This window comes from Galleria mellonella, unplaced genomic scaffold (assembly GCF_026898425.1).
Source record: "Galleria mellonella isolate WM207_F2 unplaced genomic scaffold, CSIRO_AGI_GalMel_v1 utg113, whole genome shotgun sequence".
Taxonomy (NCBI): domain Eukaryota; kingdom Metazoa; phylum Arthropoda; class Insecta; order Lepidoptera; family Pyralidae; genus Galleria; species Galleria mellonella.
In genome coordinates, this window is record NW_026441975.1 from 1,565,838 (window position 1) to 1,811,734 (window position 245,897).

The window sequence follows — 245,897 nt, forward strand, 5'->3', positions numbered from 1 at the left end:
TTAAACACATTATTTTAAAATTACTTGTCATAAAAATATTAAAAGATTATGATATAAAGCTGCTAATTTAAGCGCTAGGTGCAAATAAATCCTTACTATCTTCACAAATATTATAAATATGAGAGAAAGTTTATTTGTTTGTTAAGTCTTAGCGCTTGAACGGCTTAACTAATCACTATGAAATCTAATATACTCGTATTATATGGAATGGAGAAAGCATATAGTCCACTTCTAATTTCTGTCAATCAACATATTCGGGCATGCGGAAAAAATCGCGGGTGAAAGCTAGTATTATACAAAATCAAGCAGTTAAATTTTGTTGGTTTTGATAAAAAAATTACCACCCATCAAAAGTTTACAACACTGTCAAATGCACTCCTTCACGAAATGGTAAGAACAAACAATGGACATTTTAAATTGGTTTTAAAATACTCAAAAAATCGTTGGAATTGTGTGCTTGGATATTTCGTTGATTATTTTACAAATAACCGTTTAAATTATTCATAAAGCTTTTTTTATTTAGACTTTATTAATGCACAGTAAAATTTTATGTACATTCGGCGGACTTAACAAGACTTAACAAAGCTTTTATATCGCGAAATTAAAAAAAAAATGACAGAATGATTATATCCGTATAGTAAAAAAATTAATTTATAGCTCAAACACACTTAGAAATATTCTAGACCAGATAGCTATTTTACAAAATGAGATTTAGAAAAAATATGTTTGAAAAAAGAACAGCATGCTCAGTTAATCTTAACTCTAATTTACAAACCCATCATTATATCAGATGCTAACTGTCCATAACTGAACATAGCCCTCCCCTTTAAGGAATTTTGTTACTAGTTGCCACGATTGGCAGGTAAGTTGGCAACCGCAGTTAGGCTTTGGGATGTTTTAAGAGGGACGTTGTTCCTCATCTCGACAAAAGAAAGGGGTGGCATATTATATGCCGGAACCACGCGGCGAGTTTGTAAACTGCAAGTTTTTATTTTTAAAAAATAATTATTTATTGAAATTTATTATACACAATAAGAAATGATCGAGATATGTGATTTACCAGACGGAGACTGTACAAAAGTCGTTTGCTAGGACACCTCTGTCCCTTTCGTGTTTCTAACGTAAAGCGGTTGTGTTTGCATGGCTGTGTTCCTGTGTTTCTGTTTGAAGGGTGGGATATGACAGTGAATTTACAGGGTACAGAAGAATAATACTTGAGTCCTCAGGAATAGTAACGCAAGAGGGGTGGGGAGATCATGGACGAGACAGTATACACTGTTATGTCTATGGTATTGCTCATGTCTATAGGTGAAGGTTACCATTCTAAGTTGCATAAAAAATGTGATATTTCATTATAAGATTAGATATGTGTATATTTATATATTGCAAATGTATGAACGTTATTGGAAATACATAAATGCATATATATACCTTGTGTGTATAATACAGTGGACTAAGATTTAATTCTCCATAGATTATGCTGTAGACATCTTTTGTAATCCGAAAATTATCTGCTTTAGAGCAATATTCCTTCAAGACAGTTCCTTAATAAAGTTACTTAATGAATCTTTTACCTTTTGTGTAGTTTGAGGGTTTACCGTTTTTTAATAAGCATTTCAAAAATCTTCAAAGCCTCTATATTCCAGTTAAGATTATTAGCATAATATTAGTATTATAATATTAATATAATATTAGTAAATGTTAAAAGTGTTGAAAATGGACCCAAAGTCCCGATACTAATCTGTAGCCGTACGTGAATAGTTATTTATATATTTTATTTATATATAACTCTTACAAATACAAATACAAAGACTTTATTGTGGATTATAGGTTAAATTAAGTTATTACATGAATTGTGTGCAATTAAGTATAAATAAATAAATGTTATAATGAATGAATAACTATCTAATGCTTAATATATATGTATTGTTAGAGATAGATACTGAGGCTGCTACTAGTTTTATTATAAATATCTTTCTTCAGAGAGGACAATCGAACGTTTATTGTTTGCTTTTCAATGCAGAGCGATGTCATTTCCAAGATTTGTTTTCAATTCAGTATGAAGGCGGTGGAATTTACTGGACAGATTACAGCGGACAAGTCTGCAGAGATAATTATTTATACGGTTTTGTCTGTATTTGACCGTTTATGTCTTCATAGGTGTCAGGTGTGTGTGACCACAAGATTCGTCCTCAAAAGCAATTTAGCATTAAAATTGAGGACAAAACTAATTAGTCACTAGCTATAGTTTTGCTCGCATAAATTCTATTAATATTATAAATGTGAAAGTTTAAAAAGAAAGATAGATGTATGAATGTTTGTTACTCTTTAACGTAAAAACTAATAAATGAAATTTGATACACGGGTAGGTTATATCCTAAGTTAGCACATATAGGATATGTATGTACTTTATGTACTCATCCACGCGAAAGAAGTCGCGGGATATAGCTAGTTAGGATATAAATCGTCCTATATACCATTTAGTCCGTTTATTTGTTTAAGCAAAGCTAAATTGACATGATATGAAATTGATTTTCTTTCATAAATAAAAGAACTGTAGTTTAAATAAGTTTGAATAAATAACATATATCCATTTTTAATGTCTATTTCAAATATCTATCAATGAAATTATCAAAATATTTTATTTTTTAAGGTTAACATAAGTTACAGTAAACAATGACGCGTTTTTTATTATTCTATTAAATTCAAGTCTTAGTACATCAATTGTATTAAAGTTGATGGAACTGTATAAACTTCACAAGACTTCAGTGTTTTGCTTCGACTTTCTTATTGGAGAACATTTGTATGTTTTTACAACACGTGCTATGTTCACGTGTACAAATAATCCATTTCAAGATATACTTTAAATTTCAACATCTTTGCTTTGCGTAAATGAGGCTTCGGATTTAGTTCCCGGTCAAATCAATATAGGAAATATACTTTCTGAATTGTTCAGATCTTTATGTTCGGAGCTCAGATTATATAGCTAGAGCATCGAGCCTCAAAAACGGGTCAACTTTTTGTCAGCTTATTGTCAAATTAGCGGACTGGTTTTTTATTGATGTTCTATATACGCACACAATGTATTTTGACGTATCTATGTAAAAGTCTATCTTATATTAATATTTATTTTGTTCAATTGGTATCGAAACATTTGATAATAAAAGCTTCAGTCACACACAAAATAGAATAGAAAAAAAAAGAATCATAGATAAAGAATATAACTTACGTACTTTACTAGTAGGAAGACAAAATTTATGACTAATTAAACGACTATTCAAAATGTTTGTAATTAAGATTACTTGAATAAATATGTAATCAAGTCAAATCACATTTTCTTTCACTGTAGTTACTCTTTTGCATTCAATTCCATTTGTAATTTTTGGACTAGACATATTTCCTTGTGTGTGCTATGTATGTATTTATATGTGTTTATGTTTATGTACATATATGTATTTTGTATATATATATATATATATATATATATATATATATATATATATATATATATATATATATATATATATATTAATAAATTATATGTATTTGATATTTTTGTGCATTACAGGTTTTTGTATTTTATACACGAATGGTGCAATAAAAAGTTAAATAAATAAATAATGCATAAATTCTTATTGTTTTATTATTATACTAATTTCCACATAAAATAATTGGAAATCAATGTAAGTAAATTATTTATCATAGCTAGGTCTATAATTTAGTTATATAAACTGACAAATATTACAATACAAGTAAATAATTTACTTTTAACTAGCTACCTTTCTAAACTTGTTATATAAAGCGGCAATCGTTTTTAAAACTGACAAAGTCTGAAGCTAATTGGATTATCTGGACTTCAAATCCGATTGACAGAGGATGTAGAAAATCCTTTTTTTTTTCATTATTCGATCATGATATCAAAGCTAGGGCCTGTAAGCTTTTATTTTTAATAGGCAACAAGGTATGGAACTAAATGTTGCGTAGTTTAATTAACAAAATCCAACTATGTTACATTGTATTAATTAGTATGTACTTGATAATCCTATATATATTTTTATGGCAGTCTATGGGGAAGGCTTATGTCCAACAGTGGACGAAAAATGGCTGAAATGATGTGGATAATCCTATAGGATTCTATGCATTATATACAGAGTGAAAACAAAATCATTAGTTTAATTTTAAGGAAGTGTCTAACCAATTATTCATATCATCAGGCATAAAGTCCACCCTGTAGACATATTTTAAAATGTGTTAAAATATAATTAATAAAAAAAAATTGTAAAATTTAATTAGTTCAAAATAGACAATGTCATCGCGACAATAACAAAAAAAATCAATCGAAATGAATGTGTTTATATTCATATTCATAAATAAATAGATATGAAATGTAAAACTAGATTAAGTAATCAAATAAATGAGCCATAGCGTATGAATTAGGAAATAAATGTACAGTGCGACAACGTCTTGAAATCACTTTAGCCTTTTTCCATCTAGAATTTCTGCAGTATCTCTTTGTTGGCAAAGAAAAATAAAACAAACTTTAATTTATAAGTAGAGCATCAAGTCTCCGTTGCAGTAATGTACTCTAGTAACTAATGAGTAGCTACAAACTTTAAATTGCTATATATTTGTAAAGAGAATGTTTAATGTAAGATACATATTTCAATTAAATATCTTAGAAGCTTGTTACTAAATATTTACCAAAGAATTTCTTTATTAAATAACTGAACACGCGCAAAGGAAAGTTGAAAACGTTATGTTGATTCTTGTAAATTCATTGGAGTTCTTTTTTTTGTTTTATTTTTATTGCATTGAAAATTTGTTTGTAACACAAACAAAGAGGATGAGTTTGTAAATGTTGGTGTAAAAATATGAACAAAAATACTATATTGATGTGGTGTTTTTTTTATACAACTTAGAATGGCAAACAATCTGACGGCACACCTGATGGAAAGTAGTAACCGTCGCCTTTAGACATGAGCAGTAACATGGACATAACAGAGTATACTCTTTCGCCCATGATACCCCCCCATGCGTTGTCATTCCTGAGGACTCAGGTGTTATTTCTCCGTACCCAGTAAATTCACGCCATATCCCACCCTTCAAACCGAAACACAGCCATGCAAACACAACTGCTTTACGGTTGAAACACAAATGCGACAGAGGTAGCCAAGCAATCGACTTTTGTACAAAGTCTCCCTCTGGTAATGAAATGTCAGAAAATCATATTATGACTTAGATTATAACAAAGTATAAGTGAATAAGAGTATGAAAGTACCAATAGAAACTAACCTTTCATGCTCAGATATATAGCATAGTGTAAGGAGAATACTTTATACTGTGTATATATTATGAAAGAGATTACTCAACCTAATTCGTTTCTCAAAGAACGAGATATTTTCCAGAGGTAAAATATGTACCTATTCTATCACTCTCTAGATTCGTAGCAAATATAAAAATAATAAAAACATATCGTAACTATGCTCTCTCTGTTGATGATATGCTCTGTTTCAAAGTAAGACATAAGATAGTAATTAGAACTTCGGAAACAATCTCTGCAGTCAATTGTACACCAGCACTCATTGTACATAAAAAAACACAATGATATAATTGAATAACTATCGTGAGTCATACTATATTGTACATATTTATGTTGGTTTTAAATTCGGAGATACTCGACTAGTTTCGAATATAATAGAAACCCTTATTAATGGGCACGGTTCACGGCTGTGTCGTAAATAACACGAAGTGAATTTAAAACATGAGTAAAGCTGATAAAAATCATTTCAATATACATTTATGATGATATCGATGATATATTTTTTATTGTAGTCACATACCCAACACATTATATTACTACCTTCTAACTTTAATAAAAAAAATAGGTTATTAATATTTTATGATATAAGCATTGTAAAAGAAACTTTAGAGCCAGAATAGAATTTATGCGTGAATAAATTTCATTATAAACATAAACCAAAATTTAACTAGACTTTTTTTTACTTATGATCATTTAAACCTAAGATGAAATACTATATTTAATATCTTTGCTTTAAATTAAAGCATCAAAATACGTCATTTATGTTATATACATCATTAAATAAATTCTATCATTAATGTCAAAGTTCTACAAGTATTTTTTTTTAAATTTCAATAAAAAAAATTACCTAATTATGACAGTACTAGATGATTTGCCCGTCCTGGAATCGTTATTCGGTATAGACTTAAAAACTGGCTCGCTAATAGTAGCGGCTGTGAGTATTGTACGTATTTTATTGCAATACTGTTTCCTATTTAATATTATGAATGTGAAAGTATTACACAGTTTTGTAATTTATCTGGGTTTAAAAGTGTCTCCATAAAATTGTATATATTTTGCTGTCCTAATAAAATTTTATGATATCATACTGTGTTATGGTAAATTATAAAAGTGTTCCCTGGGATATTATGTTACAAATCTGCTACAATTATATTTTTAATATTTAATATTACTTACAATCAGCTGTGCTGTGACATGCAAAAAAAAAATGCGTTTTTCAAAAGTATTAAAGTATATCATTTAAATTAATATAAAATTAATTTGAAATACTTAAATTGTATAATTATTATAACTGACAATATTATTTAAAAAAAATTTATGCTCACTTTTATATATTCTTATTCAAGTAGTAAGTACTTTCTAATTTTATCATTTTCGTGTATATAATACATCTTATACATGTGTAAGTATATTTGTTATTGATATATATTTATCTCTTTATAGATGTATATTTTGTATGTATATATGTATTAATTATTACTAGTACCACATTCGAGTATTCTAACACTTCCCTAAGGCTAACTGTTTGAGAATGCTTTTAGCATTAATTCCGACTATTATATATTCCGAATCATAATGTGTTCTGTATAATCCGCCGTTTTTAATATACTAGTTTATTATTATGCCATAAGCGCGAGACACCTATTAAACTCGGCGGGTTATATAAAGAAAATTCTATGTAGATGGATTCTGTGCATTTAAACTCTTTGTAATCCTCAACCACCATCATCATCATCATATCAGCCTTTAACTGTCCACTGCTGAACAAGCGTTTCCTTGAAGGGGTTTTGCCAGTAGTTGCCATGCTTGGTAGGCGGATTAGTAACCGCAGTCAGGCTTTAGAGATATTTAAAGAGGGACGCTGCTGCCATCCCTCGCCCTCCTATTTTATACTGGGACCACACGGCTAATTGCAATCCTCTATAGATTTTAAAAATAAGTTTATATAGCAAATATAATTTTCATTCAAATTTATAAAAGAAACATACTTTTATGGAGCAAAAATATCTGTGTAAATTTTAAAGAACACAGCGTAATTAATTACTTTGCTCAACTTTGATAAACAATGAGAGATTGTTTGATTTAATGAGATATCAGAATAATATGAGAAAACAACACCAGCTAATGAAACAGACTTGACTTTCATTATCAAGGAAAATTTCATATTAATTAATTACTGATCATCTTATACAAATAAGTAGCCTTAGGTACTAGAATTATTCGTTAGATAAAAAAAAAACCATAGAAAATTTTTGTTCACTGTTTCTATTTATTTATTTATTCTTTGTTGAAAAAGTAATACAAATACATATATGTATATATATATATATATATTAAAAATATGAAATACAAAATGCGGTTTTATTCTAAAGCAATCTCTTCCAGACGACCTTTGGATAGAAGATCCAATAGAATAAAAGAAATAGATAAATTTATTATTTATATATAATAAAATAGATTAATATTTTAATTTTATGTTTTATTTTATTTAAATAGAAATAATTTAATATATATATTTAGGAGATATATATTAATCTATTTCATTTTACTATTACTGGTAATTTACTATTTTATCTCAAAATTTAAGATTATCTTTGACCCCTACCCTTTTACAATTACAAACACAGTTTCTTAAACTTCGCCCAGAATTATTGAAACTCTCAACGTTCTACTATTCTTATCTTAAACCTTCATGTTTTTGGTAATTTGTAAACAAATATGTATTTCAAATATATATACTATTAACATTATAAAAGCGAAAATATATTGTTGTGTTGTTTGATATTTTTTACGCAAAAACTACAGAACGCATTTAATGAAATTTGGTACACGTGTAGATTATATGCTAACTCAGCACTTAGGATACTTCATGTACTGATTTATACAAGTGAAGCTGTGGGATATAGGTAGTATTAAATATTATATACTTTCATAGGTGCATCCAATGGCATACGGTTGCTCATTGTTCATGCGAATGAGCTACCTTCTTGTTACCATATGGATACTGGTGGCTTTATTTTTTGCTGCAAGCATTGTATTGTTGTGTGGTATACTTAAGGTGAACTAACATTATGCAATGTTTGAAATTGAACCTCAATGTAAATGGACATTAATGATTTATATTTCAGTCGTATAATTCAAATTATAAAATTAATTTTTTATATTTTGAAATAAAAAATAAAACTAATTATAAATTGATTTTGTAAATTGAACCTTGTGGCAAATGAAATAGTCTAATTTTCAATCGACTTCAAAGCAAGGAGGTTCTTATTTCGGTTGTATGTGTTATTATTTTTGTTACCTTAAAACTACGTCAGTTCTTAACCGATTTGTCGATCGATATTTTTATTTTTTATTTTAAAGGATATACTTAGAGCTTGGTCTCATACATTTTTATTTTATATCCTATATTTTAATTTAGCATATACCTAATCATACATTACAATATTCTATATATTCTATGTATCAAATTACTTTTCAAATCTGTACAGTATTTTTTATATGAAAGAGTAATAAATAGTCATACATCTTCACAAGCTTTCGGATTAATAATAGCAGTAGGATTCTACTAATTGTTAATATATTTCTAGGGCGATGCTCTGTTATGCGCCATCTGGATTTGGTATACGTTAATATTCGTGGCGGTGATGTTAACGTTGACGATCCTCCTTGCTCTGGTGTTCACATTCAGAAAACAAAGAAATAGAGTGTTTATTGTAATAATTGGTATACTTTGGTATCTATGTAAGTAATAACATATTTGAAATTCGAAATTACGGAATTTAAATAACGAATTACGGAAATCACCTAGTCCTCAGTCCATACCATGTGTTATGAGAAATTAAGTAACGAATATATGAAAATAAACTTCATTTACTAGTTTTTGGTAGATAATATAGCTATCCAATACTCGAAACCTAATGAGATAAAACTGAACTTTATTCGAGTTTTTCAATTTAATATACATTAAACTGAATAACTCGAACAAATTATTTATTCGAGTTGTTCAGTTGAATATATATTAAACTGAATAACTAGAATAAATAATTTGTTCAGTTTTAGGAATACTACAGATTTCTGCTAAATGAATACATCCATGGTGAACAATCCTGTATTTGAAATAAACTGCGTTAAAAATTTTAAAACGCAAAATTTAATAAGATTTTTATATTTCAGTGACAATATACTTCATTTTGGTCGTTAACAGCTATCGTAGGAGTATTGGGACAACCAAGTATATAAACGAATTGTTCTTACAAAAAGAAATTTAAAAATGTATATATGAATAAATGTAATAATTATGTATTAAATGTGTAATTATTAATTATATTTTTATTTTATTTTATTTCGTTGGTGTGATCAAGATTTGTTGATTGATAAAAATAAAATAAATTTTTATATCCTAAATACTGCAGACACACCGAATTCCTGGAAGATTGGTTGAGTCGTTAAGGCGCCAAGTGGTAACAATAAATTCATTTCCACATTAGTAAATATATATATGGTATGATATATTTATGGTATTGGTATATAAAAAAAAAAGCTATAAACATATAGTGCAAATTGCGCTAAACCTGCCAGCAGAAAGAACAGTGGCCGTCCGCGATTTACATGGTAGTCTAATTTAGAACCTCAGGTAACGACATATCCAGGATAGATTAACCTGGCGCACAAATGCGAGAAAATCTGATCTCACATAATTAATAAGGAGAGTAAAAAGTAAAAAAAAAAAATACGAGCATATTTAAAAAATAAAACTATAATCTAGAAAAAAAAGAAAATTAACACCAGAGAAAACTATGTGTTTTATCGCATGTTCATTTGTCCCTTATATTATAAAAAAATAATGTTGTTTCTGCCTAATCTAAACAGGATAAGATTTAATTATATAATAATAAAAGACTTGTGAGTCGAACTGCATTGTTAAGAAATTCAATAGTTTTATTAAGTTGACAAATTTATTTTATTCGTCGATTTCCGGTGTTGATGGTCTGCGTTTATTTTTTAATTCTAACCAATATGCGTAACCAATTAGGCAACCGTATAGAAGTATGCCTGTAACAAAATATATAACTTAGAAAATAATTACTAGAGAAACAGCCCATCTAATGTCGCCAACAAGGGAGGCGAAGGCGGGGGAGGAATTATTAGCAATGTGGCCACCTATCCGCCGCGTGAGGAGGACCGCGTAGAAGTCGACCAGACAAGATATACTGCTAGCAATGGTGCTAGCAGTATACCTTATCTGGTTGACCTCCACATGGTCTCTCCTGTAAACAATTGTATTTAATTTCACAATAAACCAACTAACCTGGCTTCGTCTTATCTTTTATCTTATCTTTTATACTCCACTAGTGCCCCGCCATAGCAAACCGTTAGCGTAGACAATTGCACCATTCTATCTTCATCCATAAAAAAATGTCGCTAATGGATAGATAAATAGCACCATGAATATCATAGAATGATTGGTTCTCTTTTATCGAAAAGGTTTTCCATGTTGCGTCTATGCCCATTTTATCTAATATTAAAGTGAATTTGTTAAAGTCCGGTTCTTTGTGACATTATGTTATTTTTGAGTCTTTTTATAAAAACAATTCCGAGGAATTGTTTACATTTCGAGTAATGGGGGAATATGTTTTTGTATAATAACTATATGTTATTTTATACTCGAATCGTTATTTTTGTTCGTGAATTTCAATTAGTTTTGTTTTCCATACATTGAAAATATCAAAGATATTAAATATTATACACAGGTGGAATGCTGAATATTTTTCAAGTTAACACAATTTTTCATGAATATTATATCTCGCAAAGGTTGGCAAACATAATAATATAAAAACAATTTATATATTTAAAAAATAAAGTGACAGTGTAATAGGTCTATTTTATACTACAGTGCATGCATGAAGATTGAAAAGGAGTGCAAGCAATAGAAATAAATGTGAGAAAAAAAAAACATTATGATCACCTCAAATGTTATGAGATCCTTATACATTTACATACATACCTTATACATTATGCATGAAATTTGCAAAAATGTATCTAACGGTAGATTCCTTTGCTTGTAAATTTACATAAAAAGATATCTGCAGAGTTAAGGTAACCGTCTATAAATCAGGTCGTTTGCTTATACCCACACTATTCTATACATATAAAAAATCCTAATATATCATATTTTATTTCAATTATTTCAATAAAATAGAAAAACCGATTATTACTCACCATAACCGATGATAGTAAAAATAATACTGAACAACCATGCAGAAAAGTTTGCCTCCTTACTATACATGGAGAGCAGTACAATCATGAGACAGAGTAATTGGATCAACCAAGTTGCAGTGATAACAACCCAACTTAATACCACAGATGCCTTTTCCTGTAAAAGTCAATGATCTTTAAAGAAGATATGTTAGGTAAAAGAATGTTTAGCACAGCACAGCTTATTAACATTAGAAAATTGTAGCTAGACGATGTTGTACGAAATGTTTGTAAGGGTGGATTTATTACCGAAAGAGATCTATCTAAAAGAGATCTATATGTCAACCTGGTGTAATGATGAAGGAATGATTACATTTTTTTTAACCGGTCCGGATATAGACTTCCAGGATTTTTACTTTATTAATTTTTTCATCTTACATACACTACACATCTACTCTAATGTACAGGAAATATTACATTAGAAGTTAATGTTTTAAATATTTTACCTTCTTAAGTCCCCAGATAAACCAGAGGTTGACAGCGAGCATGATTAAAGAATATAACACAGCTGTTATACTGAAGCTATATGCATTTCTCCAGGGGAATCCACCGCAGGAGTGACGACTGTCCATAGACAACACTTGGATTAACGTTGCTATGCAAGAAACTATCATTAAACACTGCAAAGAAATTAATAGAGAGTGAAATATGTAAATGATTAATGAACTTCTCTAGAACTGTTAAAGACCTAGCAACAAATAACAAATGTATGCACTTTTTGTGCAAAGTCTTTGTTAATTTTTGTTGTTGTTGTCAAACTGTTTATTAATTTATTTTTGGTAGAAATAAATATCTTACATTCTCATGGGTATGTTTAAATACTCGTATTAATTCAATTTTCAACAGACTTTAGAATAAGGAGGTTCTCTCTATTAGTTCTAAACTGAATTGGATAATTTTTTTTTAATTTTATTTTCTGAAGAGATATATTTACAGATTGGCTTCGTAGAATTATATCAAAATCGGTTGAGCAGTTTAATTTTTAGAACGAAATAACAGCTTTTTTGTAGGACGTAATATTTAATTATCTTAAGTAATTCTAACTACATAGAAAATGTCGTACATGTTAAAACTGAAACTGTTAGCGTTTTTCCACAATAGAAAGTTACAAATTAAACTGAAGGTTTTCCCAAAATTGTGTAGTCAATTTTTAATGCAACGTGTATTGAATGATAACTATAAAAGTTTTAGCCTCCAGTACGAATATAGCCTATTCAGTAGCCGAAATAGTACGAGAGCCAATTTTTTATCATTTTCGATTAATATTTATTTATTTTAACTGAGCATGGCATAAAATAGAAAACCATACAAAAATTTAACTATACACAGTTTACTAACCTTACGTTGTAAACATCATTAGTATTATTCGTATATACTTTAAAAAAATATATATTATCCACTTACGCTCATAAGTATCCCAAACACAGTAGCTCCAGTGCGTAGTGAATAGCGACATATGAAATTTTTCGGAATTAAAAAACCTAATGCCATTTTTCGAACTTATTCAGTTAAATATCAATACTAAAATAGCCTACTAGATGTAGACTCATACGTTAGCTATGTCACTATTTACAATACTTTAAGATTATGTTCCACAAAAAAGGCTTCATTTGTAGTAAAACTATTTATTTTGATTTAAAATTTAAACTAAGTAATTTAAAAGATTTTGCTAAAATTTCTGTGACACCAATCTGCAAGTTATTTAATATATAATTCTCGATTTTAGACAGGTAAATTATATTAAATATTAGTATTTTAAAGATTTCTACAATTAATATAAATTTATAATAATACCCCGTTTATAAAATATTAATTATGAACTTATTCAAATACTTCTTGAAATCTCAAAAAAAAAAAATTAAATTAATGATCAGGGACTGATCATTAATTTAATTTTTTTGATTCATGATCCGTACCCGACCCAAAAGTCCCCATGACACTTGCGGCATTTCCGCGTTGGATTGCCAGAGATATCCTTTGAGCCAGATCTGCAAGTATATTCTTTCAAATAAAAAAAGAATTTTTCAAATCGCTTTTACATCTAACCGAGTTATAAGGTAATAAATATAGAAAAAAAAATACAATTGAATTACGAACTGCTTTCTTTTTGGAGATGCTTGAAAAAACTCAATTCTCAAGTCGAATAAAAACTCATCGCTGTATTGGAACGTACCGTGCGACTGTACTAAACCCGGCTTTATCCTGTGAACTGAAGATAGCTCATAGCATACCTACGTCATGTAGATTGGAATAATTAATATGGAGCTTTTGTATGTCATAACTTTTATTTTAGTAAACGGCAACAATATAATAAATTCGCAAACTTTTTTTTTAGTTAGTAAGTTTTAATTATCATTAATTTGGTACACCATATGTTACTATTTTTTTTTATACAACTTAGAACGGCAAACAAGCTGACGGTCTACCTGGTGGAAAGTCGTAACCGTCACCTATAGACATGAGCAGTACCATGGACATAACAGAGTATACTGTTTCGCCCATGATACCCCCCATGCGTTGCCATTCCTGAGGACTCTGGTATTATTCCTTTGTACCCAGTAAATTCACGCCATATCCCACCCTTCAAACCGAAACACAGCCATGCAAACAGCTGCTTCACGGTTGAAACACAAATGGGACAGAGGTACCCAAGCAATCGACGTTGGTACATCATATGTTTATATGCAAAATCGCTAACCCCTGGAAATATTTGGATTAGATTATTTTTTGCTTATAGCTTATAGCCTATTCGACATCACAACGACTATAGGCGAAGCCGCGGTACACAACTAGTATAACATACTGGAATATAATATTCAAAACAATAACACTTAATAATGGTTTACTTAATCTGTTTCACCATTAAACACCATTAACATATAAACCAACAGATTTTGTACGATGGTAAATATTATTACATCATTAACTCATATAGTTCACGTTATCGTTTCAACATTATAATGAGACATGTGTTATTGTTTGGTACATTTTTAAAAACCATTACCACTTAAAAACTAGTTGATCATTATTCAAAAACCATTCTTAGATATTGCCTTACGCGTACATTTTGATTTCTTAATTTTAGAATTATGATTTGTATAAAAAAAAATAATTACGATTAGACAATCTAATGTTGAATTAAGGAACATTAACTAATAAATAGGTAGGTATAGCAGTAAGCGGTTTTGCTCGACGACCCTTCAAGAAGTTAGGTAAAACCCTAAGTTTTAATTTCTTGTTTAACCTGACCGAATTTGTGCATTTCTGCACCCGGGGTCGGTAATGTTGCAACTTCCTTAGTTGTTTTATAGATTTTTTTAAATTTTTTATTCTTTTTTTGTTTTTTTTTTTTTTTTTATAGTTGTCACGTTGCTCTCATTTTTGCTGTCGTAGTCTGTCTTCTGTAGTTTTTTTTTTTTTTATTATAGTTATTTGTCTTTAAAACCATTGTTTCATTATATTAAATATTTCAACGTACAGTCTATAATATCGCTCACATTTTTAAACAGGCGTGACAGATATGTATGTACATATATATGTACAGTTGTGAATTTATAAAAATATCATTTATATAAGGAGATATTTTTCTTAACCATAGTACAATATCCCCAAGAGAATAATGTTGATCCTCCAATTAGGAAGGCGTTTCTTGGTATTTTTAATTATGTATCTTGTTTTAAAATTAAAAGTATTTAAAAGTTATATTAATAACTGATTCACTATATGACAAAAACATGCACACTTATTATATTTATCGTGTATATTTACTTTTTCCAAAGTATAATTAAATGCATATCTCCTTTGAAATAGGAAAATGACAGTCTGTTTAAAATTTTTTTTTTCGTTACAATGTTTTCAGACTCATTACTTCATCAGTACTTTTTATTTTAAACTCTGTGTTTCGGTATGAAGGGCAATGAATTTACAGGTTACAAAAGAATAACACAATCTTTAGGAATGGCAACGCATGGGGGGTATCATAGGCGAAACAGTATTCTCTGTTATGTTCATAGTACTGCTCATGTCTATAGGCGACGGTTACCACTTTCCACCAAGTGGGTCATCAGCTTGTTTGCCATTCTAAATTGTATAAAAAAATATCTATCTGTATAATAAAAAAAAAATAATTGCCGAATAAAAGTAAATGCATAACTTCAGAACGGTTGGACATATTTGGTTAATTTTCTTTTGCGTTTTGTGACTCTCACGTTTGAATTTAAACAAAAATTAATTATTATTATTCCATTAGTATTTACGTTTGGTTTGTACTGATAAATTTAATTGTACCTGTAGCAGATGGTTTCGTAAAAATACATTTTAATACAAAATTATAGACGCAAACGTAAAATTTTGTACAATTTATACTAAAGACTCTGACATGAATGATATCATCAAAGTGGCGACTCTACGCGATTGTAACGACAATACAGATTTAGATGCAATCAAATTAGATCCCACATGGAGACACAGTATGTTTGGTTGCAAGTGTGTGGAAGTACTACGCGATATGTTCAAGTTCAAGTAAGTTAATCTTTAAAATATTAGAGATAGGTTCATCAGCATCATCAATGCAGAAATAAGTCACATATAAAGATTTATTTTGTCATAACTTTGTAATAACTGTTGCATGTTAGTAATGTTTTTTAATATTACCATGTACCACATTTTAGCAATAAATTTTATTCTTTCATTCACTATTTCAAATAATTTTCTCATAAAAATAGTCCTTAAGATTGGTAACTTACATTGAGTACCGTAAAGGTCGTATTGTATTTTGTGGCGAACATGTTGCGACTGCGCCATTTTTTTTAATGTATGAAAACGGAATGGTAACCCCGTCTTTGCTATTAGTATACGCTGATGGGGCCAGTAATCGATAATAGGTGAGGATGAAAGCCCATTGCTGGCCCATTGTTAAGAATTCAACAAGAATTAACTACGATGATTTCCAGGGAGAACCGTGTAGTGGTTGGCCTATATATTGGTATATTGCTAGTAATGTGGCTGTTACAATCCATTGCTAACAATCCCTTCGTCCCTTAATTAAGCCTCTGTACCCAGTAACATCACTGCCATTTCGCACTTTTCAACTTTCACTTTTTTTAAACTCAGTCATACAAAGCTGGTTGATAGCAGAAACAAAAGAATAGCATAACGGTATCTATGCAGACGACTTTTGTTTTCATCTCGCACTATATCTACTACAGTTTCTGTATCTATATATATATGTTTGTTTTTTTTAGTATAACGTACATACCAATTAAACCAAATATGGAGTCTTACGCATTGTCCCTTCTACGTAACGATTCAGTAGATATATACACGAGGCCGATTAGCATAAGAGGAGAGCTTCTGGACAATATATTTCCATTGCAGTCTATTTTCTCATGGAGGTACGTACCTACGTTCTGTATGAAAGTAAATTAATTCCAACGACAACAAATAAATATATTTTTCTTGTATTTACGTATTTGGAACGCTTTATTTCTTTCAACCGACTTAAAATTGGAGGATTTTCTCAATTCGATTGTATTATTTTTATGTTTGTTATATCATAACTCCTTTTAAATGAAGGAATTATGGAACCGATTTGTAAAATTCAATTTTTTTTTTCTCTAAAAGATACACTCTTAGATTGGTCCTTTAGAAATTTATAAAAAAAAATTATACAACTCAGAATGACAAACAAGCTGACGACCCACCTAATGTAAAGTGGTAATCGTCGCCTATAGACATAAGTAGTACTATGGACATAACAAAGTATACTGGTTCGCCCATGATACCCCCCACACGTTGATATTCCTCAGGACTCAGGTTTTATTTCCCTGTACTCTGCAAATTCACGCCATATTCCATTACTTCAAACCGAAACACAGCCATACAAACACAACTGCTTTACCGTTGAAACACGAATGGGACAGAGGTACTCAAGCAATCGACTTTTGTACAAAGTTTCCCTCTAGTAAAGTCGGTTCATGAGTGATAACTTAAGCCGTAAAGGTGCCAAAAGGTAACAAACAAACTTACTTTCACATTTATAACATTAGGACGTTCAGTAAGGATAAAAGAATTAAATCTACAGGATCATTTAATTGTTACACTATAAGTGGTTACCTTTCTCGCAAGTGACAGAGTATAAACTGTGTACACACGGCACTCCTCAAGAAAAGTTCTTTACTAAAAAGATTTCTTGAAAATTGCTCGGGAAATTCATTAACAAGAATATTAAATTTTGTAATCTTTAGTTAGTAAGTTTTCTAATGAGTGAAAAAAGAATGGTAACTCCGCCAGTGCTATTGGTTTACACTTGCGTGGTAGTAATGAGGGACGATAAGTGAGAATGAAAAATGAGGTTGACTGGGAGAGAATGCTATATATAGCGTTAAGTCTATCAGTAGTGGTATTCTATAAAGTCAAACTCGAGACTCACTGGCGACCCCGCGAGTGATTTTTTTTGATGGGTGAAAATGAAAAACCCCGCCTGCGCTAACGGGATACGCTGGCGGAACACCAGTGAAGGGTGATAGATGAGAATGAAAACAGGCCGGTTAGCCCATCATGATGAATTCATCAGGAATTAACCACGATAGTTTCCAGGGAGAACCACGAGAAGGTCGACCTGGTTGGGTAAATAGCTAGTAATGGGATTCTCAGTCTCCATTACTAACAATCCCTACCCCCCCCCCCCCCCACCGCGAGTGATTTAGATACATTTAGTATTCTATAACAACACCATTTCGTAAATATGGCGATATAGTGAACTGGAGTAAATGGTACCTTCCTTAAGAAGTCACTTTTATTTTAAAAACTTATTTCAATAGTTTTTATCTAAGCTTATTATTTCAGCCGTTAACTGCCCACTGCTGAACATAGGCCTTTCTCATAAAGAGAGTTTTGCCAGTAGTTGCCATGCTTGGCAAGCAGGTTAGCATCTGCATAGCATAAAGATGTGGGAAAACGACCCAGAAATAAAAACAATCAGTGTAGGCTATGCCCTACTTTTATGACGAAAGATCCGGTCCCAGTAGTTGGATATACAGGGGAAAGGGATTGTTAGTAATGCGTAATACTAATTGCGCCACTACTAGCAATATACCCTATCAGGTCGACCTCCACGCGGTTTCTCTTGGAAACTATCGTGGTTAATTCTTGTTGAATTCGTCACGATGGGCTAACTAATCTGCTTTTATCTTCATTTATCACCCTTCATTGGTGCTCCGCCAGAGTATACCGATAGCACTATCGGAGTTACCATTCCATATTCACCCATTTAAAAATGTAGTGTAATATAAATGGGATGTTATGGATGGATGGATTCTTATCGTATTGGATGATATCTAAATTAGCATTCTTATATGGTATTGGTGAAATTGAATATTTTTCTCAAATAAATATATGCAGTAAAATTACAAAGAATTTAGTATATTATAAAAAAAATGACACCTGGACGCACCATGTTAGTATTTCCATATTATAAAAAATTGGAGCTTCCTGGTTGAAATTTGTTTATTTTACTTCGATCTATATTTCTTTAAAAAAAAAACATTGATTCTCTAGTAGAAAGAATGGATTCTTTAAAGGTTGCTAAGGATCTCCATTTCAACTTTTACATTTTTAAATTCAGTATTTCCACTTACTTTGTATCCGCAGACTTGGTTTTCTACTTCGGCGCCCTTACGAGTCAGAGCTGGTAATGAGTGACTTCTACTGGCAACCATTCACGCCCCCCTTGTGGTTCTCCCTATTTTCAATGTGTATTGTGGCTACACTAGTGTTTTATTTATTGGTATGTTGGGAGAATCGAATATTTGGGAGACATATCGAATGCAGCTTTTTTCTAGAAATATTATTGGCAATCGGAGGATATTGTCAACATTGTAAGTTTCTTTTTTTATGCAACCCAAAATGGCGTACAAGCTAACGGCCCACCTGATGGAAAATGGTAACCGTCGCCCATAGACATGAACATGTCTTGCCCATGATACCCCTCATGCGTTGCCATTCCTGAGGACTAAGGTCTTATGCCTTTGTACCCTGTAAATTTACTGCCATATAGAACTCTTCAAAATGAAACACAACCATGCAAAAACAACTACTTCATGATAGAAACACAAATGGGATATATGTACCCAAGCAAATATGTGTATATGTACAAAGTCTACCTTTAGTAATATGTTCTTTGTTTAGTGTTCTCAAGTTTTTCTTATAACAAAATAGATTAATAAAATATTGGTTTCATTTTTCAGCATTCCCTGTAGAATCAGTATTCACATCACGTCGTATAGGATACTTTACGTTTTTCTTGTTTTCCTATGTCATCTTCTCATTTTATACTTCGAACCTGCTCTCTCGGCTAGTAATAGACGAGGATTACGATATGGATCTAGGGACTTTGGGTAAAAGTGACTATAAGTGTGTCATATTAGAAAATATTATACATGGAAATGGAAACGTAAGTATTGAAAATTATAAATACATATAACTAGATGTAAAATATGAAATTAATATTTCTGAGTAAACAAAAAATTTTGAACGGGCGCGATTTTAATTTGCATATTATACGGGGGCCCCTGCTAATGCAAGACCACTGGTACAGATAATATAAGACTATAGTACTAGTACAAGCTTATAAACCTGACGAGTGCATGCTTTTTCATATTTTAGTAATCACCATTTATTATCCATTAGCCATTGTTAACTGTCCACTGCAGAACATAGTCTTTAGGAAGTATTGCCAGTAATTTCCATGTTTAAATGGTTAAAGAGATTTGAATGGAATTTGGTACATGAAAGTGCAAGAAATAATAATTAGACATAAATAAATGTTTATGTCATGTACAGATATATATTTTTGTAATAGTTATTTTACTGTTGTGCTCACATGTATTCTTACTCTGTCTTTATGGATGTATTGTATTGTTACTCCATCACCACATGATGATAGAGTTACAATACAATAGATCCATGTCATCCCCAGGATCACTGTCATAAGATTATATCTTAAGATACGTGAAATGCGACTACGAAAATAAATGCACAGTAAACCAGTGTAAGAAAAGGAAAATTGTTAATAGAATGATGGCATTCTATTAACAAGTGATAATAGTAGAAGGTCAAAATGTTCGTCGGTATTAATGAGTTATAACATAATTGATTACATTATTATTGAATTTCATAGGTTTGCATGACTCATCTAATAAGAGAAGACTTTGGGCAAGTTATCTTCATGTTATAGTATCCGATAGTATATCGGGTTGATTTATAAATTAACAGTAGACACTGAACATTATTATGACTTTTTAGATACTTTCTTTAAATATTTTAATTTAATTAACTATTAGTAACAACGAACAGAATGCCGATTTTTTTTTCCTGTTTTAATAGAACTTAATGCAAATGTACTCGTAAACAAATAACTTATTAAACCGACTGTATGACATTCTTCTCGTGTCCAATAGTAATATTAAATACTAAAAATTAAATAATTGATTGAATATTCTGATTTGTTACTTGATAATATTATTTAGAGTGTTTTTGGTTACATTTTCATTAAATCCTGTTAAAAAGACTATATATATATATATATTATTAATTTCTTTATTTAGATAACAGATTGCGAGACAGCCATTTCTCTAGATTTCGTGAAATTAGTAACCGTGAATATATCCACTGGATTAGAAGCAGTGAGATCTAATAAGACAGCTTTGTTATCTGACTTTACCACTTTGTACAGCGAAATTCATAAAAGTAAGTACGTTTTAATTAAATTATAATAATTAATTAATATAATTTTTAACTGATATTATTTAAATAAATTATAATAAAAACATATATAAGTTATTCAATTATTTACGAAAGGAAAAGGTTTTTTGCTTTTAATTATTTTTGGAAATTATGAATTGATTAAAATTGTTTTTAATTAATAATAACCTAAATAATAATAAATGTGATTAATAACATTTTTAATTCATAATAAGCATGAAAATATGTAAACTATTTTATTTTATTTGTAATAGTTACAGATCGAATTAAAATAATTAAAATAGTTACAAATAGGTATAATCATGGGAAAAAACGTACATGATTTATTTATGGTATAGAAAGTATATTATAATTAATGTTATAGCCATGAGAGTAAATAGTTATAGATATAATAGTCAACAATTTCCATATTTAAATACATACGTATTTAAGTACATTTAAGAAAAGAGCGTATGGTATTTATTTAAAGATGGCGGTGTCCTATATAAAGTGAAGATTAAATAATTGCTCATTAGTGTGCACTAATTAAAATTAACTGGAGTTTGCTTTACCGTAAGACTACTTATAAATGAAAATAGTGAAGGCAAAACCATAATAGTTGCCGTTAAGTTGCTGTAGAATCACAAAAAATGACTATTCAAACATATTTTTAATTATGTTTACTTGAATAAAAAATATTCTTTTATCAACAAAAAATTTAGTTATACAACATTCAGTTTCTATATGTACCTATTGAATTAAATAATGTAATTAATTAATTACATTTATTATATTTTATATTTATTTATTTCTCCTCTCGATAACGATAAGACCATCCATTGTTTTCTCACTGTGTTTATTTCTTGTTATTGTTTGTATCTTATAATAAGTTTACTATTGTAATCTTTTAGAAAAAAACAATGAAGAGAGATCTATCTATATTTTAAAGTGAGTGTCAGTGCAGTTTCAGAGACAAATTCTTCTACGGACGGTTCGGTCACGAATGAACTCGAAGTTTTCTTAAGTGAATACGGCATGGGGTTTTTCCAAAGAGGTGTAAAAACGCTTTTTCAAAGTCGGCAACGCGCCGTCAAGTGAGCCGTATGCTTGTTTGGCACTACAGTGGTAAAAAAGTGACTTTTTAAAAGTAAAAATATAAAAATATTTTTTGTAGCTAATTTACTATGCCAATTCAGAACAGATTTTTACAATTCTTTTTGCAATCGATAAGATTTGCTCTCACGGTGGTTCATTTTAGTTTTGTAATAATTGTAGTAGCTGTTTTTTGAAATGTAGAATACTATTTATTACAATGCGCAAACAATTTTCACGTCATTACATGATGACACGGAATGATATTCTAAATCAATTTTTTTCAATGTAATAATGTGTCTACTAGTTTATTTTCTTATACATCAATGTGCGTTGTATGATGACGAATGAAGCCACTTTTTTGCGGAGCAAATGTACCTATTACTACAAAACAAAAATCCATTTAGGTACTTGTTGTATATAATAATGATAGTTATCTTGCGCAATATTTTTACTAATTGTGTAATGATATTGAAGTTTCTTTTAATTCGAAATAAAAAAAAAATAAACTAAACTAGAAATTATTTTGCAGAAGTCCAAAAGTCAGTTAGTGGATTAATTTTTTTTTTTTGTTAAATTAGTATGCTAATAATTATCAATAGAAGTAGTTTATTCCAATATTGACTTTTCTTATAGCATAGCTCTTATGTAATTTAAAATGAACGTGCTAGAATCCAGTTGTTTCCACTCACAGGCTAGAGCAGCATTTCACATGGGGCCGGACTTGCAACTTACGAGTATAATACAAATCTCTGTCTTGGAGCAAACTACTGCTTCGCTTTACACAAGGCTTCGACTGTTCAACAATTTCCTTAACAATGCCAATTTCACCTTGCCTTCATTGTTTCAGGTTTCTCCAACACAGAAATATGCGAACTCATAGAAATAGATATTTTATCGGATCTAAAGAAATATATTGTGTCTTCAAAGAATTTCAGGCACAAAGAGCTTTTCAAAATTGGGTACGTAAAATGAAAAAAAAAATTAAAAAGAAAATTGAAATCGAATTTAGAATGTAAATAAGATTTTTTTTCTTTTGCCCTTAACCTCAATATATGAGACCAAATAAAACTTCTTTTTTTCGTAAGCTATTGTTACCTTTTTTCGTCTTAGAATGGCGGGAGTACATAATACTCATTACGTCTAAATTTCATTCAGAAGGGAGATGTTTATGATAAACATACAGACAATTGGTCTCGAATAAGATTTTATTACACAAAAAATCTAATTCGATTCTGACATTACTATGTTTTTAATGCGACTCATAATGTCAAATGAGCTGTTTCTATTACAAAGATCTAATAATTAGCTATCGTTGAGCTATCGCTTTGTAAGAGAAAGAGATACCGTTGCCTACAGTTATGAACAACATTATTGATATTACATCATCATCATATCAGTCTTTAACTGTCTATCGCTGAACATAAGCTTGACCCTTGAGGGCTTTTGCTATTAGTTGCCACTCTTGGCGGCCCAATTGCCAAGCGCAGGCTTTGTAGATGTCTTAAGAGGAACGCTGCTGCCCATATCTCGCTATAACCTGAGTTGGTGTTGTGTCATATCAAAAGATGAAGAGACTCGCTGAAAATCGTAGTAAGTGGCAAAAGCTCCACCGACAAGAGCACAGCTCTTAAATAGGAAATATAAATAAATTAAAATTAATGCAGTATCCAGCTTGTTGATAAAATGCCATTTCTTTATTACAGTATATCGCGACTTCATGAATTGGGATTAATACATCGCTTTACATTCCACAAAACACTTCAGTACACGTTATCAAGTTGTTTTGGTGCGCCCCCTATCAGCCTCGATTTTACACATGTATCCACACCATACTTAATTTTAGGTTTCTCTTATGTTTTATCTATTGTAATCATGTTAGGAGAAAGATGGCATTACAATCGAAACAGACTGTGGCCATATGTAAATTAAACTTTAGTTGTATATCTAATGAGTTGAATTTAAAATTATTAAAATACTAATATATTGTTAAAGTACTGTTATTTGAAATATATATTAGTGTTGTTTTATAAGTATGGTATACCGTGTTTATTTTCCATAAATATATGACTACCAATATTATTATCTATGTTAAAACAAAGTATACATATTCGACTATTTATGCATTAATGAGTATCAAACACCCAAATATATTAGAAAACATTTTTATTGAGTAATTTAATATTCAAAATCATTATTAACCAAAAAAGATACGAAATATCTTTCCAAAGTTCCACATCATACCTTAAACTATATATACCACGTCAGTCGTTACGAGTTTTGCCAGTAGTTACCACGTTTGGCAGTCCAGTTGGCAACCGCAGTTAGGCCTTTAGGAGATGTTTTAAGAGAGACGCTGCTGCCCATCCATCGACCAATAACATTGGTCCCTGCGTACTCACAAAATGGTAATGTCACGCGAAACGCGAAACACTGCTGAGACAACCTACCAAACTCGCCAGGTGAGATCTTAGCAATTAAAACATTAATATATTATATCATTCATCATCATCATCATATCAATCATTAATTGTCCATTGTTAAACATAGACTTCCCCCATAAACTGCTATAAGAAACAGTCTCGAGCCACCTGCATCCACTGACTTCCTGCAATGTATTTGAGGTCGTTGCTCCATCTAGTGGGAGTCGCCAGAACTTGTCTTTCCCATCAGTAGTCGATTCTTCGAGCTATATCGAACTATATGACCAGCTTATTGCCACTTCAGTTTATTTATCCTTCGGCCTATGTCGGTCACTTTGGTTCTTCTGCGAAAATTCTCATTTCAGTTTCTATCAAGCAAAGAAACTCCGAGCACAGGCTTCTTCGCTGAGCAACTTGAAGCTTCTGCATACGGTCAAACGAGTAGGACCATGTTTTCGTTCTGTAGGCCATCACTGGCAACACTTACTATTTAAAGACCTTCGTCTTCAAATTATAAAGTATTTTGGAAACTAATATAATATTTACCAAATGAAGTCAGACTGTATATATTTCATCTGCTTACATGGCTTACAATAACAATTGTTATTGTTGTTGCTAGCTACGCTTACATTAATTCTGTATTTCTAAGGTAAAGAATAAGATATATATAAGGTAGAGAACATAATGTTTCAGACTTTAGAAATAATAATTCATGATTGACATAACGCGACATGGACGTGGTAGTATTTCATCTAGTATAATATTATAATCTATGTTATAGGTGATGGTTATCACTTTCCATTAGGTGAACCGTTAGCTTTTTTGCTACTCCAAGTTTTATAAAAAATAATTATATTTACATCCAAGGGTCTAATCTGAAAGAAATATATTTCCAATATTTCAATGTACAATTTGAATTTGCTCGAAAACATCTTTCTTCTGATACAAAGTAAAATATCTATTAATATTCTTGGAGTTCTGGAATCCACTTATATAAATTCCACGATATTGAATTTATTGAGGCATTTAAACACGAAGAGTTTGAAATATAGAGTAAAACTCAATATAAGTTGCAGAATGTTAATACGTTTTGGGGGGGGGGGGGGAGTATTGTTAGTATTGCGGACTACTAGCCCTATTGCCAGCTGTCAGATTGACCTCCACGTGGTCCTCCCTGGAAAACATCATGCTAAATTCTTGATTGCAGAACTGACTTGCCTTTTCATTGTCACCTATCATCCACCACTAATACTCCGCCAGCGTATACCGTTAGCAATGCTTTGACAGGCCTAAAAATCCTAAAATCAAATTTCAGTCTGAACATCAGAATTTTTCATTTGCTTTATGTTTCAAAGTAAATGTAAATCCGTTATTCGATAAATTATATTAAGCAAGGCAGCCTAGAAACTTTCTCTTGTTTACTAAAACCATATATGTGAATATGAAAATGTTCCGTGTGTCCACGTCTCTCTAGATGACACTATGATCTTTAAAAGAAACAGAAGTAAATAGATGCAGAAAGCAGAGAACTGCACTAATTAGATGACAATAACGGAGAAGGAATATAGTTTAATTAATTTATATATTTGCATGATTTATAAAATAAGGATGTAGATTAGCTACGTGGTAGTACTAAAAACATGTTAGTGCCATGAAGCAGTTGTGTACACATTACTGTGTTCTGCTCTAAAAGGATATAACCGTGAAATAACAGGCATAAATTCTTTAGTTACTAAAAATAGCAACACATAAATTATGTAACATCCATAGAGCTGTTCCTATCTAAAGAATACGGAAATTATCTCTTTCCATTAAGCGGGCTCTCAGCTTGTTAAAATGTGTAAAATATTTTTTATTTATCCGCTGCCAGCTGGCCCTAATCCGTAAGGTGACGAGGACGCTGTATTAAGGAAATAAAGTCCAGGCTTGCCAGATTTAGAGTTAATGCCCATAAAAGCCACTTCATTTTTAGTACACAATCCCTCTTTGAATGCTGTCCAATTTTCACATTTACGAGCTGAAAAGGAACACAGATTTTTTTTTTAATTCGTGAATATTATAATACCGGAATAAAAAATGGTCCATATTTTTTTGTATTTCCTAATGATTAGTTGAACTTTTAATGATGCCAAGAACAAAACAAAGAAACAGTTAAACTTTTTCATTTTCTACAACTTACCAGGAAAATTATTAGTTGCGTTGAGAGATTCAGCAAAGAGCTGCCACGCTCGAGTGTGGTCGCAGGTTGACAGCAGGCATCCTGGTTGAGATTTTCCACCATTGGCATAAAAATCTTTATGGCCTGAAAGCAGCATTATTCAGAATATATTAACTTTTAACTAGTAGTAGTATCTAAACAAGTGGCAATTAAATTTATAAATAGAAATGGAATGAGAAAGCAACGCCCGGTATTTTAATCTTTCTTATACGAGCGCTAGCCGAAACTATTCTATACTCTAAGAGAACTAACAAAAAGTGCATCTTATCAGGATAACAGTATTCAAATTAAATATATATAAAACAGTACTGCATTATTTACCTACAGGTTCTATTAGTCCCAAGATTCCTGCATTCGTATGTATCACATCGACGTACTCTGCATCCTCTTTGTTCAATCTATTCACTGAACTGGCGTTTCCAAAACAAGGTCCAGCAGGATCTAAAGCAGCGATACGAGCTACCTTTTTTTTAGTAGTCTGATATACCTTTTGTCCAGTAATACCAGCAATGTGAGCACCTAAGCTGTGACCAATTAGAGTAATCTTTGACGGGTCTTGGCCAGCTGCAAAGATTTGATAGCTATTGAAAAATAGTAATGTACTTCGATTGCTAATTCATCAAAATAAAATGCATAGTTTCTGATTCTATTTTGATAGTATCTATATCCTTTTGTGGTTCATCTATCAAATTATAACCTTTTATATGTAGTCTGTTTGATTTAACGTCAATCAATTGCAGTAAAATAAGTAAGTAATAATAAAAAAATAACAATGATCTCTATAAATAGATAGAAATGAGTTCAAAGAAATTATAGACAGACAAAAATAGAAATTACCTTTTATAATATCTCCTAAAAAGATTCCAAGCTTTTCACCCATAAATCTAGCATATGTTGATGAACGAAAATATTCCAGATTGATTACTTTTCTTCCATCAAGCGCTAAAACTAATAATCCCTTTTGCTTTAGCAACATTGGAGCCAATCCTTGGACCATCACTCCATCAGAACTTTCTAAAAATCCGTGTATAAGAACGATAATTTGTTTTGCATTGCCCAACAATTTGGTCAGGTGTTTGGAAGCCGATAAATTGTATTTTATATTTCCGTCTTTAGTTATTAAATCTATGCTGAGTGATTCATAAAATCCCGTAATATTTTTCTCTTGCATCTGCTCATAAGTAAGTCCAAAGAAAGTTTTAAATGTTTCGCCTGTAATTAGATAATAAATCATTAAAAAATGTTTTTTGTATAAACTTTATGCAATTTGAACGGCAGATAAGCTGACGACCTATACGATGGATTTAAATTATGATATTAAAATAAAATGTATTTCTCTTACAGTAGCTACATTTTTATTATAATAATTCTGAATAAGGTAAAATGCTATATAATTTTTGACATATTTTGGTAAACGCTTTCTAATACTTCTATCAACATCTGTTAAAGCAAGCAATATAATAGAAGTGAATATATCTACATTAGATATTTAATCTATCGGATTAAATATCTAATGTAGGTAGTAATTAAGGAAACAAACAAGCATTTGTGTGATTTGCAATTTCATGATTGCCAATCTCAGAACACTCAATTAACAACGTCTAACGGTAAACTAAGACTACGATTTGCACATGTTTCAGAATAATTTCACTGAGTTAGAAGGCGAAATTCTGATGATTTTATTATAATATTTCTAATTATAAATATAGAAACTTATATAATTGACGATATAAAGTGAAATCTAAATTCTTTATTCTATTAAAAATAAATTATTTTCACATAAAACAATTTATTTCACGAAGAAACTTCCTATTTTAATATTATGTTTTAACTCGTATTCCTTTGAGAAAAATGTTCAATTTCACTGGCAGAAAACTCTCTTCATGGCATAGCATCTTTTTAAGATGATTTGAATTACATTCTGTATAAAAACTGAATGTTGAATACTCAGAAAATGTAGTATTAGCTAATACATTTAATTACTTACATCGGTTTGATCCGCTGTTGAACTTAGGGTAAAATTTCTCTAAAGAAGGGAAAGCTGCCTCTATTAAGGAGCTAATGCTGAATTTGGCATTATTTTGAGTATAAACAGGTGTTGCAGCTAAATTTGATGAGATATTGAGAGGAGAGTAAAAGCGGGAAACAGTTAACGGTGCACTGCTCTCGATTATGTATCGAGCAAAGCTCGCCTTAATAATATACTGCTCTCGATTATAAAATGTATATTAACGCCAGTTGTATAAATGGCTTAGCTGAAATAATAAAGAGATTGAAATTTCAAATTTGAAAGATTTCTTTTTATCTGTTTTATTTTTTAACTTTCTAAATGATTCATTAATGATTTATACAGTAATGAAAAAAAATTCCATTCAATAGTGCTTGTTTCCAAACTCAACAAAACCAGGTAATACAAGCTTCATGATATTATAATTATTTTTAAAAAATCTAATATATTGGAATACTTAACTACTGTCAGTGTATCTAAGATCGAATCCGAACTAAAACCTCCGAATTTTCTAATGTCTAGATCATTTAATAATTTTAAAATTTATTAATATAAAATCTTTCGACGCCAATAATGACAAAATTTATAAAGGACTAACCCAGATATAAACTCTACAGAATATATAAAGAAATATTTAAATCGGAGCACTATTGGCGAAGATGTGGCTTAACATACAATTATACGTAAAATGGTAGGTAAATTAAGAACCTATTCATTTTTGAAATTACTTAAAATTCATTATCATATTTCGTATTTCAACACTTCCCGATTCTAATTATAAGTTTGATTTCAATATTTCTACATTAAATTGATAGGAAAATTTAGTCGGTTTTTAGAAATATTTACATTATGAAATTTGACTTACCAACACTCATCTCACTATATAAATAAAAAATAGTATCATACTAACAAAAGCCTATCAGAGATATGAAATCTCTACTCACATCCCACCATACAAAACAACTACATAATATATAGACTATGCCAATATGAACACAACATTATAAAGGTGATGAACGTTTGTAAAGGCTTTTGGATGAATTTGATATTAATTTTGGCTTAAAAGACTGGATCTGGATAGACTATAATGTTTGGTAGAATGATGGACCACCTCGATTAACACATATGAAATTTTTTATTGTAATTTATTATATTTATAAGACTTCAGCAGTGAATAGTGAAAAGTCGACCGGTCTTCTGACCCTCATGGTGGGAGAGTTAAGTGGAGGCTTCGGAGCGGACACCTTTACACCGGCATCAACTTCGGGGACAACTACCTCGAGTTACTGGGTTTAAGCTCTATCCTTATTAGGGTAAGACGTGGTCTTCTTTCTTCTCTCTTATTACGGTGATGCGGATGTGGGACCTCTTCTTGTTTCTCCAATTATTTTTTTAAACAAATTACCTAGGCCGCTCTATTACTGTTTGTGCCAGGTCTCTAGTATTTATAGTACAAGATCTGCTTAGTATAGGACTAGAAAGCTGTTTAATTTGTCAGGTAGAAGAGAAAGGGATTGTTAATAATGCAGATTACCAGTCCCATTGCTAACAATATACCCTGTCAGGTCCACCTGCACGTGGTCTTCTCTGGAAACCATCGTGCTAAATTCCTGGTGTATTCGTCACGATAGGTTAACTGACCTGCCTTTTCATCTCATCTATCATCCCTCACTGGTGCCCCGCCAGCGTAAACACACGCACAAGCGATGTTACCATTCCATTGACATCCATTAAAAATATGTCCAGTAATATTTATTCATTAAAGCCAATGTGTTACTTATACTAATTGCCTGTATGTGTAACACTATTATTTTAAAAGTGTAAATAAAGCATTTTTTATCCCTCACTGTCAATACACGCGGATAAAGCTGTAGGACACTGTTAAAGCTTTTTATGGATGTCAGTAGAATGATAATCCCGCCTGGTGGGATAGCAATGAGTAATGACACACAAGGATGAAGTCAGACCAATTCTCTAGGAATTTAACGCGGTGGTTTTCTAAGGGAACTGTGAACTGACTTATCGGGGTCAGAACTTATCATTTAAATATTGCTAGCAATAGAATTATCCCAGAGATTAGTAGTAAATAGGTACGATAAAAAAATAACTGTTAATTTAAAGGAGATCTCCGAATCGAAATTTACTCAAAAAGACTCCCAAGTAAATTCTTTTGTTTTACGCCTGCTTAGAACCAAAAATCGGAAAATGATTTTTTTTATTTAAATTGGCACGATGATTGGCTGGTAATTTAATATAACTTAATTGTTCTTATTTTGTATAATAATTGCAATGATTAAGTCGATTACATAGTAGTAGATAATCATAGTCTGATATCCAAGGTCTTTATACATACAATTAGCAATTTTTTTGCAATGCACTTAGATTTAGGTACTATCTACAGTCTCATGATTAAAATGCAAAATTTTCGTAGAAAAATTAATAACTAGTAATATTCCGCTTAATCCATGCAAATTTTAAAAGTAATGAAAGAGGTATTTGTAATAGAAAAGTCATTATAAAGTAACTTCGTCATACTTAGGTGCCTTATTAAGTAAATTGATGAAATTTTAAAGGCAAAGCAAAACTTTTCTGCAGCAAATTTGGAATTAATGAATTATAAAATTTGATTAAAATCAAGTCATAAATATAGATGGGACTTATTGTTTATATGTTATTTATAATGAGTAATTTATTAAGTAAAACAATGGATTAGTTTGGTAACAAATCTTGTTAATACAAAATTTCGTTATCAAACTCTGACTTTACTGGAAGAGAACTCTTTTAGAGTTAAGCTTGCCTTTGTACATTTTCTTACCTCTGTCATATTTTTTATGTATTATTATTATGTACAATAAAGTATAAAGTAAATAAATGAATCATCACATATTGGTGGCATCTAGAATCGAGTTCATAACAAAATTTTTTTTTATTCACCAGTTAAAGACAATATTCTGTGAAATATTGTAAAAATAAAACAAGTTCATAGCTACAATAGTTACGAAGCATCGAGATTGTTATCTCTTTATAACATTCAACAATTTGTTCCGCTACACATCGGTATGTTAAAGTTGACTATTGAATGACTTTAATTGTGTACTTAAAGTATCTGCAACTACGAGTATGTATATGTTGTATATTATTATGTAATATAATATTTAGTAATATAAAAAATAGGTATCTACGTATTTATATTATAAAAGGTATACAATGCATTTTTTCTGGTATCAATGGTGTTGATTGTAGGCACTTGATGGGTTTCCCATAAAACGAAACCTGACAGGTAATATGTAAAAAAAATATTGAATAATTATTTTTATAATGAGTATAACTTTTTTTCTGACATCAAAATTATTTACATCCGCAAATCGATTTTATTGTTGTTCGTGTTTAAATTCGGATTGTATTAGACCAGCTTGTCTAGATAAGTGGCGAATCTATTCATAAAAAATATGAGATAGAGACATGAAAAAGAGTGAGATATCGGATGTTGTTGTTTAGATCTAATCATGCATGTAGTAGCGATAATATATAGGTTTATAGATACAGAAAGATTTGTTTTTCGCGTGTCTATCTAAATAGAATTTTGCTACAGCTATAGTGCTGTCATTGATTTCGTGCTGACCTTTTACCACACAACCATTAGAACTTACTGGAGAATAAAATGAGATATTTGGGTGCGATTTTGCAATTATATAACTGAACAATATATCAAATAACGCGTTCTTGCGGTATCTCCATATTGTGAAATTTAACTTATCTATTTCTATGGATGTATAATCTAAAAAGTATACATTTAAACACAAAGGGAAAGTAGGTACTTATGGCCAACAAACGTTGTGATAGTAGAATAAATACAACGGAATACAAAGGAATCTGCGCGAAACGTAAGGTAAGCAATTACTTAGCTCTTTGAACAGATTAATCGATTTGAGTATAAATCTAACCCTATGTACATTGTAGATAACTGAGAGCAGGCAATCTGAGTGCACTGTGTTATATTTTGACTCATCTTTCATTTAAACTAAGTTATTTTTGTAGAAATTGATAACGAATTTTGCTTCTTAATATATTTCTAAATAAGACTTGAGCTCCTTTTAAAATTTTAGATTATATATAGAGTGTCTCCATACAAATACTTTAAGAAAAGCGGCTCAACTTTTTCGTACAGTTTTGCGTGATAAATGATCATAAGCGATTCCTTTATAACTTCTATATTTATTTTGTTTTATAATTTTTGCATCTTTTTAAAACGTAAAATGTCTTTTTATTTATTAAATAATTAAATACGTCTAGATACATTGTGTGCGTAAATATATAAAACACTGAAAAAAAAACGCGTCAGCTAAGTTGACAATTAACTGACAAAAAGTTGACCCGTTTTTGAGACTCAATGCTCTATCTATATAATCTTAGTTCAAAATGTTGTAAATAGACGTGCGTACCGACCTAGAGATTTCAACATGTCATGATGATGAATTATTAATGAGTCAATTTTAATACTTAATTAAGTAATTTTGTTAGGTATAGGAAATGATGTAGGCAGTTTCTTTTTTCTCCGAAACGGGCTTCTTAGAAATAGAATTAAATATGAGTATATATCGCAAATGTGTTACCTGTAATATTTTGATCTTATACACCTAGACTCAAAAGAGCCTAACTACTTCGATTATATTTAGAAAATATAAAAATAAGAATCGTTGGTTCAGTTTGGTTCCTTAATAACAATTCTTATTAAACACGCGATCTGCCGTCATCGTGGCAAGTAGTTTAATAGTGGACATACTCAGTTTTTATTAATACTTTTTATAATTTGATGACCTTGGTATCGTCTTAATACGACGAAGATTTTAATTCGTACTACACAGAAATTATTCATACTTGTAATTTATACAAGAACAGACCGTTGACTTCTTCTGCTTTTTTAATAATTTTGGTTTAATTGAATGTTGAAACCTGGTGATTGTATTAAATTAATTTTATTTCGTAAGTTAGTCATATATGTACCTATGGTGTTATTTAGTTTAAAACTTATTTTTGTGTATTCATTGGTGGAAAAAACACTGTTAACTACAATAATTATTTTTGCTCTGTAATAATTAAAATTGTTAATAAAAGAAGTTCACTCAGATCCTCTAGATATATCTTGTTAAAAAAAACTTTTATCTATATTTTATGACATTATCTTTGGATAAAATTTTATTCAGTTAAATCTCAGTATCATTCATAATATATTCCACAGAATATTTGAAAGATTTGTTACTAATTTTACCTAGTAAGATTCTATGATAATTTTGACAGTACTTGCTTATTTGCTTTTCATTAAATTCTATTAAAACAAGCTATACTACTCGTAAATATAATTTTAAATTGAAAGTGCAAACTAACAGTGAATCTATTTCAAGGCTTATAAGTGAATAACTATTACCTACGAATCTTACAATAGTTCCCTTAAATGATAAAAAAACGCCTAATGGCTTTATAATTATGCACTACTATAATACATTTTAAAATTGTCCAACCGTTAAAACGCTGCAATCATGACCATTGATTATTATTAAGGTTGTACTTGTATGTGGTATGAATACATATAGCAATATACTGTATACGTTGTCATACATAGTAACTTCAACAATATTTCGATATTAATGTAGTACTTATGAGTATATTATTTGTATATTATGTAAGTACTATATTAGTAACGCAAGATATATTCTACAACAGTTTTGTGTGCATGTATGTATGTATATTTCGCTATTTATTCGCTAATTATAAATTGGCTTTCAATTCCAAAAAAGGATTTTGTAAAATAAATTTTTAATTATTTAATAAAATATATATATATATATATATATATATATATATATATATATATATATATATATATATATATATATATATATATATATATATATATATATATATATAAAAGTTCTCGTTTTTTAAATGCAAAAGGAGTCATCCAAAATTAAAAAGTTCTCGTTTTTATTTGTTGCAAACTGTGGTTCCAAAAGACAAACTGTGGTTGCCAATCCGCCTGTAAAGCTTAGCAACTACTAGCAAAACCTTCCTCATTCTCCATAAGACGATGTTCAACAGTGGACAATAAATGGCTGATATAACAACTACCATTTTAAATTCAGATTTTTAATTTGTTTTGTCACCACTGTCAAATTTACTTTATTTTGTTTTTTTTTTTCTTTTATTAATTCGCAAAGCAAAGTTCTGCTCGTTCTGAATCAATATTTACCTATGATTCACTTATATTTTCAATTTTATAATATAAATTTAGTACTATTAATATTATGATAAATATACTATGAAAACCGAAGTATGGTTTGACGCACTAGTTCACCAAACAGTAAAAATTGTTTTAATGAGTATGTCGCGATAGATTTTACGAGTATTAAAGCAGTTGTCTACAAAAAAGTATATAAATTTACTAGTTATTGACATGAGCTACTTTGTCACGAATGTCTAATTTTATATGTAGTAAATATAGCTTATGGTTTTTAATGTGCCTTTTTTAATCTGTTCTTTAATTGTTGTCAGTCGCACGTATAAGGGTAATGGAATTATATTATATAAAATAATTCTATCGACTAATCAATAATACAATACTCGGGTTGCCTAGCGACGAATGGTCGATATTACCCTTACTTTCATTAAAAAGCCTTTCACCTGCAGAAGTTAGCGACTTTATCTTGAGCTATTAATCTTCCTTTTTAAATAAGAAGCATCCATGTAAATTAATTTATATACAAGTCTTTATGTAAAGACATTGCATATTCAGAAAAGGTCATATTACTATTGGTTCTAGTTTAAGAATTATGTTATTAGTAAAAATTTGAAAAATGTTTGAAAGAATTTCAATCAATAAATTTCTATTATAATTTTGACAGTACTTGCTTGTCTTTTTATTAAATTTTATTAAAACAAACTATACTAAATAATATTTTATATTGACAGTGCAAACTAATAGTGAATCTATTTCAAGGCTTATAAGTGAATAATATATTATTACCTACGAATCTTATAATAATTCCCTTAAAAGTTAAAAACGACTTATGGCTTTATAATGATGCACTATTATAGTATATTTTAAAATTGTCCAACCGTTAAAACGCTGCAATCATAACCATTATTATTATTAAGATTGTACTTGTATGTAGTATGAATACATGTGATAATATACAAACTTTGTTATACATAGTGACTTCACTATAATATTCTATTACAAACATAATACTGCCATCTGGTTCCGGCATAGAAGGGGCCACCCCCATCCTTTCCCCTGGGTGTTGTAAGAGGCGACTACGAGAATTTAATGGTCGAGGGATAGGCAGCAGTGTATTTCTGAAAATATCACCTAAACCTAACTGTAGTTGCCAACCTATTTGCCAAGCGTGACAACTACTGGCTAAACCCCCACAATAGAGAGAGGCCTATGTTCGGCAATTGACAGTATTAGCTGATATGATATGAACATAGTACTTACGAGTACATATTTTGTATATATTATGTAATCATCCTCAGGATTTTTTATACAACTTAGAATGGCAAACAAGCTGACGGCCCACCTGATGGAAAGTGGTAACTGTCGCCTATAGATATGAGCAGTAACATGGACATAACAGAGTATACTGTTTCGCCCATGATACCCCCCATGCGTTGCCATTCCTGAGGACTCAGATGTTATTCCTCTGTAACCTCTAAATTCACTACTATATCCTAAATATCCCGAATCCCCATATGCCAAACTGAAACACGGCCATGCAAACACAACTGCTTTCTGATATAATTATGAGGACCTCAGCAGTGGGACGTTATTAGTTTCGCGTTTGATAATGATTCAAAATCCATTATCCAACACGAGTCTCGTCTAATCGTCAACCATTGACATCCTATTCGCAGACTTTTTTCATCATATGTCCTTGAAATATTATCATGTTTTGTGCTCGTAGAAAATGACTCATCATTATCATCATATGAGCCGTTAATATTGGACAATGGCAAACTGTCCCCTTAAGGGGGCCCTCGGAGGGTTTTGTCAGTAGTTGCCACTTTTAGCAGGCGGGTTGGTAACCGCAGTTAACTTTTATGACTTTTTAAAAGAGACGTTGCTGCCCAGTTGCCAGCCATTAAATTTCCTGAGTCGCCTTTTACCACGGGTAAGGAAGGGGTGGCCCGTTCTATACCAAGACAACACGTCAAAAAATAACGCCAGATCCTATCCTTATTTCTACACCTTTTCATTCAGAGATACACTGTCTAACCTTTCCCGTGGACACTTGCAGCACTAGGGGTGAAACAAATACGTTTGTTGCTAAAGCCTTTAAAAATTCATAGGCACGTTTTTTGAAGAGACCCTTATTATAGAGGAAAGGAAAAACCTTAGAGGAAACTCATTGTTCGTTTCGTAATAATTTCAAGTTTGCAATGTGGCTCAACAGCGTCTAAATTACGGTTCAGAGTTCCTGTGTCATTCATATTTGTCGAAAAATTTAGAGAGTAAGAATTTATAGTCACAGTCTAACAAGATGAAGTACCTAAAATGATTTTACTAAGTATAAATTAGTAGTATAAAGTACTGTATCGTCTATCTCTAACAGTAATAATTATTCTTTATTTCAAGCAACTGTGATGTCTCTTATTTTACTTCTAGATTCAGGTCTCTTACTATCATAATAGGTTTGTCCTATATATTTATTAATAGACAATATATACAGCCGTCCACACGATTTTAAATACTCATTACATATTAAAATAAAAACGTAGCAGTACGTAAGTTGAGCGCAATTCTCAAAATACTCGATAATACGCTTACATATTATATCCGCTTGGATATTATATCTAATAAAAATATTATATTTTCATACAATACACAGAGATTTTTTTTATTTGCTTTTTAATTCTCAATTCAAAGTATCATCATCATATCAGCCTTTAACTGTCCTCTGCTGAACAGAAGTCTCCCCCTTTGAGGGATTTTGCCAGTAGCTGCCACGTTTATCAGGCGGAATGGCAACCGCAGTTAGGTTTTAGAGATGTTTTAAGAAGAACGCTGCTGCCCATTCCTCGCTCTCCCTTAGTCGCCTCTTACGACACCTACGGGAATGGAAGGGATACCCTATTCTATGCCGAGACAACACGGTCATTCAAAGTATAGTCGTATTTAATTCTCAATTCAAAGCATTGTAACTCGTATCTACACAGTTCAATTTATCAAACACGTAATCAAATTGAGACATTTTGAACGGCTGATGGAAGATGGAATATAGAATTCATGTTCAAAATTTTTATCCGACTGCCAAATAAATAAAAAAAAAGTTTTTAAGCGACTTAAGCGACGAAAGGAAGGGTCTTATATATATATATATATATATATATATATATATATATATATATATATATATATATATATATATATATATATATATATATATATATATATATATATATATATAATTTAATTTTAATATATATCGTATGCGTTCTAATTTATACAATATTTTGATTTAATATGACGCTCTTGATAATAATACACTTATAAATTATTTCTTTTTTGAGAAAAAAAAAACTTGCTTGCGATATTAGGATAAAGTGTATACTTAATAAAAATCACTGTATAACATAGAATAAGAACAGTACCCAGGAGCTTAAAGTTTTTTTTTAATGTGGTAAAATGTTGGGAAGTTATAAATTGCATACAATCTTGCTTAGTTTAAAATTTTAAAATTGGAATGAATTTTAAAGTCGCTGTCAGCTGTATCGTCAATAGATATATCGAACGATTCTATTGTAGAGTACCTGAGAGCGTTATAACAGCGTTTAACATGTCTTGTTGTTGCATTATCTCATCAATCCTTCTATAGTTATGATGTCTGTTACTGTGACATAGGGTGTGATTTCCTTGGATTTATTATTATGTGAGTTTTATTGTTATTCTATTTTACGTTAATAAAAAGGATTGAGGGTATCATTGTAACCAACCTGAAGGATACATAACAAGGATTTTTTTTTTATTTAGTGATATCTACGTCTATGTGTGGTTTACGTTTACTGGGTATCAGTGGAGAAAGATGGGTGAGATTAAAGTCAGATCAAACCTATCGTAAAAAATTCATCAGGAAGTCGTGTACATATACTCGTTGTTACCAACATATTACTAATAAATGGGGACGCTACTCTCCGTTATCAGAAACTATATTTTTGTACTGTACTAACAATTCTCTCTTTTCTCCTCCCCTTTGTTAAAAGAATATTTTTTCATCCTCCAAATAGTACATCACAGCAACAGTCTAAGATAAAATAAAGAGATCTGGAGAATGCATTTGACCGATAGAATATTCATTTATTTATATATTGCTATTAAATTTCCTATTACTTTAATATATTAAAAGTTTCTTATTTTTTTATGACTATAAAAGAAGGGGTTGTTGTATTTTTTGTTCTGATGTATGACTTTTGTGCTAGTCTTGAAGCGATTGCAATATTTAATTTTGCTATTTTTTTTTCCAAATAATTTTATCCAAAAAATAATTTATTTGACCTCAAATTATTTTTATTTATTAAAATCGCTTCTCCCGATCAAGACCTCAGTGTTTGAGGCATTATTATATGATTTTTTTATCTCATACAAGCTATTATACAAATTCGTGCTCGCGACTATTTTATGAAACCATAAAAAAAGTGTGATAAAATATATTTTTATACTGATATTAATAGCTACCAGATGTCATATTTAGTCGTGTGGTTCCAGATTTTTATAGAAATAACACGAAAGCACAACGGAAGTAAATTATATTGCGAACATTTTTTATTGTAATTTCAGTGACTCAATCCATGATTTTGTTTATGTTTCTAGGCGATAGTTACTCCTTTTTATCAGGTGAAATATCAGCTTATTTGCTATTCTAAATTTAAAAAAAAAAAGGAATAGTACAGCGATGAATCATTCATAGTATTTTATTCTGGATTACAAGAAGGGATCAAAAAGTAGTGAGAATAAGATAGAATACAATGACTATTGATAAAACTGAAATTGGACAATATCTGTACATAGAAAAATTTATAGATCGTAGAAAAAGACCGTTCGTTTTAATAAGAACGATACAAAACCATGATAAGCAAGATCTTTACCCGACTGAAACACTTTTAAATACATACATAGTATTGTATGTATAATAATATAATATGTATTATTATACATACAATATGTATAATAATACATATTGTGATGCATACAGTTCTGTAGATGTTACGACAACCATTTCCGTCGAAACACTTATCATAAAATACACCAAAATTTTGACGGAAATAGAAATTTAAGGGGGAAATTTAAGTAAACGACACAATTTCTATAGAGATAATCTATTTGGTTACGTTGTAAATAGGTACCAACACACATTATATAAAGTTCGAAATATTCAATTTCGGTACAAGTTATATGTAATATATCAAATTAGAATACATGTATAGCAGCTCTTTAACCTCTAGAAGATAGCTAAAAGTAATTTTATAATATAAAAATATATAATATGGACACTTTCTCCTTTTGGGATCTCAAGATTGACTGGAAGAAATTCCTTGAAGGAGTAAGTTCTCCTTGTATACGTTTTTGTTTTAGCCTAATAATATAATAGATCATTGAAATAAAAACAAATAAATAGAGTATTGTAAATATACCCAAAAAAGTTTATCATAAGTTGGAATTAGTCACCCGGCGTTGCTATCTCATTCTATTTCACGGACTCGCTAGCGATGTCGATTCTATCGACATATTCGCTTGCCACTTGTATAGAGGCCCAGGTAACACAACTACTATGATTAGAACAGGGCCGCATTATCCATTAGGCAGTATAGGCAACTGCTTAAGGGCCCACCATCGGTCAGGAGACCTTTGCACCGAAACAATTTCTTTAAAGGAAATTACATTTAAAGATTTGTATTTAATAAACATTCAAGAAAATATTGTTTTTCTTTTTTATATTACATTGTCATATTTCATTATATTTCGTAATGCATTTCAAATTATTATACGTAGAATAATATTATAGCAGTTTTTTTTCGTGCCCTTAGTGGCCCTGACATCCGGCATTGGATTAGAGGATTCAACCAAATGAAGTAGGTACTCATTTGTAACCATTTAATATCGTTTACAATTGTAAATACAGTATCATTTGTAGTCAAACGTTGTTACAAATTTTGTAACAATTGTTATGACATCTAGACACGGAATTTCATAATCAACTAACTCTATTAATATCTTGTGCAATGGCATTTATCTATTTATTTCATTTAATTTGGATTAACTTTTATATCCTTATTAATATCGTAAACTAGGGGCAGCCCCTAACTCAATTTTTTACCTTTCCGTAAACAAAACAACAAAAATATTAGGAAAAGAATAGATACAACCGTTCCAAAGTGATGCACTTAGATGTACATATATTAGGCAATTTATTATTATTTATATAGGTGGTAAAGTCAGCTTATATGTATTCTTTGAAAGTACGAAAAAATCAAAAGAAAAGGCTGTTTCTGCTGCAGCATATATTTCGTCATTTTCTAGGGAATCAAAATTTATAGGGTGCTTGCCATTGACACAAATAAAGGGGAAAATACAAAAACAGTAAATTTGTAGTTACATCACAAAAAATATATATTTTGCAAAATATTTTCTTTTTTCTAATTTCAATTTGTACGGAACTCTCTGTACGCGAGTCTGATTTGCACTTGGCTGGTTGTTTTTACATTTATCACAATGCATTGATCTTCGTATGAATCTATTATTCTATGTGTATTCAAACACAAAGCTTCTATGCGTACCTGGTGTTTTTTAACGAGTGTTTTTTAATATTTTGACACAATTACGTATTGTCATTCAATAATTACAGACCACATTTCTATGTATTAACTAGCCACAAAATTGCCTCATCGTTACATTTTAGGCAACTACCCATTAGTAACGCTACATCCATTATAAACATCGGGTATTGTGAACTGCTATCTATTAGGAAAATTATAGTTTTATCAGTTTATACCATTTGTGTAGCTGGCAATATAAAAGAAAATATCAATTCTCTACCACTTTTACACTGTACATGACTAAATAAGCAATATGTTCAACAAAATAAAGTAAATAAAAATCTATGAACAGAAATAAAGAAAAATAACAATAATATAGAGTCATTTGTTATCTAAATTATTATAAAAAGAATCTTATAACACTGCCTGAGAAATACATAAGACTTAGACCCGTTTATAAACAAACGAATAACAAAATACTGTACTTAATTGGATAAAACTCTTAAAATATAAAACAATTGCTGTAAGTACGTATGTATCCCGTAATATAAATCAAATGAGAATAAAGATCCATATATTTATTTAATTTGCAATTGGTATTTAACGTAAATCTAAAACATGATGGAAATATTTATAATTCAAAGTATTTTTATTCTTGTGTAAATGTAAAAAATATAATTTATCTATTATATACACACCTTACATTTTAAATCAAATTTATTATAATCTTGTTTCAGGGAATCTTATGATAGCAAAATGCCGAAGATTATCTTCAAAATTAATGGGAGACGATACGAAGGTGAGTTTACTTTGTTTCGTGACTATTTTATAAGTATACAAATTCATGTATTTTTGATCTTGTCAGCTATTTTGACCAACGCGATCGTTGTTGACCAGTATGCGTTTCGTAGCAAATGAAAAGGTTTGCTATCTTGAAATATTTTAATTCCTTAGTTTATTTAAATGAAAAAAAAAAAAAAACAATGCTACACAACGCATTATTCACCAGTGTAACGCATCGTTACGTTTTACAAGACCGTCCTCCTCCCAAATTGCATTACGTAAAAACTGACCGCCCCCTATACTGTACCTATTTTAATTTTAAATTGTATTTTTCGTAGTTGATGGTAAATATGGTCCAGATGTGTCCCTAAATGAGTATATACGAAATGTAGCAGACTTGAAAGGTACGAAAGCCATGTGCCTTGAGGGTGGTTGCGGCGCGTGTGTGGTAGCAGTCTGTGCTTCGCTGCCACCAACCAACGAATTGAAAATATTTTCTGTCAATTCCGTAAGTTATGATACTTGTCCAATTCCGTACCTTAAAATTGTCTTGAAATGATTGCTTTTGCAATATGAGCGACAAAAAAAAATACAAATATATGTATTTTTTTAATTGGCAATAATGGAATAGTAACCCTTTCCCGGAGGAATTGATTGGATGTCGACCTGTTAAGGTATATTGCTAACAATAAAGCTGTTAAATCTCCGTTATTAATAATTCCTTTCCGCAGAGTATCTATTATTATATTCAATTGCTTGTATCCTTTTATTCACTAACTTTTATTCGCGACTTCGTTCACGTGATTGGAGTATGTTGATTCATCATAAACATCATACCAGCTTTTGACTATCCACTGCTGAACATAAGCCTTCCTCTTGGTGGAGTTTACCAGTAGTTGCCACACTTGGCAGACGGATTAACAATCGCAGTTAGTCTTTAAAGATGTTTTAAGAAGGACGCTGCTGTCCATCCTTCGCTCTTCCTTAGTCGCCTCTTACGACACCCACAGGAAAGGAAGGGGCCTATTCTACACCGAGACCACACGGGATGTATGTTGATTGCTCGGGAAAGGTTATTTTCTTCTCTATTTTAAATATATATTAAATATCATCACGATTCGTTGAGTCGGTAAAGAGGTCACACATAAACGAAATCCACTTTTATGTTTATAATATTAGTGAGTTGTATAATGCAAATAAATATATACTCAATCATAACCATTAATTATTTTTTCACTAAAATATTTATTTATTTATACTTGTGCACACATTAAAATATGTCTACAGGGCGAACTTAATGCCTGATGGCATTCTCTAACATTCAACAATAACGCTATACAGAGAGGGTAAATGACAATGCATTGGTCTAACAGAATCAATTTAAAAATAAAATAAAAATTAAAGATAGCAACAGAAATACATTTTAAGATGAATGAAAATACATATGTAAATTACATACAATACAATACATGTATAAATAAATATAAGTATTACATATAATGTAATAAATATATAAGTCACAGCTAATCATACAGTAGTACAGATTGAAGCTTATCATTGTTATAATAATTTGAAATAATGTTCCCAAATAGACTCTTTGAAATAAAATTTAATATATAGTTATATAAAGAAATGACTGGTTTTACAAATCTACAATTTGAAATATATTTATTTATTCACAGATAATATGAGATAAATGTTTCTAATGGAATAAATTTATATAGTTAAAAAAAAAAATCCTTAAGATCACTGCCAGCTGGTAGGGTACCTAGGAGACATGCTGCATTTCCACGCTGAATAGCTATGAAAATGCGTAAATCTACAATTTAATTCAACATTCCCCCATATTAATTGAGATCGAAAAAAGTGAGTTTAACTTGAAGACTGGTTGCGTCGTGTTATTACTGCAGTAGCCTCAAAGATGTTTGTGGTGTTTCAATTATTTTAATTTTTTTTTTTATGTTTCTCTAGTGGGACGTTTTCTTAAAAGGCTAATGACTTCGATTTCAAATTGCGTTAATGAGCATAAGAAGGGATTTCACGAAATTGCTACGGAAACAAGAGATATTGAATACTGTGGAGAACAGTCATAAAATATAGCGTGTTTTTTATAATAAAATCAAAATGTTCTACCTTTGATACAACAACGGATTTTATCTATATTTAGATATAAAATATTAATAACGTCAACTTAATAACTTGTTCCAGTGTTTAGTGTCAGTATTATCATGTCATGGCTGGGACATAATAACCGTTGAAGGAATCGGGAATCGAAATATTGGATACCATGAAATACAAAGCAGATTAGCCAATTTTCATGGAACTCAATGTGGATATTGCACTCCTGGATGGATTATGAACATGTATAGGTAGGAGATTGCTTCTAATATTAAATAAACTTGTTTACGATTCACTATATAAAAATGATAAATAAGCTAACGACCCAACTAATAGAATATGCTAACAATTATTTATATACATCAATAATACAAAGGACTTCGTGTGAGGTTTCTTGGGAAGTTAGTGATACCTCGTGTACTCTAGAGATAGATTTGAATTACAATTGTTAATACTTAAGGAAAAAAATAAATCATATTGTGATGGTGAAATAAGAATATAGTGTGATATGCCACTTTTATATCGCCAACCAACACCAATATTATTTTTATGTACATCAGGTATTCAAAATGTCGAACAAGGCAATTAGGGAAATAAAAACTACCAATACTAAATTTCAAATAAAACATCACTTGGGTAGTATAATATCCTCCTCTTAACAGGAGAGATCAATGCCCAATTATGAAACGTCGATAAATTTTCATGACGATAATGATGATCAGAAAAATAAAAATTAGCAAATAGACGTGATATTCTATTTATAAGTGTAACCAAATAATGCTACTCTCTAGAGTTGTGTATGATGCAAAAATTTATGAAAGCTTTTTACTTACGAAAAAAAATTTTGGTAACACGTTTGTAACATTTTGATGCATTATTAAATATAGGCTGCTAAAATAAGTAATACGATTTAAATTAAAATAATATTGTAACAATAAATTTGTTCACAGCATCTACGAAAGTAAAAATAAAAAATTTAGTATGACCGAAATAGAGAATTCATTTGCTAGTAATATATGTAGATGTACCGGATACAGGCCAATTGCTGATGCTTTCAAAAGTTTTGCTACAGACGTGGATGACAACCTTAAAGCTAAAATTATCGATTTAGAAGATTTATCAAATTTAAAATCATGTGGAATTCATTGTAAACAACAATGTCGACATAAAAATGATAAAGAAAAATCTTTATTATCTACCAGAGATAATAATGATGAATGGTGCATTCTTGAAAAGGGTATTACAAAAATGATTGTGATTGATTGTGGGACCCACAAATGGTTCAAAACTTATAGGTTACTGGATGTGTTCAAAGTTATGGCGTCAGGTGATAACTATAAATTAGTTGCTGGAAATACAGGACAAGGTAACTGATTTAATTGAATATTTAAATAAAATATATAGAAATATAACTAATAAATATTTCACAGCTGGATGAAAGGCTGAATAATATCGCTATATTTATAAAATCTGTAACAACTTATAGATTAACATATATTATTTTCTTATTGAATGTAAATCATTTTAATATTAAATTTCATCATCTCATTATTCTAAAAATTTAATACATATCATGTTTAATACATACAATTCCTGTATTTCAATAATATAAAAGGATTATTGAATTTTATCTTAGGATTTTCAATCTATATAATAAGTCAATACTAACAATCAAAATGAAGTGTTAATATCATATACATATTTCTTACCACTGTTTATGTCTTCTAATGCTGACGTCACTTTTTACAGGTGTATTTCACGTTCAAGAATATCCTCGCAATGTTATAGATATATTCAATGTGAGCGAGTTGAAAGCATCTATGATCGATGAAAACCTAATAATAGGCGCTGGTGTACCATTGTCAGAAATGATGGAACTCTTCCTTAAAATTTCAGCAGAAAATGAAGATTTTGCATATTTAAAACAATTTTATGATCATATGGATCTAGTTGCACATATTCCTGTTAGAAATGTAAGATATATATTTATATATCAGTAATGTTTTGAAGGGTGGAATATGGCAGTAAATTTATAGGGTACAGAGGAATAACACCCGAGTCCTCAGGAATAGCAACACATGCCCCCCCCCCTCCCCATATGTTGCTATTCCTGAGGACTCTACGAAACGAGGACTATCATGAAAGAGTATACTCTGTTATGTCCATGGTACTGCTAATGTCTATAGGTGACGGTTACCGCTTTACATTAGATGACCCGTCAGATTGTTTGCCATTCTAAGTTGCATAAAAAATACATACTCTGTTCCTTTTAATATTGAATAATAATTATTGAACATAGATAATATTTATTGAAATTATATTTTTTTTAATTTTAGATAGGTACAGTTGGAGGGAACTTATACATGAAATATGTTAATAATGAATTTCAATCCGACTTATTTCTACTTTTTGAAACGGTTGGTGGAATGATTACAATAGGTAAGTTTGCCCACTATTTTACTAAAAACTATCCATACTTTATTTTTAATGCAAAATACTCATATTTAGTATTAGCGTTTTGTGATTACTTATAAAAAAAAATATATTTTGTGTTGTATATTTTTAAGTTACAATTACTATAACTCGATCACCTAGTCATCAGATAGACCTGAACAAATATTTTTTTGTATTAATATGCTTTTCAAACAATCTGACTATTTTGATAAAAAATTATAAATGTAGTATAATATTTATCATTCAAATAAATTTATTTAATCTTGATATATCCTTATTATTATAAGACATATATTTATCTAAACATATGCTTCAATTTTCAGCTGACAATATCAGAAACTTTAAAAAGTTAAGTTTTCCGGAGTTTTTGAATACAAATATGAACAAGCATATTATTATAAATATACTATTGCCACCATTATCTCTTTGTTGTACAGTTAAAACTTATAAGGTACAGTATATTTCTAAACAATAAGTAGTAAAATAGTTCCTTCTAAAATTTATGTGGATATATTTTTCTTTTAAATATCTACAAAACGTTACATGCAATACCAAGATCATTACATGCGTGTTCCCGATTCTAAAGAAACCTCTTTACCCATTTCTGAAGAACTCAAGCTAAATAAAACTCTAAATCTACTAAAACTATTGTAAAAATTCAGCAGCATGCATTTTTTATAAAAGATAAAAATCCAAGAAAAAAATCCCTAGTAGTAGGGCTTTCCAACGCCCATAATCACAGATTCGCATGAAATCCTACAGAAAAATACAATATTACTAATAGTAATAACATGAATACATTAAAATAAATAAATAAATAGATATCTAATACGTTTCAGATAATGCCTAGATCCCAAAATGCTCATGCTGTAGTTAATGCTGGTTTTTTATTCCAATTCAAGAAAAATACTTACACTCTGGAGAAAGCGACGATTGTCTATGGTAGTATCTCACCGAAATTTATTCACGCGAGTAAAACAGAAAACTTATTAATAAACAAAGACCCTTATACAGATGAAACACTACAATTAGCATTAAAATCATTGCAAGAAGAAATAAATCCTGAAGAAGCACCCCCAGAGCCATCATCGGCTTATAGAAAGATGTTGGCTTTGGCTTTATATTATAAGGTAATTGTTTTATATTCAAAAGTCTAAAATATCTATATAATTTAATAATACTTTGAATTATGAAAAGTAATATTATAAATGAGGTACTAGGTTTTATTCACGAACCGGTAAGGAAAGTTTGTTTCCTAAATGCACTCGAGTCTGGGTTGTGTAGGTTTTATCTCTAAATTGTTTTCATCGCACATAGTATCTTAGTTTAGAGATTAAAAAAAATATATTTACTGTAAGCGATAATGAAATGATAAAAAACACTTTTAGGCAATTTTAAGTACATGTCCGGATGATAAACTTAACCCCAAATATCGATCGGGTGGTGAAGCAATAAAACGTGATACTTCAAAAGGAGTCCAGGTTTTTGATACAGATAAATCCATATGGCCATTAAACCAACCTGTAGCTAAGCTAGAGGCTATGGCACAATGCTCAGGAGAAGCTACATTTGCTAATGATCTACTAACGGAAACTGGCGAAGTTTATGCTGCTTTTGTTACTGCTGATGCAAACCCTGGCAGCATCATTAAAGGATTTGATGCATCAAAAGCTTTAGTAAGTTTTATTAAATAAAATACTATATCTTTTTCCTTTTTTACACTGTGAATATTAAGACAATTGATATTGTTTCCGGTAATATAGAAACAAAGGAAATTATCTTTCTCAGTTATTTAACATCGTAAAAGTTGTTGTGTAGTTTTAAATTATTCGTAGAATATTATGTGATCTGTAAATTAGGTATCAGCTATTTTATATTCTAATTCTCATAATATTAGGATACAGTATAATTTTTAAATTATATTTATATATTTTATAATGTTTTAAGTATTATTATTGAAACACATTTATTTAAATAATTTAACATGGTTATAATATCTTCACAGAAAATGCCAGGTGTAATAGCATTTTATTCAGCTAAAGATATTCCAGGAAAGAATAGTTTCTGCCCTCCCATATATCCTCCACTAGTAATTGAAGATGAAGAGATTCTTTGTGATAAAGAAGTAAAATTCTATGGACAACCTGCTGGCATCATAGTCGCTCAAAGAGATAAAATAGCCAACAAAGCTGCTTTACTTGTAAAAATAAATTATGAAACTGTAAACAAAAACAAACCATTACTGACAATAGAAGATGTATTGGAATCGCCGGAAAAAGATAAAAGAGTTACAAATAACAGAACCGTTGAACCGACGGATACTGGAAATGACGTGAAATGTACAATTTATGGAAACTTGAAATTAGGAAGTCAAATACATTATACCATGGAGCCACAAACGTGTGTTGTAAAACCAACAGAAGATGGAATGGAAGTATACTCATCGACACAATGGCTTGATCAGGTCAATGTTGCAGTAGCTCAATGTTTAAAAGTCAATGTAAATAGGTAAAGATTGTTCTTGTGTGCTTTCAATTATGTAATTTTAATTTGTACATAAATAATTTTTGTTGCTTTAAGTTGCGCATATTTTATGTCACCTTAGTTAATAACAATATGTGTAATCTATGTATAATTATAAGTATTTGATGTATTACTAATGATTATTATTTGTGTCCGAAACTTCAACTATACATTAACAGTTTCTAATAGTATTAACTTCAAATATGATCTGTATTTATTTGTATATAACTTATATTTATTATTAAAGAAACAAGGTAATTAGATAAGTCACTCAAATCTTCATCGACTGTCTGCATTTCAAATATCTGTGTCTTTATTGCTATATTTTTAGTTACTTATAATTGCTTATTTTTACTTACTTTATATAATAGAAATGGTATGATTAAAGAATAATAAAATTTATTTAATTTTTTTATATGTATATTTTTATTTACATTAATTTTAGTGTAAACGTCATTGTACGTCGAGTTGGTGGAGGATATGGTGCCAAAATATCTCGTGCTAGTCAAATTGCATGCGCAGCAGCTTTAGTATCATATCTACGAGGAGAAACATGCAGATTTGTATTGCCCTTAGAATTAAATGTAAAGATAATTGGTAAACGTTTACCAACAAGCTGCAAATTCGAGGTACCTTATTTCAATATTTTTTAATTTTAAGAATCTACAAAAATTTAATTATTTAAGATTTATTTACATTTTGATATTTGAATATAATTAATTAATTATTGATATATATTAATTTTATACAAAATTTTATATGTATTATATAAAAATATGTAAAAAATATAATCTATCTATTACCATATATACACACCTTACATCTACGTGCTATAAATAAAAGAAGGCATTTCGAAAATCAAATTTTTAAATTTGATTTTCGCAAGTATTACACTTTAGTGTTTATACCTAAGTAATACTTGACACAAATAAAAAAAGTTTATTGTAAGAATGCCAATATAACAATTGTAATTTGTTAAAACATATTATTAAATTTTTTTTATTAATTAAATATCAAAATTTTACTCTAACCCTTGAAGTATAAATGCAAAAGTTTATAAGAATGGATGGATAGATGTTTGTTACTCTTTCACGCAAATACTACTAAACAAATATTTATGTAATTTGGTACACGGGTACCTAAAAAACAACTAATCAACTACGCTCACTAACACATATTACCTAATTCAGCACATAGCATATTTTATATGCCGTTCCACGCTGGAAAAGTCGCGGGTACAGCTAGTTTTCTACATATAGATTCTATTAATAAAGTTAACGAAACTTAAAATTTCAGCTTGGAGTAAATAAGGAAGGTGTGATTCAATATCTTAAAAACACATTTTACCAAGACAATGGTTGTTCTCGAAATGAAACCACTGCCAGTGTAACCTTAAACCATTTTATGAACTGCTATGACACTCGTCGATGGTACATTGATGCTAACAGCGTTATTACGGATACTCCTTCAAATACGTGGTGTAGGGCTCCAGGTATATAATTGTCATTTTATAAATCTATTACCTACTTATTCGTATAAAGAGACCAATTCAGTTTAGTTGAAGAAAAAAGAAAAAGCGTCTTACTTAAATAAGTAATATTTATATTTTATTCCATTTAATATTTTTGCAAAAGAATTTATTAAATATATTGTATATTTTTAACTTATATGAAATTAAATTTATATATTTACCATACAGCATCTACTGAAGGCATCGCAATGATAGAATATATAATGGAGAGAATAGCTTACAATTTAGGTAAAGACCCACTAGAAGTTAGAATGTTAAATATGGCAAAAGAGGATAATCCGATACCAGAATTAATTGAGGTGTTAAAAAAAGATGCAAATTATAATGAGAGGTTAGAAGAAATAAAAGAATTCAACGATAACAACAGATGGAGGAAACGTGCTATGAAAATAATTCCGATGACATACGATTTATTCTATCTCGGCCCTTTTAATTCGTTAATATCAATATATCAAGCTGATGGTTCAATTATGATAACTCATGGCGGTACAGAAATGGGTCAAGGTATCAATACAAAAGTAGCTCAAGTTTGTGCCTACATACTAGGTGCCCCTTTAGACAAAATCAGTGTGAAACCAAGTTCAACATTTACATCTCCAAATTGTACATCTACTGGAGCTAGTATCGGTAGTGAATGTGTAGCCTATGCGACGATGAAAGCCTGTGAAATAATATTACAAAGACTGGAGCCGATTAAACAGAAACTCGGAAAGTATACATGGGAAGAGCTTATAAGAGAAGCCCATATTTCACATGTGGATCTTCAAGCTTCTTATTTTTACACAACTGCTAGTGATGTAAAACCATACGATATATACGGTGTAATCGCATTGGAAGTAGAAGTCGATATATTAACTGGAAATCATGATGTTCGGAGGGTAGATTTGCTGGAAGATACGGGAAGGAGTTTAAGTCCTCAAATCGATGTTGGTCAGGTAAATTTTAGTATTTAAAGAAATATATAAAAAAAAACTTCCTTAACAGTTTTATGAATGTGTATCAATTCTTGGATATTTACATTCCTGAAAAATTATATCTTAATTGGTTTAGCAGTAACAAATACTTTCACATTACAATATTTAGAAAAATCACTAATTTAAAGAAACAAATTTAAATAATTTATCATATTTTATTAATATACAGATTGAAGGAGCATTTATTATGGGGCTTGGGTATTGGACATCTGAGAAGATTATCACCGACCCCAATACGGGAAGGATATTAACAGATCGCACATGGACTTACAAACCACCTGGAATTAAGGATATACCCGCTGATTTCAGAGTTTATTTTAGAAGAAACGCCAATAACGAATTTGGTGTATTACAATCAAAAGGTAGAAAAACATTGCCAGTTTCAATAGTTTTTGTATTCAATCAGAATCTATATTGTAAGCTTTTGGGCAGTCGACTATCAGCAAGTCATATTTTATATGCATATAAACTGCATAGAAATATCTGTGCTAAATTGAATACTTTTTTATGATTGTAGCGACCGGTGAACCATCCTTTTGTTTAGCGGTGGCCGTAGTTCACGCACTACGCGAGGCAGTGAGGGCAGCACGCTTGGAAGCTGGATATGCGGATCAATGGGTGGAAATAGGTAAGCATGAGCATTTTTAATAACTAAAATAAACTCATGCTGTAGAAAATATCACTGGAGGTATTCAGTCGTAAATTATAGTTGATCTATTAAAATAAATTACAAAATGTTCTAAAATGTGCGAATATTTGGACAGTTTATAAATATAATATTACGCAAGAGTTAATTTATTAAATGAGTTTAAAATTATTAATTTATAGACTTCCCGTTACATGATCTATTATGTATAAGAGAAGAGAATTAACGCGACGTATTAATGTATATTATGTTAATTTTATAAATAATATTGCAATTATTAATATAATAATTAATCCTAATATTATAAATGTGAAAGTTTGTAAAGATGTTTAGATATTTATGTTTGTTTATTAATCATACTCAACTAAACGAATTTTAATGAAATTTAGTACACGGATAAGTTATATCCTGATTTAACCATATCTACATATGCACTCGAACAAATAATATACAATTAATAAATTGAATATTTTTATATCAATTAAGGCTGGTCCTTCTTTTTAAATATTATAAATTAACCACCCGTTTTATTTTCAGATGTCCCGTGTACAGTGGAAAATATCTTTATGTCAGTAGGCCACGAGTTGAGTCATTTTACATTGAAATGAAATCAAATACATGAAAAGATTATGAACGAGTCCTAACTCGCGAAAAAGACTTTCAATACAGTGTATTCTTTAGGTTACTTACTTCTTTACTAATATATACTAAACATTGTGTGAAAAAAAAAAAACAAATTAAAGTATATTAAATACTAATTAGAAACAAAATTATTGTTATCCTAAAAAAAATAATTTAAGACGAGTCTTTCTTTCTAATATAACGAAACTGTAATAAGACGATGTCTATACATAGACAGTCTTTAGAATAAAATAATATGAGGGAAATATTAATGACACTAATAGATCCTAAAACAATATTATTTGGGAATTTTGGTTGTCTGCCTGTATGTTTGTTCCGGCATCACGCAAAATGTACTGCACCATATTGGATACCATACTAATTTAAAATCTTATGCATGTTTTATCTTGATACGCCGTCTAAAAGTAATCGATTTTTCTATGCATACAAGGAGCAGGCAAAAAGTTAATATTCAATAACTTTATAAATGCATCAGGTAACATGACGACAATGCTAATATTCATGCCGCCTTCGTTCATAAAAATTAAAAGTAGGTGCGTTTCACTTATATGTACTAACACCTTTTTATTACCAATAAGTGTGTGTGTTTTATTTTTTTAGTTACTAACTGAGATATGTTCTTTATAATTGTGATACACAGAGGCAAATAATGTCTATTAAATAGCAATATAATTAGATTTGAAGAAAGAAAGAAACATTTATATAATGCTTAGTTTCACACGTAATTACGGAAAATGTAATAATATAATATAAATATATAATGTAAGTGTATTATAAATGTAACTGCAAAACATGTATTTCACACAATGAACGAAACTGTTTTTATGTCTATTTTACCCCTATCAGTACTAAATAGTAATAAAACAAATAAATAAAATTATTTATATCTTGATTGTGTTAATCAAATTTATTGTTTAAACTTTTTTATAATAGTATATTGTCAATTTTATTACAAGTTTTAGGAGATGTAAAATTAATAGGTGACAACAAACAAAAATAATAGATATTTTTCACAAAAACAGAAATTATGCAAATATACACATAATGTTGTAAAATAACTTCTTAAATATAATAATACTAAAATTAAAGTTTTTTTTTATATGTTCAATATTTATAAAATGATACAAAACTTCTAATAATATTATAATTATATCCTCATGTATATTCTATCCAATATATCCTTAATAATACTATAAATATGAAAGTGAGTTTGTTTATTTGTTAACCTTACGCCAATTCCCTAACGCCTTAAGCCAATTCCCATGGCATAATATTTTCAATGAAAACAAAAAACAAAACAACGTCAAAACAAGGCGGGCTGTCTCGATCTAATTTCACATAAGTTGACCTAGGTAGATGATCATTCAAAATATAATGTATGCTTATGTATTACTTTTAACAATACAATTAACAATAAAACATCAAAACAATCCAAATGGATAAGTTAGAATAGAAAAGAAACCAATCATTTTTAGATTTTTTGTCTACCTACGTTCTGGAATCACGCAAAAACTATTATTCCAAATTAGATGTAATTTTCACAGTGGCATGATGGTCGAACTTAACATCCGGTGTACGTTTTACTACAAAAACCAAATGTACGAAGTAGCGGACGAACACTAGTCTAAAATATGAGTAGATAAATGACCTCTAAAGAAAACTTTAATAAAACAAACCCTTCAATTTACGTCGAATGAAGTAGTTTAAACGTTGAAATATTTAATATTAACAGCTTATTAGTAGGTGGCGTTAAAACTATACAATCATGATCCACTTTGCGATTGATTGAAATGTTTCAGAATGATCACGCTACAAATATAATATTCGGGGAGTATCTTTTAATTTGTAATCGTAACAACAATTGTATTTTTTTTTATACAACTTAGAATGGCAAACGAGCTGATAGCCCACCTGATGGAAAATGGTAACCGTCGCCTATAGACATGAGCAGTACCATGGACATAACAGAGTATACTGTTTCGCCCATTATACCCCCCATGCGTTGCCATTCCTGAAGACTCAGGTGTTATTCCTCTGTACCCTGTAAATTCACGCCATATCCCACCCTTCAAACCAAAACACAGACATGCAAACGCAACTGCTTTACGGTTGAAACACGAATGGGACAGAGGTACCCAAGCAAACGACTTTTGTACAAAGTCTCCCTCTAGTGAGTATATTTAATGGAGACTATTTCTTTTGTAAATCTATATACATATAACAGAATAGAAAAACATAATAAAATTGTAATTATACTATGATACTTGGGAGATATTTGCCGTGTGGTCCCGGCATAGAATAGTCCACCCCTTCCTTTCCCGTAGGTATCGTAAGAGGTGACTAAGGGAGGGCGAGGGATGCGCAGCAGCGTCCCTTTTAAAACATCTCTAGCCTAACTGCGGTTACCAATCCGCCTGCGAAGCATAGTAACTACTGGTAAAATCCCCCCAAGGGGAGGCTTCTGTTTAGCAATGATACATATACACAGCTATATACAGCTGATATATATACAGGATGTCTGGTAATGAATGGATAACCCTGAAACATGTTATAGTTCAATTTATGGCCATCCTAAAAAAATACGAAACAAAATATATCATAAGTAGTACCTTTGTTATCTTTATTTTAAAGAAAAGTCAAATTTTTCTATCTTATTTTACTGTCCTGATAACTATGACCAGAAATTAATGAATTCTATTGGTTTTTTGTTGTTTTATTATTATACACTAACTGTGCTGATAGATAGAAAGTGACTAGCTATTGCAGTTTTTTTTTAATACGCAAATTAATCTATTTTTGAAAAATATGCAAAAAAAAAAAACATTTTTAAGTAAAGTTCAAACTTATAGGGTATAAAAAAAGTTTATGAATACATGGGTGACCAATAATTTTAAAATAATTTCTGTTTCAAGTAGATTTTACAATGGTACTATTCATAACTGTATCTATCATAAATAGTGACTTATTGCCATTAATGTAGGAAAGGAGAAAATTTGACTAAATAATAAAATTTGTAATATGGGAACATTTTTTAAATTGAAATGTATCTCATCATTGGGCAATAATAAAAAACAACATTTAATATTCAAAATAACTTATTTTACATAAATTTACAATAAATGCTCAAATTGTTTTCTTCTCACTCTTATGCATGCCCTGCATCTTCGGATAAATGCTCTTCTGAGCAGTTTTGTATGCCGTCGCTCGTTTATTTTCGATGCGGCTGCTCTGACACGACTGCGTAATTTGTCCAAAGACTATATAGGCTTACCACTGGGCTGCTTCAAAGAGGAAGTGACCACTTCCTCTTTGAAGCAACCCCAGTAAAAAAATCCAATGGATTTAAATCCGGTGAACGTGGAGGCCACAGAATTGGCCCTAGGCGCCCTATCAATTGAATCAAATCAAAAAATCAAACAGAGAACTGTGTGTTCGAATCCCATGCAATTGCGCTATCAATAGATAATCTTTCCGAACTATCATTCAGAATAGAATTTCATTATATATATTTCTAAGATGTATATTTCTATTTAAAATATAAAACAAGATTGCGAATTATAGTACTGGTGCCGCCTATTAAAACGAAGGTTACGTCCTTAGATTATATAGATAAAGCATGGAGCCTAAAAAACAGGTCAAGTTTTTGTCAGCTAATTCTAAAATTAACTAACTTGTTTTTTTTTTTCAGTGTTTTATATACTTATCTACGCATAAAATGTATCTTGACGTATTATTTAAAAATTAAAATGGACGTTTACGCCTTAAAAAGATGCAGAAATTATAAGACAAAATAAATATATAAGTTATAAAGGAACCACTCATATATATACTTATACGAAAAAGTTGACCCGTTTTTTTCGAAGCATTTGTATGGAGATACTCTATCTATATAGTCTAAGGTTACGACATATAAAAATTCTATATTAATTCTTCCAATCAGCATGACGTAGGTACATATGGTACAAACTATTATCAGTTCACAGGGTAAAGGCGGGTTTGGTACAGTCGCATGGTACGTTCTAATAACGCGATAAGCTTTTATTCGACTTGAGAATGGAGTCACTTTTTTTAATTGACTTGAAAAAGAAAGAGTTTTACAAAATCGGTTGTATTTTTTTATGTTTATTACCTCGAAACTCTGCAGTTGTATACTTATTTTTAAATACTTTTTTTATCTATAAGGCTATACTTACAGATTGCTTACATAGAAATGTTATCAGAATAGGTTTAGTAGTTTATTTTTAAATCAAAATAACAGATTTTCCCCCAATTAAAGATAGATTTTTGGCGAATAAAAGGAAGTTTTATAAAAAAATTGTCTATTTAAATATTTGATGTTTTTTTATAATTACAATTTAAACATAATTATCTTCTAAAAATAATAAATATGAATAAAAATTATATACCATTGCTTTTGTTTTTTATTGTGATAAACCTCTATGCAGACATTATAATTTTATGCAACTTAATCGTATTTCAACAGTCTCTCCATTCACCCCTATTTTTCCAATCAATAAAGCAGTTCCTTTTAATAGCAGTAAAAAAATGTAAGTATGAAGGAAAAATATTTCCATAGTACTTCTATGTTAATTGAATCACGATAAAAGAAGGCATTTTTATTTTACAGGTCAATTCTGTTATATGTGTAGTTAATAATGAAAGAAAGTTAGGTAATACACAGTTTTCACATTAAAATATTTTTACTTAAATTTAAACAGTCCGTGGTCTGTTTAAATTGGAGTATTTATGGAGTTCTATTTTTTCCATGTAATTTCTATAGTAAAAATTATATTATAGATTAATACAAAATACTATTTGATAAAAACCTTTAGAGTTACGCTTGTGTATGTACTTACCCCGCCCATGGATTAAGGCAATGCAATAGCAGACAGCTATTCTAACAGTCGTCTCCGCTGACGAAACACTACCGTAGACAAGTATGTATCGCTCATCTTACTTATACTACCTAATCTATATGTAGGTATATTCATTAAAATAAATTTAAATTTATTATTATAAAAAAAATTTGGTTATGTTATAGATGTCAAAAAAAAGTTTAGTATCTTTTAGATTTAAAAAATATGTGTATGAAATGAATTAATTATTCACCAAAGTGATTAAAAATAGAAAATCTATATATGTGTGTGTGTGTTTGAATTATATAATAGTAAATAATATAATTGCATATATAAGAAAACGAAAGATGTAGAGAAAGTGAACACGGCTGTAAAGATAATAAAAAGTAAAAATACAATTAAATAAATGAAATCTGTACAATAAAATTTATATTTTTTTCATTTTTAAGAGTATTAAAGATAATTATAAAAAAAAATTTTATAATTATTTAAAATTTTAATAAAACTACTCGTAAAAGACGACATAGAAATGACCTCTATAATAAAAATACACCTTTTTTTTATTAAAATAAAATCTCATCACATTAAATACCGTAAAGAAGAGATGACAATTTAGTTATTTAGATCATAAATTAAATTATATATATAATTTATTTTTAAGCAGCATGTACTTATAACGGGATTCAATAACTAAAAAGCAGTATAAATGACTACGGTTTTGAAAATAAAACCAAAATTATTAATTTCGGAAAATACAGTAAAATCATAAAAATAAATAATAATAAATCGTGATTTAAAATAAATTCAATTTGAAATATAGCATTCTTTTAACGAGAAAACATCAAAATAATTTGACAGGAGAGAAAACCGTCAAGTAAAATATTTTGTAGGGAGCAATTGAAACGTTCCTTCAAGTATAGCTGTGAAATGTGGCCGGAAGAGAAAATTTCCTTATGAAAAAAGAAAATCTGTTTTTACAATTTTGCATATTACGATATTTTCACAGTACGTTACGGTGCCGATATAAAAGGAAACGCTAATGGCCAATTAAAATTGTTTACCGCGAAAATCTCTATATAACTTCAATGCTAAAAGAAACATGAGTTCGACGTTAAAATACATACATACGAGTACTTACATATATACATCGCATCTGTTATCCGTTGGAGTAGACAGAAACAATGGAATACCAAAGACTCCGATCCCAATAGACTGCAATTGCTGTTTTCAAATTCGTTCATCTATTTTTACGAGTTTTCTGGACATAAATATTTTTTTCTCAAACATGCTTGGCAATGTGAGCATTATTTTGACAATCTTCTTCGAAATAAATCAAAATTGCCGTACTGGCCAGATACATGCGGACAGCGGCCGCCAAAAGTTGTATGAAGATCCATATCTGTCGTGTTTTGCGACCAGATAAATTACTATGTAAACTCATATCTGTCCTGTAATTTAAAAATGGAATGACCTTTTACTTCTAAAATGGCTACCAAGGAGGTAACTAAAAAAAGGTGTTATTTAAATTTTGAACTGGTTTGCAAATAGAAAGCTGTTTATTGAAAAAAAAAACACAAAAAAACATTATGGCGCGTGAAAAATTATTATTGTTCGTTATTCGTCATTAAACTTAAAAAGTAAAATTGTGTTTTTGATTTCCGCGCATTGTTTGAGAAAAGTACTATACAAGCCTTAGCCACAACTAGGCATTGATGGACAAACGTACGAATGTGGGCCGAGGCGTAGCCGAGGCACACAATGCCTCAGTTGCTGGCCGCTGCAGTAATGTACTATAATTCAGCTGTTTTTCAGTATGTAATCTATTGAGGCAACATACTTGTATCTAGAGCAGCCTCTATCGTCATCACTACTTATTGGTAGTGTGTATAAAATCTCTTATTATTTCAGCTGTTAACTTAGCTGAGTTTTGCCAGTAGTTGCCACGCTAGGCAAGCGGGTTGGCAAACGCAGTTAGGCTTTTAGAGATGTTTTAAGAGGCACGCTGCTGCCCATCTCTCGACTTGCCTTAGTCGCCTCTTACGACACCCACGGGAAAGGAAGGCGTGGCCTATTCTATGTCGAGACCACGGCACGGGATAAAATCCCTTACGTATTCTTTTTTCATTCATCCTCTTTAAATGACCGTATATTGTTTCACAGTACATCTTTCTCTCTAATCTCACTACTTGATTTGATACTAGAATTACAATCAGAATTATACAATAAAATCACAATCGGAAATAAACAAGAATGCCAGTTCACTGGTCGTTTTTTTTTATTATTTTTTTTGTATGTGTGACTGCGTTTAAACATTTAATTTAAATCCAAAACACGTTTCGTAGTGAACATTTATGTAAAAGGTAATGTGAAAATTTGTTGCCATTTGGGTGTAATTACCTATTAATTTTACCATAGCAGCTTTTCTTCTGAAAATATAAGGAATATTAATTCTATAATATACTATTACCATTTGGTGTTCCCCACGGCAGTGTGAACTTTGTAAGCATGTATTCGTCTGTAATTAACCGAAATTTCACGTCGTATTCATTTCTTAGGGTTCCATAAGAAATAATTCATAGGAACCCTTATTGCAGCGACATCGTCCTTCCATCTGTTTATCGTAACGCTCTTTTCTGGCAGCTACTAATGAAAAATATATGAAATTTTAAATATTTTTAAAAATTGTTCATCCACATATATAAAGGAATCGTAAATATTTTTTTGTTTTCTTTACTAAGGAAAAAGAGGTGTACAAGAGATAACATCTAAATGTGATTCTTTTGCACATTCTTTGAAGATTTTCATTTATATTTATGTCAAGTGTATAATATTAATGATTATGTATTTATTTTATATATGTATATAAGAAATACAATAAAAGTATTTGTATTTAAGTTTAATTTATGTAATAACGACAAAAAAAATTCATTTAAAGAAAATAAAAACTTACCTACGTATACTGTGTCATATATTTTATTTATATATGATTTTAAATGTCAAACATAGTTTGGATAACTTGAAAAAAATATTGAGTGAATGATATTCTAAAAGTTTATAGGCCACTAAAAAAATAACGATTCGATACATTCGCATTTTATCAAGAAATAATTAAGTTTTAAAAATAAAAGTCTCAATAGTCAGTAATAAAGTTATTATTATTGTCCGTGGCAGCACTAACTATGGAACATTTCCATCAAAGAAAGTTCGATTAATGGTACTTAGTAATAAACTTAAAGCTCGGTCATGGCTACCTACCAACCCTTTGCACTTACGTACACACGTGTTACAATCGTGTGAACTGTCATATTCACATGAAGTCCTCAAACATTCATTAGTAGTTTTTCACAATTCGAGACCATGTACTTGAACCATTGAAATATAATAACAATCCTTACTAATTGTGACGATCTCTGGATAGATAGATGTTTGTTACTCTTTCAAGCAAAAACTATTGAAAGAAACTCTGTACATGAATTGGTTATATTCTGACTTAGAACATAGGATACTTTATACACTGATTCACGTAGATTAAGCCACGGGATACAGCTAGTATTTTAGATGTGAAAATACATTTATTTGTTTCTTATTAGTATCGTATAAAGGACATACAAAAAAAGCCTTGCATAAATGGAATACCACAATAGTCCTATTACATTTAATTAAAAATATTTCATTTATACCAACTCGAAATGTGAATGATTAAGATGACATTTAAGATCATCATCATTGTTTACACTTTTAATAAAATAAAATGTGAAAGTTATAAAAAAATTGTTATTAAACGGATTTCAGTGAAAAATACACAAATAGATAATAACCTAGATATATTATATTAGGCGACTTTATGTATTAATTCATGGAAGCAAAGTTATGAGACACGGGTAATTGGTAATAAATTAATTATTATTGTAATAGCATGAAGTATTAAATATTATCATCAAAGAACTTTATTTATCATATTTAATAATGAATTTGGACTTGAGCTTACCTATTACAATTGTGTGAACTTACACAATCACCGTACCAAGTACCAGAGGGAGACTTTGAAGTCGATTGCTTGGGTACCTCTGTTCCATTCGTATTTCAACCGTAAAGCAGTTGTGTTTACATGGTTGTGTTTCGGTGGGATATGGCGTGAATTTACAGGGTACGGAGGAATAACACCTGAGTCCTCAGGAATGGCAACGCATGGGGGTTATCATGGGCGAAACAGTATACTCTGTTATGTCTATGATACTGCTCATGTCTATAGGCGACGGTTACCACTTTCCATCAGGTGGGCCGTCAGCTTGTTTGCCATTCTAAGTTGTATAAAAAAAATCACTTGAAGACTTCCCCTAATAAAAAAAAAATACTAAATCGTGAAAAGTTACGACAATTCGTGTTTTCGGATTCATATTTTTATCTCTATTAGTGTGTGTTTTTACAATTTTTGATCACGTGTTACTAAATATTAGTATTGAAGTTGAAAAATAATAATAATTCATTATCACTATCCACTGCTGAACAAAAGCCTTCATGATAAGGGGGGGGGGGGAGGGTTGCCAGTAGTTTCCACGCTTGGTAAGCACTTGGGACCAACCATTCCAACCGCAGTTAGGATTAGTGATGTTTTAACAGGGACGCTGCTTTCCATCCTTCAATCTTTAAGTCCCCTTAGTCGCCTCTTACGCCACCCACAGGAAAAGAAGTGGTAACCCATTCTATGCTGGAACTACACGGCGAGTTCAACTTCTTATTGTGATTCCATTTATATAGTATTAATTTATATTTAATATATGACTTAGGCATTTTAAAAATTAAATGTTACGCTTCTCCTTCTATTGTTTTAAATACAAAGCCCTATTTATTACAAATCTAATGAAAATTTGTAAATATGTTTGGACGTTTATTAGTCAAATATGATGCAAAGAATTTTAATGAAATTGTATAAGAAGGCTTATTAGACGTAGATTCTTATTCGTAGATATGTTATTCGTAGCAGAAAATTCACAGAATACGGCTTGCTCATAATAAAGCGATCATTATTGTTCATAACAGCAGTAAGTATGGAATATTTCCATCAAAGAAATTACTCAATTAGTCATACTTTATCGTGAACTTAAGCTCGGTCATGGTTAACTGGCAACCCTGTGCATTTACGTGTTGCAAATTCCGTGTGAACACCCTCACCTGAACATATCGATTCTTGTGCATAGATTTTGAATTAATAAATAAATACACAATCACGGTAATTAAAAGACCAGGCAATAATTGTGTATTGCCTTCATATATTGCAATGACAAATAATGGGAAAGTTGACCTTTACGTTTAGTTAGTAGACAATTATTGCATATTTTATTATATAATTCTCTGTAATCAATGTCTAGTACACAATTTATTGTTTTATTACTTAAAGGGTTACATCTGTAACTTTTTATCGTATAATCGATTTAATATATTTGTCATACGCTTTATGCATTCTGAAGGGAAACCAGAGTGTTGTTACTTGCTTTATTTACGTAAAATTGAATTAAAAAACTAAAGTACTTAAAAATTCAATCGTAACTGAAGGATAAATAAATATTGAAGCATTATACTTTTCAATACTATTAGGTGCATCTAGTGAATATTTTTGTTAAAATGAGATTCCTTTTCCATTACTATACACTATACATATATCAGCAACTGGCAACTGCTGAACATACATGAGTCACTCCTTAAAGGAGAAATTAATGCCCATTTCCATTCATTGTGTGTAAATATGGAGAATGAATCGTTCCCAGTGATAAGTGTATATTAAATATGAATTACATTTCATATCTATTAGAGATTACTATTGAATTTAGAAATAATTTGATTATTCTACTATTATTATAAATATGTGTAAAGATATTTACAAATCGACTTCTAAAAGAAAGAGGTACTGTATCATTTGAACCAATTTGACTATATTTTTCTATATGTTTATTGCTTCATAACTCCGTTGTAAACCGATTTGAAAATTATTTTTTTACTGAAAGTATATACTTACACATTAATCTCTTAGAAATTTTATCAAAATTAGTTCAGTGGTTCAGTTTTTAAATTAAAATAACTGGTTTCGCCGCAATTAGAGTTGGATTTTTTTTTAGAGCACAACCTTACATATTATGTTTGAATGTTACTAAACCATGCTTGAAGGACTGAATGGATTTGAAAAAAAACTGTATACCTATATATATATAGGTTAAATCCTAACTTAACTAAGCTATTCTTTATACCTACTAATCTACTAGGGTAAAATCATAGGAAACAGCTAGTGCTCGTAAAAAAGTACATATTTCCAATATTTTCCTACAGCTGCTGAAAAATGAAGATACCAGGTCACATCAAACTGTTAGCAGCCTCTATAGGTGTTACTGCGTTTAGCATATTATTTGGATGGTATCTTTTCCCTGTAATACTGAGGAGTCAATTAAGGAAGGTAGGTGAATTTGTAATCTATACGGTTTCACATTTTTCACGTTATCACGCATCAATTCTTACACATCGTCTTGCGCAATAATATTTTTCATATTGATTATATATATATATATATATATATATATACTTAGTTAACCTTAAGTCTGCATACCTGGGGGTTTTTCGATTTATTATACTTATATTGTACAGATTTTATTATATAAGGTTATACAACTTTTTACGGTGACAACCTAGCGTCGATTCCGCAGTTTTGCCATATGTATAGATATCGTTTACATAAAAATTGAAATAAATTTTTAGATTTCCAATCTTTTTATCTAAAAAGGCACTTTTCCTTTACGTTTTTAAATAATTTAAAAATCAGCTTGTCAAAGGCGAACAGCGTGTAAAATATTAAGATGTTTAATGAACCTCTATACCGTGAGACTTTTCATATGTGTTTGACGTAAAAAGGGGGTTTATTTATATTCATTTGTTCTTTTTTACAACGTGTCATAAATGTTCAAAGAAAAGTACGTATATAATTATAGACATTTTCTATAGATTAAAAGAATATTTTGTATCCAATGTACAACTAGAGCGTCAATTGTTAAAAACGTCACAATAAATACCTAGGAAATTGTAACTGAATTCTTTTTTCGTATTGAGTGTTCAAATGTTCGATGTTCATTTTGTCTAAAAGAATGAATTAATATTATAAATTATCATATAAGACACAAATAGACAAAATAACGATTTGTAACCAACTACTTGTTAGTGCAATCTCATACCTTCAGAAAAGTGAGTAATATTTCAAAATGCATTTTTGGAGTAGTATTTCTTAGAAAACACTCTATTAGATTTTAACCCTAAAAGCCTAATTTACTCCTGAGAGGCGTACACGCATTCAAATATTCGCTCTCTCTTTTTAATAGGTTAAGTTAACGAACTAGATAGTAATAATGAAATTGTAACAAAACTTTTTTTTTGCTATAGGAAATGGCATTATCAAAGAAAACGGATGTGCGGAAAATGTGGGAAAAAATACCGTTCGCGCTTGACTTCAAAGTATATTTATTTAATTACACCAATGCCGAGGAAGTTCAAAAAGGTGCTATCCCTATCGTCAAGGAAGTGGGACCATATTATTTTGAGTAAGTTTAAGTTATTTAACTATATTGATAAAAAATGCGTGCGCACGCGCGGTCGCCCATATACTTTTGTTTGTGCGCATACCTGTGCATGTATGCGCAAAGGAAGAAGAAAGAGCTTATAGTTAACGGATGTATATATAAGATATATATTATATCCGTTCATAGATAAGGCAATTAACAATAAGGCCGCCCTTAGGTATCACTTCACATTTATTTACTATATTAAAATTTTTGTAATTGGTGCAATAAAGTATAAAATAAATAAATAAATAGTTTATGACGTAGTCAAGGTGGTTAGTTAGATATAATACCTACTATATACAATTGTTACTTAATTCCTCAATTTTTTATTATAATAATACACTTAAATAATATATCCATTATAAAATCATTACGAAATATACATATATAGACATTCTATATCTGGAAAATCATATAATTTTTCAATAATGGCCGAAGGCCGAACATCATTTACTGAGTTGCCTTGACAGAAAACCTATATTTTTCCAAGACATCATATTTTGCAAAACAACTACCTATCTATTCATTGTTTTATCATGTAAATAATGTATCATTACTGCTACCTAATACCTATCAGTCTCTATATAATGAACTATAATAAATACTGCATAATAAAAAATATAGGTAGTTTTACGTGGGCGTTCCCTTACTGTCAGAACCATAGAATAATTAATATAAATAATAGAACCTTATTATGTTCTGTGATGTTTAAAATATCATAGCCTAGTATATAAATATACTTGGAAGTGCCCGTAGCAATTTGACCCATCTATTAAATGTTGTAACGTGTAATAGGTTAATTAATCTCGCTCCAAAATTCTTGCAGCTATAAAACTTTTTAATGAAACATGGTTTAAATAAAAGATTAGCGAAATTTTTAAATAAACAATATGGAAATGAAATTACAGGGAACAGAGGTATGACACCTTAGTTCTCAGGAATAGCAACACATGAAGGGTTTCATAGGCGATACAGTTTTTTATATATAGTTAGGCAACGGTTACCACTTTCCATCAGGTGGGCCGTTAGCTAGTTTGCCATTCTATGTTGCAAAGAAAAATAACCTAATTTTAATAAAATATAAAAATTTTATACGATAGTTTTGGTTAACCTATCTTGCTCTTTGATAAGATTTACACCTAAAGGGATTTGTTTTTATACGAGTATATTGTAACCTTAGATTATATAGATAGTGTCTCCATACAAATGCTTCGAGAAAAGCGGGTCAACTTTTTCATACAATTTTGCGTGTAAATAGTTATAAGTGATTCCTTTATAACTTCTATATTTATTGTGTCTTGTAAATTCTGCACCTTTTTAATACGAAAAAACTTATTTTATTTATTAAATTTGACTTAGCTGACAAAAAGTTGGCCCATTTTTGAGGCTCGATGCTTTATTTATATTTAAGGTACATACGATTACCTTTTTATATAAAATTCAATTATAAAGCAAAGTAAAGAGAATGAATGTTTGCACACCCGCTGTGTAATCTAATGTACTAATGATATGAAAATACAGAGTGAGCACACATTTTTTTTAAATAAGTTACGTTCCACATGACGATCCCACGCTAACCTAGGTTGTGTTTTTTGTTTTTTATATAAAACCTACTTAATCGAGTAATATTCATTTAATGATAAGTAAAGTTGTATTTTGTAACAGAAAAGGTTAAATAATCGAAAATTCTGCTTTTAACCCTAATAATAGTAATAATAGTTGTAAATGAAATGGCATCCCATACGTTGATCTTACTATAATAACTAATGTAAAAATAAGTTTGTCTATTTATGTTACCTCTTGTCCGCTTATTATAAAATTTAGTATACACGTAGTAGTTGTGTCGGAGAAGGATGTAAACTATTTTTCATTTCGGTCAGTAATTTTAGGAAAAAAACTAATATCTACCGAATAACGAAAGATCAAATCCCAACTCCAATCCAGTTGTGAGTCCGAACACTATAGGCAGATACAGACATGATACTTGTAAACAAAATTTATCTTTTTGTAAGCCATGTATATTATATTTTATACATGTTTTTGTCTCTGTGTTATAAAGAGAATGGAAAGAGAAAGTTGAAATCGAAGATCACGAAGAAGATGACACAATTACTTACAAGAAGTTGGACACGTTTTACTTCAGACCTGATCTTTCTGGACGGGATTTGACTGGCGAAGAAGTTATAACCATGCCTCATCCTTACATACTGGCAAGTTTCATCATTTCTTTCATCCCGCTCGACATAACACTAATAGAAAGAGGTGGAATACAAATAAACAATGTAGTCATTTCTGAAGCGCCATTTCTGTAAATATGTGATATTAGGTATATTTCGATAGTTTTGGGAATTTACAGTAAATTCGTAAAATAAATTTATAAAAATTTGGACTAAAATCTATTAGAATTTTAGTTCGTATTGGACTTTAGAATAAAGATTTTGCTGTTATATCAAATTTAAATTTCAAAAATAGATTTAGAGAAATGGTACCTTAGATTGGGCTTCATTGTCGCCCATAAAAGACGTCGTACAAAACATCAGGTATTTTTAAATATACATATGATTGTGATCAGATAGTCAGTTCATTTATCGTCCATTTCAGAGGTTTTTCCTATAGACGTATAGAGAAGGAAGGAAGGGTTCTGACACTTTAGAACTGTTCCTTTCTTTTTATCATGAATTAAGAGTGTTCATAACAAAATGTAAACAATACCTGATATGATGATGATGATAATATATAACGAAGAGTGACAACATTGCAATTGTCTGTGAATTTAAAAAAAAAACAATTAAGCACCTTTCAATGTTTCTAATTGATTATTTAAAAAGTACTCTACTAGCGAAGTAAAACGTTAATCATGAAATAATATTGTTATTGAGCTGTCACTGAAAATTTTATCCTAATTGCTATCAAAGCTACAGAATACTTACTAGTTCTTACTAATATTATAAATATGGAAGTGAGTTTGTTTGTTTGTTTGTTGTTCTTGGCGCCTTAATGGCTTAACCAATTATCATAAAATTTTAAATACACGTACAATACGAGATGGACAGGGACGTACTTACTAATTATCCCGTTTATTTTTAAGCAATTTAGAATGGCAAACAAGCTGACGGCTCACCTGATGGAAAGTAGAAACCGTTGCCTATGGGCATAAACAGTATCATGGACATAACAGAGTTATGTTTCGCCCATGATGTGTTGTCATTCCTGAGGATTAAAATGTTATGTTCTGTGTAGATACTGTTCCCTGTAAATTCACCGGTACACCAATTCCAAATTCCAAAACTAGATTAATAATAATACAATACATCTTTTTTTGTAGAGTATGTTAACATTTGTAGCACGAGATAAGCCATCTATGCTTAATATGGTTGTCAAAGCCGTCAACGGTATCTTTGATGAACCCCCTGACGTATTTCTGAAGATAAAAGTCCTAGATCTCTTGTTTAGAGGTTTGACTATCAATTGTGCTAGAACAGAGTTTGCACCAAAAGCAGTGTGCACTGCTTTGAAAAAAGAAGGCGCAGATATTTTAATATTTGAACCCAACAATCAGTACAAGTTTTCGTTTTTTGGAAAGGTAAATCATGTTTAATCTTTGTGTTTTAATATCTATATTTGAAACAAACTTATTACATAATTAATCAGTAAATCATACATCATCATAATCATTACAATCAGCATTTGTTACTCCAGTATTGAACGTTATATATTGTATAAGTAGGTACCACAACGCTGTCAATTTTCTATTTTTAGTTTATAAAATTTTTTTTTACGATCTTCTTTGGATATAATTGGATGAATTGTCGTAACTTTTAGTTTCTTTGATTTTCGGTCGTTTATCTGTCTAATTCAAGTTTCATAAATTAATAACTTTACTGTTTGTTTATCGTATCTTTAAGTTGCACAATCTAGATGCACTTCAGCCATACAGAGAAATCGACTAAGCGAAAATAAGTATATAACATACAGAATACTGCAAATACTTCCAAAATTGGCTCAACGTCAAAACCGAATGAGAAATTCTATTACAAAAAATGAATTGTATATTACACTATGAGAAGTTTATATTATCAAAATAGAGTTGATTAATAACGCGTTTTTTATATCACTTAATCTTTATTATTTACCGTATTTTTTATTTTTATAAAAAATACGGTAAATAGTGAAGTCAAATATTAAATAAATAATATATATATTACAGCAATTATCTGTCCACTATCCGTTCAACAGTAGGCCGCCGACCCCAATTGATTGGGATAAGGGTAGAAAGATGATGATATATATATATTCATATATGTATAACTCTATTTCCTTTCTCAGCGCAATGCAACCGCTGATCCTCATGTAGTTACAGTACAAAGGGGAATACGAAATGTGATGGATGTCGGTCAAGTCATAGCTATCGATGGAAAACCTCAAATGAACAAATGGAGGGACTCCTGTAATGAATACCAAGGCACTGATGGTACCATATTTCCGCCATTCTTAACAGAGAATGATCGTCTGATGTCTTTTTCCGGAGATTTATGCAGGTACGTATTTTCCAAAATAAAATCCAACTCATATTACTCGCTGACATTGTAGCTTTTTATAAAGGAAATAATTTTTAAAATCGATTAAGTATTTTTTGGATTTGTTCGTTACAAACGAAATAATCAAATTTTTTCTCTTTATAACATTATTTTAATTTCTCTGATTCTCTTTTGTTGTTCGACGATGTACTTAGACCTGTCTAATACAGATTCTTTGTATTTTATATTGTACTTATTAAGCAATTGTATTACTTTAGAAATAAATTAAATGCATTAGAAACAGAAGCACAACGTTTAGTCTTTAATTGTTCATTGTAAATATAAAATGTTTTAGTTCGTTTACACATACGTACCTCTGTACTCAGAGTAAATAAAAAAAAAGGAAAGGGATTCTAATAATTTCAATTTCAGCGTATGTATATAAATATCCATAAACAGTATATGTACTAAAAAGGGATGGATGGGAGACGACTTCACATAACTGAGATGCGAATGTTAAGATGGATGTGTGGTGTAACAAGAATGAAATGAATAAGATCAAGAATAAATATTATATAGTAGTTAGAGGAAGTTTGAAAGTAGCTCCATAAATGGAGACGATAAAAAGTAGTCGTTTGTCATGGTATGGGCATGTGATGCGTAGGGAAGCTGAGAATGTGGTGAGACAGATACCCGTATTAAGTATGAATATACATAGATAGTGTATATATAATTATTATATTATATTATAATTATGAATAAGTGTAGAGAAAGATTCAAATATAGATGGATGGACTGTGTGAAAGATGGCATAGCAAGAAAAGGAGTGACTAGTAAGCCAAGTGGAAATAGAGATGAATGGAAAAAATTACAAATACCCCAAATACGAGTACATATGAGAAAAAGACAAGAAAAAGAGGAAGTATGTGTACTAAAATGTGCTTATTCATAGGTCATTCAAGCCCTGGTATGTAAAGAAGACATCATATAAGTCAATACCGACAAATCACTACACTGCTAACATTGGAGACTTGGCTAATGACCCCGAACTAAACTGCTTCTGTAAAGCACCAGATAACTGCCCACCAAAAGGTCTTATGGACATGACCAAATGTATTGGCGCGCCGATGTATGCTTCAATGCCCCATTTCCTTGACAGTGATCCTGAATTATTAAAAAACGTGGTCGGTCTTCATCCTAATGCCGAAGCCCATTCTATTGCAATTGATTTTGAATCGGTTAGTGCAATCATTTTATTGTTTTTAATTTTTATATAGTGATAAAAATATAAGTATTGGACTGTGGACATATCACATAGCAAGAGAGAGTTTGCTAATAACAGGAATTAGAGCTGCGTTGCTAGCAATATACTCTGTCATATCGTCCTCTAGGTAGCTCCTCTTAGAAACCGTGGTAATTAATTGTTTATTTCGTCACGATGGACCAACTATTCAATAAATATTACACAGATAATCTGATCCAAAACTAAGGAAAATGTATTTATTTTTATTTATTTATCTGAATATATGAACTTTTGTAAATCTAAAATAAAATAAATACATAAAACACCCAGATCGATAAAAACTGACATTCTCATAAATAAGCTCTAAATTTAGGTGGTGTTAATATTATATTTGCTAATATTTATAAACATATAACAGTTATATATATGTGTATATGTACTCTATCCTACATATACCTATATACAGGTATAGGAAGTCAGTAGATGCAAATGACTGAGGACCGTTTCTTATGGCAGTCTATGGGGAAGGCCTATGTTCAGCAGTGGACAGAAAATGACTGGCATGATGATGATGATGATATGTATAAATAAATAAATACAAAGATTCAAACCTCTTTTATTTATTGCCTTATCTACCAATTTTGTAACTCCTAACAGAGAAATGACACAAATAGTATTTATTCGTTATTTATATCGCCTATCTATCATATTGTCGTGATCCTATAATTTTTTTTTTTTTGTAAATAACAAGATAATTCTTTTGCTATTTTTCAGATAAGTGGAACACCCATGGTCGCTAAACAAAGGGTTCAATTCAATATACAGTTATTGAAACATGACAAAATACCCCTGTGTAAAGACCTACCGGATACATTTGCTCCACTCTTTTGGATTGAAGAGGTAGGATTTTGAATTAATTTCAATGTTTTAAGATATTTTTTGTAAAGATAAAACAATTACCATATTCATTTATTTTGTTTCACAAAAAATTTACACCAATTTATTTAAGTTATATTTGTTTAAATTTAAAATGCAAAGAGAAAAAATAACAAGTAATTAGCACAAATTGGTTCCCAATTATGTTGTAACCTTTTTGAATTAAATATAAATGCTTATCAAAATTATATAAAATATATTATTATATAATATATAAAAAAATTATTGATAATATCAATATTTTTAAATATGCAACAGGTTCTTCAGAAAAAGGTCTTTTTTACACGACTGCCCAAAAAAGAATGTGAACTAGATAACATAAAGAAGAACTATATTCGATTTCTTTTGCACTCTCTCCTAATTTTTACGTTTACGTGAAAAGTATAACAGATAAACATACATTTTACTATTTAAATAAATTTCACACTTTGCACATGACAGTTTGACTTTTTACGAATTAGTACAATTTAATACAAGTATTCGTATTACCATATAAGAGAAAACAAAAGAAGAACTATATTCTATTTCTTTTTCACATTTCACGTTTTGTTGTCTTTGCCAACTATAGAAAACAGGCGTAACTTATGTATATATATGTATTCACACATATATGGTAATATATGTGGGAATATATTGATGTATCCATTACCACGATTAGAATAATGCGAAGTTCCTGGCGGCTAATTACTTAATTATTCTTTACAGGGTCTTGCGCTAAATAAAACATTTGTCAAAATGTTGAGACACCAGCTGTTCTTGCCCATGCGTTTGGTGAACGTTTTACGATGGGTACTGTTGGTATTTGCTTCTATGAGTATACTAGGCTGCATTCTATTCCACTTCAGAGGTAAGTTCGTTGGCATTATTTTGTTACTGTTTCCCGTTAGAAATTAATTATTATAATATAATAATTAATAAAATAAATAGTTAGAAAATAACCTATTCATGTACCAAATTTTACTCCAAACTGTTTAGCCGTTTCTAAATCAGTAACAAACATCCAAATATCTTTACAAACTTTCACATTTATAACATTTGTAGTATTTTTCGGAGTTATTTTCAAGGTCGTCCATATTCGAGCTAATTACTTTTAATGTCTGACTAGGCCTCATAACTCTCTGTTAGATATTGTAGGTGTAGATTTTTTAAACTAACATTTATATTTTATATATTTATACGGCTAAAAAAATTTAATGATCATAAATTTTTTTGTCATTTCTGACAAGTTTCCGATTTGATTCAGAAGTCTTATGCAATGTGCACAAACTTAATGAAATAAATTAAATCAATATTAATCTTTTTTTTTATTTTTTATTTTTAAAACGATTGCCCCCTTATAAAAATCTATTACAGAACGAATATTGAAGTTCGCTGTTACTACTAAGACGACAAACACCACGAAAATTAATCCCGAAGACGCACTAAAAAGCAACAACGTCGTTGAACAAACACACCACCAGGAGGCCGCCAAAGTTGATATGTAATCCACATTCCGACGGCTCATTACCTTTTATCTGATATGGAGCCGTCAATTTAAGATGTACACTACTTTTAGATTATGGACGCGTGCTTTTTTAAGACGTTTGAGACGAAGGAAGTCACGATGAACAGCTATTTACTGATGTGCAGTAGTACGATTCTTTTAAAAAAAAATTATTCATATTACATAAGTACATTTTGCACACACACACACACACACACACCGATAAAATACAAGACATTTCATAAATTTCATACTCACATAACGAACTCCGTTTTAGTCGAGAATATTCGACTAATTTACGAATCTTTTACAGTATAATGTAATTCATATTTTAGCAGCGTTTTCAGACTGGGTGTTCTTTTCGCAATTTTGGTTAAAAAAAATTGTTGTCCTACGAAATTTTTAAGAAATAAAACAGTTGGAGAAATTTTTGGAGAAAAATGAAACAGACGTGGAGAAATATGGATAATTGTTTTGACAGTTTTAGTACTTAAATTCTGTAGAATATGCCACTGAAGCAAGCAACGTAGCAGCGGCGTAGAAGAGAGTGAATTTTTTTATCGCTCGCGTAGTGGTATTATGACCAAATCTAGTGAAAACTAAGTTTGTGATTGGATAAATATAAACTAAATTAAACCAATTAGCAGCAATAATAACAATGGAGAAAAATTGCATCTACAATTTTTTTTTTATAAGTAGATTAGACTATACTTTAATAGTTACCTACATGCCGTAACTAAATAAATTTAGCTTTCTTTCTAATCTAGCTTTGCTTTTTCACTATCAGCTTTAGAAAATCAGGATCGACAAAATATTATTTTATAAGAATTTTAAGAGTGTAAAACAGTACAATAATTTATAAAAGTTTAATAAAAAAAAAGTCTATTTTTGTAAGTACAAATTTAGAAATAGTTAATCAACTATTTAAATAATGTTGTACCTAGTGTTGGAAGCATTCAGATAAATATTTTAGTATTTAATTTATAAATTATTTAATAAGTGTATGGATCTCAACTCAATATAATTAATGAACTAATAATTATGTACCTAGTTAGTACTTACACTAGTTATGTTTTACCTAATATAATACTTGTCTGTAATATATTCACTCTATATACCTCTACAGTGCACTTTATTTACGCTATAAAGCAAAACTAATATAACTGAAAGAACACATAATATTATGTACCTACTTTATAATTCACTTCGTTTCATTGAATATTATGTATATATATTTAACCAGAGGGAGACTTTGTACAAATTGCTTGGGTACCTCTGTCCCATTCGTGTTTCTACCGTGAAGCAGTTATGTTTGGATGGCTGTGTTTCCGTTTGAAGGGTAGGATATGGCGTGAATTTACAGGGTACAAAAGAATAACACCTGAATCCTCAGGAATGGCAACGCATGGGGGGTATCATGGGCGAAACAGTATACTCTGTTATGTCCATGGTACTGCTCATGTCTATAGGCGACGGTTACCACTTTCCATCAGGTGGGCCGTAAGCTTGTTTGCCATTCTAAGTCGTATAAAAAAAAAATATCAAATATAGAATACTTCTTTCTTATAAGCAATCAACTGCTATATTTGTTGATACAAGTAAAGTTTCTTGTTGTTGTTGTTGTTAACAGTGAATTATATCAAAATTATATTCTGTAGTATATCTATACAAATAAAAAAGTTTAATAGCTATGTTTTATGGCATGGCTATTACAGAACATTAGCAGTGTTTAAATTAAACTGGTATGTATCTATATTTCTTATTTATTTATTTTTTCTACTGACCTTTAGCCACAACAGAATATCAGTGCTTTGCTCTTTTGAGGGCAAAGCAATAAGCTAAGTTGTGACCATTTTGTGCTACTGTTTTTATTAGATAAGGATATATATCATAATAGCATAAATATAATATAATCAATATAAAAATCAATATAATAGCAAACAAAAACAGACTATATAACATTTATAACCTACTTAAAAGGACAGGTAAATAAAATGAGCAATATTTAAAAAATATTGTATATTCAGATTATTATTTATTAATAATACTTATAAACACATAAATTATGATTAATTTTATTGCTAATTTATACAAAAATCATAATTCGGGCTTTTAAGTTAGTATATCAAAATAAAAATATTTTTGGTTTTTTGATTTTCAACGAATACCTATTTTGCAGATCGAGAATGTTAATTATATAGTAAAATTAGCTGTCAACATTATCTTTATGAACATTGAAAAATAATTGTCGAGTTCTAAAATTACTTTCAAACGTTCATAAAAGTTCAATTGAATTTCGAATATGTAAAAATAAATTACATGAAATTTTATTTCAATTGGTTCAAACATTCTCAAGTAACTTACTTACTTGCAACTTACTACTGAACAGCATTTAATTTCTATTCATATAGTTTCTCAAATAGTAACACCGTTGTAATTAATTAGAACACTAATTAAAAATAATAATAATTCAAACTTTTTTTTATTTTCTTTCACAACGTATTTTTTCTTTAAGAGAAATGTTCTGTTTCACTAGTAGGGAGATGCCAAAAATGTCGATGTCTCTCTAAAGACCTTATAAAAACATTTGTATCTTAGTAGTCATGATGGTTGAACTCTTTTAAACTTATTGCAGCAAACAAAAACCCTTCAGGTATACCCATCTAATGATAAATGGTTAACGTCACCTATGGACGCCTATGACACCAGGAATGTCATGCGCGCATTGTCATTTGATAGAATTTTGAAAATTTAAACATCGAATTCGTAAGATAGTTATTATAACAATTTGTAGATTAAATAATTACTATAATGATAATTAACTATTATAATTACCTTTTAACCATCCCAGTCGGATTATTCGACAGAGAACCTGTGTGTATATGCTTACTTTTTCAAATATTAACATAGTAATAAAAGAAAGACAGTATGTAAAAAATGTTGAAAACAAAAGGAAAGATATTTAGAATATTATAAAATTACTTGTTATAGTCAAATATATTAATTAAAAAAAAACAGGCACAATATAAAATTGCCGAGTGCAGTCGAGCCCTAGAGGATTTAAAACTGCTGATTTAAAACCAAGTGATCAAAAGATTTTTTAAAACGTCGCAATTAATTTTTTCCGAAACAGATGCTTGCAAATATATTGACCACATATTTTAAACCTGTGCATTAAAAATTTTAGAAACTTTGGTAACAAAACGTTTATACTCGTACCAAGCAAACTGCATTCACCTACGTTTTTTTGAAAATTTTTGGCCATATTTTATCTATGATTTTATCAGTGATGCTACTACCGGTTTTGGTAAAGGGTATAGTATTATATTATCTGTGGTAAAGGCAAGGTATGAGGCTACCTCAAAACGTTTATTTACAATAGGTGTAACTTTTACTTCAACAAAGGTAACAAATTGTACATAATATTATGTTTGCTTATAATTATATATCACTTTTAAATAATTAACAAAGAACTGTATATGTCAATTAAGTACTACATTCTAACCTAAATATTTACAATAGCGATTTCTATTCGACAAAAATATACCCAAATCTCTTATGGTGACCCTGTTGGTAACATATTTGTGAGCAAAATCTTAACAATATCAGTCATTACAGTTTTTTCTTTGATATCGTCGTTTGATCTATTAAAATCTTGGAACGTTGCAACAAATTATTTGATTTGTCTATCAGGTCATTCACTCGTCTACTTTGTACGTAAGTCGCTAACTTGTTAAAACCAAGCCTTATGACGTAGGTTACAAGAGCTGAAATTGTAATGAGTGTTAGAACAAATACTAGGAATACATCCAACAAGTAATATTGTATGAAGTTCAAATCCTTCGCCGGAGACTGCAAGTGGTAAGCGCCTTTGTGTCTTATTACGTACTCGGTCCAGTAAATAGCTCGTTCTAAGGGTGTTTCTTTTTGATCCCTTAAGAGGAATTGTCTCTTTTTCACTTCCCTTTTATATTTGGGTTCGTTTACAACTTCTTCAATCGCTTTGTATAATTTATCAGCGGTCAGGTGTTGTAGATCTAGTTTCTTAGCATATCCGTCGATTTCGGCTTTAGCTGCGTTCCCATCATGGTCACAGAACACTGGTATACTGACGATGGGAACTCCATGATAAACTGTCTCGAACATACTGAGAAGACCTCCGTGCGTGATGAAAGCTTTAATCTTGGGATGACCTGGAAAATAATTGAAAAGGTTTTTGAAAAACGTTATTGTAACGTGTTTGCGGTTATAAAATCCAACAAACAAGTACAATATGAACGCTTCTTGAACTAGCTAAGAACTAACTATTTTATAATATATTATAGGTTTTCTGATATTTGCTCGTTCATGATATTGGCAAATGTCTCAGTCCTATAACTTATTCAGTATTTCTGAAATATAAATACTTCAATGACACATAAATATTAATGCCAAGCTACTCGTAAATATCCCATCTTTAATAATCTCTTCCTTCCCATTATGTTAAAGTTGTCCTCAAAATTTAGCAGTAAGTACTTAGTACTGGAAAATCTATATAACTTGCACTACTCAAAGCAAAATAATTAACTCACCAAGCAAATCTTGCTGTGGAAGCCACTTGTAAAGTCTCACATTGGAAGGAATATCCGTCAAATTTTGTTCTCCATCTTGCTTCCAAAGTACCCTGTGAGGTAACCTTCCCAAAGCACTGACTATCATCCGATGAGCAGCTAAAGGCATCTTGTTAGTTCTGACCGAGGACCCCATAGATACATACACGAAACCAGCTTCACCAGCGCCTGAGATCCATTCTTCAATGTCCTGAAAATAGGAATAAAATACTTTATCAACATAGGTATTGGCACAGTCACAAAATAATAATACTATGCCCAGTCATTTACACAAAAAGACAAGGAAAGGTAAGAATTCGAAATCTGACAACTTGATGCATCGCATTATCATAATCAACTGGAATACGTCCATTCAAGCCTTAGAAATAATAATTACATACAAATGATTAACATTAGATGCATTACACACTGACGTCTAATTCTGAACCGAGTACAGGTCTAGATAACTGACATACATACTAAAATATAGTTTGTTGCAAATATGAGGGTACATCATTGCCTAAACTCTAAGATTATCAATATCATAAATTCTTTTTTATAATGTTTAAAATGGCAAACAAAACAAGATTTTAAATTCAAATCAAAGTCTAAAAGATGGAAATGTTGAATAACAGATACATAATATTTCTTATGAGTATATGAAATAAAGAATACTTACAGGGCTTAGTCTTTTCGCCTCTTTACAATGAATGCAGGCAACTTCAGCCACATTTGGTAAATAAGGCCTAGGATATGAAACTGAGTAGTGTCCGTTCTGTAATATGAAACTGACATTCTTCGCCATCTCATAGGGTTGTGGTGTTTGAGGTCCAAGGTGCTTCTTGAGAACTCCACTTAGGACCATAATACTTAAACTGTGTAGAGCAACTGCAGCAACATGCAAGGCAGTATTTAGGGCCCTATCTACGAATCCCATGTTGTCAGTGAACGCCCTCCCGAAGAACGGTGTAACTGAGTATGGAGTTGGACTACCGGATATGCTGAATGGCATGGCGTAGAATCCGACCGTGTTGATGTACATGAACGGAACCTTGAGTTTGTAGACTACACCCAAAGCACATTCAGGATAAGTACCGTCAAGTATGACGAGATCGAAGCTCCTTCCAGATCTGAGGAAAGATTTTGTCTCGTAGTCGCTGAAGAATGCGTCACAGGCCTGTACAAACGTGATTTATATTTTATTTTACTTTACTGGAAAATAACAACAGGAATAAGTTACATAGTACTAGTTATATAGTTAGTTACAATCTTGTTAATATTAAAGATGCAAAAGTTTGCAAGAATTGATGAATGGGTGTTTATTACTGGACGGATTTAAATTAAATTTTGTACACGAGTAGATTATACACATAAAGAGAAAACCAAGCAGCATATCCTAACTTAAGACATAGGATATTTTATGAACCCATTCATGCAAGCCAAATTAAGGAATACAGCTAGCAATAGAAAACAATCCCAAAACGTGTTTCATCAATGACAATAAAGAAATAAGATGTTTTAGCAACCACATACTTAAAAAAATTGTTTGTTTTATCGAATATTTCAATCGTCCTTATTAATATTACAAATATGAAAGTAATTTTGTTTGTTCATTATCTATTGGCGCTTTAAGGACTCAGCCAATCGTTAAGAAATTTGGCATACATATATAATTTGGTGATAGTGAAGGGCATATAGTCTTTATATTGGTAAATTAATATATCCCAGCCACGCGAACGAATTTGCGTGTAAAGGCTAATTAAAAATATATATAATAACTAAAATATACCGTACAATCTATATATAATAGGAATTATATATTTAAAAGGTACATTTTACATTACTCAATATACCTAAATTAATTTCGTTCAGCTTAAAATTCTATTAGCGCTACAATGATTAAAATGAAGTATTGTATAAACTATTAATTTAATAAAGTTTGTTTCGAAATAAAGGGACGAAGCCAACGTGGTGTGGCTAATTTTGTAATAAAATATTGATGCCGTATTCTTTTCAATCAATAATAGCTATTGTTACATCTATTGTCTATCTATGTTCACACCAGGTCTCCAGATGCGATAAGTAAAAAAAAAAACAAAGGGTAAAAGCCTGATATTCTTATATAATACATCATGTTACATCAATTTTATAATTTGTCGGTTCCAAGACTATTGGTCCTCTCTCAAATAGCATACCATCTATTTTTTCATTGTAATAAACACATAACCTGTAGGTTGTATTATAAAATTCAAGTATTTGAAAAAAACAGCAGCTGAATTCCTTGCTCGTTCACCTCAATTAAAGTTGCATTCCGAACGAGAGGTAGAATCATAATAAATGATTATTAAAAAATGCTTGAATGTAAGTGTGTTTGAATAAAAATATTTCTTTCTTTCTTTCTTTCTTTCCAATTATATTAATCCTAAGACCTCAAGACGCGTACGGTTTTCAAAGGATGTTTAACAATACTAATATAGGTGATCTATGGTGAGATACAGATTGTCCATTATCATTAGGTCGTCACCGTCGGCTGTCAAACTATTTTATATTTACACATTTTTGTATATCTTCAATTATAAGTACTACAACGTAATAAAGTACTTATAGTACTATAAGTACTTATGAGTACTATAAGGTAATATTATTAAAAAAGGAATATTTTATTTTTTGTTTGTATATTTGTTTGTAATAGATAAATTAAAAAAACTACTTAACTGATTTCTCTGACTAAATCATTTTACCTATAGAAAGTTACGTTATCAGCGAATAACTCTTCTGCATTTTATTTAAGAGTTTCCTCTTGTCGGTGTAACTAATTCATACAATTTCTTCCAGCCAGCTTTATTCCAGGCCTTATTTTTTACTTCCCAGACGACATGACACCTAGTGTTTCCTTTATCTGTCCCATTTAGTTATTCCTTGATCTTCCTCTTTAAGCTTGTAACATAGGCTGTATATTATTTTAAAAATAAAAATCTAGCCGAGACGGGGCGCCAGTACATAATAAAATTGTAACTAAACGGTATCTATACATAGATGATATTTAAGAACATTATTCTTTAATTAATTTGCTTTTCTTTTTTACTAACATAGTTTGTAAGAAAACTGTTACTAACAAAATGGACCAAATTGTAGTCTGAGTAATAAAGCATATTATTATTATTATTATATTATTATAAGTATGAGGGATCTTAATAAAAACAATACAAGCCAAGTCAATAATTTATAGAATTTATGTCTGTCTGTAATTGTAAATCAAATACATGAGTAGTCATATACATACTACCTATACATTACAACACAAGTAGGTATGTGTAAATTCAACGTGGTATATTCGTATGTTACTCGCGTGCACATACTTCAATTCACTTAGTTATAAAGGTCTAATTGTCTTTCACAAAGGTGTGAATATAGTTATAAAATTTTCATACAGTCCGCTTGTTAGCGGAAACTCTATAGTAAATTTACATTCCGACATTCCGGGGTCGTTCACGTATCGAAGTTTTCTGCTTTTTGATAAAAAACGTTCATCATTATCATTACCGTCATGTCAGCCGTTAACTGTTCACTGATGAACATAGGTCTTCCCCATAAGGGGAGGTTTGCCAGTAGTAGCCACGCTTGGCAAGCACCGCAGTTAGGCTTAATTTTTTTTCTATGGAATAGCGTTTTCCTAAATATTGGGAGCCGATTACATATCGCTATCTACAGTTAGGCTTTGGTAATGTTTAAAGAGGGACGCTGCTGCCCATCCCTTAACTTTTAAGTTCCTTTAGTCGCCTCTTGCGACAGGGTGAAAGGAAGGGTAGTCCATTCTATGTCAGGACTACACGGTAAGATTACGATATTTTAAAATAATAAAAAGTATCCTATATAATGAACGGGTTGGGTACTAAATTATTAGCTAGTAATTTCTCCCTTTATGGGGGACGCCTTACCAGAGGGAGACTTTGTACAAAAGTCGATTGCTTGGGTACCTCTGCGCCATTCGTGTTTCTACCGTGAAGCAGTTGTGTTTGCATGGCTGTGTTTCGGTTTGAAGAGTGGGATATGGCGTGAATTTACAGGGTACAGAGGAATAACATCTGAGTCCTCAGGAATGGCAACGCATAACGCATGGTACTGCTCATGTCTATAGGCGTCGGTTACCACTTTCCATCAGGTGGGCCGTCAGCTTGTTTGCTATCTAAGATGTATAAAAAAAAACTATATCCAACAGTGGATAGTTAACGGTTGATATGATGATGATGATTTTTTGTACATTGCAGATACGAATACAGACAATTTTATAGAATCCTGCTGAGATGACCTAATATATAATTTTATTTTTTAAAGTTTTTGCATATTTTAGGACATCTTGGGATGAACAGGGAGATAACATATTATATTTTCTAGCACGAAACGGAATTATAAATATACTAGTTTTTATCCGCGACTTTGTCCACGTGAACGGGATATGTTTACTGACAGGCAAAAGTTACTATTTTAAATTTCATAGTTAAGATGTCAAAAAGAAAATCATTTTCAACATATTTTAAATACACAATCTGGACGTGACACGATGAAATAAGATTTTTTTTTCGTTTGTGTATTTAAAATATGTGTATACAACGCAGTTTAAAATTAACAGTTTTCACCTTTATAATATTAATAAGGTTAATGTAATAATTATTATATATCTTAAATAACTATCTGATATGCATAACCTTTTATACCTCATATCCAAATCTGAGGATATCCATCAGAGGCAGCGGCTCCTCACCCTTCATCCTGGCGCCCACCAGGTCGAAGGTCATGTAGCTTCTAACATAGGAGACCAAGCCCTCTGGTGCTATCTCTTCTAAGCCATCAATGTGGAAGTCAGGTGGGAATGCACTTATGAATGTGATGTTATGCCCTCTGAAATAAATATTTACGGATATATAAGTAAAATGGTAACTGTAATCAACAGCAAATATAGCTGTTCAAAGCTAGAATATATATGTATATACGTGAAGCAAAAACTTTGTATCCCTTTTTACGAAAATTGCGCGGATGGAGGAAATGAAATACGGATGAAATTTCGTACAATTATTGTTTATATAAAGGAGGAGTGCAGAATGCTAATATTTTTTTTTTAATTTATGCATAAAAATACATTAATTCAATAAAAAAAATTCACACACTACCGTGTATTTGACACATACATGCATATATACTCTTTTGTTTATTGTTAAAGTCTGTGATCAAATTGAGAATAGATTAATATTGTATTTAATATTGTTTTGTCTATAGTCTTACTGAATGTCAAACATAACCATAATAAATTCATTAGTTACAAGACCTATATACATGCCGTTACTTCCATATGGAGGAGTTCTATATTCAACAGCGGACAATTAAAGGCTGATATGATGCAAATAATCTATTTATTTATATTACGATCTAAAAGACTATGAGTCAGATACGATCTTGGAAGTCTCTTTATTTCACTTTACTAAGAACCATGGACGTATTTACGAATGGTTTAGTTTGCTACTTGTCTACAGAAACCGTAGTACTTTATTATGTACTAGTTATTCGCTTTGACTGGGCACTTCAATTAACCACCGTAGCTCGACTGTTTGACTTTTGTTACTTTTATAATCACCTTTTTTTTCTAGAAATTTCTACGGCGACATGGAAATGAAAAAAGTTTTCTGTTTCCAGGACATCGTGGTTTAATGATTACTATTCTAAATTTAAATCTGTCCGCCATCTATAATAGTAGAATAGTAGAATCTACTCTTGTTTTTACGTTTTAGTGAGTAGATGAAAAAAATAATGGCTGAGTCATCTAGTAATGAGTTTATACATAACTTTATAACTCGTAACTAGATAGATTAAAGACTTGTACAGATGTTACAAGAAGTCAATGGATACAGATGGCCCGAAACCGTTCTTTGTAGACTAGTATACTACAATTCTCAAAAGAATATAAAGCAATATGGAGTAGGCCTCATAAGTAGTTCAATTTAGCAGTATACAATAAATGTTTGAAATTATGATATAATTGTGTATGCATTTATATAATCGTCGTCATCATTTCAGCCATTTTCCATCTACTGCCAAATATAGGCCTCCCCTTACGACATCCACTGCAAAGGAAGGAGTGACTATTTTATGCCGGGACCATACGGTTAGTATTACTAGATACTTTAATATTATACCTTCAATACAAGAGCCTTATTAAACTCATCGGATTTTTTAATGATTCGTGTAATGAACTATGTAAACAAAGACCACTTTATTTATCTCTTGATCAGCTCAGAGCTTAACATCCTAAATCATGATGGATTTTCTAATCGAACGTAGTATAAAAGCAAGTCATAAGTTCATTCTATTCTTACCTTCTAATAAGTCCTCTAGCAAGTTCCCAGAACGGCATCTTATGTGACTTGGTGCCTCCCATCGTGATCATCAGGATATCGCTTCCGCATACCGACGCCGCCAGTAGAATGGGTAAGCATAATATGGGCCACCTTGACCCAAACTGAAAGAGAAACGTATCATCATTAATTAATTGACTTATGAATATTATTAACTAGCTTTTATCCGCGACTTTGTCCGCGTGACCAAGATACGTTCGCTAACTGCGATAAAAAGTAGTCTATGCCGTTCTCTGTCCGTATTGAATAATTCATAGTGATACGCTGAGAGATAATAAACAAACAAACTCACTTTCATAATTATAATATTAGTAAAAAATTTTATTTATTTATAAATATTACGCCGTGTGATCCCGGCATAGAATAGGCTACCCCTTCCGTTCCAGTGGGTGTCACAAAAGTCGACTAAGGGAAATTGAGGGATGGGCAGCAGCGTCCCTCTTAAAACATCTCTAAAAGCCTAACTGCGGATGCCAGAGGGGAGAGGGAATTGCTAGTAATGGGAATTAACAATTTCATTGCAAACAATATACCCTATTAGGTCGAACTCCACGCGGTTCCCCCTGGAAACTATTGTGATTGATTTATTGTTAGTCATGATAGGCCAACTGACCTGCTTCATCCTCATCTATCATCCCTCACTAATGTCCCCCCAGTGCAATTAACACAGGCGGGTAACCATCCCATTATCATTAATTAAAACTGCGGTTGCCAACCCACCTGCCAAGCGTGACAATTACTGGCAAAACTCCCCTTATGGGGAAGGCTTATGTTCAGCAGTGGACAGTTAATGGCTGAGATAATAATAAAAAATATCATGACGTATAAATATTTAATTGCCGTTCTTTATAATATACTAGGTTCTTGTCCGCTACTTTGTAAGCGTGGATTTCAGAAGTAGGAAAATCAACGGAATACATTGCTTCTAGATGGCACATTTAAGTTAGACCTTCAAGAACATAACTGTGAGAATTGTATCCAATTTGGTGCAGTAATTTTTACGTGTGTAGCGGAACAAACATATAGATAAACAGACACAAAATTCAAAAGATATTGTTTTATTTGGTCTTATTAAGATACCTCATATCAATTTTCATCACGCTGTGTAAGACGACTAGATGGAGTAACGACCTTAAATGCATTGCAAGGCGTCAATGGATGCAGATGGCTTAGGACCATTATTTATGGCAGTTTATGAGGGCGGCCTATACTCAGTAGTGGACGGATAATGATTAAAATGATGATATCAATTGTATTGCTTCCGCTAACCTGTTGCTCTTACATGATTGTGTTTCAGTTTGAAGGATGAATATGCCAGTTTCATAATTAATTATGTCTCCATAGAGATATAACACCATAATCTTAAGAAATAGTAACGCATGAGAGGTAAGAATATCACAGACAATAACTTTACAGATTCAATGGATATCACAATATAATATCCATAGAACTGTTTGGTGCGTATGGAAAATGACTTACGTAATAAAATATCACCATGACTATAATCACAAATAAGGTATGCAGACGTATTTGTTAATTGCTGTCATTGCAGTGAACGTAACATTCGGCATGCCTATTATATCGCCGAAAATACCTAGTCAAATACATACATATATTCGATTACACATAGTTACATAAAGTTAAATTCGAATATATATATTCGAATCCAACGTGACGGTCAATAGTATTTTCCACTAACTGAGAGTTAAATTACAGGTTTAATTAACAGTTAGTCGGACATATAAAGTTTTGGTTCCGGGAATCCCCCCGATTCGAATTCACAATTAGAACTATCCTGTCCTACTGACATAAATGCGAAAGATTGAGGATGTTTCGATATTGCTTGAAAAAAGTGTTTTAAAATTACTGTATAGATTTAAACGAAATATGGTAGACGGATAGATTATATCATAACTCAACATTCTTTATGTACTGACTCTCGTGAAGGAAGTCACCGGATACAACTAGCATATAATTATTAATTTATTAATCTGTTTAGTGCAATCACCAGTAATTGCAATTCTAAAATTCTTAGCGAAACATGTGTATGCCCATTACTGGGGTAATAGCCGACAAATGCCTCGAACTGTCCCATCAATACCATAGACAATCAAACAAGAGGGTCGAGGACAACAACCACCGCGGGATAAGACTACAATGGTTTCTCAATAAAATTATTCTCACGATATACCTACTTTACGTAGGTACTTATGTTCGAGTCGTTGTTGCCAATTATAACTAACCCTGACAATTTACATGAATTAGTCGTCATCGTCACCCAGGGTTGCCAGATATGATTTTTATTTTCAGCCAAATGCCAAATATTGTTTGTCCAAATTTTATAGTACGTTATACTTAATCTACATAATATCTTGCTCATTAACCCGATCACAAAATTGTATCGGTTTTTACCACGTTTTGTTTCACTTCACTTTTTCTACCTTATTTTGTTACCTTCTTTCGGTACTATACAAGTGGCATGACAAAAAGGAGCCCTAAAAAGCCAAAAAGAACCTATACCCAGCATTGGGTTGATGTGGGCTGAATATATAGATTGATAAATTTAGTATATTTTATATTGCTGTACGATTTACTAATACCAAAATGATAAAAAGAAATTCCAAGAATTTCATTTCTCCAATATTTCGCAAACTTTTTTGGAAAAAAGAAATACCAAATCTAGTAACGCATCTTAGGGATAAAGTCACGAATTACAATTAAATAAGAGCATTTTATCCCGTGTATTGACGAGTTATATGACTCAACTTTATTATGCCACGTCATTTTGAACAAAAAAACATTTGTATAAATGAAATCTATGTAACCAGTTCATTGCATTCGAAATATTCTCTATTAATATACATAGCTAGATCTTTTATGATATATATCGATATTAAAGACATAAGCTTTATAAATAGTTGTACAATCAGCACTATGAATATTCATTGATTTTATTAAGTGGTAGTACATATTCATTATCTAATTTCGTCAATATAAGAACATTGTCGACTCAATAACATATTTAGTGATAGTACATATTTTCTCCGTAATTTTCTTTAATAGACTATCATAGAGACTCGTAATTAATTTTTAATTACAAACAAAGACATTATTTATTATTGAAACACGATCAAAAAGATCTAACGAAATATATTTATTACTAGCTATCTTTTACCGGCAACTTCGTCTGCGAGACCATGATATATTTACGTTCGGGATATAAAGTAGCCTTATGTATCCTTCTTTATCCCATATAGTACGTGTATACCAAGTTTCAGAGTGATTGGTAAGCCGTTAAAGCGTTATGAGGTAACAAACAAACTCACTTTCTCATTTATAATATTTGTAAATATTATAAATCATACACCTTTTGAGGATATCATTTATTTGTGGGTAATTCACTGGCACCTATGTTAGCACTTTAAGTTAGTTGATCAATGTGTTTAAGTCTTAGAATAATTTATAAAAAATCAGACATTTCCATTAGTATTGTCCTAATTATTAATTGGTTAGTATATTGGTTAGTACAGGCGTGTTTTTCTTTTCACGACATTTCTACCATCATAATAATTATAAGCATACGCCTATATGGGGATCATAATTCAAAAATTTTTATTTTTCTACTACAATAGTAATACTTATTCAAAACACACTACAATCATAACAAACTACACACTCTCCCATCACGTATTTATTTATACTCAAACTAGGCTCAGCTCTTCAATTTAAACTAAGTATTCACCGTTTCCGCCATTTTTTCTTTCTCTCTGTACAAAAGTGTCGTTTATTTTTTTCACTCTCTCTTATTGATCCTTTTGCAGAATAGGCAAAAGGAATGAATCCCATACAGCTTAATCTGACGTAAGAGTAATTTTTTTAATTGATTCATTTTCCAAAGATTTTATAAAAAGAAATTATAATAAAATTATATTTTATTCGGGTTAAAAGACCTTTACACAACGTTCTCCGGGATACTTGCTGCAACGCAAGCAGTGTACACGTAACATTATTTAACTATTATATAAGACTATTTGCATATCGTAAAGCCGATACGATTGTGCAATAAAATCTATATTACCGGAATCGATGGAGTATTATAGCCACTTTGCACAAGAAAATATAGCTTTGGTTTTGGTAATGGTATGTAATTTTAATTTATGGTATGTTACAATCAAACATAACGTAGTCATTTTAGAATATGGCAAAGTAATATTGAAGGGATGAGGTGAAGGCAACTAAAGTAAAGTAGTAGTAAAGAAAGTAACTAATAAAGCACCTATAGACTTCATTTTCAAATTTTTGAGGAAACCTCTTGACAAAAAACAATACTGAACACGCATATTAAAAAGAAATGATCATAGTCATATAATATTTATTAATAAAAAAAGATGTATTCAAAATTTTTTTTATATATTTAAATTTTATTAAAATTTTCCAATAATAAAACCGATTTCATCCTAACAAACTAACGTGGAATAAACACACCAATTAAAATTTGCTGAAAATTAATAATGATATAACATAATATACAATATAAATTTATTATACTCTCTGCTATTTCGGTAAATATGTACCGATTCTATATAGTTACCTCATTGTATACTTACGCTGATGTTACGACTCCAATGTAAATATTTGAAGGTAGTAAAGTAAATGTAAAGTTTACCGAACTAAAACTAACCATGTCGATAGTTGGTCCAAAAATTTATCAAAGCGCTGGTTTACATTGGGCCAGTTACTAACCACAAACTTGACACGGAAAGCTGATTTTAACGTAATCGAAACACATCGTAATCATGTTTAACAGACGTGAAATAGAGGTTATCGATTATCGTATGATATTTTGGGAGTCGATCTCCATCACAAGTCGGAAGTGGTGCCGTAATGTGTGAAGAGAAGAAGGCACTCGTTTACTTTTAAATATTATATTTTTATATTTCTCTGTAATTAACTTAAGAAACTTGGATAAGTTATCAAAATAAAAGTCAGCTTACTGGCTAATATTGTTCTACTACTTTCCTTTTAGTAGGGTTTTCGAAAAGAAAATGTTATATTAATCCAGTCCACTGCTAAAACATAAGCCTTCCCCATAAGGGAAGTTTTGCCAGTAGTTGCCACGCTTGGCAGGCGGGTTGTCAACCGCAGTTAGGCTTTAGAGATGTTTTAAGAAGGGCGCTGCTGCCCATCCCTCGCCCTCCCTTAGTTGACTCTTACGACACCCACGATAAAGGAAGGGGTGGCTTATTGTATGCCGGGACCACTGGGCGAAAAGCAAATGTACTATCGATTTATTCTGATAATTTTCAATTGATTGTGATTTTCAGAAATAGGTGTATGGTAAGTATAAATTCGTTTCCAATGCTAGGTTTGCTTTATCGGATAATTAAAAAGTGATGGAGATTGGATAATATTATATATATAATGGATCAGTCATGTCATCAATATAAAAATACAAAACTATTTACGACATAATACTGTTCGTGGAATCGTGCACTGGAAAACATTACCGACAGGTAACAACAATGTGTTATTGATAAAGTTTTAATTGACTACAGAGTCAAATATTGTATATCTACGTCTTCTAAATATTGTTAGACAGAACTTTATACGAATAGAATTGCATAATTGTTATTGCATACACCATTTGTGTTATTAATTTGAAGACAATAGTATAAACCGACACAAATAATTAAATCTTTACTACACAATGACAATTCAAAAAAGAATGAACAATAAACTCGTCTGTTGTCCATATATGGTCAAAATCATCATCATCATATCAGCAATTATTCGTTCACTGCTGGACATAAGCCTCCCCCATAGACTGCCATAAAGAACGGTCCTGAGTCACCTGCATCCACTGACTCCCTGAAATGCATTTCAGGTCGTCTAGTGAGGGGTCGTCCTACACATTGCATTTGCTCGTACGAGGTCGTCACTCAAAAACCTTCGGGCTTATCCATTGGGCTATGTTGGTTTCGTTGGTTCTTTTGTGAATATCTTCGTTTCGGATTCTATGACGCAAAAAGACTCCAAGCATAGCCCTCTCCATAGCTCGCTAAATAATGGACCCTTTGTTGTACACAAAGATTACATTAATATAAATTATTTTTATAAGGTGTATATATATAAAAAATATACACAATGAAGAAAGTGAAATATATATATTTGCCCAATAGTTTACTGGTAGAAAACACCGTTCGGTGTTAAGTACGCCAAATGTACATAGCAATTTCATTGTGCATTAAAGTTTAAATAAATAAATATATTTTCCAATAATGTCCAATAAAACTGTTCGGCATTACAAGTGTTCAAAAGTTTAGTCTATAAATCTCAACTCTTCAGACTAAAAATTTCATAAGATGTAATGTAATTTTGTAATTACTTGTAAATGTATTTTTATAGTGTTCGTGCATGCATCCGTGCATGCGTGCGTGCATTCTGCGTACGTACGTGTATGTGTATAACATAAAGAGAGCGTATGTGTATGTGTGTATCTCTTGAAATAAAGTGTTAATATTACCGTTTTTTGATTGATCTAATTTAACAAATTTGATTGATTTTAATATTTTTTAATTCAATTCACTTATAATCGTATTTTTTGATATTGCTCACAACTTGGGTTATATGTTTGTTTTTATTATTTACTTCATTTTCTCGCACTGTACAACTATATTAAAGTAAATGCTGTGAATACCTATAATAGACATGTGCATTAATATTGTATTATATTTAATGTTTGTTCTATCTATATGTTATAATGTAATATGCTGTTGGTATTCCTTAAATAAATAAATAAATAAATGTAGACATCAAAATGCAATAGACATGGCATATCACTATTCACCATATTTCAATATTATATTAGGAGCTTTCTCTTTGATCTACGGCAGTGACATCACTGGCAGGTGTAATTTCCTGTATCTCACGTAATAACAATTTTTGATGTTATTATTTGTGTATATTAAGATAACAGCGTAACTGTGTTATGTTCACAGACTGGGATAAAAGGTAGCCTATCATTTTCCATCGCATATAATACCAAAATACCAAGTATTATGGTGAAATGGGGAAGTAACTGTTAATAAAGGGGATTAGTAGCTCTATTGCTAGCAATATACCCCATAAGGTCGACCTTCACGCAGTTCTCCCTAGACAGCATCGAAAATCTGTCAGATTTTTGTTAAATTTGTCACGATGGGCTAACTAACCTGCTTTTGTCCTCACCTATTATCCTTCATTGGTACCTCGCCAGTGTATACAGGTAGCATACGATTCGAGCATAGCATCGAGGTTACCGTCCAATTTTCATCCATTTGGAAAAATACCACAATGATTGGTTAAGCCGTTACGGTGCCAAGAAGTAACAAACAAACAAACTCACTTTCATATATATAATTTTAGTAAAGATCATATCCTCTGCTATCACAATAGTATTTGAAATGTTTTCAGGGTATCAAATAGTAAATATCAATAAAGACAATGTCCACTTTAAGGATATAATAAATAAGAAGACAAATCAAGTATTCATGAATCTGAACAACTCACAAACTGGAGTTGTAATAAATTTAAATGCGAATTTGAGCAGACTGATGTTGAAATGTCAATTAAGGAGATCATTGTTTATTTGATTAACTGTTGAGATGTAAAATAAATCGAAGAAATTGCTAATATTTGTACGTGTTGCCAATTCATCATATCTATTATAAATATCGAGAGAAAATATTATAAATGCGAAATTTGGTAAAATTATCTTTATTATTATTATTATATCAGCCGTTAATTGTCCACTGCTAAACATAGGCCTCCAGGGGGAAGGGATTGTTAGTAATGTGGGCTAAGATTATTACATTATAACATTTACAGATTGGTCCCAAAGAAATTTTATCAAAATCGTTTTAGCAGTTTAGTTTTTAATTATTTAAAATAACTGATTTTATTAACAATTGAAATTTGTTTTTTTTGGAACGTAATCTTAAGTGTATTATATTTTTATTGTTATTACTATTATTTTTCAAAATTTAATGAACAAACTCGAGGGATAGAAGTAATATTATAATAGAACTAGTTATAAATATATAATAATAATAGCTCTTTATCTTGCCAATGAACTGTTTCGCAGTTTGCCAAGTGCTGTTTGTAATGTATCCTTGTATCGGCCTTTTCAATAAATATTTAACATACACATACATAATTTTAAGTACCCTTTCCGTCTGTTAGATCCTTTGTAACTAATATGTAAAAATAATTGCGTATCATTATGTAGTTTTGTTTGTAGCCTTCATAATGTAAAGAAAAAATAAACTACCGATATTTAGTACCTACTTAATGCCAATTTTAGGTATTTTTCTACTTAAATCATAATACAACTATTTTTCAACAAAACGAACTTTTAATTTCTAATATCAATAGCGCATATATTTAGCCCAAATTATTACGAAGAACAATTATACAAATATACCTAATAAATACTAAATCAGTCGCAAAATTGACAACTAAACGAAATAACAAATATCATTTGTTTAAGCATTGTTACCAGTTACTAAACTACTACAGACTTTTTAGCTACGAGTACAACATTCTATCCACTATCAGTCTTTTACTCTTTTGATGGCAAAGCAATAAACTGAGTTGTGACCATTTTGGGTTACAATGGCACACGTACAGAAGGAAAAATTATGTTACTACTTTATTGCATTTTCTTTTTTTTTTTGTATATGTATATCTGTTGCTATTGTGCTGTGCGTAAAATGCAAACAAATTATCTATCTATTTATTTACTGTATATAAAATTAAATATCTATTACACGTATTGTGTTGCAAAGTTGTGCCAGAACCTTCCAACAGCCCAATGCTCCCCGTCACACCTAATATCAATAACCTTCAAAGTAAACTGAATTTGCAGATACAATAATTAAAATATTTATTGTTTAATTCTACACTTACGCGTGCCACTACTTTATACATCCTTATGAGTATCAAAAATGTGATTGTGAGTTCATAAGCTTTTTTTTTTATAATTTATAGGGCAAAGGAACATGCAACTCACCTAATGGTAAGTTACTTTACCGCTCTTGAGTACCCTTACACCAAATTCTAAATGTTTTTTTTTTTTATACCACTGAGGTGGCAAACAAGCATACGGCCCACCTGATGGTAAGCGGTTACCGTAGCCTATGAACGCCTGCAATACCAGAGGTATTACGCGCGCGTTGCCGACCCTGAAGAAACCTCTTTTGTATGTATATATTATAAATCTATGTATTATATTTGAAAATACAGCTATTTTTAATCTCTTAGTGTCTTTATGTAAGTAATATTTTATATAGAAAAGGGCATAGGCTATTTAAAATAATTATTATACGAGTATATGATAAAATATATTTATATACCAGTCACAGGAACAATATCCTGTGAATATCTAGTATTTACTAATATTATAAATAAAAAAGTGAGCTTTTTTGTTTGTTACTTCTTAATGTCTTAACAACTCATCCAATATTCATAAAATTTGATATAGATGTGTTATTTGGGATGGATTGGATATGACCTACTTTAATCCCTATCTACCAACATATCTCGGGCATACCAGCGAAATTGTAACATTTATTACATACCTCCTATTAATACAAATTTGAAATATTATAAAAAAAATGGTAGTAATTACTACATTACACTAATCTACCTGTGTAGCAAAATTCATTCAAATCCGTTCAGCCATTTAAACGTGATTGAATAACAACCATAAAAACATCTTTATAAACTTTCAAATTAACGATATTAGCACCATACGGGCAAAGCCAAGAGAAACAGGTAGTAAATAAAAGTAATTACGTATTCCACTCATCCATGGAACGAACTAGGTACTTGATGGTGGTCTGCGCTGTACATGGATATCGTTAATAGCTATCTTTTGTTACCTATCGCCTCACAAGTCACGCTAGTAATTAATATGTTTACAAATAGAGTACGACCACTGCACACTCGTATATGGATGAACATTGTTGGCTATTTGTATGAAAATTGCATACGATGCGCAATATACTAACTACAACAACAAACTGAATACATTTAGTAGTAAGGTTAAGATTTTCTAAGTAAATGTGTCAAGATATAAAGGTCAGATTGCATTTTAAATATCGCTTATGGTTTTTAATGGTTTAGGGAGGAAGGGATCGTTAGTAATGCAGATTACTAGTCCCATTGCTAACTATATACCCTAATAGATCGATCTCCACGTGGTCTCACCTGGAAGTTATCGTGTTGAATTCCAAGTGGGCACAATGGGCGGACTGGGGGGAAAGGGATTGTTAGTAATGGGGTCTAACTGCCCCATTGCTAGCAATATACCTTATTAGGTTGACCTCCACATGATTCCTCCTGGAAACCATCGTGATTAATTCTAGTGCAATTCATTACGATGAGCGAACTGACCTGCTTTCATCGTCACCTATCATCCCTCACTGGTGCTCCGCCAGCGTATACCGTTAGCGCAGACGGGGTGACCATTCCATTATCATCCATTAAAAAAAATAGGCTAACTGACCAACCCTTTAATACTCGCATTATCATCCAAAAAAAATTAAATGGTAACCCCGCACGTGCTAGCGGTATAAGTTGGCGGAACACGAGTGAGGGATGAAAGCAAAGGACAAGGCGACGATAAAAGCAAGTTAATTTGTCTGTCATAACAAATTTAACAAGAATCAACCACGATGGTTTCCAGGACTAATCGCGTGAAGGTCGACCTGATGGGGATATATTGCTTCACATTTATAATATTAATTGGATACTTACTACACCATATATTTATTAATATACAAACATATTAAAAGAAACTGAACTGTTTTATATTTCTATAGACAAACAAATAAACAATAATCGTAATTTTAAATGTAACATACGTCTGCTCTTTCTTGTAAATGCAGTTTGTAATTTCAAGATAATTTTTAATTTATTTATAATATAATTTATAAATCAAAATAATAATTTAATTAAGAACACAAAACTTTTATTACGTTATACTATTATTAGATTGAGTATTAATTTAACGATATTTACCTTCTCTCGGATTAATATAATTCTTAATGTTTTCGTCGCCGAAAAGTTAATTGGAATTTCAAATAAGCTGTTGATCAGATTCGAACCAACGACCTTTGGGGCCGCTTCTTGTGAGCTCTCAATTAAAAAGTGCAAGTTATATAATTGATGCAAAGCCGTAAATCGGTGGCCAGCTATCGTCTGCAATCTATACCATACAAGGTTAACCAATTAAGTGAATGCTGCCTACTGGGCCGCACAAGTGCACGTGTTATAATGTCATATCAGGGTCACGATTACCGAGCCCGGCCCCGAATTATCGCGAAGTGATTTCCGCGATATGATTAATGAAAGGTTATATATGTACTTACATATATAACCTTTCATTAATCATATTGTTAACTAGTATAAGACTTCTTTAAGTCCGAAACTAGGTTGGTCATTAGTTATTATCCTTTTTGTTTATCATCATCATATCAGCCTTTACCTGTCCACTGTTGAACATAAGCCAAGAAAAAAAGGGGGGAAAAAAAAGAAAAAATCCTACACACAGATATATTAATACAGATTAGAAGGTTGTCGTCTAAAACATAGCGACAGAAAACACAGTTTTCACAAAAAAAACAGCCTTCCCCTTGGAGGTTTTGCCAGTAGTTGCCACAGTTGGCAGGCGGTTTGGTAACTGTTAGTTAGTTTTTGGAGATGTTTTAAGAGGAACGCTGCTGCTCACCCTTCTATCTGCCTTAGTTGCCTTTTAATCTTACTTACGCCTCTAACGATACCCATGGGAAAGGAAAAGGTGACCTATTCTATGTCGGGAACACACGGCACTTTTTGTTTATACCACATGGAATCCCCTTTTTAACCGACTTTAAAAAGACGGAGGATCTCAATTGGTTGTATTTCTTATTAAATTTTTTTAACCTTATAACTCTGTCAGTTGTAACCTATTTAAAAAAAATATTTTCTTGTTGGATGTACTTACAGATTTTTCACATAGAAATTTTCTCAAAATCAGTTTAGTAGTTTAATTTTTAAACAATATAACTGATTTTGCCGTAATTGGAGCAGAGTTTTTTCGTAAACCACAATCTTATTTATATGTAATAGTTCCTGGATATTAGTGATTTCGATAATTCTTTACTATATCTAGATAATATTTTATCACATGTCATGACTGAGATGATAATGATGATGGGAAATATATACTTATACATTTGTTTGTCTTGACTGACCATCAACGCACAGCTAAACTACATATTATGTCTAGAAAATTGAAATTTGGAATACAGATCTGCTGAGAAAATTATTTAGAAAATTTCAACTTTAATGGGAAACACGACACCACGCGTGTAATGCTGCGGGTAACAGCTAGTATTACATTAATTAATTTTATTATTAAAGTTAATAATATCTTAAGCACGTTATACAAAGTGTATAGTTGATACAGATTAATGTTGACTCATAAACAGGGTCAAACTCTTACTTGTATGTGATCGTGACATCTCAGACGTTACAGTGACATTACAATGAGGTGCTAAAATTTACGCAACAGCCTACTCGACAATATTACTGTGTAGATGTTTAACAGGATCTTTCTCATGGGGAAAACCTCGGTCATCAACTTGAAGATTAGGAAAGAGAAATATTTTACCTTTTTTTTATACAACTTAGCACAGCAAACAAGCTGACGGCCCACCTGATGGAAAGTGGTAACCGTTGCCTATAGACATGAGCAGTACCATGGACATAACAGAGTATACTGTTTCGCCCATGATACCCCCCATGCGTTGCTATTCCTGAGGACTCAAATGTTATTTCTCTGTACCCTGTAAATTCACGCCATATCCCATCCTTCAAACCGAAACACAACTGCTTTACGGTTGAACCACGAATGGGACAGAGGTACCCAAGCAAACGACTTTTGTACAGTCTCCAACCTCTTATCTCTTTTGTTATATCTTCAGTGTACTTGTATTTACCCAAATGGGTAAGTTGGTTGTAATTGGTTGATAGATCGAATGATTTTTATAATGGATGTAAATAAAATAATAATGCTGCCTGCGCTACAAAATAGCAATTAGATATAATGATCAAATCAACTTCATTACCCCATCGCGATTCACTAGGAATTAACCATGTTACTTTCCAGTGGTGCTTGCATGGTGTTCTGAAAATATATTTAGTAGTAACACTTTGTTATTTTGTTTATACACTACAATCCTTATTTTTCTTTGGTCCGCGTGATCTCGGCATAGAATAGGCCACGCCTTCCTTTCCCGTGGGTGTCGTAAGAGGCGACTAAGAGAGGGCGAAAGATGGGCAACAGCGTCCCTCTTCTCCAAAGCCTAACTGCGATTACCAATCTGCCTGCCAAGCGTGACAACTACTGGCAAATCCCCCCAAGGGCAAGGTTTATGTTCAGCAGTGGACAATTAGGACTGATATGATGATGATAATGAATCCTTATTTTTATGGTTCTGTACCTCCAAAGGAAGAAACGGCACCCTTATAGGATTACTTCGTTGTCCGCCTGCCCGTCTGTCAAGAGCCTTAGGAACGCGTGGAGGTATCAAGTTGAAATAAATATCATATACTCAGGTCAGCAATCTCTTAAAGCAGTGAAAAATAAAGCATCAATAATGACGCAATCGAAAGATACGATCGTTTATGTTCCATTTATATCGTATATTTTGACATTTGCAAAGAGAATCAACACCTATAGGGTACTTCCCGTTGACCTAAAATCATGAAATTCCGTAAGAAGCAATGTCATGTAACACAAGTAAAGAAAAAATCCAATAACCCTAAATTTATAGTTATTTCACAAAAAAAAATATGATTTTATACGGAACTCTAGTTGCGCGAGTCCGACTCGCACTTGATCACCTTTTTATTTTATTATAAGGTTACCTGACCTACTTTTTCTAGAAATTATGTGAGAACACTCAAGAGAATATAATAATAAATATGTAATCTGCTTTACTTAGGGGAGTTTATCTAGAAGTTTACAATAAAGATTAAAATAATATTACCAGCTTGCCATACACTGGGATGGCCGTTAGTTGAATGTAATTTCACTGATTATTTGATTAGAACTGTTTTGTTTAATTCCGCTACCGTTAATATATATGTGACTGCCAACACTTCGATGATTGACCACCACTATTACTACTAGAACTTCCACAACCTTCCATATTAGCCATCGATCTCTGCCATCTAAGAGATAGATAGATAGATAGATAGATACTCTTTATTATTTCCTCCAAAAGATTACAATAGTAAACTTATTATAAATATAAATAATTACAAGAAATAATCACAATAATAACAATGGGCGACCTTATCGCTAAGAACGATCTCTTCCAGGGAACCTTTGGATGGAGAGGTATAAACAATTTAGTGGGAGGCACGATGAAAAATTTTGTTAGTTCTAAATATAGGAGATATATATATATAATAATATAAATATTATCCCTACTAAGAGTATATCTAGTTCTGTAAAATATTGAAAATAAAAATTATACATAGGTTTATTAATCGATGAAAATTAAATTGTAACCCCACCCCGCCCTTTGTTATTGTTAGAAACTGGTGGGGTACCAATGAGGGAGGAAGGAAAGGGACTGTTAGTCATAAGATCTACCTACCCAAATACTGGGGGGGAAGGGGTTATTGATAATGAGGAAGTTAGTCCCCATTGCTATCGGTTTACCCTATCAAGTCGACCATCACGCTGTTCCCCCTAGAAAACATCGTGACTAATTTATCGTTGAATTCGTCACGATGAGCTAACTGACCTGCCTTTTCATCCTCACCTATCACCTCTCACTGGTACCCCGCCAGTGTATACTGATAGCGCAGGCGAAGTTACCATACCATTTACACCCATTAAAAAAAATACCTAATTACTAGCAATATATCCTATCAGTGCGACCTCCACGCGGTTTCTCCTGGAAACCATCTTGTTTAATAATAATTATAATATTTATTGAATCAAAAAAGACATAATTCTTTATAAATTCGTCACTATGGACAAACTGACCTATTTCTTCCTCGCCTATCATCTCTTACTGGTACTCTGCAAGCATATACTGACAGTGCAGACGAGGATACTGTTCTATCTTCGTCTATTTAAAACCAGTGAGGGATGATAGATGAAGTCAAGTTAGTAGGTCTGTCTTAATGTATTTACTAGGAATTAAAAAAATGGCTATGTAATGTAGGTCAATCTAACGAGCCACATTGCTAGCAATGTGGCTGCTGGACCTCATTATTAATAATTCTATTAGTATTTATCCTAATATTGGTTTACGCTGGTGTGTTTTAATAGTCATGATAGGCGAGAATGATTAGATCAGTTAATCCATCATTATGCATTTGCTAAGAATTATTAATAATAATTTCCAAGTGTTGAATTTAACCTAACAAAGTCTATTTCTAGCAATGCCGGACCTATTACAGTACCTTGTCCTTGGTCTAAAGGTTAAAACTACTCATATGAGCTTTTACTTACCTTTGTCTATTAATTAAGCTATTAGAGCTCGCCTATGCAAGCCATTAGATATAATTAGTAGCAATAGATATTTCCTTTAATTAAAAATTTGCCCTTCCATGCTATACGTACTGGCACAAATGTTCGTGTTTACATCAATATGTTGAGAAATCTGAGTTCCAGAAATTGCATGCTAGAGGCGCAGTTAAATTTTCAATTCAAATTTTTCGTCATAAGTACTAACGCAGCAATAATGTAAATCTATATTAACCTCATAATAGAGATTCAGAATCAATTTTTATATATTTCATTTCAGTGCAAGACAGTAAGTCTTTGTATCTCATACGAGTACATTCATATGAACTGTCTTGTCCCAATCAAATGTTACTAAATAAATTTTGATATAATTTGGTATAGTTCAAAGTTATAATATAATATATTTTTTCCCCCATAAAAACTGCATTTACCTAAACACGTTGAAGATATATCAATAAATAAATATTAAAAGTCCATAAGTTACTTTATATACCTCCTTTTACAATTATAATAAATAATTTGCTATTTTATTATAAATAAGAGAGTTTGTAAGTATTGAAATATCTGTTACTAAATTACGTTTAAAAGTTTAAATAAATTTGAATGAGATTTGTTCCATTGAACCATAGTTGTTCTAAATTAACACTTTAACATTTTTATTATTTGATAGGGACAAAGACGCGAGTAAAAACTAGTAACATATTATTAGTAATTTACAAGTTATACTAATTAAGTAACCATTTTAAACTAATATTTAATGTCAAGGAAGTATCGATATCTCTGTTTTTAGATATCAAATATTAGGAAGTAAATATAAATGACTTGACCATTACCGTTTTTTGTTGTTTGTCATTTCGTAATGTAAATTCGTTGGACGCTTTTATAATGTAGCATAGAATGATATAATGATACGATATCGTAACATTTTATCATCACTCAACGGACCATATTAATTTCCTACATATAGAATTTTTTTTTCAGTTCCACACGCGCATAAGTACGGATAATTACGTATGCAAAATTGGGAAACGAATTAAAATTTAATTGAACTTATACAATTTTTTTTTCGTGCAGTTTTCATAATTAGTTGTCAAAATGTTAAGATTCTTTTAATGTAAGATAAGTAGATATAGTACAGTTTAATGTAATATGTACGTCTTGTCGATTGCGAAAATAATCTTCAAAATCGATATCGATCGCGGAACATACACACAAAGAATACAGCCGAATTAAGTATCTCCATTATTTAGAATTCGCTTAAAAATACATTAGAATACAAACACTGCTAAAACTATGATCTTTGGTATTCAATTAAAGAAGAGTAATAGAAATCCTTAATAGTATAGTTCGTCTAATAAACATAGGTGATACGGAACCGGCGCGGCCCTTCCTTCATTCGTTACGTGATAACCAACGAAGCGAGTTCTTGCGACACCCGACACCACCAAGATATTGGAGAATGTAGAACATTCGATCGTGCTATTTGGTCCATCCATATCTGTACAGATTCTAGAATATAGCAGATGCAATGCACAGAGCAAGTATGTTTTGGCGGGAATTTAAAATCTTTTTTTTTTTCGTTCATGCCAGTGTCTGGTCTTTCAGAACATAAAAATAGAATGGCAATACTATCATTAATCTATGATCACGAAAAATGTTATGACTATTACCAATATTCAATGTTGTAATGTCAAAATTGTGTAGACTACCTATATCTGTGACCATGTATATTTTACAGTTTTGCTTATTCAGCGCGATTTAGATTACATTAACCCATAAATAATAAACATCTAAACATTAATTCCTCTCTTTTCGAAAATAAGCAAAGCAGATAAAGTCTTATCTGAGAAATCAGTACGTACCCTGTATTAATGGTAGGGCTGATATACCTAAAGAAGGTAAATACCGTTATTGTATACACTGCAAATATTTAAAATTTAAATCAATAATTTGATCAATAAGAACAAAAAATGAGTAAGTTCTTTGGAATGCAATAGGTGGCAATAGTAACTTTGTAGATTCATATAATCCAGCAATACTAATTTTATTGTTTTATTTTTCAATTTGTACTAGATATTTCCTGCTTTAGTCAGATTTGGTGAATTGAATTTGGTATCCCCGAACCACAGTCAGGCATTATCCAACTGAACTGTTCTAAAAAGGTCTACAATGACTCAAACTTTTACATTTTATTAAATTATATAAAATGTTAATTTTAATTAATACAAGGGAATGTCAGAAGTGATGATTGTAATATTTTCCTGTGAGTCGCTCTTACGTCGAATTAACAGTGACCCTTAGCCTGTCATTTAAAGAATTTCCAAATATGGTCCCTCATATATCCATCAAGTGCATCATAATTATGTTTTTGGAAATTAACTTTATTTATCGAAGAGAGAAAGATCAAGGGATGCCCTTGCTAAAAAAAATAAGGAAATACATACTTTATATTTATTAAGGACTGTCCATTAATAAAATGAGCAATTGAGCATAATTTTATACTCAATTGCTCGTGTAATTAATGGAAGGGAGGTTAGTCCAATTTAAAAACAAATATAGTTAATATTCATCTCTTAAATCATCATCATCATATCAGCTTTTATTAACTGCCCACCGCTGAAAATAAGCCTCCCTCTTGAGGGGTTTTGCCAGTAGTTGTCACGCTTGGCAGATGGATTGGCAACCGCAATTAGGTTTTAGAGATGTTTTAATAGGAACGCTGTTGCCCATCCCTCCCTAGTCGCCTCTTACAACATCCACAAAAAAGGGAGGGGTGGCCTCTTTTATGTCGGGACCACACGGCAAGGGCTTTTCTTAAATATTAAAGACATTTTTAACTACTTAAGTATAAGAGATACTTTATTATTATTACATACTCTATGAATACTATATAAAATACTATAAATAAATACCATAATATAAAACAATATAAATAATATTGCCTATCGACGGATTGATAAATTGATCTAATAATACATAGTAGATAATTTGATTTCCGTAAATAGAATAGAAGAAGCAAAATGCTCAGCCACCTTATACGACATGACGATTTTTTAAAGAGCATTGTAGAAAAAAAAATAGAGGGCAAAAGAGGAAGAGGAAGACCGAGGAATAACTACATGAGACAGGTAAAAGAAACACTAAGTGTCGTATCGTATAGGGAGATCAAAGATATGGTCTGGGATAGAGCTGGCTGGAGGAAGATGCATGAATTAGTTGCACCGACAAGAGGAAACTCTTAAAAGAAAAAAAAATTAAATCAAGTGATGTCAATATAGATGAAAGAATATGTTTTCTATATATTTATAAATACATAGACTACTTATTTCTCTGTTTGCCTAATAGTTGACTAGTAAAGAACATCATCCAAAAGTCCGCTAAATGTACGAGTACATACAATCACACTATAATTTACACGTTAAAATTTAAATGAATAAAAACTTTCTGTCTTGTAATAAATTTATGAATTGAATAGTGTGAATTTACTGGGTACAGAGGAATAACACCTAAGTCCTTAGGAATGGTAACGCATGGGGGGTACCATGGGCGAAACAGTATACTCTATTACGTCCATGGTACTGTTCATGTCTATAGGCGACGGTTACGGACTTTCCATCAGGTGGACCGTCAGCTTGTTTGCCATTTTAAGTTGCATAAAAAAAAAGAACTTAGGTGACTTGTACACAATTTTATAGATAATTATAATATAGATAATTTTATTAATATGAATAGAGTATTACTAACAACAATAATAACAGGTAAAAATAAACAACAATGAAAAAGAAAAAAGAAAAATACTTTTGCTGGTAATAGGAGCCGCCTCCGCTGTTGCTATATTAAGCACACCTCCAGCGAGATGAACGAGTACCTATATAGCCCTGATTTTCAGGTGGCCCCTTAACTCATTTAACTTAGCATTCGTGCCAATATCTATTTTTCGGATGAGAAACTAAATACACTTATCAAAAAATAAAAAAATAAATATAAATGAAATACTATAACCAAAATAAAAAAAAAGAATAAACTCTGAATACAAGATTATCATAACTGACAATGACGGTATCATTATAAAAACTTAAAAAAAAAAAACGTGAAGCATCACTTTCTCAGCTGTTTAGAATTTATTTCTCCAACTAGCGGCCCGTTCCGGCTTCGCACGGACATTTTTACATTTTAAAAAGTGGCCATTAAGGCTGTTCACGCGACGGAAGCTTAAAAATGGAGTAACTTCTCCCGTTTTCCCAACATTTCCCTTCACTGCTCTGCACCTATTGATCGTAGCGTGATGAAAAGTATACTATAACGTGCCCAGGAGTATGAAGAATAATTGTACCAAGTTTCGTTAAAATCCGTCGAGTAGTTTTTGTTTGTAAAACGAACATACAGACTGACAAAAATTATACTAATTGCATTTTTGGCATCAGTATCGATCACTAATCACCCCCTGATAGTTATTTTGGAAATATATTTCATGTACAGAATTGAATTCTCTACAGATTTATTATAAGTATAGATAAGACTCGTTTATTTTTTAATGTAATTTGGGACATATTTACATGCAAAGGAGGTGAAAGATCATTCCAGATTTTTGGCGTAGAAAATCTGAATTTTCCTCTAAAGAAAAGTTTTATGCGCAGGAAGGCATTTATCATTGGCATTATCATAGAAAATTGCTACAATTTGAGTGTAATAAGAAATTACTTTATGGCAATGTAAAATTGAATTAGACAATTATCCTGTAATACAATTCCAATTACGACAATCAAAGATTAAATTACCAAGATTTCGCTTTTGTAATCTGATAACTTTGTAAGCCCCCTTAAAGTTTATTAGAATCCACGATCCCTTTGATCCTTGCTTTATATGTGATAAATTCGCTTGCAACTCGTACGAGTACATTTTAGGGTTCCGTATTCAAAATAAGGGAATAACATGTTGTTATATATATTTATGCCGTATAGTCTCTGCATAGAATGGACCGCCCATTACTTTCCCGTGGGTGTCGTAAGAAGCGACTAAAGGAACTTAATGGTCGAGGGATAGGCAGCAGCGTCTTTCTTAAAACATCATCAAAGCCTAATTACGGTTTTTTTTTAATGGGTGATAATGGAATGGTAGCCCCGCCTGCGCTATCGGTATACATTCATGGGGAACCAATGAGAGATGATAAGTGACAATGAAAGCAGATCAGTTAGCCCATCGTGATGAATTCCAATAGAATTAACCACGATGGTTTCCAGGGGAAACCGCGTGGAGGTCGACCTGAAAGGGTGTATTGCTAGTAATGGGTCAGTTAGACCCCATTACTAACAATCCCTTCTCTCCCCTCCCTAATTGCGGTTGCCAACCTGCTTGCCAAGCGTGACAACTGTCAGACTGTGACCTTCAATAATCATTTATTTATTTGTTTTTGATTAGTGCGGCTTTATTGTTATGTAGCATTTTCTCTCAGTCAACTTTTAGAAAAACAGAAATGTAATTATGTGGTGAAAATTATTATTACTATTATTATTTCTTACGGATCTACGAGTATTAGCTATTGGGTAGTTGGCTTTTATTTATTTACTAGCTGACTCAGTAAATGTTGTTTTACCATATACATTATTTCTAGAACTATACATGAAAATGTATCGTACTACAATTATTATATTCGATTGCCATCTTGCAAACGTATTGCAGAATATAAAAATTGCAATTAAAAAATAGAGGTGGATCGTAAATGGGTGAAAATTTGAAGTTGTATGTATTGTTCTATGCCAAATCATAATAAAATAAAAAGTAAAAAAAAATATTATAAAAATAAAAAGAAATTTAGGGGGGGAGCATCCTTATCATTGAGGGGTATAAAAAATAGATGGCCGATTCTCAGACCTACCGGATATGCACACAAAATTTCATAAAAATCTGTAAAGTCGTTTCGGAGGAGTTTAGTAACAAACACCACGACACGAGAATTTTATATATTAGAATTTATGTAGTTGGCTTTTGTTAAGTTTTATTGAAACTTCTTAATAATATGTAAATTTAAATCTGGCTATGTCACAATATGTATAATCATTATTATTATTTTTTATTTTTGTTTTATTCCATTGAAAAAGTATACTCGGCGTGTATGTGTACAAAATAACTCCATTAATATATTATTTCTTCTAAATACCCACTGGGAGGTTTTGCCATAAGTTACCACGCTTGACAGGCGAGTTGGCACCCGCAGTTAAGTTTTGGGTAATTTGAAGAGGGACGCTGTTAGCCCTTTACTTAACTTTGCTACTAGTTCATGTACTTTGTAAAATTATAATAGTCAAGGATAACAAATCGATATTTCTTCATATATCTGTTGATAAGTGTAAATAGAAGTATGACGATATATTATTACTTAGTAATATTTAGTATGTATGTATATCAATAATCACTAGTACCGTATTCGAGTATTCTAACACTTCCCTATGGTTGACTGGGAGAGAATGCTTTTAGCATTAAATCCGCCATGTAAATATATATATGTACTAATGAATAAAATAAAATAAAATTTTCCAAATTATTAAATTGCCATAAAAAGTTCAAAGACCTACTTCGATAAACATTTCTCTACACAAAACTAAGCACGACATGCGGAACTAGTAATAATGACGTATATTACGTCACGTACTCCATTTTACAACTTCACGTTTAATAATTATACCCATTAGATACAAAATTACTACGAAGAGTTACGTGAAATTACAGTGTCATAATGGCATCCGATTCTTTTGCCGTTCTTTAGGTAAACATTAGCATGTTTGTTTTATTTTAAGAATTTTTTTCTAAAGATTGCAAAAGCGGTTCTTAGTAAAAGGCGGGAAATGTTATCATCGAATCAGTAACGCATATATGGCAACCCTAATGTTGCTAGATCTATAGACTACAGTAATCGTTTACCATCAGGCGGACCGCATACTTATTCACAACTAGTTTTTACTTGCTTCATCAGCATGACCGAGATATATTCACTTATCGGGATAAAAGTAGCCTATATTCTTCTCTGTTCTACATCCTTTTTGTAGTACGTACGAGTATATATCAAATTTCATAATGATTGGATAAGCCTTTGTATACTAAGGGGTAACACACAAACCCGCTTTCACATTTACAAGTATAATATTACTAAGGATGTTATAAAAATAAACCTATTAACTTTTATTTATAACGCTTTACATACCTACTGTTATTTCGCCATGCATATTCAAATCTAACTTGATACATTTAAGTATGATGTTTTAGCAATTTAACAACATTTTCCTAAACTTTCAGTTTATGTTTTCCTTACATTTTACCTAAACATGCCTTTAATATTACATTCGCCATAACGGTTATAGCTGACCGATACCTCTGACTCTACCATCAGGATTACAATCATAAGGATTTTTATTTAATTTTTGGATCAGAATTAGGATCCCTAATAGGTTAGTCAATAGCGTTTGTCAATTATTAATCCTTATGTAGAATACTCTAAACACTCGACACACCCACATTTCTCAGAGCATATTAGAATCCATTGTGACAGCGGTTTTCTTTGTTAACCGAGTCGGAACCCAATTGTTCTTAAGTCGGAACATTAAATTGACACATGACACAAAGTTTTTGGTGTAAATTGGATTGACACTTATGACTTTTGAAATATTAAGATGCAATAATGCTCTTTAACTCTACTTATCTTTTTATATTTAGGTATCTCTCCCGCCAACTATCCATTTAGTAAAAAACGTAAACAGAAGAACGTAAATCATAAAAGAACTTAATATCCTTACAATTATTGCATATATTTAATTCTTTCTTCTTTATATGTATTTAAAATAACAAAATTTTCATTGTGTCACCAATCAAACTACTTATAAGTACTCCTCTCCATACAAAGGTTGTCTGGAAGAGTTCGCTTTTAGCGATAAAGCTGTCCATTGTTTTCTCATTGTGAATATTTCTTGAAATTGTTCGTATCTATTTATCTATCTATTCGAACTCATATTACAAAATATATAATAAATATCCAATAATAAATAAATCAAATCGTAAAAGTAATTTAATATCAGTAGAAAGGCTACTGGAGTTATTTATTCTAAGAAATCCAAACTGCAATATGTTTCGCTCTGTTTGAGATGGCACAATTCAAGCAACTACTTGCATAATAACTAGATTATTAGGTTCAACTAATTTCGTTATAATCGTATAAAGTCTGTCACCTTAATCTTCGAGATTGGCACGCACTAGGTACCACGGGCGTCACTGTATTTTATGTTGTGCATCATCCTGTTCGTGTCTACATCGACGGTTATCACTTTCCTTACAGTAGATCGTTAACTTATTTACTACTGGCTATATCCTACGGCTTTATCTGCATTAATCACTATATAAAGTATCTGTAAGGATGTAATCTTAAATTCATTTATTCCTTAGACTCTCAAAAATGAGTCAACTTTTTCTCAGGTAATTGTCAAATTAGCTGACTCGTCTTTATCAGTGTTCTATATACTTACGCACATAATGTACTTCTCTTGATGTATCTATATTTAATTATTTAATAAATGAAATGAGTTTTTACACATTAAAAAAATGCAAAAAATATAAAACAAAATAAATGTACAAGTTATAAAAGAAACACTCATAACTACATATTTATCACGCAAAATTGTATGAAAAAGTTGACCCGGTTTTCTCGAAGTATTTGTATGAAGACAGTCTATTTATTTTATTTAAGGATACAACCTACTCTTGTACCCAATTTCATTTAAATTCGTTCAATATTTTTTGGGTGAAATAGTAACAAACATCCATCCATTTAAGCAGTTTGTAGCGACAAAGTTTCGTATTTATTATATATTAATAGAATTCAAAGTTGCATAAAAAAGTCTAATGTCATGACCGCGCCGTCTTTATCTTTCACCACTGAAAAAAATTATATAATCAACTGATTTTGTAACTTGAAATTTTTCCTTAAAAAATACATATCGTTACAAAATTTGAATTGACCTAATGCAATATCCATTGCACAATTAATCATCTAAACTGGCACATAATTAGTGAAGTAACTTGAAAACGGCGCTGGTAGGAGAGGAGGGCAGCGACAATTAATATAAAAATATAAATCTAAAAAAGGTAAACTTGTATGAAAGGAGGTCTGTCGCCAACATAACTAAATAAGTAAATCTACACACAAACACATTCATATGTTACACATTATGCATTATTTTGTGATTGTAGAAGACAAAGAAAAATCGTTGTTACCCATTACGTATTTGTATAGTGCTGAACACCGACCGTGACCGTCAAGAGTGAGAGTAAAAATGTGTGGCAGCCAACACTTTCGCTGATCGCGTAACTTCCGAACAAAACGTTCAATCTAATCCCCACTTTAACACTTCCCACATAGAGATTATAATCCACTAGTTAACATTCCAACACGGACGTCCTCGATCTTTATTCTAAATTGTGCTCTAAAGAGTTTATATAAGATTGCATTTCGCGATTCAATAAACCGAACAATCTGTAAACGATTCAATTATTCGTGGATCTTAAAATATTATAGTATTATGTTGTAAGACTCAGATTATATAATATACAGCTTATTTTGTTTTATATGTAACAAAAGTATAGTATAGTTTTATAATTCATATACAACACTAATTTTAAAGAATGGACTTCGTTAACATAACTACAGATGTTACATTACATACAATACATTTATTAATCCACAATTTTGGATAGAATTCATCATGAAAAATATGTAACTAAAATAAAAACCGGAGTCCCAATATCATTAAAACTAAGTCATTATTGGAATGGATTTGACATAATTATCGCTTGTCAATTCTTTTTATGCCACATAGAATATTTAACCGGTTAATATCTCATCTATGGAAAATGGTAACCATTGCTTTTCCAACCGACGTCCAAAAGAATATCTCAATACGATTGTAATTTTTTATGTTTGTTACCTAACTTTAACTCCGTCAGTTGTAAGCCGATTTAGAATTTTTTTTTATCTGAAATCCTTTCAGATTCAGTAGTTTAGTTTTTCAAATTAAAATATTAAAATTCGCTTTTCCACAATTGAAGTCGGTTTTTTATGGAACGCAATCTTAATGACATTACAGAATAGCACCATAATACGGCTCATGCGCTGTCAAAAATGAAGACTAAAGTAAACCTCCATAAATAGGTAGCCTGTAATTTTACAGTCATGTCATGCCACCCTTCAGACTTAAATCATCATCATCGGTTCAGCTTTCCCCATAAGAGCAGTTTAGCTAGTAATTACATGCTAAGTAGGCGGATTGGCAACCACTATCAAATATTACAAACAAAATTTAATTGTTAATCTATATTTTCTCATTATAACCTGCATATTTATAGCTATTTCCACATATATTATACCATACCATAGAATTATTGATCAATGTTATTACTCTCTCAATGGTACCGTCAAATTGTGTCAAGGAAAATAAGTAATTTGTAACAATTAAATTACATCGCGAAACTATTTTAATTACCTACCTAAGAACCATAACAAAATTATACTTACCATACCATATCAACCGGTAACTGTCCACTGCTGAACATAGGCCTACCTCATTTAGGGAGCTTTTGCCAGTAGTTGTCATGTTTGGCAATTGTAGTTAGGCTTTTGGTAATGTATTGTTGGAGACGCTGCTACTCATGCCTCGATTATAAAGTTTCCTCGGTCGCCTCTTACGACACAGGAAAGGAAGGGGTGGCCCATTCTATGCTGGGATCACAGGACATCAAAAATCATACTTAAATAATATCAATTCCATATGAATATCCCAATTACTATGCTATTTGAAATATAGAGCAACAATCTAAGTTAAACTTTTATTATAATAAATATGTATAAATAAACAATGAAGTAATCTCCCGAATGAATATCCTGAACTTAGGATTCATAAAATTATTTATTTGGACTGAAATGTGACAAATTTTGAAATTTATTATATAAACTGGTCCTAAAACTCTATGAGTATATAATATCACGTAGTTTCTTTCTAAACAGCTCCATAAATACTCCAGAATCAACTTCACGTACCTAATGATACACCCACATCTACAATACAAAAAAAAGCATTTCAATAATCCTATTACAATAAGTATTATTAGGAAACTCATGAAATACCTTTTTTCGGCATTTATGTTAACTTACTTAAACTTTTAGTGCAAAATTAAATATATCCAGTCCTAAGTCTTTGTCTTTGTCCTTGTCTATTCTTTGTCCGATTATTTACCTACGTTTAGTTTAATTCAAAGTAATGTCATAAGAATAAGGAACTGACTAGAGGCGAGTAATATATACTCGTATAAGACACTTTATAATATGTTAATTAATAAATATTACTATAGCTTAAATGAATATATTAATCTATACTTATAATAAATCTGTAGAGAGGTCAATTCTGTACATGATGATATATTTCGAAAATAACTATCAGGGGGTGATTAGTGATCGATACTGATGCCATAAATGCAATCAGTAAAATTTTTGTCAGTCTGTCTGTATATTCGTTATAGAAACAAAAACTACTCGACGGATTTTAACGAAACTTGGTACAATTATTTTTCATACTCCTGGGCAGGTTATAGTATACTTTTCATTACGCTACGATCAATAGCAGTAGAGCAGTGAAGGGAAATGTTAGGAAAACAGGAAAAGTTACTCTATTTTTAAGCTTACGTTAAATCACCCGCTGATAGTTATTTTGGAAATATATTTCATGTACAGAATTGACCTCTCTACAGATTTATTATAAATATAGATGGAAGATTATCAAGAATGCATTAATACTTTTTTTACATTAGTATTGATGTTATTTTACGCAAACATAATATTTACACATGTAATTCATTTACATAGTAAAGTCAACCTTTCCTTATTATCTTCCGTAATATAATTTAATATCTTTACCTTTACATTCCTGTCCGTATTAGTAAATATATAAGCACCTATTGTGATGCTTTAACAAGGATCAATTATAACGATAATAGTATATATATAAATATCAAAAACGACCCATTATCTTTACTACTGTTTTGGGTAGAACCTCTACAAGGATACGTTAACTGCAACCAGGTGTATAAACAATAATAAAACAAGTTTACACTTAACGTTATGCCCCTTAATAACGTAACAATGATGTTAATTTTCCACCAAATCAAGTGATTCGTTTAATTAAACCGACGGACAGACAGATTCGCTTTCCCATTTTAATTTTAATACTTTTTATTTTAGTAGTAATAGATACCTGTTATAACAACATAAAATATAATAATTGACAATATAAACGAATGTTTTTATGCGTGTTTTGTCCTGTGATTCTGGCATAGAATGGATCACTTCTTCCTTTCCTGCGATTATCGTAATAGGCGACTAAAGGAATTGAATACCAGAGGAAGACTTTGTACAAAAGTCGATTGCTTGGGTACCTCTGTCAAATTCGTGTTTCAACCGTGAAGCAGTTGTGTTTGCATTGCTGTGTTTCAGTTTGAAGGGTGGGATATGGCGTGAATTTACTGGGTACAGAGGAATAACACCTGAGTCCTCAGGAATGGCAACGCATGGGGGGTATCATGGGCGAAACAGTATACTCTGTTATGTCCATGGTACTGTTCATGTCTATAGGCGACGGTTACCATTTTCCATCAGGTGGGCCGTCAGCTTGTTTGCCATTCAAAGTTGTATAAAAAAAAGAATAGTTAAGGAATAGACAGCAGCGTTCCTCTTAATACATCACTAAATGCCCAACTCCGATTGCCAAGCATGACAAGTACTGGCAAATCTTATATGATCATAACGATGGACAACTGGTCATCATATAAAAGACAATGTACTTAAAAAAATGTAGTATCATAAAAATTTGCCCATGGATTTGAAGTCAAAAAGTCAATGTTTAACAATTTATTAACAGAAGAGCTGTGAATACTCAAAACAAATAATCAACTTATGAACTGTCCAATGACGCAATTAAACGTGAAATGTTTACATATATTATTTACGGTACTTACTTGAGTACGAAGCTCTACCGTAAAGTACTTAAAAAATTGTGTAATGTTGATGATATGTAGATATTAATGTATAAATGTATGTATATGTCACTAAAACTAAATCTTAAGTTTTACAAGTAAGTCTTAGCATTTACCAATGTGAGTTGGTAAATGAAAGGGTTTTATAAAAACAAAATCTTTTTTTTTTTATTTTTCACTAAGCCAAACCTAACCTAACCTACCCTTCTAGCCATGAGCACGAACGTCACACACTAAACATGCCTAAATTATGTCTAGTACTATAAAGAAAAAAAAAAGAAAAAATTACAAAGGTGAGGTTAGATTTGGTTTGATGAAAGATACAAAAATGATCTTGTTTTTATAAAATCCTCACATTTACCGACTCACATTGGTAAATCCTAAAATTTACTAGTAAAACTTAAGTTTTACAAATGTATGGGCTTTTGCAGTAACATATTAAAGAGACTATTGTCTGCCAGCTTTTACTGGCGATTTGTTATTAAGATATGTTTACTGGCCAGTATAAAAAGTAGATTATATCCTTCTCCATCCCATATAGTACGTGTATACAAAATTTCAGTGATTTGTTAAGCCGTTAAAGTACTATAAAATAACAAATAAACGAACAAACTCACTTTCACATTTATTATATTAATAAATATTAGGCTGCTCCAAATGTACAATACTTATAGCTCATGAGACTTGTCATACATTACCTATATATACGTAATAATACAGAAAATATATTTTATTATTTTTATATTATATTTATTTATTATTAATATATCAGCCTGTCTGTCCACTTAACTGTCCACTGCTCAACATAGGCCTTTTACATTAGAGAAGTCATATTAGGCACTTAAAGTATCAAATCCCGTATATTACGTGTATAATTTAATAAAAAGAAAATTAATATATCCGAGCATACATTGATACTCTGGCGATATTTTCTCGGTTTATTCACTAATGTTTATAAAAAAATCCTCTACTCGGTCATAGACGTAGTATAACGTATTCACGTATGTCAATTATGACTTTAAACGAGGTTCACAGATGTACTATCTACGTTGTAGATTACTTTTATTAAAACATAATTCATATGAGCAAAGCAGCGGACTAGATAGATTGTATTATTAACATAATATGCTTAAAGTCATTTCATCTTCTTTTAATAACTTCGTTAATACGACATTTAAATGACATTATTGTTGTAAATTATTGTAACATTTGTTTGATTAAAATATTTTTGTGATGATAAAAAATTCTAAGTAGATTTTAAGTTAATTTTAATTTTTTGAAGGGTAATTACTACAAAGAAATTAATATTTTTTTATATTATTAATCCGTTCTGATTATTAATTATAATTATTCACGTTTTTTTTTAATTATAATCTTAACTACTATTTTTAAACAACTTTGGTAACTTTATATATTCTATGTTCAAACAGTAAGAAGTATTTACAGATTATAAGCTACATAGTATATTTTTAATAGCTTTATAATTAATATTGCCCACTCACCATTTTGTTTAATTTGTATGTAAATGATAATCGAAAACAAAAACACTATTCACGGAACTAAACAATCACTAAGATCACTTTTATTCACTGAGCACTGTCGCCGGTTTGATTCCACCGAATCGTCACTTCCTTAGCCTCGCGTTGCTGCTGTAAAAAAAAATAAAAGTGTTAGTGAAAGTGAACGTGCCTGTTGCCTGTCGTTGTTTTGCGAGATGATTTCGGCAACATTATCCATTAAGTCTTTTGTTGGTTGTTGCTAAATGATCAATGTCACAGTTCGTTGACTCTTTCATAATAAATGACAATTAGAAATTTGAGGTAAAGTAATTATTTTAAAAGACTAATAGCTCATTTGGAAAATATTATTAATTACTATATATTATTATTAGGTAGTATAAGTGCACTTACAGAGTAGGAATTTTAGCATTATATGTGTATCACTATATAAAGAAAAGACCTAGTTCTTTTTATAATTTTATAATTAGTATATGATTTATTATGATTTTAAAACATACGTTTCATTATATAACTTTTATTTGATAGAATAAATTACATTTGTAACATTAAATACGAGTACTATGCGATGACTACAGATCGATATATTTCCAAAGAAAACTGCAGCTCTAATGATTGTAGTGCATATTTGTAGTACTAATATTAGGATATATCTATCCCACTCTTAAGCGATTGCTTAAAGATTCCTTAATCCTGCTAACTGACATATACCAGCAGGACAGTTGAACAGCCAAGTAGCCTAATCTTAATTTAGAAACATTTTTTCATTACAAAAATTTATTTTGGAACTGCTAAAATTTTTTCCAGTGTTACCTAATCAGAAATGCAAACTAAATAGCCATATAAGGTCAAGTAATAGAAAAAAATCATTGTTTCAGTCCTGATATTCAGTAATTTGTTTTGTAAAACCAGAGAATTTTTTTTTTAAGTGATAATTAGAAATGCAAAATAACCTTATCATCATTTCAGCCATTATTCGTCTACTGCTGGACATAAGCCTCCCTTATAAGGTGCCATAAATAACCTTATAGAGCCTACCTATTAAAAAAAACTATTTTTCACTTTAATTTTTAGGGTCAGAATTTTAAAACTTCAATTTTTCTTGATAAGTTCTAAAATTCTGACAGGTAGTAAAATGAAGAAAAATCAAGAAATGCAACGTAACCTTATAGTGGTACATATTTCAAAATAATTATTACAGTTCTGATTTTAAGCGCTTTTGATTTTGGAATAATAGTCTTATTTTTTTTTTTCTGTTCCAATGAAGAAGTTTAGTATTTGTAAGTAAAAATAGTATCTACTTTATTAACATTTGTACAACTCATAAATATTTAGTAAAGAAACGTTTTACAGGACAAAGTGGTCCAACCAATTCTTGAATCATAAAAATCATTTCACAATAATTAATTACCATCAGAATAGCCGGTTGTTATTACGGGCAGAAATTAACAAACTCTTAATTGGAACTTTTTAATTTCTGCATTTTATATCATTCAACAATTACTAACTTTTGCCTGCGACTCTGTCCGCATAATGTAATGTAACGAGATAAAACGCATTCTCCTGCATGCCATGTCGTATATGTATACCAAATTACACAGTAATTGGTTAAGCCATTAAGGCGCCAAGAGCTAGTAAACAAACTTACTTTTACATTTATAATACTAATAAGGATATATGGATACGAGACATATCCACAACATTTCGCATGGACTATTATAATCTTCCATTAACATATTAAATCTTGCAACAGGTAAGCTTTGAAAACATTACAAATATATTTAAAAATATAAAATAAATATATATTATATAAATATTCATTCTTCTTCTTCATTCTGTACCCAGTAAATTCACGCTATATGGGATATAGTGTGAATTCAAACCGAAACACAGCCATGCAAACACAACTGCTTCACGGTTGAAACACGAATAGGACAGAGGTACCCAAGCAATCGACTTTTGTACAAATTCTCCCTCTGGTCTACTTATTCTAGTATTACAAGAGGAATATGGTATAGAAAAGATTTTCTATAATTTTTGAAAATGTTTTACTAACCCTGCAATTAAAAATACTAATTTCTTTCAGATTTTTATATTTCCTTTTTTATATAAATTCGTTACTTTCTCAATTATTAGTAAAAAATAAATAAAAAAAAGTAAAGGTGAATTACCTTGACAATTCTGTTTACATTTTTAAGGACTACATTTTTACAATGCTTACGAAATTTATTAATGCAATATAAGTAATTATTGAATAAAAAGTAACGCAATTTTAAATTTATTAATACAAATTTGCATACACAATGTAACTACATATTTAATGGATCTAAATTTATGCCTAAATAATGAATTAAATGTTTATATTTTCGCAAACTTCCAAGGTTTATTACCATCTAGCGATCGTCTACAACTATTTCCGTACAGAAAAATTTGCATAATAAATCCGGTCAACAGGTTAATTAAATTACAAAATTGCATATTGAAGCTTTATTTTGCTGACAATTTATTAATTTACATAAATAAATTAATATCAATCAATCAATCAATCATCTTTATTCATATACATCTGTTACAGATACTTATGATACGTCAATCTATAATTATAATAATTACTATAGAAAATAATATTGATTTAAGAAAAAATGCAATAATTACATTTACAATACAATTCACATTAATACAAAATTCAAATCCATGCAGTTTTGTCATTTAAATAGTCATTTAATTTATAATATGCTTTTGTACAGAGAGTCCTTTTTATATATGTCTTAAATTTTCTTTCATTTAATTGTAAAACGTCATCTGGAAGTTTATTATAAAAACGTATACAGTTCCCCATGAAAGATGTACTGACTTTTCTAAGGCGATAACAAGGAACATTCAATTTGTTTTTATTTCTTGTATTGAAATTATGTATGTCACTGTTATTTTTAAAAAGATTTATATTTTTACGTACATACATAATGTTTTCGTATATATATTGCGAGCAATGCAACTTATAATCAACTACTATGCCAAGAAAAGTGGTTTTATCTACAAAGTCTAAATCCTGGTGGTCTAATCTAATAGCGGTATTCACTTGCTTAGTATTGGATATGGAAAATCTGATACATTTAGTTTTTTTTGAATTAAGTACTAGATTATTTGACGTAAACCATATCAAAACCTTAGACAAAGCAACATTTACATGGTCAAGGTTATGTGTATTTCTATTCACTTTAAACATTAGTGAAGTGTCATCAGCAAATAATACAATATCAGACAAATCTTGAACATGATACGGTAAGTCATTCATGTATACAAGAAAAAGAAAAGGACCCAAAATAGATCCCTGAGGCACACCCATTTCAATATAAGATCCACTAGAATTGACACCGTTTACTTCTACTATTTGAATTCTTGAATTTAAGTAAGATTTTAAGAGATCTAAAGACTTATTTCTAACTCCATAATGTTCAAGCTTCATTAATAAAGTTTTATGATCGACGCAATCGAATGCCTTAGAAAGATCACAAAATACACCAATTACATCTTGTGAATTCTCCCATGCACTGAAAATGCATTGCATTAAATTAATGCCGGCATCAACAGTGCATCGTCCTTTGTAAATCCATATTGTTGCTTGTGGAGTAAGTCACGTAAATTGAAATGGTCTAACATTTGTAGAAGAATTAATTTTTCGAAAATCTTACTAAATACTGGTAGAATTGAGATTGGCCTAAAGTTAGTAAGGTTTTCCTTATCACCAGACTTAAATAACGGCATTATTTTACTAACTTTCATTAGATCTGGAAACACTCCTTGATCAATACTCTTGTTAAATATTATAGCCAGATGAGGAGCAATTTCATTTATTACAGATTTCATTACCTTTACTGACATACCCCAAATATCTTCCGTATTTTTCAAATTGAGAGAGTTAAAGGCTTTTATTATACAAGAAGAATTTATGTAATGAAACCTAAAATCATAGATACAGGAACTCACAGTGTTTTTTAATAATTGTTTAGCTAAATCAGGTGACGAATTTAATGATTTTGTTGCTTTTAAAGGTATTGTTGAGAAAAAATTTTCGAAAACTTGAGCAACTTGATCATTTTTATCAACGATACCATTTTCAGTTTTCAGCCTATATTTTAACTGACGAGACTTTTTGTTACCTATTTCCGTGTTTATTATGTTCCACGTAGTCTTTATTTTGTCTTTAGATGTTGTAATTTTACGTTTTAAGTGAAGGATCTTAGCAGCGTTACACACTCTTTTAAATATTTTTGAGTAATTTTTCACATATTCAACAAAAATAGGTTCTTGCAAATAGCTCTTGATATCATACAGTTGATACATATTGTCTCTACTTTTTCTAATACCAAACGTAGACCATTCACTAAATTTTGAATTCTTAATCTTTGACTTCTTAATTGGAAAATTATTATCAAAATGCGATTTTACTATATTGAAAAATCGGTCATATAATGTACTAGGATTTATATTATTATCATCATACTTTAAAAAAGGTAGGCTTTCCTTTAATCTATCCCTGAATTTCTGCAATTTATATGCTGTTGTTGGTCTATAGAGTTTATAGGTATCTTCCGTAATTTCATTACATGTAAATGTCACACTTTGTCCGCAATGGTCCGAAGGTAAAGTATTTATAATAGATTTATTTAAAATATTAAAATTACAATATATATTGTCAATACATGTTGCTGTATTACATGTAATTCGCGTCGGTTCTAAGAAGACATGAACTAGACCAAAACTTTTAAACAAACTATTGATTTTTGTCTTCATAGGACTATCAATCAGAAGGTCTACGTTAAAGTCCCCGCATACTAATATAGATTTATTACTTTTAAATGCCAATTTCAGTACATCCTCCATGATGGACTCAAATTTGACGTAGTCTGAGTTTGGGGGTCTATATACACATATAATTATATATTTATCCAACTCTGTACATGAGATTTCAACAACACATTCCTTAGAAAGTGCTACTATATCTTTACGCTCTTTAACTTTAATATTTCTATTTACAAAAATAATAGACCCTCCTCTTATAGAGTTTTGTCTGTTGAATACACTCTGGATTTTATAATTCGGTATGTGAATTGACATGTTTGTCATTTTTAGCCAATGTTCAGTGAGGCATAGAATGTCAATATTAAATTCATTTAAAAATAATTCTATTAGTAATTCTTTGCCAAGAAAGCCTTGAATATTTTGATGAACTAGTTTAAGATGTTTTGGCTTTCTCTTTGTCAGTAAACTAAGTTTAAATAATCATTAGTATAATTACTAAATCCTATACAATTTTTATGTTTAACTGTTATACTATTTATAACAGGACTATGTAATATATTATAAGCTAACAATGTAGCTAACTGTCGTTTGTAAAATTGTGAGAGGTACAATGTACCTTCAGTCAATTTAAAATTATTTACAAATTTATTTGTATCAAAACAATGAATATTTTCAACAAAACAGCTCATGTTATACATTAAAGTATTAAGTCTATAAATTTGTTGGTTCTGATTTCGAGCCAATGAAACCGAATAAGGAAAAGTACATATAATAAATTTTTTTATAGTCATATTTGAGACAGATTTAAGAAGATATCTCAAGTCCTTCTGAGAAACACCTATACTATTTCCTATCAAAAATACAATAGTAGTGTGTTTATTGTAATTGTTTTGATTACATAACATTTGTTTTACAATATAATTAAATGGGGCATCGGGTATACAATTATTTACGATTTGTTCTGACATACAATTATTCATAATTAATCCTAAGTTAATTCCTATTCTATCTGAGTACAATACAGTATTACTATTATGTATCTGTCGTCGGGTAAAGTCGTCAGATGATAAATTTGACTGTGTGTGAGTAGCAATTGGTACCATAGGTAAAGAAAGACTATTGGGTTTTGTGGTGCTGCTTGGTTCTTCTTCCACCACTTGTTCCAATATACCACTTGGTTCTCTTGAATTGATTTCAATCAATTCCTTGACCACCACATTATGTTTGTATATTTGAATTTGGGCACTTGTGTATTTGTCACTAATAGACTGCAATGAAGATTCCAACTCCTTTATATGCAGCAATAATTTAGTAGTGTTTGTATCAAACTGTAATTTGTTACTCCAGAATTGATTTTCATAATATTTCAAGTAGTTATCGAATTTTTCCTCAGTTTCTATATCTGTTTTTAAAACACAGTTTTTATATTTTGTCAAATATTTATTACATTTCTTAATTTGTTTACTTATTTTCATATATTTTCTACTTTTTTTTTCTCTGTTAATAAGATATTTCGGTTTTTTCTTCGAAAATATAGATTTTCTAGTCTTGGAAGTATTTTTGCTACTGTAAAGTGGGTTATCGCATAAGCTGTGGTCCATTAATTCGGCATATAACGTCATAGTTTTTTCAGTTTCTTGGTCACACATTCTACTATTTAATGTATTTATTTCATTATAAGCTTCGGCAAGTTGGCATTCCAACTCATGGATACGGTTTAACGCACTATCGTGAGCATGTCGACACTGGTCAAATGAATCGATAATAGCCTGCAGTTCGTCGCATTTACTTATCGTACTTTGATGTTGGTTGTCCAATTCCACCAATTTTTGTTTTAATATAGTATTTTTCTTTAAAATATTTGTGATTTCCACTTCCCCTTCATCTCGCTCCTGTATTAGCTTTTCACATAGCTCTTTCTTTTCTTTTAACTCAAGTACGGCCTTTTTTAATTTGAGTTCCAAGTCCTTACTGCGAGTTACCATTTTATTCGAAATAAAAAAAAACAACCAAATATAAAAATAAAAATGTTAAAAATATAGGTTTATACATACATATACACATACATATACATACATATATATATATAAACATACACACACACACACATACACATACATATACATACACACATAAATCTATTATAGGTACTGGTGAGTTTTTCTTGTCTGCTAAATTCTAATTTTAGTATCTCTAGGCTTTAATTGTGATATAGGTTTCACGTTATTAAATAAGCTTTAACTTAATTTACGAATAAAATAACAGCGCGTGTATTGTTTACACGGCGATTCATTCATGAGAAATAATTGAACAATCACATCAAAAAAAGTAATTATTATCATACAAAGGTTATATATATGAGTTAAATAATAATATTAATTTTCTTTTTAATGAAATATGTATAGAAAAAAAAAAAAAAAAAGTTAGTTGATAGTCAAAACTTATGATTTGAGTCAGATTTGAAGCATCGACCATCGGTATAAAGAAAGTTCAATGACGCCACGACACCAATTCAGTTGTGAAGTTGTCGGTGAAATATTCAATTACAATCTTCGCTATTTGACAGTTTATTTTCTTGAAATTTTCAGTTACTGAAGGTGATTGAAACAATTAATTATACACTTTAACCATCAACCGTCACTTGCACTTTTTATTAATACTCGTATATACAAAATATTTATTCACAATTCTCTACAATAACACTTGTATTGTTGATTGTAAGTATATATTCATTACATTGTAACTTACTTATTATTATTTATTTATACTTATGTGGTTTAGAATTGTTACGTTATCTTTAAAACGACCAGAATGAACTCAATTTTAACTTTAAGTTTTCTTCAATTTGGATGAACGGTTTTTATCACAAACACGAACACAGGAAATTTAAGTACTAATACACAGTTTAATCGCGTATAATTTAGGTAAATACAGAATTTTCTATTTTTAAGAATAAAAAATACACGAGATCAATGTTTATCTGTCAGGTGGCGCCACCGTTTTCGTCAATCGCCAGACTATCAATAATTTTTGTTAAAAATTGTACCCCCTGACATTGATGCTCCGTTCCACTTTGGATTTGCTGGAAGAGAACTCTTTTAGAGTTAAACTAGTCTTTGAACATTACTCTGTCATATTTTTATGTATTATCAGTGTATACAATAAAGTATTAATAAATAAAATAAATAACTTTTTTTTTCATATTTATCGAAGTCAATTACCACTTTCCGCCAGATATCATTTTAAGTAATGTAAAAAAGTTCTCTTTTTTTTTATTTTCCTTATACCTTTTTATTTATAATAGTTTCGTATTTTTTGTGCAGAGAAAAATGTTATATAATACGACGTACTAATAACTAGCATATATTTTATTCCACAAATATATAAAAGAACGTTAACTATCACGGAAGTTATCAATAGATTGAAGCACCGTAACATATTGACTGAAAGTCTGTAGGTACCTCGTTTTTAGTTCGCATTTAAAAAAACCGGACAATGGTAAATAAACTTACGTGGAAAGGATTCCGTACAATAATTATCTACGTTCAATAAGTTGTTTTAAATTTGACCCAAATTTGTGTTAATTGGGTATATATGTATGTAGTTCTACATTACAATTGCAAATAAAATTCTTACAATAAGCCCTTTGATACATCATACTATGTAGTACGCAAACCTTCTTTTTTATTTTTCTAATTTAACCCAAAAATTAGCCTCCATATTAAAAATTCATTTCTTTGTCTCACACGTCCGACTTTGGGTCACCGACTTATAAATGTATACCAAACTTCAACTCACGTACCAAGTTTCAGAGCAAATTGGCGGTGATAGATAGACAGGCAGACAGACAAGGGGTGATTCTATTAGGGTTTCGTTTTAACCATTTGAAGTGTGGAACTCTAAAAAGTATGTGAATTTCACAAGTCGTAACATTCCTATATTACTGCAGTAATACCGTCTAATTAATTACATAACAATTATAATTTTAATAACAAGCGCCCGTATTACATTAATTTCGGAGCGAGAAATTATTTATATATATATATATATATATATATATATATATATATATATATATATATATATATATATATATATATATATATATATTGGATGCTTCTTTTTCATTGTATTTCCTAAAAAAACAAATTAAATGTAACTCCGCACTAATTACGACGAGTTTGTTTTACATGTTTTTCTGCGCACCATAATATTTGGAAAATTAATATTACGAGTATCTAAGTAAAGCTGATTTTATTTATTGCATGTTTGTTTGTTTGTAATGGAGAAACTAAAAACTACGTAACCGATTTTAAAAATTCTTTCACTTATAGTAAGATACATTATCATACTATAACATCTACATATTTTTATTATTTTTTATCGACCGAAGTCGAATTGGAGCGCTAGTTTTATTATAAAACTATTTTTATCGTCTACACAAGAAAATACACGCAAAAAAGTATTCAATACAGAAATTTCTGATGAAATTAGAACAAAATATAGAAAAAAATACATCTAACCAGCACCAATCTCAAATAATTGAGCAAGGTCAAATACGTATAGACATTCTAAGAAATAGTAAAATACATAACGTCGACCCAGTTCATAATAAATACGAAATTTAAAACGGATATTTACATGTTTTTAAATAAATGTATCAATATTTATTTAAAACCAAAAATGTAGTTTGTTTAATGTACAAGAATGCAACGTAAATCTATCTTTGGACACTGCAAAGAGTGATACAAATTGTAATTATTTTGTTAAAGATAGATTTTAAACAAACATCTAGTTAATGTTTCTAACTTTATAGATAACAGTCGCTTTCTATTATTATTTCGTTTATTTAGATTTTTTTATACAACTTAAAATGGCTAACTAGCTAACGGCCACCTGATGGAAAGTGGTAACCGACGCCTATAGACGTGAACAGTACCATGTACATAACAGAGTATACTGTGTCGCGCATGATATCCTTCACTTCACTGCAGATTAATAGTGTTGTCATTTCTGAGGACTAAGGAGTTATGCCCCTGTACCCTGTAATTCCATTCCTATATAAAACCCACTATAGTTCTACTATATTATTGGTAAATCAATCTTACTGAATCAAACATAAATTTTTATTCATCCGACAAGACCATCGATATGGTAGCAGAATATTTTTTTTTATAACACGGGGTAAACGATCACTTACTAATAGTAAATGACTACCGCTGCCCATGATCACCCACAACATCAGAAGCATTGCAGATGTGCTGCTGGCATTTTAGAAAAGAATATGCACTTTTCTTGAAAGTTATAATGTCGTCATTTCGGAAATACTGTTGCTAGTTAGGATATTAGTATTATCTATTAAAACACTCAATTTACCGCAGCAGACTCGTTCAGTGCCATTGTTCACAAATTCAAATACGTTCGGCGAAATATGCGAAATTCCAATTCAATTAATTCAAGTATGAAACTTACACGGTTTAATGAACTTATCTGTCCAACTCTGTGGGCATTTATTATAATTTATTGCTGAACAATATTGTTGCGAACTTTTCATCTGATCCCGACATAGAATGACTTACGCCTTCCTTTCCCGTGGGTATTGTAAGAGGCAGCTAAGTAAACTTAATGGCCGAGAGATAGGTAGCAGCGACTCTCTTAAAACATCACCAGAAATCTAATAGCGATTGCCAATCCGTCTGTCAAATAATAATAATAATAAACAGATTTATTTCTCTTCACTTCACAATTCATTACAGTGAAATACAATGCTTATATTAAACAAATTATAAATATAATTGTGAGAGACTGGTGCCTGAGATAGGTATAAGAATACCTGTATTACAGGTCACCAGGGCCTCACTCCGCGGGGTTACTTACTAAGACAACTACTGGCAAAATTCTCCTTATGGAGGAGGCCTATGTTCAGCAGTGGAAGAATGGCGGATAATATGATAATAATATAGTTGCGAACTGTTACACCCTAACATTGTAGGGTTAAATGCTGTTTTCACACTCTACCCACCTTAGTCAGCATTTCTACTCCTCTTGACAATCAATAGCCATTTTCAAGTCAGTCTGTCTTGAGCTTTCAAATTGAACGGTTGCCTAAGGATATACACAACTATTTGTCCCAAGTTCCTTATTTAATTAATAAACTGTCGTGAGTGTAAACAGTTCTTTTTTTTTAAAAAAAAAGCCTATTTGATGAAATCCACATGTTTAGGCTGCGGTAATTAATTGCTTAATACAAATTTAAAAAAAAAAAACTTCCTGATACTATTATGAATACAAATCTCAATGACTTAATATTGTAAGGTATCAAAAGTATAACTTATAAGTTTCGTTATAAAAATATTTACTTACTATTTAGTATTTGGGTTATAAAACTCTTGTTTTTTTTTTTTTATTTACAAAGTGTAACGTAATGATAAGTTACATCTATACAAATTAACAGAGTTATTTATAAAGTAATATGCCAAGAAATGTAATTAAAGTCAAGAAGTGTAATTTCCTGGTATGAATAAGTAGATACGATAATTTATAAAATCTTAGATATCCGGATTAAATAATAATGCTAATGGATTGATATTTTGTCCATTTATTTTCCACAGCTTACGACGACAGAGGCAACGGTTACAAAAAAATTAAGTTTATTCGAATATATATATATATATATAGTATAAATATATAGTGTAAATTCTAAATCATTGGTGTCATTTGAAGTTTTTATATACCAGTAATGTTATTTTTAAAGAAACTGGAGTTAAAAAACTTAGTATTTAATTTGGCACAATTTTTTTTTGCCATTTTTTACTTAGTTTCTTTTTCGTGGAAACTATCAAGTATTATGGATAGGACTTTCCTTAAAATGATGCTAGTGACTTCACTCTATATTTCATCTAATATTGATATTACGTCTAGTAACATCTGCCTTATTAGTTCACTTTCAAAAACAAACACCCACCACATGAATGGAAATCAGGAAAAGAAAAAATATATTACCTATATTGAATCCCTGCTAAACTAGGTGTAGATTACGTATTCTACTTCCTATAATACTAATCCGTTTCTATCTTATAATCAGTAAAATTAACCTAGTCATTATATTTGAATTATGTAGAAAACTCAAATACGAGTGTGATTAGTTGCACGGACTTATATTATTTTCAACTAACTACAAAGAATTTATCAACTTGACTGCACTGTATACTGTTAAAGATAGTTTAGTAATTAAAAAAAAAATTGTATGTGTATACTCTATGCTGACAGCTATGTTACTACTACTCTGTGTTAATATAAAATATCTAAGAATTAAACCAATGTGTTAAATTACATTTAAATTAAAAATATTGTGAAATCATAAATAATAATAATAAAACAACTGATAAAATTATAAAACATTTAATTCCACCCCTCAACATATACGAGTATATAAATATTGAACTCTACCATATATTGTGCGAGTTCTTCGCTTAGTCTAAACCAATATTGATTATGCTTTTCGCCATATAAAAGTTTTAACCAAAAGCATCTCGAATTATAATAAAAAGAAGTAATTATCATAGAACCTTAGAAGAACGGATTACGAATAGGAGTTGATTATTTATTACAAATATGAAATTTCATATCATATTTTTATAGGATTTGTAAAAAATTGCGTATTGTTTAGTTACAAACATCATCAATTTGTCAGAAATGAATACATAATTTGCTTGAATGCATGCTATTTTTAAAACTGTCTTTAATCTTCGATTGTCTATCATAAGTGTTTTATACAGCAATGCTAACATACAAGTGTATAGTAATAAATTTCGACATTACAAGCAATCATACGACTAAGTATTTATTAGAAATTTGAGCCATTACTGAAAATGTCAACAGTATGTAGGTATATCCGTTGACATTTAATACGAATTATACTTACATAGATACATTATTACCTGCTAGTTTTACCTGTGCATATTAAGTTTAAATTTTCTTAGTATAACAAATTAAATATTTTACTACTTGAAGCTTACAACAATTTTACACGAACATTCAGTTCAACCGATGAGTATATCATCAGTATATTATCATTAACTGTCCACTGCTGAACATAAGCCTCCCCCTTGGCAGGTTTTGCCAGTAGTTGCCACGCTTGGCAGGCAGATTGGCAACCGCAGTTAGGCTTAAGAGATGTTTTAAGAGCGACGCTGCTGCCCATCTCTCGCCCTCTCTTAGTCGGTTCTTACGCACCCACGGAGAAGGAAGGGGTGGTCTATTCTATGCCGGGACCACACAGCCATGGGTATATACTTGTAGTGACAATCTATTCTTGAAGACATAGTATAAATATCATATTGTAAAAAAAAATTGGGTCATCTGTTACGAATTATTATAAAATTATTTAGGATTTAATTAATTAATATAAGATTAAAATAAAATCATAATTATATTTTTTCATCTAAGTATGTCCGTAGAGCGCTATAAATAAAATTCATTAAAAACATTTGAAAATTCACCAAAGAGTGGCAATAACGAAATTATCTGTCAAATTTATCTGTAATTTTTCAATATTTTTATTTGTTTATTATTTTCAAAGACTTTTTTGCTTTTTATTATTATATTATTTCAACAATTCGGGACATCTAAATATTAAAATTTAATAATTTAAAAGAATCAGTTTAATATATTTCAGCTGTATGATCAGAGCCCTTTGCCTTACACTTTGAATAAACAAATAAAAAAAAATATTATTATAAAAAAAATGCTCACTGTATGGAGTAATAAGCAAGTATCTATTGTAAATATGTACATAACTTCGTCACAAACAATTTATGCAACACTTGCCTTGCCTTACATTAATTTAAAATTGTTTTAGAAAGTCGAGAATTAGACAGGTTTATAATATTAGCATTCATATTGACCCTGAATCGATTATAATATTCGAGAATCGAGTGTTATATGGACAGCACGTGTCTTTTATACCGTTATAACTACAAGTTTGAGTGACCCAAATAAAATTAATCGAAATGCTGTATCTACTGCTTTTGTAATGTTTCGATAATTAGTAGTAAAAGTTAATGTAAATATTTGTCAAAATAATTATATTATTATATGGTATGAGATAATATTGGGTCAGTAATACAATAATCCACTTTGAAAATAAGATAAAAATGAAAGTAAGTAATAATGTTTAGCGACTTTTAAAAGAAGGAGGTTCTGCAAATTCTAATTGTTCTTTTTAAGTTCTTCTTCAATTTTAATAATTCTTTTTGAAATTTATATGGTTCACTCTTGTGTTGATATCATGTTATTTAAGCGAAGATTAAAGTTGCTGTTTTTCTTCGTGGGACAAGAAACTGTTAAAGCAAAATCCATACTTAGCGCGACTACAGATACTGCTTAATACTACAATTCATAGAAGCGTTACGAGAATTAGCGGATTTTAAATCTAACTTCTATCTGTAATTGCATTTTGCAAACCGATAAATTAGAAAACATTATTTTAATATTTTAGTAGGTCCATAATATTTAATTACTCTTATAATAAGTCTATAATAACCACTTAATAAATACCGGTTATTACTTCATTTATACTTTATACCTACCTCACTTTTAATGGTTATCACTATTACACAAGTCAGTACCTACGATTCGTTACGTTCCGCACTTACCTACAAATTTTCGACAGATTTACAAATTGTGCAAGAAAGGGTCGTAACATTCCATTTTAATTTTAGGTGATCTAAAAAATACTTTTATTTCTTTCTCAAAATTTTCAAGTTAAGTTTAATTTAATTATGTATCAAATCTAAATAAATTAGGATATATTTCATTTTCTAAAATAATTTTAAAACAATTCAGGTTGCAATGTTACGTCGATGCCGTATCGATAAGCATTAGCTAACAAAAATAGTAAAAAAAAGTTAATTGAGCTATAAAAATTTCTATTTACTTTAAAATTCGCTCAAAGTACGTGGACTGACGTTAGATAACTACTTAATTTGACAAAGAACGAAATTTAAAGGAAATTTATAAAAGACTCATACAAACCTCGATTGCACCATTCAAATATAAATTTCATTACACACATAAATGTCTAAATTGTACGCAGTCTGTTGATGTTACAAAACACCGGGTTTCCAAAACACAGTCCGTTAAAAAATATAAGTTCGAATTTCGAATGAGCGCAAAGGAAATCGGTGCGCGTGCGTTATACGCGCAAACCCGCAACAAACAGTGACCCTACCACGCTTCCTTCTCTCACCACGGCACTGCAGCATTCCAACAGCTGTGAGGTAACATACTAGCACTTATCACTCTTATGATAAGATCTAGGTTAACAAATTTCGCATAACGCACATGGCTGAGGGAAACACAACTTACCAACATAATTATTGTAATACCTACTGTTTACCAGAGGGAGACTTTGTACAAAAGTCGATTGCTTGGGTACCTCTGTCCCATTCGTGTTTCAATCCTGAAACAGTTGTGTTTACATGGCTGTGTTTCGGTTTGAAGGGTGGGATATGGCGTGAATTTACTGGGTCCAGAGGAATAACACCTGAATGCTCAGGAATGGCAACGCATGGGGGTATCATGGGCGAAACAGTATACTCTGTTATGTTCATGATACTGCTCATGTCTATAGGCGACGGTTACCACTTTACATCAGGTGGACCGTCAGCTTGTTTACCATATTAAGTTGTATAAAAAAACCTACTTACCCACTAGATGAAGTGACGACCCTAAATGTGTTACAGGGATTCAGTGAATATATTATATGTGACTCAGGATCGTCCTTAACGGTAGTCTATAGGGTATCATTAACAATGGACCTGAGGGTTAAAAGGATGATAATGTAAACTTGGGTCACTGCGACACACATGGCGAATCCATATTTTCATATTTTATCTTTTATTGTATATTTTAAAAAGTGTAAATAATTTGATTGTATAAACTCATTTGTAAATTTACTCTATCTTTTTAAAAAAATAAAGATAGCATGATTCTCATGCAATTCACTATTCTAACTTAATAATTAAAACATATTCTAAACAACGCTATTTATCACTAGACCTGTAATCTCCATAAATTAACATGTTGGCGTATTTAAAATCATTTTATGGTCCCTTAAAAAGGGCAGTTATAATATACTCTCAAGTACTGATGACTCTATGGATCATATAGAACTGATCAGTAGGAAATTTACTACCTCATGTAAACAGAAATATAGTATTGTGAGTATCATTCAAAGATACTTTTATACCTAAGTGGATACGAGTTTAAATTTTCTCAACGCAAAAAAAAGGTGCCAATTTATATATTTCATCGTCATCATATCACCCTTTAACTGTCCATGGTTATACAGAAGCCTCACGCTTGGGGGTTTTGCCGGTAGTTATCACACTTGGCAGGCGGATTGGTAACCGCAGTTAGGCTTTGGAGATATTTTAAGAGGGACGCTGCTACCCATCCCTTGCCCTCCCTTAGTCGCATCTTACGACACCTACAAGAAAGGAAGTAGTGGCCTATTCTATGTCGGGACCACACGGCAATATATCTAGACTTTATATATATATATATATATATATATATATATATATATATATATATATATATATATATATATTATATTGTATTAATCTTATTGTAATATAATTTTTCTGATGTTTTCATTGGGTTAAGCTAACACATTTGAGGCGGCCAATTTGTGTTAATGTAAACAAATTTCACCAAACACATTCGATTCTAAATACGGCTAAAGGCAAGCATACCAATGTCACACGGATTAATGATTCTTTTTTTATGGTATAAATACTTTTTTATAGGGCAGTTTTATTGTATGTTGAGTACGTGTCAATTGGAAGAACAAAATTGTTTTGATATTAAAAATATAACAAGATTCCTATTCTTCAATTCCCTTTAATATTTAGTGCAAATTCTGTATATAAAATGGGTTATGGGCCCAGTACGTTTCCACTCTATATGCATATATGTGCAATGGAAGCAGGCGTCTTAACCAAAGTTCTACCTCAACCAAGATTTTCGAAAATAACTTAAAAAAATAAGACTTTGACAATGGAAACTTTGGAGAATTGGTTTAAATATTTTTTTTATAATTGGTTTTTTATTGCCCGTTAAGTAGGTATGTGTCTATTGTATTGATGCTTTAATAAAATTGTTTTGTTACTAAAAAAATCAAAACGCAAACTCGATATAATCTGACTCTTTGTTAACAATCATGTTTTTATACAAACAAATACGTGTCTACCTACATTTTGAAAGCTATGAAACCAGTTTATTGTCGTATCTAAAAGTTATGCAATATCACATAAAGCCATTGTGGGCAAAACAAGGTTCCACATCAACTAAGTGTGTGCGTTCATGGTATGTTTGTTAGACTTTCAAATGATCATAACACTACAACGATATCATTTATATTTGAGATGACTGTGTCGTAATACATATTATGTATTCTTGCTGATATTATAAATGAGAGTTTGTTTGTTACCATTTAATACCTAAACCTCTCAACCAATCATCATGACATATGGTGTACACTTAGTATTTGAAACAGAGTCTTCTCCATTTCAAATACATATAATTAATATTATAGAAAGTTAAAAAAATAGCCCATGTTCTTACTTTGGCTACGTTTTATCCCGGTCTCGTCAATCCATACTTATAGTCATGCGAATTCACGTGTAAAAAATGAATCCTTACTAATATTATAAATGTGAAAGTGAATTTGTTTATTACCTTTTGTAACTTTAATGGCTTAACCAATTATGAAATTTGGTAACCAACACGTACTATGTGGGTAAATGGTAATGGTTAATAGTAATTACCAGAGGGAGACTTTGTACAAAAGTCGATTGCTTGGGTACCTCTGTCCCATTCGTGTTTCAACCGTGAAGCAGTTGTGTTTGCATGGCTGTGTTTCGGTTTAAAGGGGATATGGCGTGAATTTACTGGGTACAGAGGAATAACACCTGAGTCCTCAGGAATGGCAACGCATGGGGAGTATCATGGGTGAAACAGTATACTCTGTTATGTCCATGGTACTGCTCATGTCTTTAGGCAACGGTTACCACTTTCCATCAGGTGGGCCATCAGCTTGTTTGCCATTCTAAGTTGTATAAAAAAAATGGAAATTTCGTCAACGAACGAAATTTCCCTCATCTGCACAGACCATAAAGCAAAGAAAACAAAAGACCATTGCAGTGTGGCCAAAACAAAATAACTTTTTACGTCATACAGGGGTTACCATAATAATATATTTCATATGAGTAACTTTTAACTATCGAGGTTTCCACATAAATACGTGTTTCGTTAAGATATAGTCGTGAAGATAAAAACAATAGATAATTAGGTCCGTATTTGAATGCACAAGAGCACGAAAATCCTATACAAAACGCGCTAGAATAGTGAAAGTGGCTTTGTCCAAACTTTTTCTTTTAGAATAAGTTTAAACTATTACAATAATGAAACATTTTCATTTAAGTACTTTTAACATAATGGATAACCTGTACTCTATTAGGGGGGAAGGGATTATTAGTAATCGGACTACCAGATCCATTGCTAACAATAAATTTTATCAGGTCAACTTCCCCGTGGTCGCCCTGAAAACCATCGTACTAAATTCAAGATGTATTCATCACAATGGGCTAACTGATCTACCCTTTCATTCTCTTTTATCATTCTCTCTTAACCGGTGGGGTTCGTATCGGGGTTGCCATTTGAGTCCTGGAATGGCAACGCATGGGGAGGGGGGGGGCATCATGGGCGAAACAGTATACTCTGTTATGTCCATGTTACTACTCATGTCTATAGGCGACGGTTACCACTTTCCATCAGGTGGGCCCTCAGCTTGTTTGCCATTCTAAGTTGTATAAAAAAAAAACATTAAAAAAAACACCAATCGTGTAGTCCTCGAGCTAACTCTGTACACCCAGTGTTAAGAGAAACCAGGCAACGAATACCTAGGATCGCAACGCAGTACTTGGTACATCCAGACTCGACCCAATTTAGAAAAAACTCATTTCTTAAATTGGCCCGACCGGGTCCAAACCCAGGGCCTCATTAAATTATTATAACATCCCAACCACTGCACCACGGAGGTCATAATACATCCAGAAGATAAGCAGCTTAATAATGGACAAAGCATGCGTGGAGGTGCGTAACTAGACCGCTCAATAATCGTCTATAGTTTCAAACTAACTTCAAAACTTTAAAAAACCGAGGCTCTTAATTCAATTATATTTTTCATATTTGTTACCACAGAATTCCATCAGTTGCAAACAATTTAAAAAATCTTTTTTTTTTTTACCTGAAAGGATATACACATACAGATTGATGCCAAGGAAAATTTATCAAAATCCATAGTATCCGTTCAGTAGTTTAGTTTTAAATCAGAATAACTTATTTTGGCACAATCGAAATCGATTTTTTTGTGGAACACGATCTTAATTAGTTCTATCCATTATCTTTTTCTGAAAACATTATTTTTAGAGTGTTTTTGTCTTTTTCAACGTACAGCTACACACTTCTGTCCAAACCACGAAAAAGTGAAAAGAATGCATATTGTAACTCAATAAATAAACACGTAGTAGATTTCCATACAAATTGATTAACCTTTATGGCTACATAAAGTTTCCCTTTCAAACGTGACCGCACTGCCCACTGCATGCACTTTGCATAGATTTATTATTTACTAGCTCTTGCCCGCGACTTCGTATGCGTGAATTCTGGAACGCTATTTTGTTGTCTATGAAAAAGCTAATAAAATAGACAACTCATAGATGGTGCATCAAGATGAATATACACAATCAAGACTTTCAGTTCTACCTTCAAGAACACAACTATGAAATCCATATCCAATTTGGTGCAATAACAAACAGACAGACAGACAGATAACCAAAATTTAAAATTATTGTTTCGCCTTCTACTGCTCTTATTAAGAACTCTCATATCAGTAATAATTTACTTACAAATTCATTATATGTAAAAGGGTAATCTCGCGAAATTGCTCGCGTAAATTTGTTTAATAAAATTATTATCATCATCATCAATTTTTAACTGTCAACTGCTGAACAGAAACCTCCTCCTAGGCAGTTTTGGCAGTAATTTCCACGCTTGACAGGTGGATTGGCAACCGCAGTTAGGCTTTGAATATATATTTTAAAAGAAACGCTACTGCCCATCCCTCGCCCTCCCTTAGTCGCCTCTTACAACACCTACGGGAAAAGAAGGGATGGCCTATTCTACGCCGGGAACACACGGGTTTAATAAAATACTTTGTATTAATCTAAAGTATAGTATGTCAATGCCAGCCTTAGCTTATCACCTGGAAAACTTGGGCAAAATTTGGCCACCAGAAATTCCCGTTTCATTCAGCGGTACAATCTTGTTGAAACTATCCAATTTAAAAGGACACGTTAAAATACATGGCTCCTGGTACCCTTCGAATCTCAGTGTCCCTGTGCATAGTTTGCTAGTCCCCAACACTAATAATGCTCCCCCCCCCCACACTTCCCATTTGTCCATCACTCTGTCGGTAAGCGTTGAGCCTAACATTATAAAGTACCTATTCATTATTACTAGTTAATCGCACAAATCACAAAGGTGAATAACCACACAATAGTCATGTATTGTTAGCCATTACTATGAAAGCGGTCTTTAGGCTTTTAGGTACGATTTACCGATGAGTGTAATTGGTTTTCTGATAGCTATATCTGATTTTTCTATATGGTTGACAACATATCACGTACATACATTAGTCAGCTAAATTCCCATTACAATAGGTATGGACAGTAATTTATAATGAAATTACTAAAAATCACAAAGTGTTCCTATTGTATATAAAGTGAAACATTAAGACCTGTAAATTTTACTCACTTATAGAGATATTCCACTTACGCAGTGTCTCTGATATCGAGGTATAAATAAATATCTACCTCATTTACAGAGGGTTCCACGATTTGAGCCTTCGCTTCGTAATTTTTCTAATAAATATCTGTATGATAGTATAACAAAACTAAAATTGAAGAGCATAGAGGCTCAAATTTAATTAAGTGATGAATTTGCGGGTAGAATAAGAATAAGTAATTAAAAAGTTTAAATGCAAAATAGTCCAAGTTCGAGAGGTGATAAATTGATATTGTCACAGTTACAGAGATTAATGCATATAAAATGCACTCGCTGTCTTAGTTACAGAAGTGATTATGACTATAAAATCGAACGATCTCAGGTATAGAGATTTGCTTCGTCAATTCAGTGTCTGTGTTGGAACCTCAACATGATTTCCAGTTATGGAGGTTTCTCGCTTATCCAGGTCCTACTTAACCAAATTTCACTGTATTCTCATGTTACAAGTAAATAATAAATAAATATGGGATATGGCGTGAATTTACTGGGTACAGAGGAATAACACCTGAGTCCTCAGGAATGGCAACGCATGGGGGGGTATCATGGGCGAAACAGTATACTCTGTTGTCTATGGTATTGCTCATGTCTATAGGCGACGGTTACCACTTTACATCAGGTGGGCCGTCAGCTTGTTTGCCATTCTAAGTAGTATAAAAAAAAATATAATAAAAAAAATAAAAATAAAAAAGGAGAAAATTTACTTATTTCTCTATTAATTATTCACATTATTTATTATTTACATCAAATTCAAAACTTTTACACATTTTTAATATTATGATTAATTAAATATCATCAAATATATAAGATCAAAGCCTAACTGCGGTTGCCAGCCTGCTTGCGACAGAAAACCCGCTTGCCAAGAAACTTAACAGACAGTTAGGAGGGGCCTGTGTTCAGCAGTGGACAGTTAACGGCTGATGGGATGGGAATATTATTATCATGAATGAACCCTACCCATTCGATCTTCATCCAGTTCTTCCTGGAAACCATCGTTATTAATTCCTGTTAAATTGTCCATGATATGTCTGACTTCATTTTGCATTGTAATATTAATTAGCCTTGGTGGATCCAACATTCCATCTTTATCCAATAAAAAACATATGTACCTAATGAAATTGCAAACTAAATTTATTTGCTAGAAACATTGTTAAGATTTATTAAGATATATATTTAATTATTAACAATCTAAATTTAAAACAATTTAATAGCAATCCTCTTAGTTTCAATTTAATATAGTAGTACAGCGTTCTCCTACAGGTGATATATTATCATAATATCACATTATAAATAACTCTATAATATGTTGTAGAAAGTTTAGTATAAAAATAATCTAAGTGGCATCACATGGGGGGAAAGGGGTTGTTAGCAATGGAGTTTGACAGCCCCATTGCTAGCAATATGCCCTATCAGGTCGACCTTCACGTGGTTCCCCCTGGAAACCATCGTGAACAAGTCTTGTTGAATTCGTCATGATGGGCTAACTGGCCTGCTTCATCCTCACTTATCATCTTTCACTGGTGCCCCGCCGGTGTATACCGATAGCGCTGGTGGGGTTACCATTCCATTATCACCCATAAAAAAGTGGCATCACATCTTTTCTACTCTATAGATAAAAATATGTGATCCCACATATTTCACAGTGCAGTAGGCCTTAAGTGCAGCAATTTTATGACTCATTTTTAACTAAAAATGTTTACATCGAGTATGGTTTAATACTTTGACAAAACAAGCGGCTCTGTTTGCATATCTCATTATCAACCTCATTATTATAAATTTGAATAAATGTTGGCATTTATTATACTTATACATTTATATTATTAAGGGGAAAATTAATTAAAAACAACAATATCCAAGATTATTTATTTCTGTAACTATTTAAATGGAAAAAATAAATTTGTACTTAGATATTTCAAACAAAAAATTTAACTAATCTTAATAATTTAGGTGTTAACTAAGAAGTTAATTTATATTTCATTCTTAGATTATATAGATAATATCTCCATACAAATGCTTCAAAAAAAGCGGGTGAACTTTTTCATACTATTGTGTACGCAACAGTGTTACCAGATTAGAAATTATAACTTTAGATTAAGGTAAATATGTGAGGACCGTAACTTAAAATATTATTAGGATTAAATAATCCTTTATAAAATTTAACTTTATTCATATATTCAATTATATTATTTATATATTGAAAATAATGCGTAGGTAAAGAATAAGAATATGATAGACGGAACTTCATATTTCTTTCATATTGCTTAAAAAAATAGTAAAATTTTAAAAATAATCAAAGTGAGATCCATTTTAATTTTATGCGAGTTTTTGGAAATACCTACATATGGCAATAGAGAATATGAGTTAATTAATTGTAATTAAGTTAACTAAATGTAAAAAATATTTATTTGTATTTTAATTATCATTTCTTAATACCAATAATAAATACTTTCATGACTTTAAATTAAAATGGCGGCTATTTTGATTAATTCTGACACCGGATCCATATTGAAAATGTATATGAATCTTCAGATATCGATTTTGAAAGCAATTGGCCATATAACAAAGAAAATAAAAATGGCGGCCATTTTTATTCATTCTGATAGATTTTGTTTTTGAAAACAATCAATTTGGTTAAATAACAAAGTCTGCATAATACCTACTCAATAATATCTCTAAATAATTATCTAAAGAAATATTTACATTATGTAAAAAATTTCATAAAAAAAAAATTTATAAAAACGTGACTTTTTATTAATTCTATTTTTCGTCTTATAACTTTTTCACTTTTTCATACACAAAAACTCATTTTAATTAATATAGACACGTCAAGATACGTTGCATTATAAAGTATATAGAACACTAATTAAAAAAAGAGTCAGCTAATTTGACGATTAGCTGACAAAAAGTTGACCTTTTTTTGAAGCATGAGGCTCTATCTATATAATCTAGGATTTCACTGTTAAACAAATTAAACATTATTGGACTATTTGTACAAAAAATTATCTACTAATTACAATATAATATCCATAGCTACTTGTAAGTAAACAGACAAAATTATTTTCCCAAATCCTGTCATTTTTCATTACCGTCAACCAAAAGAGATTCATTCTGGATAATTACCATGTTCTCGTTGTCAGCTGTTATATCATTACCATGCACTATAATGTTGGGTGTACTTTGTTCTATTTCACCAACTGTGGATACACTGTCAACTTCAGTTGCTTTATTGACAGTTAACGCTTGAAGTTGGCGAGATATGAAATGTTCAGATATGTGTTGACGCAACTCGCTTTTAAGGCGAAAACCTTCTGTGCATTCAGCGCACCTGAAAAAATAAAAATTTACCTCATTAAACGGTAATTACTAATATACAGCTGTAATATGGATATAATATAATATAAACTTACTAGCATAATAGTTATTTGAAAAAAAAAAAAATGTATCGTCTGCATATACATTCAGAAATCTTTAATAAGTTAAAAAATTTTACCTTCCAATATGAATCCTCATAAAATTATTCTTAAAATATGTACAAACATCTTTATTTGTAATTCTGATATATTAGTAAGGTATCGAAAATTGCCTCTCAACAGATTTAAATGCAAAGGAATAAAAGTAAATTTTGTTCGCAAACATAATGTCTCTCATCTGCGAATGTAATAAAGCTCCTCAGTGCTTGTGATTTCACAGACATTTATAGTAGTGATTCAATAAAATATTAATCCATTGGCCAGTAACATAGAATATAGAACCTATCGAAATTATTAAGATTATTCGTAAATTTGCAAAATGCAAATTGTTTATCAGCTACTTTACGTAGGCTAATTGTATTCTATTTTTCTGATAATACTCTTTTTTTTTTTAATTTTTTTAGCTAATGTATAATTGGGCCCAAAATAAAATAAGGTTATTAAAACAAGACAATAAGCACAGTTAAATACAGTAATCCCCCTTTAACACGGTACTATTATAACGCGTTTTCATATTACGCGATTTCAACCCCTCGTATAACACGGGCATTCCCTCATATAACGGGGGATTGATCATACTATTAAAAAAGATGTCGGTGGAACGTTGTTTCTGATAGCTCGCTAATAAACATGTAATAAAACTGTTAATTTATTTGAAATTTACTGTTATTTTAGTTACATATATATAAGTTTTTATTTAAATTGTTCTTACTTTGATTTTAATAAAACACATATTTCGTTCATAACACAGTTTTTTCTTAATATTCGATTTAAACCCGTTTTAACGAGAAAAGATAAATGTTAACTATGTTTTGTGGGGGATTACTGTACTATGTACATACTACAGTGATTAGTACTTTGAATGACCCCTGAGTAAACTAATACTATACTGGATAAACTAATGCTACAGCTTACCTATACAACTTGTCGCCTAAATGTGCCCGACGATGTTTCACCAAATCATTGCTCTGAGTGAATGCACGATCACACATATCACAGCGGTACGGTTTCTCGCCGGTATGGATGCGATAGTGCCGTTTCAAATGTTCTTTTCCCACAAATCTGAAAGAAAATTTCACATTATCTTTAACTGCACACAAGCAAAACTGAAATTTCTTGAAAAGACGTAGACTTGTAAATTTATAAAGATTTTACACTGATTGTCGAAAAAACCTATCTATGTAAATTAGTTTTTTTTTTTTTTTTTTGTAGAAATAATACTGCTAAAATATTAGCAGTATTTTTTTATTATAAAAGTAAAATTTTTTAAAAATATTTGGATATTTTAGATGTTTGAGTCTCAGTCTGTAGCTTAAACAACTGAACAATTTATAAAAAATTTAGTACATAGATGAACCATATTCCTGTATTTATATAGGCTGTATGATAAAGCTGTGGGTTGCATTTATTATTAAATGTAAGCCTGCATTTTATCAGGCCTTAGCACATTTTTATAATTCCACCCATTATATATTATCTCTTTATAAACAATCCACCTTACTAATCTTTTTAAGAATTTTTTTATTAGTATTCTCAACTGGAATTAGTTATGCAGAAAACAGCCATATTACATGTGATGTTTATAAAAAATGGCTGTTTTCTGTTAACTCCAATTTCTACTGCACTTACTTCATAGGGCAAACATCACACTGATAAGGTTTTACACCTAAATGATTCAACTTATGTTTGCAAAGTGAACTCCTTTTAGTAAATGATGAGCCACACTGATCACATGTGTAGGAACGCTCTCCAGTGTGAGTTATACCATGTGATTTTAACTCTCCTGCAATGTGAATAGAGTATATTTTAGTACTTTAACATATTTCAGTAAAAAAAACTTCATGAAATATTTTATTAAACATTTAGCAATTGTAGTACACAGAAAAAAATGAAATTTACTACTATAACAGATGTACACAGAACATGTATAACACCTTCCATTCTGTGCCTTATATCACCACAATCCTTTATTTTCAATAGTACAAAATATAAACATTTTTCTAATTACCATAATAATCTATTGACATTATGGGCATGAATCTTTCCCCATAAAAGAAGAGTTTAGACTTAGTTTTTGCTTAATGGACAAGATTAAAATGAATAATTTATCTACAATCTCTTACAATATAGTATCAATATATTATATATTAGTTTTATTTTAATTTTTGTCAAATAAATAAAGAATAAATTCATAAAATTCCATTATTTAATTAATAAAAAATCACACACAGAAACTGCCAACTAGCTTACTTAGCACTAGTAGCATTTACTATATAAAAGTTAATACATAATGTATAAGTTACATAGTTTAGAATCATACCATAAATTTCAAAATTTTATACATTTTCATTTACCTTTACTTACAAATGTCCTAGGACACAAGTTACAAGCAAACATCTTCAGTCCAATATGCCTCTTTATATGCTGGTTTAGGTTAGTGGTAGAATCAAACCTTTTCCCACATGTCGGACATAAATGTGGTTTTTCCCGTGTATGAATTTTAATATGTGAAGTTAATGTTGACAAATGAGAAAATGTCTTCCTGCAGATAGGGCATGCATGTGGCTTCACACCATTGTGCTTATTCATATGTTCTGTTAGAAGACTTTCCGATATAAATGATTTTGAACATTGTGTACATTTAAATGGTCTATTATTTTCATGTGATAGCTCATGTCTTTTCAAGTGGCTTATTTTCTTAAATACCTTACTACATATAGAACAGGATAAAACCCTATCTTTTTTTGTATGTTTACGCATATGTGCTGCAAGGGAATGTGTAGATTTAAAGCTTGTGGAACACACACCACACTCGAAATGTTGGTTCTCATTCTGATTAATTTCTGTCATAAAAGACCTGCTTTTTACATCTTCACCATGCGTGATCAAATGTTTGACATACTTGAAATGATGCTTAAATGTTTCCGAGCAGAAGCTACAAGTGTACAATTTGCTTTTGCTGTGTTTGTGTTTATGTTGTTCTAACTTGGCTTTTTTGTCAAAACTCATATTGCACTTGTTACACTTGAGTTTTGCGTCTGTTATGTGTGTCTGACTGTGTGTTTCCAATTGAATAGAACTATCGAATGATTGATAACATATATCACACAAAAATGGTTTTGATGTTTCATCTGAACTATGACTTTCAAATTCCTGTTTCATTACTTCAAAATCTCCACAGTCTAGTAAATCATAATCGGCGCCTGCGTCAGGAACATTGTTTTCAACTTTTATTTCAATCATTACGTTCTCACCGTCTAGAGACGTAATATTACTCAATTGTTGCCTTAGTTGTGTATCTATCTTCTCAGCTAATTTTCTAAAGTCATAGAAGCTAACAAGGCAGTTATAGCAACTTCCACAGAGTATTTTTGGTAAAGAATCATCCTGGTTCACCTAAAATTATAGACGATATAAACAATACTGAAAAAGACTAAACTTTGCTTATCATAGAAATTTAAATAAAACAGCTGTTCAAATTACCACTATTGATGTACATGACGTCAGCATTTCAGCAGCGTTAATAGAATCACTTTTTTCAGCGAAAATATCATGCATTTTGTTCGATGTATTGTTGAGGCAAGTTCGACAACGATTTTCCAAGTTCCCAATGTACAAAGTATCCATTTTTATCTTAGATATTATATACCAAAAAAATACGAATTTATCACTATTAAAATATTAATTAAGCCTTAAATAAATTTTGAACTTCACATATTTAAAAACTAAATTGAATAATTCCTGTAAACGAGACAACGGATCAGTATTGCCAGATAAAATGGATCGAAATTCGCAAAAAATTAGAGTCCAAGTAGCCCAAAATTATTTACATTTTTTTACTGCAATACCAAAATCATCTAAATTTCCCCTCCAAACTCGGCATGTAATGTGTACGTAAATGACTTAAGATTGTATTACACAAAAAACGAATTTCAATTGTAACTAAACTAATTATTTTGATTTACGAACTTTTGCATTTATTATATTAAGTAGGATGGAGAATAATTGCACCACTGCTGGCAGCAGCAGCCATCTAACAAACATTATTTATTAATACATTCGTTAAGATGGGTGAACTGACCTGATTGCATTCTCTCCTATTATTTTTTAGCTACACTTATGTTGCGCCAGAGTATACTGATAGCACACGCGGAGTTATCATCATTGAGGCACTTATAGATTATGATCCTGCATGGCTCCTAAAAAAAAGCGCATATGCACTCTTAGATATGTCTTTTTTAAGCTTTGCTCATATCTTGGGATGAACACGACGCACCCGGACCCCTATTTAAATACACCTATGGTTACCATTCCATTATTATCCATTAAAAAATCAGAAAATAGATAAATTTGCGTTTTAGTGTTCAAAAATTTTAAGAACGTAAAATGTACTTTTTTTTTTTAATTTTTTTATACAACTTAAAATGGCAAACAAGCTGACGGTCTACCTGATGGAAAGTAGTAACCGTTGTCTATAGACATGTGCGGTACTATGGACATAACAGAGTATACTGTTTCGCCCATGATACCCCCCATGCGTTGCCATTCCTGAGGACTCAGGTGTTATTCCTCTGTATCCAGTAATTTCACGCCATATCCCACCCTTCAAACCGAAACACAGCTATGCAAACACAACTGCTTCACAGTTGAAACACGAATGGGACAGAGGTACCCAAGCAATCGACTTTTGTACAAAGTCTTCCTCTGGTAAAATGGTTCGCTACACATTTTGGATAATTATAAGTAAAGTGTACAATTTATACGTAAATCAAAAAAAATCTTTTTATTTGTTTGTACGAAACCCTAAAAAAGCTAAAGGTAGGTAAAAGTGGATTCGCTCTTCTATAGTGAAAACTTCTATTTTAACAAATTCGAAACTGTGTCACAAAATCAATAACTCATTAACTAGTGCTATATAAATTTTAATTTTTTTGATATTAAATGGGTGGAAACAATAAAGATTATTTGTATGGTATTATATATGTAGATACTTTAATAAATATATTTTGCAACTTGCTATCATTTCTGCTAAGGTTCTATTAAAGCTACATAAAAATTGGCAAAAATTTTCATAATTTGACTAAAAATTTTCTTTATAGCCTAAAGTAGCTAAAATTGTTTTTTAAGATAAATAGCGACTGATCGCTAATCGTAATTTTCGGTTGCCTTCGAGTAGCCTAAAAGGCAAAAATCGTCTAATATGGCAGTATTGCAATTGACTACTACATATTTGTGGGTACTGTCACTGTCAGTGTCAAACAAATTTTGATCATTTTCAAAGTGACAATCAGTGACAATCTAGACGTACAGAAACGTTTTGTTTACTCGATACAAAAACGATAAATTTTGCACATCAGTAGTTAATTAATTTATTAGATAACATCAGAGAATTTATTTTTGTTATTAATAATTATTAAAAGTAATTTATGATATATATAACATTCCAAAATATAACATTTTAGCTAAAAAAGGATATCATTATTACAATACACTTGACAGTACAATTGACTAACGTAGTCAAATATGATTAAATAAAACGAAAACATCCACAACTCAAAAGTTCGTATTCTTCGTCGGCCGTCTTGCTTGTGTAATCAATCATAATAATTTCTAACGTCTAGTCTACCTTTGGATTTTTGTCAATTTTATCGAAATCAATTTTTTTATATAAATCATCTTGATCCTGTATAGCACACCACGTAAGTTTAGTTATTTTATTTTCTATTTTAAGATTTTCAGGTAAGCTCATAAATGTGTAAGTACATTAATAAATAAAAAGAAATATACACGGATACCTACCTACTTACAAATAATAATTCTATTTCTTTTTATTTCCAATAACTCATAATATAAAACTTCACAACTATAAAATTGTTGGGAGTGACACTGGCACCAGCTGACCGGCAGTTCTGTTCGTATTACAGGTACGCACCTAGTTTGCTTTTTAAAAAAAAAAAAATAGAATAAGAATATAAGAACTTTTACGAAAGAACTACTTTTAATTTAATTTGAAAAATATTATAAATATGTAGGTAATATATTTTTGATTTAACAATAATATTATTATATTTTTAAAAAGTCTACAATATATTACCTACCCTCCTACCTAATTTTTGTGATTAATCAACCCAGTTCTGAGCTCTTTTTCTTTAATAATTAATAGGTACATTTTATTTCCAATAAATTTAATCATCAAAAATTGTACATTTTAAATCTATGAAGTGTGGACAAGAAGCAGTTTATAAAAAAACTCATATCAGAAATGTTACTTTGTGCATTTAGAATACTCTTTATTTATATAACTAAATTTTAAGCAAGCTTAATTGTATTTTTTAAGATCCTATTGTTCAATTTAGAAAGTAGATTCAGTTAAGAAGAATATACAAGAAACTCTGCTAATATTTCTTTCAAAATAAAATAGGTTTTAATAAGTTCATTACTTGTGTGAACTATGCAGCAAATAGCACAAAAAATATATATATATGAGTAACAAAATACATAATATAATGTTACCAGGAAACATATCCTTAAAATTATTACCTATAATTATCCTTAAACTGTTACTATTTTTGTTTATAGTAAGCTGTTGCTTTATAATTTCCTTTCATTGAAAAATGAAAAAAGTGAACTACTTAATCTAAAATAGCCTCTACCTATCTATTTCTGTATTTATAAATCAAGAGCCATCAGCTTGCTTGCCATTTTAAATTCTATAAAAAAAGTAGTGAAGTTGATAAAAGTTAAACTGACAATGACACCACCTAATCTAATGTAAATGCCTAATATATTTTGTAAATGTGTGTCTTTTATAAATAAATAAATATTATAATATAAAATATATGAGAACAAAATGATAAATATACCTAAAACCTTCATTAAGTTATTATTAATTTGCTTATTATATATTTTTAATTATTTTAATTCTGTTTAATAATAAATAACATTATTAATTTAATTATTATAAATAAAAAATAATAGTCCAAAAAAATCTATACTACCTATTGATACAATTGTGAAAGTAACTTTAATAACTCTTGGAACCTTAATGACTCAACCATCCCTTATCAAATTTGCTTAATTTTGATCTTGCTCAATCAACATTATTGTGACCACAAAAATAAAATATAGTAAAAAATAAACAAATCACGTTTTTTGATACCTCTTGCTTAAATAAAAAAAAAATCTATTAATTTATTTCTTTCAAATTTTTACTAAAGTTTTCTATTATACTATACTTACTTACTGTATTGTACTGTAAAAATACTATGAAAATCCTCTTTAATTTTTTATTTTACTTACTTTAATAATTTTATTAACCAAAGGGAAATATGGTGCAAAAGGTGTGTTTAATGCTAGTAACTTTCTAGTTTTAATTGTTGCCACTTTCAGCAAGACGATATCAAAGTAATATTACTAATGACAAATATTGGATCTGTGTACAAAACAAAAGAATGATGTTTCTCATTTGCAAGAGATCAATAAATGAGTTTCTCTATGTATGTTCATATGTAGAGAAATATATACCTATTCATTTGATTTAGATGTATTTATTCAATGTACTGTGTATATTAACTGGATCAAGGTTTCCAAGTTTCTTTAACAGCTGTTACATTTACTTGCTTGAGGGTACAATACGTCCAATACAATTTATATTAATACTAACGCCATTTTGACCTCCTACCGCCATCTACCGGAACCACTTGTTTCTTATTGGAATAAAATTACCCTGTTTCTCGCGTAAGAGAAAACAATACACAATTACAAAATTTCATTAAAACCGGCTTACCGGTTTCAGAGACTGCCATAAGTGAACATCGTATGTAATACGGGATTTTTATATATTCCTGAATATAACGGTATATTATGACGGAATTAAACAAAAAAAAATATATATATAAAATTAATTAAATCACATTTCAGCTATTTATGAACATTTAATAATATATGAACTATTAACGAAAATCCGATAAATCTAAAAGTTAGATATCGTATAAATCTCAGTAGAATTATAGCCTAAGTTTATTTGGCTTCTCGCTCTATCTGTCTATGATTCTCTATATTTCCATCTCTGTTTATCTAGTTAGGTTTCACTTTTTCGCACACGCAATTTGTGGTATCAACCTGTAAATCCCTTACACGCTGAGTCCACTTGTCCACATTTATAAAAAATGAAATATAAATGAGTACTTTCTGTGACTGAACAATTTCCCAAAAAAAAAATACATGTCTAAATATATGTATAGGTAGGTAAAAAATTCTTAACCTCTCATACTATCATGGTGCATATAGCAGTCAAGTTATTAGAAGCATGAAACCGTGTCCAAAGAGTTATTGTAGTATTAAAGAAATTTAAAAAAATTCCGTATTGGAGCAGTGATTGATATATATATATATAGGTAGGTACGTTAGAAACCATCAACAATTATAACGGATTACATTTTTATCCAAATTGGAATCCAAATCACGTGCACTATCCATAGTTACTCTATTATTAGCTTATTTATATCTTAGTTTCTTGGCACTGCTTTATCCATTCATAATCAAGTAGGTATAAAAATAATTTGATAAATTTAATGCCTCATAAACAAACCAAGGACTATTCGCCCTATTGTACCTACCTAGTTGAAGTGAGCGAACGCTTTTTATCAATAAGTACGATTTACGTACGACCCCAGTATCGAGGAATATTTTTATTCCCAATATGAATGTTTTTAATAATTGTTATTCAAGTAAACTTAATAATAAGCATTTATGAATAGTCATTTTTTTAGTAGTGTACTCGTAGCGGTTTGTATAATAATCCTAAATCCATTCCTACCGCTACGAATAACGAAAGAACATCAAGCTATTAAAGTAAATATTATAAATATACTTGTGCCTGACGTACTTGTAAGTTTCAAACTCCAATCTTACTAATAAATTTGTAACGATGTCTGTGTAGGATATTTAAAAAAAAAAAATATGTGGGATCTTATTAAGAGTAATAGAACGCAAAACAGATTTTTATTTAATTTTTGTATAACTGTCCATAGGTATGTGTATTATGGTATACAGTATTACACAAAAACTGTTTTTACTTTTATAAACAATATAGAAATGGTTACATACTTTCAAAGTAAAAGTTTTTTTTTTTCTTATTTTTGAGTAAAAGTGCATAAACTTTTAATAATTAGTTTAATTCAAAACAAGTGTCGCTTGTTTTAATTTATAAACGTATTTACCTACTCAAACAATTGTCTTTATATAAACACATTTACAGTTCTAACTTAATGAAGTATGTTAACCTTACTACAGTAAAAGGGACTGGAAATTAATCTGTCAAACACATCAAAATGATTGAGACAGTACCTTCAGCAGTGCCTCTTGTTATCAAAATGGGTGATCAAACTCATTTTGTTCTCTATGTATATATAAATATAGATGCTTTTGTTATGCTAGAATAAAACGTAAGCGATTAAGATTAAAATCAATCGCTTCTTATCTAGGGCCTCAGCATACAGGTTTTGCTAGTAGCGAACAGAAATATTTTATAGTTGTATCTATAACAGTGCAAAACATAGCTATTTATTGTGTCATAAAAACACAGCTTTATAAACAACACGGTTTTTTCAAATACCATCACTGGCCCACTTTCTTTCTACTACTAGAAATAAGTAATATTAGACGCTCGATGGCCCCTTCAAGAAAAGAGTGTGATTTTAATTTCTTCTGCGGCCATTTTTGTCCTTTTCTCAAGTGTGACCAACCTACAGCCGCTTCGTGCATACCTTTTTGTTATATTTAGCTTGTAACTGAAGAATAGAATAGAAACAATCCTAATTAAATAATATAAATAAATTATAAATGTGAAAGTTTGTTTGTCACCTCGTGGCGTCTTAGCGGCTTAACCAATTACTATAAACTGTTTATAGTTACTCTTTTCCACCCAAAGGTTGCCTGGAAGTGATCGCTCTTAGCGATAAGGGCGCCCATTGTTTTCTTAGTGTAATATTTTTTTTGTAATTGTTTGTATTTATAATAAATTTATTATTGTAATCTTATGGAGGAAACAATAAAGAGTATCTATATATCTATAAAATTTAGTATACAGAGGACATAACGCAACTTTTTATTCCGGACAGTGTACTTATTTCGGCTACGCAGACAAAGTCGTTGTTTAAAGCTAGTACTTAAATAATTGTAATAATAGCTATAACAAATACAGCTTTAAAATAGGTGACAAGTATTATACGCTAAAATGTTAAATAAAGTATACATGTTGTTAAATTCACTTTGCCTTATGTTTTTTTTTTCTTTTCTGACTGTTGCTGTTTCCGTTTTGATTCTCTTTTTATCTATATCGTATCTCTTCTTTTTTCGTTTTACCTTTTTCAATTTATTTTTAATTCTTTAGATAAATATAAACGGAAAACATAAAACGTAACGACGTTTTATGTTTTCCGTATGGTCCCTGCATAAAATAGGCCACCCCTTCCTTTCCCATGAGTATCGTAAGAGGCGACTGAGGAAGGATGTGGGATGCGCAACAGCGTCTCTCTTAAAACATCTCCAAAGTAGGCTTTGGAGATGTTTTATACTTGACAAGTAGATTGGCAACCGCAGTTTGGAACGGCGGTTGCCAATCTACCTATCAAGTATAGCCACTACGAGCAAAACCACCCTAGAAGGAAGCTTATGTTCAGCAGTGGATATTTAAAGGTTTATATTGCTCATGCCTTTATAATGCCTATAAAATTATTGTCAATGATAATCTATATTGTATAAACAATAGTCTAATTTTAATCAGTTTTCTGACAGTACTTAATTACGCAAAACATATAATATAACCGTCTTTTGCCATTGAAAGATCCTGATAACCACCACTGAGGTCACAGTGACCTGCTTTGATTGAATACAAACTTCATAGTTCAGTTTAGTGTCGTGCCGGCAGCCATTGTGTGTACACGCGTGTTAAAATTGTATTCATTTGTTGACGATCAAGTTTCTTATCAGGTATTTTGATTATTTTTAAATATTAATTTATTTATATAATTTTCTTTTATTATAATTTTTTTTAATATAGAATGTGCAAACAATGATTTTCAACTTAATCATAAATCAAATATATGTACCTAGTAATCAATTAGCAACACCGACCTTTATTTACTAGAGTGATCATCAAGTGATTGATAACAAGGGTTATACATGCATACAAGGCATGCCTGTACGGGTGTTCCTATACAGAAGTTGAGAGTATAATGAAATTAAACCTGAATCTGACAACTTCACCATTTTCTTACATATTTAAAAACAATTTTAACAATTGAACATTTTTCTTTAATAGTTCTCTATAATTAGTTAAAAATTAGTTTCTATTTTTAAAACATAGAACAACATACATATAAATCTCTATATCAATAAAAAAATTCTAAATACTTCATATTATTTTTTATTTGAATGTAAGAATTTATTACCTAAACCTATATCCTGACGTAGTACAAGTGTTTTATTACTTATAAATAATTGTATTACATGATTATAGATTGCTATTTAAACTGGAATACTTTTTCAATCCATCATCATCATGACCATAGCAGCCGTTAATTGTCCACTGCTGACTGGTCCCCGATAAGGGAGGTTTTGCCAGTAGTTGTCATGCTTGGCAAGTGGGTTGGCAACCACATTTAAGCTTTTTAGGATGTTTTAAGAGGAACGTTGTTGCCCAACGCTCGACCATTGGGGGGAAAGAGATTGTTAATGGGATCTAACATCGCCATTGTTAGCAATATACCCTGTCAGGTCGACCTCCACGCAGTCCCCCTGGAAACTGTCGTGGTTAATTCTTGAATTAGCCACTATGGACTAACTGAGCTATTTTCACCTCACTTATCATTCTTCACTGGCGTCAGCGTATACCGATAGCACAGGCGGGGTTACCATTCCATCGTAACCCATTAAAACGCTCGACCATTCAGTTCCCTTAGTCGCCTCTTATAACACCCACGGGAAAGGAAGGAGTGACCCATTCTTTGCCGGTACCACACGACTCATTCGCACTTTTTCAATTATTATAGATAAATATCTCAGGTGTTACAAGACTTACAAATCATGCCATACACCGTCATCTTCAGGTATTAGACACCACTATAAGTGTCACTGAGTACTTTATCGTCAGTTCTTATTGTCAGTATCATCTTCATCATTCTTCAGTTTAATATATTTGGAGGCAGTGCAACGTGTATTGTCTTCTATTCTGCATTAGATTCAATTATTCCACTTATCACATCATTGCAAATTAACACAAGCATTTTTTTTTCTTCTTTTCAACCGCACTTCAAAAAAGAAGGTCGTCGATTCAGATTTAACATTTGTTACGTCATAACCACGTCATTTATAAACCGTTTTGAAAAATTATTTTTTCATTTGAAACTTTTAGATTGGTTCCATAGAAATTTTATCAAAATCGGTTAAGTAGTTTAGTTTTTAAATAAAAATAACTGGTTTTGCTACAATTGGCTTTTTTGTGGAATACAATTTTAAATTATCCCGTTAATAATTTCTTGTTATTGCGTCTATTTTCTATATTATTACAAATTATCAAGATACCTAACGGTCTTATTGAGTGGTAGTGATTGTACGAGGATAATTTGAAAACAAACCTTTGAAGGAAAATGGTTGTTATTATATAACCACTTAACGGTGTATTCTCTGTACACAATTTTCGCAATTTTATCTAACTATTGAATACAATAACTAGTTATGATGATAGTGATTGAATGAATTGTGAAATAAAGGCTGCATTGATTAAAAAAATAATTCGACATACAGGAAGATATCCTATAACATACCTACAAAAATATACAGTTCGAATACGTATTTTTCTTATTAGAAGTCGGTTAAACGTAATAATGAAATCGTTTATTTCATCATCGTAGTCACGATAATGATGTTATGTTACCAAAATAATAAAAAACAATTTACAGTAACAACTGAACTAAATATAAATAGGTATGTCAAGTGATATCATTTTATCAATGTGTTATGAAGTTCCATCAATAAGTTAATTATATAATCATATCTTTACTACATACATATGTATAATATTATAAATGTCAGTTTGTTGGTTGCCTTTTAACCTCTAAACGGCTTGATTATGAAATTTGATATACATTTACTATATGGGATGGAGAAAGACTTAGGCTACTTTTATCCCGGTCAGTGAATATCTCGGTAACAGATAAAAGCTAGTTTATTACGAGATTGCAACCGGCGCGGACGTTTAATTACAATGAAAAAACTTCACTAAAAGGAAATCCTTATCTTATGATCGTATGAATTCAATACTTAATTTCCTTGCCGTATGTAGTAAATGAACGTATATATAAATTTATATATATTCATAAGACAAAAAAACTTATAAAACAATATATCACACAGTGTAACATAAACTAAATGTACAAGATTTTTTACTTTCACGATATTACCGGGCACTTCCACGGTACATAGTGTCAGAACGATTTTATACTTCACCACGTCCAAGTGTTTGAGTATCAGAGTGTCTAGTATTTAATGTCGGAGTATACAGTATCCGTGTGTCTGAGTGTCCAGTGTCTGAGTGCCCAACATCGGAATTCCGAATGTCCGAGTGTCATGTGTTCGAAAGTTGAGTGTTTGAATGTCATATATTGGAATGTCAAGTGTCAAGTGCTTGAGTGTCTAATATCCAGTGTACAATGTTTGTGTCCCATTGGCCATTTCGATTTCTGAACAAATATCCAGTGTCCAGTATCTAAATATCTGAGTATCCAGTGTTTGAACTCCGAGTGTCTGAGTGTTCATTGTCCGAGTGTCTGAATATCCTATCTCTAAATATTTGAGTGTCTCCGAGTTTACAGTATTTCATGTCTGAGTGTTCAGCGTCTAATCTCCGCATTTCCAATCTCTGATTTCCGAGTATCTAGTGTTCAAGTGTCCAATGTCTGTGTGTTCAGTATCAGTGTCCGAGTGTCCAGCTTGATATCCGAATGTCGAGTGCCCAATATCTGAGTGATGTGAAAGTTAAAAATATTCAAGTGTCCCAGTGTTATGTGTTCGAGTGTTTAAGTGTCCAGTACCGAGCGTTCGAGTGTCCAATGCCTGACTGTCTAATGTCCAACTGTCTAGTGTCCCGGTTGTCAAGTGTGTAGTGTCCGGTATTCAAGTGTCCAATTTTCGATTGTCTGGATGCCCAATATCCGAGTTTACTATGTCCAATTACCAATCTCTAGTATCCGAATGTCTAATGTCCGAAGGTCTGGTGTTGTTTTTTTTTTTCAATAACACCAATAACACCTGACATTGAATTATATTTGTACAGTTGTCGTGGTACTTTCCCATGTTATTATGTAATGCAATCTACAATTTTTTCAACGATCAGTGAACTTATTTTTAAAATTATCATCTTCCGATGTAACACGTTCGCTCTATTTATTTGTAGTTTTTTTATAATTATCTACACAATTTCTTATTTACAGATCGTATAAATGTTAAAGTTTGTAAAGACTTTTGTATGTTAAATTAGTCATGCTTAAATTGCTGAACAAATTTTAATGAAATTTGGCACATGGGTAGATATATTCTAACTAAACATATATAAAACTTAATATACCTACTGAAATATGCGGGCAAAGTCACGGGAAAAAGCTAGACAGTTAAAACAATATTCGTAATCAATATAAAAAAATGTGCTCACTAAAACTACACCAAATGTTCCCGTAATTTAGTTGTTTTTGTTTATTAGTGTCTGCTTATCTCTTGACTTCCTAGTTCAGCGTCACTATCAGAACTACATTTGTCCTTGGAAAATAGTGTATCCTGGTCCACTCTCGGATATTATTTACATACATTTTTTTAAGGTAAAACTAAGGATAGATTTTTATCCCAAATTAATCCGAATGATTGCAATAGGTTCACCCCTACTCCTTTTAATTCACCACAACATAAACAGTCGACGAACGCTTCTGACTGAGGGGAGGGGGGTTGTTACTAATAAGGACTACCAGTCCAGTTGCTGGCAATATACCATGAGAGGTTGACCTAGTCGTCGTGGCCCTCCTAGAAACCATCGTGCTGAATTCCAGGTGTATTTATCACGATGGGCTAACTAACCTGCTCTTTCATTTTCACGTATCATCCCTCACTGGTGCCGGTGTATACTGATAGCGTGGGCGGGGCTCCCATTCCATTATCATCCATAAAAAAAAGAACGCTTCTGACTACCCGTTGCCTTGTACGTTGTGAGCATAATTTTATAAAATATCTAGAAATCTAGTTCCATTTACTTACCTAGTTGATAGCTCTCGACGAATGTCACGATTTGGTTCGTGACCGTTTAGGTCAAGTTCATACTTTTTGTTTTCACACAAACCCGACTTTTATTTTTATCCTATTTGTTTGCAAGAAAGGAAACCAAAGGTAGTAATTGAAAATATATGTATTTTATAAGAAGGAAAGAAGACTAGGGCCGTAAAGGGGACCAAAAGAGAACAATAAAAAGATATGCCAATTTTGAAATTGATAAATAATAATGTAAAAACTATAAATAATATTTGCGACTAGTACTCCACACTACTAATATTATAAATATGAAAGTTTCTAAAGAATTAGTACTCAATTTCACTTAAACAAATTTGTTACACGGCTAAATTATGCTCTAACTTAACACAGGATTATTAGAACATTTATACTGATAAATGCGGGTAAAACCGCGGGAGACAGCTAGTTAAAAGAATTAAGTGTTGTTTTAAATCCGGTTATTTACCTGCGACATGTAAAGCATTATTATCAGGTTTTGACTTACGATACGAGGTTGATAATCCTAAATAACACTCGACGAGTTCAATGTCCGCCATTGGCACTCATTTGTTTCGACTCAGGGCCGCTCGCTTTTATTTTATTTGAATAAGAATGCAATGGACAATTAAAACATACGTATGTTAATATAACCATATACCTAAGTGTACTTTTTTATATTATTTACATATTACGTCTATATTTTTCGGAGTTTTATTGTGTAGTATGTGATAAATTTTTTTGCTAATTCTGAATATAGTCTACCTCTGTACCTAATTTCATTCGAATCTGTGCAGACGTTTATGTACAACTAAATGACAAACATCTTTACAAACATTACCACATTTATATTATAGTTTATTATTAGGATGATATGAGGATTTTTTTTTTTTATGTTTAACTTACATTTAAATTATCACTTTATAGTTTAACTGTGTAAACATAACAATGTTTATACTCTTTGTTCTTTGACAATATGTGTTTTTTTTTTGTAAGGCCGATATGTGTATTAAATGAAACAGCAAATCATAGGGTGTTGTCTAAAAGAAATTTTATTTGTTATCATAATATAGATTATGAAATTAACCTGATCTTTAATCGATTAGGTTAATCTTTTGCACTGATCTAAAAAGATAACGAAGTATATTACTTGTCTTTATACAACTTCATACTCATGGAATTTGTACTTTGGAATTATTGAAAAACTTACCTTATATCTTTTCTCTTGGTTTTTAGTATAAAATTTATAGTAAACATTTCTATTGAATCGTAAAGTAATTCTATTAATATTATAAATGTGAATGTAAAATGATGTTTCTTTCTATTTCACGCAAAAAATATTGTACAGATTTAAATGGTACATAGGTAGTTTATATCCTATTTTAGCACATAAGATACTTTATATTCACGCGAGTGAAGCTGCGAAATACAGCTACTAACAAAATATAATCTAAAAATGACTGATCTAAAATTTTACATGACTATTCTAGACTTACGTTGAACAATGAAAAAATGAAAATTTACTGGTTAAAGTTGACATTATATTCTTTTATAATCTACAAGATTTTCGAAAATAATATGTAGCCTATGTTACTCGTTAATAATGTAGCTTACTATACGTGTAAGAAATTTTTAAATCGATTAAATAGTTTATGAGTTTATTCATCACAAACAAACAGTTAAATCTTTAGTATACACGATAGCATGATTTCATCGTTCCGGCACACTTATTATAACTGATTATAATTATCATTGTGATAAAATAGTGCCGGGCTAAAGAAATTATTTAAAAGAGTCTATTATCAGATTACCACTAATTACTTAACACTAACAGTCCACTTATGTTATAATTTCAATAATGTAAGAAAATGCTTCTATATCTTCAATAATAACAACTAATGCCTCTCGGCCCTGACCATCACACGTGTTACTTATTAGCGTATCAAAATTAACACTGCTAAAAAGAAACGCTGAAAAATCTCCACTCAATATAAATTGACGAATTACAGCTGATCAAATCATTTTTTTTTTTTATACAACTTAGAATGGCAAATAAGACGGCCCACCTGATGGAAAATGCTAACCGTCGCCTATAGACATGAGCAGTACCATGGACATAACAGAGTGTACTCTTTCGCCCATGATACACCCCATGCGGTGCCATTCCTGAGGACTCAGTTGTTATTTCTCTGTACCCTGTAAATTCACTGCCATATCCCACCCTTCAAACCAAAACACAGCCATGCAAACACAACTGCTTTACGGTTGAAACACGAATGAGACAGAGGTACCCAAGCAAATGAGTTTGTACAAAGTCTCCCTCTGATCTTGAATCATAATTCATTATAATAATTGTTTGTTTTTGTCATCACAATGAGAATGACAGAAAAGGAAGTTATTGGTCATAATTATTGTAAAAAGAAAATTATTGATATGTAACAACAATAAGAATTTTATCATAATTATAATGGTTCACCATTATATATATAGATATATATATAATGGTGAACATAGAATAGCCATAAGTTCACATAAATAGTGAATGTGATTATGACAATATTACTTGTAATGACAAGCGATGCTCATAAAATAGTCTTTTGACATGCCATCCCTCAGGACTGTATTTTGTCTGTGTTGTTATCTCTGGTCATTTAACCCTTCTTTGCATACTGGTGTAAATTTCCATTATAACATTGAATGCCTAAAACTTATATAAAAGACCAAGTTCACTTTAAGTTGATTGTGTCTGGATATTTTTTTAATGTCCATTGCAGAAAAAAAACATAGCTGTCAAATTTGTTGTTTTAACCATTTTTCCTTTAATTTTAAACATGAAATATATCACATTGATTATATGACTTTGATTTCATCAATAAAAAAAAAATGCAAAGAAGGGTTAAACACAGCTGCTTTACGGCAGAAACACGAAGCTAGAAGGCTGGGCTAGAAGTACTCAATCAGATGACTTTTAAACAAAGTCTACCTCTGGTCAATTATTAAATATATAAATACTATGTACACTAAGTTTGATCTTGTTTGTCCCTAATCGAACTTCGTATTATTGAAGAGATGACGTACAATGCCCACAAGCAATCAAAAGAAACCTATAATAAGCTTGAACTATATTTCGGTATATATGTATTGTCTCTAGAAACCAATTACCCATACATCCTACCTCGTTCTGTAATTTAATAATAATCATTAAAAAGAAAGAAGTTTTTAATTTAGATATTTCAGCTTGATACCTCAACGCGTTCCTAATAATAAGGGTCTTAAGATACGGACGGACAGACGGATAGACGGACGTACAACAAAGTGATCCTATAAGGGTACCGTTTTTACTTTTGGACGTGCGGAACCCTAAAAAGGGGTAAAGAGGTTTTTTCAGGGTCGGCAACACACACATAATGCCTTTGGTATTGCAGGCGTTCATAGACTACAGTAACCGCTTACCATCAATTAGGCCGTATGCTTGTTTGCTACCTCAGTGGTATAAATACGAGAGAATCTAACTTAAGAGGCCTTGATTAATACATGAACCTATGTATAATAAAACGTACATTGCATGTATAGTTATATCATGTGCAATGCATAATATTCTGATATTAACGTTCATTATTTATTGTTCAGTTCGCATACAATCAACGCAGTATCTTTAATGCATGCACTCAATAAACAAGATGATGCTCTTATTCTAATAACTTTACCATGTAGATATATATATATATATATATATATATATATATATATATATATATATATATATATATATATATATATATATTTACAAATAAGTTTCCGCCGTTTTTTAACACAAATTAAATATTTATTATAGAAGAACGGTAATATAGATTTATATATATATATCATGTACTTTTTCCCATCTCTCAGGCAGCATTCGAATTCCAATAGAACTCCTTGTCTTTTATATCCACGAATCAACCCAATTTTTGGTATCCTCATAAGATGTGCTGCGTCGTCAGAGCATGTGCCATGGACCGAAACAGGTGATAATCGGACGGTGCAATGTCTGGTGAATACGGCGGGTGGGGTAACACTTCCCAATCAAGTGTTTCCAAGTACTTTTTTACGGGAGCCGCAACATGTGGACGAGCATTGTCATGCAGAAGAATAATTTTTTCGTGTCTAGAATAGTATTGAGGGCGTTTTTCAGCTCGGCTCAATCTCATCAATTGTGTTCGATAGAGGGCTCCAGTAATTGTTTCGCTCGGATTAAGCAACTCATAATACACTACACCTAGCTGATCCCACCAAATACACAGCATAAGTTTTTTTCCGTGAATATTTCGTACTTTTAAGCTTTTCGTACTTTTAAGCGTAATAGATGTGACGTGAATTGGGACACTTACAAAAAAGCGCGTAATCTCTGTAATCGAATGGTAAGAACAGCCAAACAAAATTATTTTCACGACAGTGTTACAAATTCCTCCACGGCTGATATTTGGAAGTTTCTTCGATCTCTTGGCATAGGCAAATGTCCTGTTTCGTCTCACGTGCCCTTATTTACACCTGATGAATTTAATGATCACTTTTCCTCAACCAGTGTTTTTAATCCCTCTGTTAAATCAGCCACAATCACTAAAATTACGTCTTTACCCATTATTAATAAAAATTCTTTTTCCTTTTCATCTGTATCTGAAGATGAGATTCGTAAAATTACCTCATCAATCAAGTCCAAGGCTGTTGGCTGTGATAATGTAAGCTGGCAAATGGTCACTGATATCCTTGACGTAATGCCATAACCCACATTATCAATTTTTTTTTCTTGGGAGTTTCCCTCATCTTTGGCGAAAAGCTTTTGTCATACCTCTTCCTAAAGTTTTCACACCACAACAGTTAAGTCAATTTAGACCGATTTCAATTCTACCTTTCCTTTCCAAAGTCCTTGAAGCTGTGGCACATAAGCAAGTATCCTCCTTTATCTTTGCAAATAATATCCTTACTCCTTTTCAATCCGGTTTTCGCCCTGGACATAGTACTACTACTGCCCTACTCAAAGTTACTGAAGATATCCGTTCAGGCATGGAGAATAGGTTGGTCACCATTCTTATTTTAATAGACTTTTCCCATGCTTTTAACATGGTAGATCACGATATCTTACTTGCGATCCTTAATCATCATAATTTTTCGCCTTCTGCCTTGGACTGGTTCACGTCTTATCTTCGTGGACGACAACAAGCTGTCCGTATAGATCGTGAGTTGTCTGACTGGAAAGGTCTTTCATCAGGTGTTCCTCAAGGTGGCATCTTATCCCCTTTAATGTTTTCAATATTTATTAATCTTCTTTCCACGATAATTGATTGTTCTTACCATCTATATGCAGATGATTTACAAATGTATGTACAGACAACTGTCGAAGATATAAATTCAGCTGTTACACAGTTGAACGATGAACTACAAAAAATCAGTGTTTGGTCTCATGAATTTGGCATCCCAGTAAATCCAAGAAAGTGCCAAGCAATAATCGTTGGTAGCTCGAGACAGTTGGAAAAGATCAATTATAACTCTCTCTTACCTGTAACATACAATAATTCGATTATTACTTACTGTACGAGCGTTAAAAATCTTGGCCTTTATATTGATTCGAAATTGAGCTGGACCAAACAAATTGCTGAGATTAGTCGTTCAGTCGTAGCCACACTTCAGTACATTAACCGTTTTAAGCACTTTTTTCCTATTAAAACTAAAATTACACTTATTCAAACACTTATTCTCCCCATTATTGATTATGCTGATGTGTGTTATCCTGATCTTAACGAAGATCTTCTTAATAAATTAGATCGTCTAATCAATAGTTCTATTCGTTTCATCTTCTGTCTGCGTAAATATGATCACATATCTTCGTACAGATCTCAGTTAAAATGGCTCCCTATACGCCAACGCAGACAGTTGAGGTTGCTTTGCAACATTTTCTCTCTTCTTATTAGTCCCTTATCACCAGAATACTTGAAATGTAGATTCAAATATCTCTGTGATTCTCATACACGCGAACTTCGTTCTAACGACTCTCTTGTTCTCTCTATTCCTCTACATCGTTCTGCTTTTGTTTCCAATTCCTTTACTCTTGAGGCCTCACGACTCTGGAATGCGCTACCCATGGACATAAGACAAATTTCTAACAAATTTATTTTTAAGAGAAAAGTCTACGAATATCTTTGGAAAAAACTGTGAAAGCAGTTCACCTTCATCATCATCACTTTGATCTCTATCGTTGTTTATTTGTGTTATCGTATATAATCTATAAGTAGGTATATTTATATATGTATATTTATATTTGTATATATGTATTTTTATTACATATTTGTATATTTATGTAATATTTGTTTAATGTATTCATGTATGTATATTTATATAATCTCTATTGTATGTGTTGTAATTTTTTTTTCACCGCATATTAAAATTTCTGTTTAGCCAAAGGTTGACTGGGAGAGAATGCTATATAGTATTAAGTCCGCCTTTTGTACCAGACATTTTTTTTTTGTAATGTGGTCAATAAAGCATAAATAAATAATAATAATAATAATAATTTTTATTTCAGACTTTTTGGTCCATTAAATATTTATTAGTAACAATATTCTTAAAAACTAATGTTAGTAAATTTACATACACAATACACATACACACACATACACACATACAATATATTAGTATACAGATAATCACCGCTGTACAATTCCATTGGAAATTGCGCAGCAGTGATTAACGTACACACAGTCCAGCCTGCTTGCTATCATACTCAGGATGCTGTTGGTGCTGGCACGTACTCTGCGCACCAGGGATGCACACCTTTTTCGCATCGTGGCATAAAAACAATCTACACGATGCTCAGCGAACATCCCTGACGCGCTGCAGAATCGTGGCAGCCCCATCAACACCCTGAACGCGTTATTATATTGGATACGGAGGTCGCTGTAGGATTTTTGAGTATATACAGCCCACAGGTTGCATGCATAGAAAGATGTGCAATGTGATAAATAAATAAATAAATAAATATTCGGTTTTGCTGTTGATGTTGACGCGTGGCCAGGTAATCCCCATGATTTTTTTCTTTTTGGATTGTCATAATGTATCCACTTCTCATCACCAGTTACGATACGATGTAAAAAACCCTTTTTTTTATGTCTAGCTAGCAGCATTTCACTTAAGCATAATCGGCGTTCAATATCTCTCGGCTTTAATTCGTACGGAACCCAATTTCCTTGTTTATGAATCATTCCTAATGATTTTAAACGATGTGAGACTGCTTGCTGAGTGACTTCTAATGTTAGAGCAAGTTCTTTTTGTGTTTGAGATGAATCCTCCTCCAATAATTCCTCCAATTCTGCATCCTCGTAAATTTTTGGCCTTCCACTGCGATCTTTGTCTTCTACGTCGAAATCACCGTTTTTAAACTTTTGAAACCACTCGACACGTTCTCTTCAAAGCACCCTCACCATATGCTTCTACGAGCAATTGATGCGCCTTAGCAGCAGATTTCTTTAAATTAAAGAAGTAAATTAATATTTCCCGCAAATGACGCTTATTTGGCTCAAATTTTGACATTTTCAAGTTATAAAAATTATATTTTACCAATATCAAATCAATAATATTAATAGGTTATGTTGGTCTTGAATGTCGAAACTATTTTTTAAGCCGGTTATCATCTGCGAAAGCTAACCGAAACTCCGTGCCGCGCCATCCACAATAAAACGGCGGAAACTTATTTGTACTCCTAATATATATATATATATATATATATATATATATATATATATATATATATATATATATATATATATATATATATGTAGGGGTCATAACAGTATAAATTATTTATTTCAAATGTTTATACCACAAAAAAACATATTAAGTACTTATATCCATATAATGTATACGTAGTATATTTAAAGTATAGTGCAAACAAGTACATTTTGCTTTGCAAAGAATTGGCTATTTTGTAATTTTCAAATTCATAATAACTTCTTTCCTAACCCAAATAAATTCAAGTGATGTTTTAATAATTTCATTCAAGTTATAAAAGAAACTGTTGAATTCAGAATTCTGAAAGAACAAAACGAAACGTAAAAATAGTACGGTCTGACGTTTTATTGGACGTTTGATGTTTTTATGGCTACAAGGGCAAGTTTATGACCCCTATCAAGGTCTCGACATAATCGCGTATAAATCGCGTCTAGACATGTATATTGTAGTTCATTGCATAATTTAAAATTAATTCTACGCGTGAACAGCATTTCGTAGCGTAGGTATGATATTTTTTTAATAGATTATAATGCAATGGTAACCCCGCCTGCGTTGTCGGTATACACTGACGGGGCACCAGTAATAAATGATAGGTGAGAATGAAAGCAGTTCAGTTAGCCCATCATGACGAATTCCATAAGAATGAACTATGATGGTTTCCAGGGGGAACCGCGTGGAGGTCGACCGGATAAGGTATATTGCCAGCAATGGGCCTGATGGACCCCATTACTAACAATTTCTTTAATAGGTATAATATTACATTAAGATTTATTATATTTATAGGACTACGAACATGCACCATTTTTATTCGCTGCTGTGGTACACATTACATAATTCGTTTTTTCCGATTATTCTTCGTGTTTGTGCTTACCGTTACGCGTGCGTGAGTGTATTTAGTCAGTCTATCATATCTAGATAGTTCTAGAAAGTAATTAAAGATAGGGTAATTATAATTAGAAAGAAGAGAAGTAATTCAGACATTTCACACTACATGATTGTGTTCCACAAAAAACCGACTTCAATTATGGCAAAGGTACTTATTTTGATTGCAAAATTAAACTACTGAACCGATTTTGATAAAATTTCTATGGGACCAATCTGTAAGTATTCATTATATCCTTTCAGATAAAAAAGAATGTTCAAATCAGTTTCTAACTTATAAGTTATAAGGTAACAAATATTAAAAAAAAATACAACGAATCGAAACCCTCTTCTTTTTGAAGTAAGTTGAAAATCGGTCCCGGGAAATGTTTCATTTTCCATACACCTATTTTAACAATAATCTTTGAAAATATTTTAAATGAGTGACATTGCATTTGGGAATCCTAAACAGGTTAATCGAACACATTCAGATTTCGAACCCCATCGTATCCAATTGTCTAAAAAACTTTTTCAATGTTAATAATTTAATATAAATAAGATATTAAATTATAAATTATATATAGGTATCTTATATATTCTTTGATAATTTTAATATAATGACGTTTTATTCGGGTTACAAATTTCGTACAGATTTTCATAGTAGATCTTATGTATCTTTTTAAATCGCACCTTAAATTAATTCATAGAAATATAAAAAGGTGGAATATGTAGCCATAATTCGAAAGATAATTAAAATCTCATTACTTTCACGTTTTGGTCCAGAAAACAGGACACAGTTATAAGGTAATTGACCTTTCAGGGTTAAGATTGTGTTGTGTTGTGAGGAAATTACCATTTATAAAACCGGTATGCACTCGATTAATGTAAATTAACACCAATGCAAAACTGTTTAAAGTTTATTATTAATAATCAAGCTTCGTTAGCATGTAATCGATACTAAGTCTTAACTTCTATAGTTACAGTGTATTTTATATTGAATATACTTTCTTAAAAGATAAAACTTGTGAACACTGTTAAACTGAGGAAAATGTCGTACTTAGGTCACGTTATTAGGAATGAAAAGTACAAAATACTCCAGCTAATCTAAACAGCATCTGAAGCAAAATTGCTGGTAAAAGACGTGCTGAAAGAAGGCGGTACTCTTGACTGAAGAATTTACAGGGGCAGTTTGGTGGCAGCACTGCTTCGTTCTTTAGAGCGGCAGCTTCAAAAATTAAAAAGGCCCTTATATTGTCCAATCTCCGATAAGAGTGGAACTCAAATATACTTTCTGAATATTAAAAACTAACTAAAAGATCAGCAAGCTAAACGGCCAAGTGCAAAACTGGTGACCAAAGGCGAGAAAGATTTTTAAGTAACATGCAGATGCAGTGCAATGCAATATGGCAGTTTTCAAGCAAAAACTGATCGAGTCTAAGGAGCCTCTACTTATAGACATGATTTCGTGTTCTAAATTCAAATTTACCAGAGGGAGACTTTGGACAAAAGTTTGCATGGCTGTGTTTCGGTTTGAAAGGTAGGATATGGCAGTGAATTTACAGAGTACAAAGGAATGACATCTGCGTCCTCAAGAATGGCAACGCATGGGGTGTATCATGGGTGAAACAGTATACTCTGTTATATCCATGGTACTTACTACTCATGTCTATAGGCAACGGTTACACTACACAAAAGAAAAATCCAATATTTTCAATCTAATGTGTCTACGAAACATCTTGTCATTCATTGTTTTTAAAATGATTAAAATCTTTTTTTTTTTTTTGGAAAAATAAAATGTAATTATGCCGTTGCAGGTGGCATAATTATTATTCATCAATTTTCTAAATTTCATAATAGAAAATATTTATTTACTAACAATATTTTATCGTTATCAATGATTTTTTTTGCCTATAGATATGTTATCGCATAATCACAGAGAAGTGCAAACTTCATGTTTTTATTATTACATAAGTTCAATAATTTGTATGGCTGTGTATTTATATACCTATAATCTGTATAATCATATCAGTAATACAATTTTTTCGATAATCGGATTTATGTCAAGAATTGTATCCTTGAGATAATATATAAACCCACATGCTCCTATTTTCAAAATGGATTAGATAATGTATCGTTAATGGTGTTTCTGAAACCAAGCTTATCGTTGATGGAGTGGTACTTACTCCATCTTAAAGATTTACTCGTATCATCATCATCTCAGCCATTATTCGTCCACTGTTGAACTTAATAGCGGGGAAAAGGATTGTTAGTAATGGGGTCTAATTTCCGCATTATTAGCAATACGTCCTATTAGGTTTCGACCTAATAAGGCGTATTGCTAGTAATAGCTTTTGCGGTTAATTCTAGTAAAATTCGACACAATGGGCTATCGGACTTGTTTTCATCCTCACCTATCATCCCTCACTGGTGCCCCGCTAGCATATACCGATAGCGCAAACGGGGTTATCATTACATTATCACCCACTGAAAAAAACCTGCTGAACATAGGCATCCCCCATAGACTACCTGTCATAACTTCCTGGAATGCTTTTGAACACTTCAGTCCATCCAATGGGGGTCGTCTTACACAGCGTTTGCTTATAATGGGTCACCACTTCAAGAACTTTTCTTCTCCATCAGTTTCTTATACTTATCAATAACTAACTATCAATTACAATTGTTGTTAAATATTTTTTTTCTTCTAAATTGGATTTATAAATGCTATACCACTTATCAATTAAAGTTATACCTCAAATTATCTTTAGTTATAAAATAATCAACAAAAAACTACAAGTATCGATTCTAGCGCCATCTAGTATTATATTTTTGTTAATAACGAACCACCACAATTAAAAAAAATATGTAATTTTTAATTGATGATTTGTTATAATCTCTATCGCTAATTTCAGAGCCCATTTTTTTCTCTAAAGATATTTGTCAAATCATTGTTGAGATTTTTTTTTTTACTACTACAATCGCTTGCGTATCTTAAGGTACAAAGTTCATATGTTTATGATTGCTTCGGTTTAATACTCCGCGGTCGTGTTATATCTGTGTACAGTAATAGCCAGATAATGTTTATAACCGGATTCGTCTGTCCCAGAAATTCTACATGCTACATTATATCACTCCACCATATATGTGGTCGTAATTTATGGGTTTGTATTACAAACTAGTTGCTCGCCCCGACGTCGGACGGATGTATTTTTCCATACGATTTAATTTTCCACATTTTCTTTCACACACCTTCTTGTGACAATTATGAATACAACAAAAGATATGTTTAAAGAATATTTTTGTTGCTAAACCATATATATCAATCATTTACAACTCTGTATGTACCCGTTTTTACTATATTACGTTATTGTAGATTTTCTTTTTTTTTCATCCATTTTTTTATGTAACTTAGAATAGTTAGTTATTATATTTTTTTGTAATGACTGTTTGTATCAAAATAAAATGAAAAAAAAAGAATTAGCCAAATACATGCAGCCGTTTTGAAATACATTCGACATTTCATTTATATTTATATAGATGATTATATCTACCTGATTAAAAGATTCTTTTATGGACCGTCTTAATAGGGCATTGTCCGCTTCACCTTTTTCAGTTATTGGTAAGATTTTCTTAAAGAATTTTCCTTCTTAATTAAATGCCTGCTCTGGCCAGCTTTTATTAGGTTTATTTAATTGCTTCTCCAAGTAAACACCAACACCGTTCTATATTATTTCTTATTTTAATGTATACCCTTTATTTTGTTACAGATAAAGGAACGCGCCGAAAGCACGACTGAACGAAAAAGATAGATAAAAACTAGTCAAATTTTTATTAGCTAAGAATTTAATCAAAATGAAATAATTTTTTTAGACATATTTTACAATAAAAAACAAGTTACCAGTACTTATTTATTTTATAAAAGAAATTAATATAATTTTGTTATAAATATGCAAATACTTAAAGCACGTTACGCGCTACGCGCATCAGCGTCCCAATTTCAAGCATGGAGCTCAGCAAAATGCCGTACTGCAACCACAGTGAGTAATTTAGATTCTTTTTAATCTAATTAATATATTCTATCTGAAGAAGCAGTGAAAAGACTTAGGAGCCGGCGTGCATTTACAAGAAGAGTTATAAAAGTAAAGGACGCAAAAGATGTATGCAAAAATTGGCCTTTCGCACTTAGTTTTCTCTGCCATGCGAAGGATTTGGCATGAAGATAAATAGATAAATAAATTAATAAATTTGTCTAAAGTTTAAAGACACCTGTTTAGAATTAAAAAAAAAAAATTTGTAATGCCATAAAAATATGATGCTGTTATTTTAGTGGCTTAATCAAAATATAATAAATTAAAGACTTTGGCGTAAACTTCAAGTTATTCACATGTATCAAATACAAACTACAAACATCGGGTGGTCCTGACATAGAAAGGGTTATCCCTTGCTTTCCCGTGGATGTCGTAAGAGGCGACAAAGGTAACTTAATGGTCGAGGGATGGGTAGCAACTTCCCTCTGAGAACAACACCAAAGCCTAACTGCGGTTACTAGCCCACCTGCCGAGAATGACTGGCAAAATTCCCCTTGTAATTATATAATAGATAACTGCTGAACATAGGAAGCCCTATGTTTAGCAGTGAAAAGTTACCGGCTAATATAATAATAAAATAGTCAACAGATATTTGATTAGAAGACTTTATATCGAATAGTTTGTAACTCTAAAGCTTTGAAGTTTGAGCCTCCCATACTAACAGATCTAGTTGTCTAGTTAACTTTAGAAACTTAAATATTATCTGTTATTTTTCGATTTATACTTATTTACGAAAAACATTTAGTTTAATAGAACGCTTTCTTAAAAAGATGCCAACGGTTTCGATTTGACCTTGTATACCCATGTACCTATAAATCTTAATGCAAGTTTGGTCTATGACTTTGTGACGTCGTTTGTGACCACATTAGCGAACAGATTTGGATAAAGCCTCTCCTCACCTTGAGTTAAAAGTAAGTACTCGTTACTTACTACTTTTTAAACTCAAGGTGAAAATAAGTTATGTGACAAAATAATTAAGCGAATGCAGTCACGAATAATGAATATGTAACTTGCGTAACCGTAAAAGCTCATTAATCTCATTACTTATCCATTAAGTTTTATCTGATAATTATAACGAGAGGGATTTTCGTATCAACACTGGCGCTACACTAAGTGACATATTAATGTGCAATTATCACGATAAAAAAAATTACACGTCCAATCATGTATTAGATAATTTCCGAACGTAAACAAATTTGTTCCCCATTTAATAATTATGCCTAATTATGACCCCTATTGACAACCTGAAATTAGTCTAATCATAAAAAAAAAAATAGATAATGAATTACTTTTTTATAATGTATAAAGTTTTTTTTTTTTTTTTTTTATGTTAGTATCAAAATCGTATATGGCCGAAACTTAGACTATGTATATGTAGTACTCATCCTATTTAGGATTAATTTAGCCATAGTAGTATAAATTAAGATTAAGGAATTACAACTAGCAGAAATTATGCTAAAATCTTTGCATTTATCTGAGGCACTTTTCATAAAAATTTATTAATTTATTACTGTTAATGGAAACATATTATGTATAATTAGGTATATAGTAACCGAAGTCGAGCGATGTAAACAACGGCTAGCGACGTCTATTTTTTTATGCCCCGCTCACTCGCGGCTTTTCCTCAACTAAGATTCTGGTATAGTCATAAAGAGCATGCTCGAACCTAACCTCGACACCACTGTCCACTGGTCTAAATTGCTTTTTCTATAGCATTTAGAATTCTACTTAATCTAAATAAAGTTGATATTTAATTGACAGTAAATTATGCTCGAACTGTTTCGTCTAATCTGAATTGACCTCTATGTTGATACAATGACACTGTTTTTGTGGGGATATAGACAAAATATTACGCATTTTGAGATTACGAGTAAATTTTATTATTTAAGGTTTTATATAAAAGGGTTTTTATTGGCGATACCGGGGTTGTAACTACTCCTGCACTAACTGTATACGTTGGCAGAGCACTAGTGAGAGATGATAATAGGTGAGAATGAAAAAGCAGGTCAGTTAGCCCATCGTGATGAATACACCTGAAATTCAACACGATATTTTCCAGGGGGACCACACGGAGATCGACCTGATAGAGTATATTGCTAGCAATGGAACTGGTAATCCGCAATACTGACAAACCTTTATCCCACCCTCCAATTTTTTTTTTATGTTAAGGATTGGTAACCTTGTTTGCGTTATCAGAATATGCTGTCGGGTTAAGATAAAGGGTTAATAGGTTAAGTGGAAATTAGGTCAGGTGGTCTATCGTGATAAATTTATTATAATCACCATGGCTTCCAGAAAGGACTAAAAGTCCCCTCCTACGACAGATTTTTGACGATAATGGACCAAAAGATGGGAAGAGGTAACCATTGCCTTTAAATATAGACAACTCCATGGGTATCACAGATTACCTGAAATTGTAACACATATGAACTAATAACAAAAGAATTATGCTTCTGTTCTTAATTATCTTAGTCTTCTGGTATGGCTACTCATCATCACATGGATACCCCATATGAGTTGCCATTGTAGATATTTTATGATGCCCATGGAATTATCTATATTTAAAGGCAATGGTTACCTCTTCAAAACTTCAGGTCCAATCTCATCAAAAATACAATGATTAGTTACTCAATGACAACAGTTTTATGTATCATGAATCGAACTTCAAACATCTTTATATTATATACTTATTCTATAATATAGTACCTATTTATATAGATAAAGATACCAGTACTTCATTATTTGTGTCGCCTTATATCATGTTCGTATATAATTAAATTAGTTTTAAGGGATCAAAGTATGTCTGATAAAATATGCTGTATTGATAACTCCCCCCACCTTTTATCAATGAACAAAGCATGCGGCGCTCTAGGAAGTTGTTTTAAACCTCAAAAAAAAAAAAAACTGAATGTAATGAAAATATAGAGACAAAGAGATTCACTGAAATAAGTATCATTAAACATAGTGTACGGTGTCATTCCAAATTAAGCAGAGTTTTATTTTGGTTTTAGACGACTGGTTTCATACATAATAAAAGGTTGTGTCCCACAAAAAAATCTACTTCAATTGTGGCAAAACCAGTTATTTTAACCTAAATACTAAACTACTTAACCGATTTCGATAAAATTTCTATCGGACCAATTTGTAAGTATATCCTTTCAGATAAAATAAGAATTTTCCAAATCGGTTTAGAACTGATAGTGTTATGAGGTAACAAACATAAAAAAATTAAAACTGAATTGTGTAATTCTTTCTTTTTGAAGTCTTTTTGATTGAGAACGCCCAGACCAATACAAACAGACATGCCTTAGTAATATAATAAAATTATAACTAGATTATATCCGTACGTGGAAGATATTTAAGAAAAACATATATGAGAGGTATTAATAAGACTAATAGATGTCAAAACAGTCGTCTGTCTGTAGGTTTGTTTTAATATCACGCATAAATTATTGCATCGAATTCGATGCGGTTGTCATTGTTGTGTTTCTGATTATCTAATTTAAAATCTGGTATATACTATATGTTTTATGTTGATACGCCATCTAGAAGTTCAATGATTTTCCTATTTTTGAAATCCACGCGTACGAAGTAGCGGGCATAATTCTAACGTAGTTCATGAATACAAATATTTGTTATTTGTTACGGGAAACGAACTTGTGACCATTGGAAAGTGAGATAGTGTTAAACTACTACACCACCATTGTCAGATGGAGAGAACAAAGTCTCGGGAAACTCTCTCAAGGAACCAGTAAAACTGACTATTTCCAACAAAAAGTCATGATCCAAAAATTACAAAACCCGTTGATACAGTATGCGAATTATATTTGGCTATGCTAGCGCGTCTGGTCTAAGTTTGTTTACTAAGCTGTTACATCCCCCCCCCCCCCCCCACACTATTATTATGAAGGAGGCCTATGTCAAGCAGTATAAAAAATAAAATCATACTTATATTTTATAGTCGTATAGCCAGTGACCTGTAATAGCGCGGAAAACAAAATACGATAAGAGATTTTACGATAATAAACCTCGTTAAATAAATATTTGTAGGACAAATAGATACAAACCTATTATGGTACAATCTTTACATCTATCGGGTATCGCAATAGCGGACATAACAACATGTCTAATCGCATGACAATTTGTCATGTACATGTGATAAAAGAGACAAACTGAGTATACATGTATCATTAAGATTCTTACAGTTTTCGAGATTATGATAAGTAAATCTAAGACATACTTAAGAAGAGATAGTAACCTAGAACTTGTATTGATCGTATTTGTTGTAAACTATACTGGAGACTTTGTACAAAAATCGTTTGCTTGGGTACCTCTGTCCCATTCATCTTTCAACCGTGAAGCAGTTGTGTTTCGGTTTGAAAGGTGGGATATGGCAGTGAATTTATAGGGTACAAAGAAATAACACCTTAGTCCACAGGAGTAGCAACGCATGGGGGGGTATCATGGGCGAATCAGTAAACTCTATTATGTCCATGGTACTGCTGATGTCTATAGGCAACGGTTACTAATTTTCATCAAGTGGGCTGTTAGCTTGTTTGCTTTTCTAAGCTGCATAAAAAAAACTGAACAACTAACTCTCTTGAAAGAACGTGGGGTTTGTTTGTTACCCTATAGCGCCTTAACGGCTTAACCAATCACTATGAAATTTTATATATTCGTACTATATGGGATAAAGAAGGTTATAGGTTACTTTTTATCACGATCAGTGATCATATCTTGGTCAAACGAACGAAGATACTAGTAAAAGCTAGAATAAAATAAGATTTAATTCCACGGAACGGAATCTTATTTTAACAATGACAAAATTAATACTGTTGCTGATAAGAAGATTAATCCCCACTGCTAGTAACCTACCCTGTCAGGTCGACCTCCACGCGATCCTCCCTGGAAACTATCGTGTTTATTTCTTAACGAATTTTCAACTATGAACAAGAATAATCACTAATTAAATAACATAAGATAATCGATTGTATAAATAAACATCCAAATCCGTTTAGAACTAAAAAATAACTCTATTACTTATTGACTAGTAGCTTTATTTATTTTTATAGCAGTCACTGTAAATTTTAGTACTACTTAAAATAAATATTTATATGAAAGCTGAGATAATACTACAGATGGTTGTTGAATTTTGAACTCGAATATCTCTGCTTCGATATTGTTAGCCACTAACTCTAGGTATAGTCCACAAGTAAAATATACTTTGTTTATCTTTTACTGATATATCAAAAATATTACCATTTTTATGAATGCACACTAAAGCCAAAAGTCTTGTAAGTGTCAAAAACGACACCAACTGTACCCATATCTCTCTTTATGACACCTACGGGTCTTAAAGACATAAATAGCATTATTTAGATATCTTTGACACACGTAATGACGATATTTGTGTACCCGGTATGTACATTGACATAATTCGTATTCAGATCTCAAAGTGTATGCTATTGTCCATTTAAAAACAGATTTAAAAAAACTGCGTAAAAATAAAACGAGATACGAAATAAAAAATTCTACGATATGATAAAATAAATTTGTTTCAACTATTTTTAAATGACAACAAGAAGGTTATCAAGCTATATATATATTTTTTTTTGTATTTAAGTTAGCTCATATCTTTAGTATTAGAGGTCGTACTGATTTTATAAATTAATGTAATCGTAAGGGCAGTCTACCCTTAAATTAGAATTTTGTTAATAAAGGCTCAGCAAAATTTTATTATTAATGCTTCTATTTAGATAATAGATGAAAGATCGATTGTATGATACGTTTTATTTGTTAACAAATCTTAAATAATTAATTAACATCATTTTCTACAATTTGTTGAAACAAAAAGTCGCTAAGTTATGATAAAAAAAAACTGATTTAAGTCTACAGAAAAGTAGGTCGAATGCAGAACCTTTTTGAAATCGGTCGAATATAAAAAAATATATATGTATGTAACATATTTATCTTTAAATACTCACATCCGAAATATTACACGTTTTGAAATCATATTTAATAATTTCAAAATAAAAAAAAATAGTCATATTGCTATTCTTTATAACATTATTTACTGTATCGTGACATCTTATGCCAATTTACTTCTATTATCGTTTTCCTAGAACAGTTTGAAAAATTACAATTAACGTAACAGAAATTAGGGATGTATGTAACCCACTACTGTATTCACTTCTACACCAGAGGGAGACTTTGTACAAAAGTCAATTGCTTGGGTACCTCTGTCCCATTCGTGTTTCTACCGTGAAGCAGTTGTGTTTGCATGGCTGTGTTTCGGTTTGAAGGGTGGGATATGGCGTGAATTTACAGGGTACAGTGGAATAACACTTGAGTTCTCAGAAATGGCAACGCATGGGGGTATCATGGGCGAAACAGTAAATATTCTGTTCTGTCCATGGTACTGAAAATGTCTATAGGCGACGGTTACCACTTTCCATCAGGTGGGCCGTCAGCTTGTTTGCCATTCTAAGTTGTATGAAAAAAAAAATCGGCGTGATCAAATATCGGCCCCCTTACGTTTATGCGTAGCAACTTGTTACAAAGACCACCTATTCTCTTATCTCTTGCTTCATTCACTTATCATTGTTGTTATAAATAAAAAAGATTTCATATTCATGACCGTAAAATATTTACAGGACTCCAAATCCGTCGAATACAAACCAATAAGGAGTGTTCTGGTTGCAAATCGTGGTGAGATCGCAATTAGAGTTTTCCGAGCATGTACGGAACTGGGTATCCGTTCTGTCGCCATATACAGCGAACAGGACAAATTGCAGATGCACAGGTAAATTCTAGAACTATAAAATTATTAATTAAAGCTTTCTTTTATATTTATTACTAAAGCCAAATATACTAACGCTCGGTTTGCAATTTCTATGACCGATCAAGTGGGTTAAAAAATCATAGTATGATCCATTTTACTTGAACATTGGCGTGTGAACCCAGCATAGAAGGAGCCACCCTTTCTTTTCCCGTGGGTATTATAAGAGGCGACTAAGAGAACTTAATGGTCGAGGGATGGACAGCAGTGTCCCTCTTAAAATATCGCCAAAGTCTAACTGCGGTTGCCAATCCGCCTACCAAGCATGGGCAAATATTGGCAAAAACCCCCTTATGAGGAAGGCCTATATTTAGCAATGGACCGTTAGCGGCTGATATGATGATGATGATATATCTAATGTTACTCAGAAAACGATGTTACGATCCGGCCCGGCTTCGCACAAGCAGATAGTATTTTAAAAAATAATATATAGCCTATGTAGTAACATCACTGAGTACAATGATATTGTAGCTTTCTATAGAGCAGTGATTCTCAACCTTTTTTTTGTTGCGGCACATATTTAACGATTTCAAAATTTGGCGGCACACTTTTAAAATTTGGCGGCACACAAAAGTGCCGCGGCACAGTGGTTGAGAATCACTGCTATAGAGAAAAAAAAATTGAAATTAGTTGAGTAGTTTTTGGGTTTATCCATTACAAACGAATAAACAATAGTAACAAGCAAAAGTATATACGAGTACTTATAAATAATATCGTTATAAAATTAAAATGCGTTTGTGATAATCTTTGCAGACAAAAAGCCGACGAGGCGTATATAGTTGGAAAGGGCCTGCCCCCAGTCGAAGCGTACCTCAGCATCCCGGAGATCATCCGAGTGGCCAAGGAGAATGACGTCGACGCCGTACACCCTGGTTATGGATTATTATCAGAAAGGTTGGCCTTTTTATTTTATTATATTCTTTTCAACCGATTGCAAGAAGGAGGAAGGCTCTCAATTCGGTTATATTTTTTTTTCTTCATGTTTATTCTTCATAACTCCATCAGTTATATACCGATTTTTTTTTTATCTGAAAAATATACTTGCAGATTAGCTCATAGAAATTTTATTAAAATCGGTACTGTAGTTTAGTTTTTAAACCAAAATAACTGGTTTTTCCAGAATTAGTGTCGGTTTTTTTTTGTGAAACACGATCTTATTTATATTCAAAGTCATGCTTACAATTTTTACAGTCATAAATTGCTACTATGGCAACAAGTACTTGTTGTGTGTGCACTTAAATCACAATATAGTAAGATTTTACGCGAACTCTGATTAGACTTAAACTTCTGATTAGAAGATTTTACGCGAATACCGATTTTGATAATTATTTTGCAGACAATAAAATTTGACAATTGAAGCCATATTTTTCTTTGCAAAGCAAAATCTTGTAGCAGAGCACTATATATTTTATTGGCACATAATTCTGCTTTCTAAATTCATGCATTTTAAATGGGAAATTTAAAAGAAAATATACGTGACAATAAACAAAATAATGGATATGAAACAGGTCAGACTTCGCGCAGGCCATCGTGGACGCCGGCATGCGATTCATCGGTCCCTCCCCGAAGGTAGTGCAGCAGATGGGTGACAAAGTCGCAGCCAGGAAAGCTGCTATTGATGCCAGTATGTATTTATAACTTTAAATACAATATAACAATCTACAAAATTTAGGTGTATTTCAAGAAAAACACAAAAATTTTTATATTATTTTTATATAAATAGAAAAATTGCCCCTTATGCGCTATGGCGATTGCTTTAAACCTTATAAGAATTGCCCCTATAACGTTTTAAGAGAAAAAAGTTAATAACTCTTTTTCGCAATAGTCAAATCTCTATGAAATGAAATTACATATTTGTGAGAGTTCATGGTACATATTGCTGGATTATTATACATTTATTCAAGTGCCTACAGGTCCTGCCAAAACTATAATTGGCATGCAATGTACAATGTAACCATATAATTTAATTTAATTCTAATTAATTTATAGAAAACAACATTATATATTTCATTTATCTAAAATAATTAACTTTAAAAATATTACGCAATATAATTTATTAATAGTCAAAATAATAAAAATTTCATAAATTCATTATTGCTATAAAAACAATCCTCTGATAGCCATTTGAATAGTTTGTTTTTAAAAACTTTAAGATCTTTAATGTCAGCTAGTAATTAATTATATGGTATGGTATTCCAACCATATCGGCCGTTAATTATCCACTGTTGAACATAGGTCTGCCTCTATTCAGGGGTTTTGCCAGTAGTTGCCACGCTGGGCAGGCGGATTGGCAACAAAATGGTTGGTTGGTTGGTTAGGCCTTGGAGATGTTTAAAGAAGGATGCTGCTGCCCATTCCTCGATCATTAAGTTCCCTTAGACGCTTCTTACGACAATGTTTCTTACAAATTTATTAGCAAATTTATACGAGGTGTGTCCGGAAAGTACGTATAAAAGTTTTTTAAAAATTTTATTTTACAATTATTCAGGTAAATCAATTTTATCCCCTTCAAAGTACTCCCCCTGTGACATAATGCACTTGTGCCAACGCCGTTTCCACTGTGAGAAGGCTCCTTGAAAGTCCTCTGGTTGTAGGTTTCTCAGCTGCCCCGTCGTAGCTTTTTTTATCTCATTTATGTCCCCCAAATGCCGCCCCCGAAGTACCAATTTGGTTTTTGGGAACAAGAAGAAGTCACACGGGGCCAAATCCGGCGAATAGGGGGGTGTTCGGTCACCGTAATGGAATTTTTACTCAAAAACTCACGGACAACAAGAGAGGTGTGGGCAGGGGCATTGTCGTGGTGAAGAATCCAACGCCCCTCTCGCGCCAATTCTGGACGAACTCGTGCCACACGAGCTTTGAGGCGTCTGAGCACATCGACGTAGAATTTTCCATCAACTGTCTGGCCTGGAGGGACGAATTCTTGATGGACAATCCCCCGAACATCGAAAAAAACAATCAACATTGTCTTGACCTTTTTAGCCACTTGTGGACGGTTGGTTCCTTCACAGCATCATCCCCATAAACTGTTCTGAGATCGGCAAAAATTTCACGACCATTCTTGCCGAGTTTCGAGAGAAACTTGATTACGACGCGCTGCTCTTCAACGGAAGCGGGCTCCATGCCGACGGGGTTTCGTTAAGAGGTAACTTCACAGATTGCGTGACAAGCCAGTTCGCACCGCACGGCGGTCAGACCAGAACTGAAGCATTGTTAGGGACATAAGGAAGGGGTCCTGCGCTTACCTGGCCTCCCCACTCCTCTTTCTCGCATTCCAGAACACTTTTATACGAACTTTCCGGATAGACCTCGTATGTAGCCATAAAACATTATATTATGCAGCATGCATAATTTTAAACTAAATATAATGATAATAAATAAATAGAAATTAGTATTTGAATTTCAAAAAATATTCTCTACACAATGTATTTATGAAAAAAAATTTTGCACGTATCATTTATCTCGTTTATTATTGTGTTCCAGAGGTGCCCATTGTCCCCGGTACTGATGGCCCGATAACTACCAAAGAGGAAGCTTTGGAATTCTGTAAGAAACATGGACTACCTGTCATTTTCAAGGTAATATTTTTTTACTATATTTAAAATATATAGAATTATATAAATAAATAAAAAAAATATTGCGCAACATACTCTCGTAGAGGTAATGCCAAAAAGTGATTTTTTTATATGATAGAATGGCAAACAAGTTGATTGCCCACGTGATGGAAAATGGTAACCGTTGCCTATAGACATGGACATCAGAGAGTATATGTTGTGTAAAATGTTACTGAACTGATCTGATAAAAACTTTATTTTATCGAAACTGGTTTTGCCATAATTGAAGTCGGTTTTTTTTATTCTTATGGGTCACAATCTTTATTTTTAATTTATTTTTAAAAATTTTTGTGATATAAATATTTTGCTAAGATAAAATAACTTAAATTGAGATTAAAAGTGATTAATGATTACTCATATTGGTTTTAAGGATTGGTTTTAGTTAATTGACACAGTTTATATCCCGGTCATGCAGACAAAGTCGCGCGTAAAACTAATGGATATTTGTTTTTGTCAGGCTGCATACGGCGGTGGTGGTCGAGGCATGCGAGTGGTCCGCGAGATGAGTGACGTAGCGTCCGCGTTCGAGCGAGCCTCGTCCGAAGCGCTCGGTGCTTTCGGCAACGGATCCATGTTCATTGAGAGATTCATTGAGCGGCCGAGACATATTGAAGTGCAGTTATTGGGTCAGTTGGAGTCACTGTAATCCTGTTAATATAATAAATGCTAATGTTTGTAACGATGGATGGATGGTGTTTGCTACTCTTTCACGCAAAAACCAGAGGGTGACTTTGTACAAAAGTCGTTTGCTTGTGTACCTCTGTCCCATTCGTGTTTCTACCGTGTAGTAGTTGTGTTTGCATGGCTGTGTTTCGGTTTGAAGGGTGGGATATGGCGTAAATTTACAGGGTACAGAGGAATAACACCTAAGTCCTCAGAAATGGCAACGCATGGGGGGTATCATGGGCGAAACAGTAAATATTCTGTTCTGTCCATGGTACTGCTCATGTCTATAGGCGACGGTTACCACTTTCCATCAGGTGGGCCGTCACCTTGTTTGCCATTCTAAGTTGTATAAAAAAACTATTGAACGGGTTTGAATGAAGTTTGGTATATAGTTATGTTCTTACTTAGCATATAAGGCGCTTTATATAATGATTCGTGCGGGTGAAATGCCGTCAATTGTAAACTGATTTTTCACATTTATATTCATTATGCTCCGAAAAAAAAATTGTAGCGTCGATAATGACAGAAGACGTGAATGAATGATGAAAAACATTAGATTTTATTAGATTTATTTTTACAGTCATTTTACTCGTTAGAAAAAATAGTAGTAAAAAAGCATATTCTATTTATACCTATTATTCTAGTTACACAATTCCGCGTCTAAATTAATAATTTTCAATCGTTTAACAATAAATATTGCGAGTCATACTGTATTGTAATTATTTATTTATTTATTATTTTCAATCGAATAAGTCCATAACGTATCATAGATGTTCGGCGAAAAATGTACTTTTTATTTCTTATAAATATTCTTTTGCAATCTTTAGAAGGACTATGGATACATTATAATAACTTAAATAGATAAATGTAACATACAGGTGACAAGGCTGGTAACGTCGTGCATCTGTATGAGAGAGACTGCTCCGTACAGAGACGGCATCAGAAGGTCGTCGAGATTGCGCCGGCGCCACGGCTCGATCCTGAGGTTAGTTTTTTATTTACACAATCGATATTATGCACACATTATACACATGAATAGCTAAACAAGTGTGCGGGATTTACAGCTACTGATTCTAATTTTTTTATATCACAAAAAATGTCAATGAATAAATTGTGTTGTAATGCATTAAAAAATAAATAGAAATGATCTCACTTTATGTAACTCTAGTAACCATTATTGGTGTCTTCGCAGTTTAGGTAACACTAGGCTCTGTGCAGCGATCTTATAATTTGCCTAAATATTGATCATTTAGAGGTGAAACACGAATTGCAAAACATGCGTGGACAAAATGACAATCGGGAATTGATGATTAATATGAAAGGTTGTGGCAATTATGGTAATAACAATAGTTTTCAATCTTCAAGTGTTGGTAGTCGCACACAAACTAATAGAAAATCAAATAATTTAAAAAATTTTTGATTAAAGGTACGTCAAAAAATGGTGGATTGCGCAGTGCACCTTGCAAAACACGTCGGATACGAGAACGCTGGCACCGTCGAGTTCTTGCTTGACGACAAAGGGAACTTCTACTTCATCGAAGTCAACGCTAGGTATGTTATTTATAATCTGTATAAGTTGGCGGGGCACAAATGTGGGATGACAGGTGAGGATGAAGTCAGGTCAGTTGGCACATCGTAGTGAATTCGCTAGGAATAGATGATTTCCGAGAAGACTACACCGAGATTGACCGACCTAATAAGAGTATATTACTAGCAATAGAATCGCTATTTACCAACATTGGCCAGTATTTTTATTGAGAGTTTATTTACTGGAAGTGAATTATTTTAGCATTAAGTTTACATATACCTGTACTGAAGAATAAATAAATTTTTGGAGCAAGGGTGGCAAATCGCATCTGAATTTCAATATTGCATCATAACCTTCAAGAAAAGAGCATATTCCTTTTTAAAAGGCCGGCAGTACACCTGCAATGCCGTTGGTGTTGTGGGTGATCATGGGCGGCGGTAGTCACTTACCATCAGGTAAGCCACATGCTCCTTTGCCCCCTGTGCTGTAAAAAAAATTGCGGATGCAATTTTGCATGCAATTAAAAATGAGATTCAATCTGACTGCCTTTATATTGTATTGTAAAACCTTTATTGTACATAATTTACATTGGACACATTAAAAGAGTATACAATGGCGGACTTATCCCATAAAGGGATCTCTTACAGTACCTTTGTACTTTTTTCATATATTTTTTTTATAGAAATAAATGACTTTTAATTTCTTAAAACCCGTGTTTTTACAGGCTACAAGTAGAGCACACGATAACAGAAGAGGTGACAAGCGTAGATCTTGTGCAATCACAAATCAGGGTAGCCGAAGGCATGACCCTACCTGAATTAGGTCTCACACAAGACAAGATCCGAACAGAAGGATTCGCCATACAGTGCCGAGTCACAACTGAAGATCCAGGCAATAACTTCCAACCGAGCACCGGCAGGATTGAAGTGTTTAGGTCAGTATTTTCAGTGATTACTACATAATTTAGTTAATTTTTTACACTATGTGGAACAAGTAAACAATAATAGTTTACATTTGGTTTACTTATTAATGTGGTTGGTCCTTAAACAAAGTTGCACACGAAATACTAGATGGCGCTAGAATCGACACTTGTGGCCTTGGTTATTTTATACTTAAAGTAAATTGAAATATAATTTCTAAATTGGCGAGTGGCTTTCTTTATGTTTTATCGATATACTAATAATTTATCATAATTTTTATCTTTATTCTCTTACATTCTATTAGTTTGTAAAGAACACACACACATACAAGTAAGTTTATGACGGTGCGGATCAAAATTCTTTATGAAAAAATGGCGTTACCTAACACATCACATTCGTACATAATAATAAATGCCACTCGCCGATTTAGAAATTTTACTTAAAATTATGTTTAATTACAATATAATCAACAAAAACCACCAGTTTCGATTCTAGCGCCATCTAGTATTTCTTGTCTAATTTTGTTTAGTGAGCAACCACCTGAAATGTATAATAAAACAAAAAATACCATGTATAATAGTCCATATATAATGTTTTACTCATCTTTGCCGTGCGTTCTTTTCTGTTGTTATTTGATGCATATGATGAACGATATTTTTTTAAATGCATGAGTTTTACCAACAAGAGGAAACTCTTAAATGAAAAGAAAGAACTTTTTAAATATTAATTTCCATATACCAAGATAATTTACTAACTAGGTATAAAAAGTATTGTACACATACCATGGACCATAGAATACCATAGATAAATATATTACATTTAAATATTTGGTCCTTATGAAGAATATTGTCATATTCATTCCGTGAGTTTTGCCTGTCTTAATGTCCAATGAAAACCTAACCAATCTCGAGTCTAATTTTGCCATATCATTTTAAATATAAAAAATTATAACTTATTTTTTATTCATCGATATCTTCTCTCCCACTCACACTCACTATCCTTGCATTTGATCACCTCGCTCTAGATCTGGTGAGGGTATGGGCATCCGACTCGATTCCGCGTCAACATACGCCGGCGCTGTCATATCGCCCTACTACGACTCTCTGCTAGTTAAAGTAAGTATTACTTATGTATATAATACCTGTCTATCTCTATACTGGATGCTGTATGTATTAGGATTCTATAAAGCTTGGACCCACTTAATGTACACGGTATACCTATAAAAAAAAAATTAAATGATATTTCATATTTTTTCGCATACCGTTTTATTTTTTTGACACAAATTACATTAATACCATTATGCGTGACGTGGAATGCAACACGTAATAAAACACGTGAAAAATAATTTTGTGCTAATAAACTACTTATTTATTTATTTTATTATATTCCCAAAGAGGGTTGACGTCAGGCAGATGGTCGGTCGTAAAACTAAAAACCAAATCTTTTTGTAATATGGATAAAATCATATTACGCCGGCCCCAATTGATTGGGATAAGTGTAGGAAGATGATGATGAAACTACTTATTTATTTTACGCTTTATTCCACCAAGTAAAAATTAATGATTACAGTACTAAATTAATTTCATTATTTTTTTCTTTTTTGACAATGCAAATATTAATCTCAATGTTTTAAGATACAGTACAATGACTGAGTCCAAAATAAAATGAAGTTTCCCTTGTATCGTTATTGAACTTCATACTGGTACTCTTTATAACCAATCCTATTTAAGCATGTTTAGTTTGGAGTCTTTGCATAATTTATAACTTAATTTTGGATAGATAGTAATGGTATAGCTATTAACTTTAAAAACGTCCATTTCAAAATATAATTCGAATAAATAATGTAAAAGAAATATAAGAGAAAATTAATAATAAATATATGTATTACAAAATTGAGAAATAGTCACTGAGTGGAATAAAACACTTTTTTTTTTCATGATTAAAGAATTAGTTTTAAAATGTTATTCTTTGCGTTGGAGTACTGACGAGAAACTCGTTAGTTTTATAATCTTCAAATTATAAATCAAACTGATTCATTTATAATAACAAATTCTCAACGTAATTAGTAACATTTTTTTTATTGTTTTATTATTTAATTTTTTATTAAAACAATAAAATAACATAATTCTAAACATTTAATGGCCAGTAATAAACACATGAGTAAACTTCATTGACGGCTTCTTATAGAATATAGAAAGTTAGATATTAGACTGCCATCTATTTTCTTTATAATTGTCTATGTTGCCTAGAACACATCCCTTAGAGTAGTGTTTGCTAAAACCCTTTTTTTTTAACTGAAAAGCTGAAGAACTAAGCACTGAGAAAAGACAATTCTTATTTTTTTTAGGTAATATCTCACGCTCAAGATCTGCCAGCGTCCGCAGCCAAAATGAACCGAGCTTTACGCGAGTTCCGTATTCGAGGCGTTAAGACCAATATACCGTTTTTGCTCAATGTGTTAGAAAACCAGAAGTTCCTTAATGGTAAGCATCACAACCAGATCTTTATTTATTTATATATAATATTTTTTGTCTTCATATGTTACACTTATAAAGTAAAAAAGCGATCTTATCGTTCAAGCAATCTCTCCCAGACAACCTATGTCAGGTGTGATGAGATTGTATAAAGGTTGAAACTGAAATCATCAGCATCCGTCTAATATTGTGTTCTACCAGTAAAGCTAAATGTTTTCCACAAAAAAAAAACAATGAAAAACGTTAGTTTTCCATACCAACTTGACAGCTGTAAAGATCTAAAATAATCAATGTTTTTTGATAGACTACTCCTTTAAAGGAGTTAATATGGTTTTGATTTCACTTCCTCTATATATCTTTAGGCTATATAATAATCTCATGTCTCGTTTCATTCGATATTACTAGTCCTAATTACCCCTATTTTAGACATTTAGTCTACTGATAGATGGTATCTTGTTTATTTTGCCCGCTTTAAAAGACCCATAATATTTCACTAATGATAACAATAAACCAATTCAATCCACCACAGGCGCAGTAGACACTTACTTCATTGACGAGCACCCTCAGCTCTTCATGTTCAAAACGTCACAGAACAGAGCACAGAAGCTGCTCAACTACCTCGGCCAAGTCTTGGTGAATGGGCCCGCCACCCCCCTCGCTACCAAGATACCGCCGTCCGACGTCAAGCCTTACATCCCGCCTGTCCCACTAGGTGAGTGAATGAATGAATGAAATGAACGAATGAGTAGTTCGTAAAGGTTAAGGGAATTCATTTATGAGGTTAACATTAACTTAACGGGCGCATGACGCGGAATAACTATGATCGGAATTACATTCATTGCCCGATTGTATATGTATTGTCTGACCGCAAGGGGTCTTGAGTGGTGACAGACGTGGGCAGAAAAAGAAGAAACATAAGATCTTTATTATAAATTAGATCTTGTTATATTTCTTTACGATACTTCAATAGTTACAATTGTCTTTATATATTTTGAATAAAAAGGTACTATTATAATATATTCAGAATAAGTCTTATTATTTTAATGTTTATATTTATGTATAGAAACAAAAAAAAGACTCAAAAGTTATAATAAACTAAACATATATAAATTTGTGCATATTTTTATAGCCTTTTTTTCGTAACTTATTTATATTTATCTATAATTGTCTACCTATTTTATACATACTCCGCCCCGGCGTCTCACTGCATAGCACTAGTGGTCAGACTGTATTAAAAACGTTTAAATGCATGTGCAGTACTATTAAACTCATACATGGATTATTTTTAGATTATATTTTATTATTAGTATATTTAGTTTGTGATAGATATTTTAAAATATTTCATATAGAGTTAATTCAATTAAATGTTGTTTCGTCAAATGAGGTCAAAGTCGTTAATAATTCATTTTATTTTTGCATAATTTAATCGAGTACTGACAGTATTAAAATATTTACGTAGACTCAAATTTAGACTAGTAAAAACTGAAAAACAAATATCCTATATATTTGTGTATTTTATATATAGTTTATGCAAATAACGAATGACAATTTACTGAAATGAAATAACATCTTAGCCTAGTGTGGTATATGTTTACAAAGTTGTTTTAATATGGTAGAATAAATTGTTGCTATAATACATATTTTTATAAATAATATTAATTGTAAAATATCAATAAATAACCGTTTATATAAGATATATATTGCATAACATATAATGAAAAAACTATATACTAAATATTTTTTATACTTATACGTATTTATACTTTATTGTACACAGAAATTACATTGTTATAATCTATATTAAATGTACAACAAACAAGTTCAACTCTGTAAGAGCTCCCTTCCAGCAAACCTTGAGTGGAAAGGAGCATTAATTATTTTTTTGGTAGTGTTATTTAAACATTTACTATTTATTTAATACTTATCAATAATATTACAGAACTTATAACAAGTAATTAGGGTATCATTAAGATATTTTAGGGTTATATTAATAAAATATATTAAGGTACTGACAAATAAATATATATATATATATATATATATATATATATATATATATATATATATATATATATATATATATATATATATATATAGGGTACTACAAATATATCTTAGGGTACTATAAACATATCTTAGAGTACTATTACTGTATATTAGGGTTAATAAGTTGTAGTTTAATTAAATGTTGTAAAGAAATTCTATTACCACATTGTGTTCTGGACATGTACCCTTTTAACCTTGGCATAATATATAAAACTAGTTGAAAAGCGCTATTGATACTATGAAGGATAAAATTTTATATTCTAACAAAGTACTCAAAGCCCTCTGTATTTCTTTTACAGCCCGCCATGGCTATGGTATGTTCAAAACACAATTAGAACTGTGTATTCCAGTTTATTTAAATTTATTGTATGTGATATTATACTGCTTCAGCTTCGATGTTCAATTATTTATTAAATAATTTGAAGTAGATTGCTACACTGACCACATTGTTAAAGCTGAAAAATACTTTTTGTTGCGCTAAAATCTCATGCTTCAAATATTGTTTATTTAAATCTTGTGGCCTTCACATGTAGTACATCTATTTGATTTAATTACAATTCGTACATTCATATAACGCTACCACTAATGTTGTATTTGGTGTATATCACTAAACCAAACTTGTTGGACACAGCAAGGCAAACATGCATTTTTTTTTTTATTTGGTGTAGCGTTGGGTTCATATCCATTTAATTTGTATGCACACTATCATACACCGCCATTATTTTACTAAACATATTTTTCAGACCTTTCCCCTGCGGCATTAAAAAGGCAGGAATTAACTGGCGAAAATACAGGTAATATGTAGTTTTTTTTTTTTCATTGCATGTTCCTGATATGCTTGCTTCCTGATATTATATTGTGGTTTTATTTTTCAGTATTTAGTTATTTATATTTAACAAGTAAATTGTGTATATTTTATATGTGACAATTATTTGGTTTTATAACAAATGTCCAAGCGTAAAACGCTACAAATAACATTTTTACTCATATAATTGTTCTGACAAAAGAAATCGACCCAAAATTTAACAAATGACTACGGGACCTTTGGTCTCAGTTGAAAAAAAAAACCTTTTAAAAAAAAAGACGTAAAATCTTTATTAAGCGATGTATCATTCGCACAAGAGAAAAAAAACAATACAATCAATTTAATGGCTGTTGAAATATTTTGAAAACTACAATACTTTAAAACATTTCAATATTTGTATTTAAATAATTAAATAGTACTTGTTACCACATAAGTCATAATTAAAATTTATCCATAACTAACTTTTTCCCCCTTTTTATACGCGTGGATTTCAAAAATAAAAATAAAAAAAAAACTATAGAAGAGACTATAAATGGCATATTAAAATGAAACATACACCAGATTTTAAGTTAGACTTTCGGGAGTACAACTGTGAAATCCGCATCCGATTTGGTGTAGTAATTTGCGCAATACCGGAACACACATACAGACAGACGTATAGACAAAATTTCTAAAAAATTAATTTGGCATCTATTCGTCTTATTAAGACCCCTCGTATTATTTTTTCTCAAATATAAAAAAATCCTAGTTACAATTTTAATATATTAATAAGATATATGCAACTCGAAATCACAAACAAAGCAACCTGATGGAAGGTGGTAACTGTCGCGTATAGAATATATTTATTAAGACATATTTATATACGTTTATATATTTTTTATCAGCTGTCAAGCCACCGAGAGGATATAAGCAGATCCTTCAAGAAGGCGGCCCAGAAGCCTTCGCTAAAGCAGTGAGACAGAATAAAGGCCTGCTCCTCATGGACACGACCTTCAGAGATGCCCATCAGTCCCTATTGGCGACCAGAGTGCGAACACATGACCTGCTTGCAGTCTCACCCTACGTAGCCCAGAACTTTAGCAATTTGTACTCGCTCGAGAACTGGGGCGGCGCCACATTCGATGTTGCTCTTAGGTATGTTAGTATAAAAATATTTTGTATATATTATTATTATCATCATAACAGTAATTAACTGTTCACTGCGGTACTGCTGTAGGCTTTTTCCTAAAAATAAAGGAAGTTTTGCCAGTATTTGTGATGCTTGACAAACGGGTTGCCAATCACAATTAGATTTGTGGCAATGTTTTAAAAAGAACACAGCCCATCCCTCGATTATTAAGTTGCCTTTTTATGCAACTTGGAATAGCAAACAAGCTGATAGCCCACCTGATGTAAGGTGGTAACCGTCGCCTCTAGACATGAGCAGTACCATGGGCATAACAGAGTATACTGTTTCGCCCGAGATACCCTCATGCTTTGCCATTACTGAGGGCTCGGTTGTTATTCCTCTCTCATTTTCATTTAAGAGTTTCCTCTTGTCGGTGCAACTAATTCATGTATCTTCCTCCAGCCAGCTCTATCCCAGGCCATATCCTTTATCTCCCTATATGACGTTATTCCTCTATACCCTGTAAATTTACTGTCATATCCCACTCTTTAAACCGAAACACAGCCATGCAAACACAACTGCTTCACTGTAAAAACATTAATGAGACAGGGGTGCCCAAACAAACGACTTTTGTATGGTCTCTTTCTGGTAGATATGGCGAAAGAGCATGTTTTTTATCGCGTAATAATTTTAACACTCATGTCGATGCCACATCTTTATATTCACGGGTTCTTATAAAATAATGTCAACAGATTCCTCCACGAGTGTCCGTGGGAACGTCTCCGCGAGATGCGACGGCTGATCCCCAACATTCCGTTCCAGATGTTGTTGCGTGGTGCCAACGCTGTGGGGTACACCAACTACCCTGACAATGTCGTATACAAGTTTTGCGAAATGGCTGTAAGTGTATATATAGGCATTATGTTCTATCTATCAAAACATTAGATAGGCAAAAAAACTAAAGCTATTCTTATACATATCTCATTCTTTATTCAATTTCAGAACTCGTCATGAGAATTCGCGCCAATATATTCATCTATCTGGATGTCAACCATGAAATGAAATTTCTAATTTTCGCATTCAATTTTGTGTTTGTTCATACTGAAATCGACATTAACATTATAAATAGAGCTTAACATTTCGTTCGACTATAAAAGTCCATGATACATGCCGTTTAAAAATATGAGAAATGTTAAAATATAACATTTCTCATATTTTTAAACGGCATGTATCATGTAATTTTAACATTAAAAATTTCAATGAACTGAGGGCCTTCATCATCCTGAGGGATCATTATAGTCTAAGCCTTTCCCCAATACCTATTCTGTACTCCAAAGAATATTTGAATTTGAATGGAATAATCATCCTTTCCTCATTTCTCAACCCTTTTGATTTTATTTTGATAGTTGTGCCAAATTACTGTTTTATGGACTATCGTAAACTAAATTTATAATATTTTTTATGCATTAATATGAACCAATGGACGGACGGAATTCCCTTGATTCTTTTTAAATACTATACAGTTACTTAGCCCAATTTGAGATAATTTATATCTTTGATTGATATTTATTTTTTTGTTTCAGGTTAAAGAAGGCATGGATATTTTCCGTGTATTCGATTCACTGAACTACCTCCCTAACTTGATGCTCGGTATGGATGCGGCAGGAAAAGCCGGAGGCGTCGTTGAAGCGGCGATATCGTACACCGGAGATGTATCAGATCCTAAGAAGACGAAATACGATCTCAAATACTATTTAGGACTCGCTGACGAACTTATTAAAGGAGGCACTCACGTTCTTTGCATCAAAGATATGGCTGGATTATTGAAACCACAAGCGGCCAAGTAAGTTCGAATGCAAATATTTATATCTATCAATATCTTGTATAATTTTATACTTTTAATCGATCAAAATAATTTTCTAAGTCTTATAATTGTTAATAAACTGCAATTATTAGGTCTGAACGCTCGATTAACGTGCGCCCTTTTTAGCTGTATGACATAATTTATGTTTTTACAACCATAATATCATATAGCTTAATTCATCTAAATGTCAATCAAAAGTCGCCAGTAAGCAGCTGTTGCTGATGTCTACACGCGAATTTAAAAGCCACTGTTGTGGATCCGGTATATGAAGCTATACGCCTACATTGATGTGACAGGCTGCTGATCTCGGCGATCCGCGACAAGCACCCGTCGACGCCGATCCACGTGCACACGCACGACACGTCTGGCGCGGGCGTGGCGGCCATGCTGGCGTGCGCGGAGGCGGGCGCCGACGTGGTGGACGCCGCCGTCGACTCCATGTCGGGGCTCACCAGCCAGCCCAGCCTCGGCGCGCTCGTCGCCTCGCTGCAGGCCACGCCGCTCGACACCGGTCCGTACTCGCTCCCTGCCTCCCGCCTCCCGCCTCCCGCCTCCCTGCTGTCCACTCCCTGCCGAGGCTCACCAGCCAGCCCAGCCTCGGCGCGCTCGTCGCCTCGCTGCAGGCCACGCCGCTCGACACCGGTCCGTACTCGCTCCCTGCCTCCCTACCTCCCGCCTCCCGCCTCCCTGCTGTCCACTCCCTGCCGGGGCTCACCAGCCAGCCCAGCCTCGGCGCGCTCGTCGCCTCGACACCGGTCCGTACTCGCTCCCTGCCTCCCGCCTCCCTGCTGTCACACAGTTGCCGACAGAGAGTGCCTGTCAGGGCTCACCAGCTAGCCCAGCCTCGACGCGCTAGTACTCCCTACATTCTTACAAACCATTTTAAGATAATTATTAAATCAATATTTTATTAGTATAATTGCATTTTCATTAAAATTAATGTACTCAGTACTTTTCTGTCTTACTCTTTTCCTGTCTACAAATTATGTATATGTAATAACTACTCCATTATCAAATTTTGAACTATTAAAGAAAAAATTTTTAGTCTTCTATTCAAATTGTGATATTCAAACCAATGCTATTTATTTAAACATAATTTATCACATTATGCCTCGTACTCAGATAATAAATTGTTTAGATGATAATCTTTTCATTTACTTTCCCAGGAATTCCTCTCCAAACAGTATCAGAGTACTCGGCGTACTGGGAGCAAGCGCGTACACTGTACGGACCATTCGAGTGTACGGCCACCATGAAGTCCGGTAACGCTGATGTATACATCAACGAAATTCCCGGCGGACAGTACACTAATTTGCAGTTCCAAGCATTCTCATTGGGATTGGGAAGTCAGTTTGAGCAAGTGAAGAAAGCCTATAGGTGAGTTTATTTTTAAGAATTTGTACTTGAAAGTATTATCATTATCACTGATTATATTATTTTATTATGGCCACTAACGAACATAGGTTTTACTAGTAATTGCCACGCTTGGCAGGCGAGTTGGCAACTGCAGTTAGTGTTGGTAATTTTTTTTTATATAACACAGAATGGCAAACAAGCTGACGGCCCACCTGATGGAAAGTGGTAACCGTCGCCTATAGACATGAGCAGTACCATGGTCATAACAGAGTATACTGTTTCGCCCATGATACCCCCCATGCGTTGCCATTCCTGAGGACTCAGATGTTATTCCTCTGTACCCAGTAAATTCACGCCATATCCCACCCTTCAAACCGAAACACAGCTATGCAAATACAACTGCTGCACGGTTGAAACACGAATTGGACAGAGGTACCCAAGCAATCGACTTTTGTACAAAGTCTCCCTCTGGGAGAAGAAAGGGGGCTCTCTGCTACCCATCCCTTGACCATTAAGTTCCCTTAGTCGCTTCTTACTACACTCACGGGAAAGGAAGGGGTGGCCTTTTCTATGCCGAAACCATACGGCATTATATAGAAATATTCATAATTAAAACAATATGGTAACGTCAATTGATGAAATAAATTTTTGAACAGGGAAGCCAACTTGATCCTCGGCGACATCATCAAAGTGACGCCCTCGTCGAAAGTGGTCGGAGACTTGGCTCAGTTCATGGTACAAAACAAGCTGACCGCCGCCGACATTGAGGCAAGAGCGGAAGAGCTCTCCTTCCCCAAGTCGGTCGTGGAGTACCTTCAAGGCGCCATTGGTATACCGCCCGGTGGATTCCCTGAACCTCTTAGGTAAGGATTTTTATTTAAAAAGGTCTCAGCGCTTAGTTACATATCATTAGATATTTTTCCAGCCAATCCATACCCCACGTCATCAGCATGGATTAATTAATAAACAAGGCTTCGTTTAATTTTTTTTTTATTTATTTTTTAACACTATTGCGCCAACATTACAGGATTTGTTTAAGAATTTTTGATAAATATAAAATTTTTGATAAATATAGAATTTTTGATAAATGTAGTACAAAAGATTCCATAAAAAAAAAGCAATTTAAAATCCTGCTCCTTTTTTATACAACTTAGAATGGCAAACAAGCTTGTCAGCTTGTTTGCCATTCTAAGTTAAGTGGGCTGTCGCCCACCTGATGGAATGTGGTAACCGTCCCCTATAGACGTGTTCAGTACCATGTACCTAACAGAGGTATATAACAGAGTATACTGTGTCGCGCATGATACCCAACATGCGTAAAAACTCAGGTATGCTCCTTCATCCCTCATAGTTGTGCGTTCGTTGTAGATAAAACTGTTATTGCGCTATATAAGGTCGCCCATTGTTTCCTAGTTGTGATTCTTTCTTATAATTATTTATATATATAATAAGTTTACTATTGTAATCTTTTGGAGGAAACAATAAAGAGTATCTATCTATCTATCTATGATAGTAAAATTGCATACAAAGTATTGATTGATAATGTATATTATTTTTTTACCCACTCAGGTCAAAGGTATTAAAAGATATGCCTAGAATAGAGGGTCGGCCAGGCCAGGAGCTACCTCCATTAGACTTCGACAAATTGAAAAACGAAATTGCGGAAACATATCCAAATGTAAGTAAATGATGTAAAAAAAAACTATGTAAAACTATTGTAATTTCAAATTGCGTATGTCAAACTGAATAATTACCTTATTGTGAACAGGTCGTTATATGAAAACTCAGTTTTAAAGTGGGCATTGGAATTTCTTTTAAATTTTCTACAGTGCATATTGAAGGGTTAGGGACATACGTCGTTACTTACGTCCTTCTTAGGGACTTACGTTTTTGTAATTATTGTGAAAAAAAAACAGTAAAATTGAGAGTTGTCATAATGATTTTCTAGAAATTTAATTTTTTTTTATACTACTTAGAATGGCAAATATTAAATACTTAAATAAAACAACTGAGTTTTTTAAGGTCATAAAATATATGATCTTAACCAAGTCTAAACCTCTAAATAAATATCATGTTTGGATTATTTGAAAATAATTGTATACATACTACGTACGTTGTATATTTCATATTGTATATAACATGTAAAGAAAAACGTATAGTCCCCTCAGCCCCTTAGGAGGGCTCAAACAGTAGCGTCGGGGCGAACCCCTTTACCGCGGAATCACTACTGGGAGCGACTATTCGATGGTTACTAGCTTCAATACCTCTTAACTGATCTTACGGTACTGTTGGAGTAGTAGTGTGAGTCGAGTCCTTCTCTTCCTTTTTGATAAATTTTTGAATATATAAAATAAACTAAACGGGCTACTGTAATATAATAATTAATTTATGACATATATTTTTTATACAACGAATGCGGCTACAAACTTTTGACGTAAGAGGGCATCACACTTGCACGAATAAACGTTTCATATTTGATATCTCATTGCAGATTACAGACTTAGACGTGATGTCGGCAGCGATGTACCCGCAGGTCGCGAACGACTACCTCCGTATCAGAGACAAGTACGGGCCCGTCAACTTGCTGGACACCAAGACCTTCCTCGTTGGGCCCACGGTAACTTTTTTATTTATCACTAACGTACCAGTCTGGCTTCGCACGAGTAGAATTTTCGAAAATAATATACAAATAATGGTTTCCTAGTTTATCAGTTTATCCGATACAAATAAACAATCAAATCTTTCCTCTTTATAATATTAGTATAAACTAATTTCTGTTTGATCAACCAACTTCAAAAAGGAGATTCTCAATTTGGTTGCATTTTTTTTACATCATAACTCTGTTAGTTCTACACCGATTTGGAAAATTATTTTTTTACCTGATTAAATGGACATAAGACAAATTTCTAACAAATTTATTTTTAAGAGAAAAGTCTACGAATATCTTTGGAAAAAACTGTGAAAGCAGTTCACCTTCATCATCATCACTTTGATCTCTATCGTTGTTTATTTGTGTTATCGTATATAATCTATAAGTATGTATATTTATATATTTATATATGTATATTTATATTTGTATATATGTATTTTTATATACTATATTTGTATTTTTTTTATTTATGTAATATTTGTTTAATATATTCATGTATGTATATTTATATAATCTCTATGTGTATGTGTCGTAATCAAGTTTCTCTCGAAATAATGATTTTTTTCACGTTCAAGATGACCCACGTTCAGGACGTCCTTCCACTTCACATTCCGCATATTAAAATTTCTGTTTTTGCCAAAGGTTGACTGGGAGAGAATGCTATATAGTATTAAGTCCGCCTTTTGTACCAGACATTTTTTTTTTTGTAATGTGGTCAATGAAGCATAAATAAATAAAAATAAATAAATAAATACGCTTATAGATTGGTCCTATAGAGATTTTATCAATTTCAGTTCAGTAGTTTAGTTTTTAGATTAAAATAACTGGATTTGTAACGATTTAAATCAGTTTTTATTGTGGACAAGTATAAAAGGGCCCATAGAATTAATGCGGTTATTATTATACTCTTACCTATTCCCTGAGGGAGTTACTCTTAAAATATTTTCTATAAATGCTAATTCACCTATCTCTTTCATAAGCATATTCTACAGTCTTCCCTTAATATAGTCATGATTATTCTTAGAAGAGAACTTTAATATATTTAAATTTTTAGGTTGGTGAAACAATAGAAGTTAAAATCGAGCGAGGCAAGACCCTAGATATTAAGACACTCGCCGTATCGGACGAAATGACTGCGGCCGGAGAGAGGGAGGTGTTCTTCGAACTCAACGGACAGTTGCGATCTGTCTTCATCAGGGATGAGAACGCGAGCAAGGTACTGTAATCTAGATAGTTATTATTATTATTTTATTAGATTGATAACAATTAAGAAAAAAAGTAAGTAAAATATATAAATTAAAGTCTATTCTTTACATGCAGTGCGTCCAGAATAAGAATCTAAAATGGCTGAATATAACTTGATCGGTTCTATTCTATAATATACTTACTAGTCAGTCGCTTAATCCTAGCTTGTAGTGTCCCATTGTTGGGCAAAAATCTTCCCCAACTGTTAAAGCACTAATTTCTGATGAATCGCTCGAGATTGTCTCTTCATCACATACAAGGTCTTCCTTGACCTCTTAAGATTTACAGGGAGCCAAGATGTACAGACTTTGGCCCTAACATTATTTGGGTTTAACATGTCTTATCCAATTTAGTGCAGTAATTTTATGTGATGTCGGAACAAACATATAGAAAGTCAAAGTATGCGGTATTTCATATTCCTGTAATTACTAAATTCAAATAACGAATAATTTACTTTTGTCGTCATCTCGCCTAGGAATACCCAGTTCCACATTAGTGTCGCCTTTTTACTCATCTTAAAGATTTTTATAATATATACAATGAATATTTGCTGTTTGTCCGTTATAATAAGAATTATAAGAATAATCTTTGTCTACCATTTTGGATATATTGATTGACATTTATCTTTGTTGTATTTATAGGAAATGAAGATTCATCCGAAAGCAGTGAAAGGCGACAAGAACCAAGTGGGAGCTCCTATGCCTGGAACAGTACTAAGTACGTTGCTTATATTTTATTACTAAATTATTTCAAAACACATGCTACTGACAGTCCTGACGTCTACGACCGTTTTCATACTAAATTCCAATTTTACTATTTAACATTATTTTAAGCAAAAGTGCAATACAGAAAAGTATTTAAAATTATCACCATGTCTGTTGTATACATTTGTAGACTACTAATAGTGAAAATTAGTTTGTCAGTTCATTATTCCTTGACGCCTCAAGGACTCGACCAATTATCATGAAATTGTATTTTTTTTTTGATGGGTGAAAATGGTATGGTAACCCCGCCTGCGGTAACGGGATACGCTGACAGAGCACCAATGAAGGGTGATAGATGAGAATGAAAACAGGCCAGTTAGACCATCATGATGAATTCATCAGGAATTAACCATGATAGTTTCCAGGGGGAACCGCGAGGAGGTCGACCTGGTTGGGTATATTGCTAGCAATGGGATTCTCAGTCTCCATTACTAACAATCCCTTTCCCCTCATGAAATTGTATTTGTACTGTTTGGGATGGAGAAGAACTACTTTTTATACAGATCAGTCAACATGTTCTCGGTCACGTGGACGAAGTCGCAGGCAAAAGTAGTAAAGAATAAAACAATAACCCCCTAATTCATAAAATGAAAACATACAAATCCACTTTAACTAATTACACTGTTTTATCACTTTTTTTAAATTGGAAATTTAGTTCGAAAGAAAGAGACAAAAGTGTTCAATAGCTAAAATAGGTTTTTTAAGCAACTGAGAATAGCAAACAAGCTGACGGAAACCGATACCTATAGACATGAGCAATACCATTGTTTCACCCATGATACCCTCCATGCGTTGCTATTCCCGAGGACTCAGGTGTTATTACTGTATACCCTGTAAATTCACTGCCATATCTCACCCTTCAAATCGAAGCCATGCAAACACGAATGGAACAGAGGTGTCCAAGCAAACGACTTTGCTACAAAGTTTCCCTCTGGTAAAGATTTATGAAAGATTTGATATTTTTATAAATAAAAGTTCAAAACAACAAATGGAAGTGCTTTCTTGTTTTATTAATACTGTTACCTAACAACCTATAAGTCACAAATAAAAACTTTCTTTACAGCAATCAAAGTGAAAGAGGGCGATAAAGTGGACAAAGGCCAACCCATCGCCGTCCTCTCCGCCATGAAGATGGAAATGATTGTCCAAGCTCCCAAAGCTGGCACCATCAAGTCTGTAAACATTACGAACGGACAGAAACTAGAAGGGGAAGACTTGATCTGTACATTAGAGTAAATAATACATTTTATTTAGTATTCCCCGGCGTGTGTGTAACGACTGATTTGGCGTATTATAATGGAGAAAGACAATGTCACAATTACAGTTATGTTATTAATCTAAATATTAGATTATAATGCATAAACAAACCAAAGCAAAAATATTTATTTTAAAAATTGTGTGTAGTTACATCGAAGACAATTATTTATTATCATTCTATTTCCCAGGTTTAGACATTAGATATATTTGTATAGGAAAAAGAATAAAATATGTATAAGATTATTTGTAACAGGCATATAAAAACAAAACTCAGTATTCATGAATCAAACAATTTGAAATTACGAATGATGATATATATGCATAAGTAACAATAAAATTATGCAGTTAATCTTCCCCGTTCAACTGAGTTTTGATTTATATCCAATACAATTAATCCTATATAAATAAAATATTTATTGATGTTTAGACATTTTTTCCTGTGATTACTTTGTGAAACGTCGAAGGCGAGTGAAGTGTGATCGCTTAACTTAATATATATTTATATATGTATATGCAATTATAATTTTATAAAGAAAAAAACAACCTGTGATATACATCACTATACAATAGTGTACACAAGTGACTTAACTGCATCACGGTATAAAATGTGAAAATTTAGGTAGTATATACAAATTTATTAGAAAAAAAATTTCAATTATGAAGCCTTTTCAAAAATAGAACCGTCGCGATTGCAAAATTTATCATTATTATTAATCGGAACGCATGAGAAAGTCGCGGGGCACTGTTATCTCATCTCATGCATGCTGTAACGAAAACATATCTATCGATAGATTCCCTTTATTATTTGTTTATGAGAGTTTATAAATCAAAAAAATAGTGTAACATTGCAAAGTTCGTATTGAATGTTACGTTGCGAGTAAATCCTAGGTCAGTCATTAGCTTAAGGCAAAAATATTGTTTGTGTAGTGTAAATATTCATTAAGTTCATTTGTAAAATGAAAACTGTACTTTAAAAGTAAAATTGTCGTCATTATGACCACTACCAACATACAATTTTAACACGACAGTTGATAAAGAAAATGTGAAATAAATGTGCCAAACCGCCTGGCCAAGGTAGTGATAGTAGACTGTATCTTAGGGGGGAAAATGGTGCCTGAAGTGAGACGTTATTAATGGGTTGTGAGAATAAGATATATTAGATTTAAATATCATTATACAACGGTGATAACTAAAAAGTAAACTAATAACAAATCGCGACGTTTCTTCACAGAAGAACTATTTTTGAAAAGGCCACTTTCAAGTGAAACTTGACACATACCAATAAACTTGAAAATAGCATCATCTGCATCTTTCAATAATAATTCTTGTTTTTCCTCTTTTCTCAAATTTTTGTTTAAACATGCTAAGAACAGCTCTTGTATTATTCATTTGAGCTTACTTGTTCTATTTTAGAACTGTTTAAATCCACCTTGCGATATTTAGTAGAATCATATTTACGGCGATTTAGCGGAGGTGCCGAATTCACCACAGATTCACAAATTCAGGAAATTTGTGCAATACTTGTGGATACGATGTATTCCTACTTCGTCAATAAGCGACGAATTCAAACTAGAAATTCTTGGATTCGTGGACAAGCGCTGTATTAGCTTCATCGAAAAGACATTAAAACAATGATGTAATATAAATTTACTTTTAAGAATTCATTATGTTGTTATTTTTAGTTTTTACAACCGAACTTAGAGTAATGGTGCTTTCTTGTTATTTTTCTTATTGTTATTTTTTTTCGTATGTTTGTATTTTTTAATAAAATATTTATACTATATGAAATGTGTTTTAGTAAAACTACAATTTACTTTTGGTTGGAACAGGTATCAAACTCAGGAATGGAGACAGTAAAAAAACTTCATGATTGATTTCAAAATTATAGCTTTGAATTTATTAATACAATATAGATCCTTATACAATTTTATATAATCACATTTATAAACATTAGTGTAAACATATGTACTTATCGCATCTTTAGAACGCAAATGAGAAATATCATAAATTGAAAAATAAAGGTCAAAATTAAAGAATCGCATAGAATATGAAAAAACCAATGGCAACGTTTCTATAAATTTTCTACTGTGGTAAGCAAGTATCTTTTCAATACCATGTCAATTTCTTTTTGAATTAACGAAATTTAGAATGTTCAATTATGCCATATCATTTCGCCACGAAATACTAACCTATCACACTATATCCTATATTCAAACACTTACATTGCGGGGTGGGGCAAGGATTGTTAGTCTACTACCCCATTATTAGGGACCTCCACGTGGTTCCCCCTGGAAACCATCGTGAACAATTCTTGTTGAGTTCGTCACGATGGGCTAACTGACCTGCTTCATCCTCACCTATCATCCATCACTGGTGTCCCGCCGGTTTATACCGATAGCGCGGATGGGGTTACCATTCCATTATCACCCATTAAAAACCCCATTATTAGCAATATATCCCATAAGGTTGATTTCCACGCGGTTCCCCTAAAAGCCATTGTGGTTAATTCTTGAATTCATCACGATGGGCTAACTAACCTGCTTTAATCCTTACTTATCTCTTAATGGTACCCTGCCAGTGTACAGCGATATCGCCAACACCACCATTCTATTTTCACCCATTAAAAAAAAACTTGTCTAGATTTTAATAGGAACTACAATTATGGATGACTTTTTGAAAAAAAAAACCTTACAACCATCACAAGATATATCAGAGTAGGTACTTTTCAAGTTACTACTCAGAAATGATTGTGTAAAATAATTTCAAATGGAATTTTAACAGATAATAGGAGACGTTAGACTTACAGTAAGCCGTCTTACACTAGAATAACTATTGTAACGCGATAGCAAGATATCTAAAAGTAAAACCTTGCAAGTACCTAAATGATGCCGTGAGGTCCCGGCACAGAATGGATCACCCGTTTCTTTCACTTTCTTTCCCGTGCGTGTCGTAATAGGCCACTAAGGGAACTTAATGGTCGAGAAATGAACAGCAACGTCTGTCTTAAAACATCTCCAAAGCCTAACTGTTGTTACCAACCCGCCTGCCAAACGTGGCAACTATTGGCAAGTCCCCCATTATGGGGGAGGCTTATGTGGACAGTTAACGGCTGATATGAAATACATAAATATACTAACAATCGTGATCTAAATATCATTCATGTAAGGTATTGATACTATACTGTACCAAAGACTTTATCATTGTCAATACATGGCACATCATCATAGTCATTTCTGGGGTTATTCTAAATTTCTCATATCGCACTTTATAGTTAAAAACTTTAATTCATTGCATTGCTCATCAGTGCTGGTATGGCTTGAATGTAGTGGCATAGTTACAAATATACTTCTAGCATTCTGGGGTCTCTATTACGCAGCCTTTATTTTTTGTTAATATACATTCACATAATCCATATTAAAAAAATAAAGATCAAACTAGCTAGTTTAAACATTGTTTTAATATTTTAATTCCATATAATGAACATTCTTGTCATACTCACTACAGAATTCACTCGCAAAGATATTTAAATAAATACTCTTTCAACTTTCTCTTGCTCCTTTTAAGTACATTATTAAAAAAACTTCACAATTATTTTACTCGACTTAAATCCCAGCTTAACAGTACTACATAGTATATCACTTCCTAGCTGACTTCATTCCAAAAATCAACATAGGTTTATTTTTCGATCAGTTCAGTCTACAGATTTAGTCAAGAAGAACTGGCGAGAAACTAATATATTCGTCCTAAAAAAGAATATACCGCGCTGGCTTTATCTATAAACACACATCATTATATGTATAGACGTCATCTGTATATGTAGTAGTAACAGCCATGCAAAAAGTTTTTATGAAGTATCTGACGTGTGATCATGCATACATACGAGGTTTGTCCGGAAAGTACGTATAAAAGTTTTTTAAAAATTTTATTTTACAATTATTCAGGTAAATCAATTTTATCCCCTTCAAAGTACTCCCCCTGTGACATAATGCACTTGTGCCAACGCCGTTTCCACTGTGAGAAGGCTCCTTGAAAGTCCTCTGGTTGTAGGTTTCTCAGCTGCCCCGTCGTAGCTTTTTTTATCTCATTTATGTCCCCCAAATGCCGCCCCCGAAGTACCAATTTGGTTTTTGGGAACAAGAAGAAGTCACACGGGGCCAAATCCGGCGAATAGGGGGGGGGTGTTCGGTCACCGTAATGGAATTTTTACTCAAAAACTCACGGACAACAAGAGAGGTGTGGGCAGGGGCATTGTCGTGGTGAAGAATCCAACGCCCCTCTCGCGCCAATTCTGGACGAACTCGTGCCACACGAGCTTTGAGGCGTCTGAGCACATCGACGTAGAATTTTCCATCAACTGTCTGGCCTGGAGGGACGAATTCTTGATGGACAACATCATCGAAAAAAACAATCAACTTTGTCTTCGGCCCTCTCTGACCTTTTTAGCCACTTGTGGACGGTTGGTTCCTTCACAGCATCATCCCCATAAACTGTTCTGAGATCGGCAAAAATTTCACGGCCATTCTTGCCGAGTTTCGAGAGAAACTTGATTACGACGCGCTGCTCTTCAACGGAAGCGGGCTCCATGCCGACGGGGTTTCGTTAAGAGGTAACTTCACAGATGGCGTGACAAGCCAGTTCGCACCGCACGGCGGTCAGACCAGAACTGAAGCATTGTTAGGGACATAAGGAAGGGGTCCTGCGCTTACCTGGCCTCCCCACTCCTCTTTCTCGCATTCCAGAACACTTTTATACGAACTTTCCGGACAGACCTCGTACATTAAACGATTGTATATGAAAAATAATTACAGGTTCAATCATCGACAAAAAAAAATGAAAATAAAAACTCATTTCTAATCAGCCAGTTACATTTGCAATCAAACGTCCCGAAATATTCCACAAAATTTGTAAATAAAATATAATATCTATACACAATTTTATATTTATGGTAAAAATTTGTTACGAATCCCATATCATGGCTCAGGATTTATTTTTAAATATAAATACAATTTTTAAATGTAAGTTTTGTATACTCTTATATGAATTTTGGAAGGACGAAATATAGACTGCCTCTGTGTTTTAGCATTCTCAATTATAAATGGAATGTAAATTTTTATGACTATAACAATTGTGAATAAGGTATCTTTAACCGTTAAATGAGTCCATTTTGACGTCTGTACAGTGCCTACTGTGTAGGTAATTATAACAAGTGTTACCAATTAAAAAAAATGGCTGCCTATCTCATTTGTAGTTGCATCCCCACATGTTACTTTGTAATGATCCAAAAATGCATTTGAGACTCATCATTAAATACTATAGCCCTGATGTTATCAATAATTTACCCTCCTAAAAGATTAGACCAATACTTAAAAAAAAATTCTTTAAAAGAAATATATCACACAGAAAAAACAATCGAGTGCCTTATCAATAAAACCGATCTCTTTCAGACAACCTATTCAAACTGTTTCTTTATGGTGCTTTATGTTATCAGAAAACTTCTGTGCTGTTTTATTTCATAGAGTTGCTATAAATTCTTATTGAAACTGACACTTGCGATTAGGACGTACCATACGGCAGCTTCAGTTAAAAATGGATACGGTTTACAACTAATAATCTCAAAACTCTTAGTTTCATTCTATTTGAAACGAGAATTAGAAAATGAGTTACGTAATTCAGCCGTTATTGAATGTTTTAATTAAAAAATGTTAGGTACAATTCTGACCACTAGATGGCGTTGTAACACCAAAGTAGTATAAGAAATTTATAATTTCAACAAAAAAAAAGCATCTAAACACATATAATATTAAGTCTTAAGCACTAAAATATAGGATACATTTTGGTGATTATCCAAAAAAAAAACGAAAATTTCGCATCAACAAAAAGCACACATGTTCATCAACAACAATATAAATAGATGAGATCGAACTTGACAGTTTTGTGTAGACTTCGCTGCACTAAGTTACTCCATTCTATATTATAAATTATGATATAACCATTAAATTTAATGGACTTTTCCACTTATGTATAAATTAATACACTATCCCTCTTATTCATAAAAAAAAGTCAAATAAACCTTTTTATAGCCACTGTTTTTTCCTACCTTTTTTACTAATTTCTGAATTTGAAAGAGTGACAAAACACAAGTTTATTTTGATTTGTTTTTTTCTAGAATAGTCTCCAAAAAATATGTTTTATCTATAAAACAGGGCGTAATAGAAATTATTAAATGAAAAACAAAATAATGACGCATTTACGACATTTAAAAATAATAAATACGCCTGTAGTATAAAAGCATACGAAAGTTAAGAGGTTTATAGATTTTAATTTTTATGAATAAGAGAGTAAACCGATTTTATCCTAATGCACTGTAGCGCTAAACAACTACAGTAATAATACACTTAATAATACACTAAACAACGACTATTATTAATAAAAATTACAGAAATATATAAAATACGCAGAACTCTTTCCATAATCGTCTACTTTCTCTCTCTCTTTCTTACTCTATATTATTATACATCAATCGCGTGATACCCTGAAACGTTAATTATGTAATATTTCCTTTCGCTTTCTTAAAAACATAGTTACCGTAGATTCCAAACGAAATATACAATTATAATTTTGTTTCGAGCTTATTTTACATATTACACGAGCGTTATTTTAACGTAGGCCATTGGAATTGAACCATCGCGATTAACAAACAATGATAATTCAACATTCATCGCATTGTATCGCGTTACTAATTGCAATATCGCCGTTACACCTTCAGAGTAATAGTTCGCAGAGTCGAACAATGTATGTATAGATATTAAAAAAATAAGGTCATTCTGAAACATTTAGCACAAAATTTTTTTAATCTATTTCCCAAACTAAAAACTTTTTCAAACCTACACGAAGGTGTTTTTATAACATTATTTTAAATTAAGTATTTATATCAAAAGAAAAAAAAAACTTCTTAATAACTAAAATAAGTTTAGACTATTATTTTGACTACGTAAACATGGCACGCCCTTCCAATTTTTTCACTTTAATGTGTGTGACCATGTACAGACATTCTGCTCTGTTTGCGTTTGTGAGGGCAAATTTTCAGTAGCAGTCCGACTGGACAGAGGAGTCATGTAAATGTTTTTAGTCACATTGTTTATTCTTTAGATTTTGGTGGTACATGTCATGTTAACGTAAACAACCTAAATATGTTTGACGGTTTTTTTTTTATAAATAACAGCAATAGAGAATAACATTTCGATTTCTCCTGTCATCGTTGTGGTTCACTCATGAGATATTGTGATGAAACTAGGAGAAAATCGTTCAACCAACACCTATATTTTAAAAAAAAACGCTCATATAATACTATTCTTAAATTTAAGTATAAATATAAAAAAAAATTAATCTACATCACCTGGGTGCAATAACGACTTATCAACAAGCGTATGTGAGAATGTATCGACCAAGTCTTGGGCAGCTGGATCAGTTGTGACCGCCTTCCGCACATCTGATATCAAGTCTGGCGTTTCGTCGAGATCGTTGATGGAAGTCACCGAGTTCTGATCACTGAGACTGAGACTCGAATCTGCTTCGTCGCCGTAACACCGCCTCTTGTGGTCCGACGGGAAATTGTGATATGAATGCTCAACACGGATCGCTTGCATTGTATTACTGTAAAAAAACAAAATGTATTTTGTTTTTATTGTAATTGTAATTGTAATTTTTTATTTATTGTACCTAGTCTATATTTGTCTATTGATTTGAACGGTCTATTTATGGTAAACGCTCCAGCTATGCAGAACAATTTTGAGAGACTCAAGAAACGAATAAAACTAAGCTAAACAGCTTTTAGGAAATATCATCAGAGGATAATATATCCTCTCTACCATAAAGCCTAAAGACCAAAATCATAATCAATGTGTCCTAGCTCTCATTATATGGGAAGGGGGAGATTCTTAGTAATGCGGACTACCAGTACCAATGCTAGCAATATACCCTGTCAGATCAACCCCCACGTGGTCGCCCTTGGTATCATCATGCTGAATTCCTAGTGTAGTACTAGACTAGTCCACCAAGTGAAAATCGCTCGGTGAGCGATGAAAAGCGTTATACTTGAATGTTCTCTGTGAAATCGAATCCAAAACGAAGTAGTTCGCCAGAGGACCAAAATTACCACCATAGCTCATGCGGATTTGGAAACTCTTGAAGTGGCAGTGGACTAGTCATATTTGCTATAGAACCGTCGATCGTTGGAGCAGTGGTATTCTAAATTGGAGACCGCGTATTTAAAAGTATTATGTGGGACGACCTGTGGCTAGATGGAACGACACACGTAACGGCTGGTAAAAACTCGAAATGAAGAGTTAAGGATCAATAGCGTGCCATGCGAGGCCTATAAGCAGCCGTGGACTCCATTAGGCTGATTATGATGATGGCGATCTATCGATCGATTAGCCGTGTGGTTCCAGCATAGAACAGACAACCCCTTCCTATCCCATGAGTGTTGTAAGAGTCGACTCAGGGTGGACAAGGGATGGGCAGCAGCGTCCCTCTTCAAACATCTCTAAAACCTAACAGCGATTGCTAACCCGCTCGCAAAGTGTGGCAATTATTGGCACAACGACCTTATAGGGGAAGAGTTCAACAGTGGACAGTTAAAGACTAATATGATGATGTAGATTCGTCGATGCTGTCCCATTCGTGTTTCAACCGTGAAGCAATTGTGTTTGCATGGCTGTGTTTCGATTTGAAGGGTGGGATACGGCGTGAATTTACTGGATACAGAGGAATAACACCTGAGTCCTCAGGAATGGCAACGCATGGGGGGTATCATGGGCGAAACAGTACACTCTGTTAAGTCCATGTTACTGCTCATGTCTATAGGCGACGGTTACCATTTTCCATCAGGTGGGCTTTCAGCTTTTTTGCCATTCTAAGTTGTATATAAAAAAAAAAATATTAAAATTAAAAATGTGTTGCATACAAAACACAAATATGCAATAGCTCTATAAGCCTATTCAAAGTTCTCCAATATTGCCCATGTTGGGAAACTAAAATGCTTGGAAATTAAAAATTTAAACACAGTGTAGAGATATCACTTTACATAGATATCTCTCTTCTTTTCAAGATAAGCAAAAATCACAGTAGTTATATAGATATAAATAACATATAAATCAATATACACTGACCTTGTTTTCCTCAAAACTGGACGACCCATCTCAACTTGCAATTCTAGGGAATACAATTTGGCTAAAGATTCCAATTTCTCCCTCTCTTCGGGGTCATTTAAACTGGGTAACTTTAGCTCTGTCTGACATGAATCTTGTAGAAACTTGGACAACTGCTCATTAGCTGCACTCAGTATTAAAAATCCTGGACGCTCTTCGCGGATACGGCGACATCCAGCTCTTATCTCTCTCACTTCTGTCACCACTCCATTACCCATGGAATGTTCACTGCAATAATGATCACTTTGCGGAGACTTTTCACTCAAATTCAAGTCACTAGATGACGTTTTCTGCAAAGAGAAATTACTACGCGGCGTCTGGCTAAACAACTCATCCTGCTGGCCCGATTTCTCTTGGAAAGCCTGAAAGGATTGAAAAAATGATTCGTTGGCATTCTGACCAAGAACACCAGCATTTTTTAAATCACTAAAACTAGTAAAAGATGAGTGTGGCTGAAGAATGTCTCTGTTTTCTTTAGGTAAAACAATTTCGTCATCAAACTCGACAACAGTTTTAGAGTCAGACATCATAGCGTCGTCATCATTTCCAGAGTCAACTTTGGGGCGTTTCTTCTTGAATCTATTCTTACAACTAGCCCAACCACTTTTCACCAGAAACTTTTCCTTTTTTAATCGCTTCGGCGGCGGCATATTATTCATAGAGTTTGGAGAGTTATTATTTACAGACTTCGAAGACTTGAATGTAAGACTTTTATTGAAGACTTTCAGCTCCTCTATACCGGGCCAATCTGTGAGTTCATCATCGCCTTCTCTATCACTGTCATTTGTCACAACTCCGTCAGAGTCGCTGCTGCTTAATGAGCTGGACTCATTACCAGCACAGTCCATTCCGCTATTCGAGTCATCAAATTGTAAAGGATTTCTTAAAAAGTTAGGTGGATGAGATTTATTGAGCATTTTAAATTTTCTCTGATACTTTCCAGTACTTGTGGAAGGATTAAAGAATGGTGGTAATTCAGTGGTGATCTTATATCCTGTCATTTTAGCAAGTGTCGGTGTTCCATTCTTGCAGTTCTTGTAAACAAAATTAAAACTGGAGCTACCAGGTAAGGAAAGAGTGTTTGTGAATGTGGATGGCTTCATACCTTCTACATTGTGCGATTTGAGTACAATTTTGCCAGGTTGCAGAACAGAATCCTTTCTTTTCTTTTCATTATCATACTTCTTACATTTAAAATCATTCTTTGTAAAAAATGTTGACTTAGAAGAACAACCACCACTAAATGATCTTTCTCTCATTTCACACCCATCTCCTTTGTCTCTATGTGACCATTTTCTCTTGCCGCAAAAAGCATTTCTGCAATTTTAAAAATAAAAATAAAGTTCTACACTTTGTTTAAGTAACATTAGGAAGTAATTAGTATTAAAATTAAGTATGTCATTCTGACCTTGATTCTGGTTTATGCTTATTCAAATGTGTTAGCGATGATAAACCATGGGTTTGTAACATTATTGTTGCTGGCAAAACATTAGTCTGAAAATAAAAAAAAATATTAAATATATATCTTGATGACAATCTTGTGTAGTAACTTGAAGGAATAGTAATTGACGAATATCGTAGCTTGATTACTTATAGTATATATGATTTTCATTTAGGATATTATATGACGGAAAAATTCTCTTAGGTCTAATTTGGATGATCTAAATTGAGAAAGAAGTGTTTATAGAGGAAATAATAACAATAGTCTGGTAGTACTAATATAGATGTGACTGTCCCACTCTTAAATGTAAAAATTTTCTAAGCTCCTTTATTGTAGGTCTCTGACATGGCTTACTATCTTATCTGGCACTAATTTTAGTAAAGAACAATTGCAATTACAATGTGAGTAGTTTTGTCTTGTCTTTCTATCTAACAAATGAAAACATATCTACATCAAATATTCTTTTTACTTGAGGAAATATAAAAGGCCACACACAAGCCCTTGAAGTGGCACTAAAATGTCTTTCCCATTAATCTGTTTCATTAAATAAATAATTAAACACAATTTTTTCAATATATCACCAGACTAATATACTTACCTCAAACGTGCATAATGTTAATTTAATTTAGGATAGAAACACCCACAGGTTTGTTGCCACTCAATGGCTCTCTTCAGTAATATTTTTTATTTTGTTTTTTTTTTTTTTTGTATTAATGACAATATGAATTATCATCTTTATGAATACATATTTCCTGATATATCTGTGTATTGTATCTACAATGAGACCTGCTGTAAAGTACAGGCAGATATTATAAGAAGCTTCCCTACTTCCCTTGGCATATTAGAATATATAAAATATTCAACATAGTTTTAGATTGTATATTTTTGGCTATTTGGGCACTTGAAAACAACCATAAAGATTTTAAGGAACCTTATATAAATACAGAGGTTTTGTGTATGAAAAATGGATATGAAATAAGCATAGGTACGAATTTTAGTTAATACTTGATAACTACCATTTTGAAAACAATAATTCTATCGAATATAAAGATTTAAAGAACTAAGTACACTCAAAGATCAATTTTAATGTTATTGAGTGAACACGTGTGACTATAACCTGCAAAATTAGATTCTGGTGTAATAAATTTGATAATTTGAAGATTTTGCTCCAGGATAAAATTGTGACTACAATTGTGATAAGTGTTGTGTAAGAAAAACATGAAAATAAATATTGTTGATTGTTAAGTGCTATCAAAATCAATAGAAAATTGGCAAATTCATTAGTAATACATAAAATAACCAAAGTATTGAGAAACATTTTCTTTGACTTTTTTATTTTATGTATTACTCCTCTTCCACCTCAAAACCAACTTAATAATTTAGTAGGAAAAAAGCATACATAAGTAAATTTTTGTATATTACTTATATTATAAAAAGGAAAGATTTGATTGTTTGTTTGTAGTGGATAAACTAAATAATATAAAAAGCTAAATTATCAGCTACATTGACTATATATTATTTGCGAAAATTCTGTCTACTCATGCAAATTTTGGTCAGACCACTAGTAGCTCATATAATTCATGATATTTGAGATTTCATTAAAAATTAAGTAAATATACCTCGGTAGTCACACTTAATATTTCAATTGGAGGTGATGTCTTTCCATCTGCATATTCAACAGGCATCTTTTTATATTTTCGTTTCCTTCGAGCATTGGCTGGACGGGTTGGTGAGAAATTCTCATTGAATGAATCTGATTCAAAGTTGCCTATCTGACAGTAGTGTCTGGATTTGAGACTTGTCGACTTGTGCAGGTTTAACTGTGGGTCATCAGAGTCTGACAGAGGTTGAGTTATCAATGGAGCCTGAGGTGGACTACTGGAACTGCCATCTTCAACCAGGCTCACTGTGACGGCGGCTGCTGTAAATTAAGATATAAAATTAACTTGTTGCTTCATGTAAATGAGATCAGGGTTTGATTCCTGATTTTTTTTTGGATGGCATTTAGGGAAAAACTTTTGTAAGTCAGCTTGGGAGTCTAGTGTGTCCCCAAATGTTGCTTGAATATATTATTTTACCCTATTTTAGATAATTATGAAGATGTAGTAGATATATTGCAAAAAAAAACTATTTTCAAAATTATCACTTGTAAATTACATGGAGAAGTCAGTTATAGATATTGTGAATGTGAGGTTACCTCAAAAAGTGATCTCTTGTAGATAAAGTATAAAGATAAGATAAAGGATGCAAATATAAAAAGTTTGACAGAAAATTCAACACTCACAACACATTAATTTATTGAATAATTACCTAACCAATTATTATTACTTATCTAAGCACTCATAATTTGAATGCAGAATTTTATTTTGATTAGAAATGATATTTTTTGTTTAGTACCATGTAAATTCATCATATATAGAGATTATGAGAGATTAAGATTATTCAATAAAAAATTTTAAAACAATAATCCAACAAATGAAAAAGCGGTGAGATATAAAATTAGAAACTTCAAAATAAAAATGATATATGGATAAGTGATGGGTGAGTGAGTGGGTATGCTTAGAGGGTTGTATTTTAACAAAACTTTGTTTACATTTTTGTCGTGTTCTATTTAATTACACTAGGTTCTAAAAGAAATACATACCTGCATATATACTTTACTTATTATTATTAATTTAATTATTTTCAACGTAAAATAATATTGACAATTGAAAAGTATTTGACATATACAAATAAACATAGTGAATAGACGAAACTTACGCAGGTTCCCTGCGGAGCGGGTCCGTCTACGAAGCCCTAACTTCCGCCTCTCCTGCCGGCCGCAATTACTCTCTTCGAGCGCCAGATTTAAATCATGAGACAACCTTTCCATTCTCACTACACCGACTTAACGAAAGACACTAGTCATTCTTAATCTACAAGTTCTAGAACATACGATCCTGATATATGAAACCAGTCTACCTTAATTTATTCTTAACATATATATATCTACTTTTAGAAGTTCGTCATTGAATGTAGAATATTTCAAACACAAATCATTATATAAAAACAGTTCATGTAAAATTTCATTTTATTATTTAGACCACAAAGCGATTAAAAGCCAAGATGTGCCTGCGTGAAATGCACATTCGTATCATAAACACCAAAATTGATTATATGATTCTTAATGTGTATTATTGATAAATGTAATATTTTTAATATAATAAAGGGAATCAAAATCTTTTCTAGACAAAAACCAAGTTCCGTATGAAAATAATAGTATCAACGAATTCTACAACAATATATCAATGATAGTTGTTGGAGCGAGACTGTCAGTCAACAGTCAGTCTACACAAAAGGAAACAAAACAAAAAACAACATGCATCTAACATCTCTAGACGACATGTCTATTGATGTACAGTTCCATTCCATTCCAAGATAATGTGAAGATGGCATCCAAAAAAACTCGGTGTGTTTAATAGAGCGAAGGGATACTTCACGCCAGATCAACGATTAATGCTGTACAAATCGCAACTCCGGCCCCACATGGAGTATTGGTGTCACTTCTAGGTGGGAGCATCTAAATACCAGCTTGAACTCTTCAATTCAATGCAACGACAAACTATGAAAATTGTCTATAATCTCAGGCTTACAAGTGGTATTGAACTTCAAAGGTTCGACTTAAGTCTTAACGTAAGGTTTAAGTCTTAGTAAAGATTTTGCCTCGCTTTGCGTGTTCTATCGCTTGTATAACGAAAATGTTGCACTGCCTCATATACCGCTAAGAGTGCACGGCAATAGGTTGGCCATGAGGACCGTTTAGGATTCAGCTTTTTACTGAAGAAATCTAATGGCTGCCAAATGTCACCTACTTTTGTAAAAGTAAGTGATTAAACGCATCAGTAAAAAGAACTCAACTTGCTGAGAATGGGCAATTAAAGTAATTTCAGTGAAGCTGGCTTTGCACTCATCAAATGCTTTCTCCAATTAAGGAGTCCAAGGTACAGGCTTGAAACCTTTGAGCTGATTATCGGCAAGTATGTTGATCAAAGTAGTTTGGTATTTTGCAGTCTTCGGTATAAACTTTCTATAAAAGTTTAATATACCGAGGAATCGACGAAGTCCCTGAGCAGATTTAGGAAGCGGAAAATTTTTAAGCACTTAGTGGGTGAGCGAATACCAAAAGCTGATATTCGGTAGCCAAGGAATGTAACTTCCTCAGCTCCTAATACGCTCTTTGTACAGTTCACAACTATGCCATGGTCTTTAAAACACTCAAATAGCGTGCGCAGATGATGAAGTGTTCTTCTGGATCTTTAGAAAAATTAAATGTCATCGATAAAAGCAAAACAGAAATTAAGACTACGTGTGATTTCATCAATAAAACGTTGAAAGGTTTGACTAGCATTTCGAAGTGTATCTTTCGTCTTCTTTTTAGTAATTATATTTGCATAAGAAGAAAGGAGGCAATCATATGATTTACAGTTTTTATTTTATCATTCCTTCTATGTATATGTATATATATATACCTATGTATACTTCATTCCCATTGAAATAATTATTTCTATTGATTTCAAACCAAAATTACAAAATCTACATGTGTTATGAATTTTAAACCGTCTATAGAGATATTAATAATTCATAGATTCTACAGATTAAGATTAATACTTAGATATTTTTTGCAGCGTCATTAGATATTTTTTGCAGTTTTATGTAAATATTTATTGTTTAAATTTTACAGAAATAAAATTCTTGGAAAAAGTGAAGTGATTTGGAGCAATTTGGGTAAATTTTTGAAGAGTAGTAGTAGTTTTAGTAGCTGTACAGAGATATATAAATACAATAAAAATTAAATGAAGAATGAATGAAGAGCGTAAGATAAGCTAAAAATAAAAAGGAACGGTTACTTGTCGTCGTCCTCTTTGTGGTAGATAGTTATCTATCTTTTCCTTGGTTATATACTCTTTGGTAAATTCAATATTCGCATCTGGCAACCTTAGTCAAATGTCAATTTTTTCACCCGTTTGCGCCAATTTTGTAGTTTTGTTATGGTGTTTTTGTCCGTTGTATTCTTTTATTTGTAACTGCTTTTCTCTATCTAGAGGTGTAAAACTACATAGTAAAATTGAAAATTAGTTAGCTAATATACTGTTATATAAAAGGTACATGAATTTTTAGTAGGCCGCTTAGGTAATTTTTATGTTACTTACATGTAATTATTTTTAAGCATTTAAATTAGTGATAGATAAGTTTATAAGCTTGTTTACCACTTGCCTTTACTTGTCCATCTAATGGTAATCCTTACACTTACTTATTACTAGTTTGTGATATCGTACTCAGATTTTGGAAGTAGGAAAACTAATAAAAAAGACCACTTTTAGATGGCTACCAAGTTAAAACATTCACCATATTTAAATTTTATTCTTCAGGAACACAAGTTTAAGAATCGCATTCAATTTGGTGCAGTCGTTTTTGATATTTTTATAGATTGACTTTTTATTTTGTTGTGAAAAGTAATGGAGGGAGCAGTGACTCCAGAGGGCGGACGCCGCACTCGAGCGGCTTTGGCTGAGATCCCTGCACGCCTGGACCGCCTTCGAGTCACTCCCTTACAGCCGCTCACGAATACCAGAGACCGCTCACCAGCATTGCCCCCCAGCTACCTTAGTCCGGCCCCCTCACCAGATGAAATGCTTATCCAACAGAGAGGTAAGCAGATTTGTGGTGAATGAAAGAAATTATGTTTGATAACTATTGTCAAATAATGGTCCTAATTACTGTTGCCTGGTAACCTGTGAATGTTGGAAGAAAATGGATTATTAGTAATGGAATCTGTATATTGATAGAATAGGTGAGGATACCATTGCATTCTCATCCATTAAAAATAAGACCAGCTTTTATTCTTACTTGTCATCTCAATCTCATTGTGCCCCAGTGAGCCAGCATATATTGCGAGTTCAGGTCCATTCTATTAACATCTATTAAAATTTTTAAAAATATGAGAATATGTCTTAATTATTTATGCCTACTAATTAGTTCATCTTCTTGTTTTTTTTATTTAGGTAACATGGAATGGCAAATAAGGTCATGGCTCTTGATAAAAAGTTAACAAGAAAATTTTTTTATTAAAACAAAAAAATATTAAAATATACTTTTTCTCATCTCCTTAACTTCAAATAAGGTATATAAAAAAAGCTTTATAAAACATCACTAAAATGTTCCTGCGGTACCTGCCAAACATGGTAACTACTGGCAAAATTCCTCTGATGGTAAACACTAGAAGGAAACGGCCTCCAGTCTGTAGTGGTACAGTTATTCTTGATCAAGGTAGTGGTGATGGTAACGGTATAGTATAGGGATATAGTAATCATGGCGGAATCCCTGGAAAGTTTCATTTAGATGCTCAATGATCTTAATACTGCTTCTCAACAATGTGAACATGGACAAGTCTAAAATCATATCTAATACCCTTGTTACATCTATACCAGTTATTATTGAGAATACATGCTGAAGTTGTCGACGAAATTGTATGAAATTGTTTTTTGTCAGGAAGAACTAGTAAATAGTAACACTTTTAGAATATAAACTTTATATTTATTTTATTGTTTTTTAATCTAAAAAGTATTGAACTATTGATCTCTTGTTAATTTTATCAAGAATGAAATTGTTATATTTGTCTTAAAAATTTCCAATGTCATTTAAATTCATCGATTTCTTATTGTTAGTTTTGTTTTCAAAAGTTCTTTGAATCTTATTGTTAGTGACAATTGCTTTATATGTCATATTTTCTGAGTTACAGGTCGTAAACGTCTTCCTGTCACTTGGTCACCAGATATTGAAATAAAAAGAAATTCCACATTCCACTCAATTGTTAGAACGCCACCCAAAAACCCGAGCCGCCTTTCTCCGCCGAAATTAGCAGTCACTTTACGATCTACCCCACGAAAACGTTTGTTGCTGGGCGATTCTGAAAGGATACCTCTGACACCAGAGAAAATAGACTTCAGTGATATTAGCACACCTCAAAAGTTCAAAATAAGTAGCCCCATTAAATCACCACCGCCAAATAAAAGACCGAGGCTCGAGAAAACAATGAAATATAATGGACCTATTGATGTGGCATTAAAAGGTTTAAGTCCTAATCAACTGATTGATATAATTAAAACTGTCACTTACAAACACCCAGAGGTCGAAGACGAGATCAGAAAAGATATGCCTGTTCCAGATTTGTCGCCACTCGAGGAGAGGCTTCATTATTTAAAATCAAATATTTTTAAAGGGCTCCCGACATCACGTCTGACTTCTAAAACTGATTCGCCGGCTTATTCGCGCGTGTCTACCCATTTGGCGGCATTCAAGAAGTGCTTAGTAGAACAGGGAAAAGTATTAGTGGAGTCTCAACACTGGGAGTCTGTTATTAAATATGTCTTTCTAGCCTGGAACTATGTTAGAGCTACACCTGTATGGGATCATCAGGCACATAATGCCTGCAGAAAACAGTGTTTCAGAGCGCTGACTACTTTTTGCATGACGGCCCTCAAGAAGGGAAGTTTAGAAAAGGATCTATTGATTGATACTCAAGATAAGCTACAAGGCATGGTTGCAGACAGCGAAGACATCCAATCATGTATAAAGCAAATTCAGGGGCAACTGTTGGATTTGTAAATGTTTTAATAGTAATGTCGGGTGTGCTTTTTTTTATTGTTTTTGTCTATTACTATGTGTTTTTTATTATTTTTTTTAGTACTGGGTATTCTGATATTTTTAGATAGGTCTGTTTTCCTTTGATTGATCTTAAAAGGAATCAAGTACTTTATGATTTTATTTCTAATTTTTGTCTCTTTTATTACAATAATAGATTTAAGAATAAAGGCCATGTATAGGTAATTTATAAAATGCATAGCAAATTGATGAAATACCTTCAATAATTTTTTTTAATGTAGCTGTGAAAAATGCCAAAATAATTATCTTCTATATAAGAGTAATGATTTTTGTAAATTCTACAATTGTAAGTAGATGAGTGTTTATATTATGACAGTGCCTTTACTGTAATTAGGCAAGACTGATGTTTGAATGTAAAATCCGTTGAACTAAAATTAACTCACTTATATAGATATTGTTGGCTATTTGGATCTCGACAACCATATGACCTGAGATTTTAAAGAAATAAGCTATCAAGTGCAAAAATATTTTTTTATATCAGACTCCTAGTTCCAGAGGTTAAGGCTTTCAAACATACTCTTCCGCTTTATTATGTCAGTATAGATAACTATAATTTATTAAGTTATACAATTGATAAATTATAATTATTTTTCATAAATGATAAAAATTCTATGGAAGCCCGATTCACATTACAAAGCCGCTGTCGCTCCGGCCTCGGCTGGTAGACGATCATGTTCGATTCGGTTCAGCGAAATGCACACAGGGAGGCGTTTAATATAATGTATTTTCTACAGAATGAAAACGTATTGATTTTTTTTATTTTGACTGAGACTAAGAGTCGTAAAGGAATAATATTTCATAATAGAAATAAAAAGTAAATAAAGCTATTAACTTCACTTAAAAATTAGAAAAAAAAAATACAGAGAATGTAGGATGAAATTAAACAAATATAGTAATATAATAATATATAAATGTATTTTTTATATATTTCGCGATTTCAACCCCTCGTATAACACCGGGCATTCCCCCATATAACGCGGGGATTAATTATTCTATTAAAAAAAAGATGTCGGTGGAATGTCATTTCAGATAGCTCGCTAATATATATATATATATATATATATATATATATATATATATATATATATATATATATATATATATATATATATATATATATATATATATTTGTCTTTCCTGTAACCTTTTTATTCAGTATTATTACACATTTATTTTTTTTCGAATTACTAAAATAGGGGGTTGCAAATCGTAGAAACCTGTTTTACTTTAACCAGTTCAATAAAAAAATATATATATGATTTTTATAAAAAGAATATATTATTCACACCTGTAATAAAATTCTGTTAAGTACTACTATTTTTATACTATTTATTTTATAAATTTGTCCATTATACATGGATATTATTCTAAAAAATTATATGTATGCATAATTTTTTTTTTTTTCAAATTTCACAATGGGTTTAGTCAACACTAGTACGTACAATTTATCTTAAAATCTTAAACAATTGAATGGAAACTTTGTTTCCTTCAAAGAGTGATTCATATTATATAGGTTAACAATATGTAATAAAAAAAAATATTATTATAAAAAAAAAAATGTTGATTATATATATATATTTAAAATCTTTGTAATTATCTTCGGCAGTATTTGCAGATTTGACTGAACCGGAGTTGAAAAGGCATTCACGCTATTGGTACACGAAACGCCAGGTTCGATCTTATTAAAAAAAATCTTTCAGATCATGACTGGAGCGGAATTGGCGGGCGGAATTGGCGTTATCGACAGTGTGAATAGGTACATTCTATCTATATGTAATGATATTTTACTAGACCGAGAGTGAAGTGAGACCGGCATAGTGTAGATCGATCCTTATATGTCTCCATTTCTTTTGTAAATGTGTCTTGAAATTTATTTCCTAATAACTTTTGTATACAGTTTTCTAATGTTGTCGTAATTACATTTAATTAAGTCTAATTAGTTCTTAAGTATCTATTGTATCAAAATTATTAATGAAATAATGACATTTTGTGTATGATTCACCTATTTATATTTAATTATATTTACATTGAACAATACTGCCTTTCTTACGTAATCATTAGAACTACTCAACGAAATTGTAAATTGACCAAATATCTTTATGATATTACAATGTGCAGTTTACCAATTGTGTATTAGTTTTTAATTACATTTTTACGCTTAATAAAATATATTTTGAAAGTAATTGTTTCATTATTATTATTATTAACATACTCGTATAATATTCGCTTTCAAACGAGAACGAACTACAAGTTCATTAAAATCGGTATTATAGTAAGTTATCAGAGAAAAGATTTTTTGAGAAGTTATTTGAGTGTTTCCTATCTTAGCACACAGCATGTAGATAGGTATAATCTGAAATAAAGTTTTGTATAAGGTACTTTTATTTTTTGATCTTTCGATTGAAACTTAACATGTGAATCTATGAAGTTAGGCATTTAAAAGGGTAGGTCAAAATGTAACTGAAAATGGGTGCATGGGAAGTAAATGTTTTCACTTTCATAACTTGGTCAGTATTTTAGCAAGGATGTTGAAAAATATATCAAAACAATGTTTTTTAATTCATTACATACCTAGTCTTTTAAATAATTTGTCAAAAATGGGTTTGTTTAAATCCCTGAATCCGGTCCTTTGACCCTTCGTTCAGATATAGACTTTTACAGAGTCATTAACTCTATAACCAACTATGCCAAGTTTCAGGCTTGCAGCAATTTATTCAATTTTTCAACCGACTTCAAACAGGAAAGTTCTCAATTCGGTTACACTTATTTATATTTGTACCTCATAATTTCGGCAGTTCTAAACCGACTTTGATTTTTTTATCTGAAATTATATACTTACAGAAAGGTCTCATAGAAATCATTATAAATCTTATCAATAGTTTATTAAAATAATGGGTTTTGTCCCAATTGAATTTTTTTTTTATGAGACAATCTTTAATTATACCTGATAGCGATATTAGTTTATCTGGAGTATTTACTGAAACATCAACGTGATTTTTATGTATTCCTAGCATAAAATGGGCCACCCCTTCCTTTTCCGTGCGTGTGGTAAGAGGCCACTAAGGGAATTTAGTGGTCGAGGTATGGTTAGGCGCGTTCCTCTTAAAACATCAAAGCTGCGGTTGCCAACCCGCCTACCAAGCGTGGCAATTACTGGCAATACCCTCCAAAAGAGAGGCTTATGTTCAGCAGTAGACAGTTAAAGGCTGATATGATATTATTATAATTAATTTGATAGAATTTTCGTCAGATTCTAGTCGCTTATTTTTTTTAATTAATGATAAATCGAATGTTATTCGGAGTCATGTAACTCCGCCTGCGCTATCTGGTGTTTACGTTGGCGGGGCACCAGTGAGGGAGTGAATGAAAGGCGAGGATAACAGCAGGTTAGTTACCACATCGTAATGAATTCATCAAAATTTACCATGATAGTTTCTAGACAGAACCGCGTGGAGGCCAACCTAGCAGGCTTTATTGTTAGTCCCTATTACTGATAATCCCCTCTCCCGGATGCTGTGTGCAGTCATGTATTGCTGCACGGTGCAATGATATGCTTAACCGGCTACATGAACCTACGAGGAACTATGGCGATGTAATGGAATAGTTTTATAGAGAATAATAAGTAAACTGATGGTGAATTAAGTTCCAATTTAATTAACGATCCAATACAGAACAGCTAAGGAACATGTACCTACATACTTGTACCGTGTCGCCCGTGGAATCTACGCGCTGACAGTTAAATTGCTAATGTAATGGACTCCCTATAAGAGTATGGTATATCCTATTATTATTAAGTTGGCCAGGAGGCGTGCTCTACTGTGTATTATACTGTGTTCCTCGACAATCTTCTCTTGTATTCGTATTTTCATAGTGTAAAGGGAGGCACAAATTTTACTTCGTCATCCTACAGAATTAACTAGTGTGTGATGCGTTTTATTTCCTAGGATGACTGAGAATAATAAGAAGATGGTCCACACACAGAATAGATATAAAGCTATTATGTACACTTTAGGTATTCCATGGGTCCGCAACTCAGGAATTGTTATTTCGAAGTTGGTCATTTGAAAATAAGACAAAAACAATACGAGTATTAGACAACGGTAGGTACAAGTACACAGTCGATCAATATAAAATTCTCTCATTAGCTAATTTGTTTACTTTATTATTTCAACAACAAGCCAAATACTCAAATTACATTGGACACATTATACAGACACATCGTTACCTATAATTATAGGTACTGCTTTTTTTTAAATGTGTGATAATGGAATGGTATTGAAATGGTATATAAATTGAGTAGGTAAAAATATGTAACGCAGTTTAAAAAGTGGGATATGGCAATGAAATTATGGAGTAGGTATTTACCTACAAAGAACAGATGTAGTGTAGAGGCATATTTATACTTGTCTATTTAACACTATAGTTTTCAGGCAAGGAACTGGACATAACATATATAGGTACCTACATAGACAAATTGGGTATCATGGGTGTCCTCTATTTTATGGATGATTATGGAATGTGACCCCGCCTGCACAATCGGTATATTTTGGCGGACCACCAGTGATAGGTGACAGGTGAGGACGAAAGCAGGTCAGTAAGCCCATCAAGACAAATTCCACAAGAATTAACCACGATGATTTCTAGGACGAACCACGTGGAGGTCGACCTGACAGAGTATATTGTTTGCAGTGGGGCTATTATTAATAGATTCTTCCCTGCTATATCATGGTTCTGCAGTATCTGTCATGCCCATAGTGTTAATGGTCATGCTATTCATGTCTACCTATAAGCGATTCAACAGCAGGCGTCAAGATCTCGTCGAGATCGAGCGTAGGTACCTTGATTTTAAGGTTTCATGAACTAGAAAGTGAAGACAGCTTTAAAGACGAGTCTTGTACCTACACTTAAAAATGAATATGACTATTATTAAAATAAAAGTTTCAGATAGATATTGGTCGTCAACTCGTAAAACAAAAACAACTCGTAATGTAAACAACACCGTTGTGTAATAACATAATAATGTTATTTTATTTGCCCATTTTAGGTTTCGTTATCACAATGGCTTAATATTTACCTTTCAATAAACAAAAAGGGCAGCCGCTATTATACATTGAAATAGCTGTGAAAACGAATTTATGTAACAGTACTAACTTTCAAGAAACGTACTCAGTGTTTGTGTCATAATAATAACAATGGCTCATAAAATTATGAGTAGGTATATTCTTAAGGTCCAGCCATACCTGTTGACAAAGGTAACTTTATATTTAAATAGCTACAATACATAACATTGTATAAGGGATGTAATGGACGGCACGATAGATTTTCTACCGCTGTTTATTACACCCACAATATACATACAATAGACACTGTATTGTCTATACAATGTCTCTTGTATAGAAATCGGTTGCTCCATTCAACGACTTACGTCATTGGCGATTGTTTTCTCCAACGTCTTTGTGTATCGTATAGTGCAAAGCTCCGCTCAGATTCTGCGGTGGGAGTCAGACAGCTCTTGATGGGTACAGCCAACGCGGTTGCCCCTTAAATATGCCTACATTTCTCACACTTACAAATTTCTCTTTAAATTTTCTTTATCTCAATAAGTTTACTTATATACACACCGTGTTATATGAATTACATTAATAAATAGGTATAGAATAATATTTATTTACAGGTAATTTAATTAAATTAAAATTTGTACAAATGGTGAGTTTAATTTTGCCTTTTGGCATTTTCTATTAGATAAAAACAAAATGCAATAGGTATATATTTAATTTTACGGTATATATAACATTTAAATTGACATAAATGTATGTTCTCTACTCAAAGGTTGTCTGGAAGAGATTGCTTAGCGATAAGGCCGCCTTTTGTATCATTTCTTATTACAGTTAAATGTGTTTACTATTTTATAAATGGTGCAATAAAGTGTACATAAATAAATAAATAAATAAATGTATGTATATAAGCTACCAATTGATTAAATTTTGCTATATCCAAACAGGGTTCATGTACTTTTCATAATAACATTGTAACAACTCTATATAAGATACCTATTACGTTCATGAACGCATTAAAATATATAATGAAATACATATTATTCTTTTTTATATATCGTCATAATTATATCAGCTTTTAACTGTCCACTGTTGAACATAAACTTCTCACTTGGGGGGTTGTGCCCATAGTTGCCACGATTGGCAGGCGGACGCTGCTGCCCGTCACTCGCCCTCTATTAGTCGCCTCTTACGACACCCACAGGAAAGGAAGGGGTGGCCTATTCTATGCCGGGTTCACCATAATAATAATAATGAAACAAATTATTTAATATTTAAACATATATTTTATTAAGAGTAAAAATGCATTTAAAAACTTATACACAATAGGTAAACTCGACATTGTACCATAGTAACAAAATGATATTTGGTCAATTTACAAGTTCGTAGAATGTTTCTAATGTTTATATTTAAAGTACAATAATATTGTTCTCAGTATAATTAAATGCAAATAATTACATTTTGAAACTATAAGTACTTACGAACTACTTAGTCATACACGATGGCACTACTTATATGATTACATCAAAACACTAAATGCTTACTTTATGCAAGTTATAGTAGTTCATTTTCAAGAAGAAACAATTATAAACGAAATTGCAACATTAAAATAAACAATTATACAAATAATTCCTGTTCATACTTTCTTAAAATGTATTTAATAAGATTATAAATAATTAAGTGTTTTTGTATTTATAAAAAATAAATATTTTGGCATTATTCATATTAACCTTATAACTTACCTATATCAGTTTCTTTTATTCTTCTTTATTCTTTATTGTACACAAAACATACTGGTAATTACAATTCATTATAAACATAATGTACAAAGGCGAGCTTATCTCTAATAAGAGATTTCTTCCAGCAAAACCAATATACTCGTATAATTATCAATATAGCATTGAAAAGAAACTGATATAGGTAAGTAATCAAATGCATTGTAATACAGGGCCTTCATTCTTACATCTATTAATATAATACAAAAGTGAAGAGAATATTACAAAAAAAAAAAAAAAAACATAAAATTCTTAATTTCTTTCAAGATAAGACTAAAAAAAGAGTAAAATTAAAAATATCAGAATTGAAATTATAAAAATATTAACACATATAAATAAGAAAAAATGCACACACTTAGACATTACTATTAAGACATTTTCAAATGTTCTTAAATCACACTTTTTCTTGAATCACAGTTGTTCTTGAATTTGCTTTATACATGATTGTATGTATTCGCTGTCTGCAACCATACCTTGTAGCTTATCTTGAGTATCAATCAATAGATCCTTTTCTAAAATACCCTCCTTGAGAGCCGTCATGCAAAAATTTGTCAGCGCTCTGAAACACTGCTTTCTGTTGGTATTATGTGCCTCATTATCCCATACAGGTGTAGCTCTAACATATTTCCAGGCTAGAAAGACATATTTAATAACAGACTCCCAGTGTTGAGACTCCACTAATACATTTCCCTGTTCTACTAAGCACTTCTTGAATGCCGCCAAATGGGTAGACACGCGCGAGTAAGCCAGCGAATCGATTTTAGAAGTCAACCGCGACGTCGGAAGCCCTTTATAAATATTCGATTTTAAATAATGAAGCTTCTGCTCGAGAGGCGACAAATCCGGAACTGGCATATTTTTTCTGATCTCGTATTCGATCTCTGGATGTTTGTAAGTGACAGATTTAATTATATCAATCAGTTGACTTGGACTTAAACCTTTCAATGCCACATCAAAAGGTTCATTATATTCCATTGTTTTCTCGAGTCTTGTTTTTTTATTCGGCGGTGTTGATTTAATGGGGCTACTTATTTCAAATTGTTGCGGTATGCTGAAGTCGACCTCCTTTTGTGTCAAAGGTATCCTCTCAGAATTCTCGAACAACAAGCGTTTTCGAGCGGCAAATCGTAAAGTGTCTGCTAAAGTCGGCGAAGTAAGGTGGCTCGCGTTTTTGGGCGTTGTTTGAACAAATGAGTGGATTGTGGAGTTTCCTTTTAATTCAGTATCCGGCGACCACGAGACAGGGAGACATTTACGACCTGAATTTAGAGAATGTTAATTATACAACAATTGCCATATATAAACAATAGATAGATAGATAGACAGATAGATCATAAAAAAAGAGGAAAAGTACATTTTCTTAATTTTCTGATGAAAAATTACGTACAACGTCACGCATAAATTACTTTACCAAATTGAACGCGGTTTTCACAGTTATGTTCCTGAAGGTCTAACTTAAAAACTAGTGTTTGTTTAATCTAAAAGTTCATGATTTGATACTTAGGAAAATCAAATGTGGCAAGGGGAAACTTTATTTCATTTATTCATCATAAACGTGAATTTACTGGGAACGGAGGAATAACACCTGAGTCCTCAAGAATGGCAACGCATGGGGGGTATCATGGGTGAAACAGTATACTCTGTAATGTCCATGGTACTGCTCATGTCTATAGGCGACGGTTACCACTTTCCATCAGATGGGCCATCAGCTTGTTTGCCATTCTAAGTTGAATAAAAAAAAATGTGCTTACCTCTCTGCTGGATAACTGTTTCATCAAGCGAGGAGGCCGCACTCAGGTGGTTGGGCGGCACAGCTGGCGTGCGATCCATGGTATTTATGAGCGGTTCTAAAACTGTGAGTTGGAGGCGGTCCATGCGTATAGAGATCTCAGCCTGGGCTGCGTGAGTGCGGCGCTCGTTCTCTGATGTCATCATTTCCTCCATTGCTCTTCACAATTAAATAAGAAAACGCAACTTCAGCTGCCAACTTGCGTTACCGTGTTGCCGCGTTACCAAATTTCCCAAACGGGGGAAGAAATAAAAATTATTATCAAATAGGTAGAAATTCATATGCGCACTCAAAGAGAATCATCACTCACACATTTTATTAATTATTATTGTTATTACAACTGTGCTATCTGTAATGTTTAATTAATAAATGAACTCTAGTACTCTCCTCGACAGTTACTACTTCCGAATGACTTTACTATCACAGCTACAGTCCCTTTTATACTTTGAAATGTTGAAAAATAGATAATTAGTGATAGATTAGTGAAAATGAACACAGGAAGCCATTACGATAATGATAACAATGGGCGTCTTTAAGAATAGGTGTACTGAAAGGTTATCAGTGGTCATTAGTTACTATATTATTTAGCAAAATAGATTACAGGGAAAATTATATTTTTTTTTGTAATGATATTGTGTATATAACTATGCGTCTTAGAACGACATACAAGTTTATAACTCTTCTGTTGGAAGGGAATGGATCGGACGGATTGGTAAACATTACAGAATATTATATATATATATATATATATATATATATATATATATATATATATATATATATATATATATATATATATATAATATATATTTTATATATATATGTGTGTATATATATATATATATAGATATATATATATATAATATATATATTTTATATATATATATATATATATATATATATATATATATATACTTATTTCTGTCGTAGAAGTCTTCAGGATAGGCGACGCCTATGGATTATTATGGATTACGACCTAGGAATTGTTTTTCTTGAAGACTATGGTGTTATGTCATAAAGGGAAGGGGTGGTCCATTCTATGGCGAGACTACACGGCGAGAACGAAACATAATTCTAGGACTCAACACGCATTTTAAAGCTGTCTTCAATTCGTAGTTTAAGAAGCCTCAAAATAAAATGGAACCTATACTGATCATCACTGATTGATTGGAAGATGTTTATTATTCAATGACGTTCAATCTGCTACACAAATTAGAATGAAATTTGGTATACGGGTCGGTAACCCCCTTATGCATAAAAACATCAAACCTATTTTAGCTATTCAACTACTTTATCTCTTTCTTTAAATTAAACAACAAAACACTGTATCAGTTAAAGTATGTTTATAGAATATTTCAGTTTTTATGAATTAGAGGCGTAACCTATACAATACCTAGTATACTATCATATTATCTGTGACAATGCTTCATATAATGCTTTAGTCAGTGAAGCCGCAGGAATACAGCTATTATTAGTATATCCTAATGCTACTATAATAAATGCAAATTTCTTACTCATTCATGCCAAAACAATCGAACGGAATGTAATTATATGTAATTATAGTATTATGGGAAATAATGTTTAAATTCTTCCATTAAAAACTAATTAAGCGCAATGTAACGTTGTCAGATAATTTTCTAATTAATACTTACGCCTTACACCAAAGCTGATATATACCTATCCGTATGAGTAAGAATCGATTGGTAAATTTATGTAATAAATCTTTTTTCGTTGTGTTTACAATTGTCTTGATAAGGTTTAGTAAAGTATATGAAATGAGTGTATGAATAATTGTATGGAAAAATTAAAAATATTGCGTTAAATAAAGACGTAATTAAATAAATAAGTAAATAAACAAGTTATTAAATAAGGTCATAAATAAGTAAACAAATAAATAAATAAGGTAAAATAATAAATAAGTAGGTAAAATAAAAAAAACATTTGTTAAATATATTTTCTTTAATGTTTAATTCTACCCTTATGTTTCTATTACAATACTGTGTTCTCTTTGCGATGAGAGACCTTTAAATTATTATTTGACATATTGTTGACATAAAAACACAAATCTTAAATATTACAATTGTCGAGATCTAGCTAGCCAAAAATATTTTCATAGGTGACTTCCTAATTATAGTTCATTTAAATTTTCTTTTAGTATTTTATTTTATATCAGTCTTGTCTAATTATAATAGTAACTCTCGAAATATATACACTCATGTACTTACATACATTTGTAGAGTTTACAAAAATCATTACTCTTACATACAAAATAATACTTTTGGCATTTTTCACAACTACATTGTAATAAAACTAATACAAGTATTACATCAAATGCATAGTAATACAAGGCCTTTATTCCTACTATCTATTACTAATACAAAAAATGAAGAGATATAAATTACAAAAAAATCATCATATTTGATACAAATTAATACATACAAATAAAAAATAAAAAAAATTACAAATACTAATAGACAAATATAAAAGGCAATTCCTTAAACATTAGGTACAATAGGAATCACAAATACGAGAGTTCTTCTTCAATTTTCTCTATACATGATTCGATGTCTTCATAATCAACAATCATGCGTTGTAGCTCATATTGAGTATCAATCAATAGATCCCTATCAAAATATCCTTTTTCGAGAGCCGTCATGCAAAAAGCAGACAGCCTTTCGAAGCACAGCGCTCTGTAGGGAATATGTATGTGACGATCACATATAGATATAGCTCTAACATATTTCCAGGCTAACAACACATATTCAATAACAGACTTCCATTGTTGAGAATCCAACAGGACTTTCCCCTGTTCCACTAAATACTTGTTGAAAGCTTCTAAGTGGCTACGTGCGTGAAAGTAAGCCAGCGAACCGTATTCAAAATTCATTCCCGGTGTTGACAACAATTTCACAATATTCCATCTTAAATGGAAAAACCTTTCCTCGAGCGGCAACAAGTCTGGGGCCGGCATATTTGTTCTGACCTCGTCCTCGATGTCTGGATGTTTGTCCATGACAGATTTAATTATATCAATCAGTTGATTCGGCCTCAAATCTTTCAGGGCAACATCTAAAGGTCCATTATATTTTATTGCTTTCTCCAGTCTTGGTTTTTTATTTGGCGGTGTTGAGTCAATTTGCCAATTTGTGCTAATATCTTGCGATTCACTAGTATCACTGAAGTCTGTCCCCTCTGATGTCCAGTCTGAATCAATAGATTCAGAGCGCACGCGTTTCCGTGGGCTAGATTCTGAAGTGGCTGTTGAAGTGGGCGGAGAAAAGCAGACCGAGTTTGTTGACGGCGGTGGAAGAGGTGAGGTCCACCCAAATATTTCAACGTCGTCGACAGTCGTGGAATTTCTTGTTAATTCATTTTCCGGCGACCTCGAGATATGAAGACATTCACGACCTGAATTCAAAGAATGTTAATTATACAACAATTGCCATATAATACAACAATAGGCATTAACAATAAAACGAGAAACGATAAATTATACTGGAAAATCTAACGCAAATATAAACAATGAATTTATTCTTAATAATATTCGTGTGGGACCAACACAGCAGTAAACCTTTTCAATTTAAAAAGAATAAAACACATTTAAAATAATAAATAGAACGGTATTTTAACTAGCATAGGTTTTGAGATTTTATAAAAAGAAACTTCCCAAAATAACAACAGTTACAACTTAAAAAGTCTAGGAGGTACATAGTTTATAATTTGTTATATGAATCAGGTATGGCAAGAGGCAAAATTTATTTCTTTTGTTCATTACAAATCTGCTCACCTCTCTGCTGGTTAACTGTTTCATTGCGGGGCGAGGAGGCCCGGCTCTGATGGCTGGGCGTGGAAGTTGACCTGCGATCCCTCGCATTCAAGAGCGGCACTAAGACCTCAGAATGGAGGCGATCCAGGCGTGCGGAGATCTCGTCCAGGGTTGCGCGAACGCGGCGCTTGCTCTCTGGTGTTATCGCTCTCTCCATTGCTCTTCACAACAAAATAAGGAATCAATTAATAAGAATAAAGTTGAGAAAGTTTTCGAAAAAAGTGTACAAGAGCAAGCAATTGAATGCCATCTGTTTTGAACTATTAATAAAAGGTCACATACACATACAACAACTCAGACGATACTTTAAAAGTTGCAATAATTCTAAAAATAATTAATTCTAAGAGTATATTTACCTTAAGAAATCTCAGCCGTTAACTGTCGTCACCGCGTTAATGATTTTCCCAAACGGGGGAAGAGAAAAAAATTATTGTCAAATAGAAATTAATACGCGCACTCAAACACAGTCACTGCTCACAAATATTGTTATTATTATTGCGATATCAGTAGATAATATTTAAAATAATAAACGAACATTAGAAACCAAACGTACACTCCTCGCTAGTTACTACTTCCGAATGACTTTACTGTCACAGGTACAGACCCTTTTATACTCGTACCTGGAAATATCGAAAAATAATAATAATAAACTCTTTATTGCGCACAGTAGAGATGTATACAAGGAGTATTTATACAGAATGTGCATATACAAAAGGCGGCCTTATCGCTAAAAGCAATCTCTTACAGACAACCTGGCATAAAGAATGGATAAGTACAGAGAGAAAGGTAGATGGCGCAAGTCAGATACAGTAAATGCATAAAAGGAATCAGACAAAATGCAAAATATTCTAAATATAAAATAAGATTGCAATACATAAACATACATATATAATATAAATAATAATACATAAACATAAATATACTAAATAGATCAAGATAAATCACACATAGTAAACGTCAAAGCAAATTAGAGAGATAGGTAATGAGATTTTACCTGCCTCTTGAACGAGGCAATAGATTGCGCTGATCTAATAGAAAGAGGTAAGGAGTTCCAGAGGCGGATAGCTTGGATAATGAAAAAATAGGAATAGAATTTAGAAGAATGAATAGGAGTTACGAAACGAAGGGATCTCGCGCTGCGCAATGTACGACCCTGAGAATCGACATTAAACTCAAAGCACATTTTGAGGTAATCGGGGGTTGAAGGATGGAAAAGAATAGTGTAAAGAAAAGATTATTAAAAAAAAAACAATAAAGAGTATCTATCTATGTAGGGGGAAAGCAGTTGTAATAGGGTCCGACAGCCCCATTACCAGCAATATTCTATCAGGGTCGACCTGTCCACATGGGTTCCCTGGAAAATATCATGGCTGTTTTGTTGGATTCGTCACGACGGGCTCTCTATTATTAATCTTCCCATTATTAACAATTCCTTCCCCACGGGAAAGGGATTGATGGCTAATGAATTTATAGTCCCACATTAATTAACATAAGCATTTATATTAATACACATTAAAGCATTATTTTGTAATAATGACTGTTGCACGTCAGTAATGACAAAATGTGTGAAACCATTGTAATATTACCATACGACCTTATTGTATCACATTTTAGCAATAAAATTCAATGAATCATTCATTCGTACTATTAGTAGGTATGTTGGTGATAACGCACTACTATAACAATAATATTATTTGTCCAATGGTGTTGTTTACATTATTTCTTTTTATGCAAATTATTATATATATAAAATAAGCTGCGACCAATATCTGCATCAGTTTTTGTCTACTATTATTTTTACTTTGTGGTTCCACGAATTTGAAAATGAATGCACCTCCGCCTGGTGTTGGTGAGGGATGGGCAGCCATTCAATGGTAGTTGATAACCGTCGCCAAGAAGTAGACATGAAGAGCACGGTTGTTCCTTGTATTTGTTGAAAATTATGGTGTTATGTCACAAGCATAAATGTGCCTCCATACCATATAATTTCACTGACATAAAACCGAAACAGCAACACCTACTGTTTACCTATTACTTAATATTCTATCTAATAATTTATTATTTAATTATTTAAGAGCCTGCATAAATTTTGGGTGATCTGCATGAGGATAAAATTGTTACTGCATTTCTACCACCAAAACGAAAGTACCTTCGAATCTGTTATCTGACAATCCGAAGGCAATTTCTTTCCTAGTGGATGCCGCACAGTAATGAAATATGTAGTTTGGAGAGGAATCAAAATTAAAAGCTTCAAAAATGATCAGTTATGGGCAGTTACTATATTTTTAAGGTTCTGTACCAGAAAGGTATCATGGAATCTTTATACCTATTATTCATTATCATCAAATTAGCCGTTATTTGTCCACTGTACAACATAGGCCTCCCATAGACTGCTATAAAGAATGGGGCCGCTCCTTATTACATTTTACCGTTTGGGGGATTTTGCCAGTATTTGCCACGGTAGGTAGTTTTTTTTAATGGGTGACGATGGAATGGTAACTCTACCTGCGCTTTTATTACTTACTAGCGGCCCGTCCCGGCTTCGCACAGATGGACATTTTTAAAACATTTTACATTTTTATCTGTACCTACCTAGCTACCTGTTTCATAGATGTGCCTGCCCCCACCTGCCCCTCTTCCGCACCGCTAAAATAGGTTTGAATAACATGTACAACGTGACAGCGTTATTTTTTCTATTTCTATGAATCACTAAGTTCGCAATATCTATTGAATGGAATAGCCGACTTGAACAATTCAAAAAGTAATCTACATAAATTGTAACAGTTTTGAAAACAATATGATTTATTTAAATAAGGATTTAAACAAAAGCACTTATGAATAACATGGTGTAATTTTGGTCGGTATTTCTATCAACTTTTAAAATCTAAAAAGTGGTTGTTGTGACATAACGATAATAGTTAAACATATAGTATCGCGAAGTTTTTTGTAGTTATTGATGTTTTCTTCAATATTGTAAAACATACTTTTGTTCTATCACCAATAGTTTCCGCAGCGCACGTGACGATATATATGTTATAGCATTTTTTATACCTTGAGTTAGGTTACTAAAGTTTTAGTAAGGATCTCTAATCTTTTCTAGCAATAAATATAGCCTATGTTACTCAGGGTGAATGTAGCTTTCTAAAGAATTTTTGAAATCGGTGAAGAAGTTTTTGAGTTTATTTATTACAAATATACACACAAAAATACAACTCTTTCCTCTTTATAATATTAGTGTAGATGTAGATTAATTATTATTAGGTACTTATGTCACACCAAGGTTTAGGCAGTTGTTTCGTAAAGTGGACAAACATTTTAGTTATAAAAATAAAATAAGTAGGTTGTTTAAGATCAATACTGTATCCTTCTCCTATCATTAGTATATTAGTATATTGATGATTATTTTCTCAAACTAGTAGTTATTTGCGCATAGTATAAAGCTACGCCCATATTCTACGGTGGGCGTTAGACAATTCTTTATTGACCCGGCCCACGCGGCCGCCATCTTGTATTTGCCATTATTTCTCTTTCTCTCTCTAAAATGTTATTTTATACTTTATTCTCTCGATAAGTTTACTTATATAGAGCAACAAAATATGCATTTCAGTGGTATATGAACTGCATTAATAGATAGGTATAAGATGGTATTTATTTATAGGTGTTTTAATTATGTATTTATTAATAATGTGTCTTATTTTTTCGAAAAGCGCAGTTTTAGAATTTATTTGATCCTAGTGATCCGGCATGGTTTCGATGGATGAATAAAAATTTCGAAAATAATATATAGCTCACATATTCACTGATTTTTCAGAGAGAAAGAGAGAGAAAGTGATATAGACTTTTTCACTTAGTTCGCTAATGACTCTAACATCTAGAAACCATAACTATCCATCTTTTTCCAATTCGGTAGTGAACTGTATCCACCACCAGTACCACTACACCAGTGAGGGATGATAAGAGAGGATGAAAAAGCATGTCAGTTAGCCAATCGTGGCAAATTCCACTAAAATTAATCACTATAGTTTCCGGGGGGAATCATGTGGAGGTCAGCAATGGACAGTTTAAGACTGATATAATGATGACGCACCTAAGCATTAAGTATAAGATTGTTTATTACTTGATTATGACAAGTGTAAAATATAAATTGAGTAGGTAAAAATATGTAATGCAGTTTCGGTTAAAAAAGTCGACAAGCATAAATATGTCTCTACCTACAAAGAACAGATGTAGTGTAGAGGCATATTTATACTTGTCTATATACACTATAGTTTGCAGACAAGGCGCTGGACATAACATATATATGTACCTACATAGACAAATTGGGTACTATGGGTGTCCTCTATTTTATGGATGATTATGGAATGTGATCCCGCCTGCACAATCGGTATATGTTGGCGGGGCACCAGTGATAGGTTGAGATAGTTGTTTTAGATAGATATTGATCGTCAACTCGTAAATAACACCGTTGTACGTAATAATATTATTTTATCCCTTTGCCCATTTTACTATTCATGCGTTAACACCAAGATAGAAAGTAATATGTCTCTATACCTAATTGCATTAGCCAACAATCCTTTTAGACTATCTCCACGCCTTTTAGAGAGATAACTATGGGTTTCGTTAACACAATGGCTTAATATTTATCTTTCAATATTTCTAAAAGGGCAGCCGCTATTATACATTGAAATAGCTGTGAAAACGAATTTATTTGACAATACTAACTTTCAAGAAACGTACTCAATGTTTGTGTAATAATAATAAAAACAGCTAATAAAAATTGTAAGTGTATTCTTAAGATCCAGCCGTACCTGTAGGCAAAGGTAATTTTTGTTATAAATAGCTACAATACATAATATTGTATAAGGGGTGTAAAGGACGACACAATAGATTTTCTTCCGCTGTTTATTACACTCACAATATACATACAATAGACACCGTATTGTCTATACAATGTCTCTTGTATAGAAATCGGCTGCTCCTTTCATCAACTTACGTCATTGGCGATTGTTTTCTCGTTAGGTTAGGTAGGTCTCGCTAGGTTTGTTCTGATTGTCGGGATATTAAACGTAACGATATGTTGTAATACATCTATTTGAGTATTAAATTATACATAAATATAGTTGAATTTGTTGATATGTGTAGAATTGAAAAAAATATATTTTTAATATAAGCTTACCCGGTGCCCTGTGTAGATTGATGCCACACGTACCCATTCTATTCCAGATTTATGGCAGTAACAGCGAACGAATTGCACATAAATCCATAATCATATGTATTTGCATATATAGCTAATTTTGTTAGAAAACAGTTTTGCAATTTATTTATTCCTAATAATTCGGCTCGACTTCGGCCGGGTAAATAGAATTTTTGAAAATAATACAGGTACCTAACAATATTATCCTCATGCAGATCACTTAAAAATTTAACAGGCTCTTAAGTAATAAAATAATAAACTATTAGATAGAGTATTATACTTTATTGCGCTATAACATAATTATATTTTATATGTTACAAATATTTACATTTATCACATCATCAAATATATCTACAAATTATAAATAAATATCTATATATAATGTCTTATTGACTGTTCGCATCGTACTATATCACTTTAAACCACTAATAAACTTAATCACAGTCTTCGATCCATCGCAATTCAATTGTTTCTTGTTAAAACTAGCAATGGGACCGCTGGACCCATCAATAACATCTCTTTGCTCTTCCTATTTATTTCACTGGTAAACTTTAATCTGAATCTTCGGGTAGATCAAAATTCAATCGTCTCCTATTAAAAACGGCAATGTATCGCCTCAATATATTCCTCGGCGATGTATTAATTTCCTCGCGTGATCTCTCGACGATTCGCAAAGAAATGTCATACGCTGACTCTATTATGTCGTCTCCGGTCACAATTACCTCATTTGCCGACTGGTCCGTCCTTCGATCTGGAAGTAAAATGTAACATTAACACATGTAATTAATTAATTTTATTGAAAATGTATAAATACTATGACCAAACTTTCTCGTATCAAGTACCAATCTAAAAAGTATCTATAAATACCTTTTAGATTGGTACCTACTAAGAAACTGAAAGAGACAACAAACTTTAAACGTTGGAAAATCTTATATAATGTTAATGGGTCGTTCTATCTGCTAAATTTTAATATATTATATATAGATTTGTTGTAGCTATTTGAAGTTGAAATGTAAAAACATATATAAAATGTGATAAATAAAATATACCTATAAATAGTACATCGAAAACATAAAATTTACCTTTGTCCACAGACATTGCGACCTCCTGGGTTCTCTGACACTCACAATTTGTATTTGCCATTATTATTATTATTATATATTATTTAAATGAACAAACGAACACTGAGTACGCTCCTCGTAAGTTACTACTTTCGAATGATTGTGTTTTCACAACTACAGTCCTATTTAAACATTGAAATGTTGAAAAATAGGCAAGTAATTAGTGAATCATAAATACATGGAACCATTATGATAATGAAAACAAAAAATTCTAAAATAAATTCTTTAAAATGGTGGATTTTATTTTGTCTAAAGTAATTTATGGATAATGCAATTATAATAGCTGAACAGCTACTAATGTATTTTTCAATTAATTTTATTAAGCAAATAAAAACTACCTCTTCAGCAAATTTTAAGTGTGTTAATCGACAGTCCAATGGAATATGAATTATTTATTGCAAAATATTCCTAGTTGGTTTCCAAATATTCTAGTGCCACTAAAAACAGTTTTAGAGAGAGAGAGAGAGAGAGGGTGTGTTTTTTGTAAAGAAGATTATGTCTTGAACTTTATAACGCAATACATTGCCGATCAACTGTCCTAATAGAAACCATGGCACTTTGCAATTTATCTCAATTTAATCATTTATTAAACGCTAATGGCAGGTTGCTAGATTTTGTGCTTTTTAAGAATAATAATCTTATATTAATGTATATAGCACCGATCCTTTAAGTAAATTAGATAGACATCATCCTGCTTTTAATGTGAATATTGAATCTATTACCCAACTATTAACTGTGAAATATAACCCTGGGTCTTTTAAAACCAACTATTGGAAATGTAACTACAATAAAATTAAACTCGCTTTGAAATCAGAGCTTGATGGGAATGCTATTCTTTCTGGTTTAGATATTAATAGTGCTGTTGATACATTTTAATGTAAACTAAGAAAAATAATTAATATAGGTACATAGTCTCTCTAGTCGTGTCCCTTCAGTAAGATCTTCGCAAATGTATTGTATATATTGTCAATGTATCTATTAGTAACAAAATAGGAGATATTGAATTGTTAACTGAATGTCCTAATAGCCATATATTTTGTACAAGTGAAACTTGATTGTTGGAATTGAAATGAATTTTTTTATATAACTTAAATTTTATTATTTATTGGGAATTTTATTACAATTTTTTGTGACACTATACAGTATTAAATTATAAGAGCTCGGATCAAAATATTATTGAACTGGTCTTTAATTTTAAGAAAAAGTATAATTGTACATTTAAATATCATATACCTACACATGGTGTTAAGAGAGATTTAAAATGGAATGACGATTTAAAAGTGTATTTGAATAAAGATAATTTAAATTTAAAAATTTGAAAAAAATATTGAACATCACAGTAATAGGACGGCAATTTTCAATATCATAACAGTCTATTTTTTGTACAACACAATTATACTATAGGAACCTATACGTACTGATCATCACTGATTGATTGGAAGATGTTTATTATTCAATGATGTTTAATCTGCTACACAAATTAGAATGAAATTTGGTATACGGGTCGGTAACCCCCTTATGCATAAAAACATCAAACCTATTTTAGCTATTCAACTACTTTATCTCTTTCTTTAAATTAAACAACAAAACACTGTATCAGTTAAAGTATGTTTATAGAATATTTCAGTTTTTATGAATTAGAGGCGTAACCTATACAATACCTAGTATACTATCATATTATCTGTGACAATGCTTCATATAATGCTTTAGTCAGTGAAGCCGCAGGAATACAGCTATTATTAGTATATCCTAATGCTACTATAATAAATGCAAATTTCTTACTCATTCATGCCAAAACAATCGAACGGAATGTAATTATATGTAATTATAGTATTATGGGAAATAATGTTTAAATTCTTCCATTAAAAACTAATTAAGCGCAATGTAACGTTGTCAGATAATTTTCTAATTAATACTTACGCCTTACACCAAAGCTGATATATACCTATCCGTATGAGTAAGAATCGATTGGTAAATTTATGTAATAAATCTTTTTTCGTTGTCTTTACAATTGTCTTGATAAGGTTTAGTAAAGTATATGAAATGAGTGTATGAATAATTGTATGGAAAAATTAAAAATATTGCGTTAAATAAAGACGTAATTAAATAAATAAGTAAATAAACAAGTTATTAAATAAGGTCATAAATAAGTAAACAAATAAATAAATAAGGTAAAATAATAAATAAGTAGGTAAAATAAAAAAAAAAACATTTGTTAAATATATTTTCTTTAATGTTTAATTCTACCCTTATGTTTCTATTACAATACTGTGTTCTCTTTGCGATGAGAGACCTTTAAATTATTATTTGACATATTGTTGACATAAAAACACAAATCTTAAATATTACAATTGTCGAGATCTAGCTAGCCAAAAATATTTTCATAGGTGACTTCCTAATTATAGTTCATTTAAATTTTCTTTTAGTATTTTATTTTATATCAGTCTTGTCTAATTATAATAGTAACTCTCGAAATATATACACTCATGTACTTACATACATTTGTAGAGTTTACAAAAATCATTACTCTTACATACAAAATAATACTTTTGGCATTTTTCACAACTACATTGTAATAAAACTAATACAAGTATTACATCAAATGCATAGTAATACAAGGCCTTTATTCCTACTATCTATTACTAATACAAAAAATGAAGAGATATAAATTACAAAAAAATCATCATATTTGATACAAATTAATACATACAAATAAAAAATAAAAAAATTACAAATACTAATAGACAAATATAAAAGGCAATTCCTTAAACATTAGGTACAATAGTAATCACAAATACGAGAGTTCTTCTTCAATTTTCTCTATACATGATTCGATGTCTTCACAATCAACAATCATGCGTTGTAGCTCATATTGAGTATCAATCAATAGATCCCTATCAAAATATCCTTTTTCGAGAGCCGTCATGCAAAAAGCAGACAGCCTTTCGAAGCACAGCGCTCTGTAGGGAATATGTATGTGACGATCACATATAGATATAGCTCTAACATATTTCCAGGCTAACAACACATATTCAATAACAGACTTCCATTGTTGAGAATCCAACAGGACTTTCCCCTGTTCCACTAAATACTTGTTGAAAGCTTCTAAGTGGCTACGTGCGTGAAAGTAAGCCAGCGAACCGTATTCAAAATTCATTCCCGGTGTTGACAACAATTTCACAATATTCCATCTTAAATGGAAAAACCTTTCCTCGAGCGGCAACAAGTCTGGGGCCGGCATGTTTGTTCTGACCTCGTCCTCGATGTCTGGATGTTTGTCCATGACAGATTTAATTATATCAATCAGTTGATTCGGCCTCAAATCTTTCAGGGCAACATCTAAAGGTCCATTATATTTTATTGCTTTCTCCAGTCTTGGTTTCTTATTTGGCGGTGTTGAGTCAATTTGCCAATTTGTGCTGATATCTTGCGATTCACTAGTATCACTGAAGTCTGTCCCCTCTGATGTCCAGTCTGAATCAATAGATTCAGAGCGCACGCGTTTCCGTGGGCTAGATTCTGAAGTGGCTGTTGAAGTGGGCGGAGAAAAGCAGACCGTTTGTTGACGGCGGTGGAAGAGGTGAGGTCCACCCAAATATTTCAACGTCGTCGTCAGTCGTGGAATTTCTTGTTAATTCATTTTCCGGCGACCTCGAGATATGAAGACATTCACGACCTGAATTCAAAGAATGTTAATTATACAACAATTGCCATATAATACAACAATAGGCATTAACAATAAAACGAGAAACGATAAATTATACTGGAAAATCTAACGCAAATATAAACAATGAATTTATTCTTAATAATATTCGTGTGGGACCAACACAGCAGTAAACCTTTTCAATTTAAAAAGAATAAAACACATTTAAAATAATAAATAGAACGGTATTTTAACTAGCATAGGTTTTGAGATTTTATAAAAAGAAACTTCCCAAAATAACAACAGTTACAACTTAAAAAGTCTAGGAGGTACATAGTTTATAATTTGTTATATGAATCAGGTATGGCAAGAGGCAAAATTTATTTCTTTTGTTCATTTACAAATCTGCTCACCTCTCTGCTGGTTAACTGTTTCATTGCGGGGCGAGGAGGCCCGGCTCTGATGGCTGGGCGTGGAAGTTGACCTGCGATCCCTCGCATTCAAGAGCGGCACTAAGACCTCAGAATGGAGGCGATCCAGGCGTGCGGAGATCTCGTCCAGGGTTGCGCGAACGCGGCGCTTGCTCTCTGGTGTTATCGCTCTCTCCATTGCTCTTCACAACAAAATAAGGAATCAATTAATAAGAATAAAGTTGAGAAAGTTTTCGAATGTGTACAAGAGCAAGCGATTGAATGCCATCTGTTTTAAACTATTAATAAAAGATCACATACACATACAACAACTCAGACGATACTTTAAAAGTTGCAATAATTCTAAAAAATATAATTAATTCTAAGAGTATATTTACCTTAAGAAATCTCAGCCGTTAACTATCTTCACCGCGTTAATGATTTTCCCAAACGGGGGAAGAGAAAAAAATTATTGTCAAATAGAAATTAATACGCGCACTCAAACACAGTCACTGCTCACAAATATTGTTATTATTATTGCGATATCAGTAGATAATATTTAAAATAATAAACGAACACTAGAAACCAAACGTACACTCCTCGCTAGTTACTACTTCCGAATGACTTTACTGTCACAGGTACAGACCCTTTTATACTCGTACCTGGAAATATCGAAAAATAGACAATTAGTGGAAGGTGAATGAGTACATGGAGCCATTAGGACAATGACAATAATGGGCGTGTTTAGTAAAGGGCGGACTGGAGGGATTCATAGCTCATTAGCTAATTCAACTAATGACTATAATTGCATTCAAATGGTGATACGTAAGTTATAAAAATAAATATGTCTCCATACTCTGGAGTTGTGTAGTAATTACATGATAACGAGACAACCGAAACAACATTACAAAATAATTAGCTACTTAATTTTTATTTTAGACCCGGCATATTTAAATAATAAATAATCTTATACTAAATGTAATTATCTTATCCAGTGTAATTATCTTATTTGCCTTTTTATTAAAACTGCTAAAATATACTTGTGTTAATTCATTGTGTACTCGTACCTACTGTACTGTTGAATGACAATAGGTACACGTGTTATTCATATCTTATTTTCAAATAACCAATTTCGAACTAACCATTGCTGGGTTGTTTTCTGAGTTGTGGTCCTACGGAATAAAGTGCAACTAACTAGCTTTAATCTACTTACACATCAGTTAATAACGTAGGATGACGAAGAAAAAACAAATGTGTCTTCCTTTACACTAAGGAGATAAAGCGCAGCTTTGCACTATACGATACGCAAAGACGTTGGAGAAAACAATCGCCAATGACGTAAGTCGATGAAAGGAGCAGCCGATTTCTATACAAGAGACATTGTATAGACAATACGGTGTCTATTGTATGTATATTGTGGGTGTAATAAACAGCGGTAGAAAATCTATCGTGTCATCCATTACACCCCTTATACAACGTTATGTATTGTAGCTATTTAAAACAGAAATTACCTTTGTCTACAGGTACGGCTGGACCTTAAGAATGTTCTCAGAATTTTTATTAGCCGTTGTTATTATAATTACACAAACATTGAGTACGTTTCTTGAAAGTTAGTATTGTCAAATAAATTCGTTTTCACAGCTATGTATTAATGTATTAATAGCGGCTACCGTTAGTGCAGGCGGGGTTACCATTTCATTGTCATCCATTAGAAAAAAATACTTTTATTACTTATTAGTTATTGTTAGGTACTTATGTCACACCAAGATTTAGGTAGTTGTTTCGTGAAGTAGACAAACATTTTAGTTATAAAAAAGGTAAGAAAGAATTCGTAATTTGTTTAATATCAATAAATAATCTATCTTTTTATTAATATATTTTATTGATGATTATTTTCTCAAACTTGTAGTTATTTGCGCATAGGTATAAAGCTACGCCCATATTCTGCGGTGGGCGTTAGACAATTCTTGATTGGCCCGACGCACGCGGCCGCCCTTGAATATGCCATTCTTTTCTCTCTCTCTCTCTCTCTCTCTCTAAAATTTTATTTTATATTTAATCATAAGCCATTTGTACAGTGTGCTCTTAAATTTTCTCAATGTCTTTATATTTATTATATTTTTTGGGTTATTATTATAAATTCGTGTACACATATTATAACAATGTTTTTGATAAATCGTAGTCCTAGGAATTCGATTTAATACCAGCCTATTTGGATTTCTTCTATTTCGCGGATAATGCTCTGTGGCAGTAATAAAGCTGTTTGAATTTTTCTTAACAAATGCAGATGCTTCATAAATATACATGCAACCTTGTGGAAGACTGTTATATACCTATTTTAAACAGTGGTCGGCAAGACTTCCAATATTTTAATTCTCTATTAAAACTCATTTTAAATAAGGAATATTAGAAATTATTTATTTTTTCTAAAATTGACAGATAATACAGACACTGCCACATTTAGATATGTAATAAACACTTCCTAAAAAAGCTTTTTAGTGAGGGATTCTAACAATTAAAAATATATTCCTGGCGTCTCGGATGTCATATAATAAAACACATTTTTTAAATATTTTTTCTTTAATATTTATTTGTACTCTAATGTTTATATTACAACACTGTTTTCTCTGAGGATATTGAGATTATTATTTGATACATGTACATAAATATAACAATCTTGAATAATACTATAATAATAATACAATTGTCAAGATCTAGCATACATACAAAATATAAAATAATAAAAATACATACATAGATAGACTTGCCTAATTACAGTAAAGGCACTATCGTAATATATACATTCATGTACATACAAATGAAAAAATACACATTATATATACAATACACATCACTGGCGATCCGTCACAACTCATTCCCGGTCTTGAGAGCACTTTCAAAATATTCAATTTTAAATAAAGAAGCCTTTCCTGGAGCGGTTACAAGTCTGGGACCGGCATATTTGTTCTGACCTCGTCTTCGATGTGTGGGTGTTCGTCAATGATAGATTCAATTATATCTATCAGTTGATTCAGACTTAAACTTGACAGTTTAACATCTACAGGTGCATCATATTCCATTGTTTTCTCAAGCCTTGGTCTTTTATTTGGCGGTGTTGAGTCAATTTGCCAATTTGTGCTGATATCTTGCGATCTACTAGTATCACTGAAGTCTGTCCCCTCTGATGTCCAGTCTGAATCAATAGATTCAGAGCGCACGCGTTTCCGTGGGCTAGATTCTGAAGTGGCTGTGGAAGTGGGCGAAGAAAAGCAGACCGAGTTTGTTGACGGCGGTGGAAGAGGCGAGGTCCACCCAAATATTTCAACGTCGTCGACAGTCGTGGAATTTCTTGTTAATTCATTTTCCGGCGACCTCGAGATATGTAGACATTCACGACCTGAATTCAAAGAATGTTAATTATACAACAATTGCCTTATAATACAACAATAGGCATTAACAATAAAATGAGAAACGATTAATTATACTGGAAAATCTAACGCAAATATAAACAATGAATTTATTCTTGATAATATTCGTGTGGGACCAACACAGCAGTAAACCTTTTCAATTAAAAAAGAATAAAACACATTTAAAATAATAAATAGAACGGTATTTTAACTAGCATAGGTTTTGAGATTTTATAAAAAGAAACTTTCCAAAATAACAACAGTTACAACTTAAAAAATCCATAGTTTATAATTTGTTACATATTAACAAATTTATTTCTTTTGTTCATCATAAATATGCTCACCTTTCTGCCGGTTAACTGTTTCGTTGCGGGGCAAGTAGGCCCAACTCCGACGGATGGGCGTCGAAGTTGGCCAGCGATCCCTTGCATTCATGAGCGGCACTAAGACCTCAGAATGGAGGCGATCTAGGCGTGCGGAGATCTCGTCCAGGGTTGCGCGAACGCGGCGCTTGCTCTCTGGTGTCATCGCTCTCTCCATTGCTCTTCACAACAAAATGAGAAGTCAATTAATAAGAATAATGTTGAGAAAGTTTTCGAATGTGTACAAGAGCAAGCGATTGAATGCCATCTGTTTTAAACTATTAATAAAAGATCACATACACATACAACAACTCAGACGATACTTTGAAAGTTGCAATAATTCTAAAAAATATAATTAATTCTAAGAGTATATTTACCTTAAGAAATCTCAGCCGTTAACTATCGTCACCGCGTTAATGATTTTCCCAAATGGGGGAAGAGAAAAAAATTATTGTCAAATAGAAATTAATACGCGCATTCAAACACAGTCACTGCTCACAAATATTGTTATTATTATTGCGATATCTGTAGATACTATTTAAAATAATAAACGAACGAAACGAACTCCGCTAGTTACTACTTCCGAATGACTTTACCGTCACAGGTACAGTCCCTTTTATACTCGTACCTTGAAATATCGAAAAATATACAATTAGTGAAAGGTGAATGAGTACATGGAGCCATTAGGACAATGACAATAATGGGCGTGTTTAGTAAAGGGCGGACTGGAGGGATTCATAGCACATTAGCTAATTCAACTAATGACTATAATTGCATTCAAATGGTGATACGTAAGTTATAAAAATAAATATGTCTCCATACTCTGGAGTTGTGCAGTAATTACATGATAACGAGACAACCGAAACAACATTACAAAATAATTAGCTACTTAATTTTTATTTTAGACCCGGCATATTTAAATAATAAATAATCTTATACTAAATGTAATTATCTTATTCAGTGTAATTATCTTATTTGCCTTTTTATTAAAACTGCTAAAATATACTTGTGTTAATTCATTGTGTACTCGTATCTACTGTACTGTTGAATGACAATAGGCACACGTAATATTTTTATCTTATTTTCAAAAATTTTAAAATTTCGAACTAACCATTGCTGGGTTATTTCCTGAGTTGTGGTCCTACGGAATAAAGTGCAACTAACTAGCTTTAATCTACTATACACATCAGTTAATAACGTAGGATGACGAAGAAAAAACAAATGTGTCTTCCTTTACACTAAGGAGATAAAGCGCAGCTTTGCACTATACGATACGCAAAGACGTTGGAGAAAACAATCGCCAATGACGTAAGTCGATGAAAGGAGCAGCCGATTTCTATACAAGAGACATTGTATAGAGTGTCTATTGTATGTATATTGTGGGTGTAATAAACAGCGGTAGAAAATCTATCGTGTCATCCATTACACCCCTTATACAACGTTATGTATTGTAGCTATTTAAAACAGAAATTACCTTTGTCTACAGGTACGGCTGGACCTTAAGAATGTTCTCAGAATTTTTATTAGCCGTTGTTATTATAATTACACAAACATTGAGTACGTTTCTTGAAAGTTAGTATTGTCAAATAAATTCGTTTTCACAGCTATGTATTAATGTATTAATAGCGGCTACCGTTAGTGCAGGCGGGGTTACCATTTCATTGTCATCCATTAGAAAAAAATACTTTTATTACATATTAGTTATTGTTAGGTACTTATGTCACACCAAGATTTAGGTAGTTGTTTCGTGAAGTAGACAAACGTTTTAGTTATAAAAAAAGGTAAAAAAGAATTCGTAATTTATTTAATATCAATAAATACTCTATCTTTTTATTAATATATTTTATTGATGATTATTTTCTCAAACTTGTAGTTATTTGCGCATAGGTATAAAGCTACGCCCATATTCTGCGGTGGGCGTTAGACAATTCTTGATTGGCCCGACGCACGCGGCCGCCCTTGAATATGCCATTATTTCTCTCTCTCTCTCTCTCTAAAATTTTATTTTACATTTAATCATAAGCCATTTGTACAGTGTGCTCTTAAATTTTCTCAATGTCTTTATATTTATTATATTTTTTGGGTTATTATTATAAATTCGTGTACACATATTATAACAATGTTTTTGATAAATCGTAGTCCTAGGAATTCGATTTAATACCAGCCTATTTGGATTTCTTCTATTTCGCGGATAATGCTCTGTGGCAGTAATAAAGCTGTTTGAATTTTTCTTAACAAATGCAGATGCTTCATAAATATACATGCAACCTTGTGGAAGACTGTTATATACCTATTTTAAACAGTGGTCGGCAAGACTTCCAATATTTTAATTCTCTATTAAAACTCATTTTAAATAAGGAATATTAGAAATTATTTATTTTTTCTAAAATTGACAGATAATACAGACACTGCCACATTTAGATATGTAATAAACACTTCCTAAAAAAGCTTTTTAGTGAGGGATTCTAACAATTAAAAATATATTCCTGGCGTCTCGGATGTCATACAATAAAACACATTTTTTAAATATTTTTTTCTTTAATATTTATTTGTACTCTAATGTTTATATTACAACACTGTTTTCTCTGAGGATATTGAGATTATTATTTGATACATGTACATAAATATAACAATCTTGAATAATACTATAATAATAATACAATTGTCAAGATCTAGCATACATACAAAATATAAAATAATAAAAATACATACATAGATAGACTTGCCTAATTACAGTAAAGGCACTATCGTAATATATACATTCATGTACATACAAATGAAAAAATACACATTTTATATACAATACACATCACTGGCGATCCGTCACAACTCATTCCCGGTCTTGAGAGCACTTTCAAAATATTCAATTTTAAATAAAGAAGCCTTTCCTGGAGCGGTTACAAGTCTGGGACCGGCATATTTGTTCTGACCTCGTCTTCGATGTGTGGGTGTTCGTCAATGATAGATTCAATTATATCTATCAGTTGATTCAGACTTAAACCTGACAGTTTAACATCTACAGGTGCATCATATTCCATTGTTTTCTCAAGCCTTGGTCTTTTATTTGGCGGTGTTGAGTCAATTTGCCAATTTGTGCTGATATCTTGCGATCTACTAGTATCACTGAAATCTGTCCCCTCTGATGTCCAGTCTGAATCAATAGATTCAGAGCGCACGCGTTTCCGTGGGCTAGATCCTGAAGTGGCTGTTGAAGTGGGCGAAGAAAAGCAGACCGAGTTTGTTGACGGCGGTGGAAGAGGCGAGGTCCACCCAAATATTTCAACGTCGTCGACAGTCGTGGAATTTCTTGTTAATTCATTTTCCGGCGACCTCGAGATATGTAGACATTCACGACCTGAATTCAAAGAATGTTAATTATGCAACAATTGCCTTATAATACAACAATAGGCATTAACAATAAAATGAGAAACGATTAATTATACTGGAAAATCTAACGCAAATATAAACAATGAATTTATTCTTGATAATATTCGTGTGGGACCAACACAACAGTAAACCTTTTCGATTAAAAAAGAATAAAATACATTTAAAATGTCACTCTTGAATTACATTTGAGTTCGGTGCGACAAATTTTATAGGATAAATAGAACGGTGTTTTAACTAGCATAGGTTTTGAGATTTTATAAAAAGAAACTTCCAAAAACAACAACAATTACAACTTAAAAAATCCATAGTTTATAATTTGTTACATATTAACAAATTTATTTCTTTTGTTCATCATAAATATGCTCACCTTTCTGCCGGTTAACTGTTTCGTTGCGGGGCAAGTAGGCCCAACTCCGACGGATGGGCGTCGAAGTTGGCCAGCGATCCCTTGCATTCATGAGCGGCACTAAGACCTCAGAATGGAGGCGATCTAGGCGTGCGGAGATCTCGTCCAGGGTTGCGCGAACGCGGCGCTTGCTCTCTGGTGTCATCGCTCTCTCCATTGCTCTTCACAACAAAATAAGAAGTCAATTAATAAGAATAAAGTTGAGAAAGTTTTCGAATGTGTACAAGAGCAAGCGATTGAATGCCATCTGTTTTAAACTATTAATAAAAGATCACATACACATACAACAACTCAGACGATACTTTGAAAGTTGCAATAATTCTAAAAAATATAATTAATTCTAAGAGTATATTTACCTTAAGAAATCTCAGCCGTTAACTATCGTCACCGCGTTAATGATTTTCCCAAACGGGGGAAGAGAAAAAAATTATTGTCAAATAGAAATTAATACGCGCATTCAAACACAGTCACTGCTCACAAATATTGTTATTATTATTGCGATATCTGTAGATACTATTT

General features: G+C 31.8%; 12 protein-coding genes across 19 annotated transcripts; 5 read left to right on the top strand and 7 right to left on the bottom strand.

Moving 5' to 3' along the window:
• The first annotated feature begins 6,173 nt into the window (after positions 1-6,173).
• LOC113513052 (uncharacterized) lies at positions 6,174-9,591 on the top strand. The gene is made up of 4 exons (XM_026897039.2): positions 6,174-6,263; positions 8,256-8,378; positions 8,911-9,064; positions 9,497-9,591. Exons 1-4 carry the CDS (start codon positions 6,174-6,176, stop codon positions 9,589-9,591), a joined length of 462 nt encoding a protein of 153 aa, XP_026752840.2.
• A 547-nt stretch (positions 9,592-10,138) lies between these two features.
• On the bottom strand, positions 10,139-13,110 carry LOC113513053 (uncharacterized). Its single transcript, XM_026897040.3, has 4 exons — positions 12,983-13,110; positions 12,025-12,198; positions 11,543-11,696; positions 10,139-10,375 (listed from the first exon to the last, which is right to left on the bottom strand). The coding sequence occupies exons 1-4, from the start codon at positions 13,067-13,069 to the stop codon at positions 10,284-10,286; spliced, it is 507 nt and encodes a 168-aa protein (XP_026752841.2). The 5' UTR covers positions 13,070-13,110; the 3' UTR covers positions 10,139-10,283.
• Positions 13,111-15,956: 2,846 nt separating this feature from the next.
• Positions 15,957-26,255, top strand: LOC113513054 (uncharacterized). The gene is made up of 6 exons (XM_052893071.1): positions 15,957-16,099; positions 19,229-19,455; positions 19,825-20,030; positions 21,184-21,325; positions 23,262-23,373; positions 24,118-26,255. The coding sequence occupies exons 1-6, from the start codon at positions 15,957-15,959 to the stop codon at positions 24,341-24,343; spliced, it is 1,056 nt and encodes a 351-aa protein (XP_052749031.1). The 3' UTR covers positions 24,344-26,255.
• Positions 26,256-26,397: 142 nt separating this feature from the next.
• On the bottom strand, positions 26,398-29,163 carry LOC113513056 (pancreatic lipase-related protein 3-like). 2 transcript variants are annotated; one of them, XM_026897042.3, is made up of 5 exons: positions 29,040-29,163; positions 27,890-28,264; positions 27,374-27,616; positions 27,014-27,136; positions 26,398-26,851 (listed from the first exon to the last, which is right to left on the bottom strand). In XM_026897042.3, exons 2-5 carry the CDS (start codon positions 28,221-28,223, stop codon positions 26,691-26,693), a joined length of 861 nt encoding a protein of 286 aa, XP_026752843.3. In that variant the 5' UTR covers positions 28,224-28,264; positions 29,040-29,163; the 3' UTR covers positions 26,398-26,690. The 2 variants fall into 2 exon arrangements, with proteins under 2 accessions (XP_026752843.3, XP_052749307.1); XM_052893347.1 differs by having other exon boundaries at positions 27,378-27,616; positions 29,040-29,161.
• A 13,447-nt stretch (positions 29,164-42,610) lies between these two features.
• LOC113513057 (xanthine dehydrogenase) lies at positions 42,611-75,371 on the top strand. The gene is given in 26 exon segments (XM_052893314.1): positions 42,611-42,666; positions 42,989-43,158; positions 44,859-45,019; positions 45,719-46,134; positions 46,518-46,741; positions 47,105-47,207; positions 47,546-47,673; positions 48,062-48,352; positions 48,611-48,898; positions 49,228-49,730; positions 50,191-50,374; positions 51,042-51,237; positions 51,445-52,211; positions 52,420-52,612; positions 52,768-52,878; positions 53,434-53,500; positions 60,695-60,754; positions 64,716-64,839; positions 65,814-65,971; positions 68,052-68,202; positions 69,318-69,575; positions 70,319-70,530; positions 71,462-71,747; positions 72,527-72,652; positions 73,394-73,535; positions 74,042-75,371. Coding segments are annotated over 26 exon segments (5,493 nt in total). The 5' UTR covers positions 42,611-42,623; the 3' UTR covers positions 74,173-75,371.
• A 597-nt stretch (positions 75,372-75,968) lies between these two features.
• On the bottom strand, positions 75,969-137,234 carry LOC113512899 (UDP-glucosyltransferase 2). 3 transcript variants are annotated; one of them, XM_052893310.1, is made up of 7 exons: positions 136,990-137,234; positions 115,306-115,452; positions 85,129-85,271; positions 83,476-83,659; positions 79,440-79,937; positions 78,743-78,971; positions 75,969-78,364 (listed from the first exon to the last, which is right to left on the bottom strand). In XM_052893310.1, the coding sequence occupies exons 2-7, from the start codon at positions 115,306-115,308 to the stop codon at positions 77,784-77,786; spliced, it is 1,638 nt and encodes a 545-aa protein (XP_052749270.1). In that variant the 5' UTR covers positions 115,309-115,452; positions 136,990-137,234; the 3' UTR covers positions 75,969-77,783. The 3 variants fall into 3 exon arrangements, with proteins under 3 accessions (XP_052749270.1, XP_052749266.1, XP_026752659.2); XM_052893306.1 differs by lacking the exon at positions 136,990-137,234 and adding an exon at positions 130,159-130,337 and having other exon boundaries at positions 115,306-115,449; XM_026896858.3 differs by lacking the exon at positions 136,990-137,234 and adding an exon at positions 130,159-130,337.
• Positions 137,235-137,881: 647 nt separating this feature from the next.
• LOC113512879 (zinc finger protein 883-like) lies at positions 137,882-143,282 on the bottom strand. The gene is made up of 5 exons (XM_026896833.3): positions 142,986-143,282; positions 141,857-142,898; positions 141,132-141,285; positions 140,418-140,564; positions 137,882-139,357 (listed from the first exon to the last, which is right to left on the bottom strand). The coding sequence occupies exons 1-5, from the start codon at positions 143,127-143,129 to the stop codon at positions 139,105-139,107; spliced, it is 1,740 nt and encodes a 579-aa protein (XP_026752634.2). The 5' UTR covers positions 143,130-143,282; the 3' UTR covers positions 137,882-139,104.
• A 1,764-nt stretch (positions 143,283-145,046) lies between these two features.
• Positions 145,047-198,441, top strand: LOC113513058 (pyruvate carboxylase, mitochondrial). Of its 3 annotated transcripts, none has more exons than XM_052893296.1 (25): positions 145,047-145,201; positions 167,198-167,467; positions 174,172-174,320; positions 175,110-175,250; positions 175,865-175,980; positions 177,840-177,934; positions 178,428-178,596; positions 179,515-179,621; positions 180,063-180,187; positions 180,889-181,098; positions 182,109-182,199; positions 183,432-183,567; positions 184,088-184,270; positions 186,348-186,398; positions 187,294-187,543; positions 188,270-188,417; positions 189,101-189,360; positions 189,678-189,892; positions 190,548-190,758; positions 191,394-191,600; positions 192,307-192,415; positions 193,229-193,354; positions 194,442-194,603; positions 195,274-195,349; positions 196,460-198,441. In XM_052893296.1, exons 2-25 carry the CDS (start codon positions 167,378-167,380, stop codon positions 196,630-196,632), a joined length of 3,600 nt encoding a protein of 1,199 aa, XP_052749256.1. In that variant the 5' UTR covers positions 145,047-145,201; positions 167,198-167,377; the 3' UTR covers positions 196,633-198,441. The 3 variants fall into 3 exon arrangements, with proteins under 3 accessions (XP_052749256.1, XP_052749255.1, XP_052749258.1); XM_052893295.1 differs by lacking the exon at positions 145,047-145,201 and adding an exon at positions 150,390-150,494; XM_052893298.1 differs by lacking the exons at positions 145,047-145,201; positions 186,348-186,398 and adding an exon at positions 150,390-150,494.
• Positions 198,442-201,576: 3,135 nt separating this feature from the next.
• LOC113512918 (uncharacterized) lies at positions 201,577-210,617 on the bottom strand. 2 transcript variants are annotated; one of them, XM_026896879.3, is made up of 5 exons: positions 210,064-210,617; positions 208,923-209,221; positions 207,271-207,356; positions 205,824-207,179; positions 201,577-204,306 (listed from the first exon to the last, which is right to left on the bottom strand). In XM_026896879.3, the coding sequence occupies exons 1-5, from the start codon at positions 210,173-210,175 to the stop codon at positions 204,036-204,038; spliced, it is 2,124 nt and encodes a 707-aa protein (XP_026752680.2). In that variant the 5' UTR covers positions 210,176-210,617; the 3' UTR covers positions 201,577-204,035. The 2 variants fall into 2 exon arrangements, with proteins under 2 accessions (XP_026752680.2, XP_026752679.2); XM_026896878.3 differs by having other exon boundaries at positions 208,923-209,224; positions 210,064-210,616.
• A 1,650-nt stretch (positions 210,618-212,267) lies between these two features.
• On the top strand, positions 212,268-216,007 carry LOC113512946 (uncharacterized). 2 transcript variants are annotated; one of them, XM_052893323.1, is made up of 3 exons: positions 212,268-212,472; positions 212,797-212,991; positions 214,082-216,007. In XM_052893323.1, the coding sequence occupies exons 2-3, from the start codon at positions 212,799-212,801 to the stop codon at positions 214,945-214,947; spliced, it is 1,059 nt and encodes a 352-aa protein (XP_052749283.1). In that variant the 5' UTR covers positions 212,268-212,472; positions 212,797-212,798; the 3' UTR covers positions 214,948-216,007. The 2 variants fall into 2 exon arrangements, with proteins under 2 accessions (XP_052749283.1, XP_026752716.2); XM_026896915.3 differs by having other exon boundaries at positions 212,268-212,444; positions 212,795-212,991.
• Positions 216,008-222,174: 6,167 nt separating this feature from the next.
• LOC113514813 (uncharacterized) lies at positions 222,175-223,777 on the bottom strand. The gene is made up of 2 exons (XM_026898905.2): positions 223,585-223,777; positions 222,175-223,092 (listed from the first exon to the last, which is right to left on the bottom strand). Exons 1-2 carry the CDS (start codon positions 223,775-223,777, stop codon positions 222,245-222,247), a joined length of 1,041 nt encoding a protein of 346 aa, XP_026754706.2. The 3' UTR covers positions 222,175-222,244.
• Positions 223,778-225,592: 1,815 nt separating this feature from the next.
• Positions 225,593-227,698, bottom strand: LOC128200259 (uncharacterized). The gene is made up of 2 exons (XM_052893131.1): positions 227,410-227,698; positions 225,593-227,030 (listed from the first exon to the last, which is right to left on the bottom strand). The coding sequence occupies exons 1-2, from the start codon at positions 227,603-227,605 to the stop codon at positions 226,141-226,143; spliced, it is 1,086 nt and encodes a 361-aa protein (XP_052749091.1). The 5' UTR covers positions 227,606-227,698; the 3' UTR covers positions 225,593-226,140.
• Positions 227,699-245,897: the final 18,199 nt, after the last annotated feature.

Excerpts from the sequence above, each read along its gene's own strand:
- LOC113513052 (XM_026897039.2), top strand. The coding sequence starts at position 6,174 with ATGACAGTACTAGATGATTTGCCCGTCCTGGAATCGTTATTCGGTATA. Across the intron at positions 6,264-8,255 it reads TAGTAGCGGCTGTGAGTATT|GTGCATCCAATGGCATACGG; the intron begins GTACGTATTTTA and ends ATACTTTCATAG. Across the intron at positions 8,379-8,910 it reads TGTTGTGTGGTATACTTAAG|GGCGATGCTCTGTTATGCGC; the intron begins GTGAACTAACAT and ends ATATATTTCTAG.
- LOC113513053 (XM_026897040.3), bottom strand. The coding sequence starts at position 13,069 with ATGGCATTAGGTTTTTTAATTCCGAAAAATTTCATATGTCGCTATTCA. Across the intron at positions 12,199-12,982 it reads TGTTTGGGATACTTATGAGC|TGTTTAATGATAGTTTCTTG; the intron begins GTAAGTGGATAA and ends ATTTCTTTGCAG. Across the intron at positions 11,697-12,024 it reads TTATCTGGGGACTTAAGAAG|GAAAAGGCATCTGTGGTATT; the intron begins GTAAAATATTTA and ends TGACTTTTACAG.
- LOC113513054 (XM_052893071.1), top strand. The coding sequence starts at position 15,957 with ATGAATGATATCATCAAAGTGGCGACTCTACGCGATTGTAACGACAAT. Across the intron at positions 20,031-21,183 it reads TTATACATGGAAATGGAAAC|ATAACAGATTGCGAGACAGC; the intron begins GTAAGTATTGAA and ends TTCTTTATTTAG. Across the intron at positions 21,326-23,261 it reads GTACAGCGAAATTCATAAAA|GTTTCTCCAACACAGAAATA; the intron begins GTAAGTACGTTT and ends TCATTGTTTCAG.
- LOC113513056 (XM_026897042.3), bottom strand. The coding sequence starts at position 28,223 with ATGCAAGAGAAAAATATTACGGGATTTTATGAATCACTCAGCATAGAT. Across the intron at positions 27,137-27,373 it reads GGGACTAATAGAACCTGTAG|GCCATAAAGATTTTTATGCC; the intron begins GTAAATAATGCA and ends TGCTGCTTTCAG. Across the intron at positions 26,852-27,013 it reads CGCAACTAATAATTTTCCTG|CTCGTAAATGTGAAAATTGG; the intron begins GTAAGTTGTAGA and ends GTTCCTTTTCAG.
- LOC113512899 (XM_052893310.1), bottom strand. Across the intron at positions 79,938-83,475 it reads TCCTCAGATTTGGATATGAG|GCCTGTGACGCATTCTTCAG; the intron begins GTATAAAAGGTT and ends ACGTTTGTACAG. Across the intron at positions 78,972-79,439 it reads AGGCGAAAAGACTAAGCCCT|GACATTGAAGAATGGATCTC; the intron begins GTAAGTATTCTT and ends TCCTATTTTCAG.
- LOC113512879 (XM_026896833.3), bottom strand. The coding sequence starts at position 143,129 with ATGGATACTTTGTACATTGGGAACTTGGAAAATCGTTGTCGAACTTGC. Across the intron at positions 141,286-141,856 it reads TAGGACATTTGTAAGTAAAG|GAGAGTTAAAATCACATGGT; the intron begins GTAAATGAAAAT and ends TTCACATTGCAG. Across the intron at positions 140,565-141,131 it reads TGTGATGTTTGCCCTATGAA|ATTTGTGGGAAAAGAACATT; the intron begins GTAAGTGCAGTA and ends ATTTTCTTTCAG.
- LOC113513058 (XM_052893296.1), top strand. The coding sequence starts at position 167,378 with ATGCAAATACTTAAAGCACGTTACGCGCTACGCGCATCAGCGTCCCAA. Across the intron at positions 189,361-189,677 it reads TTGAAACCACAAGCGGCCAA|GCTGCTGATCTCGGCGATCC; the intron begins GTAAGTTCGAAT and ends TTGATGTGACAG. Across the intron at positions 192,416-193,228 it reads TTGCGGAAACATATCCAAAT|ATTACAGACTTAGACGTGAT; the intron begins GTAAGTAAATGA and ends ATCTCATTGCAG.
- LOC113512918 (XM_026896878.3), bottom strand. The coding sequence starts at position 210,175 with ATGGAAAGGTTGTCTCATGATTTAAATCTGGCGCTCGAAGAGAGTAAT. Across the intron at positions 209,225-210,063 it reads CCGCTCCGCAGGGAACCTGC|CAGCCGCCGTCACAGTGAGC; the intron begins GTAAGTTTCGTC and ends CTTAATTTACAG. Across the intron at positions 204,307-205,823 it reads CCAGTTTTGAGGAAAACAAG|TAATACAATGCAAGCGATCC; the intron begins GTCAGTGTATAT and ends GTTTTTTTACAG.
- LOC113512946 (XM_052893323.1), top strand. The coding sequence starts at position 212,799 with ATGGAGGGAGCAGTGACTCCAGAGGGCGGACGCCGCACTCGAGCGGCT. Across the intron at positions 212,992-214,081 it reads AATGCTTATCCAACAGAGAG|GTCGTAAACGTCTTCCTGTC; the intron begins GTAAGCAGATTT and ends TCTGAGTTACAG.
- LOC113514813 (XM_026898905.2), bottom strand. The coding sequence starts at position 223,777 with ATGGAGGAAATGATGACATCAGAGAACGAGCGCCGCACTCACGCAGCC. Across the intron at positions 223,093-223,584 it reads AACAGTTATCCAGCAGAGAG|GTCGTAAATGTCTCCCTGTC; the intron begins GTAAGCACATTT and ends CTCTAAATTCAG.
- LOC128200259 (XM_052893131.1), bottom strand. The coding sequence starts at position 227,605 with ATGGAGAGAGCGATAACACCAGAGAGCAAGCGCCGCGTTCGCGCAACC. Across the intron at positions 227,031-227,409 it reads AACAGTTAACCAGCAGAGAG|GTCGTGAATGTCTTCATATC; the intron begins GTGAGCAGATTT and ends CTTTGAATTCAG.